This window comes from Phyllopteryx taeniolatus, chromosome 18 (genome assembly GCF_024500385.1).
Source record: "Phyllopteryx taeniolatus isolate TA_2022b chromosome 18, UOR_Ptae_1.2, whole genome shotgun sequence".
Lineage (NCBI taxonomy): Eukaryota > Metazoa > Chordata > Actinopteri > Syngnathiformes > Syngnathidae > Phyllopteryx > Phyllopteryx taeniolatus.
Window position 1 is genome coordinate 20228 of NC_084519.1, and position 288358 is coordinate 308585.

The following is a 288358-nucleotide window of genomic DNA, read 5'->3' on the forward strand; positions in this document are numbered from 1 at the left end:
AATTTGATTAAATTTAAAACAAAATTAAGGCCGAAATGCTAAATGTTGCCGCAACTTCCTTATTTTTTTTTTTTTTTTTTTTAAACGGATAACTTTTGCTACTTCTGCGTGTTGAGGTCGTTTAAACCAAGTTGTTAATGACTCCTGTTCCCCAAATCTTATTAAATTTCTAAATAAAAGGGCCAAAATGCTAAATGTTGCCGTAACTTCCTTATTTTTCAACTGTAGCTACTTCTGCGTGTTGGGGTCCTTTAAACCAAGCTGTAAATGACTCCTGCTCTCCAAATTTTATGAAATTAAAAAAAATAAATAAACTAAAAATGTAAGGCTGAAATCCGAAAATGTTGCTGTGACTTCCTTATTTTTTCTACGGATAACTGTTGCTACTTCTGCGTGTTGAGGTCGTTTAAACCAAGCTGTTGACTCCTGTTCCCCAAATTTGATTAAATTTCTAAATGGCCGAACTGCAGTTACGGCACAGCTTGGTTAAAAGTACCTCAACAGCAGAAGTAGCAACAGTTATAATGCGTTGAAAAATAAGCAAGTTACGGCAACGTTTTGCATTTCGGCCTTTTATTTTGAAAGTTAATCAAATTTGGGGAACAGGAGTCATTAACAGCTTGGTTAAAACAACCTCAACACACAGAAGTAGCAACAGTTATAATCGTTGACAAATAAGGCAGTTAAACCAACATTTTGCCCTTTTTGGAAATTTGGGGAACAAGTCATTTACAGCTTGATTTAAATGACCAACACTCAGAAGTCGCAACAGTTATAATCGTTGACAAATAAGGCAGTTACAGCAACATTTTGCGTTGGCCTTTTTTTTTTTTTCCATTACATTTCGAGAGCAGGAGTCATTTACAGCTTGGTTTAAACGACCTCAACACTCAGTAGTAGCAACAGTTATAATCGTTGACAAATAAGGCAGTTACAGCAAGATTTTGCATTTCGGCCTTTTATTTTGAAATTTAATCAAATTTGAGGAACAGGAGTCATTAACAGCTTGGTTAAAACGACCTCAACACGCAGAAGGAGCAACAGTTATAATCCGTTGAAAAATAAGGAAGTGACGGCAACATGTTGCATTTCGGACTTTTCTTTTCTAATTTTATCAAATTTGGGGAACAGGAGTCATTAACACGGATAACTGTTACTACTTCTGCGTGTTGAGGTTTTTTTAACCAAGCTGTTAATGACTCCTGTTGCCCAAATTTGATTCAATTTCTAAAAAGGCCGAAATGAAAAATATTGCCGTAACTTCCTTATTTTTCAATGGATAACTGTTGCTACTTCTGCGTGTTGAGGTCGTTTTAACCAAGCTGTTAATGACTCCTGTTCCCCAAATTTTCTTACATTTCTAAATAAAAGGCCGTAATGCAAAATGTTGCTATAACTTCCTTATTTTTCGACGATTATAACTGTTGCTACTTCTGCGTGTTGAGGTCGTTTAAACCAAGCTGTTAATGACTCCTGTTCCCCAAATTTGATTACATTTCAAAATAAAAAGGGCCGAAATGCAAAATGTTGCCGTAACTTCCTTATTTTTCAACGGTTAACTGTTGCTACTTCTGCGTGTTGAGGTCCTTTAAACCAAGCTGTTAATGACTCCTGTTCCGCAAATTTCATTACATTTCTAAATGAAAGGCCGAAATGCGAAATGTTGCCGTAACTTCCTTATTTTTCAAACGGATAACTGTTGCTACTTCTGCGTGTTGAGGTCGTTTAAACCAAGCTGTTGACTCCTGTTCCCCAAATTTGATTAAATTTCTAAATGGCCGAACTGCAGTTACGGCACAGCTTGGTTAAAACGACCTCAACAGCAGAAGTAGCAACAGTTATAATGCGTTGAAAAATAAGCAAGTTACGGCAACGTTTTGCATTTGCCTTTTATTTTGAAATTTAATAAAATTTGGGGAACAGGAGTCATTAACAGCTTGGTTAAAACAACCTCAACACACAGAAGTAGCAACAGTTATAATCGTTGACAAATAAGGCAGTTAAACCAACATTTTGCCCTTTTTGGAAATTTGGGGAACAAGAGTCATTTACAGCTTGATTTAAATGACCAACACTCAGAAGTAGCAACAGTTATAATCGTTGACAAATAAGGCAGTTACAGCAAGATTTTGCATTTCGGCCTTTTATTTTGAAATTTAATCAAATTTGAGGAACAGGAGTCATTAACAGCTTGGTTAAAACGACCTCAACACACAGAAGGAGCAACAGTTATAATCCGTTGAAAAATAAGGAAGTGAAAGCAACATGTTGCATTTCGGCCTTTTATTTTCAAATTTTATCAAATTTGGGGAACAGGAGTCATTAACACGGATAACTGTTACTACTTCTGCGTGTTGAGGTTTTTTTAACCAAGCTGTTAATGACTCCTGTTGCCGAAATTTGATTAAATTGCTAAAAAGGCCGAAATGAAAAATATTGCCGTAACTTCCTTATTTTTCAACGGATAACTGTTGCTACTTCTGCGTGTTGAGGTCGTTTGAACCAAGCCGTTAATGACTCCTGTTCCCCAAATTTGATTACATTTCTAAATAAAAGGCCGTAATGCAAAATGTTGCCGTAACTTCCTTATTTTTTTCCAACAGATAACTGTTGCTACTTCTGCGTGTTGAGGTCGTTTAAACCAAGCTGTTAATGACTCCTGTTCCGCAAATTTCATTAAATTTCAAAATAAAAGGCCGAAATGCGAAATGTTGCCGTAACTTCCTTATTTTTCAACGGATAACTGTTGCTACTTCTGCGTGTTGAGGTCCTTTAAACCAAGCTGTAAATGACTCCTGCTCTCCAAATTTTATGAAATTTCAAAAAAAAAAAAAAAAAAAGCTGAAATGCAGAACTGTTGCTGTAACTTCCTTATTTTTTTCTACGGATAACTGTTGCTACTTCTGCGTGTTGAGGTCGTTTAAACCAAGCTGTTGACTCCTGTTCCCCAAATTTCATTACATTTCAAAATAAAAGGCCGAAATGCAGTTACGGCACAGCTTGGTTAAAACGACCTCAACACGCAGAAGTAGCAACAGTTATAATCCGTTGAAAAATAAGGAAGTTACAGCAACGTTTTGCATTTCGGCCTTTTATTTTGAAATTTAATCAAATTTGGGGAACAGGAGTCATTAACAGCTTGGTTTAAACGACCTCAACACGCCAAAGTAGCAAGTTAGAATCAGTTGAAAAATAAGGAAATTACAGCAAAATTTGGAATTTTACGCTTTTATTTTGAAATTTCATTAAATTTGGGGAGCGGGACTTGTTCACAGCTTGGTTTGAGTGAGCTCAACACGTAGTTTGAACAGTGCAAATAGACATTCTTTTAAAATAAATTTAAATAGGCCAAGAGAACAGCGGGTATAAAAAGGAACAACTTTTCAATGACTCAATTTGGTTTGGGAGTTTGGACAGTAAACATCGCCTATTTATACTTTAATTAGGTGTGCCTAGACCCAAGGAAGGCTCTGTAGAGCCCAAACTTTGTCAATTCACACAGTTTGCTCAACAACCGGGGGTCAGGCGGAGGCCTATCACCTTCAGGGAGGAAGGGTTCAGCCCTCCTTTCCTCTTTTTTTTTTTTTTTTTTTTTTTTTACATCATGGCCAGGGGACTACAGATGAAAACTAGCCTTCTGGCTAATTCTGGCTTTTTTAACCATGTATACTTCATGTGTTTTACGAAATTGCATTGTCCCCTTTCAAAAATAAACTGAAACTGAACCGACGATGGAACTAATTGGGACTAGACTGAGGATGGAAAACTAATTTCAAATTAATGAAAATGGTAGTCATTTAACTTAATGGACAGGGAAATTAACTACATAAATACTTTCAAAATGACCATAGTCAAAGTAAAATCAGTAGAAAGACATTTACAGGAAACAGTGTTCAAGTCAAAAGAAAAGCAAAACCAAGCGATGACATGATATTCAAGACACTCCCGCTACGACGACGGAAATTGTACATGACAACACCTCTAAAACACTCAAATGCTTCACACCACACGCACAAAGTGTAAAACCACAAGCCAGCGACGCCACCGCGTCAAGTATTCATTTGGGCGTCGAGTAAAGCTCAAACTTTGCCCAACAAAACAGCCACGCGGAGCAGCAGCGTCATATTCGAGCGACACTCCCGCCACGACGACGACGGAAATTAGGCATTACAACACCGCTAAAACACTCAAATACTGCACACCGCATGCTAAGTGTAAAACGCAAAGCCGACGACGCGACCGGGTCCATTATTCATTTGGGCGTCGAGTAAAGATCGAACTTCGCTCAAAATGGCGACCGCTGAGAAGAAGCGGTGACGTCACATTCAAGCGACACTTCCGCCATGAGGACGGAGACAATTGTGCTTAACAACACCGCTAAAACTCGAAAATGCTTCACATCACACGCGCAAAATTTAAAACGACAAACCAGCGACGCCGCCGAGTCTACTCTTTTGGGCGTCGAGTAAAGTTCAAACTTTGCTCAACAAAACAGCCACGCGCAGCAGCGGCGTCATATTCAAGCGACACTCCCGCCACGAGGACGACGGAAATTGGGCATTAAAACAGCTAAAACACTCAAAATGCTTCACACCGCACGCGAACGGTGTAAAACCACAAGCCAGCGACGCCACCGAGTCAATTATTCATTTGGGCGTCGAGTAAAGTTTAAACTTAGCTCAAAATGGCAATGTCATATTCAAGAGACACTCCCGCCATGAGTACGAAGACAATTGTGCATTACAACACCGCTAAAACGTTGGAAACGCCTTCGCACCACTCACGCGAAGTGTAAGACACCGAGCCAGCGACGCCAATTATACATTTGGGGGTCGAATAAAGCTCAAAGATTACTAAACAATTGCGACCGCGGAGCAGCAACGCTGCCGCAGACGTCACATTTAAGCGACAGCCCCGCCGCGTGGACGACGGCAATTGTGCGTTACAACACCGATAAAACACTCGAAACGCATTCGCACCACTCGGGCAATGTGTAAAATGCCACGCCAGGAAGCCTATTGTGCATTTGGTCGTTAAGTAAAGTTCAAACTTTGCGCTACAAAATGGCGACCCCGCAAATACACTGAGCTGTATAAGCACAAACTAACCCTAACCACTCACAAGACACTATCAGACTCCGGGTGGGTGCCCGAGTCAAACATGTCAAGAACGCGCTCAAATAAGTCAAGTTACAGCAAAAACAACATTAATTGCTAGAGAGCGTAAAGCAGCACCCTCACCTTGACTGGAACAAAGGAAAGAGGAAGTCACGCCACTCGCCTCAGGCGTTTAAGCGATCCAAATGGAAATTGGTTTACTGCATTAACCAATCGGCTTAGTTTGCGTACCTTTTGGCGCCAAATGCGACCAATCAGATGACTAATTCCTAATTATTTCCGAGAACGGTCCAGTTCTCGTGCTTGATTGAAGTCATTCACGTGATGCCCAAGTCTGCTCGGAGGAAAGCTTGTCAAATGTGTTTCAGTTGCATCACAGTTATTATTTTTGAAATCACTGAATGGTTCAGGGTCACTACACACAATAGTACAACTGTCTGTTGTACTAGAGCGGCTCCAACTACCGGAGACTAATTCCTTGTGTGTTTTGGACATACTTGGCAAATAAAGATGATTCTGATTCTGGAAGTCTTTCATTCGAATGTTATATTTTCAAAGAAATTTAGAAAACAAATATTCCACAAAAAGTTTGGATTCTGCAGCTTTTGCCATAAATGTAGTACCATTTTTACAAAGTTGTTTCATTACTTTGCATTGATACTCATGAGGCCACTATTTGGGCATAAGTGCATTACTTTTCTATTTACAAGTGGGGGTATTTGTCACTTTATTTGCCCAATGCACTGCAACAATCGCTTACTTTTCCAATACGGTTTATTCCTTACTGGATGGATTCACAAACAACATACAGAACACACTGAGGCATTTGACACGCACGCCTGTCATGCGATAGTCCAGCTGAAAGCAGAGTTGTCTTGGGAAAAGAGGCAAAGTCAGTTTATGACAGAACACCTTTATAGCTCCTCACTCTAAACATTTCATGAATCGACAATTAAGAGAAACGACAACTTCATATTGTGTCAGCTTTCTTGGTCACGATGTATGTAGGGAGAAGCTGCGGCAAGCATTTTCATACAAACCGAACAAACTTACATGCGGGTATTAATAAACCTTACTTTTAAGTGAGACACGTTGGAAGCAGCGGCAGACGCACATTTATCGCACCATCAAGTCATTTTAATTTCCAAAGCTTATCTTTGATACATGACGGAACAACTGGCAACACGCACACACTCGTGCAAACACCCGGCATTGCGGAATCATTGTTAACCCCATTAAATTACATTCAAACGATCATTGATAAAATTCAATATACATGAGCTTTCTTTTTAAAACCAATATACACGTTGCGATCATATGTTCAGAACAAGTTGATGATACGATTTCAAAAAGTGACACATTGTACACAAACATTTTATCTTCATCAATAAGTGATTCACGAGTCGACTTAAGCTTTGGCTTTAAGCTTCAAATGGATAACGTGGTTACCATGGTAACACGTTGGCCCGGCGCGTCAGTGGACACGGGAGCAGGAACGCCACAGCCATGGAGCACATCGATGGGCGTGCATTTTTACATTACATATTTAATAGTTCATCACAAATAAAAATTGATATTCTTCACCTACTTTCCCGTAAACGCGTGTACACGCACATTTCCCCCATCAAGGAGTTTGTAAAGTGCGAGCACAGACACGGTAAACTTGAAATGAGCGCCACATTGCACACACGACTGTAGTGTGTCGCTCTGCTTGGCACAACACCGCAAAAGCCTTGAAGGCAAAAAGGCATCGGCGCACACCGGATGCAGAAACAGCACCCGACGACAGTGGAGCTTGGCGATGCTCGACCGTGAGCGGAAACGAGCATGTTCCTGCACGCGCTATCGTTTAGTATGCCCCTCGCAGCAAGCGTCGGCTTAGACTAAACATGCTTACGCAAACGACCGATTTGCCCATTTGGCCGACTTGATTTCTTCATTGATCCTATCGTGTTTATGAACGCACGGGAGGGATGGTTTGGTGGACCTGGGGGTGGTGGGGGATTGGACAGCAAACCCACGAGAGCAAGACGATAAGAACAATTGCCAACTACTGGCAAAGCAAACATTCACATTGGTGCATTACATCTACAGTCAGCTGATCGTCAACCACCAACCGTGACCTCTTTAGTTGAGGTCACGACAAGCCAAACAAAGTCAAAACCGCTTGAGCACCTTGCATGTGCACATCATTATCGGTATTATTATCAGTAGTATTATTAACAGCTCAACACACAAATACATTCAGTGTTTTTCTTTTCTGTTCGACGTCCAACATTTCTGCACATCGGCTTCTGGTGTCATTGAAGGTTGCGTGACGTAGAAACAAGGTGTCCCCGAAAAGTCTCATTTCAGTCTGAAGGCGGTTTCCGTCGTGTCGTTTCTAAGAGATGGCTGCACTCTGCTGCATGCAAGCAACGTGTAGACACTGTTTATGACAAAATGACAGAATTGTAGGCTCTTTCATTAGCACAGCAGGCCAGTGGAGGAGCAATGCGAGTGACCCCGCTTCGGAAAAAAAAATGCACAGTAAGGAAACGCAATACAGCTAATCCTTGCCGCCTAAGCCGCAGTCAGGACAGCGGGTGCCGGCAGATAAGAGGACGGCATCTCCTCACTCGCGGAGGTCAAGGTTAGGGGCCGGAAAAGCTCATCAGTTGCCTGGCGATTCTGCTTCAGGAGTCGTACACTTCACATCCCGTCTTCCTAAACCGACACGACCGCAAGCGATTACAAACTCCAAATGCGCACTCGTACAAAAAACGTGCTGTATCCTATAGGTTGGACATCATTGGCGTTGGGTGGAATACTTGCATGTCCAAAACCATTACTTTTCAGGAAAACTAAATAACTACGTCTCTATGAACACTGCGTCATCAAAGAGCAAGCAATTTACAACGCTCAGTCATTTGGAAGAATCACAGTCCCACGTGTGGACTGAACAACAGTATCAATTGTTGAAAAAATATTCAATTGAACAGATTTGGGTAAGTCACTGATGGTGTCGTGGTACACTCGCCTGACTTTGGTGCGGGCAGCGTGGGTTCAGTTCCCACTCAGTGACGGTGTGAATGTGAGTGTGAATGGTTGTCCCAGTCTATATGTGGCCTGCGACTGACTGGCGACCGGTTCAGGGCGTAGTCCGCCTGGAGCCCAAAATCAGATGGGATAGGCTCCGGCGCAGCGCCCCGCGACCTTTAGCGGGATAAGCGGTGTTGAAAATGGATGGATAGACGGACCAAATTTGGCCCGATGCCCACAATATGTACTCTGTATACACATGCGCACAAAAATGATTTACAAAAGTTCTTCTAAAAACAGTACATCTTTAACAACTGGCCACAACTTTAGGACCAATTATCATTTATAAAATACTTCCTGGATTGAAAATGTCAGAGAGGTATTCATTTAAAAAAAAAAAAAAAAAATCACTACACATGTTACTTTGTGTTGAAAACAATCGGAGCTGGCATGCTGACATCTAATTATGTTAATGTCGCAACCTACATCTGTAGTGTGCAAGCACGCATGTTCTCGGGACAAAGGCTATTTCGGTGGGTGAGGCTCTCAAAAAGGAAAGGAGAATACATTGGTGGACAATATGGAAAGGGGGGAAAAGGAATGCTGTGTGAAAGCAGCTTCAAGTAGCTGGCCATGCAGCTGCAAATCTTACCTCACCAGGCCACTAGAGGGAAGCAAAGTAACCTGCTCAAAACAACAGTCCACATTCCGATTTGTCTGCTCGATGACTTTGGGTGTGTTTTATCGGTTGTTCCGACCTGAGAGCGAGCTGTTTGACTTCTGCTTGTGGAACTTTTCCTTCTCCCTCTTCACCTTGGCATGATCTTAAACTTTATGCTGCTTTTACTACTGGGACGCACCAACCCCTGGATGCACACACAACGCACGCAAGCACGCACGCCAGGGTGTTTCGCAATCCTTACCTCCTCAGCACAGTGCATTAGTGGACAGATCCAGTGGATGTCATCCAGTTTGTGGAGCTCAGCACTCAGGCTCTTCGGGGTTAAGCGGAGCCCCTCTTCCTCGGGGAACTCGGACTGAGGAGGATGAGAAGAAGGGTGCGTGAGAGATCAGATGGCCAAAAAGTGGCAGCAGCTAGTGGCGAGAGAGGTTACCGGATGTTTTCCATCCAGAAGCAGGGTTGTCTCTGCCTGGACAACTTTGCTGCTGTTGACAATTTCCACGGCTGTGCTGCGACTCCAAAACTGAAAATTAACAACACTGGTTTGAGTGATTTATCCAAAACCTACAAAACATGTATTTTGGGGAATTCAAGTCAAACATTTGGGGTTAGTGCTACATCAAAAGCAGAGTTGTGGCGCACTTTTCTTTTTAAAACCATGACATGTCAGGCCACATGTTCTCTGGACGACAGTAAAGTAGTCCTGTAACATTAGTCGAGCCCTGCGCTCACTTTATCCGCGTACATCAGAATACGGTACAAAAATGGTATGAAATTCACACAACCCGCCGCGCTGTAAAAGCTGTATCACGGGTACTTCGCATTGATGCACTCTGGGATGGTTTGGAGTTGACACGTAACAGCGTCCCCGCACATCTCATGTACAAATGTGCATGGAGCGGGTCCAACGGGGCGTCTGCTGTCCCGTCTGGACCCATCTGCCTACACCTGGTGCCCCTACCTCAGGGCTGGACGGCTTGGCCTCGGTCAGCACCCTGGCGCTGACGTTGACGGCGTGTGCCAGCTCCTGCTCCACCAGCTTGTGGGTCTTGGCGGCCTCGCGGATCCTGGGGAGGAGTGAAAACAGGAAGCGATGATATATCAAGTGTTATAATGATGATAGGATAACAATACAGATTACAGGGATTGAAATTATATATAGTTCTTATTAAAAAAAGAACAAAAGTACAAAACTAAATAACATTAAAAAAACAGAAAAACTATAAAAACTGTAAAACACAAAAAACAAAACCAGTTAAAAGATATTAATAAGGTTAACATTTTGGTTAAAATGGTATAAATTGTTAAAATAGAGGTTATTTAATGGTTATAGATAATAAAAGACAACAACATAGGGTTAATGTTAGATAAATTGTAGAAGTTATCATTTATTTGCTTAGCTTGCATTAGTATAATGGACAACTTCAAAAAGAAGACTCAGCATGAAGTTATGTTACTTTTAACACAAGTTAAAATGTAAAAAGCGCAGCATATAAAAGGCAGACAAGCCCAGAGGCCTCAGTTTTGTTTTGGATTTCGGAGGGAGAACATCACAAGAGAGAGTAGAGCTGCTTTGCTGTTGTTGTTTATTTATTTTTTTTAAAGTGTGCCAAGACCTGAGGAAGGCCCTTACAGGGCAAAACGTTGTCAGGGCACACGCATAATAGGTTGTTATAGGTTTTTTTGGTTTGAATTACGGATTTTTTTTATTTTGTATTATTTTTATTGACTTTTATTTTATTTCTTTGATTCAAATACATTATAAATTAATAACGAAACTAATAAATAAGAAACAACAAAAATAAAGATGACTTCAATAGCCAAGGCGAACTCAAATAAAAGAAGCAAACATCATGGAGGGTGGGGGTTGGACAGAGGTCCGCTATGGGCGGGAACGCCAGCCCACATACCCCAGGGATTGGGACCATGGGGGGATGGACCGTGCACCATCCTTTCCTACAGGAAGAGTGGGAAAGAGTTCCGTTCCCCGAACCTAACCCTATGGGAGTGGTTCACAGGAAGGTTAGGATTAGTTGGACACGTAGAAATTGAAATGGTGCCAATCGGTTGAGAAATTAGGAAACTGTTGCTACATTTGTAAACATTTTGAATTTCTGGCTTTTATTTTGAAAATTGGCAAAATGTAGGGAATGAGAGTGGTTCACAGGATGGCCAGAATGAGCTGAACCCATAGAAGTTGATGCGGTGTGACGAGCTAAGAGACTTTTGTGAGGGCTCTCCATATATATAAGGGCTATACAAATAAGCTTAGACTTACCATTTACCTCCCTTTGTCATGCCTTCCTCTCTGCAGCCGAGCAGCTGCCGTGCCACACCGTGATGCTGATGCTGAGGACACTCTCCACCACATCTGCAGAAGCTCCTCGAGACACGGCGCCCCAGTCTGGCACGTCGCAAGTAGAGATGTTACGCCTTCTTGAGCAGACGGGAAGGGTTTCGGCTCCAGGTGAGGTCCACGGAAAGGTGGACTACGAGGTCCGGTGGTCTACCTCGAGATACAAGTAACACGACACGAGTTTTTTGCAAGATATGAGCCTTCATTCGGCCATTTTGCTTTGACTTGCGAGCGTCAATTTAACATAGGAGCGCTTTCTGGTGGCAGTAAACTCAATTCAACTCACTTCGCAATCAGCACCACTTTAACAAATGGTGATCATCCAGCCCTTCTCTTAACCGCTTATCCTCACCCGGGTAACGGGTGTGCTGGCGCCTATTTCAGCTGACTTCAAGAAGCGAGTGCAAGAAGCCGAGTACACCAGAACCGGTTGCCAGCCAATCGCAGCAAATGGTGAACATTTCCCCCCCCCCAAAAACAAAGAGAGGTTTCAAGCTGTTTAATGCCACTCCCACTTGCAATTTATGGTCAAACTAAGCATAAAACAAAGAGAACTACAAGTTGTGTGTGTAAAACAACCACAGCTTTGCCGTAGGAACGTCCGCTATTTGCATGCTAATAAAGAACAACCCAATGAATGGAAAACGTCATTGATATGCTAACAGTTAGCATCAACAGTCGCTGTTTTAGAACACTGAAGAAATACTTGAACACATATGGTGGAACAACACATATAGACAGCTACATTGCTCACAGGCATATATTCTTCATCTTTGACAAAAAATGACGACTGCTTGCTACAGCAACTTACTGAGTGGCAGAACAGCAGAAGAGGAAGTCTATTCTTTGTTTGTCTGCATGACTGTACTAAACAATACGAAAGTGGGCACACCAGAAAGGGACAGCACACTGATGGATGAAGGGTTAGCTTATGAGGCATGAACTGTTTGATGATTTACAATCTATTTTATCACCCTGTGCTTATATAAAGTATCCTCTAATGTATACGTGTAACTCAAAGAAATCTAAAAAGGAAGAAGAAAAAGGAAAACAATGTTTTAGTCTAAATTCATAGTTTGAACCAAATCAAATCGTTTTTAACCTAATGTATTTGTTTTTAGTCTTATCCAACTGTTCCTAATCTAATGTACTTGTTTTAATTCCAATTTCTATCTATGTGCGCTCTTGACTACGTTTCGGCTAAACCCGAGCCTTCCTCAGGTCTGAGCGCACAATTCAACAAAATAAATAATCCAATAAAATTAAAAAAATGGTTTAATTAGATGAAACCTATGTTTTATTTTATGTATTTCAAAAAATATATATATAAACCAATATATAGGTAAATATATTAAATCATTTAATGAACTAATAAATAAAGCCTTTATTTTGTTATAATTTTGGAGTATTCTAAATTATTTAAATAATCAAAATAATTAAATAAATAAATAAAGCCTTTATTTTATTTTGAGTAGAATTAAGGTAAGTATTTGAGGTAAGTATTTTTTTATGATTATTTTTCTGGATGCGTCCCTGTAGAATTGGGGAAATCAATTTTAAGGTTAGGGCCCTCAGTTTGAGATAGTCCATTTTCCAATTGGTTAAGTTTAGGAAAAGGTTAGAGTTAGTTGTTAGATGCTGGTTAAGTTTAGGCAGAGGTTTAGAATAGGTGTTGTGACTAAAATTATGGTTAGGGCTAATAATTGAGATTGGTTAAATTTAGGAAGAAGTTTAGGATTAGTCGTTACAATATAATTTAGGTTGTGGTTATGGTTAGGTCTGTCCACGCAAAGGGGTTAGGGTTAGAAAGTAGGTTAGGGTTAAACAGTCAGTGTGACCTGGTTCAGGCCCAAAACAGAGAGGATGTCAAATCCGAGCTGAGTTCACAATGCGGACTTGTCAGTTGTTGTATTTCTCATGCAAGTCCAAGGGATCCAAAGTGTCTGATTGTCGTATCCACTTGCTTGTGGGTGTGGTCCCTTCTGTCCTGGGAGTAAGGGGACTCACAAGTCTAAGTACATTGTCCAGTGGTCGAGTACAGCTGCTGCTGTTGATTTGGACCAATGCATTCCATCCCCTTCCGTAGAGAAGTCCAAATGGTGAATTTTTGGAATACTATTTATGTTGGCCGTTATGTGCTTGTTGAGTTTTCGAAGGCGTAATTGTGTTTGTGCTGGGAGACAATGGGAAAAGTTTCTTTCTGGGACCCAAATAGTTGCTGCTGGGAATTGTTGCTTTGCCGCGCGGATTGCTGTTTGGATCTGTTTTATTGCAGTTTCTTGAATTTTCTGATATCTACAGTTTATGCCAAAGGAGAGGACTAATTTGTTGACCAGGGTCAGGTGTTTGGTTTTGGAGAGAATGGATGCTGCGTGGCGAAGGTTGGCGCCAGGGTAGCTCTCTATCTGGAGGTCAGGATTTGAAAAAGGTGGCATCTTTGCTAGGTTGGAATCTCCGACGATTATGTATTTTCTTGTCGTTCTTAAATTCCAATCCCTCATTTTTTTATTTGTGTTCAAATGTCTTTGGACTTTTTTGAGGATTGGTTGTCGTGACTTGGCTCGGGTGGCATCCCTTTGAGGAACGGAAAGGGTAGGAGTCAATGTTTTTTTGCGTGAGGGCTCTCACCGGCAGTTCCAATTGTCTCAGTCTTGAGATTGTAGTAGGACGTTCCCGACTTCCCAAATTGAGTGGAAGCGATTCGGGTAGGTGGGTCGGCGATGTTGTGTTTTCCTCTGCGAGGTCAAGTAGCATCTTTTCGAAGCTATCATCCCCCGATGATTGCGGGTTAAAGTCAATCAGAGGTGTCTCCTCCTCCAGGGAGATCTCCAGAAGCGAACTGTCCTTCGGAATCACGCAGGCGTTGTTTTTAGAGAAGGTTGGGTGTTTCCGTTCCTTAGGTTCCACGGGTAACGGGGAGACTGGTGTTGAGTCTCTTGGTTGGTCTCCATCCTCCGATTTCCGCAATTTGGGCCCAGTCCGAGTTTCCTTCCGTCATTGTGCCCCTTGTTGTTATTAGTGTAGGATTACTTGTGTTGTCATTGTTGCGGTGAACGTCCACTGTGGTGGTGGTTCGGTTTAGGGTTAACCCTAACCCTGAAAATGAAGATAAAGATGTAATCGTTCATGTAACATACAGTTTCTACTACTTGGTTACGACTTACTTTGTGCTATATTTTGCTACCTGTGACATAAACAAAAAATGAGAAGCAAATCGTCACCCGTTTTGTTTTTCTACATCAGAAGAGAAATGTAATGGTTCACCTTTTATTTCTAGTTTTTTTTTTTTTTTACACTGTTCATGTTTTAACCGCACTCTTTTTTTGATTTAAACAATGACAAGATATTGAAGTGACATGCTCACTAGTTCTTTCCCCCTTCTAGGCTGTCAGAGGAACAATCGGGTGGTGATTTTGCTTGTCATTGCTGTTCATTAATTCAGTCGTTGTCTTGTTTTTGCTGGAAATCTGTAAATAAAGTATCTTAGCCTTGTGTGATGCAAATGTTTATTGTTTATTACAACATACTTTTTAGAGTCCTGTATTCATTACCACCACCGTTTTCCAAATAAGAGGCAAAACGTGCTTATTTCAAGCTGTTTATTCATCACTCACTGTTAAAGTTTACTGTAAAACAAAAAAGAATTAAACATTGTGTATATTTAAATACCAAAAGTTTCAACCAACTTGGCAGGAACTAAAAATAATAATAAGAAAGAAAAAAATAACAGCTTGCTTGCGTTTCCAGACACCTGCTGTCATATACAGTATCATTGCACAATAGAGATTAGTAGAACGGCCTTCTCGTCATTTATGACCCATGACGTCAAATGATTTGCAAACATGCATGAAAAAAGTGACACAATAAACATGTTCTAACATGTCTGGTCGGGAAATTCGGCTTTCAGCAGAAACTATAGCCCCTTCGTGAGGTCAGACAGGGACACGGACAAGGGAAATAGGGGTGCAAACCACAGCGGAACAATAGTTCGACAGTCGACATATTTGACCCCGACTAACAGTCAAATCGTGGTCTTATTTTTTACCCAACAATTTGAGCCTATACGGGAAGTCCTCGAGTTACGACGTACTCCACCTACGACGTTTCCACTTTACGACGCCCGTGCCTCGTCCGCCATTTTGTCCCCAGCACCGTAGTGTTTCTGCTAAGCTAGCACATAGCGCTTGTCTGTGTTTGTGCGGCGGGAGTATCTTTGCCTTTTTTCACACTCTCAGCAGTAATGGTAAGTACAGCACCTTATTTTTTCATTTGAATGTATTTTAGTTTCTTTATACGAAGTGTTAACCGTTCCTGCTACGGTCATCTGACCGCGGTCAGCAGGGGTTCACGCCCTTCTCTGGTCGCACAGCCGAGCCGAGCCGGGCGGCGGCGACAATAAAGGCGCGAAGCACCGATTTGCCGCTTGAATGGCTTTATTAGCTCCTCTGCACATTCGACGTCAACGGGTCCTCCGCTAATCGCTACTCTTCCCCGGTCGCCGTCGCTACACTTGCTACTGTACGCGCTCGCACCGGCGCACACACACTCCTTCCTCCTTCACAGTCCGTCTCACTCACACATCGACGCGCACGCCGAGCTTGCTGTCACAATCACGTGGGACGATACCCGTAACAGAAGTATTTCGCCGTAAATTTCCACTTTAACGATGAAATCCGACTTACGCGGAAATTGGTGTTACGTCGCCAGCGTACGAACGGAACTCGTTCGTAAATCGAGGACTTCCTGTAGCGCCTTGATGGAACTTATGAGTGAATGCGCGGAATCGGTATCATATACCTTTAAAGTTAAAAGCAGAGAGCCGTTATGACTGCAAAACTATATAATTGTTTGACTGACTTATCATATTACCGCATATACACATAAAAAAAGTCTATATTTTGTTGAGATGCCCCATTTTTGTTGGTTTGGTGCATTTTTTTTTTTTTGTATTTGAATGCTGTATTCAATTAACAGAGAAATCTCAATTTTAGATGTCAATTGTGTACCTTTAATTTTGAGTACACATTTGTGATGGCTTATAAGTTTATAAAGACCGCTGATGATCCATAGCATAGCTCATCGCTATGATCTCTACAATTTTATAGCTAGTAACGCAATCATAAATACACTAAAGATCAATTGTAGTTCAAATGTTTAGATTTGAAGTCTGAACCCACTCAGATGATGGACGTTCTGATATGGCTGCGTTCTCAGCTGATATGTCTGAACACGTCCATCAATTACGCCTCATCACATGATTTAGGTGACCGCGCATGACCCTTTGAAGTACGGTTCCATTGTTTTATGATCACTAGACGATTAATCATAATCACTATTAATCTCTCACTATCATACGTATCGTACGAACGACGACTATGAACAACAGCTCGCGCCGCAAAAATCATTAAAATGAGAAGCTGATGTGTTCAAAATGTAGGTGGGCCAAAATCTGGCTGAAAATCAAATATTTCATCAGAAAACAAGCCGAAAACTACGACTGAGCCAATTTTGGAGCAGACAATTTTAAGTCCAGAACTATGGAAAAAGTCCCAATGTTATCACCATCAACAAGCTCCATTAGGAAGGTACATAGAATACAATCATTCTTGGTTCATGAAGTGACGAAGCCTGCTCGCATTAGAGGTGAAAACTTTATTGATCGCTGCTATTCTTACCAACACACTTGTGTTTCTTAAAATAGTGGTGTCGAGAGAATCTTTGACCGCAATCTGCACAGGCAAAGCGTTTCTCACCCGTGTGTGTTCTTGTGTGACTTTTTAAGGTTCCCTTCTGAGAGAATCTTTGGCCACTAAGCAGGAAAAAGGTTTCTCACCAGTGTGGGTTCTTGTGTGTCTTTTCAAGTCTGCCTGAGTCGAGAATTTTTTTCCACAAACTAAGCACACAAAAGGTTTCTCACCAGTGTGTGTTCTTGTGTTTTTTTAAGGTTCCATTCGCAGAGAATCTTTGACCACATACTGCGCAGGTAAAAGGTTTCTCACCAGTGTGTGTTCTTGTGTGACTTCTTAGGAGTACCTTATGAGAAAATCTTTTACTACAAACTGAGCAGGGAAATACGGAAGCGTATTGCATTCACTTGGATAAAAAAAAAAAAAAAACTCCTGTTTTTCTGAGTAATTTTTTCTGAATATTTTTTTCTGTTTTTCGGACTAATTTTTTTTCCGCCTGTTTTTCTGACTATTTTTTTTTCTGTTTTTCGGAAAAAAAATTTCAACCTGTTTTTCTGACTATTTATTTCTGTTTTTCGGACAACATTTTTTTCCACCCGTTTTTCTGACTATTTTTTTCTGTTTTTCGGACACATTTTTTTCCCACCTATTTTTCTGACCAATTTTTTTTCTGAGTTATCGGGACACATCGAACTCACGCGAGAACCTGCGAACTACAAGTGACTCTTTGCGGAATCCGTAGTAAGCAACATGACCGGCTTATTCAGTTTGATCAAGTTTTATTTTGATATGGGTTTAAGACACTGGGAGATACTCCTGTCTTTGAGTCACATAGATGGTATTGTTATTAGTTTGTCGACATTACGCAGGCACCTGCGGACTTTGCGTTTGTTCAGGAGGAAAGCCCATTCAGATCTGCTCGATACAGCAATGTTTGTCCGGAATCAGTTGGACAGATATGGTATGCTCCATGGATACAAGATGATGCATTTAAAATGCATTCAGGCTGGCTACGTGGTGACTCAAGAGACAATCAGGAGACTGATGAAAATACTGGACCCGCACGGTGTGCAACTGAGGCGCCGGAATCGGCTATGTACCACAATCCCGGCCCAAATTTTTGTGGCATGTAGACTCTTATGACAAACTCAAACCATATGGGATCTGTATCAATGGTGCAATAGATGGTTTTTCACGAATGGTGATATGGCTACATGCTTACTCGACAAACAGTGATCCTAAGATAATTGCTGGATACTTTATTAATGAGGTGTCATCAAGGAATGGGACTTCTGCCCGAATTCGTTCGGACCTTGGCACCGAGAACTGCTTTATTGAGCAAATGCAGATGTTCTTGAGGCACGACCATCTGGACAACTTCTCGCACAGATGTTATCTGTATGGATCGAGCAATCACAACCAAAGAATAGAGAACTGGTGGGGCTTTTTAAGGAGACAACATGCACAGTTTTGGATGAGACTCAGACTTCTTTTCTGGTGACTTCCTGGACAAAAGTATCATTCAGTTCACATGTCTTGAAATAATAGAGGTAAGAACTGCAACCCCCCTCCTGCCAATTGTCTACCTACTTCCATATTGTACTTCACAAAAAGAAGTAGAATACCACCCTGTGGGTTAGTTTTGGTGTGGTACTAATACTTAGAAATGAGTGTCAAGAGCTCACTCTTTGTAGGCTATATTCAAAACCTTAATCAGACAGTATTGTCAGCATAATATATTAGAATTACTTAAATGAAAATTGTAAAATGGAATAAAATGTTTATGTCGGTATCTTGATGTTTTAATTAAGACTACTATTGCGCAGATGTTTAAATTGGAGCTGATTTGTACTACACATTGGCTAGTTAAGTGCAACATATGTACTGCAGTTGGTATATAAAATGTGCAAACTGATTTTATCACGATTTTTCTTTAGCGAGAACTACAGGAAGTTGTTCACCTCTGGAACACTCACAGAATTCGCCCATGCAGAAATGCTGCATCTCCAGGTGGGCGCCCAGTGATGATGTACACCCTACCCGAACTTTTTGGAGCCAGAGAGTACTTGAAAGAGGTATCTCCAGAAAAGATAGAGATCTGCAGAGGAGAATGCCTTCAGAGAGGACCGTACCCCTGTGATGATACAGTGTTTGACATTTGTTGTCTCGCCATGGCAGAAAACAGTCTTCATCCACCCACCTCTCCAGAGGAAGCCATCGAGCTTTACATGTTCTTACGTCCTTACATACGAGCGCAGATTTCATGAACACAACCTGCTCTACAGGATCAAATGACAGGATCATGTAACCCTCCAAAAATGGTAGACCTTACGCACCATGAATTTAACTGTAAAGGGTATTAAAACAGTAAATTACTGTGAATTTGCTCCAAATGGACATCTCCATGTTGTGCCTCGTATATCTTCTTTCTATTCCAGAAAAGCAAACGTCCAATGTATGCATGAAAAAACATGGGGAATCTTGGGTTCATTGTGTTCATCATTTATAAATAAAGGTTTCTAATACACTGTGTCTATAATGGTGTGTATGCTTAATGTCCAATGTAGCTCTTACACAATATCTGCTGATACCGAGCAGTGAAACCTTTTTCTTTTTTGATACTTAGTTTTGGTTTATTATAGCACTAAGGTATGATACATTCCTGATTTTTTTTTTTGGGGGGGGGGGGGGGGTGTTCTCGTGAATTGGCTGTCTGTGTAATCTGCAGCAAAACAATTAGACGTAACAAAATTTGGTGACTATTAGTATTTGCTTATGTCATCTCTCAAACATATAAACAGATCAGATCAACTACTGTATTTTTAGGTATTTGAATGCCATGTCACTCTACATTTATGTTAAAATGCAGTTGTCATTAAACTTTCAGCAAATGAAGCATACTTATGAATATATTTTAATATAGCAAGTTCTTTACTTGAGTTTGCACATATTTAATACCCGTAACATTTAACAATGCAAGCATGCAAAAGAAACATGTCCAATTTAAAGATTGCAGGTTGAAACATATCATGTCTCACAGAGCAGGACTCTTGAACTACATGACTAAACAGGTAACACATAATCTGTTTGCAAAACAAACATAAAATCCCAAACCACCTTGTACCAGACTCACAAACACTGTCGTATTAACATTTGACATGAGGTAGAGATTCCAATTCTATTATAACAGCAAAAATACAATGGTGTTTCTAACGTGAAAACATTCCCATCCATCCTAGACTGATAACAAAAGTGAATTGTTGAAAGGGTAGAAAGAACATTTTCAATCAATCTGTGCTTGTGTGAGTTATTGTTTCTTGCATTACTTACACAGACCCTAAGCTAACAAAATATTCTCCTTATATGCTATAGCCCACATTCACAGTCTAAACAATCATAGGTGGCTGAATGGGGAACAGAAAAATGTGTATGTGAACATCAGTCACTTACTCTTATGCTATGTCCATTGCATGAGTGTTGCTGGACAATATTGCCTCCATTTCAGCTCCAAGCTCAGGATAGCTACTGTAAGTTGATGGCAGCTCCACTGTTGGGCCACAAGTATGGGCAATTGGCCGCCGTGCTAGCCCTTCCAAAGAGGTGAAAGTGATTTGAATTTCTTTTACACAGATAACATCCGACCCGGTCAGAAATCTCATCAGCTTCCGGAGACTTATTTCATCCAATCCCCTTATGTACTGATGTAAAAATCGCAAACTTTGGTTCTCTGCTGAAGTAGCTGGAAAAGCTGTTATCATTTTAATCACCTTTCCTGTTGTCGGTTTAATGTCCTCAAACAGCTTCTTCATATCCTCTACATTAGGGAAAAACTTCCTGAGTGTTGGTCCTGCAACCTCTGCAAGATTATCCAATGCATATTTTGGATGCTGGATGATTTGCTTGTGGGCAACCTGGATAAGCACAGCTCTCAAGTTATCTTGTGTCGGTACTGCTCTTACTCCCATGCGATCCATAAGATCAAGAAACTCTTCCTCATCATCGCCGATAACGGCTTCTTGCAAAGCAGTGGACAAAAGATGACGCTCAGATTGACTAAGATACAACATCAGGGAGTCAAACAGTAAATCAGATGAAACGGAGTGTTCACCAAATATGATGGCTGCCGTAAAGGCTTGTGCCAGACGACATGGAAAATACCCATGGTCGTTCAGTCCCTTGGCCAATATCCTGCCAACAGATTTCCATTCTTCCTCTTGCCATTTCGGGGAGAGCGATGGCACCCTCACATCTGCACCTTCTGCTGCACAGTCTAGGAATTCTGTCCAGAAGGCAGCGTATACATCCCTAGACACACCGTTGCATCTGCCCCCATTTCATCGATAAAGCTGTATTTCACAGAGTTTGTCATCACTGCTTCATCCTTGAATTGGGTAATAAGTTCATCTAAGAGAGTTACTCGGTGAAGTTTCACAGTCACATGTAAAAGTTCAAAGGAAGGACTTGGTGGTCTACCAAAAGCTGTCTCAGCATCATTAGGAGTTGAGGTGTAAGTGGGGATGTTTAGTTGTTCGTCTTCTATTGCAAGGTTTGGATCATGTAAGAGTGTATCATCAAGATCACCTAAAAATGGACCCCCTGTCAAAGGACCAAAACTGACCTCTGATGTATTACACAAAGACGTAAGATCAATAATCTGAACAGCTGCAGTGCTCAGCTCATCATCTTCCGTTGTGTGTATTTGACTTATTTCACTGCTATGTCTTTTCCTCGTCAGCTGTTCCACCTTTTCCATTGTTTGTTTCTTTTGTCCACATTCTGTTGAGTTTTCATGTTGCTCATCTGTCGGTATGTCAGCTCCTTCCTCTTGGTCATCTCCACCGGCAAGGGTCTTTGTGAACAAATCAAATCTTAACAAAGCTCATTTGTGTGTGTCATAACACTCCCGCACACTTACGTCCTCATCAACTTGTGCTTCCTGAAAGTTAACGATGTCATGACTGAACTCTTCCCACTTTCCCATTGTTGACTTCTCATTTGGGAAAAACAGTTGTTTTGCTTGAGACAGGATCTCAGTTTTAGTGGCATTCTTGTTAATATCCAGAACTCTGGTTCCTCCACCGCTGTGTTTTCTGACTTGTTTGTTGTTATGTATCCACCCTAATTCTATTTTTCTGGTTGTCTTCCAGGCTCGCTTATTATTTTGTAGGTACACATTTGTTGGTTTCACTGTATTCTCTCTCTCTCTCCCTCAAAACCATGATCACAGGCTTTGTTACCCATTGTGCCCATTTTCTTACTAAGTTTTTGGAATAAGGAAAGTCTTTTTGTATCATCTCCACCTCTTCTCTGTTTTTCCACTGAGAAACGCCTTGTAGCAATCCTATCACCATAGGCTGGAATGTAAGAGGCCATAGCAGCATCATCTATTTCTCCAATTATCGAGCTGTCAATCTATATTTAAAAAAAAAAAGAAAACATTAGACATGATGACACAAACTATTATCTCCAAGAATATTTACTTCTGTGTTTAATTCTCAGACAACAAATTACAAATGCTTAATGCAGATGATAACACAATGGACAGTGTAAGAAAATAAAAACAGATTTGGAAGCTGGCAATAATGTGAGTGCGCTTATATAACAGACATTTAAGTTTGCAGCTAAGTTTCTAATAGAGAATGCTCAGACCATATCTTAGAGAACCTGATGACCCTCCATGTGAAACATCTTGTTCACTCCAGATAAAGAGTCAAGTCTACAACAGTTTGCAGAGGTTCACCTTTTTTTGCAAGTTTAAAAAAATTTTTTGCTACTATAAGACACAGATATTTGGAACTGAAAAATACAGTATAGTATTTCAGTTTTAAGATAAATCAACTACTGAAGAGCTAGGAATTATTACAACTCCTTTTTTAGATGAGCATAATAATTCTCTAAATTATACTTAGTCCCCACCGCCACAATGTCGTCTGTATTTTTTCATTTTAAAATTCACGCTGCGGACCCAATTGTAGCCCCCCCAGCGGTCAAGTTTTGGCCTGCGGGCTGAATGTTTGACACCCCTGGTCTAAAATGTATTGGTAAAAGTATAATCATAAATTAATTTGAATGTAAAATAGAGTTGAGAAAATCATTTAAAAATTCATATATACCAGCAGGAACAAATTTCCTGTGACTTACATGATCTTGTTTAATTTTCTGAATACTCTCCTCATGAACACCTCTGTTGCGTAGAAATTCCCACAGACCATCATCATCTTGTGGGAGGCCAGGGGTTGAGGATGTAGCCATTGCAATGCTGGCAATGAAAAAATGTAGGAAAAGGGCATCATCTATATGTGTAATCATTTGCAAACATTTTAATGTGCTTACTCAAATCACCACCAAAACTGATTTGTGTTGTGTCCTTGTGTAATGAAAGCCTTGACTGGTTATTCAAAAATAATAACATTACGGCACTCTAATAGTGCAAAAGACTAAACTCAGCAGATCAATATGGGCTTTTATCAGTTTTGTTGTTGTTGTTAACAGTATTTCAAGTCTACTGGCAACGTTCTTTGTTGTTTACATGCTTACGTGCCCCATGTTAAACAATTAACACTGTTACTATGCCTCTGGAGTGTTAGTGTATACTTAGTATATAAACTAACGTTACAACGAATGTCTCGTTCTACTTACGGAAGCGTAATGTTATTGTATACTAACGTTATGACGAAAAGCATGTTGTCAAGTCAAGGACGAGCAGTGAACAGCATCAGCTAAACATATAGTAACTGTTACCTTACTGAAATCATGCTGAGGAGACGTTCGACTTCGTCTATTACTTACTTGCTACATAAAACCATATAGTAAATATTGGCTTACATTAGAATAGTATGCAGTCTAAAACTAAAGTATTAAGAGTATTATACAATGTGTGTTACTCATTATGTGACTTACCTTAATTGAAGCGGTAATGTAAACGAGTATGGGCAGGTTGAAGGTGTGCGAGCAGTAATCCGCCATTAGTGAGTCCGCAAAGAGTCACTTGCAGTTCGCAGGTTCTCGCGTGAGTTTGTGTGTCCCGATAACTCAGAAAAAAAATAGTCAGAAAAACAGGTGTAAAAAAAATTTGTCCGAAAAACAGAAAAAAAATAGTCAGAAAAACAGGTGTAAAAAAAATTTGTCCGAAAAACAGAAACAAAATAGTCAGAAAAACAGGTGTAAAAAAAATTAGTCCGAAAAACAGAAAAAAATAGTCAGAAAAACAGGCGGAAAAAAAATTAGTCCGAAAAACAGAAAAAAATAGTCAGAAAAACAGGCGGAAAAAAAATTAGTCCCAAAAACAGGAAAAAAATAGTCAGAAAAACAAAGCCCTCCAAAAAATTACTCAGAAAAACAGGAGTTGTTTTTTTTTTTTTATCCATGTGAATGCAATACGCTTCCGTACTACAGAAAAACAACTCCTGTTTTTCTGAGTAATTTTTTCTGACTATTTTTTTCTGTTTTTCGGACTAATTTTTTTTCTGACTATTTAAATTACTCAGAAAAACAGGAGTTTTTTTTTTTTTTTATCCAAGTGAATGCAATACGCTTCCGTAGGGAAAAGCTTTTTCTCCAGTGTGTGTTCTTGTGTGTGTTTTTAAGCTTCCTTTTTCGGAGAATCTTTGACCACATTCTGCACAGGCAAATGGTTTCTCACCCGTGTGTGTTCTTGTGTGACTTTTTAAGGTTCCCTTCTGAGAGAATCTTTGGCCACAAACTGAGCAGGAAAAAGGTTTCTCACCAGTGTGGGTTCTTGTGTGTTTTTTTAAGGTTCCCTTAATAGAGAACCTTTGACCACAATCTGAGCAGGCAAAAGGTTTATCACCAGTGTGGGTTCTTGTGTGTACTTTTAAGTTTGCCTCTGCTGAGAATGTTTGACCGCAAACTGAGCAGGCAAAAGGTTTCTCACCATTGTGGGTTCTTGTGTGACTTGTCAAGTCGCCCTTCTTGGTGAATCTGTGACCGCAAACTGAGCAGGCGAAATGTTTCTCTCCAGTGTGTGTTCTTGTGTGACGACTTAAGATGACCTTCTGAGAGAATATCTGGCCACAAACTGTGCAGGCAAAAGGTTTCTCTCCAGTGTGTGTTCTCATGTGTTGTTTCAACTTTCCCTTATAGGCAAAGGTTTTCCCACACTGAGAACATTTCCATCGTTTGTTGTCAGTGGGAGATGTCTCACCACCTTCAGACTGTTTATCATCCTCATCATCATCATCATCCGTGCGAGGAGAGTGTGACGTCATGTCGTCACTATCTGATAGTGGAGCTAAGAGGCCGTCTGCTTGTAATTCTTCACAGCGATCTCCATCACCTTCCGTTGTCATGTGTCGACTTGAGCAGCTGCTTGGAGGCTGCGCCCCTCTGTTCTCCTCACTTTGACCTTCATCTTCACTCTTCAAAGACACACCAGTCACAGGAACCTGAATGATTTCTTCATGCTTAACGTGGAGGAACTATTCCTCCTCCTCTTTGATGTGGCGGGACTTCAAGTCTTCTTCCTCTTTAATGTGACAAACCTCTTTGTCCTCCTCTTCCTCTTTAATGTGAGAGAGTCTGGCTTCGGCCACTCAGGACGAAGATCTCGACTGACGTCTGCAAGACACAAGACGACAAACACACGTGGGCCAAATCTCATTTAACTGCAACCTCTCTCCTTGATCCACATTTTCCACAATTTGGTCCACAATCATATCATATCAAAATGTGTATTAGACCTGGCAGGCCAGTATATAGCACATGCGCAACTAATATTACAAATCCCAGAATGCTTTGTTAGTGTGTCGGTCCATCAGTCTAGACCAGCGAGCGCCCCTACCCTTTCTGTTGCGGTCGTTAGCAACTATGCTACCGGTCTCCTCGGGCAAATTTACACTTCCCCTTTCCAAAAATGGCAAAACGAAAGATGAAAAAGGGGGAACTTCCAAGACAGGTGGGAGCCAGATTATCTGTTCACTAAAGTAAAAGACAGACCGGTTTGTCGTGTGCGTAGCAGTGTGGCCATAACAAAGAATATAACATTGATTGAATTAATGTTTTTTTATAACCCTTTCTCAACTCCTTGGCAGGGACTGTTCATAATTTGTTTGGATTTTTATTGAAGGACATTCTTATTTTTTTGGGTTGTTTTGTTGTTGGCCTTTGAAAAAAGATTTACCGTATTTTCACAACCATAGGGCGCACCGTATTAAAAGGTGCAGTCTCAGTTACGGGGTCTATTTCTGTATTCAACACATACATAAGGCGCACCGTATTAATGGGCGCTGGCATGTTAAAACATATGCTCGCTTAAAACACACGGTAGCATGCATGCACGCTAAAACAATGTTTTTAAAAAGGCAGCGGGAGCAAAGCTGAGTTCGGTTGTACTTTATTGAAGTATTTAACAATGTATCCATCCATCCATTTCCTGAACCGCTTCTCCTCACGCGGGTCGCGGGCGTGCCGGAGACTATCCCAGCTGTCATTGGGCAGGAGGCGGGGTATACCCTGAACTGGTTGCCAGCCAATTTTAACAATGTACTCACGCTATTTTTTGGATCAATCCTCATCCGCAAATCCATCAAAGTCCTCATCTTCTGTATCCGAAATGAACAGCCGGCCAAGTTCTCCATCAAACACGCCGGGTTCCGGTCAGTCTCGTTGCCGTGCGAAAGCTCGAACAAGCATCCGCAACCCATTCACAAATCGCGGCGTAACTCGCCCGGCGCTGCCTCCTTGTCTTAGCAAAGCGGTGTTCGCCATCTGTCATCCATGGCTCCCACGCCGCTCACAACTTCACTTTGAACGCCCTGTTTACACCGATGTCCAGCGGTTCGTCAAACCTCCCGGAAGGATGGCAAGCCCCGAGTTATTGCCCTCGGTCGAATGGTGACTGTAGAGACGCTTCTCCCGGCTGTTCTTTGCTCGTTAATCCATTGTTCGAGTTGGAAAACTAACTCGGGCCACCTCGCCTTGTTTCCGCGTTTTCTTTTTCTTTTTTTTCCCCGCGGAAACTCAGCTTTGTCTCCTTGACTTGGCGAAGCTCGTTTTCCTGCTTCCTCCGCTTGCGAACGGTGGATTCGTTGATCTTGAATTCTCTCGCGGCTGCTCGATTCCCACGTTCCTCCACGTAACTGATAGCTTCGTAAGCGTGTCTCTTCGTAGGTGACATTTTCGGGGGTCCTTAGCCAAACCGATGTTATTTTGCACAATGCACACCCCGGAAATGCTCCCAGTCAGTCAAGCGGTAAAAAAAAAATTCAAATTAAAATAAATTTAAAAAAAACCCCGTCGCGGGGGCGTGGCTTTTAGCGTCCTCCTTCACACACCCTGTCCTCAGCCACGTCCGCTTTTCCTCTGTGTAAGCAGCGTGTCGGCAGGAAACGCTCAAAAATAAATAAAAATAAAAAGTTAAACGCAGCGCTCATCACACAACAACATTTATAGATGTTGGAACTCGGTGCACACATAAGGCGCGCCCCATTATAAGGCGCCCCGTCCATTTTGGAGAAAATTGAAGACTTTTAAGTGCGCCTTATGGTCGTGAAAATACGGTCATCAATTTGTCTAACTCAATCTACCTCCTTGTATTTTATCAACCTTCCAATAAACCTCCTGTGGACAAGTGTTGATAATTGCCACTCAGGCTAAAACACTTCAAGCAATGCATCTGCTTTAGCCAATGTTTTTGTGACATATATAATATATATATATATCCACCCATCCATTTTCTTTAGCGCTTATCCTCACTGGGGTCGCGGGCTGCTGGAGCCCATCCCAGCTATCTCGGGACGGGAGGCGGGGTACACCCTGAATCGGTCGCCGGCCACTCGCAGGGCACCTGACATATATATCAAATCAATGAATTCTACTGTATTCGAAGTTCAATTTTTGCTCCCAACACAAAGCAAAACAAATCCACTGGCTGGTCATTACAAAAACCCGTTCGTCAATTAGGACCCTCTTTCATCAAAGTGCCACTGATTTGTAAACGGAGGTCAACACTTGTGAACGTGTTTCGGCCTCGCTGGCCCTACTGGCTCACGGCTGCTCCGAAGGCACCTCCACGTCCGCGTGGTAGACATCTTGGAGTTTTGGAGACTTTGAAGTGCGCCTTATGGTCGCGAAAGTACGCTACATAAAAAAGAAAGGGAGTCGGAGATAGATTCAATCGAAGATAGAGAGACAGAAGAATTCATGTTATCTATTTAGATACAAAACAACAAACAAATCCCACTGATGTCTTTTATCGCAAATTGGATTTCTCGTGTGTTGATAATATTAGTTTTTGTTTATTCCAGATTCAGTTTGTAAGCAAAATGTAAGTATGTTGCCATACGGTAAACTTTAACACTACATTCCTGCAGAGAAGGGAAACATGATTTTTCACGTAATATTGAGGTTGTCCCAATTTTTCATTTTGGCCCACCGTAAATTTGAGTTGGACACCCCTGGTGTAGTGGAACACTGGCCTGACTTTGGTGCGGGCAGCGTGGGTTTAGTCCCCACTCAGTGACCGGGCAAACGTGAGTGTGAATGGTTGTCCGTGTCTATGCGTGCCCTGCGACTGATTGGCGACCAGTTCAGGGCGTAGTCCCTCCGGTGCCTCCGCCATTGCATCATGAACAGCGATCTCATCCTCCTCCCACAGCATGTCATCCTCTGTGCCATCCGTGGCATTTGCCAGACAACTTTTTGGAATCCCCTGAAAAATATGTCAGGGGAAACCGCATCCCATGCGTCTTTTATCCATGCGTGTTTCCTTACATTGCCACCTGCAGTGAACGTATGAGTGCCCGACGGCATCCACATGTTCCATTTCTTCCGCATGTGCTTTTTAAAAGCGCGATTGCACAATACACCATCACATGCAACTGTGCAGTCATGCCACCAGGAATGATTACCAAGTCATTTTTATTTTCTTTGAGGATTTCTTTGATGGCTGGCATCCGGCACCAGCATTTTGCGACAGTCGCTTGTGGTCACACCAGACTGACCGAATCCAGTCCTTAGTAAGCGCCTCATCCATCCACCCTTTTGGGTGGCATCTCACTATGACGCCCTTTGGCCACTAGCAGTGGGTGGGAAGAGTTTTTCGTTGAAAGATTATGTATGGCTTCCTTTTAGTCACAACTTCTTAAACACCTACCCTACAATTCAATTATAACATGCTGGCAATTTTTGGACTTGAGTTCGTCGTCACATTTCTGTGGGGCCAATTATACATGACTTGTGCACTCAGTGTAGTAGTCTCGCCACGCTGCACTATTTGCATATCTGTTGTCGACCGATACCGGCCACTCGTGCCAGAGGAGCATCTGCTCCATTTGCACACTGACTGAGGAGTATCTGCAACATTTGCACAATCGACATTGTCCCAGATTATCACACTCCTCGCTTGAAGTCTCGGCGCCCTTTGCACAACGGTCGTTGCACCGGACTATTGCAATATTAGTCATTCGAACTGCTCTAAGTGCTAGAGGCATCTTTTTGCACAATTGTCAAAAAAAATAAAAATAAAAATGTACCGGCATTACCAGATAACTAGCACCCCTTTATTGCTCAGTGACTGTTTTTTGTCAACGTCTTTCTGTCTCCAAAGTGTTCTCTGCCAATTGACCGTCTTTTGTCGTACTAGGGCGGCTCCAACTACTGGAGACAAATTCCTTGTGTGTTTTTGGACATACTTGGCAAAGAAAGATTATTCTGATTCTGATCTCCATAAGCGCCCAGCATTACAGCTAGGGTTGGGCATTGAGAACCGATTGGAACCGGGACTAACATTCCGGTTCTCCCGGGATCGTTCAAATTAAAAACATTTGGTTCCCAGTTTGGATGCGTGGAGTCCGCCGACCCCGAATAAGAAAGTGGTGAAAACCAAGGAGGAAGCGGCAAGAAGCAACAGAACAGAACACGCATGAAGCCGTGCTTGTGCCCAACGGCAGCGGTGAACAAAAGTGTTAATTACGTTAAAATAAATGACCAGTCACCACAGTGCAACACTTGGATTAAGATTATATTGTGCAAAGGAGGCTTTCACGATGTGTAGAAGTCTGACGCGCTCCCTCCGGCGCCGAGCCTCCGCCTACGCCGTGCGGAACTTCAAAGAAGTCAATTGGGCGAGTGAAGCTAAAATATGTCTATGGCAACATTGAGGCAGCGCACAAGTGAAACGCAGGAAAAAGTCATTGGAACGATACGATTCACGTAAATATCCTATTTTGAGTTCAAAACAGCGAATTTGGCCAAAAGGCAACTGATTTGCATGTATGTATATAGAATGCAGAGTCAAAAGTTCACTTTAGTTCATGCTGCAGGCTGCTAAGAAAATGGATGTTCCTAATTTGGACAGCCTTTATTTAAACAACGCAAACGTTTTTGACCTAGACCCCCGAAAGAATCCGAATCGAGAATCGTTTGGAACAGGAATCCAAACGAAGAACCGGAATCGGGACCGAAATCGCCCCAATGCAAACAATGCCCAACCCGAATTCAAATAAAGTGCTCTTTTTGGTTCCTCGGAGACTTGACCTTCACTGTTTTTCCGCCGATCTGATCGATTGTTGGAGCGTTTGGCAGATCAAAGATTGTTTGATCAGCATTTGCCGGGCAGCCAATTTCTTATTCTTGCTGCTTTCTCACCCCAATGATGAACTGCTGGTATTTTGTCAATTGATCCTCACAATTGGCCGGAAGACGACGTGCAATTGTTGTTCTGCGCCTAACAGACTCACATCAGTTAGCGGATGCCCTGAAGTCTTGGCTACCTTTATTCCTCATTATTCTCCAAGATTTGAGACAAAGTTCGGCAGTGTTGATCGCGCAGCCACTTGCCCTCTGCTCTACGATAATCTGCAGCAGCTCTTTGTCCACGTCCGGAAACTGTGGGACTTTCCCACGTCCCGAAGCTCTTGCATCTGCTCTTTGCTGGAAGATTTTCTCCTTCGTTTTCCTCCACAATCTCACGTTCCATTCCAATACTTGGAATTGCCGCGCTGCTTCGCGCGTTCCCACATCTTCGGCAGCGATGCTTTTTAAAGTGGCCGTGTAACTAACCCTTGTAGTCTACATTTTCCATCTTAGGTTTAAGGTCAAACAAACTTAAGGGTAGCCGTTTCTGCCGTTTAATGCAATAGCAAGAAACCTGCTACGCTAATGACAACAACAAGGCAAGCTGCCGCGAGCAGGTCAGGAATCTCAGACTGGCGGCGCACATTACCCTAATAGATATGCTTAACATGCGACATTACATAACATACTGGAATGGAAGTGTCTACCTTTTTCACAACTCTTAGGTACTGGTATACAATTATACAATGTAATTTGTTCTAAAACTTATATTTAATGCGCTCTGAAGGGAATATAGAATACTTTATATTCTAATATGTAATTCTATATGTAATAGAATATAATGTAGAGTTTCAGGGTCTAACTAGTTTGGAAGAGGATGTGTATTACAGTATAATCAGATAAGGGGGTAGGGGTTTTATTGCAGGAAAACCCCCCCATCAGGTGGTATTTGGAGACACATCTCAAGGAAGAAAGGAACTGCGGGGAGCCACTATAAACATTGAATGCAGGCGACACCTGGAGCAGAAGTCTGGAGCCAGATCAAATGGTCATCATTCTGCAGGACAACGATGACGTCAGATTACGGACCAATCAGACGACAGCGATTACATACTGGCCTGTTTGAAACATTGTATAAGTCTGGGATAGAATCAGATAGTTTCAGTTCGACTACTTTATCTGCTAAGGATAAGATGGGGTAGTTACGAACCCAGAGCTCTGCAAATGTATCGACTCCTCTGTCAGGAATAAATTGGTTGGTTTTGATACATTGTTGTGAACGAAGTTCTTTCACGAAAACGAACACGCTTGGAACCACGGGAGTTAGGAGATTTTAAAACACAGGTTACTTTAGCTCTATTGACTGAAAATATTTTGGGAACATTTGCACATTATACACAAGAAATTACAGTAATTCATGATTATTTTACATTTTACGGAATATGTTTTTATGCCTTCTTGTAAATCTTATGTAACTGTTAAGCACTTTGGAATTGTCTTGTGTACCAATTCCAAATGTAGATCTACATCACCCCGTGGAATCATGGCGACGCATTCGTTCTATGCGGAAGAGATATGCATTAACCCGTTCACTGCCAGCCTTCCAAGTTAACATGGATATTTGACTTCTAAAGCCGTTCATGGCAGAGAATGTGTTAAATGCGGGAACGCAATTGTTGCCAAACTGCACACAGCCACCCTGAAAAAGAGAAACTACACTAAAGACGCACACACCTTAAATTTGAAGTCGACCAGGACTATTTTATCACTTGGCTTTACATGATCAGGATTTTTGTGGCCGATTACCCATCAGCGAGTTTAAAAAAACCATAACCGATCACAAGATGGAGCAATGTGTCTATTTAAATGACTTGTTCATTCACTGTATATACTTGTGTACTGTATACCGAGTATTTTCAAAAGGATTATCGAGTCAGGTCATGTATTCTAATCAGTCAGGTCAAACCAACATTACGACATGACTGAAATAATGGCTGCTAATTCACTGTAATTATATTACTTTATTGGAATGAAATGACTTCACACACACCGAAACTTTAGAGCATGATTCAACAGAACGCCAGCATGTTTACGTACAACTGTTAGTACTAGGACTAGCTTGCTAGGCTACATACCGTTTTGTTGCCTGCTTGCGAGCCGTATCATATTCAAAGTATGTGAACATACCTCAAGCAAGCCTTAAATGAACGTAACCTCCCGAGCACCGCTGACCACCACCACACGTTTTTCCCCATTTTGTTCTTGTAATACACGCGGCGCGATCCATTGTTGAGGTCGCCACCATGGCAACGAGTGTATCCGGTGGTGTTTGAGTAGACAACATGAAGCCCAGTGATCGTAAAAGATGAGATGCGGTGGTATCGGAATCAAATATTTCATTGCAATAGTCTGACATGTTGCAATCGTGAAAGACCAAATTTGTCTTGTAGTCTGATCCAGGCATTGCGTGTTGTCCGTCCCACATCGCCGACATCTTTGTTTTTAATAACTTTATTGGCAGTCAGATATTTACAGTACTACGTCAAAAGACACGCCACAGGGTAAAAAATACACTCGTTTTTGGATTCAAATCTACTGTACATGATGGCGACGCGGAGTAAATGTCTTTTGCGGAGCCGATTAATGACGGCGAATTACGACAGAGCCCATCAGGATAAAATGCTAATTATCGGCCGATACCGATCAAGCCGATCAGATCGGTGTGAAGTCTATTGACTACCGGTACGCTGTGCGATCCTCCTATTGAAATTAGATGAGAACATGTTGAGTTTATTTTCCTCTGACAGGACCTGCAAAGTGACAACTGCGCACACGTACTTTGCGGTGATGTGACTCAAACTATATACAGTATAGTGCAGCAGCTGTAACACAAATACAGTGCCACATAAAAAATTAAATATGTGACAACGCACAAAATATATATGACAACAGATTTAACCATAAATGAGCAAAAAAAAAGACAAATGAATCAAAAAGTTCTCTCTTCTTCACTCTCGCTAGGCTAACTACCTCTGTTTAATTAACTTTTCATGCTTGTCAAGCTGGATAATGAGTATTTACCAGCACCAGGGGAAACTAATGGGACGTTTTCTCACTGTAAAATGGGATAAATGTAGGATTCTGTAAAAACTTACCCAGATGTGGCGCTCTCTTCCTCCTCCTCCATGACTCCAATGTGTTTTTGTTTTAGGTGCCGAATGATCACCGTGGTGCTTCTGTGCCATGCCAATCTCGCTTTGACAAAGTTTGCAAACAACACACTATTTGGCTTCGTGTAGAGACAAATGCTCCCACATTTTTGAAGACTTGGGTCAAATTGTTGTTTCATGGCTCAGTCATGTTTGAGCCCACTTTAGAAAAGAAGATGGCACACCTTTTTTTTTTTTTTTTTTAAATCTTTGATGGCGTTACAGCAATGTTCATCGTGGGTTGCGAACATAACCACGCAACGACTCAATAATGAAACTCGTTGCCACCACTTTCAAAGATCAATTTGTATACATTTTATACATGAATCATCGCAGCCCTATTGAACGTCACACGGTGCCCACGTTACAAAAATTTGAATGCATTTCCGAAACAATTCATTAAGAAGTGAACAAACCTGCTCTGTGCAGCACAATTCGAGGCTGCAGATTGAATATAGCGTCCAGTAGTTGATGTTGTGGCTCATTCTCCTCTTTTGGGCCACAAAGTTCCTCCTTGTACTCTGGTGTCCTTCTTGCACACATTTTCGCTGTATGTTCAACAAAAAGACTCAGAACATTATTTTTGCTATTGTTACATTACATTATTTCAGTCGTTTAGACAAACAAAATGATAATGACAATCTCGTCGTTGTTGTTTTCACATTTAAGATTGAATATTAGATATTGTGGTTCGCAGGTGGCGGAAAAAGAACACTTTACGCTCACGCTGGAACTGCTGAGCGACATGTTGATCAGACACGCGTCTACTTGTTAGCATGCTTAGCTAAGCTAAGCTAGGCCAAGAAGCTTCAACGTGCACCGAGACGACGTCAACCGGACACGAAGATTGAACGAATGATGTTTTAGTCCAGTAAAGTAGTGATTGACTTACTGTGACAAGGATTCAGCACGTTCGCTGCAAATTCAGGACATTTTTAATAAAGCACGTAGAAGTGGAGAAGAGCGTGTGATTCCGGCTGAGACCAGTGTTGTCCATAGGTATGAACACTAGACAAGCGAGCCTAACCAACGTGCCTACTTGGCGGCCATGTTGGGGAGGCCGTTGTTCCCATAGATGGCAATGCATGGATGCTCAAATTAAGTCGAAACTTGCTCATTTCTCAACCGATATTCATGAGGGTTACTGTTTTGTCAACGAGGAAGCGTATGATGTCAATATACATCCTTTAAAAAAAAACACACACCTGTCTATATAAGACTTTACAGCTCACAATGCATGTCAGAGCAAATGAGAATCATGAGGTCCAAGGAACTGCCTGAAGAGCTCAGAATCAGAATCAGAATCATCTTTATTTGCCAAGTGTGTCCAAAAAACACACAAGGAATTTGTCTCCGGTAATTGGAGCCGCTCTAGCACAACAACAGACAGTCAATTGACAGAGAACACTTTGGAGACAGAAAGACATTGACAAAAAAAAAAAAAAAAAAAACAGTCACTGAGCAGTAAAGGGTTGCTAGTAATCTGGTAATGCCGGGAAATTTTTATTTTGTTTTTTGTGACAATTGTGCAAAAAGATGCAGAGTCCTCTCGCACTTAGAGCAGTTCGAATGACTAATATCGCAATAGTCCGGTGCAATGACCATTGTGCAAAGGGCGCCGAGACTTCTAGGAGTGTATGCGGTTTAAAGTGACGAGTAGTGCGATAATCTGGGACAATGTTGATTGTGCAAATGTTGCAGATACTCCTCAATCGGTGTGCAAATGGAGCAGATGCTACTCTGGCATGAGTGGCCAGTATTGGTCAACAACAGATATGCAAATAGTCCAGCGTGGCGAGACTACTACAGTGAGTGCACGAGTAATATAAAATTGGCCCCACTGAAATGTGACAATGAACTCAAGTCCAAAAATTGCCAGCATATTGTAATGGCATTGTAGGTCAGGTGTTTAAGAAGTTGATTGCAAGAGGGAAGAAGCTGTCTGCTAGTTCTAGTTTGCATTGATCGGTAGCGCCTACCTGAAGGAAGGAGCCGGAAGAGCCGATGACCGGGGTGCGGAGGGTCCGAGAGGATTTTGCACGCTCTTGTCTTAGTTCTGGTAGCGTGCAAGTCCTCAAGGGTCGGTAGGGGGGTACCGACAATCCTTTCAGCAGTTTTGATTGTCCGTTGAGTTTTTCCTTTTTTGTAGCAGCACCAAACCAGACTGTGAGACAGAATTGTGGCAAGGCACAGATCTTGCCATGGCTAAAAAAAATATTCCCCTGCACTTAAGGTTCCTAAGAGCACAGTGGCCTCCACACTCCTTAAATGGAAGACATTTGGGACGACCTCTCCTCAGTGCCATACACATGAAAGCCCACATGGAGTTTACTAAAAAAAAAAAAAAAACACCTGAAGGACTCCAAGATGGTAAGAAATAAGATTCTCTGGTCTGATGAGACGAAGATTGAACTTTTTGGCCTCAACTCTAAGCGGCAAGTGTGGAGAAAACCAGCCACTGCTTTTCACCTGTCCAATACAATCCCAACAGTGAAGCATGGTGGTGGCAGAATCATGCTGTGGGGGTGTTTTTCAGTTGCAGGGACTGGTTGCAATCGAAGGAAAGATGAATGCAGCCAAGTGCTGGGATATCCTGGATGAAAACGTTCTCCAGTGCTCAGGACCTCAGACTGGGCCGAAGGTTCACCTTCCAACAAGACAATGACCCTAAGCACGCAGCTAAAATCACAAAGGAGAGGCTTCAGAATAACTCCGGAATTGTTCTTGAATGGCCCAGCCAGAGCCCTGACTTAAACCCAATTGAGCATCTCTGGAGAGACCTGAACATGGCTGTCCACCAAAGTTCACCATCCAACCTGACAGAACTGGAGAGGATCTGCAAGGAGGAATAGCAGAGGATCCCCAAATCCAGGTGTGAAAAACTTGTTGCATCCTTCCCAAAAGGACTTGTGGCTGTATTAGCTCAAAAGGGTGCTTCTACTAGATACTGAGCAAAGGGTCTGAATACTTATGGCTGTGTGATATTTTTGAATAAATCTGCAAAAATTTCAACAAATCTGTTTTTTTCTGTCAATATGGGGTGCTGTGTGTACATTAATGAGGGGGGGGGGGGGGGGAAATAAAAGATTTTAGCAAATGACTGCAATATAAAAAAAAAAGGGACAAATTTAAGGGGTCTGAATACTTTCTGTACCCACTGTAAATATTGGAACATATATTTGGTCCAATAAATAATCACAGACTGCACACCATAAATAAATAATCTATATCAAGCAATCAAACTTTATTTGTAAACACTTTCCATACGCGTAACAGTAACTCAAAGTGCATGATATTCATTAAAATAGGAAATTAGAACAATCCCACCTGCTGCTTGACAACTACAAGGACACAGACAGTCATACACATACAGGTTAAAAATGATACCATCATGACCTAATAAGCTGGAGCCGTCTGCACCCGGACCATATGCCCGTTGCCACAGGCCGCCAAGACAATATTCATAACACGGGCTTAAAAAGATACATTTATTTTATTTATATTTTAAATTACCTCTCCTAACATAACATATACCATAACTACACAGGTAGCAGATGATCAAAATACAATTTACAGCATTACAAAAAGACACTGAATTCTTTATGAGCAGAAGTGATGTTTGCATGTTGGTGTGGCCCTCAAATCAAATCAAGTTTATCCATATAGCACTGCTCATATATTAAAATGCAACACAAAGTGGATTACAGAAATTAAAAGAGACAATTAAATGGCAAGACATTTACAAGATCCACCCCTGCCACCCCCACATATGAACACAAAACACAGCACATGGGTACGGCACTGGTAAATTCTCAACCGTCACCTTGCTGTTACAGCGTCGTCGTCTTCCAGCTTGCCCCGCCCACCGTCCTTGCGCTTTTCTTACCAGACACGCCCTCCCGTCTTTGCAAACCTCATGTTCGTCTACTTCCCCCATCACCTTCGGCCGCAGGCTCTCACATTCTTCTTGTTCTTCTTTGTTTTGTTTTGCGCCGGATGGCTTCTAACGTTTTAGGATGCATTGTCACCAACGACTGTGCTGGCATATGGGTATGAGTATGTCCGTACAGGGAGGAAAACAAAGAGCAAAACGAAATGTAACTTGTCTTTTTCATTCTTTTTTCTCTTAGAAACTAAAAGTAGGATCATGAAATAAATGTCTTCAGTCGCAACACACACTGTAACTATCTATCTACAGTATGTATCGATCAATATCACCATGTCAAATCTTTTGTTAGCCTTAATTCGATGTCTCTTGGCTGGCCTGAGCACTGAGATCATCCCTCAACTCCTCCCATATTAGCTGTTTTATGTCAAGAGGCTTTTCTGCTGCTCTTGTTATAATCTGTATTGTTTTTTATTATATTCCCATTATTGCATTTCTTACCCCTGCAATGAATGTTATGACTCTTTTTGTATCCAACAGTTACCCCTCACTTTTTTGTTCTGCTCGTTTCTTAGTGCTTTTAATTTTCCTCCAATGTTTCCCCACCCTTGCAAACTCTGCATATGCTCGTTTCTTTTGCACTCTAACCTGCTGTGCCTCTCTTTTCATAATTTATTTTCCCAGTCGCCATCTAATCAAACATCTTGCCAAGCGGTGTTTTTTCCCAGGCTTTCACATTGAGCCACAGGTGAAACTTAGAAAGCCTGAGTGGTTTCCGTCCCCGGAGAACCCACCCCCTCAGACCACTACTATACATTACAAAAGGTATTTCCATTTAATTGCTGATTTCCTATTTGATATGCACATCACAAAAACATTAGACAAAGCAGATATATTGCTACAAGTGTTTTAGCATGAGTGCTAATTTTCAACACTTTTCCACTGGAGGCCTTTAAGAAGGTACATTAGAATACAATCATCCTTGGTGCATGAAATTATGAAGCCTGCTCAGATGAGAGGCAGAACCTTCATTGATCACTGCTATTGTCATCAACACACTTGTGGTTCTGAGCCAGATACTTATGAGAGAATCTTAGGCCACAAACGGAGCAAACAAAGGGTTCCTTTCGAGTGTGTGTTCTTGTGTGACTTTTGAAGTTTCCCTTCTGAGCGAATCCTTTGCCACAAACTGAGCAGGAAAAAGGTTTCTCCCCAGTGTGGGTTCTTGTGTGACGTTTTAAGGTTCCCTTCTCAGAGAATCTTTGGTCACAAACTAAACAGGCAAAAGGTTTCTCCCCAGTGTGTGTTCTTCTGTGACGTTTTAAGGTTCCGTTCTCAGAGAATCTTTGACCACAAATTAAGCAGGTGAATGGTTTCTCCCCAGTGTGGGTTCTTGTATGACTTTTTAAGGTACCCTTCTGAGAGAATCTTTGACCACAAACGGAGCAGGCAAAAGGTTTCTCTCCAGTGTGGGTTCTTGAGTGTGATATTAACTTACCCTTTACAGTGAATCTTTTACCACAGTCGGAACAGGCAAAAGGCTTCTCTCCAGTGTGTAATTTTACGTGCTGTTTCAAATTGCTCTTTGAAGCAAAAGTTCTTCCACACTTAGAACATTTCCAGCATTTGAGATCAGTGTGACATGTCATACTACGTTCCGACTGTTCTTTATCATCACCATCATCATAGTCAGAAGAGTGTGACGTTGTCTCGTCGCTATCTGATAGCGGAGCTAAGAGTCCCTCTGCTAGTGATTCTCCACAGTGGTCTCCATCACCTTCTGTTGTCATGTGTCGACTTGAGCTGCTGCTGGGAGGCGCCACCCCTCGGTTTTCCTCACTTTGACCTTGATATTCACTCTTCAAAAGGACCCCAGTCAAAGGAACCTTGATGATTTCCTCCTGCTCTTCCTCTTTAATGTGTACGAACTCTTCCTCCTCCTCTTTGATTTGTTGAACCTCTCCATCCTCCTCTTCCTCTTTAATGTGGGGGGACTCCGACTCCTGCCGCTCTGGACAAAGATTTTCCACAACGTCTGCAAGACACAAGAAGACAAACACAAATGGGTCGAATATCATTTGCTCCCAATATTTATGCGGCTTTGTCGAGTTGGACGGCCCCGTCACTGGTGTGCTGGCCCGGGGGTAGCAGAGCGGTTAGCCGATGCCTCGGTCCGTGTGCACGCGTGGGTGCACACGGCAGACACTGTAGCCCAAATAACAGGAGAAAATTCAGGAAGATGTACTTTTTCATGTTGTAGGCACAGCTTGCTAGTTAACAGCACACTGTAGTCGTAAAAAAGTTAATATTACTCAGTAAATCACAATCGCGGCGATTGGTGCGGACTTGGGCGTGGTTTTAGCCACGTCTTAAAAAATCCAGAGAACTGAAATGGGGATTAAAAATTTAAAGGACCTATGACGGGATCCAGATTAATGTTGTCACCCTGGGACCGTATTTTTCTATTGTTGTTAAGTCGCGACCCACTATCACAACAGTTAGGAACAATAAAGAACATGTATTGTTCAAAAATAACCTTTGAAAAAATATCACATTTTTAAACAGAACTACTCATGCTTACATGTTTAAAGTGCCTTTCAGAGCACCTTAAGAAACAGGATGAACAAAACCATGTACAAAAGTCTATTTTGGTACTCATCTCTTCTTTTTAGGAAAGAGCCACATCAATATTTTGTCTTTTTCGGAAATGAAGGCTGCAGTCTAAAGCAACTGTAACAGTTTTAACAGTCTGAATTATGCTATACATTTTTACCTGTCCATTACCCACTCAGAATGGCTCCGTGACCCACTTTTGGGTTCTGACCCAGCAGCTGAGAATCACTCGTCTAGATCAGTGATTCCCAACCTTTATTGAGTCAAGGCACACGTATTTTACATTTGAAAATCTCACGGCACACCAACAAACAAAAATGTCACCAAAAATGGATACACAAGTCAATTATACACTTTCTGACATCTAATAGAAGAGCATTTATTTGCTCTGTCTGTCTGTCTCCATATGCCGCTGGCATAGATGGATGAACAAAGATACATTATTTTTGTAAATAAATAATATTTTGACCAATTAAATGAAATTTGATTATTTCCCTTGGCACACGAATGTGCAACGGCACGCTGGTTGGGAATCACTGATCTAGATGGTCCATAATTCGCTTACCGTACAAGTTGTCTTTGGGTTTTTTGCTCAAGAAAATGAAACTGGAAGTCCCCTTTTCATTACCTTCATTACCTCACCCTACATGTCTTGGTGTGACGTCAGTGGCAGAAGTGGAGATCAGCGGGTTCCGGAACCTATCCCTCTCGATAAACGAGGGAACACTCGTCGTTGTCAGGTGGAATTTTTCAACCTCCAAAATGACAACTTTGCAGGAAATGGAGAAAAAACAAAAAAGACCTCTTGCTTGAGTTTCCAAACACCACTTTGTTCAAGTTGGTATTATACTTTATATTGCCATCATATACCGTTGCACACTCACATGAACACGGCAATACCCCTAAATTTAGTTCAATCGGGAATTTAATATGCTCAAAAATGACTAATTCATCAGGATTCCATCAATTAAAATGGCAAAAACATAGCAGCGGGCACGAGACTTCCTCATCACAGGAGAGTCTAAAACTTAGTGTAAAATGCTAAATTTATGTGGACATCTCTCCATATACCCAACCTCAGAAAAAACATTTCATGATTGGGCCAACATTGTGTATTTTATGGACATTAAGCATTTCCTCACCATAGATGCTGACTATTTAAAAAAAATAATAAAAATCATAACGTCACAAAATTTTAGAAAATTGCGACTGATCGTGACCAAAATGTCTGATTTTCCCCCCCTTCCACCTCTCAAAATATTAGAATGATTGCCCCAATATTTGTAATTTTATGGAGGTGAAGACATTTTCCTCATGAGAGGACTGTCCCTCGATATTGGCCTATATCAGCGACTTCCGGGTGAATTGGTCGCCGTGCGGTGTGGAGACGTCTCCCGGACATCTTCCAATTGCAACCCTCGTGCACGAACCCGAGAAAACATAGCTTAATGTCGTAAAACTGTCATCAATCATCACCCACGTTTCCGTGGACATCCCCGCTCGTGGCAGCTTCAACCTCTGAAAATATTACGATAGGCCCAATATTTGGGATTTTATGAACATGATATGTTGTTGCGCGTATTGTCTGACTCAATGTAACAGGGAACTATGCAGCCCTATGGGGGGCACAAGTCAGTGCAAACTGTAGGCCGGTCCCAAGCCCGGATAAATGCAGAGGGTTGCGTCAGGAAGGGCATCCGGCTTAAAACCTTGCCAAACAAATATGAGCGTTCATCCAAAGAGTTCCATACCGGATCGGTCGTGGCCCGGGTTAACAACGTCCGCCACCGGCGCCGTCAACCTGCAGGGCGCTGTTGGAAATTCAGCTACTGTGGGTCGAAGTCAAAGAAGAAGAAGAAGAAGAGGTGGAAAGCGGGTTCTTCGGCAGAAAGAGAAGAGGAAAACACAGAGCCTAGAACTGAATGTGGGGACTTTGAATGTTGGGACTATGACAGGAAAATCTCGGGAGTTGGTTGACATGATGATTAGGAGAAAGGTTGATATATTGTGTGTCCAGGAGACCAGGTGGAAAGGCAGTAAGGCTAGAAGTTTAGGGGCAGGGTTTAAATTATTTTACCATGGTGTAGATGGGAAGAGAAATGGAGTCGGGGTTATTTTAAAAGAAGAGTTGGCTAAGAATGTCTTGGAGGTGAAAAGAGTATCAGATCGAGTGATGAGGCTGAAATTTGAAATTGAGGGTGTTATGTGTAATGTGATTAGTGGCTATGCCCCACAGGTAGGATGTGACCTAGAGGTGAAAGAGAAATTCTGGAAGGAGCTAGATGATGTAGTTCTGAGCATCCCAGACAGAGAGAGAGTCGTAATTGGTGCAGATTGTAATGGACATGTTGGTGAAGGTAATAAGGGTGATGAAGAAGTGATGGGTAAGTACGGTATCCAGGAAAGGAACTTGGAGGGACAGATGGTGGTAGACTTTGCAACAAGGATGCAAATGGCTGTCGTGAACACTTTTTTCCAGAAGAGGCACGAACATAGGGTGACCTACAAGAGCGGAGGTAGAAGCACACAGGTGGATTACATCTTGTGCAGACGATGTAATCTGAAGGAGGTTACCAACTGTAAGGTAGTGGTAGGGGAGAGTGTGGCTAGACAGCATAGGATGGTGGTGTGTAAGATGACTCTGGTGGTGGGGAGGAAAATTAGGAAGACAAAGGCAGAGAAGAGAACCATGTGGTGGAAGCTGAGACAGGACGAGTGTTGTGCAGCTTTTCGGGAAGAGGTGAAACAGGCTCTCGGTGGACGGGAAGAGCTTCCAGAAGACTGGACCACTGCAGCCAAGGTGATCAGAGAAGCAGGCAGGAGAGTACTTGGTGTATCTTCTGGCAGGAAAGGAGAGAAGGAGACTTGGTGGTGGAACCTCATAGTACAGGAAATCATACAAGGAAAACGGTTAGCTAAGAAGAAGTGGGACACTGAGAGGACCGAGGAGAGGCGAAAGGAATACATTGAGATGCGACACAGGGCAAAGGTAGAAGTGGCAAAGGCAAAACAAGAGGCATATGATGACATGTATGGCAGGTTGGACACTAAAGAAGGAGAAAAGGATCTATACAGGCTGGCCAGACAGAGGGATAGAGATGGGAAGGATGTGCAGCAGGTTAGGGTGATTAAGGATAGAGATGGAAATATGTTGACTGGTGCCAGCAGTGTGCTAGGTAGATGGAAAGAATACTTCGAGGAGTTGATGAATGAGGAAAATGATAGAGAAGGGAGAGTAGAAGAGGCAAGTGTGGTGGACCAGGAAGTGGCAATGATTAGTAAGGGGGAAGTTAGAAAGGCATTAAAGAGAAGGAAAAATGGAAAGGCAGTTGGTCCTGATGACATTCCTGTGGAGGTATGGAAGCATCTAGGAGAGGTGGCTGTGGAGTTTTTGACCAGCTTGTTCAATAGAATTCTAGTGCGTGAGAAGATGCCTGAGGAATGGAGGAAAAGTGTACTGGTGCCCATTTTTAAGAACAAAGGTGATGTGCAGAGCTGTGGCAACTATAGAGGAATAAAGTTGATGAGCCACACAATGAAGTTATGGGAAAGAGTAGTGGAGGCTAGACTCAGGACAGAAGTGAGTATTTGCGAGCAACAGTATGGTTTCATGCCTAGAAAGAGTACCACAGATGCATTATTTGCCTTGAGGATGTTGATGGAAAAGTACAGAGAAGGTCAGAAGGAGCTACATTGTGTCTTTGTAGATCTAGAGAAAGCCTATGACAGAGTACCCAGAGAGGAACTGTGGTACTGCATGCGGAAGTCTGGAGTGGCAGAGAAGTATGTTAGAATAATACAGGACATGTACGAGGGCAGCAGAACAGCGGTGAGGTGTGCTGTAGGTGTGACAGAAGAATTTAAGGTGGACGTGGGACTGCATCAGGGATCAGCCCTGAGCCCCTTCCTTTTTGCAGTGGTGATGGATAGGCTGACAGATGAGGTTAGACTGGAATCCCCGTGGACCATGATGTTTGCAGATGACATTGTGATCGGCAGTGAAAGCAGGGAGCAGCTGGAGGAACAGTTAGAAAGATGGAGGCATGCACTGGAAAGAAGAGGAATGAAGATTAGCCGAAGTAAAACAGAATATATGTGCATGAATGAGAGGGGTGGTGGGGGAAGAATGAGGCTACAGGGAGAAGAGATGGCAAAGGTAGAGGACTTTAAATACTTGGGGTCAACCGTCCAGAGCAATGGTGAGTGTGGTCAGGAAGTGAAGAAACGGGTCCAAGCAGGTTGGAACGGGTGGAGGAAGGTGTCAGGTGTGTTATGTGACAGAAGAGTCTCTGCTAGGATGAAGGGCAAAGTTTATAAAACAGTGGTGAGGCCAGCCATGATGTATGGATTAGAGACAGTGGCACTGAAGAGAAAACAGGAAGCAGAGCTGGAGGTGGCGGAAATGAAGATGTTGAGGTTCGCTCTCGGAGTGACCAGGTTGGATAAAATTAGAAATGAGCTCATCAGAGGGACAGCCAAGGTTCGATGTTTTGGAGACAAAGTTAGAGAGAGCAGACTTCAATGGTTTGGACACGTCCAGAGGAGAGAGAGTGAGTATATTGGTAGAAGGATGATGAGGATGGAGCTGCCAGGCAAGAGAGCTAGAGGAAGACCAAAGAGAAGGTTGATGGATGTCGTGAGGGAAGACATGATGGCAGTTGGTGTTCGAGAGGAGGATGCAGGAGATAGGCTCTCATGGGAAAGGATGACGCGCTGTGGCGACCCCTAACGGGACAAGCCGAAAGGAAAAGAAGAAGAAGAAGAATGTAACAGGGAACTCATTGCGCGTGTGGCAACTCTGGGGAGGTGCGCTGCTCAGGACGAGAACATGCGGCAACTTTTTTCTCAAATAATCATCGATAGCAGGGGTGTCAAAGTCATTTTCACCAAGGGCCATATTGGCATTATCGATACCGTCGAAAGGCCGGAAAGTATTCATACCCCGTTAAAGTTTTCACTCTTTGTTAAATTGCAGCCATTTCCTAAAATCATTTTCTTGTTTTCCTCATTAATGTAGACACAGCACCCCCCCCCCCCATATTGACAAAAAAAAATGGAATTGTTGACATTTTAGCAGATTGATTAAAAAATAAGAACTGAAATATCACACAACTATAAGGATTCAGACCCTTTGCTCAGTAGAAGCACCCTTTTGAGCTCATACAGCCATGAGTCTTTGGGAAGGATGCAACATGTTTTTCACACCTGGATTTGAGGATCCTCTGCCATTACTCCTTGCAGATCCTCCCCAGATGGTGAACATTGGTGGACAGCCATTTTCAGGTCTCTCCAGAGATGCTCAATTGGGTTTAAATCAGGGCTATGGCTGGGCCATTCAAGAACAGTAACGGAGTTGTTCTGGAGCCACTCGTTCGTTATTTTAGCTGTGTGCTTAAGGTTGTTGTCTTGCTGGAAGGTGAACCTTCGGCCCAGTCTAAGGTCCAGAGCACTCTGGAGAAAGTTTTGTCCAGGATATCCCTATACTTGATCGCATTCATCTTTCCTTTGATTGCAACCAGTCGTCCTGTCCCTGCAGCTGACCCCCCCCAACCCCCACAGCATGATGCTGCCGCCACAATGCTTCACTGTTGGGAATGTATGTATGGTACTGGTGATGAGCAGTCCCTGGTTTTCTCCACACATACTGCTTAGAATTAAGGCCAAAAAGTTCTCGGTCTCACCATCCTGGAGTCCTTCAGGTGTTTTATAGCAAACTCCATGCGGGCTTTCATGTGTCTTGCACTGAGGAGAGGCTTCCGTCGGGCTACTCTGCCATAAAGCCCCAACTGGTGGAGGGCTGCAGTGATGGTTGACTTTCAAGAACGTTCTCTCATTGCCCAACTGCATCTCTAGAGCTCAGCCACAGTCATCTTTGGGTTCTTCATCACCTCTCACCAAGGCTCTTCTCCCCCGATTGCTAAGTTTGGCCGGACAGCCAGCTCTTGGAAGGGTTCTGGTCGTTCCAAACGTCATCCATTTAAGGATTATGGAGGCTACTGTGCTCTTAGGAACCTTCAGTGCAGCAGAATGTTTTTGGTAACCTTGGCTAGATCTGTGCCTTGCCACAATTCTGTCTCTGAGCTCTTCAGGCAGTTCCTTTGACCTCATGATTCTCATTTGCTCTGACATGCACTGTGAGCTATAAGGTCTTATATAGACAGGTGTGTGGCTTTCCTAATCAAGTCCAGTCAGTACAATAAAACACAGCTGGACTCAAATGAAGGTGTAGAACCATCTCAAGGATGATCAGAAGAAATGGACAGCACCCGAGTTAAATATATGAGTGCCACAAGCAAAGGGTCTGAATACTTATGGCTGTGATATTTCAGCTTTTCGTTTTTATTAAATATGCAAAAAAACATTTCTGTCAATATGGTGTGCTTGTGTGTACATTAATGAGGACAAAATTAACAAATGATTTTAGCAAATTGCTGCAATATAACAAAGAGTGAAAAATTTAAGGGGGTCTGAATACTTTCCGTACCCACTGTAACTAAATGTAATGTAAATAAATGTAACTATACTCACAACATATTGTTAAGTAACTATCTATTATTACTTATTCCCCTGGTATTATTACATGAATCCTAAGAAACCCGCATTGCTCATCAATCGACCATCAACGTATTTAAGTAAATAAAGAAGTATCTCCAAACCCAGGTTTTGACTAACTTTTTTCAAAGATTTTTGTTACACTTGACAAATTTGCACTACTCAGAACATTGGTGACAGTTAGCATTTTAGAAATAAAAATCAGCCTGGTATAAAGTGCAAAGGGAATACCACCTGCTATTGAGAAATGTGTGAATAGTGAATACTGTAAAAATGTGTCAGCATGAATACAGAAACCCCTTAAAACAGCAGCAGAAACATTTGTTTTCCAATCTGTGTTGAAAAAGCCTTCTATCTGAATCAATTTTCCGCTTCCTCGACATTTTGGGATCATCGCCTAGTGGTAAGATCCCGTCACTTGGTGGTCATTTTTTATTATGGGATATGTAGTTGATGGCAAATACCGTGTAAACTGCTCATTTTACGTATTTTAAGACCTTTCAAGCCCCCGCGGGCCACATAAAACGACACGGCGGGCCACATGATCTATCGCGAGGAAAACGCTTTGGTTCCTAACATCATAAATTCTGGGCTGGTCTGATATTTTCAGAGGTGTTACGTGAGCATGAATAGGGATGTAGACAAACATTTTGCTGACAATCAGCCACAGTTTTGGGACATTATATGACCCTCGTCATGGATCATCCGACGTTATGACAGCCAGCCAAAGTCCACGTCTGTCACACGATGCCGCCTACAGAAACGCCTTTGTGATCTATAGGAACTTGATTAAACATCTTCGAGGCATTTGTGTCATAAAATGTGGTCAGGTCTTAATCTGGCCAAAAATCTAATATTCCATCAGAAAACAATTCCAGAGTTACTACAGTCTATTTTGGAGGGCTTTTTTCTGCAGACATCATTTGGAAGTCCAGAACTATGGAATAAGTGCCAATGTTCTCACCATAACTAATTTTTATAAAGTAATTTGGCACCAGTGCCAATCCTCGACACTTGTACACAGGGGCCTTTTCGAAAATATATGGACAACAAGGATAGATAAAATAAAAGATGGTAAACAGAATAGAACAATCTACATTTTTGTAAGTCAGTAACATAGTAATTACTTTGGATATTAAACATGTACATTTTCCTGAAATGCATCTTGATGACTGCTATTCTCACCAGCACACTTGTGTGTCTTCAGGCGATCCTTACGAGAGAATCTTTGACCACAAACTGAGCAGGAAAAAGGTTTCTCTCCAGTGTGGATTCTTTTGTGTAATTTTAAGGCTCCCTTCTGAGTGAATCTCTGACCGCAATCTGAGCAGGAAAAAAGTTTCTCTCCAGTGTGCATTCTTGTGTATTTTTAAGGTTCCTTTCTGAGTGAATCTCTGACCACAATCTGAGCAGGAAAAAGGTTTGTCTCCGGTGTGGGTTCTTGTGTGTATTGTTAATTTGCCCTTTGCAGATAATTTTTGACCACAAACTGAGCAAGCAAACGGTTTTTCTCCAGTGTGTCTTCTTGCGTGTACTGTTAATTTTCCGTTCTCAGAGAATCTTTGACCACAAACTGAGCAGACAAAAGGTTTTTCTCCAGTGTGCGTTCTTGTGTGCCTTGTCAAGTCTCCCTTATAGGAGAATCTTTTACCACAATCTGAACAGGCAAAAGCTTTCTCTCCGGTGTGTGTTCTCGTGTGTTGTTTCAAACTGCTCTTATAAGCAAAGGTCTTCCCACACTGAGAACATTTCCAGCGTTTGTTATCACCTTCAGACGGTTTATCATCATCATCATCAGTGTGAGGAGAGTGAGACGTCATGTCGTCACTATCTAGCTAAGAGGCCGTCTGCCTGTGATCCTCCACAGTGGTCTCCATCACCTTCTGTTGTCATGTGTTGACGTGAGCTGCTTCTGCTCTCCTCACGTCGACCTTCATCTTCACTCTTCAAAGGGACACTCGTCCATGGAAACTTGGCGATACACTCCTCTTTCTGTTTGATGTGGCGGTGCACTTCTTCAGCCTCTTTTTTAATGAAAGTGAGCTTCAATTCCTCTTCTTCTTTGATGTGGGGGTGCTCTTCATCCTCCACTTCCTCTTTAATGTAAAGGGGCTCTGGCTCCCGACACACATGACGAAGATCTTCACTGATGTCTACAAGACAAGAAGACAAAAAAAAAACAAAAACATGGTTTGCAAAAATCAATTCTCATGTTGCGACTTTAATGTTGTGTATTATGGTTTATATTTATATCTAATGTTATTTGGAGAGCTAGATGAGTTTGATTTATTGGAAATAATACAATTAGGAAAGTCAACAGCAACAATGTAAAAAAAGAGTAATATAATCAAGTGCATAAAAACAAGTATCTAAAACGGTAATACAGTTGTAGCGTTTATTGGTTTTGGGTAAAAGCGTAATTAATTTGGAAAAGAAATACGTCGTTAAGTAAAGGTCCAGGAAACAGTTCGGTCAGTGGGGTGGGGCTGGTGTGGGGTGCTCCTGCACCAGTTTGAGCTGTGTCATTTTCGGGTTCCAAGCATTGGATTGTTGTTCTAAGCAGTTCCGCAGCTTCTGGGTCTTTTGGTAGAGCAGGTAGGCTATGCTGAAAATCCTGCAGTGACTGAGGATGGTTACGGCCACGAAGTTAAGGTCTGTAGCAGACCAGGAATGCTCTGGCGTCTTAGTGTTGGTCATGTGAATTGCCTGAGTTCCTTCAAATTTAATTTGTTCAAGTATTTCAGGGTCAAATTTGAATTTGTGTTGTTTGAAAAACGGCAGGTGGTCCCGGGTGACAGCCTCAATATGCAAAGTGGCATCTTTGAGGGCGTCGCTGATCGGGCGAGCGACAAGGAAGGCTATTTCTCAGAACTCAGGATTGACATGCAGCTTGTAAGGAAAAACCTGAGATAGGCCGGATTCGTGGGGCCTGTCAGGGCCATAGACCAAACAATTTTGATTAAGCCGAGGGGTCCCAAATGTGTAAGTATTCTATCCATTGCTAAGTTGTCTAGCGAGGGAGCAACACCTTGAGCAATCTGTGTGTGAGCATAAACCATTAGGACCACAGACAACAGCGTGGTTATGGTCTGCCTATTTTGGTTTAGGGCTATACTCACGATGTGGACCAGCCGTCTTTTTCTGCATGATGCATAGTGGGCGGACCCCCTTTCGGCTGCGTGGGCCATGAACGGCTGTGAAGTGCGTTTCACGGAGGCACGACAACAGAAGCCCACAATCATGCAAATAAGATGGCACAACACAGAGGAGAAATGAATGTAAAGCTTGCGCGGCGCGCAGGAAGGAAGAATTGAAAGAGGGGCAGCCAAGGCGAGCCACAGAAAGATCAAACAAAAAGCAGGGAACGTCGACATTACGAACAATGCAGAAGAGAAAAGATAGGCTGGGAACCAGCACAGAAGGAAGTGCACATCCCAAGTGGTTCTTGGAGGTGCAATAGAAGAGCCGGCCGGGTTGAAGGCGTTGCCGAGAGATGCAAGGGTGGGCGAAATTAACTGGGTGGGCAAAATGGGCGAATGGCACTGAGGCGCAGTTTGCAGGGTCTTTCGCATCCTCAAACTGAGTTTCAGCATCAACTCGGCGGGCCTGCGCATCGTTTAAATAGCTGTGCCATGAAGTTGATTTGTGTGTGCTGTTCAGCTTCTAGTTTGAGCCTCATTCAGCTATGTTCCATATTGCTCCGTTTTAATTGTGACACTAAGTTCAAAACCATGCAACTGAGCATTCGAGAGAGGTTCTTTCGTTTTGTTTTTGGCGTCGCTCATGAGTTGCGTGACGTTAGCATTAAGGACCACGTCCAAAATTCGTGGCACGTCAAAAAGAACCTCAAAGGTCTTTTAACAATGATCGCTGTAGGAAATTCTACCACACGACAGATGCATCCAATACACAAAACAACGGATATCCAAATAACATTTAAACATACAACAAATTCACTCCAGTTTCACTGAGAGGGCTAATCTTGGTTTCCAGTTCACAAGTGCTCAAAACTCTGTGTCGCTATGGTAACGGCTTGCGCTCATACACAGCCTACGTCCGAACATGCCCCCTTCAAGATGGCGGAAACACTGCCTAGATTTATTGCAAATATTGTGAATTTTGTGTGTTTGAATTGAACGAAAACATGATATCGCCTCACACGGGGCACCACGATGTAGCGTATATTGGTTTTGGGTAAAAGCGTAATTAATTTGGAAAAGAAATACGTCGGAAAGTAAACGCTTGCATTTACTTCCGGTTTAGTTCGATGTACGTTTAACGTTACAATCAAATTATGTCTCGTATAGGGCACAACGTCTCAACGTCGATCAGCATAAAATGCTAATTATTGGCCGACACGGATCAGGCCAATTAGATCGGTGTAAAGTCTAGAAGCAGGAATGCAAAGGTTTATCAGTTCTTGGGGTTTCCGTTGACAACCGGGCCATAGGCGTAGTCGCTACACAGTGGACCCCTGCATACTCATGTTTTGGAATTTGCAATTTTTTTTGGATAGGTCTTTTTTTGTGACAGCAGCCTCTTGTCAACACAAACTGTACAATGTGATATTCACCAACTGTAATTACAAGCTACATATTACGTTACATCACAGCAAAAAATCCATAAAAGGCATGTTCTCTAAAGCTGGAGAACTTGTGGAAAAAAATGTAATCGCCTGACTGCCTACACAATGGAAAAACTTGTCTTTTTGAATGAACACGTGGAGTGTTAAACAAAGTACGGGTACCAGTACCAGCTATTTTGACATTAAAAAAAAATGGCACTGAACCAGTTTTTTTTTTTTTTAGTAACTGTACTTAAAAAAATAAAATAAATAATAAATAAATAAATAAAAAAGGAAACATACACGACAGCGAGCAACTAAAGTAGGCACTGTATCTATTGTTGTTGTTTGCTCTTTATTAGACAGGCAAAACTGAGAAAGCGTTCACCGGTGGTAGCGTGAGCGAGGCAATACAAAAAAATTATCGAAAGAAATTGGTCAACTGAGCAATTCATATTTTAAATGACAATGTGACATCCTACTTTATTTCTTTTCTGAACAGAAAAAGAAAAGTTCCCTGATCAGTTTGCTATGCCAAAATCAATCAATGAATTAGAAAAGAAACAGACAAAAAAAAAAAACCTGAATCAGAATTTCCCCATGTTATGATGGAAGAAGGCTCTTCTTTAATGAGGCGCTGTAGTCCTCCGCCCCTTTCCCTTCCTTAGTTAAAGTTAATAAGCTATACTCTTTAAAATAGTGTGTTTTCACTTATTTCTCTATTGCACTTTATTTGTGTCAGTATAATTGAATTTTGGGGCTGGAACGTATTAATTGGGAAAGCATGGGAAACATTACCTCGGGTTAAGAATGTTTCTGGTTACAAATGGGGTCACAGAACCAATCAAGTTTGGAACACAAGGTTTCAGTGTACATTATCCATATTTATTGTTTTGGAGCGTCTCTTAAATTTCGACAAGTTTTCCTGGACTGCCCCTGAATTTGTAAGGTTCACTTTTGACATTCACTTTGTCAGGAAAGAGTTCGGTGGCCATTTTAGAAATCAGTCTCGCAGTCAGTTCTCTATTGAAAGCTGCATAATACTGTCAACTGTGCTTACCGCCTGTGAGAAGCTTTGTGTTGTTTGAACCTTCGAAAGCATCGTCGAAGTACCGTATTTTTTCTGTAAAGTTATTTAGCAGTATTTATTCTACTGTGATATGTTTGACCAAAATGTTAAGCTTGTAGAAATTACCTAATTATTCATTTTAAATAATTTACTAATTACAACTGCTTCATGTTTCGTGTTCATATGAAACTTTCAAAAGGTCTTTATTGTACTGGCATATAAAGATGCTTATAGTTAGTATGTTGTAATCCATTTCCAGATAAAAATTCTCATAGTTACGCAGGTATTTATTCATGTATGATTTGTTTGTTTTCTTTAGTTTCACTTCAGTTCATATTGAATATGACAGTGGCGCTCCATAAAGCACTTGGAGCTCGGACGCTACTTTCTGACTCCCGTATTCATTTTGAATGGAGTTTGGCTCGCTCCTAACTTGCGTCCATCTACACGCAAGGAGAACAGTACAGAGGAAAGATTTGCACGCAGCTGTCCTCAACAACAGTACAGCTGCACATAACAGTGAGTTACAAACGCTATGGAGCACAAATATGTTCAACCATCTCCACATCAAGATGGAGCATCAGAAGGGGGCCACGGCATACGAGCTCATCACGATGTTCAAGACGATTAAGTCACCGTAGCCGCAACACGAGCAAGAGCATTAGCAGAGGTGCACGCGTCACAGTCACAGAAAAAGAACTTGCCGTGAAAGTCGGCAAAGCTAAAATTGAGGCTAAATTGGATACTTTGCATCTTGAACAAGAGGCTGCATCAACTATCGCGCAGGCCCAAAAAATGGAAGCAGCTCCAGAACAGGAAATCCAATCAGCTTCACATGAACGTGTCAATAATTAAGTGAGGGACCAAACTATCAGTCTGAACGAGTTCCAAATTCACCCCACAAAGTGGGTGACAAGTATTCCATTAAGCTCAAACCTTGTATTCCAAAGCAAGCGCTAAAAAGTCCTGGCAAAATCACAAAGGTCGTCATGTTATAATTTAGTCAGAAGCCTACTACTGGAGCGAAACAGAGAGCTTTGACGCTCGCCGTTCGGCCACACGACCTCCGAGAGGCTTGGAAGAGGCCTCCCCTGAAAGCTGGATTCCCACCAATCGTTTGTTTCAAATATTAGCCCACTAGCTCAAAAGTAAGCGCTAAAAAGTCCTGCCAAAATCACATCGGTCGTCATGTTACAATTTAGTCAAAGCCCTACTACTGGAGCGAAACCGAGAGCTTTGACCCTCGCCGTTCGGCAACACGACCTCCGAGAAGCTTGGAAGAGGCCTCCCCTGAAAGCTAGATTCCCACCGATCGTTTGTTTAAAATCTTAGCACACTAGCTCAAAAGGAAGCGCTAAAAAGTCCTGCCAAAATCACATCGGTCGTCATGTTACAATTTAGTCAAAGGCCTACTACTGGAGCGAAACAGAGAGCTTTGACGCTCACGGTTCGGCCCCACGACCTCTGGGAGGCTTGGAAGAGGCCTCCCCTGAAAGCTGGATTCCCACCGATCGTGTGTTTCAAATCTTAGCCCACTAGCTCAAAAGGAAGCGCTAAAAAGTGCTGCCAAAATCACATAGGTCGTCATGTTACAATTTTGTCAAAGGCCTACTACTGGAGCGAAACCGAGAGCTTTGACGCTCGCCGTTCGGCCCCACGACCTCCGAGAGGCTTGGAAAAGGCCTCCCCTGAAAGCTGGATTCCCACCGATCGTGTGTTTCAAATATTAGCCCACTAGCTCAAAAGTAAGCGCTAAAAAGTCCTGCCAAAATCACATCGGTCGTCATGTTACAATTTAGTCAAAGCCCTACTACTGGAGCGAAACCGAGAGCTTTGACGCTCGCCGTTCGGCCCCACGACCTCCGAGAGGCTTGGAAGAGGCCTCCCCTGAAAGCTGGATTCCCACCAATCGTTTGTTTCAAATCTTAGCCCACTAGCTGAAAAGGAAGCGCTAAAAAGTCCTGCCAAAATCACAAAGGTCGTCATGTTACAATTTAGTCAAAGGCCGACTACTGGAGACGAAATCGAGAGCTTTGACGCTCACGGTTCGGCCCCACGACTTCCGAGAGGCTTGGAAGAGGCCTCCCCTGAAAGCTGGATTCCCACCGATCGTTTGTTTCAAATCTTATCCCACTAGCTCAAAAGGAAGCGCTAAAAAGTCCTGCATAAATCACATCGGTCGTCATGTTACAATTTAGTCAAAGGCCTACTACTGGAGCGAAACCGAGGGCTTTGACGCTCGCCGTTCAGCCCCACGACCTCCGAGAGGCTTGGAAGAGGCCTCCCCTGAAAGCTGGATTCCCACCGATCGTTTGTTTCAAATCTAAGCCCACTATCTCAAAACCAAGCGCTAAAATGTCCTGCCAAAATCACATCGGTCGTCATGTTACAATTTAGTCAAAGGCCTACTACTGGAGCGAAACCGAGAGCTTTGACGCTCACGGTTCGGCCCCACGACCTCCGGGAGGCTTGGAAGAGGCCTCCCCTGAAAGCTGGATTCCCACCGATCGTGTGTTTCAAATCTTAGCCCACTAGCTCAAAAGGAAGCGCTAAAAAGTGCTGCCAAAATCACATAGGTCGTCATGTTACAATTTTGTCAAAGGCCTACTACTGGAGCGAAACCGAGAGCTTTGACGCTCGCCGTTCGGCCCCAGGACCTCCGAGAGGCTTGGAAGATGCCTCCCCTGAAAGCTAGATTCCCACCGATCGTTTGTTTCAAATCTTAGCCCACTAGCTGAAAAGCAAGCGCTAAAAAGTCCTGGCAAAATCACAAAGGTCGTCATGTTACAATTTAGTCAGAAGCCTACTACTGGAGCGAAACAGAGAGCTTTGACGCTCGCCGTTCGGCCACACGACCTCCGAGAGGCTTGGAAGAGGCCTCCCCTGAAAGCTGGATTCCCACCAATCGTTTGTTTCAAATATTAGCCCACTAGCTCAAAAGTAAGCGCTAAAAAGTCCTGCCAAAATCACATCGGTCGTCATGTTACAATTTAGTCAAAGCCCTACTACTGGAGCGAAACCGAGAGCTTTGACCCTCGCCGTTCGGCAACACGACCTCCGAGAAGCTTGGAAGAGGCCTCCCCTGAAAGCTAGATTCCCACCGATCGTTTGTTTAAAATCTTAGCACACTAGCTCAAAAGGAAGCGCTAAAAAGTCCTGCCAAAATCACATCGGTCGTCATGTTACAATTTAGTCAAAGGCCTACTACTGGAGCGAAACAGAGAGCTTTGACGCTCACGGTTCGGCCCCACGACCTCCGGGAGGCTTGGAAGAGGCCTCCCCTGAAAGCTGGATTCCCACCGATCGTGTGTTTCAAATCTTAGCCCACTAGCTCAAAAGGAAGCGCTAAAAAGTGCTGCCAAAATCACATAGGTCGTCATGTTACAATTTTGTCAAAGGCCTACTACTGGAGCGAAACCGAGAGCTTTGACGCTCGCCGTTCGGCCCCACGACCTCCGAGAGGCTTGGAAGAGGCCTCCCCTGAAAGCTGGATTCCCACCGATCGTGTGTTTCAAATCTAAGCCCACTATCTCAAAACCAAGCGCTAAAAAGTCCTGCCAAAATCACATCGGTCGTCATGTTATAATTTAGTCAAAGGCCTACTACTGGAGCGAAACCGAGAGCTTTGACGCTCGCCGTTCGGCCCCAGGACCTCCGAGAGGCTTGGAAGATGCCTCCCCTGAAAGCTGGATTCCCACCGATCGTTTGTATCAAATTTTAGCCCACTATCTGAAAAGGAAGCGCTAAAAGGTCCTGCCAAAATCACATAGGTCGTCATGTTACAATTTTGTCAAAGGCCTACTACTGGAGCGAAACCGAGAGCTTTGACGCTCGCCGTTTGGCCCCACGACCTCCGAGAGGCTTGGAAGAGGCCTCCCCTGAAAGCTGGATTCCCACTGATCGTTTGTTTCAAATATTAGCCCACTAGCTCAAAAGTAAGCGCTAAAAAGTCCTGCCAAAATCACATCGGTCGTCATGTTACAATTTAGTCAAAGGCCTACTACTGGAGCGAAACCGAGAGCTTTGACGCTCGCCGTTCGGCCCCAGGACCTCCGAGAGGCTTGGAAGATGCCTCCCCTGAAAGCTGGATTCCCACCGATCGTTTGTATCAAATCTTAGCCCACTATCTGAAAAGGAAGCGCTAAAAGGTCCTGCCAAAATCACATAGGTCGTCATGTTACAATTTTGTCAAAGGCCTACTACTGGAGCGAAAAAGAGAGCTTTGACGCTCGCCGTTCGGCCCCACGACCTCCGAGAGGCTTGGAAGAGGCCTCCCCTGAAAGCTGGATTCCCACCGATCGTTTGTTTAAAATCTTAGCACACTAGCTCAAAAGGAAGCACTAAAAAAGTCCTGCCAAAATCACATCGGTCGTCATGTTACAATTTAGTCAAAGGCCTACTACTGGAGCGAAACCGAGAGCTTTGACGCTCGCCGTTCGGCCCCACGACCTCCGAGAGGCTTGGAAGATGCCTCCCCTGAAAGCTAGATTCCCACCGATCGTTTGTTTTAAATCTTAGCCCACTAGCTGAAAAGCAAGCGCTAAAAAGTCCTGCCAAAATCACAAAGGTCGTCATGTTACAATTTAGTCAGAAGCCTACTACTGGAGCGAAACAGAGGGCTTTGACGCTCGCCGTTCAGCCCCACGACCTCCGAGAGGCTTGGAAGAGGCCTCCCCTGAAAGCTGGATTCACACCGATCGTTTGTTTCAAATCTAAGCCCACTATCAAAAAACCAAGCGCTAAAATGTCCTGCCAAAATCACATCGGTCGTCATGTTACAATTTAGTCAAAGGCCTACTACTGGAGCGAAACCGAGAGCTTTGACGCTCACGGTTCGGCCCCACGACCTCCGGGAGGCTTGGAAGAGGCCTCCCCTGAAAGCTGGATTCCCACCGATCGTGTGTTTCAAATCTTAGCCCACTAGCTCAAAAGGAAGCGCTAAAAAGTGCTGCCAAAATCACATAGGTCGTCATGTTACAATTTTGTCAAAGGCCTACTACTGGAGCGAAACCGAGAGCTTTGACGCTCGCCGTTCGGCCCCACGACCTCCGAGAGGCTTGGAAGAGGCCTCCCCTGAAAGCTGGATTCCCACCGATCGTTTTTATCAAATCTTAGCCCACTATCTGAAAAGGAAGCGCTAAAAGGTCCTGCCAAAATCACATCGGTCGTCATGTTACAATTTAGTCAGAAGCCTACTACTGGAGCGAAACAGAGAGCTTTGACGCTTGCCGTTCGGCCACACGACCTCCGAGAGGCTTGGAAGAGGCCTCCCCTGAAAGCTGGATTCCCACCAATCGTTTGTTTCAAATATTAGCCCACTAGCTCAAAAGGAAGCGCTAAAAGGTCCTGCCAAAATCACATCGGTTGTCATGTTACAATTTAGTCAAAGGCCTACTACTGGAGCGAAACCGAGAGCTTTGACGCTCGCCGTTCGGCCCCAGGACCTCCGAGAGGCTTGGAAGATGCCTCCCCTGAAAGCTGGATTCCCACCGATCGTTTGTATCAAATCTTAGCCCACTATCTGAAAAGGAAGCGCTAAAAGGTCCTGCCAAAATCACATAGGTCGTCATGTTACAATTTAGTCAAAGGCCTACTACTGGAGCGAAACCGAGGGCTTTGACGCTCGCCGTTCAGCCCCACGACCTCCGAGAGGCTTGGAAGAGGCCTCCCCTGAAAGCTGGATTCCCACCGATCGTTTGTTTCAAATCTAAGCCCACTATCTCAAAACCAAGCGCTAAAAAGTCCTGCCAAAATCACATCGGTCGTCATGTTACAATTTAGTCAAAGGCCTACTACTGGAGCGAAACCGAGAGCTTTGACGCTCACGGTTCGGCCCCACGACCTCCGGGAGGCTTGGAAGAGGCCTCACCTGAAAGCTGGATTCCCACCGATCGTGTGTTTCAAATCTTAGCCCACTAGCTCAAAAGGAAGCGCTAAAAAGTGCTGCCAAAATCACATCGGTCGTCATGTTACAATTTTGTCAAAGGCCTACTACTGGAGCGAAACCGAGAGCTTTGACGCTCGCCGTTCGGCCCCACGACCTCCGAGAGGCTTGGAAGAGGCCTCCCCTGAAAGCTGGATTCCCACCGATCGTTTGTATCAAATCTTAGCCCACTATCTGAAAAGGAAGCGCTAAAAGGTCCTGCCAAAATCACATCGGTCGTCATGTTACAATTTAGTCAGAAGCCTACTACTGGAGCGAAACAGAGAGCTTTGACGCTTGCCGTTCGGCCACACGACCTCCGAGAGGCTTGGAAGAGGCCTCCCCTGAAAGCTGGATTCCCACCGATTGTTTGTTTCAAATCTAAGCCCACTATCTCAAAACCAAGCGCTAAAAAGTCCTGCCAAAATCACATCGGTCGTCATGTTACAATTTAGTCAAAGGCCTACTACTGGAGCGAAACCGAGAGCTTTGACGCTCACGGTTCGGCCCCACGACCTCCGGGAGGCTTGGAAGAGGCCTCCCCTGAAAGCTGGATTCCCACCGATCGTGTGTTTCAAATCTTAGCCCACTAGCTCAAAAGGAAGCGCTAAAAAGTGCTGCCAAAATCACATCGGTCGTCATGTTACAATTTTGTCAAAGGCCTACTACTGGAGCGAAACCGAGAGCTTTGACGCTCGCCGTTCGGCCCCACGACCTCCGAGAGGCTTGGAAGAGGCCTCCCCTGAAAGCTGGATTCCCACCGATCGTTTGTTTAAAATCTTAGCACACTAGCTCAAAAGGAAGCGCTAAAAAGTCCTGCCAAAATCACATCGGTCGTCATGTTACAATTTAGTCAAAGGCCTACTACTGGAGCGAAACCGAGAGCTTTGACGCTCGCCGTTCGGCCCCAGGACCTCCGAGAGGCTTGGAAGATGCCTCCCCTGAAAGCTGGATTCCCACCGATCGTTTTTGTCAAATCTTAGCCCACTATCTGAAAAGGAAGCGCTAAAAGGTCCTGCCAAAATCACATCGGTCGTCATGTTACAATTTAGTCAAAGGCCTACTACTGGAGCGAAACCGAGAGCTTTGACGCTCGCCGTTCGGCCCCACGACCTCCGAGAGGCTTGGAAGCGGCCTCCCCTGAAAGCTGGATTCCCACCGATCGTTTGTTTAAAATCTTAGCACACTAGCTCAAAAGGAAGCGCTAAAAAGTCCTGCCAAAATCACATCGGTCGTCATGTTACAATTTAGTCAAAGGCCTACTACTGGAGCGAAACCGAGAGCTTTGACGCTCGCCGTTCGGCCCCACGACCTCCGAGAGGCTTGGAAGAGGCCTCCCCTGAAAGCTGGATTCCCACCGATCGTTTGTTTAAAATCTTAGCACACTAGCTCAAAAGGAAGCGCTAAAAAGTCCTGCCAAAATCACATCGGTCGTCATGTTACAATTTAGTCAAAGGCCTACTACTGGAGCGAAACCGAGAGCTTTGACGCTCGCCGTTCGGCCCCAGGACCTCCGAGAGGCTTGGAAGATGCCTCCCCTGAAAGCTGGATTCCCACCGATCGTTTGTATCAAATTTTAGCCCACTATCTGAAAAGGAAGCGCTAAAAGGTCCTGCCAAAATCACATAGGTCGTCATGTTACAATTTTGTCAAAGGCCTACTACTGGAGCGAAAAAGAGAGCTTTGACGCTCGCCGTTCGGCCCCACGACCTCCGAGAGGCTTGGAAGAGGCCTCCCCTGAAAGCTGGATTCCCACCGATCGTTTGTTTAAAATCTTAGCACACTAGCTCAAAAGGAAGCACTAAAAAGTCCTGCCAAAATCACATCGGTCGTCATGTTACAATTTAGTCAAAGGCCTACTACTGGAGCGAACCCGAGAGCTTTGACGCTCGCCGTTCGGCCCCACGACCTCCGAGAGGCTTGGAAGATGCCTCCCCTGAAAGCTAGATTCCCACCGATCGTTTGTTTCAAATCTTAGCCCACTAGCTGAAAAGCAAGCGCTAAAAAGTCCTGCCAAAATCACAAAGGTCGTCATGTTACAATTTAGTCAAAGGCCGACTACTGGAGACGAAACCGAGAGCTTTGACGCTCACGGTTCTGCCCAACGACCTCCGAGAGGCTTGGAAGAGGCCTCCCCTGAAAGCTGGATTCCCACCGATCGTTTGTTTCAAATCTAAGCCCACTATCTCAAAACCAAGCGCTAAAAAGTCCTGCCAAAATCACATCGGTCGTCATGTTACAATTTAGTCAAAGGCCTACTACTGGAGCGAAACCGAGAGCTTTGACGCTCACGGTTCGGCCCCACGACCTCCGCGAGGCTTGGAAGAGGCCTCCCCTGAAAGCTGGATTCCCACCGATCGTGTGTTTCAAATCTTAGCCCACTAGCTCAAAAGGAAGCGCTAAAAAGTGCTGCCAAAATCACATAGGTCGTCATGTTACAATTTTGTCAAAGGCCTACTACTGGAGCGAAACCGAGAGCTTTGACGCTCGCCGTTTGGCCCCACGACCTCCGAGAGGCTTGGAAGAGGCCTCCCCTGAAAGCTGGATTCCCACTGATCGTTTGTTTCAAATATTAGCCCACTAGCTCAAAAGTAAGCGCTAAAAAGTCCTGCCAAAATCACATCGGTCGTCATGTTACAATTTAGTCAAAGCCCTACTACTGGAGCGAAACCGAGAGCTTTGACGCTCGCCGTTCGGCCCCACGACCTCCGAGAGGCTTGGAAGAGGCCTCCCCTGAAAGCTGGATTCCCACCAATCGTTTGTTTCAAATCTTAGCCCACTAGCTGAAAAGGAAGCGCTAAAAAGTCCTGCCAAAATCACAAAGGTCGTCATGTTACAATTTAGTCAAAGGCCGACTACTGGAGACGAAATCGAGAGCTTTGACGCTCACGGTTCGGCCCCACGACCTCCGAGAGGCTTGGAAGAGGCCTCCCCTGAAAGCTGGATTCCCACCAATCGTTTGTTTCAAATCTTAGCCCACTAGCTCAAAAGGAAGCGCTAAAAAGTCCTGCATAAATCACATCGGTCGTCATGTTACAATTTAGTCAAAGGCCTACTACTGGAGCGAAACCGAGGGCTTTGACGCTCGCCGTTCAGCCCCACGACCTCCGAGAGGCTTGGAAGAGGCCTCCCCTGAAAGCTGGATTCCCACCGATCGTTTGTTTCAAATCTAAGCCCACTATCTCAAAACCAAGCGCTAAAATGTCCTGCCAAAATCACATCGGTCGTCATGTTACAATTTAGTCAAAGGCCTACTACTGGAGCGAAACCGAGAGCTTTGACGCTCACGGTTCGGCCCCACGACCTCCGAGAGGCTTGGAAGAGGCCTCCCCTGAAAGCTGGATTCCCACCGATCGTTTGTTTCAAATCTTAGCACACTAGCTCAAAAGGAAGCACTAAAAAGTCCTGCCAAAATCACATCGGTCGTCATGTTACAATTTAGTCAAAGGCCTACTACTGGAGCGAAACCGAGAGCTTTGACGCTCGCCGTTCGGCCCCACGACCTCCGAGAGGCTTGGAAGATGCCTCCCCTGAAAGCTAGATTCCCACCGATCGTTTGTTTCAAATCTTAGCCCACTAGCTGAAAAGCAAGCGCTAAAAAGTCCTGCCAAAATCACAAAGGTCGTCATGTTACAATTTAGTCAAAGGCCGACTACTGGAGACGAAACCGAGAGCTTTGACGCTCGCCGTTCGGCCCCACGACCTCCGATAGGCTTGGAAGAGGCCTCCCCTGAAAGCTGGATTCCCACCGATCGTTTGTTTCAAATCTAAGCCCACTAGCTCAAAAGCAAGCGCTAAAATGTCCTGCCAAAATCACATCTGTCGTCATGTTACAATTTAGTCAAAGGCCTACTACTGGAGCAAAACCGAGTGCTTTGACGCTCACGGTTCGGCCCCACGACCTCCGAGAGGCTTGGAAGAGGCCTCCCCTGAAAGCTGGATTCCCACCGATCGTGTGTTTCAAATCTTAGCCCACTAGCTCAAAAGGAAGCGCTAAAAAGTGCTGCCAAAATCACATAGGTCGTCATGTTACAATTTTGTCAAAGGCCTACTACTGGAGCGAAACCGAGAGCTTTGACGCTCGCCGTTTGGCCCCACGACCTCCGAGAGGCTTGGAAGAGGCCTCCCCTGAAAGCTGGATTCCCACTGATCGTTTGTTTCAAATATTAGCCCACTAGCTCAAAAGTAAGCGCTAAAAAGTCCTGCCAAAATCACATCGGTCGTCATGTTACAATTTAGTCAAAGCCCTACTACTGGAGCGAAACCGAGAGCTTTGACGCTCGCCGTTCGGCCCCACGACCTCCGAGAGGCTTGGAAGAGGCCTCCCCTGAAAGCTGGATTCCCACCGATCGTTTGTTTCAAATCTTAGCCCACTAGCTGAAAAGGAAGCGCTAAAAAGTCCTGCCAAAATCACAAAGGTCGTCATGTTACAATTTAGTCAAAGGCCGACTACTGGAGACGAAACCGAGAGCTTTGACGCTCACGGTTCGGCCCCACGACCTCCGAGAGGCTTGGAAGAGGCCTCCCCTGAAAGCTGGATTCCCACCGATCGTTTGTTTCAAATCTTAGCCCACTAGCTCAAAAGGAAGCGCTAAAAAGTCCTGCCAAAATCACATCGGTCGTCATGTTACAATTTAGTCAAAGGCCTACTACTGGAGCGAAACCGAGAGCTTTGACGCTCGCCGTTCGGCCCCACGACCTCCGAGAGGCTTGGAAGAGGCCTCCCCTGAAAGCTGGATTCCCACCGATCGTTTGTTTCAAATCTAAGCCCACTATCTCAAAACCAAGCGCTAAAAAGTCCTGCCAAAATCACATCGGTCGTCATGTTACAATTTAGTCAAAGGCCTACTACTGGAGCGAAACCGAGAGCTTTGACGCTCACGGTTCGGCCCCACGACCTCCGAGAGGCTTGGAAGAGGCCTCCCCTGAAAGCTGGATTCCCACCGATCGTGTGTTTCAAATCTTAGCCCACTAGCTCAAAAGGAAGCGCTAAAAAGTGCTGCCAAAATCACATAGGTCGTCATGTTACAATTTTGTCAAAGGCCTACTACTGGAGCGAAACCGAGAGCTTTGACGCTCGCCGTTCGGCCCCACGACCTCCGAGAGGCTTGGAAGATGCCTCCCCTGAAAGCTAGATTCCCACCGATCGTTTGTTTCAAATCTTAGCCCACTAGCTGAAAAGCAAGCGCTAAAAATGTCCTGCCAAAATCACATAGGTCGTCATGTTACAATTTAGTCAAAGGCCTACTACTGGAGCGAAACAGAGAGCTTTGACGCTCGCCGTTCGGCCCCACGACCTCCGAGAGGCTTGGAAGAGGCCTCCCCTGAAAGCTGGATTCCCACCGATCGTTTGTTTCAAATCTTAGCCCACTAGCTCAAAAGGAAGCGCTAAAAAGTCCTGCCAAAATCACATCGGTCGTCATGTTACAATTTAGTCAAAGGCCTACTACTGGAGCGAAACCGAGAGCTTTGACGCTCGCCGTTCGGCCCCACGACCTCCGAGAGGCTTGGAAGAGGCCTCCCCTGAAAGCTGGATTCCCACCGATCGTTTGTTTCAAATCTTAGCCCACTAGCTCAAAAGGAAGCGCTAAAAAGTCCTGCCAAAATCACATCGGTCGTCATGTTACAATTTAGTCAAAGGCCTACTACTGGAGCGAAACCGAGAGCTTTGACGCTCGCCGTTCGGCCCCACGACCTCCGAGAGGCTTGGAAGAGGCCTCCCCTGAAAGCTGGATTCCCACCGATCGTTTGTTTCAAATCTTAGCCCACTAGCTCAAAAGGAAGCGCTAAAAAGTCCTGCCAAAATCACATAGGTCGTCATGTTACAATTTAGTCAAAGGCCTACTACTGGAGCGAAACCGAGAGCTTTGACGCTCGCCGTTCGGCCCCACGACCTCCGAGAGGCTTGGAAGAGGCCTCCCCTGAAAGCTGGATTCCCACCGATCGTTTGTTTCAAATCTTAGCCCACTAGCTCAAAAGCAAGCGCTAAAAAGTCCTGCCAAAATCACATCGGTCGTCATGTTACAATTTAGTCAAAGGCCTACTACTGGAGCGAAACCGAGAGCTTTGACGCTCGCCGTTCGGCCCCACGACCTCCGAGAGGCTTGGAAGAGGCCTCCCCTGAAAGCTGGATTCCCACCGATCGTTTGTTTCAAATCTTAGCCCACTAGCTCAAAAGGAAGCGCTAAAAAGTCCTGCCAAAATCACATCGGTCGTCATGTTACAATTTAGTCAAAGGCCTACTACTGGAGCGAAACCGAGAGCTTTGACGCTCGCCGTTCGGCCCCACGACCTCCGAGAGGCTTGGAAGAGGCCTCCCCTGAAAGCTGGATTCCCACCGATCGTTTGTTTCAAATCTTAGCCCACTAGCTCAAAAGCAAGCGCTAAAAAGTCCTGCCAAAATCACATCGGTCGTCATGTTACAATTTAGTCAAAGGCCTACTACTGGAGCGAAACCGAGAGCTTTGACGCTCGCCGTTCGGCCCCACGACCTCCGAGAGGCTTGGAAGAGGCCTCCCCTGAAAGCTGGATTCCCACCGATCGTTTGTTTCAAATCTTAGCCCACTATCTCAAAAGCAAGCGCTAAAAAGTCCTGCCAAAATCACATCGGTCGTCATGTTACAATTTAGTCAAAGGCCTACTACTGGAGCGAAACCGAGAGCTTTGACGCTCGCCGGTTCGGCCCCACGACCTCCGAGAGGCTTGGAAGAGGCCTCCCCTGAAAGCTGGATTCCCACCGATCGTTTGTTTCAAATCTTAGCCCACTAGCTCAAAAGGAAGCGCTAAAAAGTCCTGCCAAAATCACATAGGTCGTCATGTTACAATTTAGTCAAAGGCCTACTACTGGAGCGAAACCGAGAGCTTTGACGCTCGCCGTTCGGCCCCACGACCTCCGAGAGGCTTGGAAGAGGCCTCCCCTGAAAGCTGGATTCCCACCGATCGTTTGTTTCAAATCTTAGCCCACTAGCTCAAAAGTAAGCGCTAAAAAGTCCTGCCAAAATCACATCGGTCGTCATGTTACAATTTAGTCAAAGGCCTACTACTGGAGCGAAACCGAGAGCTTTGACGCTCGCCGTTCGGCCCCACGACCTCCGAGAGGCTTGGAAGAGGCCTCCCCTGAAAGCTGGATTCCCACCGATCGTTTGTTTCAAATCTTAGCCCACTAGCTCAAAAGGAAGCGCTAAAAAGTCCTGCCAAAATCACATAGGTCGTCATGTTACAATTTAGTCAAAGGCCTACTACTGGAGCGAAACCGAGAGCTTTGACGCTCGCCGTTCGGCCCCACGACCTCCGAGAGGCTTGGAAGAGGCCTCCCCTGAAAGCTGGATTCCCACCGATCGTTTGTTTCAAATCTTAGCCCACTAGCTCAAAAGGAAGCGCTAAAAAGTCCTGCCAAAATCACATCGGTCGTCATGTTACAATTTAGTCAAAGGCCTACTACTGGAGCGAAACCGAGAGCTTTGACGCTCGCCGTTCGGCCCCACGACCTCCGAGAGGCTTGGAAGAGGCCTCCCCTGAAAGCTGGATTCCCACCGATCGTTTGTTTCAAATCTTAGCCCACTAGCTCAAAAGCAAGCGCTAAAAAGTCCTGCCAAAATCACATCGGTCGTCATGTTACAATTTAGTCAAAGGCCTACTACTGGAGCGAAACCGAGAGCTTTGACGCTCGCCGTTCGGCCCCACGACCTCCGAGAGGCTTGGAAGAGGCCTCCCCTGAAAGCTGGATTCCCACCGATCGTTTGTTTCAAATCTTAGCCCACTAGCTCAAAAGGAAGCGCTAAAAAGTCCTGCCAAAATCACATCGGTCGTCATGTTACAATTTAGTCAAAGGCCTACTACTGGAGCGAAACCGAGAGCTTTGACGCTCGCCGTTCGGCCCCACGACCTCCGAGAGGCTTGGAAGAGGCCTCCCCTGAAAGCTGGATTCCCACCGATCGTTTGTTTCAAATCTTAGCCCACTAGCTCAAAAGGAAGCGCTAAAAAGTCCTGCCAAAATCACATCGGTCGTCATGTTACAATTTAGTCAAAGGCCTACTACTGGAGCGAAACCGAGAGCTTTGACGCTCGCCGTTCGGCCCCACGACCTCCGAGAGGCTTGGAAGAGGCCTCCCCTGAAAGCTGGATTCCCACCGATCGTTTGTTTCAAATCTTAGCCCACTAGCTCAAAAGGAAGCGCTAAAAAGTCCTGCCAAAATCACATCGGTCGTCATGTTACAATTTAGTCAAAGGCCTACTACTGGAGCGAAACCGAGAGCTTTGACGCTCGCCGTTCGGCCCCACGACCTCCGAGAGGCTTGGAAGAGGCCTCCCCTGAAAGCTGGATTCCCACCGATCGTTTGTTTCAAATCTTAGCCCACTAGCTCAAAAGGAAGCGCTAAAAAGTCCTGCCAAAATCACATCGGTCGTCATGTTACAATTTAGTCAAAGGCCTACTACTGGAGCGAAACCGAGAGCTTTGACGCTCGCCGTTCGGCCCCACGACCTCCGAGAGGCTTGGAAGAGGCCTCCCCTGAAAGCTGGATTCCCACCGATCGTTTGTTTCAAATCTTAGCCCACTAGCTCAAAAGGAAGCGCTAAAAAGTCCTGCCAAAATCACATCGGTCGTCATGTTACAATTTAGTCAAAGGCCTACTACTGGAGCGAAACCGAGAGCTTTGACGCTCGCCGTTCGGCCCCACGACCTCCGAGAGGCTTGGAAGAGGCCTCCCCTGAAAGCTGGATTCCCACCGATCGTTTGTTTCAAATCTTAGCCCACTAGCTCAAAAGCAAGCGCTAAAAAGTCCTGCCAAAATCACATCGGTCGTCATGTTACAATTTAGTCAAAGGCCTACTACTGGAGCGAAACCGAGAGCTTTGACGCTCGCCGTTCGGCCCCACGACCTCCGAGAGGCTTGGAAGAGGCCTCCCCTGAAAGCTGGATTCCCACCGATCGTTTGTTTCAAATCTTAGCCCACTAGCTCAAAAGGAAGCGCTAAAAAGTCCTGCCAAAATCACATCGGTCGTCATGTTACAATTTAGTCAAAGGCCTACTACTGGAGCGAAACCGAGAGCTTTGACGCTCGCCGTTCGGCCCCACGACCTCCGAGAGGCTTGGAAGAGGCCTCCCCTGAAAGCTGGATTCCCACCGATCGTTTGTTTCAAATCTTAGCCCACTAGCTCAAAAGGAAGCGCTAAAAAGTCCTGCCAAAATCACATCGGTCGTCATGTTACAATTTAGTCAAAGGCCTACTACTGGAGCGAAACCGAGAGCTTTGACGCTCGCCGTTCGGCCCCACGACCTCCGAGAGGCTTGGAAGAGGCCTCCCCTGAAAGCTGGATTCCCACCGATCGTTTGTTTCAAATCTTAGCCCACTAGCTCAAAAGGAAGCGCTAAAAAGTCCTGCCAAAATCACATCGGTCGTCATGTTACAATTTAGTCAAAGGCCTACTACTGGAGCGAAACCGAGAGCTTTGACGCTCGCCGTTCGGCCCCACGACCTCCGAGAGGCTTGGAAGAGGCCTCCCCTGAAAGCTGGATTCCCACCGATCGTTTGTTTCAAATCTTAGCCCACTAGCTCAAAAGGAAGCGCTAAAAAGTCCTGCCAAAATCACATCGGTCGTCATGTTACAATTTAGTCAAAGGCCTACTACTGGAGCGAAACCGAGAGCTTTGACGCTCGCCGTTCGGCCCCACGACCTCCGAGAGGCTTGGAAGAGGCCTCCCCTGAAAGCTGGATTCCCACCGATCGTTTGTTTCAAATCTTAGCCCACTAGCTCAAAAGGAAGCGCTAAAAAGTCCTGCCAAAATCACATCGGTCGTCATGTTACAATTTAGTCAAAGGCCTACTACTGGAGCGAAACCGAGAGCTTTGACGCTCGCCGTTCGGCCCCACGACCTCCGAGAGGCTTGGAAGAGGCCTCCCCTGAAAGCTGGATTCCCACCGATCGTTTGTTTCAAATCTTAGCCCACTAGCTCAAAAGGAAGCGCTAAAAAGTCCTGCCAAAATCACATCGGTCGTCATGTTACAATTTAGTCAAAGGCCTACTACTGGAGCGAAACCGAGAGCTTTGACGCTCGCCGTTCGGCCCCACGACCTCCGAGAGGCTTGGAAGAGGCCTCCCCTGAAAGCTGGATTCCCACCGATCGTTTGTTTCAAATCTTAGCCCACTAGCTCAAAAGGAAGCGCTAAAAAGTCCTGCCAAAATCACATCGGTCGTCATGTTACAATTTAGTCAAAGGCCTACTACTGGAGCGAAACCGAGAGCTTTGACGCTCGCCGTTCGGCCCCACGACCTCCGAGAGGCTTGGAAGAGGCCTCCCCTGAAAGCTGGATTCCCACCGATCGTTTGTTTCAAATCTTAGCCCACTATCTCAAAAGGAAGCGCTAAAAAGTCCTGCCAAAATCACATCGGTCGTCATGTTACAATTTAGTCAAAGGCCTACTACTGGAGCGAAACCGAGAGCTTTGACGCTCGCCGTTCGGCCCCACGACCTCCGAGAGGCTTGGAAGAGGCCTCCCCTGAAAGCTGGATTCCCACCGATCGTTTGTTTCAAATCTTAGCCCACTAGCTCAAAAGGAAGCGCTAAAAAGTCCTGCCAAAATCACATCGGTCGTCATGTTACAATTTAGTCAAAGGCCTACTACTGGAGCGAAACAGAGAGCTTTGACGCTCGCCGTTCGGCCCCACGACCTCCGAGAGGCTTGGAAGAGGCCTCCCCTGAAAGCTGGATTCCCACCGATCGTTTGTTTCAAATCTTAGCCCACTAGCTCAAAAGGAAGCGCTAAAAAGTCCTGCCAAAATCACATCGGTCGTCATGTTACAATTTAGTCAAAGGCCTACTACTGGAGCGAAACCGAGAGCTTTGACGCTCGCCGTTCGGCCCCACGACCTCCGAGAGGCTTGGAAGAGGCCTCCCCTGAAAGCTGGATTCCCACCGATCGTTTGTTTCAAATCTTAGCCCACTAGCTCAAAAGCAAGCGCTAAAAAGTCCTGCCAAAATCACATCGGTCGTCATGTTACAATTTAGTCAAAGGCCTACTACTGGAGCGAAACCGAGAGCTTTGACGCTCGCCGTTCGGCCCCACGACCTCCGAGAGGCTTGGAAGAGGCCTCCCCTGAAAGCTGGATTCCCACCGATCGTTTGTTTCAAATCTTAGCCCACTAGCTCAAAAGGAAGCGCTAAAAAGTCCTGCCAAAATCACATCGGTCGTCATGTTACAATTTAGTCAAAGGCCTACTACTGGAGCGAAACCGAGAGCTTTGACGCTCGCCGTTCGGCCCCACGACCTCCGAGAGGCTTGGAAGAGGCCTCCCCTGAAAGCTGGATTCCCACCGATCGTTTGTTTCAAATCTTAGCCCACTAGCTCAAAAGGAAGCGCTAAAAAGTCCTGCCAAAATCACATCGGTCGTCATGTTACAATTTAGTCAAAGGCCTACTACTGGAGCGAAACCGAGAGCTTTGACGCTCGCCGTTCGGCCCCACGACCTCCGAGAGGCTTGGAAGAGGCCTCCCCTGAAAGCTGGATTCCCACCGATCGTTTGTTTCAAATCTTAGCCCACTAGCTCAAAAGGAAGCGCTAAAAAGTCCTGCCAAAATCACATCGGTCGTCATGTTACAATTTAGTCAAAGGCCTACTACTGGAGCGAAACCGAGAGCTTTGACGCTCGCCGTTCGGCCCCACGACCTCCGAGAGGCTTGGAAGAGGCCTCCCCTGAAAGCTGGATTCCCACCGATCGTTTGTTTCAAATCTTAGCCCACTAGCTCAAAAGGAAGCGCTAAAAAGTCCTGCCAAAATCACATCGGTCGTCATGTTACAATTTAGTCAAAGGCCTACTACTGGAGCGAAACCGAGAGCTTTGACGCTCGCCGTTCGGCCCCACGACCTCCGAGAGGCTTGGAAGAGGCCTCCCCTGAAAGCTGGATTCCCACCGATCGTTTGTTTCAAATCTTAGCCCACTAGCTCAAAAGGAAGCGCTAAAAAGTCCTGCCAAAATCACATCGGTCGTCATGTTACAATTTAGTCAAAGGCCTACTACTGGAGCGAAACCGAGAGCTTTGACGCTCGCCGTTCGGCCCCACGACCTCCGAGAGGCTTGGAAGAGGCCTCCCCTGAAAGCTGGATTCCCACCGATCGTTTGTTTCAAATCTTAGCCCACTAGCTCAAAAGGAAGCGCTAAAAAGTCCTGCCAAAATCACATCGGTCGTCATGTTACAATTTAGTCAAAGGCCTACTACTGGAGCGAAACCGAGAGCTTTGACGCTCGCCGTTCGGCCCCACGACCTCCGAGAGGCTTGGAAGAGGCCTCCCCTGAAAGCTGGATTCCCACCGATCGTTTGTTTCAAATCTTAGCCCACTAGCTCAAAAGCAAGCGCTAAAAAGTCCTGCCAAAATCACATCGGTCGTCATGTTACAATTTAGTCAAAGGCCTACTACTGGAGCGAAACCGAGAGCTTTGACGCTCGCCGTTCGGCCCCACGACCTCCGAGAGGCTTGGAAGAGGCCTCCCCTGAAAGCTGGATTCCCACCGATCGTTTGTTTCAAATCTTAGCCCACTAGCTCAAAAGGAAGCGCTAAAAAGTCCTGCCAAAATCACATCGGTCGTCATGTTACAATTTAGTCAAAGGCCTACTACTGGAGCGAAACCGAGAGCTTTGACGCTCGCCGTTCGGCCCCACGACCTCCGAGAGGCTTGGAAGAGGCCTCCCCTGAAAGCTGGATTCCCACCGATCGTTTGTTTCAAATCTTAGCCCACTAGCTCAAAAGGAAGCGCTAAAAAGTCCTGCCAAAATCACATCGGTCGTCATGTTACAATTTAGTCAAAGGCCTACTACTGGAGCGAAACCGAGAGCTTTGACGCTCGCCGTTCGGCCCCACGACCTCCGAGAGGCTTGGAAGAGGCCTCCCCTGAAAGCTGGATTCCCACCGATCGTTTGTTTCAAATCTTAGCCCACTAGCTCAAAAGGAAGCGCTAAAAAGTCCTGCCAAAATCACATCGGTCGTCATGTTACAATTTAGTCAAAGGCCTACTACTGGAGCGAAACCGAGAGCTTTGACGCTCGCCGTTCGGCCCCACGACCTCCGAGAGGCTTGGAAGAGGCCTCCCCTGAAAGCTGGATTCCCACCGATCGTTTGTTTCAAATCTTAGCCCACTAGCTCAAAAGGAAGCGCTAAAAAGTCCTGCCAAAATCACATCGGTCGTCATGTTACAATTTAGTCAAAGGCCTACTACTGGAGCGAAACCGAGAGCTTTGACGCTCGCCGTTCGGCCCCACGACCTCCGAGAGGCTTGGAAGAGGCCTCCCCTGAAAGCTGGATTCCCACCGATCGTTTGTTTCAAATCTTAGCCCACTAGCTCAAAAGGAAGCGCTAAAAAGTCCTGCCAAAATCACATCGGTCGTCATGTTACAATTTAGTCAAAGGCCTACTACTGGAGCGAAACCGAGAGCTTTGACGCTCGCCGTTCGGCCCCACGACCTCCGAGAGGCTTGGAAGAGGCCTCCCCTGAAAGCTGGATTCCCACCGATCGTTTGTTTCAAATCTTAGCCCACTAGCTCAAAAGCAAGCGCTAAAAAGTCCTGCCAAAATCACATCGGTCGTCATGTTACAATTTAGTCAAAGGCCTACTACTGGAGCGAAACCGAGAGCTTTGACGCTCGCCGTTCGGCCCCACGACCTCCGAGAGGCTTGGAAGAGGCCTCCCCTGAAAGCTGGATTCCCACCGATCGTTTGTTTCAAATCTTAGCCCACTAGCTCAAAAGGAAGCGCTAAAAAGTCCTGCCAAAATCACATCGGTCGTCATGTTACAATTTAGTCAAAGGCCTACTACTGGAGCGAAACCGAGAGCTTTGACGCTCGCCGTTCGGCCCCACGACCTCCGAGAGGCTTGGAAGAGGCCTCCCCTGAAAGCTGGATTCCCACCGATCGTTTGTTTCAAATCTTAGCCCACTAGCTCAAAAGGAAGCGCTAAAAGTCCTGCCAAAATCACATCGGTCGTCATGTTACAATTTAGTCAAAGGCCTACTACTGGAGCGAAACCGAGAGCTTTGACGCTCGCCGTTCGGCCCCACGACCTCCGAGAGGCTTGGAAGAGGCCTCCCCTGAAAGCTGGATTCCCACCGATCGTTTGTTTCAAATCTTAGCCCACTAGCTCAAAAGGAAGCGCTAAAAAGTCCTGCCAAAATCACATCGGTCGTCATGTTACAATTTAGTCAAAGGCCTACTACTGGAGCGAAACCGAGAGCTTTGACGCTCGCCGTTCGGCCCCACGACCTCCGAGAGGCTTGGAAGAGGCCTCCCCTGAAAGCTGGATTCCCACCGATCGTTTGTTTCAAATCTTAGCCCACTAGCTCAAAAGGAAGCGCTAAAAAGTCCTGCCAAAATCACATCGGTCGTCATGTTACAATTTAGTCAAAGGCCTACTACTGGAGCGAAACCGAGAGCTTTGACGCTCGCCGTTCGGCCCCACGACCTCCGAGAGGCTTGGAAGAGGCCTCCCCTGAAAGCTGGATTCCCACCGATCGTTTGTTTCAAATCTTAGCCCACTAGCTCAAAAGGAAGCGCTAAAAAGTCCTGCCAAAATCACATCGGTCGTCATGTTACAATTTAGTCAAAGGCCTACTACTGGAGCGAAACCGAGAGCTTTGACGCTCGCCGTTCGGCCCCACGACCTCCGAGAGGCTTGGAAGAGGCCTCCCCTGAAAGCTGGATTCCCACCGATCGTTTGTTTCAAATCTTAGCCCACTAGCTCAAAAGCAAGCGCTAAAAAGTCCTGCCAAAATCACATCGGTCGTCATGTTACAATTTAGTCAAAGGCCTACTACTGGAGCGAAACCGAGAGCTTTGACGCTCGCCGTTCGGCCCCACGACCTCCGAGAGGCTTGGAAGAGGCCTCCCCTGAAAGCTGGATTCCCACCGATCGTTTGTTTCAAATCTTAGCCCACTAGCTGAAAAGGAAGCGCTAAAAAGTCCTGCCAAAATCACATCGGTCGTCATGTTACAATTTAGTCAAAGGCCTACTACTGGAGCGAAACCGAGAGCTTTGACGCTCGCCGTTCGGCCCCACGACCTCCGAGAGGCTTGGAAGAGGCCTCCCCTGAAAGCTGGATTCCCACCGATCGTTTGTTTCAAATCTTAGCCCACTAGCTCAAAAGGAAGCGCTAAAAAGTCCTGCCAAAATCACATCGGTCGTCATGTTACAATTTAGTCAAAGGCCTACTACTGGAGCGAAACCGAGAGCTTTGACGCTCGCCGTTCGGCCCCACGACCTCCGAGAGGCTTGGAAGAGGCCTCCCCTGAAAGCTGGATTCCCACCGATCGTTTGTTTCAAATCTTAGCCCACTAGCTCAAAAGGAAGCGCTAAAAAGTCCTGCCAAAATCACATCGGTCGTCATGTTACAATTTAGTCAAAGGCCTACTACTGGAGCGAAACAGAGAGCTTTGACGCTCGCCGTTCGGCCCCACGACCTCCGAGAGGCTTGGAAGAGGCCTCCCCTGAAAGCTGGATTCCCACCGATCGTTTGTTTCAAATCTTAGCCCACTAGCTCAAAAGGAAGCGCTAAAAGGTCCTGCCAAAATCACATCGGACGTCATGTTACAATTTAGTCAAAGGCCTACTACTGGAGCGAAACCGAGAGCTTTGACGCTCGCCGTTCGGCCCCACGACCTCCGAGAGGCATGGAAGAGGCCTCCCCTGAAAGCTGGATTCTCACCGATCGTTTGTTTCAAATCTTAGCCCACTATCTCAAAACCAAGCGCTAAAAGGTCCTGCCAAAATCACATCGGACGTCATGTTACAATTTAGTCAAAGGCCTACTACTGGAGCGAAACCGAGAGCTTTGACGCTCACCGTTCGGCCCCACGACCTTCGAGAGGCTTGGAAGAGGCCTCCCCTGAAAGCTGGATTCCCACCGATCGTTTGTTTCAAATCTTAGTCAATAAAGGCCTAAAGTTGAAAAACAAACTTTTATTTCACTTCTTAATTCAAAAGTAGCTGTATCTCAATTTTTTGTGTATATGTAATAACATGAGGCAATCATACATTTATGTAGGTTCAGAGTCATAATGTATAATGTAAATACATGCAAATGAATACACTGCATGTGGGAAATAATTACACATTTTGCAAAAATAAATTGCAAAATATTAGTTAATACTTGATTGGAGTCAAAGAAATCATTTCTTCGTTCAGATGCAAGACAACTAATTGTGTTCTTGAACGCATCATATTTATACCCTTCCAAAAAAAATGTGGGTGCAGCATTTCTGCACACACCTCTGCCTTGAAACACTGACTCTCAAAGTGTGGTATGAGTCCCACTTGTGGTATGCTGGCTCCCTCTAGTGGTACCCAAACAGATCACTGAATTCATTGTTCACATTGTGCATAAATGTTCCATGGGCTTCAACTTTTCTTTTTCTTTATCCAGTACAGTACTTAAGTACAGTTCGGTTGTATTTCCCTTTTAGGTACAATATTTTTGCCTTTAACCATTCAGAAATATTTGCTTTTAAACATTAATTTTGGTGAAATTTTTATTTAACTTGTACGTGCAATACATTCTAATGAAATCACTTCAGTAATTTTTTTCCTCTATTTTAAAGCACAGTGTTAATGTTCAAACTCTGCATGTTACTGTGGCTAATGAAAAAAAGAATCAAATGTTTGGATGCCTCCGTGTTTTCATGTTGGTGAATATGGTGGAACTTGAAGAGTTAAGTGTTTTTTTTGTTTTTTTTTGGAGGTATAACTTTGTGTAAAAAATTTGAGAATCACTGCCTTAAAAAGTTAAACCGCAACAAGATTTAAGTTGTAAACAACTGTAATATGTCTTTTCTCCTGCTCCAGGCTCAGCTTGAACACAAATGATGTACTTGAATGCATCATACAATTGCAATGTTACTTTCAACTGTAGTTTCAGTATTAAAACTCGGGATTGCTGCACACAACTATGCTTTCGTAATGTATAAAGCGCAGCAGGATTCCTGCAGTAAACGACACAAAAGATGCAATTCTTTTAAGTATAAAGTAATATACATGGCATTTCTGCCTTAAAATATGAAAATACAGCATGGTTTCTGGAGTAAACTACATCGTAATAGTAGAAATATTTACACTGTATCAAAAAAAAAAAAGAATATGAATTTCCACTTTAAAATCTGGAAATAGAAGATTTTAGTAGAAAATAGTTATTTCAACAGGTTAAAATAAGAAAACTCGATAAATCAGACTAACTAGAATTACTGTCCACAAAAAAAGGACTTAATTTTGGGTTGCACATCATTCAAATTTGTTAAACTGACGTAATGTGTCCCCTCTTTTCCTCAAAAACATCAAATAATAAAAGGGTTAGTTTAACACATCAAGACATTTAACCTCATGCTTTCTGCTTTAAAATATGAAAATACAGCATGTTTTCTGTAGAAAATTGTTTTATATACAGCTTTAAGAAGCTGAATTCTTATGGGGAAACTTGATAAATGGGAAAAACTAGTATTTTAACGCATCTAAATAATGCAGTGAGATTCCACAGTTCTTTTTCACCTCATTCAGGTGCATCTTGCATCTAATTGGTGACTTCAACTATAAAGTCAGGATTTCTGCCTGGGAATCTGCAAATACAGCATGATTTCTGTCGGAAATAGTTCCATACGCAGCTTTTAAGAAGCTGAGAAACTTGATAAATGGGGGAAAACTAGTATTACAGTCCATATAAATCAATTCCATATATTACAAATCTTCACACGAGAAAGTGCTTTCTCACCAAGTTCAGGTGCACATTGAATCTAATTGGTCAGTTGAACGTATCATTCCACCAAACAACTATAAACTCATGATTTCTGGCATAAAATGTTGAATACATTCAAATGACAAAACAAACGAACAAAAAAAAAAAAACCTGGCGTCACCACACATGATCTGCGCAATGGACAAAATGAGGTGACGCCAACTAATTGGGTACCTGAACGCCACACGAATCGCACTTTCGACTCCTCCGTCTCCGGACCTCCACCGTCCACCGGTGCCTCCTCCACCACCAAGCCGCACAATGCAGCTCGCCGCGATCTCAGCACGCAGCGGACACGCACATGGAGGCGGGCGGGCGGGCGGGCGCTTCTCTGCAGGGACCCCCGGCGTCAAGCGGCAGCCACTGCGGGCAAGCCAGCCTCCACTCGAAAAGTAGCAGTCAAGCCAGCTGCCCCTCATTTTGTTCATACTAGGCATTACGGTAATAGGGAGGCGAAAGCCACCTTCAAAATAAAAGCCTCCCAATAATACGGACGTCAGTGCTCTTCGGTCTAGGAATGCAACCAGCAAAGTTCATTTGAATCTTGAAATACATTACATACATACATTAAAAAAATGTACTTTATTTGATATCTTCGGACAAATAAATGGTAATGGCTCCACTTATATGGCGCTTTATCTCCATCATCACAGTGGCCAAAGCCAAACCGGTGTTGCGATATCTCATTCAAAAGATTGAACTGATTTTTTCAGTCAGGGGTAATGAAAGCAACATATGCACTTTTCAGAGATGTTTATTTTGAAATACAATATCAGATCTGTCACTGATGGTGTAGTGGTACACTAGCCTGACTTTGGTGCAGGCTGCGTGGGTTCAGTTCCCACTCAGTGACGGTGTGAATGTGAGTGCGAATGGTTGTCCGTGTCTATATGTGCCCTGTGACTGACTGGCGACCAGTTCAGGGTGTCGTCCGCCTTTCGCCCGAAGTCCGCTGGGATAGGCTCCAGCGTCCCGCGACCCTAACCAGGATAAGCGGTGTTGAAAATGGATGGATGGATATCAGATCTTCATCAAACCTCTTTTGGTGGAGTCCTCGGTGGTCTCTCACACAGATCTGGACTTGTCTTGCGATACCAATGGGATTATGTTGAGGTGGCTTTGGCTCAGTAGGTCGAACAGGTTCGAATGCCCGGTCCGACTGTCCGCATGTCAAAGTGTCCTTGGGCAAGACACTGAACCCTAATTTGCTCCCAGTGGGCCTGGCAGCGCCTCGCATGGCAGCAGTCGCCCATTGGTTGATGAATGTGAGGCTTTGTAAAGCGCTTTGGCCACTGTGATGATGGAGATAAAGCGCCATATAAGTGGAGCCCATTAATCAACTTTGCTGGTTGCATCCTGAACCGAAGAGTACTGACGTCCGTATTATTGGGAGGCTTTTATTTTGAAGGTGGCTACTGGAGCGAAACGGAATGCTTCGACGGTCGCCTTTCGGCCGCACGACCTCCGAGAGGCTTGGAAGAGACCTCATCTGAAAGGTGGATTCACAACGATCGAGTGTATCGAACGTCAGCCCAGTAGGTCAAACTGAAGGGTTCAAAAGTTCTGCCGAAATCACATAGGTCGTCATGTTACAATTTAGTCAATAAACGCCTACTACTGGAGCGAAACGGAATGCTTCGAATTACATATTAGAATATAAAGTATTCTATATTACCTTCAATGAGCTTTCTTTTTAAAACCAATATACACGTTGCAATCATATGTTCAGAACAAGTTGATGATACAATTTCAAAAAGTTACACATTGTACACAAACATTTTATCTTCATCAATAAGTGATTCATGAGTCTCCTTAAGCTTTGGCTTTGGATCACATCGATGGGCGTGCATTTTTACATTACATATTTCATAGATCACAAATAAAAATTCATATTCTTCACCTAATTTGACGTAAACGCGTGTACACGCACATTTCCCCCATCAAGGAGTTTGTAAAGTGCGAGCACAGACACAGTAAACTTGAAATGAGCGCCACATTGCACACACCACTGGAGTGTGTCGCTCGACTTGGCACAACACCACAAAAGCCTTGAACGCAAAAAGGCATCGGCGCACACCAAATGCAGAAACAGCACCCGACTACAGTGGAGCTTGGCAATGCTCGACCGTGAGCGGAAACGAGCATGTTCCTGCACGCGCTATCGTTTAGTATGCCCCTCACAGCAAGCATCGGCTTAGACTAAACATGCTTTTGCAAACGACCAATTTGCCCATTTGGCCGACTTGATTTCTTCATTGATCCTATCGTGTTTATGAACGCAGGGGAGGGATGGTTTGGTGGACCTGGGGGTGGTGGGGGATTGGACAGCAAACAGTTCAGTTCAGTTCCCCAAACCTAACCCTAGTTGTCTCGCCATGCTGCACTATTTGCATATAGTGGCCACTCATGCCAGAGTAGCATCTGCCCCATTTGCACACTGATTGAGGAGTATCTGCAACATTTGCACAATCGACATTGTCCCAGATGATCGCGCTACTCGTCACTTTAAACCGCATCCACTCCTTGAAGTCTCAGCGCCTTTTGCGCAATGCTCATTGCACCGGACTATTGCAATATTAGTCATCGGAACTGCTCTAAGTGCTAGAGGACTCTGCATCTTTTTGCACAATTGTGTTTTGTCAATGTCTTTCTGTCTCCAAAGTGTTCTCTGTCAATTGACTCTGTCTGTTGTACTCGAGCGGCTCCAACTACCGGAGACAAATTCCTTGTGTGTTTTGGACATACTTGGCAAATAAAGATGGTCCTGATAAGGCCGGGATATTAGTGTCCTCATTCAGTGGATTATTTGACGCTGCCAAAGCCAGAGACATTAGATCTCTTTCTATGCCCCCCACCCATCAGAAGGCAGACAAGTAGACTGCAGTGCTGTGTGATAGTTCAGTTTTTCTTTTTTAATAAATCTGCAAAAATGCGTTTTTATCTGTCACTATAGGGTGCTTTGTGTACATTAATGAGGGCAAAAAATGAGCTTCAATGATTTCAGCAAATGGATGCAATATAACAAAGAGTGAAAAATGTAATGGGGTCTGAAACATTTACGGTTGAGATAAGTGAACTATCTAATTTAGCCTGTAGATGGTGCAATTTAACCACACAAAGAAAAACATTTAGTTTTTGTAAACAGCCAACAGGGCGCGCATTTCGACCACTCATATCGCATTCAAATGCAAGGCATTTCTGCCCAGTTCTGTGCCAGGGCCTGCAAGGAAAATATTATGAGCCTTTCAGTATGTTTCTTTGTGACAATTACTGTACATATTGTACACTTGTCTTTGCGCTCCATTGACTAGTTCAAATGTATGACTTCAAATAATTGCACTCGCTCGTATATAACATAGACAAATGTATTTTTACCATGTGAGATTTAGTTCACTCTTATGTCATCCGGTCGTTAAGTTTAAGTGCAGTCGCACATTGTGCCAACATGTCTGATTATATTCAAATGAATAGACCCAATTTGATGTCGCGTCTCTCTATGTTCCATTCAATTAAACCCTGTAGCTTCGCTGAATCATGCTCAACAGACGAACGCACGAGCAATCAAAAACAGCTATTCCTTATGAAGTTGCTGATATTATTATTATTATTATGAATCCGTTTATTTGAAAGGGGACAATGCAATTTCAGGATTAATGTTCACATACAGAGCCACGTGAGCTAGCGGACGCCGAGGTTACGTCCCGGTGGCTAACGTTAACGTGTGCTAACTTGTCCGCAGGAGCTACTCGGCAGTTTGAAGCCATTTCATTCGCCCGGCTCCCACACAGTCGCACGCGCGCAACTTGTCGAAAGACAGGCAGTCATTGGCTGACTTGCAGTTTATTAGGTACTGGCCTTGAAGACACCCAATGAGATTTTTTTTTTTTTAACTACCGGTACAAAAAAAATACAATAAAATGATACCCTGCTATTTTTTTAACATCAAAATACCTCGGTATGGTACTGGTTTCGGTACTTAGTCCAACAATAATATGCACTGCGATTGGCTAGCGACCACCTCATGGTGTGCCCCTCCCAAAAGCCAGCTGGGATATAGGCTTCAGCTAACCCATGACCCTTGTGAGGATACGTGGTTCAGAGGATGGATGGATATTTGAATATGTGCTTTTAGAGGAGGATAAATATGATGTAGTTAATTTCCAGTCAAGGGCGCACGAATCTTCAGCAATTGACTCTCGTTAAAAGTCGAACATACACAGTCAATCCTCTATTTTACAGGAGATAGGCGCACGGTTGGGTACAATATTCCAGCGCCCATAGTTGGTAGACATCACACTGTTTTAAAGAGCCTTGGAAATGTGTTAGCAAGGGTAAACTAATAGGAAGGGCGCACATAACTGGTGTGCAAGTGCACTGAAAATATTAAATGCGCAACCGATTTGATTGTATCAGTGTGCTTTTTTGCGCAATTTTATGTTTTTGTTTTGGGGGTAGCGCAGCGATTAGACCGGGCGCAAGTCGTGTTGTTGTTCACGAAAAACTCAAACGGACTAATCTTTTGAGTACACGTACTAAATGGACTCACTTCATGAACTGATTTGTTCCTTTCTCAGTGAAGATGAGCTCAGCTGCGAGCCCGTGGCACACAACAAAGTTCCTCGCAAACAGTGCCGCTCGCGGGTGCTGACGGTGACTGAGTGCGCGCAGGGGCCGCCGACGAGCGTTTGCGTCTGTCTTGTTTTACAGCAGCTACAATGTTCCGTCAAAATATGTTTTTACATGAAACCGGACTTTGGTACAAAAACGATTGGGGACCGCTGCCCTTGAGAAGTGTGCCAAATCAGCTGGTCGCACGGTCCTATACTGTAAGCAGTGGCAATTTAAGATCTCTCGATGGTACACACCCCAACCCCCACCTTATCACCTTTCTCTTCATCATCGCTAATGGCAGTGTGGCCTGCTCCACAACCCAAGTTCGCTTCAGCTTGAGGTCACAAACTGATGGGTGAACATTCTCCTTCAGGAGTTTCTGTTAAAGAGCAGAATACATGCTTCCATCAATCACAGCAAGTTGTCCAGGTCCTGAAGGACCTAAGCAGCCCAAGCCCATCACACTACCACCCCCATGTTTGACTGTTGGAATCATGTCAGATGTAATGAGACACACACCTTCCAAAAAGCTCAAGTTTCATCTCCTCAGTCCATATAATACTCTCCCCAAAGTATTTTTTTGCAAAAGTAAGACGAGTCTTTAAAATATGTTCTGTTTGGTCAGCAGTGTATTTACCATATTTGGTCAATTTTGCCAGTGTGATTTTTTTGAATTTTATTTTTCCCCCTCAGCCAGTCATCAAAGGAAGGAAATGATCATTATGAAAAAGTTATTTTGGAATATATCAAATCTATATCATGATTCTGATTCTGATAAAAAGCATAATAAAAAGCCTTGTAATGGACAACAATTATTTTCATGAATTTCAAAGTATTTCATGGATTCCCCGATAAATGGTTAAATATTAATATAAAATATTAGCAATCGTACCACATCAAACAATAGGGAGTTAGAACTACTAATAGAAACAGTAACCATAGCTGGGTTTTAAAAAATATAATAATCATAATAAGATATTTAAACATGACACAGATGATGGTGCATTCACTCAATCTGCAATTATGGAATCACTCAATAACATGAAACTGTCAGTGACACATGGAGTTTTACTTGAGCTATATCAGTTTGTCCTCCACCTTCCTTAAACCTTGAGGGTTTGTTGTCATTGTTATCTGCCGCTATGATTCTGATGTGACTCCGAAGTGTGTGTTCGTTTGTCCGTGCCACTTTTGTAGATTTATTTTAGCATGCGAAATCATATTCAATTAGAGAGGTAATTTTTCTTAGCACCATGTGCTTGATAAGGCTTTTTGAATAGGCAACGATATTCTCCCGTGTCCAGTGTTGCAGATTGCTTATCGCTCCCATGTTTCTGTGAGGCTGACTGCTACAGGGTGATTAATGTGTTCATTTCCCATTATTAAAGACTAGAGCAGTGCTGTGGGCTACAGATATAGGACCTCGTCATAAATCTTAGCCAAATGAACAGTCAAATAATCGCTCATCGGAAATGAAATCTGGGCTCATTAATACTGACACCCAGACTGGGGGAAGAGAACACACACGCGCACACACACACACACACACACACACACCAGTCTGGGTCACGAAGTCACACATTCGCATGAATACACACAAAAATAGATATACAGAATGTGGACTTGAGGGGGGTTTAGTCTGGTCTGCCACCTTGGCGCACCAATCAACAATGACAGGCTCATCATTAGAGGAGCACACACACACACACACACACACACACGCAGGCTCATTGCGTGTGTCTTAGCTCCCACACAAGAAAGCAGTGACCCATTAGTATAAAACAAAGGGATGACAGGCCACGATTAGAGCCATAATTAATAATCTCGGCACATCATTTGACATCACATCTTTTGTGCGACCCTTTATAGGACTTGGCATGGATTTTAATTGGTACTTTTATTGTTTCATTCACAATTTACAAATATATACACACGATGGAACCTCGATATAACGGACCCCGATGTAATGGATATCTGATAAAACAGACCGTTGAGACCGAAAAATGTTTCCGAAAATAGTTTCCATTTGTCACTTATACTGCCGTTGACAAAGTCTTTTAGTTCCAGAATTGGCTGTTGTTGTTTACTGGTGCTGTGGCATAATGCAGACAGAGAATGGGACTGACGTATTTCCAGGTCACAGAAATACAATATGACTAGATCCAATTCCATAAGACGCGCATCCCGTGCCTATGTGGCTGCGATGTTGAATGTGGCGGCCATGGTGATGATGGTTAGACACTATCTATTGTCTACTGTGCATAGAGTGCTGCGCAGACAGAGAGCGTCATGGTGGCGGTGTTAACTATGAGGAATACAAAACATGTCTCGAGAGTCTGGAACATGCTATACAGTGACTTTTTTTGTCAAGCCATTCGTCTATGGCAACAAATCTGGAACTAGGAACCACACTAATTCCTCGCAGCTCATGAAAACTAGACGCCTATAATGAGTACTATATGTCAACAATTAGGGATGTCCCGATCCGATCACATTCAAAAATCGGGGTCGATCACGTGATTTTCAGCTGATCGAGATTGGGTTGAAAAAATCGGTTTTATTCATTTTTTTACATTTTAAATGTGACAAAGTGACAAAATAATCCAAAGGTACAAAGATCTTGCCAAATGCAACATTTCGTTTTATATTAAACAATGTAACTTTTCCGGGTATTTTTAGTACCGGTATAAGTGACTGAAAGTAACATGCAGACACTGTGTGTTGGTGTGTGCATGACACTTATACACAAGCACAATCTTTGCCCTCCTTGAGTGTGCTTTAAACAGTTTAATGACACCCAAGGGGAAGTTTACTGTTCAACTAAACACACAACAAAAAGAATTAAACACATTGTACATTTAAATACAAGACACATAATCGTTGTGGAAATCGCCAGCTTAATGCTAACAGTCAATGGAAACACCCATTGACGGGCTAGCTGGAATTAGCATTAAAACACAGGTGGGATTCACCTTCAAATAATGAATATTTATCCACAAACTCTGTAGTAACACATACAGACTGGAATCCCCGTGGACCATAATAATACTTATAGGCATATATTCTTCATAATCTGTGAAAAACAAGTTAAATTAATGTTTTATTGGGACGTTGTGTTAAACAAATAAAAACAGAATACAATGATTTGCAAATTATGTTCAACCTATATTTAATTGAATACACTACAAAGATAGATATTTCATGTTCAAACTGATTAACTTTATTGTTTTTAGCAAATAATCATTTACTTCGAATTTTACGGCTGCAACACGTTCCAAAAAAGCTCGGACAGGTGGCAAAAAAGACTGAAGAAACAGGCTATTTTAAAACAGGTGGGTGCCATGATTGGGTATATAAAAAGCTTCCCTGAATTGCTCAGTCATTCACAAGCAAAGATGGGGCAAGGTTCACCTCTTTGTGAACAAGTGCGTGAGAAAATAGTCGAACAGTTTAAGGACAATGTTCCTCAGCATGCAATTACGAGGAATTTAGGGATTTCATCATCTATGGTCCATAATATCATCAAAAGGTTCAGAGAATCTGGAGAAATCACTGCATGGAAGCGGCAAGGCCGAAAACCAACCTTGAATGCCCGTGACCTTCGATCCCTCAGGCGGCACTCCATCAAAAACCGACATCAATGTGTAAAGGATATCACCTCATGGGCTCTGGAACACTTCAGAAAACCAATGTCAGTAAATACAGTTCGGCGCTACATCCGTAAGTCCAACTTAAAACTCTACTATGCAAAGCAAAAGCCATTTATCAACAACACCCAGAAACGCCGCCGGCTTCTCCGGGCCCAAGCTCATCTAAGATGGACTGATGCAACGTGGAAAAGTGTTCTGTGGTCTGACAAGTCCACCTTTCAAATTGTTTTGGGAAATTGTGGACGTCATTTCCTCCGGGCCAAAGAGGAAAAGAACCATCCGGACTGTTATGGACACAAAGTTCAAAAGCCAGCATCTGTGATAGTATGGGGCTGTGTTAGTGCCAATGGCATGGGTAACTTACACATCTGTGAAGGCACCATTAATGCTGAAAGGGACATACAGGTTTTTAAGAAACATATGCTGCCATCCAAGCAACATCTTTTTCAAGGACGCCCCTGATTATTTCAGCAAGACAATGCCAAACCACATTTTGCACGTGTTATAACAGCATGGCTTGACCTGAAGTGGGCGGCCAACATCAACTCCGTCCTCAAAAAGGCCCAGCAGGGCACATATAGACAAACAACCATTCACACTCACATTCACACCTACGGGCAATTTAGAGTCTCCAATTAATGCATGTTTTTGGGATCTGGGAGGAAACCGGAGTGCCCGGAGAAAACCCACGCAGGCACGGGGAGAACATGCAAACGCCACACAGGCGGGGCCGGGGATTGAATCCGGGTCCTCAGAACTGTGAGGCTGACGCTCTAACCAGTCGCCCACTCTGCCGCCGTATTTGTAGTGTATTCAATTAAATATAGGTTTAACATGATTTGCAAATCGTATTTTATTTATGTTTAACACAACGTCCCAACTTCATTGGAATTGGGGTTGTATGAGCGTTCATCCAAAATTCAGCTACTGTGGGTTGAAGATGAAACAGCTGGAAAGCGGGTTCGTTGGCAGAAAGACAAGAGGAACGCACCGAGCCTAGACCTGAATGTGGGGACTTCGAATGTTGGGAATATGACAGGGAGTTGGCTGACAACATCTTTTTTTCCTTTCGGCTTGGCCCGTTCGTGGTCGCCACAGCGCGTCATCCTTTTCCATGTCAGCCTATCTCCTGCATCCTCCTCTCTAACACCAACAGCCCTCATGTCTTCCCTCACGACATCCATCAACCTGCTCTTTGGTCTTCCTCTCGCTCTCTTGCCTGGCAGCTCCATCCTCATCACCTTTCTACCAATATACTCACTATCTCTCCTCTGGACGTGTCCAAACCATCCAAGTCTGCTCTCTCTAACTTTGTCTCCAAAACATCGAACCTTGGCTGTCCCTCTGATTTTATCCAACCTGGTCACTCCGAGAGCGAACCTCAACATCTTCATTTACACCACCTCCAACTCTGCTTCCTGTTGTCTCTTCAGTGCCACCGTCTCTAATCCGTCCATCATGGCCGGCCTCACCACTGTTTTCTAAACTTTGCCCTTCATCCTAGCAGAGACTCTTCTGTCACATAACACACCTGACACCTTCCTCCACCCGTCCCAACCTACTTGGACCCATTTCTTCACTTCCTTACCTCACTAACCATTGCTCTGGACTGTTGACCCCAAGTATTTAAAGTCCTCCACCCTTGCTATCTCTTCTCCCTGGAGGATCACTCTTCCCCCTCCAACACCCTCATTCAGGCACATATATTCTGTCTTACTTCGGCTAATCTTCATTCCTCTGCTTTCCAGTGCATGCCTCTACCTTTCTAACTGTTCCTCCACCTGCTCCCTGCTTTCACTGCAGATCACAATGTCATCTGCGAACATCATGGTCCACAGGGATTCCAGTCTAACCTCATCTGTCTGCCTATCCATCACCACTGCAAACAGGAAAGGGCTCAGGGCTGATCCCTGATGCACCTCCACCTTAAACTCCTCTGTCACAGCTACAGCACACCTCTCCACTGTTCTGCTGCCCTCATACATGTCCTGTATTATTCTAACATACTTCTCTCTCACTCCGGACATCCGCATACAGTACCACAGTTCCTCTGTGGGTACTCATACGCTTTCTCTAGATCCACAAAGACACAATGTAGCTCCTTCTGACCTTCTCTGTACTTTTTCATCAACATCCTCAAGACTAATAATGCATCTGTGGTACTCTTTCTATGCATGAAACCATACTGTTGCTCGCAAATACTCACTTCTGTCCTGAGTCTAGCCTCCACTACTCTTTCCCATAACTTCATTGTGTGGCTCATCAACTTTATTCTTTGATAGTTCCCACAGCTCTGCACATCACCGTTGTTCTTAAAAATGGGCACGAGCATACCAACCTGGCATACATGTCATCATATGCCTCTTGTTTGGCCTTTGCCACCTCTACCTTTGCCCTACGTCGCATTCCTTTCTCCTCTCCTCGGTCATCTCAGTGTCCCACTTCATCTTAGCTAACCTCTTTGCTTGTATGATTTCCTGTACTTTGGGGTTACACCACCAAGTCTCCTTCTCTCCTTTCTTGCCAGAAGATACACCAAGTACTCTCCTCCCTGTCTCTCTGATCACTTTGGCTGTAGTGGTCCAGTCCTTTGGAAGCCAAAGTAAGACAGAATATATGTGGATGAATGAGAGACCTGGGGGGGAAGAGTGAGGCTACAGGGGGAAAAGATAGCGAGGGTGAGGGACTTGAAATAGTTGGGGTCAACAGTCCAGAGCAATGGTGAGTGTGGTAAGGGAGTGAAGAAATGGGTTGAAGCGGGTTTGAACTGGTGAAGGAAGGTATGTGTATCAAGTGTGTTGTGTGACAGAAGTCTTCGCTAGGATGAAGGGCAAAGTTTATTAGACAGTGGTGAGGCCAGCCATGATGTACAGATTCGAGACAGTGGCACTGAAGAGACAACAGGAACCAGAGCTGGAGGTGGCTGTAATGAATATGTTGAGGTTCTCTCTCGAAGTGAAGGTTGATAAATGTAGTGAGGGAAGACATGATGGCAGTTGATGTTAAAGAAGATGATGCAGGAGATAATCGTATGCTTAAATGGAAAAGGATGACATGTCTATGGCAGGAGAAGCCGAAAAGACAAGAAGATCGTGACATCCTTCTATTCTTTTTTTACTGCAAACGTGTAGCTCCATGCATGCAATTGCACCACACCTGCCCCTAAGAGGCCAAGTTGCACACAACAGGAACAGCAGATTCAGTCAATTTCCCCCTTGACAGTCTGACATGAAGTCAGACTGAAATTTTCCTGTTTTATGTCAAATAGGATTACAAAAATTAATTCTATTTGCGAATTATACCGTATATTGCTTTTTATATTTATTTTTAATATTATTGTTTTAGGTGGCATGGTGGGCGACTGGTTAGTGCGTCTGCCTCACAGTTTTGAGAACCGGGGTTCAATCCCCGGCCCCGCCTGTGTGGCGTTTGCATGTTCTCCCCGGGCCTGCGTGGGTTTTCTCCGGGCACTCCGGTTTCCTCCCACATCTCAAAAACATGCATGGTAGGTTAATCAAAGACTCTAAATTGCCTGTTGGTGTGAATGTGATTGCGAATGGTTGTTTGTTTATATGTGCACTGCGATTGGCTGGCAACCGATTCAGGGTGTACCCCGCCTCCTGCCCAATGATAGCCGGGATAGGCTCCAGCACGCCCGCCACCCTTGTGAGTATAAGCGGCTCAGATAATGGATGGATGGATTATTATTTTTTATTTTTGGTTGTTCTTTTGTATATTAAAAGTTGACTTTTGGTAGTTGTATGTATTGGATTGAGCGGCACAGTGGACGACTGGTTAGCACGTCTACCTCACAGTTCTGAGGACCCGGATTAAAATCTGGCCTCGCCTGTGTGGAGTTTGCATGTTCTCCCTGTGTCTGCGTGGGTTTTCTCCAGGTACTCCAGTTTCCTCCCACATCCCAAAGACATGCATGGTAGGTTAATTGAAGACTCTAAATTGCCTGTAGGTGTGAATGTGAGTGCGAATGGTTGTTTGTTTATATGTGCCCTGCGATTGTCTGACGACCAGTTCAGGGTGTACCCCACCTCTCGCTCGGAGTCAGCTGGGATAGGCTCCAGCATGCCGACGACCCTCGTGAGGATAAGCGGTGCCGCCCATTTTGTTCGTCTGTTTGTTAAATTTTAAGTACTTCTGTTGTTTCTGTTTCTGTGAGTGTTTCTATCCTTGTGTAGTATAGATTCCGTTGTAAATTTCTGTTATTGGCGTTTTCCTTCTGATGTGGTTCTGTCTGATCTCTGTAAAGTTTTGTTTTGTATTGTTTCATCTGCTTAATCGCTTCAATATAATAATAATAATAATAATAATAATCAAAACAATAATTTTTTTGATTTATAATTTGCTTTTCTAGACACTCAAAGATGCTTAACCGTGCAGGATGAAAGCAGATTTAAAAAAAACCCAGATGTATAAAGAAGAACAGATGCATGAATTCTAACATTAAAAGCCATCTTAAAAAGATGAGTTTTGGTGAGGGTTTTGAACAGGGACAGAGCAGTGCAGTCACGTATGCGTTTTAGGAGTGTGTTGCAGAGGGACGGGGCAGCTATGGAGAAGGCTCTGTTGCCCCAGGTTCAATGCTTGGTCCTTAGTGGTGGGGAAAGTAGGTTTGCATCAAACGGGTGGGGGAGCGGGTCTTTGAGGTAGGACAGTGCCAGGTTATGAAGGGCTTTGTATTTAATGCGTTGGGGGACATGGAGCCAGTGGAGTTTTACAGAAGTAATATGGAGGAGGTGTGAGTGAGGAGGTGTGCAGCAGAATTTTGAATGTGCTGTACTTTAAGGACTTTGGATGATAAACCATAAAGAATGCTGTTGCAGTAATCAAGCCTGGAGATGATAAAAGCATGGACGAGAGTTTCAGCAGCAGGGAAAGAGAGTGATGGACAAAGAATATCAAGGATGGGATCACGCACCGAAACCTGGGCGACACCGTAGATCAGAGGAGCAATGGAGGAGGTGAAATTGTTCATGTTGGTCAAATAGGATTTTAGCCAGGAAAGAACATTGCCAGTGATACTGAGTGAGGATTCCAAACGGGAGAGGAGAGTGATGTGGTTAATGGTGCCAAAAGCTACAGTAAGGTCGAGGAGTATAAGGATGCTGAGTTGGCCGGAGTTAGAAGAGAGGAGGAGGTCGTTGGTGACTTCAAGGTATGGTTCAAATAAGTCACTGGATGTGTGGTAGGTTTTAAGTTGGGAGGCGACAACTCCTTCCAATGTCATAGTTTTTCATTGGTAAATTAACATTTGTTTCTCACTTCATCGCGCTTTCTTGGTTAATGAACTTTGTAGAATTGCTCTATTTGATGAGTCAACTTTGGGGGCAGAGATTTGGCGTTGACAAACTTTGCGTAAAGCAATGACGTATAAAACAATCCACCACTGAAGCCTTTGGAGAGCAATATGTATGGTATTCTCGAGATGCACCGATGCCACTTTTTTTTCAGACCCAGTACAAGTACTTTAGTTTGAGTTAGAGCTGCACGACATATTGTTTGAGCATCGTCACCGCGATGTACTTTTGTGAACTAGTCATATCGCAGGGTCCGCTGCCATAAATAAAATTAGCGCCTACGTTACGGTAAATTACAACCCTCCAAATGACACGTGGAGCAGACCGGACTGTTATGTACTTATCTCCTTGTATGACAACTATGAATGAGGACACGGGAAAATGTGTACACCAGCTGCGTTTCCTGTATTGACTGTACTTCAGAATGAAACTAATGCGTGTCGCCACAGATAACATTTTGGGGGTGGGTTGGAGAGCTATGGGTACTCTGAAGAGACAGACTTCAGGTGTACACAACAATGTGTGTCATTAAAACTAATACACTCAAATATAGAAATATGAATCCATATTATGTTAAAATAACAGATTGATTACAAATTTGAGTGTTAGGAATGTGTTAATGACAATACAGTATAACTGGGCAAGAAAATTAATTATTTCAACTCCATGTCTGGACTGTTACCTACTAATACGAATACTAGTGGTACTACTACAGCGCATTTAAATACTGGTAGACTTCACACAAATGACTCAGTATACTTTTTTTCATGATTTCTACTGAAACTACTATGAACATGAACAACAACATAAACAGCAACATAAAGAGGGAAAAAGAGAAATGTGTGCTGGTTTTCACGTCACGAGTATGTTATCCTGTATTTTTTTCACATCGCAATATATGTTGCGGGTTAAAAGGGTCTTTAAAAAAAGGTCTTTTTTTTCCATGATTGTGCAGCCCTAGTTTGAGTACTTGCCGATTAGTAGCAATACCTGACAATGCCATTACGTCTTGCAATTGTGCAAAAGATGAAACGCAAACCTTTCTTGAACATGGCAAGTTTCACTCGGACATTATACCTTTCACCCCTCCCTGAGCCATCACCTTATCGTGGTGGAGGGGACTGTGTGTCCCAATCATCCTAATTTAAAACAATCCAAGCACATTTAAACAGATAGAATACATTGAGAAAGAGAGAGTAAGAGTAAAAATAGGACCACACAAAACTATTGTACAAACAGTATAAAAAGAACAACAGGAATGACACTTACACCGACGGTGAAGAGTGAACAGCGATATAGCAGGGTTTACTATATATTGTATGTGCAATATCAAATGCCTATACAAGCTTGCCATTCACAGCGTCCATATGCAGTATCCAATCGCTCAATGTGTAGGGAGTGAGGTGCCTGTCATTTGACAGCAGGATAGTGGAGGAAGTGTGCGGCAGTAGTAGTCCAGCCTGTGGCGTTTTATCTCCCACGCAGTCCCAATCTTGATTCCTGCTTTTTCGTGTCACGTCAGCTCAGATGGGATATCTGCTGGTATTTCTCATCAACCTACAAAGGCCTGAAAACTTTCAATGAAACACAACGTTGTCATGGGTGTGTGTTCTGGTTGTTGTCTTCCCCCCGTCTCGTGCACACCTGCTCCTGAGAGCATCTTCCCCACCTGTGCCTCGTTTACCCTAATTACCCCATTTTAATGAATTTAACCTCCTGTCTCATTCTTTGTCGTCGCGTTCCAGCATTCCTTGTTTCCACGTCACAGACTCACAGTAAGACTAGACCCTGTTCCGATTATCGACCTCGCCTTTTTGCCTCACGTTTTTGAATACTGTCGCCTTTTTTGGATCGCCTGCCTGTGTGCCGACCTCTGCCCGTAAATATTTAACCTCTCTTTTTGAAACTGTCCATTTGTTTTGGAGTCATGCATTTTTGGGTCCTGTCCTCTGTTCCGTTCATGACAAACGTACTCACCAGAAATGCGTATTGTCTATAGACAAACTCCATTCTCTTTTGCTAGCTGTGTTGGGTCCAAGCCATCTTAGCTGTTGAAGTGGCGAATAAATCCTTTACCGGATTGAAACATGCAAACCAGCTACAGTCCAAGCATTGTCTGACTTACTGTCAACAATGTTCAGTTTGTCTTGAAAAGTTTTAAACATAATTTCCGTCATATTTCATCATCTTCCTCAGGTCACCAGCGTCACGTAATATGTAGGGAAAATCCACTTGAGTAGCTCAAAAACCAAACAGAGGACGGAAAAATTCTAACATCACCGGGAGCCTGCTCTGTGGAGCTGTTTATAGAATCTGAAATCTGATTGGTTCAGATTGGTAAAAAAAAGAAACAGACATTTCCATTGTGTGTATTTGGTATTGGCCAAAAGTCTTGAGTCTGAAGGCCCTGGGATTCATATGGCAACACACATAGAAACTGAAATCTGATTGGATCAAAACAAATAATAATTACCCCTTGAACGACTGGAGTCTGCTCAGCCAAGACACGCTGTGAAATGAATACAAGAGACTGTTGGAAATAGATTAATACAAATGTAGGTCAGTGCTTTGGATGAGGGTTGTGTGCCTCTGTAATCAAGTGAATAACGGGTTTTGCTAACCACATCACTGGGTCACTGGCAAGTTCACTTACACACGGGCGTTAACAGAAATTAGGTAAGAATCAATAAAAGCAATAAAAACAGGTACATTGTTTCATCAATTTTATATTTGTATGGGCTTTACCTCCCAGAGGCGTCGTCTTCCTGTTTTTTTTGTGGGGGGGGGGGGGGGAAGATGCACCTGCACGGTTTGCCCGGGATGAGTGGAACAGCCTAACTGCCACACAACGAACTATTTTGCCAACATAGCAAAAAATCCTTTTCAAAGGCCAAAAACTGACCAAGGCTAACATAAGGCAGTGCCGGGAATGCAAACAACATGGTGTCCATAATCCAAGTGATCTGGATTTTAACCAATGACAGAGCAATGCAAAAACAAGACAACTCACAAGCTGGGAAACCATTATTTTATCCATAACTTAATATTTTGTTGCACAACCTTTTGAGGTAATCACTGCAACCAAACGTGAATCTCTGCTTCTCAACAGATATTTTGGCCTTCTCCCCATGATCAAACTTCTCCAGCTATCTCAGGTTTGAAAGGGGGGCCTTCTCTGGACTGCATGTTTCATCTCCTTCCACAGATGTTTAATAGGATTTAGAACACAGCTTTTCAGAATATTCCGATGTTTTATGTTGATATTCTAGCTTCGATATTCTTGAAATGTGTTACCCTCCAACACGAAACTGATCGGAAGTGGCACAGCCGTGTTTTTTTAGTGATATCCATTTTATGAAAAGGCATTAAAAGCGCTTTCCAATGATGTGTAGATTGTGGTAATCGGGGAACATTTGGTTAAGGCGTGCCTGTTTAAAGACCAGGGACCTCATGTACAAAGGATGGATTTACGTGGATTTCCTCCTAAAACTTGGCGTACGCTCAAATCCAGAAAACGTCGTGCGCACAAAAATATTCAGATGTACTGCGTACTCATGAATCCAAGCACATTTCCTTCGTACATTCCAATCAACGCACATGTTGGAGTAGCCGACTCCTCCCGGTCCACGCCCACACTTGATTATGCAAATCATATGTAAATGAACCCTGCACCTGAGATGCCGATCTCTGCATGATCAGAAAAAAAGGAAAATGAGCAAGGGACCCATCCCTCCATTTTCAGAGCCGCTTCTCCTCACGCGGGTCGCGGGCGTGCCGGAGCCTATCCCAGCTGTCATCGGGCAGGAGGCGGGGTACACCCCGAACTGGTTGGCAGCCAATCGCAGGGCACAAGCATTCTCACTCACATTCACACCTAAGGGCAATTCAGAGTTGTCAATTAACCTACCACGCATGTTTTTTGGGATGTGGGAGGAAACCGGAGTGCCCGAAGAAAAGCCACACAGGCACGGGGAGAACATGCAAACTCCACACAGGCGGGGCCGGGGCTCGAACCCCGGTCCTCAGAACTGTGAGGCAGACGCTCTAACCAGTCGGCCGCCGTGCCGCTTATGAGCAAGGTAACCAAGAAAAATATTTTTTCTGAATGTGAAGTTCCTCAATGAAGCGGAGGCACGCAAGATAATCCTTTTTGGCACGCTGTCCTACGGCGTTAACAACACGCGAAAGAGGAGCGAATGGGACAGCGTGTGTGTGGCTGTCAAAGCTGTGGAGACAGAATAGCGCGCACACGCTCAACTGAAAAAGAAGTGGTCAGACATGAAGGTGGATGTGAAGCGGAGGACGGCTGCCCACCGCCAGTGTGTCCAAAACAATTCGGAAGAACCGGCGCGGAGGGCCTCACCCCGTTCGAGGAGAGAATCGCTGCGATCGTTTGTGACGCTGGGACCGCATGTCGCTGACTCTGATGACCCCACAAGGTTCATACCATGTATTTTTTACAACTAGCAAAACAAATGTGTTCATACAGTAACCTACACTCAGCCCTGTGAGATAAAAGTTCATGCGTAAATGTTGGGGGATTTGTAATGGATCTTTTGAATTCAAATAGAAGCACATCAGCATATCAAAGAGGATATCAAAAACTTGGACTCCTCCATTTTTTTATTTTAATACACAGGAGAGAACACGCACACTGACCCCCCAAAAAATCATGTTTTGTTTTAAGGAGAAGAGGGCTCAATGATGTCAATTTCAACACATTTGAATCATGTGCAAGCGATGCACGTGTTCAAATGAAGTCAATTCAAAGGACTTTTTCTTTCCGTGCATGTGCTGCAGTCACGAAGCGATTGTGAGGGCGAGAGGCGCCATAAATGATCGCCTCCGTCAATTCATAGGTGTCCTCACAAATAGCAGTGATTAATTTCATAAATACACTGTTTGACAAGTGAATTCAGAGTCCTCGCTTCTTTTACATTGTTGAACTCAAATGTTGCCGGGCATGAATTGTTCATCGGTGCTAATTATTCACGTGTCTCTGCTGTGCAGATTTAGGAGAACAGTTTCCCAGCATCACCTCGAAGTGTCCCCATAGCACCGCAAGCTGCAGCAACGTGCGTACGCCAGCCACGCAGTTGGCGCGAGGCACCGCACATTTCCACGCTCGTGAACTTTGCCCGTGAAAAAGAACGGACGCCACCTTTTTGTGCGTACGCACCTTTTGTTCATGAGGTCCCAGAAGCGGCGTTTCAGCGTTAGCCAAGCAACAAGGATGTTTCCTTTCAATCACGAGGGACTCTATTCCGGCCTCTTGTTGGTTCATACGTGTGATGATGTACATTGAAATGAAACCTGCGGCTGTAGAGAAACCCAAGCTTTCGGTCGATACCAGACACGATGTGGTTTACCTTGTTTTCCGTGCGGCAGCAGCCCGTTGGTATCGTTGATTTTTTTGTTATTGTCTGACTTTTCACTGTAGCCTCCCAATAAAAGCATTTTCTTTTCGGCTTTAAGGTAAGAAATTCGCATTCGTTCTTTTTTCCCCCCAATGGGTTATTCCAGTCGGATTCGGCCATATCACGCAGTGTGCGGAGGGCCTTAGAAGCACCTCTTGTTCAAAGTCGGCCACTTTTCGTGTGGGCAAAAGTATTGGAACAGCTGACTGACAGGCGTGTTGGTTGTATGTTCTATTACACTTTAATAAAATATTGTCTTCGCATATTGTCATGATCCAAACGTTAGAACTATTACAAATAAAAGCTGAAATGTTTGTCTCTTGTCTCATTTTCATCTTTTGAAAGCTCTTCCAAATGTTTTCAGTTGACAGAGGAAAAAAAAAAAACAAGAAATGGTCCCAACTTTAACTGTAAGGGATTGTACGCGTTCTCATATACTCTACTTTGTCGATAACATAATTGATACTGTATATAGACTGGTGTGCATTGTTTTAAAATGTTGCCCAATCAAGGTGTACATGTTGACCATGACCAAGAAAAAAAGGAAAGGAAATCCATTTTTGCACCTTTTGAATATAGCATCACCGCATGTTTGCAAGCTATCGCATGCCCTGTCTCTACCACATAGACGCAAATGCACCCACTTCCAACAACAACAACCGACCCCCCCCCCCCCCCCCCCCCCCCCCCCACGCTCCTCTTCCACCCAGGTCTCTGCTGGCCTCCTTTCTCAGTCAGTTCTGACAATGCTAATGATTCTCACTGGGGTACAAGATGACGGGTGACAGAGGCAGCGAGACCGAGACTGTCTGACGATGGAGGAGAAGGGGGTGCGGAAGGAAACTTGAAGAACCAAGTGTGTGTGTGTGTGTGTGTGTGTGTGTGTAGAAGAAGAGGTCAAGGATGGTGATGCACTGGCCCCTCTCTGGTGATGTGGTGGGAAAGATGCATATTTCCCTGACTAAATGGTAATTTATTTCATGTAAAACAGGGCTTGACACCCGGAATCAGCATTCATCGAGATCACATTGGCTGGCCCGGTTTGTGGGATGGGGGGGGGGTTTAGAATTAGGTAAACATAAAGAACGAGAACATAGGGAGAAAGAAACAGCCAAACGGCATGGAAATAATATGCAATGAGGAGAGATGTAGCCCCTGGGCATGGGGCATGTTTTGCTTGTTTCCTTATAGTTAGTGCATTTCTAATTCAAATATATGCCTTAAATAATTCACACGCATAGTCGTGGGGAATAGGGTTCGACAGTATGCTTGAAATCAAGTACATGCGAGAATTATTGGGGGGCCGTTTAGGATTGAACTGCCCCATATGTAAATGTATATATATATAAAAATGTACACTATACATTCTAAACATCACTACTGCAATTTTGATGTTACAGAAATGCAACTGCAGTGGACCGTTTCAGGAAGGTTACATGTGTTGATCATTATTAGGAATTAACATTAGGAAGAAAATAATACAATACGAAAATCATTATAGGTGTTAGAATTATATCATATATATATATATATATATGATTCTGTGACATATAATAATATCTGATTATGACTTGCTCCAAATATCCCACTGAATACTGTATTGAAATCGAATGTTGTCAATCGGCATAACGAGTGATTGCACAGTGCGCACGCAAGTCGATCTGGCTTCGGAGGCCTCGGCAAAGTTGAAAACTCCTCCAGCAGTTTTTCCCGTCTGGAGTCCGGCTGCAGCGTTGTCGCCCGGTGAACACGCTCGCTGGCCGGAACCAATGTGGGATTTTCAAATCAAAGCATCAAGTTCTATCGGGAGGAGCAAAAAGAAATCAATGCATACGTTTCAAAGGTGGTTTCAGCTCCTCTTCCCTCTATTGGACCACGCAGTCTCGTAAGAGATAATATAATATGTACAGTGAGCGAATCCGTTCGCGCCGCGCCGTTGCCTTATTGTGGAGGCGAGAACCGGAAAGCGTAAATGTGGGCTGGCCGTCTCCAGCCTGCACCGAGTTCCGTCATCAGCGCACTCTGCGGTCCCTCCTCGGCCCATCTGCGACCAGAGAGCGTGCGGGCACGCGCGGGGGGCACACCAGAACCTTCTCATCTAAGCCATCCCGTGCGCTCTTCTCCTCACAGATGAACACCAGCCCACTTGCCGAACGAGCGCAGGAATCCGGTTGACAGTTGAATAGTGACGACGGATGACGTTTCCTCCTTCCTTCTGATCACTTTCTCTTGATTGTCATACAGGAGTATAATTATAGTTGGGAATATACTTTTCGGACTGTCGGATTTTCGAGTGGCCTCTCCTGACACGCTCGGCAATTGCGCGCGAGGATGGCGCAAAGGGTAAGTAAGGCGACATGCTCGGGCTTAATGTGCTTTGACGCAGGGTAAATGTGTACTCTGAGAAAAGAATCATGTTAGTTTCACACATTTTACGCATCACGTGCAAGCGACATGTTCGAATTCAGGCAATGAACACGACTTTTTGTGTCTTTTCTCTCCCCCAATGTAGACGCTTGTTTTAAATTGTTTGTGTTGAATCGTCGAACATCAATTGAATCATGTCGTTTTATGGTTTTTTTTTTTTGTTCTTCAATTCAATTCATGAAGAAAATAAGAATTCCTATTCCTCTAACCTTCTATTATTATCCATGCAAGTACGATGAATTGGTTCATTACGGAGGCGGGATGGACGGAGTTGGAGTCCCGACGTCCCTGTACGGAGACCCTCACGCCCCGCGGCCCCTACCCCAGGTCCACCACCTGAACCACGGGCCGCCCCCGCATCCCACGCAGCACTACGGGGCCCACGCACCGCATGGCATCATGCCCGCCGGCATGGGCAGCGCAGTCAACGACGCGCTGAAAAGGGACAAGGACCAGATTTATGGGTACTGAAAAACATCCTAGATTATTGCAGTATGAGACGCCTTGAAAATCAATTTGGCAATTTCGAAGTCCAAAAGATATGATTCATCTCGAGGAGCATCGTAGCGAGACAAATTCCCGAGGATCGAAACGAATAATCTCTTTCAATAAGTGCGTTGCGTGGGTCATGAACTAATTGTTGAAGGGGACGCAGGGCCGCCACGGATGCTCGTCTTAACGGGGCTTCCGCGCGATTGTGTTGCAGCCACCCTTTATTCCCGCTGCTTGCGCTCGTGTTCGAGAAGTGCGAGCTGGCGACGTGCACGCCCAGAGAGCCCGGAGTGGCCGGCGGAGACGTGTGCTCCTCGGACTCCTTCAATGAAGACATTGCAGTGTTTGCGAAACAGGTCAGGGGCGACAATTCCGATAAATCAAATACAAAAAAAAAAAATACAAATCAAAAATATTTTAAAAAAAAAACACACTTCAGGTTTGGCAAACAAACAAACAAAGCAAAGCAAAAAAAAATCCAATATTCTTGCCGCATGACTTTTTCCTCGTTGTGCACCTTCAGATCCGCGCAGAGAAACCGCTATTTTCTTCGAACCCCGAACTGGACAACTTGGTAAGGAAAGTCGCCTTTTCTTCTCCTTTCCGCTTGCCTGCAGCAATCGCATCCTTATTCAAATCATTGTCAATCATTTAGACATAAGCGCGCATTTATGACGTTTGTTCTATTTAGATGATTCAAGCCATCCAAGTGCTGCGCTTTCATCTCCTGGAATTAGAGAAGGTCAGTATTATTTTGGGCGTCACGAAATGACACATGAATGAAATAATAAGGCTACAAAATACAAATATTCTGTGTAACACACATATTATATGAAGCGATTGCCTCTATGCATCCACGACCTTTGATGCATTTTGAATTTTGAAGCATCCCATAGTCACTTTTTTATTTGTATTGATTATTTTTGTATGTTGTGAATATAACGCAACGTTTGCTATGACATATCATTTCAACACTTAAACCTTGCGCCGTGCGATTCATAACGTATGGACATTATGAAACAACGAGCACAGTGTCGGCTTAACCCAATTTTGCCATTTTCACGTACTCCGAGAAGTTGGGTCAAATTATGAATAACCCATTTTCAAAGTTATTTCGACCCAAACGGTCGCGTTATTCATTGAAACCCACCAGACGTTTCAAACGTTTGTCAGGTCAAATGGACCGAAGCGGTCAGTTGGTCAGTCCACTTTTGAGCCAGTCATTGTGTTAAAATCAACACAAATTGATTTCTTTTATTTTTTAAGCCAACTGTTTTTAGAGTGCGCAATTTCTAATAATAATAATAATGTAATAACCCTCACCCTTACAAGTGCTTTTATGGATGAATTGTCAGTATTCCTCTCGATAAGTTCAAAATTGTTACTTTTCAGCTCAGCACAAAACGTGCAAATGGGATGACGAAATCCTTTTGGGTTCCATCCATCCATCCATCTTCTTTACCGCTTCTCCTCACCAGGGTCGCGGGCGCGCCGGAGCCCATCCCAGCCTATCTTCGGGCGGGAGGCGGGGTACACCCCGAACTGGGCGTCAGCCAATCGCAGGGCACATAGAAACAAACAACCATTCACACCTACGGGCAATTTAGAGTTTTCAATCTACCTAGCACGCATGTTTTTGGGATGTGGGAGGAAAGCGGAGTGCCCGGAGAAAAGCCACGCAGGCACGGGGAGAACGCGCAAACTCCGGTCCTCAGAACTGTGAGGCACATGTGCTGACTCGGTCTCCACCCTGCCGCCCTTTTCAGTTCCATTTTCCATTTTTTTTGGTGTGCATGTCCTGTGAAAAATGTGAAGAAATCAAGTTTTCAACAATGATATTGGGTCTTATTGTAGGTCCATGAGCTTTGCGATAACTTCTGCCATCGGTACATCAGCTGCTTGAAAGGCAAAATGCCCATCGACTTGGTGATCGAAGAGCGGGATGTCTGCAAGTCGGACTTTGATGATCTGTCAGGATCTTCCACCAAGCTTGCAGATCATGTGAGTTTATTGCACCGCAAAGTCGCCTTATAGCGAGCAGCTTCCCACCGTTTACTCCTCCCCGTCGGTTCATTGGCGTGTTACGACACAAGCGCAACACGATCAGTGGACGCAATCGTTCGGAAGGCCCGCACACGGGATTGAAACCATTTGTGATACGAGAAAGAATTGATATTTCTTGTGGATTTATTCAACTTATTGCATATACAGTAATGCGGCGATGTCATTTGTTGGAGTTGCACTAGTAGAATTTGGGAAACTTGTTTTACCGCCTTTTTTTTTTTTTTTTTTTTTTAAAGCTGTTACAAAAGGCTTGGTTGTTGAATTTAACATTTCTTTTAATAACTATAGCTATATATCGTTTTCTGCAATCGTTTTAACATGCAATATGCAGAATATTGATGTTAACCCTTCATGGCACATTGCCCTCAAACCTCCGAGCACTTGACTCCCTTTTTCAAGCAAATGATGACGTTTGTAATTATGGCTCTCTCTTCACATTTCTTAACTTTGAGCGCTCAATACCAACACGCAGTCCTCATTTTGGCCGCATTTAACCGTAGGTCACATCGCGTATGTTGTGGGATGGTGTTTTGTTTTTCAGGTCGTCAGACAGTACCGCTGTCCTCTGAATTGCGCTGAAAGCAGTTAGTTGTTGTTGTGTCATGGAGCCTATATGAAAGGCAAGGTGCTACTGAATAGCTTACTGACTGGCTTAAGTATTTCTAGCCCATTTTTTTGCCCAGCGCCCCCAAACCTTTGCTCCTAGACTTGTATCCAAAACCGTTCCCATTGTCGTTGTGAGTACAGTTTTATGTGTTCATTCTTTGTTGCCCTGCTTCCACCTCCAAGTAGCGTTTGACTTAATTGCACATGATTTGTCACATTTTCAGTGGAAATGAAATCTACTGCTTGACGGGAACAGTTGTGCCATTCTGTCCATGTTACAGAATGAGGCAGGAGCCACTGGAGACATTGTCCTGTGCGCTTTTTGAATCGATTGTATGCGAGGAAAGAAGACCTTCACTCGCTTGATAAATGTGGAAACACATGGCCATTCTTTGAGTAGCTGCGTTTACAGAGGAGTCGTAATTATTTTCTGGCCGGGTAAGAAAAGAGGGGCCGTCGTCGAGAGGCCTCCTTCACACTGCGCTTTTGTCCTCGTGCTTCTTCTTGTCATCTGCCGAGCTCTTCATCTGATCACCATCAGGCAAACAGCTGACGCAAAGAGGCTGAAGTGGGAGATCTGCTGTTTGGCTTGGGCTTCTAGCGCTTTGAGTGGCCTGACCGAGGCTCCCAATAAATACAGGGTTCCTCCCTTAAACTGCCGATAGAAACCATCAGGACGTCGCAAGGTTCACATGCTGCAGACTCAGCCGGTTATCCTCTCGAACGATACTTTTTCTACGGTGTTTCGTTTACAGTCCACCGCAGGCAGAATGGTAATTTCTTTCCCCTCATGTGCTGTTTAACTTGCAATGCTAATTGCACTTTGCAGCTGTCTTTGTAAAACTGCATAATGGACCTCTTACTGGACCTACTGGACCTTCCTCATCTATTTTCCCACCTCCCTCCTCTCTTCTTTACTTTTATTTTCTTATCTCCTGTCCCCCGGTGTGTGGACCTTACCCTGACCTCTCAGAACCCAGCATCCTGGAGAGACTTGGATGACGCCCACTCCACACCCTCGGTGGGAACCCCAGGACCATCTAGTGGGGGACACGTCTCTCAGAGTGGCGACAACACCAGTGAACTCGGTAAGAGAGCCCGCAGGTCTCCTCCGTATCAAAGCTTTGCATTTTCGGTGACCTCTCCTAAGCTCGGGTCCTGCTGTAAGGTGACTCAATAGAATTCTTTCATGAGAGTTCATGTACTCGCTTCATCTAACCGTGATCTTCATTGCGTAGGGGTCATTTTCATATCATTTTTTATCAAGAACGGTAGAGAAACTTGGGGCGGGGATCTAATGTAGCTGTTTTTTCATGCCGCCTTGCTTTTATATCGGTAAATGTATCCTGTGCTGAAAGAGCCACGCTTAAAGACCTATTTTCAAAACGTTATTGATGATTTGAAATGGTCGTTATTCATAGTAAAGGCAGTCCTTATTGACGAAGCGACAGGGGGCGGCCCATTGAAATACACTTGTTTTTAGAACGGTAAAGACAAAAGTGCGTCATGGTCAAGACGTAAACAGCTTCATAAAAATTGCGTGAGTTGGACAATTTACACGTTGCCATTCAAAGGACTTATTCAATCCATTACACTCTTGTCTTCATACAAGACATGCAACAGTTCCGACACTTCCACAAATTCATACATATTCATTCCTCTCTCGGGAAGAACCTCATTTCTTTTTGCTGTCTGTTATTGTGTCAATGCCAAAATGGCTGCCTTATCGCAGCTCTCTCTGGTGTATTGTAACAACATAGTGAGGCTCTCTCCAGTGGCATTAACATTAAAAAACAGCTCGAGTGACACAAACAGGAGCTTTTTTTAAAAGAACCAAAGAGGAACTATAAATACACTAAGAAGCATCGGTGTTGGTTTTCATGGAAAAGGGATATTACGCAATAGGAGAAAAATGCTATAGATGCAAAAATGGAATTAGCATCTTTCGAAAACATGTTGCAAATCATGAAACTTAATTTCAAACACCTAACAGTAAAGACATTTTGAAATCCAAAGTTTGAAAAAAAAAAAATGACTGAACAAATGTTTTTTTTTTCTTAGAAACAATGATGACCTTTTGATGGATAACGACTGCCAATAATTCAAATACTCATATCAGTAATACTAATGGATTTTCAAAAGGAAATTCAGTGGGCCATATCTTTACCATTATTGATCAAATGACTGTATATGAAAATGACCCCTATATTTCAAATCAGATTTGGGAGGACGACACTCGCAAAGGTGTTTCCTTCGAATACATTTGTAATATGTATCATTTAAAATCTTGAATTTCAAAAATGGTCTGATGAATCAGAGAAAGTCGGGTGAGAAAGTGGCAGAACAAGTTATTGTTGGCAGCGGCAAATAGTTTGAAACATTGTTTTGTTTTGTTTTTTACGATCAATTGTACCATCAAAAGAGACTGGTCAAAGTGTTTTGGTTTGTTGTTCTTTGAGGAACATAAGAGTGAAGTTGAAGTGTTTTATGTGTTTGTCAATGACATACCGTACTGCTGGGCTTGTCTTTTAACATTTAACATTGCTATTCAAATAGAAGCCAAATGTTCATTTCCGCCTCTCCCGGTTCGCCTGGGCAGCTAGTCCCGAATCAGAGCCCTGGGACAGTATTCAAACGAAAAGTTGCTTCATTAATGAAGACCTCTGACAATGGTGTCCCGGGTACGACTCATTTCGAGGTGATAAAGAGATCTCTTAACTGTGCATTTTCTTTCAGTCCGTGGCCCTTGTGTTGCCCTAATATCCCAGCAGTTTGTGTGATTTCTGATGTGCTAATTGGAGGCTATAAGAGTTTTATGGCTCGTTTTTTGTTTTTCTCCCCTTTGACCGCAGTAAAGAAATAGAATGGACTTTAAAGCAACTTTCCACCCTCTGGCCTTCAGGCATCAATTGGCAGAGCATTGACAAGGACAATGGGAGAGCGCTTTGCAAGACAAGAGAAACTGAGAGGATTAAGTAGACAATCAGAAACAGATCACGATCTTTCCTTTGATATTACACCAAACGCTTTTCAAAATCATATTGTTAGCTTCATCGAGTTTAGAGGAGCATGTTCTTGCTGGACAGTTTTCAGTTTTTTGTTGTTGTTGCTTATCTTAAAGTCAAGCCAGCCCGAGTGTGAATAGCTTCTTTCCTTCAGGCTTTTTTGAGACAACAGTGGGGGAAACCTCAAGGTCCATGGCCTTTTGACCTGGAAAAGAATACATTGAGGATGGGGGTGCAGAATACCCCCCGTGGGGATGTAAGGACAGAGCATTTTATGTATATGAAACAAAGGAAGAGAGGAGAACAGAATGATCAGAGCTGCGATTGCTGCAGCAGGGCTGGCCATATGTTACATGCTGAGGCTCCCTGGGCCTCTGCTTTATTTTCCAGCTATGATACAGAAGAATCAAACGCAGCACGAGAGAGAAACTGCAGTTTAAAAGGCATTCGTAGACTACAGAAGTTTGATCCAAAACTTTAAAGGCTGGCACACTCAAATGGATGGTCACTCTGTCAAACACATGCATACATTTGCAAATGTCACCCTGCCCTAACCTGCTGGACAAGCGCAAAACCATTTCACGAAGCTTAGTCAAGTTTTCTCTGGACTCAAGTAATACAGGTAACTGAATGTGCATTAGCAGCTAGTAAGCAAACCAATGTAGCGGCATTACAACCCCGCAAGAAATGTTGACACGTAATGTGATGCCAAACAGAAATTGACGGATGGATGTGTGTTGCGTCCAAAATACGATATGTCACGTTAGTGTCGTGACATGTGGAAGCGACACTGAACATCACAGCAGCCACAAACTTAACCACGATATTTGGGACATCTCAATTCATCTCAATTCATTCCAAATCAAGTCATTCGATATACCTGTGTCAGTGACTCACATTTTCTTTATTTGCCCAATATTTACCTGAACTGTACCAGATGCATTGACCTTGCTAAATAGGTCACATTTTGACCTCAAGAAACGTAACGTTTTGTGAGTTTATTGCTGTGATAGTCTGTTGTTGCCTTTTCTAATTTATCATGTCAAGCAATATGGGTGACTCGATCTCATATGTATGGTTTATCCATCCATCCTTCCATCCATTTTCAGTATGGGTGGGCTGGAGCCTATCCCAGCTGACTTTGGGTGATAGTGGTAAAAAATAAGAACAATTATTTTTCAATTTGTTTGCCATGTCAAAGAAAAACACAAGTTGAAGGGTTTTCGGCAGTTGTGGGGAGATAGCTTCCCCCCCCCAAAATGTCTTGAATGGGTGAAGTCACAATTGCCGAATATGAGGGAGTCAGAGGAGGGACTAAGTCACAAGTAAGTCTCAAGTCTTTGACCTCAAGTCCCGAGTCAATTCCCAAGTCAAGACAGGCAAGTCCCGTGTCAAGTCTCAAGTCAAGACAGGCAAGTCCCAAGTCAAAGTCGCAAGTTGTACACCTTGAGTTTCGAGTCCTTTCAAGTCACTTTAACAACAAAGACATAATATGTTAATATATGTAATATTTGTTGATGTATATTTATATATTTAATATATATCATATTTTTATTATCCATCCATCCATTTTCTTCCACTTATCCGAGGTCGGGTCATGGGGGCAGCAGCTTAGGCAGGGAAGCCCATACTTCCTTCTCCCCAGCCACTTTGTCGAGCTCTTCCGGGGGAATCCCAAGGTGTTCCCAGGCCAGCTGACAGACATAGTCTCTCCAGCGTGTCCTGGATCGTCCCTGGGGCCTCCTTCCAGTGGGATGTGCCCGGAACACCTCACCAGGGATGCGTCCAGGGATCATCCTTGTCAGATGCCCGACCCAACTCGCCTGGTTCCTCTCAATGTTTAAGAGCAGTGGCTCGACTCTGAGACCCTTGCGGATAACTGAGCTTCTCTAATGGAGAACCTGGACACCCGGCGAAGGAAACTCATTTTGACCGCTTGTATCCGCCGAAGTAAGACAGAATGTATCGAATATATCGAAGTCAAAGAAGAAGAAGAGGTGGAAAGCGGGTTCTTTGGCAGAAAGAGGAGACAAAAGCATAGAGCCTAGAACTGAATGTGGGGACTTTGAATGTTGGGATTATGAGTTGGGATCTCGGGAGTTGGTTGACATGATGATTAGGAGAAAGGTTGATATATTGTGTGTCCAGGAGACCAAGTGGCAGTAAGGCTAGAAGTTTAGGGGCAGGGTTGAAATTATTTGACCATGGTGTAGATGGGAAGAGAAATGGAGTCGGGGTTATTTTAAAAGAAGAGTTGGCTAAGAATGTCTTGGAGGTGAAAAGAGTACCAGAACGAGTGATGAGGCTGAAACTTGAAATTGAGGGTGTTATGTATAATGTAATTAGTGGCTATGCCCCACAGGTGGGGTGTGACCGAGAGGTGAAAGAGAAATTCTGGAAGGAGGATAGACGAAGTAGTTCTGAGCATCCCAGACAGAGAGAGAGTCTCGATGGGTGCAGATTTTAATGAACATGTTGGTGAAGGAAATAGGGGGGATGAAGAAGTGATGGGTAAGTTCGGCATCCAGGAAAGGAACTTGGAGGGTCAGACGCTGGTCGACTTTGCAAAAAGGATGCAAACGGCTGCAGTGAACACTTTTTTCCATAAGAGGCAGGAACATAGGGTGACCGACAAGAGCGGAGGGAGAAGCACGCAGGTGGATTACATCTTGTGCAGACGATGTCATCTGAAGGAGGTTACCGACTGTAAGGTAGTGGTAGGGGAGAGTGTGGCGAGACACCATTGGATGGTGGTGTGTAAGATGACTCTGGTGATGGGGAGGAAGATTAGGAAGACAAAGGCAGAGCAGAGAACCATGTGGTGGAACCTGAGACAGGACGAGTGTTGTGCAGCTTTTCGGGAAGAGGTGAGACAGCCTCTCGGTGGACGGGAGGAGCTTCCAGAAGACTGGACCACTGCAGCCAAGGTGATCAGAGAGGCAGGCAGGAGAGTACTTGGTGTATCTTCTGGCAGGGAAGGAGAGAAGGATACTTGGTGGTGGAACCTCACAGTACAGGAAATCATACAAGGAAAAAGGTTAGCTAAGAAGAAGTGGGACACTGAGAGGACCGAGGAGAGACAAAAGGAATACATGGAGATGCGACATAGGGCAAAGGTAGAGGCATATGATGACATGTATGCCAGGTTGGCCACTAAAAAAGGAGAAAATGATCTATACAGGTTGGCCAGACAGAGGGATAGAGATGGGAAGGATGTGCAGGAGGTTAGGGTGATTAAGGATAGGGATGTTGACTGGTGCCAGTAGTGTGCTGGATAGATGGAAAGAATACTTTGAGGAATTGATGAATGAGGAAAATGAGAGCGAATGGCGAGTAGAAGAGGCAAGTGTCTTGGAAGGGGGAAGTTAGAAAGGCATTAAAGAGGATGAAAAATGGAAAGGCAGTCGGTCCTGATGACATTCCTGTGGAGGTATGGAAGCATCTAGGAGAGGTGGCTGTGGAGTTTTTGACCAGCTTGTTCAATAGAATTCTAGCACGTGAGAAGATGCCTGAGGAATGGAGGAAAAGTGTACTGGTGCCCATTTTTAAGAACAAAGGTGTTGTGCAGAGCTGTGGGAACTATAGAGGAATAAAGTTGATGAGCCACACAATGAAGTTATGGGAAAGAGTAATGGAGGCAACAGTATGGTGTCATGCATAGAAAGAGTACCACTGATGCATTATTAGTATTGAGGATATTGATGGAAAAGTACAGAGAAGGTCAGAAGGAGCTACATTGTGTCTTTGTAGATCTAGAGAGGCTCCAGGGACAAGAGATAGCAAGGGTGGAGGACTTTAAACACTTGGGGTCAACAGTCCAGAGCAATGGTTAGTGTGGTCAGGAAGTGAAGAAATGGGTCCAAGCAGGTTGGAACGGGTGGAGGAAGGTGTCAGTTTTTTTTGTTTTTTTTTGTTGACAGAAGAGTCTCTGCTCGGATGAAGGGCAAAGTTTAGAAAACAGTGTTGAGGCCAGCCATGATGGACGGATTAGAGACAGTGGCACTGAAGAGACAACAGAAAGCAGAGTTGGAGGTGGCGGAAATCAAGATTTTGAGGTTCGCTCTCGGAGTGACCGGGTTGGATAGAATTAGAAATGAGCTCATCAGAGAGACGGCCAAGGTTCGATGTTTTGGAGACAAAGTTCGAGAGAGCAGACTTGGATGGTTCGGACACGTCCCGAGGAGAGAGAGTGAGTATATTGGTAGAAGGGTGATGAGGATGGAGCTGCCAGGCAAGAGAGCGAGAGGAAGACCAAAGAGAAGGTCGATGGATGTCGTGAGGGAAGACAAGAGGGCAGTTGGTGTTCGAGAGGAGGACGCAAGAGATAGGCTCTCATGGAAAAGGATGACACGCTGTGGCGACCCCTAACGGGACAAGCCGAAAGGAAAAGAAGAAGAAGGACGTTAACGTCCTTATTGTTTCGTTAATTGCCTTTGTCTGTTCTGTGTATTTTACTAGCACTTCGAGGAATCTGTTCCTGATTTAACTGTCACATTTAATTCGTGATTTATGTTACACTGTTTTTGTTGTTGTTGTGTTTTTTTAAATGAAACCATTACCTTCGGTAGTGTGGGAAAGAGTGACCTCCTAGGCATGAATGTGCCCATCGGGGGATTTACTGTTAATAGAAAATAACCTCAAATTCAGTTGTAGTATAACTATTGTGGGACATGTCCGTTGTAATGATCAACATTATGTTCAAGTCCGAGTCGAGTTGCAAGTCTTATAACATTATGTCGAGTCTAAAGTCATCAAATTCATGGCTCGAGTCCAAGTCATGTGACTCGAGTCCACACCTCTCGCGGGGGTTGACTGTATAAACAACCTGTAGAATCTACCAAATAAATTTAGGGTAAGAATTTCCAGCCACTTTGATTGGGTATTTTTATTTAAAATAAGATATTTTGGGTAAAGATCACCTTTATTTCGGTATGAAAATACTTAACTAAATCGAGGAAAGTTTTCCTCGAATTTCTACTGCAAATAAATTTGGTGCGAGGGTCAAACCCGCAATCTTCAGGTTAGAGGTCGACCACTCTACCACCCGAGCCATCTCACATCGATGGCCCGATGTGTCGCTCGACGACGAATGCGCATACACTCGACTCGTGTGTGTGTGTGTGTGTGTGTGTGTGTGTACTAGGCTGCATGTGCAGTGCACCGCATTCTCGTCCAGCGCCAGTGTAACCTCACAGATACGCTTCTGGAAAAAAAGGTCATCAATTCCCATAAACACACTCCTTAACCTTGTGGAAGCCTTTCCAGAAGAGTTTAAGAGTGTGGATCAATGTCATATGAAACTCAATGGATTAAGGATGTCACTTGAATTCCTATCTGAGTGGCGGCAGGTCAGACAATACTTTTGACAATATATTGTATATCAATTCAAGTCACCCAGTTAAAGTGACTGCAAACTCTTACCCTACATTTATTGGGTAGATTTGATAGTTTTTTTGATGGTTTATATTAATTGATATATATAATGTATAATGTTAATTCCGTTTTGTGATCGTTGGATCTATGAAGCCAACTTTGAAGTTTGTGTTTCTGCATAGGAATTCCTTTTTCAGACCGAACTCCGGTTCCAATTACCTTCTCTAAAATATGGCAAATGATACGATTATTCAAAAATCTTCTTCTATGAGTAACTATTGCAGCAAATGCTTGTCTCATCTTTACAGCACCGAGAGGAGTAACTCCCCCATGTTCTGACAGCACCAACCGACCATGTGTGATGTCGTTTGGGACCACTGCGGCAGTGGCAATTGGCTTAATACCCCGACTTAACCGCAGGAAAACGATCCTATCCACGAGTGGCTGGTGGTTGGGCTTCTGGCTGCCCGCTTCTCTGTGGCCTCCCAGCCTTTGGTTGTTTCCTTGTAAGCTGTGTGATATGCAAAGGGGACTCCCTTTGATACCTCAACCCCCAGGGTTGACCACAGCTAAGGGGGCTGAGCTATCTGAGGAATGTTTGGAAGGAGTCTGGGGGAGGACAAGGAGCAGCTTCAAATGTCCATCACAAAGAGGGAGATAAAACAAAAGGCAGAACAGAGACAGGTGGAAAAGATGGTGTATAATTATATTGAGAAATGTATTGTGAGGAACAGGATGTGTTGAATTTTTCTGTCAGACTCAAAGCCAGAAGTAAGGAAGATGGAATGTTCCATGGTAGGGGCGCTGACATGTCATCGACGTCACAGCATCACCGTTACCCCGGACTGATGTCCTTGCTGCGTGCGTGTGGTGTGGCTGTTCTAAAAAAGGGGGGGAGTCTGAACGAAGGAGGTGGGATTGAGGGGGAGAAATACGTGTTTAGTGGTCACATTTCTATTGTTAGGTTCAATACTCTCGCACACGCGCATGTGCGTGTGCGTGTGAGACCGTTGGCTTAATTACACTATCGAAGTAATGACATTGTTGTTTATTATGTTTTTATATTGATATTTTTTCAATACATTGCAGTCACTGACGGTGTAGCGGTCCACTCGCCAGACTTTGGTGCGGGCAGCGTGGGTTCAGTTCCCACTCAGTGACGGTTGTCCGTGTCTGTTACGTGCCCTGCGGCTGACTGGCGACCAGTTCGGGGTGTCGCCCGAAGTCAGCTGGGATAGGCTCCAGCGCCCCGTGACCCTAACCAGGATAATGGCTGGATGGACAATACATTGCTATTTCTCTTCAAGCAATGGTGGTGGCTTTCAAGGGGTTGCAACAGATTCATTACAATGGGGAAATTTGAATTGAGTTAGGCGCTTGGTCACGTAACAAATTAAACTACGACTTCTCTTTTTTTTGGGGGGGGGGGGGGGGAAATATTGTGAATTTTCACTGCTTACCTTTTGCTAGCATTTTTATTCCAGTTTGCAAAAATGCTTGACTCGGCTTTAAATGTAATCATCATGTTCAGATCCCAGCACAGAGGCATTCCCTGAGACTTGGAAACAGTCCAGAATGTTCCATTTGGAGCGGTGCATCATGCCTAATAAGGGAAAGAGCTGTGTGGTGTCACTGATGATGGATCAGGGACCTGCTGAGCTCATTAGATAGGCGTGCTGGCTTTGCATCACTGATGCAAATGGGGTACAGCAATCAGTTCTGCTAAGTGCTCCCCACTTTGTCTTTTTCACACACTATCCGCTGACTGCTCGTCACACCGTTTAAAAGAGGAAGAAAATAAACCAAAAATGAAATGAAATAGAGCACACATGCCTTGAATATTTGACATTGCAAGGAAAAAATAGGAAATATGAAACACAGGTTAAACAACATCAACCTGCCTTACAATATACAGACATTTACAGAAGACTGTTTGATCTTAGCATCTCTAAAATAAATTCCCGTTGTAATAGCCTTTTCTGTTCATTTTTTGGCATTACATTATTATTATGAAGCAAGTGGTAACATGTTAGCCGAGTTTAGAAATTGAACAAATGGAATTGGTATTGCTCCTCTTCAATCTTGCCTCTGGAGTTTTACAAAGTCATCTTTCAAAAACACAACGATGGTTAAAGACATCCGTCCATCCATCCATTTTCCATACCGCTTCTCCTCACTGGGGTCGCGGGGGTGCTGGAGCCTATCCCAGCTGATGCTGGGCTACACCCTGAACTGGTCGCCAACCAATCGCAGGGCACATATAAACATATTCGCAACTGTGGGCAATTTAGAGTTCTCAATTATGTTTTTGGAAAGTGGGAGGAAACCGGAGGACCCGCAGAGAACATGCAAATTGCAGACAGGGGAGGCCGGATTTGAACCCGGGTCCTCAGAACTGTGAGGCCGACGTGCTAACCAGTCGCCCACCGTGCCGCCTGTTTAAATACATAGACTGGTAATATGAAATGATGAAATAATAATGCAAAATGAAATGGTCTTCTTCACATCCCAGTTACGATTGCCTCCATTTTGCCAAATTAACTGTTGGATCGAGTTTAAATGGATCGAAAAGTCTGACAATATTTTGGAATGTTTGGTGTGTCAAATCAAAGGCTATACAGGCAGTGTAGATATATCACTGCTGCAAAGAGCAGTAAAGGCAGGAGCGAGGGTGCAAAAAGGGCAAGACCCTTCCTCATATCTTAGGGTGCTGCTTTTTGTGTAGGTTTTTCTTCTTCGCCCCAGGGCGATACTCCAGCCATCCCTGCAGTCATGCCCACCCCATTCACCTCCACCCTCCAGTGTCACGCGTGCAGACACTGGCAGGCAGTGCGGAGCGCCGCCTGATTGGTGGGTGCGTAGATGGAGCAACGGGAGGCGGGGGGGATGAGAGCAGGGGCTCGGCAGAATTGCACGGGTGTACGACTTTGAGACTGAACCGTCACACACTGCTTAGATTGGCTGAGTTGCCAGGGAGCAGTCAGAAGCGATTAGTGTAGCAGAAGATCTGCCCTGCGGCTTTCTCCTCTCTGCAGCGCGAGAAAGAGGGATGAGGCAGGAAGAGAAGAGGAGGTAGACCAGGGTGAAGTGGGGAGGGGGTGTGACATGCCATACATAGGGGTAATTAGTCTGAGCCAAGGCTCTCTCTTTCTTTGCTTCTTTACTTTTTGGGGTTTACACGACAACTAACAAGGAGTCGAAGAGCTGCAACGTACGGCTGATACAGAGGAGGGGCCAAACGAGAGAGAATGTTTGAGACCCGTGCTGATTCCGATATCTGTCATCGCAAAGAAAGTCTGATGACAGATTCATCGGCCGATTCATTCAAAAATATATGACTAAAATAACTTCTTTTTTGATCCCTTAACCCTTGTAACACCAAACATATGAATTACGGGCAGAACATTTGACCGTGTTACAAGGCATTGCCCTTTCGTATTTGTTGAATTGTTTTCAACAGAGAGGAATTTGGAAGTACAAAAACATGCGAAAAAAAAGCATTGACGGATGAATTTTTCTTAAGTGCATGCGATAAATAAGCAACGTAATGAGTACAGTTCCTGGGAAAACATTAGGCGTGATGCCCTTTTACAGTGAAGCGCATTTTTTCGACTTTGCCATGAAGTGATGACATCGAAAATAAAAACCAGAGACGCCTTTCTCAGATGTAAAAACAACTTTGAAGGAGTTGTAGAGTATTTCAGAATGAGAGAGGTCAACTGCAAGGGGAGCCAATCTTTTGGTCTGTTTTAGTTTCATTCTGTTTTTCCTGTATCTTTGTTTGTTTTATTGGTATTTTTCTTATGTGGTAATGTGTAAAAAGAACGGGGAAAAAAACCAGCAAAAATTTGGCTGATATTGACCGATTTGAAAAGGGCTAATATCGGGGCTGATTAATTGGTCCTTTCTAAAATAACACAGTGTATATTTAATTTCAAAACTGAAGCAGTGCACGGGACAATAACTTTTTAAAATTGTTTTATTTATTTATTACATTCGATTTGATTTGATTTTTTTACAAAAAGCCAATATCCACTCAATATGGATTTTATTTAAAAGCCTATGCCCAGAGAAACATAAGAACAAAACCAAAAACAGAGGACCGAGGCCCCGACATCTCGCTAACTGTCCGTGACTCAGAGATGCATGCCATCCGTCAAAACTCCCACAATCCCCTATCCCCCGCCCGCCCCGCCCCCCATCCATGGAACACATCCTTTTTAATGTCAATATTCATTAGCTGAAATATTTATTCATGAATATGGCTTATATAGATGCGCTTGATTGATGCATCCCTAAAAACAAAAAGACATGCTCAGGCAAATCTTAAGAAAAGTAGGGTTTCTGTCCCGCCTCAGGGGAGGAGTCTCTCAGATGCATTATTCACATGCCCTCCAGGCAGGCTTTCAAGGCTACTCTGCCCCGAGGGCAAGAAAAAATAACCACCACTGTTAAAAGTAAATCATCTCGGCTGATACACAATTCATGCCAGAGAGGGAGCAGAGCGCCAAATGGAGAGAGTTGGCAAGCAGGGGCGGAAGTCTTTGCTTAAAGGAAGCCTCCTGCCTTGATCCGTGCCACCTCAAACGAGGATGCCGCTAATGGCGGGATCCAGAGACACAGACGATTATGACGCAGACGTTGTACGCGATGCTTGGGGGATGGGCTTTGTTGTTCACTGAACACATACAAGGGAATACAAGGCCGATGAATTGACTATCACCCACCCTCATTTTGCCTCAGCACCCGAACATGCACCTCACGTGCAACTTCTAACAAGACAGGGTTGGATGTTATTGGGTTCGTACTTCATACACAAATCACACTTCCTTTCTGTTCCTCCCCCTTTTTCTTCTAAGGAAATCATTAAGTCTCATTTCAAATCGAGGTTACAATAACATTACATGGAGCACAATGCCTGAATGAGCGTTCATTATTTCACGTTGGGCACACAACTCCTGCAGTCATTACTTCATGTCAAGAGAGTGACTCAGATTGTATTAATAGCTCTTGGTCTTATTGAGCTCCCACGCTACAAACTCCTCTTCATTATCCGATGTCCGGGGGAGTCAAACAGAGGTGAGAGGAAGAATCTTGTGTTCCCATTCCGCACAAAAATACAACCTCGTTCTGTGTGCTTTTGTTTTTGGCAGACGAGGATGAAGTCAAGGTACAAGGGGCCAATGAAATGTCGAGTTCGCAACATGACTCCTCTTGTTTTGTGGTTTTTTTTAATCGTAGGAGATGGCCTCGACAATAGCCTAGCATCACCGGGAACAGGAGATGAAGATGACCAGGACAAGAAGAGGCAGAAGAAAAGAGGCATCTTCCCTAAAGTGGCTACAAACATAATGAGAGCATGGCTATTCCAGCACCTTACAGTAAGAAATGTTGTTCTGTCTTTTTAGTCGGGTATATCACGATTAGCCGTTAGAGGGTTCGAGCTCTCCATCGGAAAATTCTCATGCTTCTCGGCTCCTGAATGAGCATTCACGATGTTTCCCAAAGGCATCCTGAAACTAAAGCCACATTTCTACCAAAACAGCTAAATGGTGTTTGGTTCACCATTGTATCGGAAAATCTTATCTGCTCAGCATTTCTACCGCAAAGGCTCTAGTTTCATAGAATGCGCAACTGCGCGTCAGCGTGAAAAATGCCGCATTTTGATTTTCATGCAAGACTCGTGAGCGTATTTGCCCGTTTGTCAGCGTGTTGGCACACCAAGGGTGTGCCCCTTGGAGATGCAATTGGCCAAGTGAGATTTTGGTGTCTGAATTTACGCCTGTTAGGACCACATCTAAGTTTTGGCATAGGTGCTCGAACACGATTTTCATGAATTTGATCGGGGCAGAGCAAGCTCCTCGGACATCGGTGGTGGATGACAGACTTATTTCAACAGCGGGCATCCAGCCCTCTTAATTATCGTAGAAATCAATTCATTGAACACATTATTAGTATTATCATCAATGTTATTATTTCAATCATCCCACTTACTGGGCGGCACACAGCTATGGGGGAGGTGTAAACAGATACAGGAGGATATTTTAGTGGTTTCTACTGGCTTTAATTAGGGTACGCGCTAACGTTCAACGATCCAGTCACGCGCGGATCTCTGTGTCTTCTCCATGCAAGACTATTGCGCTGCGTTTTAAGGGAACGAAAGAAGCCGCTTGCATTGAACAGGATTGAAGTCGGCTTTGATGACGCCGACACCGGTGCATACATCCCACTTTTATATGCGCCGGGGGTACTCGGGTCCACAAAATTACCAAAACCAGGTCTAGCCATCCTCCTTGCAGAGTTACGGCAAGCTCAACGCTGGATTTGCGCTAGTCATGAAAATAGAGCCCAGAGTGTTGTGGAGCGATGACATTAGCTGGGTCAGCTACTGCACATACATTCTGTGATACCATAACAATGAGACAAAGGGTTACATTCATCAGAAAACCATGACAGTACTACTGCATGTGAGACAGTTCAAAAGGGATCAATCTCTGCCTTTGTCCGCAACATCTTTTTGAATTGTGAATTCTTCCTATTCCAAGGTAGTTGCTGTGGACAGGCTTTTCTGTTCGTTTGTTTGTTTGTTTGTTTTTCAAATTTGTTGTTCATCTTCGATCCACTGTAGAAGGGAGAAAAGTCCGGCATGTCAATGTTCATTTTGTAACACGATTACATGGTTTATACAGATATCAACATCAGAAAGAAATGCTTTACCTTTTGTCCATAGTCTTTTTCGATACTTCACGCTCTCAAATGAGTCGAGTTATGAGCTCTACGTCAGTGATTCTCAACCAGCGTGCTGGGTCACATCAGTGTGCCTTGAGCAATTCTAAAAGTTTACATTATTTACAAGAAATAATGTACCTTTGTTCACCTGTTTTTGCCAGTGAGGCCTAGTGACAGGCAGAACAAATAAATGGCAGGATAATAATGAATGTATCCACCTTTTGTGACATTTTTTGTTTGCTGGCGTGCCGTGAGATTTTTCAATTGTAAAATATATGCCTTGGCTCCATAAAGGTTGCAAATCACTGCTCTAAGTTCTTTAGTTTATCATAGGCCAGCACAGATCCTGTACTAATAGTAATCACTAGCTTTCCAAAGCCCACCTTTATATTTTCCAGATAAAAAAAAGGAAGATCATTGAATGATCCCCTTTCTGTTCTCCATCCTCTTTCAGGTCTAATTTGTTAAGCAAAAGTGTTTGCCATGGCAGGATGTGCCAATGAAAAGTGTGCAAGGAGACTTGGGCTTCTGAAAGGCCCATTGCAACAGCCAAGCGATCAAGCGTTCATCAGCTGTTGAGGTTGTGAATGGAGCTGGATTAGGTTTTGTCAGAGGTTGCTGTGCGAGGCCTACGGTTGGTTACAGGGTCTGGGGCTCCTCCGTCGTAGCCTCACGCTTTTGTCGCCCGTTCTGAAGAGACTTGAAAGATCCCCTTCGGAGGAAGCTATAGAGAAAGCAGTTGTAAAGGTTTCGATTCGTTATATTGTTCATTATCGTCTCATTAGCCTGGTCAAACTGTTGGTTTCCACGCAACCTTGCATTCAAAGACGAATGCCAAACTTTGGATTTAGTCATCGCACCCTGGAAATCCGCTGATAGCCTCACTCTTACAAAGGTAAAATGATTCTTTCCCAAGACGTGTTTGTCTATTCAGGTGGTGTTTGTGCACTCTAGCTACTGTATCTTGATTAGGTCCCATTGATTTGACAACAGGTTTGCACTATTGGACCATATGAGCTATTGCCCTGTACATGAACTTGCACTTCTGTTAACACATGATTAAAACAGGATAGGTTTTGGGAAGGTAAAACAGTACACAATAATTCTCGAATTCAAAAATACTGCATTGTTGATATTTACATAGTCTGTTTGACTTAAAAGAAACTTAAGTACAACAAAGGTACGTTCATAATAACGCAAAAGAGGAAGAAAAAAAAATCAATGAACTTGCCCAGTTTTTTTTGTTTTTTAATTTCCGTGTTGGCGCACAATCACTACTGTGCTCTCAAAATGCATGTGCTACATTTCAACCTTGTATCAGTGCGGGCGGAAGTGTGTGCACTACGGGTTGAACGACTAAAGAATTTTTGTACTCAACTATAATGTGATGAAAGTTGAGTCTATATATATATATATATATATATATATATATATATATGTATGTATTAATTCATTCATTCATCTTCCGTTCCGCTTCTCCTCACGCGGGTCGCAGGCGTGCTGGAGCCTATCACAGCTAACTTCAGGCGAGAGGCGGGGTACACCCTGAACCGGTTGCCAGCCAATCGCAGCGCACATATAAACAAACAAGCATTCTCACTCACATTCACACCTACGGGCAATTTAGAGTCGTCAATGAACCTAGCACGCATGTTTTTGGGATGTGGGAGGAAACCGGAGTGCCCGGAGAAAGCCCACGCAGGCACGGGGAGAACATGCAAACTCCACACAGGCGGGGCCGGGATTTGAACCCCGATCATCAGAACTGTGAGGCGGATGTGCTAACCAGTCATCCACCGTGCCTGATATGTATATATATATATATATATATTTTTTTTTTAGACTAGCAGCGATTGAAACCGGTATTCTTGTCTACTACCAAGTTATTTTTGTACTCTTTGATACATATTAATGTCATGTTGTTGACAACATGGACATTTTGCTGCTCCACAGAGCTTTATATTCCAGTCCGGCGACGGCAGCAGATGTGAAAGTCTTCTGTAATTTGGCCAACTGAAAGACGGGCTGCCAAAAACATGTGATTAGCGATTAGTCGTTTTCAAGCGTTAAACGTCGATGCAGAACACAAAAGTCGACTTCTCGACGAGTGTGCACATGCAGTAATTTTTAACCAAACCTGAAAAGAAGTTGAAAACGAAGTGCTCGGAAGCTCATCCTTCACTGATGACCGCAGGAGGCGGCCGATGGTCTGACAGCAGCAGAATGGCGACTGGCCCACGACCCTGTTCCCAGTACATGGGTCACCTCTGTCTGCCATCTGCCGTCCTCCTCCCTCCATCTCCATCTCCATCTCTCTCTCTCTCTCTCACACACACACGCAGGCACACACACAGAAAGTCAGGAAAACGACGAGGCTCGAGGATAGGGGGATGGAGTGAGGTGGGGAGGGGTTGAAGGGTGACGGAGGGCCTGGCCTTACCAGGGCCCCAGACAAAAGACACTATTGTGCCTCTTTACATCCCATCCGATCGTTTGTCAAGCAATGTCGAATAATGTCAAATCATGTCACGCAAAGCCACGTGCTTTTAGCCCGAAGTGTTACCGGGGCCAAGCAACGGTCAGGCACTGTTGTTGTTTTTTTTAGAATCCACTTGCACAATCATATCTGTGAATTAGGGCATGTGACAGCCTGTATGAGTTTTACTTTTGCTAATTGGGAATATTCAAATGAATCACTGTTTCTTATCCCCCACAGCACCCGTATCCCTCAGAGGAGCAGAAGAAACAACTTGCACAAGACACAGGCCTCACCATTCTACAGGTTAACAACTGGTAGGTGGCTCTAAAACCAGTTTTGTGCATTTCAATTCATAGTAGTCCCAGGATACGCATGTCTGGAAACAGCCCTGGAGCAATGAGTCCCTGCAACTTCTCATCAGGGAGTACAGATCTAGTAATCTTCCGCTATATGACGCTTGTTGCTTCGCTGTCCCGCTATATTGCAGATTTTATTTGTACAATTTGTACCATATTTTTGTGTTAGCCATTGCTCTTGCTCTCTCTCTCTCAATATATTCAGTTTCAGCCTGCCGCAATAGCAATTTTCTTAGGACGATTTATTTCCCCCGTACTGATGAGTGGTATGGTGGGATGCTTTTATATTGTTGAAACACCTGTGAGAACCTGTGAGTTGATATCTTAACAGAACCTGTTTTTGTTAGTTATCCCATCATAAGCAATTCAGGCATATAGCGTGTCGATGGAACTCATTAGTCAACGAACACAATATCACATGCATCTTAGTCAACTGGTGTACTAAGTTGCTGAATCCCGGCATATTGAGGAAGGGTGGTGATGCCCCCCCAACACATACACACAATTTCAAAAAAATCTAAATGCTTTACTTCCATGTCTATGGTATCTATAGTATAATCCTTCATAAATGTACCATACATTGTAAAGGCAGCTCTCCATATTTAATTAAATAGCAACACACATTCAGATCAACTTGGATCAGCTTGGGAAGCTCTAATGCAGACGTCAATGCATTTAGACTCGTTATGCTGCCTTGGGGATGTGTTCATGAAAAAGCATTGGCAAACCACTTTGTCACATTTTAGCCTGTGGCTACAAGGCAAAATGTGAATCAATAGATTTTCTTTTTCAAAGTTATGTGACAAGCTTCTGATACGCCAAATTGTATCAGTGAAAGTGAAGCTTATTATTAGAGAAGTCCCTGGAGGCACAGCGTGGGTTTTCACTTCTTCTAAAACTGCCACATGGAAGGGTTAATCCCAAATGTTTAAATTAAAATGATATAAAATTATATTTTTTCCATCCATCCATTTTGTGAGCCGCTTCTCCTCACGCGGGTCGCGGGCGTGCCGGAGCCTATCCCAGCTGTCATCGGGCAGGAGGCGGGGTACACCCCGAACTGGTTGCCAGCCAATCGCAGGGCACATACAAACAAACAACCATTCGCACACACATTCGCACCTACGGGCAATTCAGAGTTGTCAATTAACCTAGCATGCTTGTTTTTGGGATGTGGGAGGAAACCGGAGTGCCCGAAGAAAAGCCACGCAGGCACGGGGAGAACATGCAAACTCCACACAGGCGGGGCCGGGGCTCGAACCCCGGTCCTCAGAACTGTGAGGCTGACGCTCTAACCAGTCGGTCACCGTGCCGCCTTATATTTTTTTATCAATGTAAAGCTATGAATGACAGCATGAGGAACATCAAATTAAAAAATATATATTCTCAAATGAAAATGATTTTTCTTAACTGAGGAAAATGAGTTTGTTTAAACCAATTGATTTTGTTCAATGGGGAAATTGAAATTATTATGACATACATTTGATTTTCAGGTTCATCAATGCAAGGAGGCGAATAGTCCAGCCTATGATTGACCAGTCCAACAGAGCAGGTAAAATATAGTTTCTACAGCGTTAAACTGATCGTAAAGTAAATGATGGAACTTAGTTTGCTATTAAAATCAGTAAGAGATGTTGAGACAGTTTATCTTAATTTACAAGCCCAATTCCAATGAAGTTGGGACGTTGTGTTAAACATAAATACAAACAGAATACAATGATTTGCAAATCATGTTCAACCTATATTTCATTGAATACACTACAAAGACAAGATATTTCATGTTCAAATTGATCAACGTTATTGTTTTTAGCAAATCATCATTAACTTAGAATTTGATGGCTGCAACACGTTCCCAAAAAGCTGGGACAGGTGGCAAAAAAGTTGAGGAATGCTCATGAAACACCTGTTTGGAACATCCCACAGGTGAAAAGGCTAATTGGGAACAGGTGGCTGCCGTGATTGCTTCCCTGAATTGCTCAGTCATTCACAAGCAAAGATGGGGCGAGGTTCACCTCTTTGTGAACAAGTGCGTGAGAAAATAGTCCAACAGTTTAAGGACAATGTTCCTCAACGTACAATTGCAAGGAATTGAGGGATTTCATCATCTCCGGTCCATGACATCATCAAAAGGTTCAGAGAATCTGGAGAAATCATTGCATGGAAGCGGCAAGGCCGAAAACCGACATGCCCGTTACCTTCGATCCCTCAGGCGGCACTGCATCAAAAACCGACATCAATGTGTAAAGGATATCACCACATGGGCTCAGGACCACTTCAGAAAACCAATGTCAGTAAATACAGTTTGGCGCTACATCCGTAAGTGCAACTTGAAACTCTACTATGCAAAGCAAAAGCCATTTATCAACAACACCCAGAAACGAAGATGGACTATGCAAAGTGGAAAAGTGTTCCGTGGTCCAGACGAGTCCACATTTCAAATTATTTTTGGAAATTGTGGACGTCGTGTCCTCCGGGCCAAAGTGGAAAAGAACCATCCGGACTGTTATGGACGCAAAGTTCAAAAGCCAGCATCTGTGATGGTATGGGGCTGTGTTAGTGCCAATGACATGGGTAACTTACACATCTGTGAAGGTACTGCTGAAAGGTACATTCAGGTTTTGGAGAAACATATGCTGCCATCCAAGCAAGGTCTTTTTCATGGACGTCCCTGCTTATTTCAGCAAGACAATGCCAAACCACATTCTGCACGTGTTACAACAGCGTGGCTTCGTAGTAAAAGAGTGCGGATACTAGACTGGCCTGCCTGCAGTCCAGACCTGTCTCCCATTAAAAATGTGTGGCGCATTATTAAGCGTAAAATACGACAAGGGAGACCCCGGACTGTTGAACAGCTGAAGCTGTACATCAAGCAGGAATGGGAAAGAATTCCACCTACAAAGGTTCAACAAATCGTGTCCTCAGTTCCCAAACGTTTATTGTTGTTAATGTTGTTAAAAGAAAAGGTGACGTAACACAGTGGTAAACATGACCCTGTCCCAGCTTTTTTGGAACGTGTTGCAGCCATCAAATTCTAAGTTAATGATGATTTGCTAAAAACAATAACGTTGGTAAATTTGAACATGAAATATCTTGTCTTTGTAGTGTATTCAATGAAATATAAGTTGAACATGATTTGCAAATCATTATATTCTGTTTTTATTTATGTTTAACACAACGTCCCAACTTCATTGGAATTGGGCTTGTAATTTAGTACGAATAAAAAAGAAGGCAAGTTTTTTTGTAAAGCACAACTGCTACACAAGGCAATTCTAAATGCTTTACAGCAACATGACATTAAATTGAATTAATTAATTAAAATCAGAGAGTGTCGATAAAATACTTTCAGTTGTCATATGCATGCTGGAAAGAACTGAGTTGAGGCCTGTCTCATATCTTCTGAAAGATTCTTTCAGATTTTAGCAGCATAAAACTGAAAGGCAGCCATACCGTGTTTACTGACTCTGGGCACCAGCAGGAGACCACTCCCTGAAGTTCTCAGAGTCAGAGAAGGTTCATATGGCTCTACAAACAGGTGTAATGCATGTTTTGTCCGATTGACGTTATTTTATTTTTTTTCTGTTGTTCTCTCAGTGAGTCAGGGTACAGCTTACAGTCCAGATGGCCAACCAATGGGAGGCTTTGTCCTCGATGGCCAGCAGCATATGGGTCTCCGACCCGGAGGTAACAAGTCACTCTGTAATTACCCCCAACAATTTTCCATCCATCCATTTTCCTCTGCTTATCCGGGGTCAGGTCGTGGGGGCAGGAGTTTTAGCAGGGAAGCCCAGACTTCCCTCTCTTCAGCCTCTTTATCCAGCTCCTCTGGGGAGACCCCGAGGCGTTCCCAGGCTAGCTGGGAGACTTAGTCTCTCCAGCGTGTCCTGGGTAGTCCCCGGGGTCTCCTCCTGGTGGGACATGCCCAGAACACCTCATCAGGGAGGCGTCCAGTAGGCATCCTAATCATTCCTGATGAACCATCCTCTCCAGCACCCCTGAACAGACCTTACCAGGGAGGCTGAGGGGTGTGAACGCCCTGTACTTGGAACACACCCTCCGGGCCTCCTTCTTAAAAAGGGGGACCACCACCCCGGTATGCCAATCCAGAGGCACTGTCCCAGATGTCCACGCGATGTTGCAGAGGCGTGTCAACCAGAACAGCCCTACAACATCCAGAGCCTTGAGGAACTCATCCACCCCCTTGCCCCCAAGGAGCTTTTTAACCAACTCGGTGACCTCAACCCCAGAGATAGGAGAGCCTGCCTCAGAGACCCCAGACTCTGCTTCCTCATTGGAAGGTATGTCGATAGATTGAGGAGGTCTTCGAAGTATTCTCCCCATCGACTCACAATCTCCCGAGTAAAAGCCAGCAGCGCCCCACTATATACAGTGTTGATGGGGCACTGCTTCCCCCTCCTGAGAGGCTGGATGGTGGACCAGAATTTCCTCAAAGCCGTCCGGACGTCGTTCTCCATGGGCTCACCGAACTCCTCCCACGCCTGTGGTTTTCAGGAGTGCCACGGGCTAAAAAGGCCCGATAGTGCCTGATTTTTCATCCCAGCCGCTTGACACTTGGTTGCTAGCGAGAGTTGAAGATTACGGCTTGATGAAGCCATCAGAACCACATCACCTGCAAAAAGCAGAGACGTAATACTGACGTCACCGGACCCCCTCAACGCCTTGATTGCGCCTAGAGGTTTTGTTCCTGAAGGTAATTAACAGAATCAGTGACAAAGGGCAGCCTTGGCTGACTCCAACTCTCACTGGAAAATAGTCCGACTTACTGCTGATAATGCTGACCAAACTCTGACACCGATCGTACAGGGACCGAACAGCCCTTATCAGGGGTCTGGTACCCCAAACTCCCGGAGCACCCTCCACAGGACTCCCACTATATGCAGTGTTGATGGTGAACTGCTTCCCCCTCATGAGACGTCAGATGGTGGCCCTCAAAGCCGTCTGGAAGTTGCTCTCCATGGCCTTACCAAACTCCTCTCATGTCCGGGTTTTTGCCTCAGCGACCACCAAAGCTGCGTTCCGCTTGGCTAGCCAATACACATCAGCTGCCTCTGGAGTCCCACAAGCCAAAAAATCCTGATAGGACTCCTTCTTCAGGTTGACGGCATCCCTTACCGTTGATATCCACCAACAGTTTCAGGGATTGCCACCACGACAGGGACCGACCACCTTATGGCCGCAGCTCCGGTCTGCCACCTCAGGAATGGAGGTGTGGAACATGGTCCACTCAGACTGAATGTCCCCCGAAACGTGAGCAAAGTTCTGTCGGAGGTGGGAGTTGAAACTCCTTCTGACAGCGGACTCTGCCAGACATTCCCAGCAGACCCTCACAATACGTTTGGGCCCGCCAGGTTGGACTGGCATCTTCCCCCACAAAGTTTGATCATCGAACTACGGCCTAGGGGGTCCTGGTGCCAAGTATACATCTAAACACCCTTATGCTTGAACATGGTGTTCGTTATGGACAATCTGTGATGAGCACAGAAGTCCAATAACAGAACTCCGCCTTTGTTCTGATCGCGGGGGGCGTTTCTAACAATCACAACTTCCAGGTGTCACTGTCATTGCCCACGTGAGCATTGAAGTTTCTCAGCAGAATGACGGAGTCCCCAGCACCCCCTCAGAGGACTCCAAAAAGGGTGGGTACTCTGAACTACTGTTTGGTGCATAGGCACAAACAAAAGTCAGGAGCGCCCCCCCCCCCACACACACACACACACCCGAAGGCGGAGGGAGGCTACCCTCTCGTCCACCGGGATGAACCCCAATGTATAGGCGCCAAGCCATGGGGCAATAAGTATACCCACACCTGCTCGGTGCCTCTCACTCTGGGCAATTCCAGAGTGGAAGAGAGCGCAACCACTCTCGAGAGGACTGGTAGCATCGACCAAGCTGTGTGTGGAGGCGAGCCCGACTGTCTCGTCGGAACTTCTCGACTTCATACATCAGCTCGGCTCCTTCACTGCCAGAGAGGTGACGTTCCACGTCCCTAGAGCCAGCTCCTGTAGCTGGGGATGGGACCACCAAGGTCCCTGCCTTTGGCCACCGCCCAGCTCACACTGCACTCGACCATTATAGCCCCCTGGTGAGCCCATGAAAAAGGGGACCCACGTTACCCTTTTGGGCTGTGCCCAGCCGGTCCCCATGTGGGCCAACCCGGCCACCAGGCGCTTGCCTTTGAGCCCCACCCCCAGGCCTGGCTCCAGAGGGGTGGCCCCGGTTATCCGCATCCGGGCAAGGGAAAACATGATACCATCTATTTATTCATCATAGGGGGTCTTTTAGCCCTGCTTTGTCTGGTCCTCACCTAGGACCTGTTTGCCATGGGTGACCCTGCCAGGGGCATAAAACCCCAGACAACTTAGCTCCTCGGATCACTGGGACACACAAACCCATCCACCACGATAAGGTGATGGCTGAAATTACATTTGTTTCTATTCACAGTAAAGATAAATACACTTAGTCTACTTCCTAACCACTACCTCCTCAAATGACTTACTGAATATTGTTCAAGAAAAGAAATAAAAAATGCTTGGGAGATAATGTATCCTTGTTATCATTTGTGCAGTTAAGCTGGAATCCGAAAAAGCACCTTTACCCAAATAGCAACTAGGTGTGGGTGTTATTTGTTTTCCTTTATATTGCTTTACACACTCTTGTTCCAGGTCCAATGGGGGGTATGGGTATGAACATGGGCATGGATGGGCAGTGGCACTACATGTAAGCCCAAACCACTGAGGCCAGCCTCAACAACAGGGTGAAGTAAGTACATTAGTGCATATTTTATCTCTTTACACAAAATATTCTGACAAGCAGTTGAAGGCTATCCATCATAAGGTTAAGAAGTACAGTACCATAAAAAGTACAAACCCTAATTCCAATTCGGTTACAACGTTGCATAAAAGGTACATATAACAGAATACAATGATTTGCAGGTTTGCAAAAACTTTTTGTTTTTCTTTTCAAATATTCACTCATTTTGAATTTGATGCCTGCAACACATTCCAAAAAAGCTGGGACAGAGGCATGTTTACCACCGTGTTGCATCAACTTTCCTTTTAACAGCACTCAATAAGTGTTTGGGAAATGAGGACACTAATTGTTGAACCGTTGGAGTAGGAATCTTTTCCCATTCTTGCTTATGTGCAACTTCAGTTGCTCCGTTTTGTCATACTTCGCGTTTAGTTTTGCTCTATACATTTTCAATGGGAGACACTCATACTCTTTTACTATGAACCCAGCCTCTTGTAACACATGCAAAATGTGGTTTGGTGAAATAAGCAGGGAAATCACTAAAGAAGCCGTCGCTTGGATGGCAGCATATGTTTCTCCAAAACCGGTATGTACCTTTCAGCATTAATAGTGCCTTCACAGATGTGTAAGTTACCCATGCCTTGGGCACTAACACACCCCCATACCATCACAGATGCTGGCTTTTGAACTTTGTGCTATAACAATCTGGATGGTCCTTTTCCTTTTTTGGCCCAGAGGATACGACATCCATGATTTCTAAAATCAATTTGAAATGTAGACTCGTCAGACCACAGCACACTTTTTCTGCTTTGCGTCAGTCCAGCTCAGATGAGCTCGTTCCCAGAGAAGGCGTTTCTGGGTGTTGTTGATCTATGGCTTTCACTTTGTATGGTGGACTTTGAACTTGTATTTGTAGATGTAACGACGAAATGTGTTAACTGACAATGTTTTTTTGAAATGTTTTTCAGCCCACGTTGCAAAATTCTTAACACATTGATGCTGGTTTTTAATGCTAAGAGATCGAAGGTCACGGGCATTATATGTTGGTTTTTGACCCTTGCCACTTACTTGCAGCGATTTCTTTAGATTCTCTGTATGCTTTGATGATTTTATGGACCGTAGATGATAAAATCCCTAAATTCCTTGCAATTGTATGTCGAGAAACATTCTTAAACTGTTGGACTATTTGCTCACGCAGTTGTTGACAAAGTGGTGAACCTCACCCCATCCTTGCTTGTGAACAACTGCCTTTTGATGCTCCTTTTATACCCAAACCTGACACTCACCTGCTTCAAATGAACCTGTTCACCTGTGGAATGTTCCAAACAGGTGTTTTTTGAGCATTCCTCAACTTTCCCAGTCTTTTGTTGCCCCTGGCCCAGCTTTTCTGGAACAAGAAAACAATAACGTTAATCATTTTTAACATGAAATATCTTGTCTTTGTAGTGTATTCAATTGAAAAAAGCCTGAAAAGGATTTGCAAATCATTGTATTCTGTTTTTATTTACATTATATACATCATCCAAACGTCTTTGGAACGGGGTTTGTATTTGCCGCATTATTAGGATTCCCACATTGATTCTAGACAGGACATGCCCTGCTCCAATATTACTGGCTAGAGGACAAGCGGCACTGCACTATGGTTGGCTTCCAGACACGAAAAGAAGTATCGCGATTTATGTGTGGCTGCGTTCATATATTTCCCATTAACCCTAACCCCCCCTAATCCTAAACTGAACCCATCCTAAACCACCTTTTGCCCCGACCCTAGCCGTAAACCTCACAATAACAAACTTCTTTGTTTTTATGTTGTACAAGTGTGATACAAGTTTGGGATTTACATCTCGTTACATCTGCCTACCCTGCCCTTCCCGCGACGCGGGCGCCAATCGTGTTGCAGCGGGGCGTGTCTTGCCTAGAAACTATGCGGAAATCCTAATAAGGCGTATTTGCCCCATTCTTTATTTATTTTGTTTATTCTTCGTCCTCCTCCTATTTTTTATTTTTAAATCCTCACTTTAATGTTTAAGATCACCAAACAAATGTAAATAGACAAAGATAACCCATACATCCATCCATTTTCGATACAGTTTATCCACAGTAGGGTCGTGCGCGTGCTGGAGCCTATCCCAGCTATCTTTGTGTGAGAGGCGGGGTACACCCTGAACTGGTCGCCAGCCAATCGCAGGGCACATACAGTATTCACATTCACACCTACGGACAATTTAGAGTCTTCAGTTAACCTACCGTGCATGTTATTGGGTTCTGGGAGGAAACCAAAGTACCCGGAGAGAACGCACGCAGGCTCGGAGAGACCATACAAACTCCACACAGGCGATGCCGGATTTGAACCCCGGTCCCCAGAACTGTGAGGCAGATGTGCTTTTTTTTTTTTGTTCTGTTCGGCTGTTAGGTCAAGCAGAATGGAGGATCTGTATCCCTTTTATGCCAGAACAGTTTTACTGTGTCACAGTGGAGTTTTTAAGCTGCCACTGTGGTTTCTTAGTATTATAATGGATATTTATTGAGAATCAGAGTCGAACACAACAAAGTTTCTAGAGAGGAGTGATAAAAGAAGACAAAAGACAAAGCACTAATTGTAAACAAGATGAGAAAAGTAAATCATTATATATGTAGAACAATGAAGCATTAGATATGAGTGTTGTATGGGACAGTAGTGACAGGACAAGGACAGGAGAAGACGCATGCAGGACAAGGGTCGTGAACCCGGCTGTACAACTGAAGTGTAGTGGGAGTGACTATGTCAATTATAAAAGTCTATATGACGAGAGTGTGAGTGACGGGATACCCAAGCAATTTGCATATTCATGAGTTATTTGTCGCAATAAGTGAGTGGCCCCACACCCGGCGAAAATGTCCCAGGGGTGTGTGCCTGTGGACACATGCAAGTGAATGGATACCTTTTCGCATGACTGACAGAAGTGTCCTGTAATTGCTGTGCCCGCACCGTGGTGGCTGAGGACCCCACCCAATCAATCGAGAGGCGGGATCGGGCCCAGGAGTTCATCTGAAAGCAGCCCAGCGGACGGGACACGTCCCACACCGCCCCAGGCACCCTGCCACCCACAGGAGAGCAAGACGCTCCCCCCCAACCTGCAGGGCCCATAATGCAGCCAGTCCCTGCTCAGCCCGAGGGTGGGACGGTGTCCCTTGTTTGTTGGAAAGGAGGGCGGATAGGGGCGCCCGACAAGGGAACGATAAGGGCTGGGTGGACCCAGGGAGCAGCCACGGGGCCTGAGATGGGAGCCCCAACGCTAAGCAGTCATCCAGGCCGGGGGCCCGGCCTCAGGAGCACCGCCCTGAAACTAGTGAGAACCCACCTTCCTCCCTGTTACTATGATTGCCAGGTCCCCGAATGTAACCCCCCTGCCCCCCGAATGGTGTGGTGCATTAAAATCTGGAGAGGCCAGTGAGCCGGGGGCCTCTGCCAGCCACTCCTACCTAACAGCCAAACCCCGCCACCCAAGACCCACCATCCCCCACAGATGGGTGTATGTGGAGAATTAAAAAACACATGGTGACAAGTGTGTGTGATGCTTTAAAATCCCGGGGGGCAGAGAGGGCGGAGGGGCAGGGGACCCAGACCGGGAAACAGCACTGACGTGTTGAAACCCGGTCCGTCGCCCACACCGTCCCGACCCCATACCAGTCCCCCAGGATCCCCTGGATATGTATGTGTGCCCAGATGTGACTCGTGAGAAAAATATATACAGTGAGTGTCTGCTAGGTGAGTGATTAAGAGGCATGGATCCTGCAGGTCGGGCCCATCAGGCAGGACAACCACAGACGAAGAGGGCCGCTCAACCCAGCCCTGCAGCATCAACCCCAGGACCAACACGCCCCCCCCCCCCCGACACACATATTCCAGACAGTACCCACTACCCGCCCCTTAGTGTGGGAGGCGGACCCCCATCGCCCCCCCCAAGCCAGGCAGGGACGAAAACCCAGAGCCCACAGAGGACCACCTGGCCCACCCGCAAGAAGAGGAAAAGGCAACTGCAGCGGGACACAAGGAACGGAGAGGAGAGGAGGAAGCAGGCCCGAGGAGCGACAGGGGGGGGGGGGGGGGGGGGGGGGGGGGCACCGCCCCCACCAGTAGCCAGAGCGGAGGATCCATGCAGGCGCCAGCTGGCACCGCCCCAGCACCCACGGAACATGGGCACGTCACCACCACACCATCAATACTCCCCGGGAGGTCAATCCAGTGGTCGTTAATAGCTTATTTGTTTTTCCAGTTTAATAGAATTGTTTTCTTAGCAGTTCCTAATGTGACAAGTAATGATTGTGAATGTTTATTAGGGAGGTCGATTATGCTTAAATCGCCAAGTATGCACAATCTTGGGGAAAGTGGAATCCAGAAATTCCAAATGTAAGAAAGTCTTTGTGTAACCGAAAAGCATGAAAATAGGTGTCTGGGGTATTTTGGGTGCATTGCACGCATATATTAGATGGAGAGAAGCCCATTTTATGCATAGTGTACTGAGTAAAGTGTGTTCTATGGAGCACTTTATATTGTATAGGCTGTAAATTAGTGTGGTTTTTTTGGCCATTCTGCACATATTGTTACATATCTCTATCCAGTAGTTACGGTCAGCGGACATGCAAAGGTATTCTTCCCATTTGGTGATGGGTAAGTGCATTGATTTAGTGCATGAAATTCATTTCTAAACTTTTGAGAGATTTTTTTTTGGGATTTGCGGGAGAAGCTTCACTATTTGCTTGACCAACTCCAGCAGTTTGAGGGTGCTCTGGAGTGTTGGTATTCTTTTTTTTTTTTTATTGCTGCTTCTAATGTATTGTATTGAAGAACGTTCCCGCCTGTTATTTGGAATTCTTGGAACAGTTCATGAGTCGGCTACCGTGGCACCCCGAAGATAACCCAAGTAATCGTAACACGCAATTTTTAAATGGCCCTATTCAAAGCAACCTGGCTCTGTGTGGGAAAAGTCATGTATTTTCACGACCAAAAGGCGTACTTAAAAGTCTTAGATTTTCTCCAAAATGGGCGGGGCGCCTTATAATGCGGTGCGCGCCTTATGTGTATGTGTGCACCGAGTTCCAACATCTGTAAATGTTGTTGTGTGACTTTAATGAGCGCTCCGCTTGACTGACTGGGAGCATTTCCAAACCCCTCCAGCAAGACAACCCAAATGTTTATGGCTGTGGTGCTAAAAAAAAAAAAAAAAAAAGAGTTAAAAGGTAATGAGTGCATTATTATGACCAACAGTGTTTCATTGCATATCAAATATTTTGTTTTCATGTGTGCAGGTTATACATTCGTATTTAGAAGATTTACAAATTGAATAAGGTACTCAACATGGGCAACAAAAATGGGATCTCCACCATTATTTTGAAGTTTATTTTTGAAGCAGTGGAGGGGTTGATCAAACTAGAATTGACTTTATTCCTCAATAGCTAGTGCAACTACATTGTAGCAACCACTGGCATCGGAATGCTTGTAAATAATCAACAAGATGATGGGCATTTTGTCATTCTCTGGGACAGTAGTTCTGGAAGTGTGGCACAAGCACCACTAGTGGTACTCCTCCTCAACTCCTGCTCGTGGTACGCAAACATCGCACTGTTAAATGTTCAAACTGTGCATAATGTTACAATGGTTGCCACTTTTCTTGAATGCAGTACATTACATTTTTCAAGTACATTTCAGTTGTATTAACTTTGAAGTGCATTTTATTTTTTTAGATAAATCTTCTTAAATAGTTTGTTTTCATTGATTTACTGTAGCTAGAAAATGAGATCAACGTGCAGTGCATTTTCATTGCATCATTATTGAAGTATTGTTACTTTCCTATATGTAAGGCCAAAATGAATGTGCACACTCTGCATAATGTGACTGTGGCTTACAGTAATATAACATTGTTTTCTTTGGGAATAAAACCTCTTCCTCATGTAGGACGAACATTTGAGCTTACTACACTACTGTATTTTCATGGTCGTCCTTCTTGGAGAGCTCATCTTTTTTGTTTATGTGGCACTTGGTCTAAAACCACGGCTCTAAGACAAGACAATGCCAGCGTCGGGTTCATTTTATTGTAGGTTTTCAATATGACGTGTGTGTGTGTGTGTGTGTCTACTAATAATGATGCTTCTTACAAATTGCATGTGTGAACATTGCAATGTTTGAATTTTGTCAGTTAAAACACCGACATTATATAGAATTCTTTTTTTAACAGGTGTTTTATATATATATATATATATATAAATCAAGGAAAGGTGATAACAATACAATTGTTACCTAAAAGTGCCCTCACCTCTTTTAAACACCAGCTTTTTAAAAAAAAGAATCCTTGTGATTCTTAAATAACACAACACATTCCTCCACTACCACCCCTTCCTTCCCTTTCTCCAGCTCCTCCATCTTTTCTCATCCCGCAACCTGATTAAGAATCAGGCTAATCCCACCGCTACCCCTCTCTTCCTCCTCCTTCGGCGCCTATCAGCTTTATACCGCGGCTGACAGTTCTCAAATCAAGACATATTGCCTGCCGAAGGCATCCAAGCACAGAGAATTTTATTTAACAGCCACACTCCACTGCTCAATGAGCCACGCTGTAATGACACTTACCTTGATTAATAGAGCTCTTTATATGTAAATAGGATCTGCATTTGCTTCATTTTTCATCCAGCGGGCCAATTTTTTTGCCAACACAGCTGCCTCGTTCCTTGCCTGATAATCCCCCGAATGTTGCTAATGAAGTTCAAACAGTATCATGATGCTTTTTGTGACAAAAGAAAAAAGAAAAATGAAATAAAGCTTGACATGGCTTTGCAACCAGAATCAACACTGCACTGTATGTATCTGGCGGTGATTTCATCGAATTAATTCTTATTTAATTATGAGTGGGTAGCTACAGTGTAATTCAATGAAGCCTAGTGTATTTTCCTCCCCCCAATTTCGTCTGCAGTGAGAGCATATGCTGACAGCAGCAGTAAATTTCCTCAGGACTGCAGAAATATTACACTTTTCCCATGCACAATAAAGCCAGAGCCATAACATTTAACCAGCATGGAATACATGAGTGAGTCTGCATTACAGCCTGCCCTTTTGAAAAGGAGGAGGGAAAATACCAAATGATTTATTGCTTGGACGAAGGCTGAACAGAATGTGGATATTTCATCTCGACCTTCGCTTAACTATATTGTACCGAATCTGAAAAGAGGAGACAAAAGGTGTTGAATAACCGCATAAGCTGAAGTGTAAAAATGGGTAAACATTATTTTGCCACATCATTAGCCTGGGGGGGGGGGGGGGGGGATCTGAGAGAAGTTGTGCTAACTTATGACATGCAATGAAATAATCATAATATCGTGTTATAATGTTTTCATAAATATATGAATGGACAACCACATTGTTTGTGTATTTTCATTCGCCCTTGAAAAAAAGTCATTTGAGAACAACCTTGCTGTGAACTCGAATTTTATTCCGACAATAAACAAAAAACGATATAAAACAAAATCATTTGCGCTTGTTATGCGTAACATTGGAAACAAATACACAAGCAAAATGTTGAAACATCCATATATATGCATGTTTTTTTCTTTACCGGGCGTGCTGGCGCCTACACCCTGAACCGGCCGCCAGCCAATCGCAGGGCGCATACAAACAAACAACCAGTAATCCTGTTATTTATTCCTATAGCCGAGCAGCACTTGTACGTCATTACAATGAGTTGTTGCAATGCGATATATTGAAATGAAAGTCGATTATTGAAATGGATCCAAGCGCAAAAATAAAAGCCCTAAATTATAAGGATTGAATTGATTTCTTTTGGGTTCCATTTTTGACATACCTCGTACCTGTATTTATCGAAATGATTAAGATGATCAGGTGCATTTGAAATGATTTCCAGAAGGGACCCTATTTGCTGCATTTTTTATTTTGAAGGGCCATAAAAATCAATAATTCTGCAACTTTCCATTTTCTATATCTTTGTCCTCATTTTTCGTTTTGTCTTGCGTCGATTAAAAAAATAAAAATAGCCACAAAAAAAATGGAAACAAACCATGGCGAATTCATTTTTCCGCAATGTAAAAAAAAAAGACAAATGTAACGGCATGCATAAGGGGTATTTGCACATATGCTGTTTTAATTGTGTGCAATTTTTCGATGGAAAATACGATGACATTGTGTGACCTCACACACACACGCACACTCCGACTGTATCTTTGTGTGTCCAGGCCTCCATGGTTGGCTCAGGGACCTTCTTCATTCAGCTTGTGGAGCTTGAGGCCGCCCGTCGCATATCCACGCGCCCACCTCATCTTTGTGTTGCGTCGAAAGGACCACGCGTGGGGAAAAGCGTCACCTGCTGTCGGGAACTCTTTTTTTTTTGTGTGTGTGTGGGGGGGGGGGGGGGGTATGCCGCTTGAAAAGAGACTTTAGTATGAACTTGAAGAAAGGGGGAGGGCGTGTGGCTGCAACGCGAAAAAAAACCAAAAGACATTCTGAACAGCAGTCACGCATTTTCCCCTTTTTCATTTTAAATTATTTATTTATTTTTGTACCACGGCGGACCACAGGGATCACACCTTTTCCTCCTTCTTTTTTTGTATTTTTTTTTTTTTAGTCCAGTCTGTCAAGCTTTACTCACCTGTCCAAACAACAATGTATAGACACACACACACACACACACACACATGCAAACACTGTGGAATATATTTGAAAAATATGTATAATAATTTGAATTGTCGTGCTGTATACACTTGTGCTTCTTTTCTTGAAATATGCTCTTGTGACCCCACCAAACATCGCCAACCTTGAGCGATGTCACCCCCCACTCATGTTGTCGCATTTTCTTTTCATGCTTTTCTCCGTGTGTGCGCAACTGGAAGGAATTTATAAAGGGTTCAATCTTTTTGGATTATGTTTGAATTATTTTTCTGTCACCAAAACACAGAGGGTGGGGCGGGGGCGGGGGCGGGCAAAATCTGCACTAGAACCAAATGGAGACAAAATAAAGAAAACAGGACAAAGCACGGTGTGTCGATGTAAAGAAGGCCTTTGGGATGGAGAGGTCGTGTGTGGGCGCTGGGGGGGAAAAAGAGTTGTCGGAGCAGGTCACGTGTGCAGCTTGGGTTCGATAGGAGACGGGATTGCAGTTGTCTGCTGTTATTGGATTGGTAGTGACAGCCGTGATGGATGGGCCGGCTCCCAAATTCAGGGAAATAAGAAAGAAGGCTGCAGCTGCTTTTCACGACACGTCTTTGTGTGTGTGTGTGTGTGTGTGTGTGTGTGTATTTCATTTTGTGGGTAAGGAAGGATCATGGCACGGTGTAAAAAAAAACAAAAAAAGAATGCCGAAAATCGTGGTCGTCTTGTGATACTTTCTTTATAAAACAGATCATTCTTTTAGTTAGTAAATAAGTTAGTTGTTGTTGTTGTTGTTGTTGTTTTGTAACCCCTTTTTTTTATGAGCATGTTTCCCATAGCTCGTGTTATGGCCCCGCATTTCAGGAGGGAAATATAAATAAATAAGCGCATAAACTGCACAGAGGAGCTCATTTATCACTGTCAGACTGCAACGATCCTCAGAGGCCGGTATCGACGGAAGCGTCCATCGAGGACCCCCCCCCCCCCATATACAGTAGCTGCCCCAAAATTATTTCAATCAACACAAATTCAACGAAATCAACACGAACTTTTACGAGATTTCTTCAGCAAAGAAACAGGAACAATTCGATTTAGTGCCTTGGCTATTGCAGCGTATTTTTATTATCATTATTGTTAATAATAATAATAATAATAATAATATTGTAGTAGTAGCTGAAAGAAAAGTTCTTAGAATTGACCGATTAAAATATGTTTGTTGTTTTTTTTTTTTTTTTAAGGAAAAGATGGGGGATGAAGTCAGTTTGCCGGAAATGACTTTTTAGTATTTTTCGTAGTTGTAGTAGAAATATTGACGATTTTGCGGCAGTTAAACGCAAACTTCAAGCAAAATGAATTGGAAGATAATAATTGCGGGCTGCATTTACGGCTCCCATGACTTTTATTTGGAATGTTGCTTTGATCATACATTTTAGTGGATACTAAGGCCCAAACTGCATCACTGACCTCCCCCAAATAAAACCAAAAAAAAACATATAATGTTCCAAATCTCCATATTAAGCAAATACAACTATATTTTTTGTTTGTTGAATTAAATGTCTCTTAAAGTCTACCGTACCGCTCCGATGTTTAAATAAAACAATGTCGAACATAGCGTCGGTTCTAGGAATCCAAATGCTCAGACTTGATTTGCTCCAGCTCGCAAATCTTTCCCGGTGTTCTCGAGCGCCAACAGGCCTAATTGGTTCGCTTGCGCAGACCGCGCACAAGATAAATGCGTTGTGAAAGCTGCCGGAAACGCGCGCGCGCCTGTCCGGATGAAATGTAGGTCAGAACTGCAGCAAGCGCAATGCAGAACGGTGCCGTCGCATGATCGCCGAACTCGACTGGGAAGTGCTGCGGCAATTCTTCCTTGTTGTCAAGTCCAAGTAAGCAAAATATATCCTGATATCACTGTATGTTGTAAATGGCATTATAAAACCTAAATCATGAATATTAGGGTATTTAGTGAGGGTAAAACTACGGGATCAAATAGTTTCTAATAATAATCCCATTAGAATCAGTACAGCTGCACTGCTATCACGTCGCCTCGCAATTCTGGATACACTCGAGGTCAATGATTGCTAACATACTGTAAGGTTTCCTGGCTAATATTGAACCATTAACAACCAGTGAACAAAAGACAATTCGAGCCGTCTGATTGTTGCTTTCGTTGGCCCTGAGTCGTGTTGTGGTCAGCAAAACCAAATGCTTGCCGACATGGCAGGAACCACAATCAGAGGGGTGGCAAACATCCAGAGATGCATTCTCCTATTTGAATCATTGGCTTTGCATTATTTGTAATTCCAAACAAATCCATCATGGTGTAACTGTGTGCACTTCAAATGAACCAGCACGCTGGATGGAAGGCCCCCCCCCCCCCCCCCCAGGCCAGGCCGCGCTTTTGCCATTTGCAGACGTCTGGATGGAAACGAGATGAGTTCACAGGGAAACTCAATGAACACCCCTGAAGAGTGTTTTTTTTTTTATTTTTTATAATTGTATCCAGATTCATATTCATGTGAAAAAAAAGAGCTATATTTTAATATTGTTTGTTCCAAGCTATAGGGAAGGTGTGTATTTTTTTTAAAAATCAATATTTATCATTTTTAATAGTACAGCTTTTCTTATATTAAAACATATGCAATCAACTCGTTTGAAAAATAGGAACGAGGCTATTTTGCATGGGGAATTTTTGATTAACTACGTGTGGCAGTGGCAGTAATACATTTGTGTTGAATATTTGTACACCAAGTGAAATATATCCCAAAACGTTTATTCTGATTGACAGTAGTTAATAGAAACATAACTCATTCAAGGAAAAAAATGTACACATCATCCATCCATCCATTTTCTGTCGCGCTTCTCCTCACGCGGGTCGCGGGCGTGCCGGAGCCCATCCCAGCTGTCATCGGGCAGGAGGCGGGGTACACCCCGAACCGGTTGCCAGCCAATCGCAGGGCACATACAAACAAACAACCGTTCACGGGGAGAACGTGCAAACTCCCCATAGGCGGGGCCGGGATTTGAACCCGGGTCCTCAGACCTGTGAGGCAGACGCTCTAACCAGTCAGCAATGTACACATTATGTTAAAAAATAATAAAAATAGAAATACACTCATGCCAATATTGCTCACCGGATGCAAATGTTTTTTTGGGGGGGTGAACTCCACTTCGCCAGCATGCAGATTTATCTACTGTATATTTCATGCTCGAGTGAGAATGCGTGTTAGGATTTTCTCGCCTTCAATATTCCCAACTGATGTGTGCTGGCACCAACTGCATTAAGCGCTGTGCATATCGCCATACTGTACTTGACATGCACGTCTGCTGTGCATTGTTCAAATCTAATTTGACTCTCTGTAAAACTTGTACGAGTGTATTTTAAAAGCAATAGGGCTGCAAGCAATGTACGGTAAAAGACACACACACACACACACACACTAATGCCTTGAGAAAAATCAATAACAACAAGACAATGATGCAGACTGGCAAGCTTATGCCAAAGCAACAGGGGGTTTTATAACCTGTTATATTTTGACTGCTGAGCCATGTTAACCCCTCAGAAGCCTGCAAATAGCAGGTCAAAGGACCAAAGGAATCATTCTTGTTGATGGGCAAGTGGAATCATTCCTTAATACTACAACTAAATCTAATATAATATATTAAGTAAGTATATAGTACTTGCTGGGACATCATACAAAGGATACAAGGTAGCTACATGGAAACGTACATGTTATCTTATCGAAATAAAAACAGAATACAATGATTTGCAAATCCTATGTTGAATACATTCAAAAGATAAGATATTCAATGTTCAAACTGATCAAACGTATTGTTTTGATTTTCTGGAACGAGTCCCCCATTGTTCAGAATTTGATGCCTGCAACACTTTCCAAAAGATGCTGGGACAGTTTACCACTGTGTTACATCACCTTCCCTTTGAACAGCACTCATCCGTTGAAGCTTCATCGGTGGAATTATTTCCCCTTCTTATTTGATGCAGTGCTTCAGCTGCAGTCTCCATTGGCGTATTTTGTGCTTCAAAATGCGCCGGCCGCACATTTTCAATGGGAGACATGCCTGGACTGCAGGCAGGCCAGTCTTGTACTTGCACTCTTTTACTACGAAGCCGAGCTGTTGTAACACATGTAGAATGTGGCTGACTCCGACAATGACGAGAGGGAACCTGGCATGTTTGACGGAGAACTTGCCCAGCTGCTCATTTCGGATACAGAAGAAGAGGACTTTGATGGATTTGTGGATGAGGATTGATCCAAAAAAAAATAACGTGAGTACATTGTTAAACGCTTCAATAAAGTACAACAGAACGCAGTTTTGCTCCCATTGCCTTTTTAAAAACATTGTTTTAGCGTGCATGCATGCTACCATATGTTAGCATATGTTTTACCATGCCTCCGCCTAATAATACGGCGCGCCTGATGTATGTGTTAAAACAGAAATAGACCCCGGAACTGAGACTGCGCCTTTTAATACGACGCGCCTTATGGTCGTGAAAATACGGTAGATGAAAATGGTTTATTTGTCTGTAGCTTAGAGTTCGGTCGTCCGAGGCATGATCGTGGTCCGTACAAACAAGGACGGTGCAGGAAGCAGGAACGTGAGGTGGGAGAAGATTTGGACGACGTGGTTGGAGCGGCTGTGAAGCGGGAGGCACGGGAGGAGCACTGGAGGAGGACAGAAACACAATTGGGTGAGTACATGTGCGAGTCATCAGATAATCACTTGAATACAAAACTTGGAAATACGAGAATCGGCCTGTGTACCACAATCAAGTGTCAATAGAGGTGATGGACTCTTGGATCTGGCAGGCTTACATGCAGGCAGTGATGAGTGCTGATTGATGCGGCCAAGGTGGTGCTGATTGCTGGGGGGGGGGGGGGGGGGGGGGGAGACAGAGAAAGAGAGAGAGAGAGAGAGAGAGGCGAGGCACAAAACGCAACCCAAGCTCCAAAAAGGGAACTGCATGATGGAGATCATTTTCTCTTTGGCCCGGAGGACACGTCGTCCATGATTTCCAAAAACAATGGAACAATTGAAATGTGGACTCGTCAGACCACAGCACACTTTTCCTCTTCGCGTCAGTCCATCTCAAATGAGCTTGGGCCCAGAGAAGCCAGCAACGTTTCTTCATGTGGTTAATATATGGTTTTCGCTTTGCATGGGAGAGATTTAACTTGCATTTGTAGATGCAAGTTATGCGATGCATTGTGTTAACTGACTATGGGTCACCTGTTTCCAATTGACCTGTTCACCTATGGAATGTTCCAAAAAGGACTGCAAGTTTTTGGGATGGGGGAGGAAACCCGGAGTGCCCGGAGAAAACCCACGCAGGCACAGGGATAACATGCAAACTGAGACAGATGTGCTATCCAGTCACCCATCGTGCCACATATATATATATATATATATATATATTGTATAAACACACACGCATATATACACACAGGTGAACAGGCTGATTGGGAACAGGTGGGTGCCATGATTGGGTAGAAAAGGAGCTTCCATGAATTGCTCAGTCATTCACAAGCAAAGATGGGGCGAGGTTCACCTCTTTGTCAACAAGTGCGTGAGAAAATAGTCCAACAGTTTAAGGACAATGTTCCTCAACGTACAATTGCAAGGAATTGAGGGATTTCATCATCTCCGGTCCATAATATCATCAAAAGGTTCCGAGAATCTGGAGAAATCACCGCATGCCGAAAACCGACATTGAATACCCGTGACCTTCGATCCCTCAGGCGGCACTGCATAAAAAAAACCGACATCAATGTGTAAAGGATACAACCACATGGGCTCAAGAACACTTCAGAAAACCAATGTCAGTAAATACAGTTCGGCGCTACATCCGTAAGTTCAACTGAAAACTCTACTATGCAAAGCAAAAGCCATTTATCAACAACACCCAGAAACGCCGCCGGCTTCTCTGGGCCCGAGCTCATCTAAGATGGACTGATGCAAAGTGGAAAAGTGTTCTGTGGTCCAACGAGTCCACATATCAAATTGTTTTTGGAAATTGTGGACGTTCAGGACTGTTATAGACGCAAAGTTCAAAAGACAGCATCTGTGATGGTATGGGGCTGTGTTAGTGCCAATGGCATGGGTAACTTATACATCTGCGAAGGCACCGTTAATGCTGAAAGGTACATACAGGTTTTGGAGAAACATATGCTGCCATCCAAGCAACTTCTTTTTCATGGACGCCCCTGCTCATTTCTTCAAGACAATGCCAAACCACATTCTGTACGTGTTACAACAGCGTGGCTTCGTAGTAAAAGAGACTACTAGACTAGACTACTAGTACTAGACTGGCCTGCCTGCAGTCCTGTACACCATTCAAAATTTGTGGCGCATTATGAAGCGTAAAATATGACAACGGAGACCCCGGACTGTTGAACAGCTGAAGCTGTACATCAAGCAAGAATGGGAAAGAATTGAGAGAAAATCCTGCAGAAGAATGTTCAGCTATCAGTTTGTGACCTCAAGCTGAAGCACACTTGGGTTCTGCAGCAGGATAATGATCCAAAACGCACGAGCAAGTCAACTTCTGAATGGCTTAAAAAAGAAAATGAAGGTTTTTGAGTGACCTCGTCAAAGTCTAGACTTGAATCCGATTGAAATGCAGTGTCATGACCTTAAAAATGCTGTTCATGCTAGAAAACCCTTCATTTTTTGCTGAATTCAAGCAATTATGCAAAGAAGAATGGGCCAAAATATCTCCACAGAGATGTGAAAGACTCATTGTCAGTTGTAGAAAACAATTGATTTCAGTTGTTGCTCCTGAGAATGACCCAACCAGTTATTAGGTTTAGGGGACCATTACTTTTTCACACAGGGCCAGGTAACTTTGAATAGTTTTTTTTCCTTAATACCTGTAAATGAAATCACCATTTAAAAACAGTATTTTAAGTTCACTTGGGTTATATTTGTCCGATATTTACATTTTTTGTTTTTTGATGATCTTCAATATTAAAGTGGGGAAACTATGAAAAAATATTAGACTTTACACCGACATTCCGACAGCTTCTTCCCTCTTGTCATTAAATTGCAAGAGACTCAGTGACTCTCTGTAATGTGTTTTTATGTTTTTATGTGTCAAAAGTATTTATTGTCAAAATGGCTATTATCATACTAGAGGCTCCAACTACTGGAGACAAATTCCTTGTGTGCCTTGTATATATATATATATATATATATATATATGTGTGTGTGTGTGTGTGTGTGTGTGTGTGTGCACGAGACACACAGAGGCAGTCTGCCTTGATTCTATTAGCCCGTTGCACGACGCTCGTTAGGAACAAGGCGACACCAGACCGACCGCCCACGCTCAGCGCAAGCTGAAAGACACTATTTCCATAAGTCTGCAAAACAGCTGATATATGAAACAGCTATTACTGTTCAATTTAGCAATATCCTTGTACTTTTGGATTATTTTGTCTCTGTGACATTTAAAATGTCAAAAAAGTAATACCAATCTTTTTCTCAGTCAGCTAAAAATCTAAAAAATTTGTTGTCCATGATTCCAAAAGGTGTGTTTGGTAAAAACAACACTGCATATCACCCAGAAAAAAACCCAAAAACAAATAAGTAATCCATACATACAAAAAAGTAGAACAAATAAGCTCAGAAATTAAATTGTGTGTAATCATGTGAAATGACACAGGGAAAAAGTATTGAACACGCCAAGTGGTATTGATTTAATGTTTTGTACAAAAGCCTTTGATGAGCCAATGACAGCTTCAAGACGCCTCCCGTATGGAGGAACACGTCGCATGCGTTGCTCTGGTGTGACTTTGGCCCGTTCCTCCACACAAGCAGTCTTCAGTTCTTGAAGGTTCCGTGGGCTTCTTTTATGGACCTTGAGTTTCAGTTCTTTCCATAGATTTTCGATTGGATTCAAGTTTGTGATTGGCTGGGCCATTCTAGCAGCTTTTTTTTCTTTCTTTGAAACCAATTGGGTTTCCTTGGCAGTATGTTTTGGATCATTATCCTGCTGAAATGTCCACCCTCGTTTCATTTGTATCATCCTCGTAGATGGCAGCAGGTTTTTGTCAAGAATCTCTCAGTAGATTTGCCCATTCATCCTTCCTTCAATAACACACCATGTTGTCACCTCCGAACTTTACTGTTGGCATGGTGTTTTTAGGGTGACGTGCAGTGCCATTTCTCCTCCAAATGTGATGTGCATTATGGCATCCAAAGAGTTCAATTTTGCTCTCATCAGACCAGACTATGACCGTTCATACAGGCCATGGCTGCATTACTCACTGTTTTCCTTGTGACAACAGTACCTGCTAATTCCAGGTCTTTTTGACAACAGTACCTGCTAATTCCAGGTCTTTTATAAGCTCTCCACGGGTGGTCCTTGGCTCTTGGACAACTCTTATGATTCTTCTTTGCACTCCTCTGTCAGAAATCTTGCAAGGAGCACCTGATCGAGGCAAATTTATGGTGGTATTATTGCCTTTCCTCTTACGTATTATGGCCCCAACCGTGCTGACTGGAACATTCAGAAGCTAAGATATGCGCCTGTAACCAATGCCATTATGTTTTGCAACAATAACTTTGCGATTGTTTTGAGACAGCTCTTTGCGCTTCCCCATCATGAGATGTGTCTTGACTCACACCTTGGCAATGAGACCTTTTTGTAGGCCATCATTTAGGACTGAACCAGCTGATATTCATTTGCGCTGACATGGGGCTGGATTGCTGTTTGATGATTGATAGATTTTAGGTGTTCCTTTCTTCATTTGTTCAATAGTTTTTCTGTGTGCCATTTCTAATTATTCAAATCATTTTCTGATCTTATTTGTTGTACTTTCTTAGTATAGATGGATTACTTGGGTTGTTCCCAACATCTGCTTAAAATTTCCTGTCAATAGCACCTTTGGAAATATATTTCGTGAGAAAAATGGTGACATACTAAATACTTATTTCTGTATATAATCACAATAATTAATTTTATTTGAATAAACATAATTCCTAGAAATGCTGATAGACAAACGTTTTAATGTACCTTTTCCCTCTCTCCAGGTATTTAGTCTTCAACCACAGGCAAGTCATCCTGTTGTTGGTATTTTTCCTCCATAAGTGGCAATGAGAGATGCTTCTCTGTGGCATGTTACATATCATGCAGCAAACAACTGTGACCTGACAGAAACTGTCAGGGTGTGTAAACCTTAAAACTACAGCAGGCTAAAAATCTAGATTTAGTCAAGGAGTCAGACCTCAATTTTGAGAAGCATATGAAGACAAATTACAAGGTCAGCCTACTGACATTTAAAGAGCATATCTAGGATAAAATTTTTTTTTAAAAAAAGATAGTCTCAGCAGGACCTGGCAAAACTTGTCCATGCGTTTGTCTTTTGTAGGCTTGATTTTTGTAACAGTATCTTGACAAGTCTGACTAAAAAAATCTATCAAACACCTGCAGCTTATTCAAAAAGCTGCTGGTCAAGTCCCTACTAAAACCAAGAAAATGTATCACATCACTCCAGTCATGAGTTCCTTGCACTGGCTCCCTGTCAGTCAGAGGACAGATTTCAAAATACACTTGCTCATCTATAAAGCTTGAAATGGTTTAGGGCCAAAGTACACTATATCACAGACTTCTTCTTCAGAGCACAAAGGTCATCTGAGAGAGGTCTGCTCTCTCTCAGAGTCAGAGCTCAACATGAAGAAGAAGCATTCAGTTTGTTCACCATTTCTGGAACAAACTCCCAGAAAACCGTAGAGCAGTTGAGACACTGAATTCATTTAAATCAAGGTTAAAACCTCACCTGTTCAGCACTGCTTTTAACTAGATTTTAACTCTAACTCCCCACCTTCTGGATATAGCCATACGCAAGTAGTGTCAAAGCACTTGTTGCCTTAATATGCACTGGTAAAGCATGGTTGTGATTGGTCCAACTGACGGGTTTAGACTCGAAAAGCCTGAACAGCTGACTGAAGGCCTCATCTTCCAGATGGAATCGTTGAATACTTTTTTTTTCCTTAAACCTGTCCAGACAGGTACACGCAGAGGGACAGAACAGACAAGGGGAATAGGGGTGTGAACCACAGCAGAAGGCAATAGACAATCCCCCCCTATCGTTCTCTTCTCAGGCGCCCCTATCCGCCCTCCTGTCCAAACAAACAAGGGAGACCGTCCCACCCTCAGGCTGGGCGGGGACTGGCTGCATTGTGGGCCCTGCAGGTTGGGGGGGGCGTCTTGCTCTCCTGGGGGTGGAGGGGCGGTTGGGTTTGGCTTGGTGGCATTGGGTCCCTGCGGCCTCCTCCGGTTGGCCGGTTATTGTGGCGCCTCGCTGGGGCCGGCGGACCCTCGGTGTGGGACGTGTCCCATCCGCCGGGCTGCTCTCGGGTGGACTACTGTGCCCAATCCCGCCTCTCGATTGATTGGGTGGGGTCTCTTGCCACCGCGGTGTAGGCACAGCAATTGCAGGACACTTCTGTCAGTCATTGTGCATGCAAAACAGTGTCAACTCACTTGCATGTGTCCACAGGCACACACCCCTGGGACATTTTCGCTGGGTCTGGGGCCACTCGCTTATTGCGACAAATAACTCACGAATATGCAATTTCCTTGGGTATCCCCTCACTCACACTCTCGTCCTATCAACTTTCATAATTGACATAGTCACTCCCACCACACTTGAGTTGTACAGCCGGGTTCACGACACTTGTCCTGCATGCTTCTTCTCCTGTCCTTGTCCTGTCCTATCTTGTCCTGTCACTGCTGCCCCATACAACACTCATATCTAATATTTCATTGTTCTAGATATATAAGGATTTACTTTTCTCATCTTGTTTTCAGTTAGTGCTTTGTCTTTTGTCTTCTTTTCTCACTCCGCTCTAGAAACTTTGTTCTGTTCGACTCAGTATACTCAATAAATATCCATTATAATAGTAAGAAACCACAGCGGCAGCTTAAAAACTCCACTGTGACACAGTAAAACATAACAGGGACACAGATCCTCCATTCTGCTTGACCAGGACAAAAAAAAAAGAAAAAAAAGAGAAACTGTACGCACAGCAACTGGGGGTCACACAAGGCAGGACTATGACCATGGCCCATCATAGATCCCGGGGCAGAGGGCTCCCTCGGAGGAAACACTGTAAGTCATAAAATATTACTAAAATGAAACCAACCTAAAATATAAAGACTAACCTGATCAAAACATAAAAGCATAAATAATTTACCATCATAAGAATAAAATGCAATAAATATGAGAATGATAATAAAAATAATATAGGACTAAGATAAATAAAAGAAAGTAGGACAAAGTATTAGTTAAAAGCTAAACTGAAGAATAAAACAGCTAAATCAGAGTGAAGGTGTTTTCCATATTTAAATTGAGATCAGAGATCCAATCAGAACAAATCATACATCTTTCTAACATGTCAAATACTAATGAGAAATCCATCCATTTCAACTGCCAGGTGAAAAGACCAACGAGAACACCTTGAAAGACAGCATCCTGGCTATTTTCAACCGTAATTATCTTGCAAACGACATCAAAGATCATAAATGAATAATTGCGGAAAAAACACCACATAGCTTTCCACTGAACAGAACTCCTGCATGAGAGACATGTTTGTTACTAGTGTGTCTGTCATTCGTGTCACTATGCTGTAAGATGCTCTAAATGTGAACCCTAGGCTTGCTGTGTTCCTGCCAGACCAGACAGTCCAATCTAATGAGCATCATCTCCATCTAGGGATGCTAACTGAGGCTCCTAGCTCCCCTTTGTGTGGCTGGACATGTGTCGAACTGAATGATGAATGACCCTGTTTCTCCTCATATAATTGGCTTCTCGCTGCTCGGCCTGAGACCGGCTGCACGTCTGCTGGGCGGCCACCTCCATCTGTCAATCACCAACCTGCTGCTGCCTGCCTGTACCTCTGATAGCTATGCTAATGCACAACTCCTGAGTCTCATTGGCTGAACCTTTGCTGGTCCAAGCTAATCCATTAAAGCTGTGACAGTCATAATCTCTCTCCAAACACAGGGTTCCCCGTGTGCTAAACGTTATTTGACCGTTCCCGTCACATTGCTCTTTGCAAGGCATAGAAGTGAGGTGATGGATGAGCCCTGCCCGGGCTTATTAATTCATCACCTTGGGACTTGTGTTTGTAGGGGTCTTCTACATTTCATCTGTTTTGATGGAGATTTTTGAGTCCTTTCCATTAAAACGCAACTCAACTTTCTGGTGTTTCATTTGGGGTGTTCGTTTTGAGTGAAAGTTAGTTCTTTTGTGCTATTTAGTATGACTTAATACAAGCCTTCATTCATTGTGATGTATTTCCGCATTGCAGGAGTAATAAAATGCTTATTTCAAATATCAGTGGTTGGCAAATATACTGACAAGCATAGATTGCTGGTGGAGTGTTTAGTTTTATGTAATTACACTTCATCCCAATGATTGATTTCATCAACCTGACTAAGTATATAATCTGGAGCGCACCCATTAACCTTGGTGGTTTATTTTGCTTGCTTGTTCACAGCTTCTCTGTCTCCAGTGTTCCTTCGGGGCCTTCCCCATCTCGTTGACTGCTCCACGTCACAAATCTCGTCCTTCACCAATGTTCATCTGTACCTTGATTGTTTTGTGTTTGTCTGTGTTTTATCCTGTAGAAACCCCTTTTTATTATTAAATCTTCTCAAAAATTCACCACTTGCATTGATTATGTGTGTGTTTGGGTTCGGAACGAAACCTCTAGAAAGTCTAGATCTCAAAGTTTCTAAGCTGTAGCCACCTTTCGATAAGAGACTGATTATAAAGGTTTGTCGTCATTTTGCCTTATAAATATCTTGATTTATAACGCTGTAATTTAAAATTACGATAACCCGGAAGTGACGCAGGCGCTGCTTCCAACTCATCGTTTTCTTCTAAGTTAAGCACAATTCTTACGAATCCCATAAACGCTACACCAGCCAACTTGCCGGATCTAAACCCCATTGAGATCTATGGGGTATTATCAAGAGGAAAATGAGGGGCACCAGACCCAAAATCAAAGAACTGACAGCAAGCATCAAGGAAATCTGGGCTTCCATAACTCCCAGGCAATGCCTCAGGCTGATTGCCTCAATGCCACGGCGCATCCAGGCAGTGATTAAACCCATGGGATTCCCGACCATGTATTGAAGATTAATGTATCGTTTTGAAAGTACCATATTTTGATTGATTTAATCTGACCCCAATTTCTTTGTTTTTTTTTCCCTACAAAAACTGAAAATGAAAGTAAATGGCAATTTCTTCACAGTATTTTTTGGCTTTTATGAGCTGGAAGCTCAAATGATTTAAAATAAACAAATAAATACTTGAAAATAAATAAACATTTCCATGATATCAAATTTTTTTGGAAATGGTCTGTACACGAAGTAAGTGTAACCAATCTGCATTTTAGGAGGCAGAAGTATGGCTTAGTACTCTGTCTTAGTGGCGGCGTATGATTGATTTAATTTATTTTAAATTTAATTGTTTTTATTTTTTGACGTGATAGGGGTATCTGGTTGCATATGCACCCTAATTTCAGAATGTTGCAGCAAAAAAAACCATTCACACCTACGGGCAATTTAGACTCTTTCATCAACCTAGCACGCATGTTTTTGGGATGTGGGAGGAAAGCGGAATGCCCGGAGAAAAGCCACGCAGGCACGGGGAGAACGTGCAAACTCCACACAGGCGGGGCCGGGACTTGAACAGAACTGTGAGGCAGATGTGCTAACCAGTCACACACCGTGCCGGCTAATATATATATATATATATATATATTTCACACACAGATTTCACACCCTTTTGTCTCTTAACTTCTACCTTGTGCACAGTTACGTACAGTATATGCTAGTGGTGCTTGCCTGGCGGTGTTTGGTTGTCTTTAAGCATTGTATGAAGCCGATTCCATTCATGCATGCGCTGAACAAAACTCAATTCAAGACCAATTGTTAAATTAATTTCTTGGAAAAAAATGGTCTGATTATTTTCAATTGTTTGTATAAGCTCTGCACATACATCTGAACAATGACGACGCACCAAAGCTAATCCACCCAATACACACTTGCCAATGTTGTCATCGGTACGGTGAACTTTTCAAGAATGCAAATAAAGTTTAACTCATAAGATATTTACTTTTTAAGGGGAGTTGATGTCCCATATTTCTCTAGCATGTAGTATGTGTGCTTTATGTGATGTGAGTGCTTTGGGCAAGCTTCCACTCTGAAATGACCCTGTCAGCCCTCATTGCAGGCAAAGGGCAAAGGCATTTGCAACCCGTCACAGATTCTTACCAAGAGAGTTAATTCCATCCAAAAAACAACAACAACAAAAATGTCATAAAGCCTAGTTTCTCGAGTGAAAGTCCACCGCTTCGTCAATGCCTGAGCAGCTCTGAGTTGAACTGGATGTTTCTATGTATCAAAATCAAACCATTTTGCTGCTACAGGACCCTCCGAAATGTAATCTAATCGCAGCTGTGGATTTGGTACCGCTTCACTTTTAATACTATCACACTGATGTGCTTCTCCCTTCGTCAAGGCTGGCTGACATGATGGAAAGCGCAGCTGTAATCTGAGGCCAAAGGGAAAGAGATGGTTGTAAGAATACATTCTGACCATTAATGTCATTTCTCGTTTTTTCAAGCCCTGCACCCCTCTTTTTGAGAGGACTGCACACGAATGTTCTTCCAAATCACCAACAGCATGATAAAGCAGACCCCGACTCTGAGCAGATCAAGGATACTCAAACTGTTGTCCTTCACAAGTATTTTATTTATTTTAATAGCGTGAAGCGAACTGGAGTTGTATAATTTTGCCTTTACTCTGGACGATCTTTGGTCAACTTGCACCGTAACTTGGGAGGGCACATGCTAAGTCTCAGTTCTCCAAAGTTTTTCCACCGAGTGCCTCACAGAAAAATAGAAGGATGGAGTATTTATTTTTTTAAATAGTACATATTGGCGGCACGGTGGGTGACCGATTAGCACATCTACCTCACAGTTCTGAGGTTCCGGGTTCCAATTTAGCCTCCCTGTGTGGAGTTTGCTTGTTCTCCCCATGCCTGCGTGGGTTTCCTCCAGGTTCAAAAATCTTGTCTTTTGTCATTTTAATGAAATCTTTGCAAATGGAGAGAGAGTCAAGAGGTTTCAGTTGCTTCGCGCCTCTGCCCGTCTCAAATGCACAATTAAACTAAAATAGGAGGGAGATGAAGAAAGAAGAGAAAGACCTATTCACACAGTTATCTTGTCCTAGAAAGAAAAGGAAGGCCAGTCGAGCCACTGAGAAGGGAGGAAAAAAATCAATGAAGCTACTAGATACTTTAGAGTCACTCAAGAACAAAGAACTATGAAGTAAACTCCATCCATTTTCTGAGCCGCTTCTCCTCACTAGGGTCTCGGGCGTGCCGAAGCCTCTCCCAGCTGTCATCGGGCAGCCAATCGCAGGGCACATACAAACAAACAACCATTCACACTCACATTCACACCTACGGGTAATTTAGAGTTGTCAATTAACCTACCACTCATGTTTTTGGGATGTGGGAGGAACCCGGAGTGCCCGGAGAAAAGCCACGCAGGCACGGGGAGAACATGCAAACTCCGCATAGGCGGGGCCGGGGATTGAACCCCGGTCCTCAGAACTGTGAGGCTGACGCTCTAACCAGTCACCCACCGTGCCGCATATGAGATAATATAATAAAGAATATAGACTATATTTTGTCATCACCCCTTTTGTTAATCAATCTATCAAAATAAAATGAAAAGAAAAATCAGTAAATAACAATATGACCTGGATAACATGGATTTAACAAACAACCTAAAAAAAAAAAAAACATCCATACATAATGCACATAATGTAGGTTTAAGAAATCCCCTCATAAGCAGGTTGTAATTCAGTCTCACAAAATGGCTAAACCGAAAAATCCAAGGCCGCGTCAATCATGTCATCCCAAAAGTCAGCATGAGGAAAAGGTTCAGGAAAACGTCAGTTACAAGTAGGAGAGGAGGGTGTTAGCGAGTCAGTCGGGGCCACACGCATACACTGGACAAACGCAGAGCCAATCATGCCGGAAACTAAAGACTTGACCAAAGGGACTGGACAAAAAGACAAGAAACCGAGTACGAGAAGAGCGACACTAAAAAAAAGTCCAATACCCAACATAGCCAAGCATGCTAACCGAGTCCAGTGAGCCAGCCAGAATAAAGAACATCTTCGCGGGCAATGGCATCTCAGAGCACAGTGAGATTTCTAATGCCACTGGCTATGATACCAGAATTGCCAGCATTGTCAGGAATGTATGTGCAACAGGTTTGGTTTAAAAGGGTGCAAACGCCGCCTTGAGAAGCCAACAACAGATCAAGTGTCATGCGGTCTTGCAGGGCTGCTTCACGAATTGCATTAGTTTCAACACGTGAAGCCTCAAGAATTGTCAGGGTGGTGTTAACAAAACTAGAAAAGCGATAATTTAGAGTTTCATATCACATCAACTTGGCCTGTCTACGACGATGGGAACGGCATGTGGCAGAGATAATGCATGAGTGGTCCATCAAAACAATAGGGGCGCATAGACCTGACCAATCGGGAACTAGTACAGATCTTCAAAAGGCAACGTGCCCAACAGGTCAGGTGCTGACATATACCTGTAGGGGAGACAGGTAGTACCGGGAAGAGTTTGGGAATTGTTCAAAGAGGAGTTAGAGAGAAATGTTGTGCATGGAACATATATAGATTGGCAATAAGATTTTGGGACCTCCCCAACATATACACACTGGCCAAACAAGGTCTTGTTCATGGCAAAACAGGTGAATTTCGCTCAGGGCCAAATGTCAACTGGACCAAACAAAGGGACCAAACACGGCCGAATCATTAGTGGGTTTAAAACCTTTGTTCAAATTAAAGTAGGGGGGAGGATAACCGGTTTCAGCAAGGATGGTTTGGTTAAAGTACTGTGGACTGATAAAAGAAGTCAAGGTGCGAGGAAAGAGTGATGACAAACTGGGATGTGGGGATGGCACTAGATGTGGGTTTGCAGCAGCATGCAGCATAAAGCTGGGACCGTCTTACCCACATAGCTCTTTCAGCAATGTGGGTTACCAAGAGGACCTGAAAGGGCCCAAGCCAGCGCTGATATCTTTGGCCGGAAGTTCTTGATCAACATGAAGTCACCAGGTTTAATGTTGTGCGGGGGTCCGTCAGCTGCCCTGGGCAGTGCTGAGAAGACTGGTCTTGTTGTATTCGCAAAGATGTGTGTCCATCGCCAAGCCTCGAGGTTTCCATCCGACATTTGGAGGCCCTGCAAACAGGATCTCAAAGGGAGACAAATGGTACCTAGGACACACACACATTCTCATATACATCAACACAATTGGTAGGCACTTAATCCAATTTAATTTAGTGTCTTCACAACATTTACTTAAATTGGCTTTCAAAATCCCATTGTATTCTCTTACTGCACCACCAGATTGAGGGTGGTAACTGAAATGTGTTCTGAGGTCAAAATGTAACCTGAAAGCTGGGTCATCACTTCATTTACGAAGTGTTATCAAAGGACAGCGAAAACAGAAGGGAGGAGGGTGGCGTCGAGGAGAGCAGCAACCTCGTCATGGTGAAGAATAGGTTTGACGTCCGATTTAAAAAAGATGCGATGGCACCAGACGATGTCGAAGTCACAAACCACTCCGAAGGCATAATGAGAGTCCATGTAGATTGTGACAGATGTACCTTCTGCTAGGCGGGAGGCCTCAGTGAGCACCATCAACTCAGTCGCTCTCGCAGAGCAATGAGAAGGGAACGGTGAGGAAGTCAGAATGTGGAAGTCATCAACAACAGCACTGTGTTCTAGCAGAGCCAACGCACAGCAGACAAGTGAGAGGAGCGTTGCTCCTGTAAGATGGAATTTACACAGTGAGGAACGCATAAAGTTGGCGGAGAATACCCCACGTAGTCACGTGCGGCGAGAACAGCCTGTTCACAGGCAGCCACGTTTGAAGGCACGCAGGAAGGAGCCGTGCCATCGGATCAAGTTGACAAAGGGAAGTACTCCACCGGGCGAAGGAGATCGCCATGACGCTCGTCCTCAAACTGAACAAAGGGCTTGGATGAATCAGGAACCCCAAGAGTAGGGGAGGACTGCAGGGCACACTTCAGATGTTCACTAATTGGGCTGAAGTTTGCTGTAGTATTTTGGTTAGGATAACAGACAACACAACATAAAAACACACAACTGCGCAAAGTCATGACTGCAGGTTGGAGCATATATTTTAAGGATTAAATGTTTTATATTAAAATTGTTAAAATTGTACTATATTTTAACTTTGAATTGACACTGATAATTATCCCAATCTAATAATTTAATTGAATCAATATTATTATTTTGTGTGAACGTTGAGTTGCAATATTCTAAGACTTTGAGCAGTCAATGCACGGGTGGAGAGTGTTAGCTTTCTTTTCAATAAAAACGGGAACGGTTAAATAGGCGGCTGGAGGGGGCACTCGGCAGGAGGTCAATGGCACATTAATAGGGGCAGTGGGGGTGATTGCAAGAGCCTTACTGAACACCGGGGAGAGGTTGTGATATTTTTCAGGTACCTGGGAGAGATCGATAGGAGTTACTGGTGGTTGAGGTTTGCTGGAGGTCGGGACAGCCGAGAGAAGACGAGAGTAGCAGAATGGACTCCAACCAGTGATAGACAGGTGTGTCTATCACTGGGGTTGTGCTTCTTGAGCCAGGAGATACCAAGGACTAGTGGAGTCTCTGAAGAGGGAATGACAAACAGCTGGAGGGTTTCATGGTGATTTCCGGAAATGAGCAGGGCGAACGGTGCAGTTTGGTGGGTGACAGGGGAGATGAGTCGCCCGTCCAGAGCCATAACCTTTTTAGGGAACGGGAGGGATTCGAGGGAAAGCTGGATCTGATACCCCAAGCCCTCATGAATAAAGTTGTCATCTGCGCTGGAGTTGAATATGGCTGTGACAGGGGTGTTGCAATCTGGATCAAGAATACACGAGGTGGCTGTCCACAGTAAATACATAATTGCTGATTGAAGCAGCTCTGACATTCCATGGGCTCCTCCAGTCCAGTGGGGGGTGAAGAGGAGGTGGTTAGGGCTTCAGTGTACAGCAGAGTGGCTGGAGGCACTGTGCCAGCCGATGGTATTATACTGCGCATTCTAATTTCTCGCTCTCTAGCTCTTTCACGAAGGCGATTGTCAAGTTTGATGGCTAGAGAAATTGATTCCTCAAGTGAGGTGGGTTCATCCCTGGCTGTGAGCTGGTCTTTGAGCTGCTCAGATAAGCCTTTGAAAAAAATTCCTTTTAACGCGGCGTCATCCCAACCACATTCACCCCCTACTATCCTAAAATCTATTGAATATTAAGCCACGGAACTGGAACCCTGAGTGAGGGCTCGGAGGCGCCGAGTGGCTTCCCTACCCTGAACAGGGTGGTCAAAAACTTTCTTAAGCTCGTCCGAAAATGAGTCGAATGATGCAAGTACTGGAGAGGAATTATGCCAAAGCGCCATAGCCCATTTTGCAGCTCTTCCGCACAGGAGGTTAATGATGAAAGCGATTTTGGATTTGTCCGTGAGATAACTCAACGTTTGCAGAACGAATACTAGTGAACAGTTTAATAGAAATTGACCACGGGAACCTAGGTCCCCAGAGTAAGGTTCGGGAGCAGGAACTTGAGGCTATTTGTACGGGAGGAGGGGTTGGGGCTGCGGGCTCGGGAGGAATACTCACGGGAAGGTTGCTGAGGTGGGGGTTGCCGGAGTGCATCTGGGATGAAAGGAGAGATACCTGGTGTGTGAGGGTATTTAATGAGTCCATGATCTCGTGGAGAGCTTTGTCCTGTCTGCCTATGTGAGCGCCCTGGTGGATGAGCGCTTCCTTCAACGCTTCCAGTGTTTCAAGGTCCATGTTGCCCATAGTGTTCCGTCACGATACAAGTAATTGAAAGTAATTGGACTGGACCCAAAAGCAGACGGAGGCGAAGGGAGTAGATGAGAACGGTTTATTTTGGAATGGGTTTTCTGGGTTTTTATTGCAAAAAAGAAAGAAAAGTCTTTGCAAAGAGAGGAAAAGGTACAAGTCTGATGAGTTATCACCCCTTACTGAAGTCTAAGCAAAACAATGACCTCCGTTATACAGAAGTGAGAGAGACAGAGAAGCAAAGGACAGCAAAACAATTATCTTTGTCCAGCTGCACTCAACTTATCTTTATCAAAAAACAGCTAGTAGTCACAACATGGCTGGAAACAACCAGGACGCACAAAACGGCCGGAAAACAGCCAGCAGTCACAACATGGAACAATAAAGCATGGGAAGGTTTTATAAAACTAATAGAAGTAATATTTGGTATATATAAAACATACATTTTCCCAACTCAGCTCACCCCTTTTGATAATATTAAACAATCTATTATTAATCACATAAAAAAGGGAAAATTACGAAACATTATTACATCCTAACTACCGAAAGGTTAACACTAAGTAATCAAAACATTAAAAGTTAATCAAAATAATATAACAGTATAATATGTATTAACAAAAATAATTAATTGTTAAAATAAATAAAAATAATAAATACATAAAATTGTTAATTAACAAAACAACTCTACAGTTATACACAACTCAGGTTTAAGAAAACCCTTCATAAGCGGGTTGCAAGTCAGTCATGCAACAAAGTTAGACTGAGGAATATGAATCATGGACATCATTGAAGTCGTCGTTGTCATCCAAGCAGTCAAATTGAGGGAAAACGGTCAGGAAAACGTTCATCAGAGACTGAATTGTGAAATCGTGAATACTGGCTATGACACACCGACCTGACCAGTCGGGAACGAGTCTAGTGTAGACACTGTGTCCACAAAGACTACATGCCCTGATAAGGTCACAAACAAATTCAGCACAACCTCAGTTCAAAGGTCAGTGTTCATGACACAACAATAAGGAAGAGAGTGGGCAAAAATGGCATCTGTGGCAGGGTTCCAAGGTGAAAACCACTGCTGATAGAACATAAAGACTCGTCTTACTTTTGCAAAAAAAAGAACATCATACCAACAGTCAAACATGGTGGTGGTAGTGTGATGGTCTTGGGCTGCTTTACTCTCTCAGGACCTGGAGAACTTGCTGTGATTGATGGAATCAGGAATTCTGCTCTTTAACAGGAAATCCTGAAAGTGACAGTCAGGGCTCCCTTTAGAGAGGGTGAGAAGCTCGGTCATGTGGGAGCGGCTCAGAGTGGATCCGCTGCTCGTCCGCATTGAGAGGAGCCAGATGAGATGGCTGGGGCATCTGATGCGGATGCCTCCCGGACGCCTCCCTGGTGAGGTGTTCCGGGCACGTCCCACCGGGAGGAGACCCTGGGGACGACCCAGGACACGCTGGAGAGACTGCGTCTCCCGGCTGGTCTGGGAATGCTTCGGGATCCCCCCGGAAGAGCTGGATGAAGTGGCTGGGGAGAGGGAAGTCTGGGCGTCCCTGCTAAAGCTACTGCCCTCACGACCCGACCTCGGATAAGCGGAAGAAAATGGATGGATGGATGGGGAATTGAGATAAATGAAAATCCATAACAAAGTAATTTACCATGAGCCTGTCGACAAAAAAAGTTTGTAGGACCAAAAATAACCAACGAACTGATATAACTGATTAAGAGAAAATCCTGTTTTCTGTTGCAATTTCAAACCGAAGGCAAACAAAAACAGAGATGATGACAGAAAACAGAGATGATGACAATATGTGTTAATCAAGGTCCAGGAGTCTTCAGCTCGCTGCCCTCCACTGATCACACACGATAAACCACTGCATAACACTGAAATTAACAAACGCTTAACATTTGCTCTACGTCCAATTACTCAATAGCCAAGGCTGAGCACATGTTTAATCAACATTCATATGCCCAAGGGACAAAGAGGGAACTCTCTGCCCCATCACCCTCGCCACATTAGGACTCATCCCTTGGGCCCTCTCTGCAGGCGTCATTGTTTACCTTCTCCTGAAGCCCAATAGTGAGACAATGTCATCCTCCTCCTCTTCTTCCACCTCCTTCTCGTGGTCTCTGCAGTGCACATGGCACCACAAAACGTGTGTGTGTATGTGTGTGTGTGTGTGTTTGTGTGAGAGCGAGAGAGAGAGAAAGAGAGAGAGAGAGAGAGAGAGAATGCAGTGAGGAAGTTGAGTTTTTTCCCCACGGCAGGGTGTGTGCTGGGCAGATGACTCCAACACCATCTGGGATGTGCTGGCCAAATGCATGAGTGGTTTACAAATATCGCTGAAAGATAATGACTCCGCCATCCATGCGGCAGCAGCTGTAGAGTGTGCCCCACCCTCAACTCACATGAATAAGAAAACAAAAGGGATTGGTTCATACTTGTACTTAAAAAGTTGATTTCCCCAGGATTGTGGTTACTCGGAAGTAGGACAAAAAGTTCAATTAATGTGGCACAAAAGCCATAATTATATTGTTTATTTATTTAATGCACACACAGCACACTAATAATAACAAAGTATACTGTGTAAGGCGTTCTTCAAGTCTTCAAGTTCGGGTTTTTGAGGTGCTGGAGGCAAGGAAGTGGAGGACTCAAATGTAAGGAAGCAGGGAGGTAAGGTCAGAATGCCGGAATCTCAAAAAAGGATTTATTTACAAAACCAAAAAAAGGCAACTATGGATCATTAAGGCAAAAAAGCTATATTAACAAAGTCCAAAATGTAAACACAAAGTAAAGAAACACCGGGGAACAAAGAACTAACCACTAGAGAAACATCATGGGACTAAGGAGCCATGACAACAGATCAAAATTGACCTACAACAAAAGACAACACAGTAATACAGACTGAAAGAAAGCAGGGGACTAAATAAACAAATTGACAAGACAATGAGAAACACCTGGACAAGACACGAGTGGCTGGAGGGAGCTGATTGGTTGACACAAGGTAGAGGGTTGACAAGAACATGATCATGATGGTGCTGGCAGTGGGGCGCCTTGGGTGGGGGGTGGGGGGATTGGCCATGAGGGGCCTGGTCGGGGTGCTTTGCTCAGGCTGGGGACCGCCCCGGGTCCTGGGGAGTGGGTGGCATCCCCCTGGTTGGGTCCCCCGCTGGATGGCAAACTCAAAGACACCTTATGAAGAGCACAAATATTGGATCTCGGTTTCCCTCGCTCGGACGCGGGTCACTGGGGCCCCCATCTGGAGACAGGCCTGGAGGTGGGGTTCGAAGGCGTGAGCCTGGTGGCCGGGCCTGCACCCATTGGGTCCGGCCGGGCACAGCCCGAAAGGGTAACGTGGGTCCCCCTTCCCATGGGCTCACCACCGGTGGGAGGGGCCAAAAGGGTCAGGTGCAGTGTGAGCCGGGCCGTGGCCGAAGGCGGGGACCTTGGCGATCCGATCGCCGGCTACAGAAGCTGCCTCTATGGACGTGGAATGTCACCTCTCTGGTAGGAAAGGAGCCCGAGCTGGTGTGTGCGGTCGAGAAGTTCCGACTAAATGTAGTCGGACTCGCCTCCACACACCGCTTGGGCTCTGGTGCGAGTCCTCTCAAGAGGGGTTGGACTCTCTTCTACTCTGGAGTTGCCCAAGGTGAGAGGCGCCGAGCAGGTGTGGGTATACTTTTTGTTAATTAGTCATACCAAAATGTGCGGTCACAAATCGTCACACAATAAGGACTGAATCACGGAAGGACTTACAATACTAATATTTACAATGAAAAGTGAGAACTTTCCACTTCGTCTGCCAGTGAGCTGGCGTAACGCGCTGCATGGCTGGCGTTATGTAAGTAAGTGCTTCTTCTCCCCCCGTCAATCACCCACAGCTTTGCTCGTTAAACAGTTGCGTAATCTTCGCATCAAAATTACGATGTCGGGAGCAATGGTGTGTGTGTGTGTGTGTGTGTGTGGGTGTGGGTGTACGCCCAATATACGCACACGCAAACACACATAGTTCTTGCCTTCATGGACCACAATCGGCATCTATCTATCTATCTATCTATCAGTTAAGAGTCTCTTTGGAGAAGTGTACTGAGAATGGTGCGCTTGTATTCGGCATGTCAAGTCTGCACTAAGTTGCTCCTTTAATGTGGCTTCAACTGCACTAATATTGAAGTTATTAGTTCATGTTGATGACATCATTCGGAAGCTTGTGTGGCATATATTACCAAGTAATGGGTTCGGTTAAACTAATGCTTGTTTATATTGTGGATAAGTGATATTCCTGGCACTTGGCAGCTGCTGAAAGTAACTAAAAAGTGTTTTCTAACTTAGTTACTTTTGAAATCAAGTAATCAGTACAGTAACTAAGTTACTTTTTAAAACTCGGGCGTGGGAGGAGTTCAGTGAGGCCACGGAGAATGCCCTTCGGACGGCTTTGAGGAAATTCTGGTCCACCATCCAGTGTCACAGGAGGGGGAAGCAGTGAACCATCAACACTCTGCATCGTGGGGATGAGATGCTGCTGACCTTGACTCGGGACATTGTGCGTTGGTGGGGCGAATACTTCAAAGACCTCCTCAATTCCACCAACACGCCTGCCCATGAGGAAGCAGAGTCTGGGGTCTCTCCTATCTCTGGGGTTGAGGTCACCGAGATGGTGAAAAAGTTCCTTGGTGGCAGGTCCCCAAGGGTGGATGAGATTCACCCGGAGTTCCTAAAAGCTCTGGATGTTATGGGGCTCTCCTGGTTAACATGCCTCTGCAACATTGCATGGACATTGAGGACACTGGGGTGGTGGTGTCCCTTTTTAAAAAGGGGGACCGGAGGGTGTGTTCCAATTGAGATCCTGCCCCAAGTGGAGGAGTTCAAGTATCTTGGGGTCTTGTTCACGAGTGAGGGAAGAATGGAACGTGAGATCGACAGGCGGATCGGTACCGGTCGATCTACGTTCCTACCCTCACCTATGGAGCTCAGAGTAGAGCCGCTGCTCCTTCACATGGAGAGTAGCCAGATGAGTTGGCTGGGAGATCTGATTCGGATGCATCCCGGACGCCTCCCTGGTGAGGTGTCCCAGGCACCGCCCACTGGGAAGAGACCCTGGGGACGACCCAGGACACGCTGGAGAGACTATGTCTCCCAGCTGGCCTCGGAGCGCCTCGGGATCCCCCTCGGAAGAGCTGGATGAAGTGGCTGGGGAGAGGGAAGTCTAGGCGTCCCTGCTAATGCTACTGCCCCCGCTACCCGACCTCGGATAAGCAGAAGAAAATGGATGGATGAATAATTTGGTATGTGCGGTACATTGAACGCTGGCTAACAGGTGGTGTCAGTCAAAACAAATGTATGTGTGTTAGGAACACCGAACAATAGCGTCGGCCATGAGTTTGACAAACTGACGCGATGACGTGAGATATCAAACTGATGTTTAGCTCCATTGGCTTTTTTTCTCCCCCTTCTGCAGGCGGTGGAATCGGTTGCTGATTTTGCAGTTGTTTATTGTATTGATGTTACCATGACGATTAGAGGTGGATCTACTTATTGAGCTCCGAATTGAACAAGTGTTGATAGCTTCATAGAACAATCAAGAAGTCTTTACACTAGTGATGTGTTTCCATCACTGCAGCGCTGCTTAGCTTTTGGACTCAACAGGGCCTTAGTATTCATTCATTCCTTTTCCGTGCCGCTGACCCTCACAAGGGTCGTGGGCGCGCTTGAGACTATCCCAGCTATCTTCGGGTGGAGAGGCGGGACTATTCCCTGAAACAGTCGCCGATAAACAAACAATCTGCACTCACATTCACACCTACGGGCAATTTAGAGTCTTCAATGAACCTACCATGCATGTTTTGGGGATGTGGAAGGAAACCGGAGTGCCCGGAGAAAAGCCACGCAGGCACGGGGAGAACATGCAAACTCCACACAGGCGGGGCCGGATTTGAACCCGGGTCCTCAGAACGGTGAGGCTGTGAGCTTTTAAATGGACCATTTTTTGCAATTGCGATGGTTTATATAATTTTGTTGGATTTAAAATAAAATACATTAAGTATGCCGGTGCATGTTTATTAGTTCTGTAATTGTAATTTTTGTTTGGGGGGGGGGGAACACCAGCTTATTATTGAAATATTATTCAGCTGATCTTTCGCTATTAGCTTTCACCTTAATGTCTATTAAATCACACGCATAGCATACAGAACAGAATGTCCACGGGTGAGACCGCAGGCCTTAGCGTGCATTGTGTTCGAATCACTGGATTGCTGATCAATCAGAGGATTACATCTGTATGTATGTGTGGTGCAGATGTAAGTGAATGTGTCACCCCATGATGGATGAGCAGGGGAATGTGCCGCATCCCTGAAGTCTTATACAAGCGGCCCAATCCCCCCTCCATCCGAGCCTGCCCCAGCTACCTCATCTGTCAGGGAAAAGCCATTTTCTGTGCACTGGTGCATGATGCTTAAGGTTATTCCATTTCTTTATTACAAACCTGGCCCACCAGAATACTGTACAACCAATCACATTGACAAAGCATCCCTGATACAGTAGAACACCTGTATTAAAGGTGTGGTTCACTTGAAACCATATTCAAGATGAATTCACTTAATGCCCCATCTCGCTGGCATCCCAACATTAATACAAACATGAGCAGGAACCAACATTTATATGTCAAGGTGCATGTTAGATCTGTGATGCGAGGTTAATGTGAGAGCGGTCGTAGCTGGAGACTGAGCTGTGCTCAGGGAAGCCACACAGGGAGACAAAGACAAGGCCCGCCGTCATCATTCATCGTAGTCATTGAGCGAGGCCGGCCCAATCTGCATGACCAGACCGGTGACAAATGCCGCTATTGGACTGGGGCGTCGCATCTCCCCAGCTTCATTTCCCGTTAATGTCAGATCCATCACGGCTGGCCCCCTCCCGCCGTGTCGGAGGAGATGAGACTGGTCGTGGGTAAGAATTCATTGGATGGACAAGAGCAAGTTGATGGCGTGGAGGCGTGGTCTGGCCAGTGGCACGCTCACAATTGTACAAAGCTCAAGTGAAATCGGGACCTTTGCAATTGTCTGACTTTGTTTGTGTTGGAAATGAAAACGTATTTCATGGTGCAAAACATTATCCGAGGGCTGCTATTAAGATTTATTAAGGAGGCCGTAAAGTGAGATGATCTCCTTCTTTAATGACCATTTTGAATGGAGACACACCTCTTTGTTATGACCCACTTGTGGAGAGAAGTTCCAACTGCTCACAATAACATGAGACTGCCCTCTAGTGATAGATGCTAGTTACACTAGTCAACGTTTGGAAGATCTGGTTATCACAGTTTTCTTAATTCAGTTCGTCGCTGTTGTTGCAGCTCAGGGCAAAATTAGTTTAGCTGGATAATAGGAAGTATATGTTTAGCAGTGGCAGTTGTGCGCTCCTTCAAACCGTTGCTGTTTAGACAACTCTTTTTATAGAGCACTTCAAAAACAGTGCTGTATAGACATACAAATTGAAAATATATATTTATACATTTAGATATTATAAAAACACAAACTAAATGAGTTAAATATTGGAAGAAAATATGAATAAATAGGAATACAAATGCGACATAAGAGGCTTAAAGGGCAATTGTGGCATTTAAAAAACCTTGATGCGAGTGTTTTATTTGAAAAGCGCATGGTCACATGACGCTGGTCTGTTTCGAGATTGGACTATGGAATTGTGGGTAAGTAGAGGGGACACGGCTAATGGAAGCAGGAGTTCATGGTACATGGTCAGAGTCATTTACAGTATTCAGGAGGCACACATGGTGTTTGTTTTTATTTACGGTAAACCCTGTGCGAATGGTGGTCTGTTTGCATGTGCCCTGCGATTGGCCGGCAACCAGTTCAGGGCGTACCCCGCCTCCTGCCCGATGATAGCTGGGATGGGCTCCAGCACGCCCGCGACCCGTGTGAGGAGAAGCGCGACAGAAAATGGATGGATGGCTAGTTTCATATATACAATCCGGTGCCAACATGATCCTTTATTGAGGTGCGTGTATTTGATTTGTCCACTTGAGGCCACCATCCACACACTCTACATAAGCACATGCCTGTGCTCCGCTTCAGTGACGTCAACCACAGCCCATGTGGGCATGGTGCGAACAGGCCACTTCCTGCCTTAAGCATTGGCATCGTTGCAGTCCTGGCAATGTCGTCAGCGAAAAGCATTATGGGAACATAGAATTCGTTCTGGTGATGTTTTTGACCGCAGTACTGTAGTTGTAGAAAATCTAGCTAAACGTTGCTCTTGCATTTATTCTAAATTGTTACGTGTGTGCATTAGCTATTTATCAGGCTAAGCTTGGTCTTTGTACATTTATTTCCTAAAACTGTGACTGGCTTGTGTTTTAAAAACCGTATTTTCACGACCACAAGGCGCACTTAAGTTTTCTCCAAAAGGGCGCCTTCTAATGCGGCGTGCCTTATGTGTGCACCGCGTAGCAACATCTATAAATGTTGTTGTGTGATGAGCGCTCCGCTCTTGTAGCAGTGTCCATGTATTTTTATTTTCTTAAACTTTTTCAAAAACAAAAACCTACCTCTAGGGAGCCACAATGCGGCCGCCATTGTGACCCCACAGATTATTTACATATTTACAAGCAAAGAACAACGCCGACTCGCTCCCCCTCCGGTTCGGCGGCCTCCTTTCGCAAGACAACAAACATTGATTCATGCATGACATTCGGTCGCTTGGGTGACGGCTCAACGGTGGAGAACTCCTCACAACTCCTCTTTCTTTGTCTAAACATATAAAAGAATTAGTACAAAATACCATGCCTCCTCATTGTGTTCGGCCATTTTGTTACAGTACAAACACACAGACAGACAAAGCTGATCAGTCTTCTATAGCGCTTACTCAAACAGAGCCCACTCCTGGAATCTAAATTGCAGATCCCCTTAGATCGTCCTTTGGTTTTGGTTTCTGTAAGGACCCATCCATCCATCCAGAGTATGCAAAGTCCACACAGGCGGGGTTGGGATTTGAATCCCGGTCCTCAGAACTGTGAGGCAGATGTACTTGTAAGGACCTAATTAGTTGTTGTTTTTTTTCTATCGACTTCAAACAATTTTCTGCTTTATATTATATTCTAGGAGTCCTGGGATGAAAACCCCCTGCAATTCACCGCAAATATTTCACTACGTGAGCTCGCCTCATTTTGTCGCTCACAGGACATCGAATCCTAATTTCGTAGAGTTTTGTTCGAGACTGTCATTCCGCCGTGATAGACTAAAAAGTGTTGCACGTTTTCCCGGAGTGGGCTCACCATAAACCATCTATTTTGTGCACAGGCTTTTCAAGCTAAAACCATATCCAATCTTCTTCACCTCACAGCTCCTTCGGTATATAAATCCCTCCGGGTAATTTTGAACGTCTGTTGTCACGGAGTTTAGGAGTCTCAACCTTTTAGAGTTGGCCAAATTTTTAAGATCCGCACGCCGGCTGAATCTAAGGCTTTCAAACCTGTTTAGGCAGGAACCCGCCAGTATCCCACCAGGGACTTTAACCCAAGGCGTTAATGCGTTTTTCAAACATAGTGTCATATTGTCCATATATTTTCATTTGGTAATGCTTGCCTAAAACGAGATGTGGCCAGAAAGTAACCTTGGCCAGTGGCAGCTGTGTGCCTGTGCAACTTGTTTATCACAGGAGGGCGCCATCAACGGCAAGCAAATAGGGCGAAGGCCACATAGCAAGGACGAGATGCAGTCACGCCAGGTCCAACCGCTGGCAGATGACTCGCCCCTCCCGCACCTTTACTGTTATCTCCATGTCGTGAGAGCTGCAAGGGAGAGGTGCTTTTTCAGGCAATTGGCGCAAACTGTCCAACCAACTTGGTGACACCGACGTGACTTCTCCTGCTCCATATTCAGGCCGGCCAACTACAAAGGTAAGGGAAACCCCCGTTTATTCAAATTCTCCTGATTTGCTGTGACACTTGGGATATTGTGGAATGAGGAGTGGAGCAAATTTTGAACTAAGATGAATCCGGAGTGCAGTCATTGTGTATTTAGTATTGCTAAGAGCCCATGTTGGATCGTGTCGGATTTAGTATCCGTTGAGTTTGAACGTGTCAGCGAACATGTGGAGGTTTATTGTAGGCCAACGATAACACCGGAGGTCCGGAACCTCACACACAAAGGGCACAAAGGGACGCAGTTGGACAGCCGACTGCTGAGTCGACCCAATAAGGGGCTGCCTGGGATACGTGGCAGTTTGTGACTCCATAATACGTGGTAGCATGACTCCCCCACATTGAGTTAGTCCCTGCGTGTTGAGTCTGGTGTCCGTGTCACGTCGAGCGCAATACTTCGTGTGTAGGACTGGAGCGGTTGGACCGCCGGGTCCACCGAGGGTTTGGAACCCATAGAAAATTGAAAAAAAAACACAAAAAAAACTTGTCAGTGTATTTTAATTGTGTTGTTGTGTTACTATAATGGATTTTGTGTGGAAGGACATCGGCCACAGTTTTAGTGAAAGACTTTTAACTTTACACTAAATGCAAGATAAGAGGATAATATAACAATTCTATAGCTATTATGAAAATGGATTACATACCACTAAATATAATCTATGGATAATATGACAGTAATCACGCTTGCCTTACAAGGGGACCGGATGCTTCCCTCTCAGTTGAATTGGGAACGATTGAACACTAGTACTCCTCTGAACCATCGAAGTCTGCTCTCTCTAACTTTGTCTCCAAAACATAGAACCTCGGATGTCCCTCTGATGAGCTCAATTCTAATTTTATCCAACCCGGTCACTCCGAGAGCGAACCGCAACATCTTCATTTCCGCCACCTCCAGCTCTGCTTCCTGTCGTCTCTTCAGTGCCACTGTCTCTAATCCGTCCATCATGGCTGGCCTCACCACTGTTTTCTAAACTTTGCCCTTAATCCTAACAGAGACTCTTCTGTCACATAACACAACTGACACCTTCCGCCACCCGTTCCAACCGTTTCTTTACTTCCTGACCACACTCATCATTGCTCTGGACTGTTGACCCCAAGTATTTAAAGTCCTCCACCCTCGTTATCGCTTCTCCCTGTTGCTTCACTCTGACCCCTCCAAGTATTCTTTCCATCGATCCAGCACGCTGATGGCACCAGTCAAGACATTTCCATCTCTATCCCTAATTACCCTAACGTGTTGCACATCCTTCCCATCTCTATCCCTCTGTCTGGCCAGCCTGTATAGATCCTTTTCTCCTTCTTTAGTGTCCAACCTGCCATACATGTCATCATATGCCTCTTGTTTGGCCTTTGCCACCTCTACCTTTGCCCTGTGTCGCATCTCAATGTATTCCTTTCGCCTCTCCTCGGTCCTCTCAGTGTCCCACTTCTTCTAAGCTAACCTCTTTCCTTGTATGATTTCCTGTACTTATGATTTCCTGTACTGTGAGGTTGCACCACCAAGTCTCCTTCTCTCCTTTCCTGTCAGAAGATACACCAAGTACTCTCCTGCCTGCCTCTCTGATCACCTTGGCTGCAGTGCTCCAGTCTTCTGGAAGCTCCTCCCGTCCACCGAGAGCCTGTCTCACCTCTTACCGAAAAGCTGCACAACACTCGTCCTGTCTCAGCTTCCACCACATGGTTCTCTGCTCTGCCTTTGTCTTCCTAATCTTCCTCCCCACCACCAGAGTCATCTTACACACCAGCATCCTATGCTGTCTAGCCACACTCTCCCCTACCACGACCTTACAGTCGGTAACCTCCTTCAGATTACATCGTCTGCGCCGGTGGCAGACGTTGTTAACGAACGATCCGGTATGGAATTCTTTGGATGAACATTCATATTTGTTTGGCAAAGTTTGAAGCCGGATGCCCTTCCTGACGCAACCCTCTGCATTTATCCGGGCTTGGGACCAGCCTACAGTTTGCACTGGCTTGTGCCCCCCATAGGGTTGCATTAAGGAAGAAGGAGGAAGCACTTGAATGAGTTTGTGAAAAAGAACGGAACGATTCGGTGAACGTATCTTTTGAGCAAATATTTTTCAAGAACTGATTCGAACACTCACTGGAATGAAATATTCCGTACTCTGGTAATTTTTTTTCAGTAGGAACACAGAGGGAATTCAAGTTACCAGGGTAGCTAGGTAAGTTCCTGCAAGGGTTCCTGCGGTGGGAAACCCCTATTGAGTCAGTTCATTTCCTCTCTAAAAAGACGGTGAAGGGATATAATCCTTGATCGTTTGGGTATTTTGGCAAATGCACATCACAAATATATTTTGAAGGCCTGGTAACCTTTTTAAGTTGTGGGGGAAATCAGCAATAAAAAAAGAGCATAATATAGCACCTTTAAAAATCTGAGAAAAGCAAGGAAGACAATATAAAGAAAGAAATCCAGGAAAACATTTGAATGGAGTAACTGACAGATGGGAGCTCATTTGTTTCTCTCGATCTTCCTCTTTTCCAGCATCCTGTTGTTGCATTTTCAAGGATAGGAGTGTATGAATGACACTTTCAAATTTTTTTAAAAAAAACGGCCTGGGGAAGCTGCCCGAACCCCCAGTGTGTCGAAGACGCCACCTACCCCACAATGTCAATTTGATCCATACAAAATTGGTATTTAGGTATAATATAACAAAAACAAATGTTACATAACACATACTGAAAATATTTTTCACAACTGTTTGATTATTCCCAATTTCAAATGAAAAGGTTTGTGAGTCTGACCAATCACAATTGCCAACACACACACACACGCACGTGTACAGTCCACAGGCTATAGTTTGTAAAGAATGCTAGCTACTAGCACTACAGCAATCTAATATAAACTGGTGAAAATAAATTCTTAGCGGTGTTTAGCTAATAGATTATGTTTGATGAAACAAAACAGTAGCCAGGCTAGATATTGAAAATCATTGGTGGGGAGGGGTCTTTTACACTTTCACATATTGGGGGGGGAAAAAAGCATTTGGTATTTTCTGATCCAAATAGTGGATATCTCTTTACAAGACTTGCATGCTCATATAAAATAAGATTGTGTATTCATATGCTTTAAAAAGAAACATAGGCTTATTTTGTAGTGTCAACATAAGATATCGATTGACCTCAAAACCAATTGTTCAGGTTCCCAACCACAAGTAAAATGATTCATGATTAAAATTGGCTTCATCGAGTAGTCAGGAATTTGCTTTTCATATTATTTCCTCATCATGAAAACCATTTTCACGGTAGAATTTACCCAACATCTACCCAACTATGTCATTTATTAATTTATATTTTCAATCATTTATTTCTAAATGTATTTGTTTGAAATGCGTTTATTTCACGCTTGGCTGAACAAAACCAACACTACATTGATGGTTTTGAATTGTTCATCTCCCAGCCTTCATACTGGGGTGTGATACTTGTTTTCACTCACAAGGGGGAACTATTTCATTACACTGAGATGGACACATTTTCCTATTGACTCTAAGGGTCACACATAGAATGAAAGCTATTATCTCTGTATTGGGTTAGGGTTTAAACCAGTGATTCTCAATCAGGTGCGCTCTGGGAAATGATCAAATTCTACCTAATCGCTCAAAAACGGGTTTATTTCCAAGAAATAATGTATCTTTGTTCCTCTATTTATGCCAGTGAGGCATAGTGCCAGACAGGACAAATAAATGCTCTTCTATTTGATGGCAGGAAGGACGTACAGTAATTAATGAATCCACTTTTTGTGACATTTTTGTTTGTTGGTGTGCCGTGAGCAGTGTTGCCACAGTTACAACATGAACCAATAACTTAAATATTAGTGTAGTCGAAGCCACATGAAATGAGCACCTTACTGCAGACTTGACAAAACCGGGCACTCCGGTTTTCTCCCACATCCCAAAAAAGCACGCGTGGTAGGTTGATTCAAGTGATAGTGAAATTGTGCATTTCTTTGCACTTTTATGGTACTGCACCGTCACTGTGTAGAATCAACAATCACCTCCCAATCCCTTTCTTCCCCTTATTTAAAAATCAGCAGTCTAGGTCAACGGTTAAATGCTGTTGAATGGCTGGACTGCGAGTTTTCGAGTCACCAGCCACCAATAAGTACTTGCTGAGGAACACCGATGACCCAAAAGTAACTATTGCTGCTTAGAAAAAGTAACTGTAGTCTGATTACTCTCATGGGGAAAGTAACGCGTTACTTTGCTCGCTAGTCAAAATGGCGGAATTTGAGAGTAATGTGTGATGCGCTCATCACTGGCCGTGAGATTTTTCACTTGGAAAATATGTGCCTCTAGTCCATAAAGGTTGGAAATCACTGGCGTAAACGGTCTTTTGGTCATCAAATGAATGATTTTAACACTTGCTTGTGCACACAGCTGTTAAAAATAAAAGTAAAAGATCACTATGCTAACATCTGGAGTATTGTAGGTTATCAGCCCCACATCCACACTAAACACCGTGTTGGTGCACTGCTTCCCCTTCCTAAGATGCCAAATGGTGGACCAGAATTTCCTTGAAGCTGTCCGGACATTATTGTCAACGGTCTCACCAAACTCCTCTCAAGCTCGAATTTTTGTCCTATAGGCAAAAAGACCAACCTCAATAGGACTCCTTTTTCAGCTTGACAGCATCCCTCACCGTCGATGTCCACTAACGGGCATGGAGATGACCACGACAGACACTGAACATCTTACGGCCAAATCTCCAGTCGGCCACCTCAACAATTGTGGCATGGAACATCGCCCACTCACCATCAATGTTGCCCGCCTCCCCCAGGATGTGGTTAAGTTTCTGCCGGAGGTGGGAGTCGAAATTCCCTCTGACAGGGGACTCTGCCCCAGCAGACCCTCACAATATGTTTGGGTTTTCTAGGTCAGACCGGCATCCTCCCCTAACATCGAAGCCAACACACCGCCAGGTGGTGATCGATTGAAAGCTCTGCCCCTCTATTGAAGTGTCGAGGACATGTGGATGCAAGTCTGATGACATGACCACCAAATTGATCACCCAACTGCGGCCTAGGGGTCCTGGTGCCAAGTGCACTTTGGACACCCTTACATTCGAACATGGTGTTTGTTATAACTAATCCATGAGGAGCACAGAAGTCCAATAGCATAGAACCACTTGGGATCAGATCAGATCAGATCAGGGGGCAGAGAAAGTCCTGGAAAGGGAACCAACATTGTTTTTTCGGGCTGTGCCGAGCTGGGCCCTATGAAAGTCGGCCTGGCCACTTGGATTGAGGACCTCCTCCATGCCTGACTCCAGAGGGGGTGCCTCCCAGTGACCCACGTCCAGGCAAGGAAAAACATATTTCCAATGTTTTGTGTTTGTCATATAGAGGGTTAAGAGATGTGCATTGTGTGGTCCCTCACCTAGGACCTGTTTCCACTGGGTGACTCTACCAGGGGCATTAAAGCCCTCCAACAAATTAGCTCCTAGGATAACTGAGACGCAAACATCTGCATACTCTTCTCCAAGGGAGACAATGAATATACCTTGTTATTATCATTGTGTGTCTCGTTTGCTTGCTCTGATAAAATACATTACTTTGTGCCTTTGAGATTCCTTTTGTAGTACTCGAAGGGTTTAGCTATGAAAGTCTAGGTCAGCCTGCTCCCCCACTCACCACAACTGCATATTTTATAGGTCAGATGGCGATTACAGGGTAATTTAATCTGTGACATCGCTCTGGTTGGATGTAGACATAAAACATAATCCCATGAGCACCTCCCTGACCTGTGGGAGTCTTTCTTTGATTGGGTTAAACATCTGTAGCCAGATACTCTTCACTTACTGATGTTGAGTAAGGAAATAAACACCCCAGTGGTAGGAAGTCCTCAACCTGTACATTGTCTAAACCAACCTTGCCTGCATCCTGTCATGCAAAACGTTTTGTCTAATGAAAAGAGAGTATTGTAAAACACGTGAGACTGCTTATTTGTGCATATACGACTGAATAATGGTACACAGTGAAATATATTCTAGTGCCATGAAACAATAAGAAATCAAGTCACATACACTTCTAAAATGGTCTGTATTGTTTCCATTTGTTGTTCACTGTGTCCTGATTGGCCACCTGGGATGTGAGCCACTTCCCAGGTCACCTTTATCTACTTATTCCCGGGAACCCCAAACGTTTGTATACCTCGCTAAAATAGAATGTCCGGTTGATTAGACATGGAATTACATTAATATACGTACAGTATCTGTTGTAATTTACGGATATTGCAACAGAATACATTGCATGTTGTGATAGTACAGACTAACGGGTCACCTGAAAATGTCACACAGAATACCTGACCATTTGTAAAACCAAACCATGGCAAAAACTAGGAAAAGAATACAGAAGGTTAACACCTAATATTGTGAAACTAGCCCGGCTAAAAAGGGATAAATGAAACGTTTCCACACTGCGACAAGCTTCAAACGTCAAGTGATATTTTTGTTTGGTCTGAGGGTCGTACATTGAATAGTTCCACCAATTAGGTGTTTGAAAATCGGGGTTCTACTGTTATGGAAAAAGCAGCATAAAAACTTGAAGCACATGGATTGACTCACAACCGCAGACATAGGCAACAGGACACGTGACAAAGGACAATGGCCAGACTGACCGACTAAGTGGAAATCAGGAGACGAAGTACAAACAGACTGACAAGAAAATGAGGCACACCTCGACAAAACACTAATGGATGGAGATAGCTGATTGGCTGATGCATGGGGGGGGGGGGGGGCAAAACTGACAATACCAGGTGGAGGTATGCATAACAAGCAGACAGGGATGCGTTAACAAGAGACATCCGGGACACAGATCATCCAAAAAATCTGCTCAACACAAAATCCAGAACAGGAAACCACACAGGCAGGGCCGGGATTTGAACCCCGGTCCTCAGAACTGTGAGGCAGATGCTCTAACCAGTCAGTCACCGCGCTGCCAACACTAAACACCCATCCATCCATTTTCTGAGCCGCTTATCCTCACGGGTCGCGGGAGTGCTGGAGCCTATCCCAGCCATCATCGGGTAGGAGGCGGGGTAATCGCCAATCGCAGGGCACATACAAACAAACAACCATTCGCACTTACATTGACACCTACGGGCAATTCAGAGTTGTCAATTAACCTACCAGTGGTGAGGCCAGCCAAGGCGCAGATACAGTAGTAAGCTTCTGCTCGACATCAGCAGAACTAATTTTACGGAGTTAAACTCTACTCTCACTGAGGAGCTACTGAACTCCGGTCTGCTATCGGTGCCTACAACAGCTGCAATCCCCACTCCTGCGTCATGCCCAGAGTGGAGGCGCCATGAACGGCGAAGGAGGAACCAGAAATGGGGCAAGCGCGAGGCATCCGAACTCGGCTAGCGGCTAAACCACACAAGCCGGCTATTCTCTCCATCGTTTTAGCCAACGTACGCTCTGTGGACAACAAACTGGGTTACATTCGACTGCTCCACTCTACCCGTAAGACTGTGGGAGAGTGCTGTGTTTTTGTGTTTGTGGAAACATGGCTTAACAGCACCTTTGCAGACAGCGCCGTTCAGCTCGACTGGTTAGTATGGTACCGAGCGGACAGAACTCTCGCGTGGTAGCCTTTTCAGTCTGCTTCCTTCAGGGAGGAGACTGAGGAGTCTGTGAGCCAGGACTAGTCGAATCAAACTTATTCATCAAGCTGTCAGGAATCTGAACTCTGTCCCCGCTCTGCCACCTGTACCTCTTCTGTCCTCTGTTCACCTGAAGTCTGACGCCCCACAAACATGCACATGCACACACACTCACACACACACAAACCTACACACACACACACACACACACACACGCACACATCAGACTCAGGGTCGCACCAGCCACATTCGCAGCATTGGGGTTTTATCATCTAATTTATGTCTTATTTGCCTTGATTCTCTGACCATGACTATGTTGCACACGTCACCTGAGCTTTGATATTTGCACATTCAATTAATACTTTTTATACTGTATATACCATAGTTTTATTTCGCTTTTTATATTGATTTTATTATTTGTACTGTCTTTTGTAGCACCGCGGGCCCTTGACTACTGTAAATTCAACCCTCTGTATGTCAGAATCAGAATCAGAATCATCTTTATTTGCCAAGTATGTCCAAAACACACAAGGAATTTGTCTCCGGTAGTTGGAGCCGCTCTAGTACAACAGACAGTCAATTTATAGAACGCTTTGGAGACATAGCGTTCAGAGTCCAGAGTCCTCTAGCACTTAGAGCAGTTCGAATGACTAATTTTGCAATATATATATATTGTCATGAACGGAACAGAGGATAGGACCCAAAAATGCACGACTCCAAAACAAATGGACAGTTTCCAAAAAGAGAGGTTTAATAGACGGGCATAGGTCGGTACACAGGCAGGCAATCCAAGAAAGGCAACAGTATCCAAAAACATGAGGCAAAGAGGCAAGGTCGATAATCGGAACAGGGTCAAGTCTTACTGTGAGTCTGTGACGTGGAAACAAGGAATGCTGGAACGCGACGACAAGGTACAACGAACTGGCGACGAGAGGGAATGAGACACGAGGTTAAATACAAGGGGTAATTAGGGTGAACGAGGCACAGGTGGTGAAGATGCTCACAGGAGCAGGTGTGTGTGAAACAGGGGGGAGGACAAAACCCGGAACACACATACACATGACATATATAATATATATGTGTTACGCATATTGAAGAATTGACACTAAACGCACCTTGAACCTTGAATCACATTGATACAAACATTACTGGAGATCTTGGGGAAATCCATCCATTGTCAACACCGCTTATCCTGGTTAGGGTCGCGGGCCGCCGGAGCCTATCCCAGCTGACTTCGGGCGAAAGGCGGACTACACCCTGAACTGGTCGCCAGTCAGTCGCAGGGCACATATAGACACGGACAACCATTCGCACTCACATTCACACCGTCACTGAGTGGGAACTGATCCCACGCTGCCCGCACCAAAGTCAGGCGAGTGCACCACTACACCATCAGTGACTCTTGGGGAAATAACACTATTAAATACCTTAAGTTTCACCTTGTCATCCATGGGCTCAATAATAACACCCTCCTTTATACATGTGTTATGTAATACTCCGAATGTGATTGTTGTTTGTTTTCGCTTATATTGAATATATAAATTATTTTGCTCATCTTGACCCTGAAGTCTAACTAAACATAGCCTACTCACTATTATTTCCTCTCCTGACTGGAACTAGCTTGACTTAAGGGAAAACATGAAATGAGGTATAGAGTAAATATACAACATAAAATAACCTATTTATGAGGTTATTACCTATTTATGCGACTTACCAAAAAACAAGTGAACAACCATAAAATAAAGGAATATGTGTAGGTAGCTACAATATATAGTGTTATGTTTCTATATGGGAATCTTGTACATTTGTACATTTCAACATTTCCTTTGGATATTGTTGAGGAAATAAGACAAACTTCTCCTTGTAGGACGAGCAGGAAATACTGTGTGTGCCTATTTCCTGATTCAGTTGCTTTCCACAATACAGTAATAATGCTTGGCTTGACGCTGCTACACAGAGACAACAGGTTGTCTTCATGCGTTCTATATTTAGAGACCCTGAAGAAACTTAAAAAGATTACTGTCACTGAAACCAAGTATAGTTTTCCTCAGCCTCATCCACGAACGAACAAATGGCTAAATATAGACAGCCTGCCTCTCTTGTGTGTCTAATACTCCTGTTTACTGTCTTCACCAAATAAGGTAGTATTATGACTGTATGGTGAATTTTGCCTGGCTTGTCTGAGTGCTATCTGTTGGCCTCAATAATGCAGTATGAAAGTAATCTGTCTGGATTTTAGTGGTGTTTGTTGATACACAGCTGACCCTATATAAGGTGAAATATAATTACTATTATTATGATATTAATTACAGTATTATTTGTCTATTTAATATAACAAACACTGCATATTTTAGATTAAAGTTAAAACTAATACCAGAAGCCTGAAATAAGATACCCATAAGTGGTGTGTAAATAATATTGTGTCCATCCATCCATCTCTCCATTCATTGTCTTCCCCTTATCCGAGGTCGGGTCACGAGGGCAGTACCTTTAGCAGGGATGTCCAGACTTCCCCCTCCCCAGCCACTTCATCCAGCTCTTCTGGGGGTATCCCGAGGCGTTCCCAGGCCAGTCGGGAGACATAGTCTCTCCAGCGTGTCCTGGGTCGTACCCGGGGTGTCCCCACCGGAAACGAGTCCGACTTACTGCCAGCAATACGGAGCAAACTCTGACACTGGTCGTACAGGGACCGAACATACCCGTGTCAAGGGGATCAGTACCCCATACTCCTGAAGCACCCCCCACAAGACTCCACGAGGGACACGGTCGAACACCTTCTCCAAGTTCACAAAAAACATGGAGACTGGTTGGGCGAACTTCCATGCACCCTCACGGACCATGCCGAGGGTGTAGAGCTGGTCCACTGCCAGGACGGAAACCACACTGCTCCTCCTGAATCTGAGATTCGACTTCCCGACGGACCCTCCTCTACAGCACCCCTGAATAGACCTTACCAGGGAGGCTGAGAAGTGTGATACCCCTGTAGTGGGAATACACCCTCCGGTCCCCCTTCTTAAAAACGGGGACCACCACCCCAGTCTGCCAATCCAGAGGCACTGTCCCCGATGTCCACGCGATGTTGCAGAGGCGTGTTAACCAGAACAGCCCCACAACATCCACAGCCTTTAGGAACTTCGGGCGAATCTCATACACCCACAGGACCATGCCACCGAGAACTTTTTAACCACCTCGATGACCTCAACCCCAGAGATAGGAGAGCCCGCCTCAGAGACCCCAGACTCTGCTTTCTCATGGGAAGGTGTGTCGGTGGAATTGAGGAGGTATTCAAAGTATTCTGCCCACCGACTCACAATTTCCCAAGTCAGCCCCATCCCCACTATACACAGTGTTGATGGTGTACTGCTTCCCCCTCCTGAGACGCCGGATGGTGGACCAGAATTTCCTCAAAGCCATCCGGAAGTCTTTCTCCATGGCCTCACCCAACTCCTCCCATGCCTGAGTTTTTGCCTTAGCGACCGCCTTAGCGGCTTTTGCTTTGCATAGTAGAGTTTCAAATTGCACTTACGGATGTAGCGCCGAACTGTATTTACTGACACGGGTTTTCTGAAGTGGTCCTGAGCCCATGTGGTGATATCCTTTACACATTGATGTCGGTTTTTGATGCAGTGCCGCCTGAGGGGTCGAAGGTCACGGCCTGAGGGGTCGAAGGTCACGGCCTGAGTGAAGACTGGCGCGAGCCGGTCCGCGCAGACTTTGAGGTCCTTTCAAATCTGCAGTAGAAGGTAATCAAGTCGTTGGCTAGTGTGCTATTGTTCTCAGTTTGGGGGGATCGTCGCTTGTAATTAGTCAGCGATTGGAATGCATGCCAGACTAATTTAGAGATGTTAGCGCTAAATTGTTTTTCCAACTTTGCCGCATAGTTCCTCTTTGCAATGTTAATTGCTTTAGTCAGCAGGTTTCTAGCGCGATTATACACGACCCTGTCCCCGCTCTGATATGCGAATTGGAATAGGGATTGCATTTAGTTCCCTGGTTTCTTTCAGTTCATGTCGGTTCATTGTAGTATGTCGTTGTCAGGTGTCATTGTCTGTCTGTGCCACGTCATAGTCGCCAGTTGTCACTCAGTTATTTCACCAGTCACGTTTTGTTTCCAGTTTTAGGTTTATTCAAGTGTTTCTTTGTTACTTTGGTTAGCAGTTGTGGGACTTGGTTTCGTTAGTTTTTTCCATGTTCCTTGTTTGCTTTTTTTGGGAAATTAAATATCATTTTTTGGAGACTCCTGCACACCTGCCTTGGTTCCCTGCTTCCCTGCGCTTGAGTCCTCCACGTTTTTGCCTTGCTTTCCTCTCCTTCAAAAACCCTAAGCGTGACAACAGATCCACCTTTCTGCAAGGCCATGCAGCTGAACAGGACAGGTTTAAAAGAAAGAAAAGAAAAGGAAAGCGGTATGATGCTAATGCGATGTCAAACACCTTCCGCTTTTGAAGACGGTCGGCGTATTGGTTGGGTGAATGCAAGTAATCAGCACGAAGGCACACCGAGTGACTTGATCGAACCCGATTGAACTGTTGCGCAGTGTGGCAACTGTCGATGAGTCTGCCACTGGTTTTGGGCGCACACATTGCAGTTTACAGCCAATCAAATTGCACACAAGCTTTCACACACCCAGCAAATACATTTCCGGGTTCGCAAGTTCGGCTCAAGCCATCTAGGTAGTGTGTGAAGTATCACACATTGTGTTTGACATCAATAATTAACTATATTTAAAATATCTAATGTGCCTGTGGATGAAAAAGTAAAGCCTGTGACCAAAATGTATGTGATACATACATGCTGGGTCCAAACCTGTTTGGATTACCCCCCCCCAACCCCTCCACCCTCGAGTTGGGTTCCTGGGGCCAGCGCCCCCTCCTCCCTATCCCACTCCCACCCCCTTGCACGCCACTGGTCACATCACACTGCTGCCACTTTTTATTTGGCAGAAATTGTGGTGCATAGCCATTCTCCCTCAATGCCCAATGAAACAACCCCAAAAAAAGCACACTTGTCCACCAGGCATTATGATTTCTCGATCGCAATTGAACCACTACACGTACATACAAATACAATTTCAATGGTAGATACAGGCAATACTTGAAGAAAGAATACGGTACCATCTCGAAGTGCATGTATGCATTGATGCGTGCAGAAGCGAGAGCGTATGAGCGTGACTTCTCAGTAGTCTCGCTCACTGTCGCACCAGAGGGCAGCGCTGGATGGATGGACATGTTACACTCAACAAGCGTGTGGAGTCCCCGACCTCTCCCGCCGACTGACGGACGTGCGTGTGACGCGGAGAAGTCTACTTAAACCGGAATTAACGCAGAGGGCTGCAACCCCGCGCTCAGTTACACACAGTCGTCCTTTTAGCGCGCACTCAAGCCAAGCCCGCAGACGGCTCTCATTGGGAGAGACGAGCTCAAAGACTGCATTTCGCAGCTGTCAGGGGAGCGTTAGGCTTAGGGGAAGTCACATCCACAGCACTTCCACGCGTGCCGTGGGTGGAAAATGGTGTATCGGTCGGATGACTTCTTGCACTCAGATATTTTCCCCCTCACTTATTTTCTGAGCACAATCGGCGTCTGAGTGAGATTTTCTCCGAATGAACAGTCATGGGAGAGTGGACCATATTGGAGCGTCTCTTGGAGGCGGCAGTCCAGCAGCACTCGACTATGATTGGAAGGTAAGAAATCCACAATCTCCGTGTCTGAACACATGCATTGGTTGAAATTAATATATAAAATCACCAGCCGAGTTGAACGAAATTACCATTTATTTATTTTTTTATTTTTTTATTTTTTTTTTTTTTTTCACTGCATTTCACAAAAAGACAAATTGCATTGGAGTAATTGCGGCAACATGTTCTAAAAAAAAAATACGAATCAATGATTGTTATGGCTTATGAATTCATTCCTCCAGTATGACTTTGGATGGATCATATAGTCAAATGAAAGTTTGCATCTTCATGTTACCTCCACTTATAATGCAAGCACAAAGAAGGACAAAATGAAAAGTGATGCTATTTCAGAAGTGGACAGCACCCTTAACGGTGTCCGGATCAGACAGGGAGGTAATAAGGGGTGAGTCTCCTTTTCATCTCAGCAGAGCCCCCACAAATAGAAATAAGTACTCTTCTATAAATAGTATTTGGTGTAAGCAATTTAATGGTTATAATAATCGAGGATTATTAGTGCTGGTCCATTTGAGTTTTCCCTCAAACTTACACAAGGACTCCAAGTCTGTGTGATTTGGCGATTTATTTGCAAATAAGCAAATTCATATTTTAGTGTAGTATAGTATAGTATAGTGGGGTCATTTTCACATAATTTGATCAGTATTGGTAAAAACTATTTTTATTTTTAGCACTTTATTTATGTCCCCTTTGGTTTTGTAGGGTTAAAGTCTCCCATGCTGAAACAGCAACACTTCAAAGTCATATTTAAATTTGACTAACAAAACCCCCCAAAAAAGTTTGGGATTATTTCAAATTGGGAGGCATTCCTACACTGAACAAAATGCTTTTGTTTTTTGCTCCCATTTTCGTAAGGTGGACTCCAAGATCTAAAACCTTTTCTACATACGCAAAAGGCCATTTCCCTCAAGTATTATTCACAAATGTGTTGAAATCTGTGTTAGTGAGCATTTCTCCTTTGTGGAGATAATCCATCCCACCTCACAGGTGTGGCATATCAAGGTGCTGATTAGACGGCGTGATTATTGCACAGCTGTGCCGTCGGCTGGCCACAATAAAAGGCCACTCTGTTTTTGCAATGTCGGAGGAAACCAGAGTACCCGGAGAGATCCCGCACAGGTACGGGGAGAACATGCGAACGCCTCACAGAACTGTGAGGCAGATGTGCTAACCAGTCGGCCCCCGAGTTTCGTGCATTTTTTTTTTTTTTTTGTTGAGTGGTGTAGCATCACACAATAATACTGCATCGTTCAGCCAGTTGGTTACCTATTTTGCCCATTCTGGTTTCTTTTGAGAGTAACTTACATACAACGCTTAACAAATAACACTAGACGTGTCACAACAAAACATTTTTAAGGTGATATATTTTACCTCACAGTTCGGAGGACCGGGGTTCGATCCCCTGGCCCCGCCTGTGTGGAGTTCGCATGTTCTGGGTTATCTCCGGGTACTTCGGTTTCCACCCACAATCCCAAAACCTGCACGGTAGGTTGATTGAGGACTCTAAATTGGCCGTAGGTGCGAATGGTTGTTTGTTTATACTGTATGTGCCCTGCGATTGGCTGGCGACCGCTTCAGGGTGTACCCCGCCTCTCGCCCGAAGATAGCTGGGATAGCCTCCGGCAGCCCGCGACCCCAGGAGGAAGCCCAGGTTGTTCGACAGTCGGCACTGCCTCATTCACTCGTATCAAGTTACCCATGAAGCCATGTTGTCTCTGGTGAAAATGCGCACTGCAGAGCGGCTGGTGGTGTTGAAGTTCTTTAAAAAGTCAATTCATCGCTTTTTAATTTCCTCATTCCTCATCCAGTGAAGCCATTGTTAGCTTGCTAACTGCACGCTGGAGTGGTAAATGGGCCTTGCTATGGAAGCAAAGCACAGCTGACTCAAAACTGAGCAGCATAGTCAAATGAAATGACGTCACTTTGTCCGATATAGTGAGGGAGGGAAACTATACAGCCCAGCCCCATGATGTCACGGGGCTTTGTTTTAGCCCCGCCCACCAAATTAGGAAAATTCAAATGGTGAAAAAGATGCTTAAGCTGTACCTCAACAATTTAGCACTATATTGTTGTCTTTGTTGTTTTTGTTTTCAGCACTTCAAATATATTTAATAGATTTAGAAACAAAACACGAATATGTGCTTAGAGCCTCTTTAAAAAAAAAAGTCTTTACTCTGTTATTTGGATCCCCCTGATTCTGAAATGAAGAATAAAGAGCTGCAAGACAGTGTGGTTGGCGCGTTGAAGACAAGCCCTGCACCTGTCAATCAAGTATACGTTGACGTTCGCTGTAGTCAACTCCTGGCTGAAAAATGTGTGCCACTGAGGGTATGCTTAATAAACAGTTAACGTTCCCTTGTTTGTGCTAATCGGGGACGAACACACACAACAACTCGGAGAGTGGTGCTGACGTTTTAAACGTCGCGTGACGTTTTTTAACACGCCGCGGTGGAGCGAGCTGTTTAGCTCTTTAGCTCGGTAGCTCATTGGCTTGTGGGCTAGTGAACATAATAAACAGTTCACTTTACCCTGTGTGTTAATTGGGGACTAACACACACAACAACCCAGAGAGAAAGGCCGACTTTTTAAATGACGTCACCGCGGTGGAGCGAGCTTGATAGCTCGTTAGCTCGCATGCTAGGCCGTGAGTTCACAAGCTAGCGATCACAATATACGGTTAACTTTCCCTTAAGCGTCTCTGTTGTGTGAATCTACACATGGAGAAAGGCTGTGGAGTATTGGCTGGAGCCAACACCAGCAGGAGTGTACCGGTCCGCCAGCATTCCATGAGCCCCCTGAATGCTAATGACACAGCCGTCCAACTCTGTCGGCTCACTGGGCGATCCGCACGCTGGCTCACCGCAACAATGACTAAATTCAATCTGACACTCTCACTGCTCTCCGAGAGCGCAGTGTTCAGAGAGGCAGAGCGCGTTCCATTTTCTTATGAATTTACGAACGAGCGTGTTGGCCATTGGCAGGGGTACATCAGTGCGTCCGCCATATTGAACGTGTCAGTTCTGCCTGTAAACATCTCGTCCTGCCTGACGCTCCGGCCACTTTGTCTCCTCAGTCAGAGCAGCGGGAGTGCAGTCCGGCACTCCCAGTGTGGCGCTCGGAATAACCCAACGGGACACGACAACAACGCTCCGACTTTCCGAACATTCCAGAGTGTGGAGAGCGCGCTTGAAGTGAATTTCCGACTGTACCCAATTTATCAAGTCCGGAAAAACTATTGTGTCGATCAAGTAATTATCGTGACAGGCCTATTGTTAAAACCATTTTGAAGTGCTGAGCCCTCAAGTTGGATCATTTTGAACGGCAATGAGGAATTTTAAACTGAATTCACCTTTTTAAACCCCATCATTGAACCTGTTCAGGTATGCAAGTACAGTGCATGCTGTATAATAGCACATATAACTTGACATCAATCAAATCAACATATAATGAAGGAATATTAATACGCCAATTTAATCCTGAGCATGATTCATATTTTTTGTAAAAGTGTGAATTGGAAAATGAATGGCTTACCATAATTATGATATTATTGCATTTAGAATATCATTTTGGTTAAAGAATGTCTCCATTCTGATCTCTTAATGAAAAAAATGATGTTGGTAATTACCAATGCTGTTAAATTGCTAATAAGCCGCGTCATGGTTTAATATATTTGCTAAGCACTGCATGTATCATAATTAATGTTTTCCTAATATATATTTATATATATATATATATATATATATATACTTTTTCCACCATTGATATTAGATATTATTAGATAGATTTATCAAATTAGCAATTAACCTAGCATGCATGTTTTTGGAATGTCGGTGGGAACTAGAGTACCCGGAGAGAACCCACACAGAATATGCAAACTCCTCACAGAACTGTGAGGCAGATGTGCTAACCAGTCATCCACCGTGCCGCATGTTGCAAATCATGAAGCTTAATTTTGGACACCTAACGGTAAAGACATTTTGGCGGAAGTTTGAAAAATATTTGAAGACAGAAAAAGGGGGAACTGGAGCGCTGCCGGTATCCCTGCATGCTATGGGAAAGGTTCAATGGTCATGAAAGAGAGGTTGGGAATCCATTTAACATGAGTTTGAATGCGATTGGTCACTTCTGAACACATCACCAGGTATATATAAGTGGGTGAACACACTATTTTTCTATGGAGTGCAGGTTAACGGTGGAAAGACATTTGAAATGATTTATCTTGGCTTCATCTTTTGATATCACGAAAAAAAACGGCATTTGACCAGGGGTGTGGAGACTTTTATATCCACTGTAGATACAAATCCACAATTTACAATGTGAAATAGAACTGTATGGAGGGAAATGTAGACTGTGAGAAAAATATGACAATGATATACTGTATATTAAATGACTATGTTTGTTTCCTCAGGATCCTGCTGACAGTGGTGGTGATTTTTCGTATTCTGATCGTGGCAATAGTCGGAGAGACGGTGTACAACGACGAGCAGTCCATGTTTGTGTGTAACACCTTACAGCCAGGCTGTAACCAGGCTTGTTATGACAAAGCTTTCCCCATCTCTCACATCAGGTACTGGGTGTTCCAGATCATTATGGTCTGCTGCCCCAGCCTTTGCTTTATCACCTATTCTGTCCACCAGTCTGCAAAGCAGAAGGAGCGGCGCTTCTCTACAGTTTACCTTTCCCTAGACAAGGAGCAGGACTCCATGAAGAGAGATGACAGCAAGAAGATGAAGAACACTATTGTTAATGGGGTGGTACAGAACACAGAGAACACCAACAAGGAGGCAGAGCCTGATTGCCTTGAGGTCAAGGACATCCCCAATTCAGTCCTGCGAACTACAAAGTCCAAAATGAGAAGGCAGGAAGGTATATCGAGGTTCTACATCATCCAGGTGGTGTTCAGAAATGCATTGGAGATAGGATTTCTCGTGGGTCAATATTTCCTGTATGGATTCAATGTCCCCGCAGTGTACGAGTGCGATCGGTACCCTTGCATAAAAGATGTCGAGTGCTACGTTTCCAGGCCGACGGAGAAGACGGTGTTTTTGGTCTTCATGTTTGCAGTCAGTGGCATTTGTGTGGTGCTCAACTTGGCAGAGCTCAACCATCTAGGGTGGAGGAAGATCAAAGCTGCCGTAAGAGGAGTGCGAGCCAGAAGGAAGTCTATTTATGAAATCCGCAACAAAGACTTGACAAGGATGAGCATGCCCAACTTTGGACGCACTCAGTCCAGTGACTCTGCATATGTGTAAATATTTGTAACACAAAAAAGCTGCAGGACAGCGGTGTAGAAATTCGCGCAACTTGAATATTAAGATGCAATAACTAATAAAGAAACATACTCTACTCTTCTTAAGGTAAGAAATGGTAGTCATACTACCATGGGAGCTTGTATTACACACAATATCTAAGCAGTGGTGGTTCTAGCCTGTTTTTAGCAGGGTGGCCGGACTGGGTTCATGGGTTTTTCCAAGGCGGCAGGACGACAATCATCGAGGGGGGGTTGCAATGTCCAGATAGAACATTTTGACTGACAAGCCGGTCACATCCTATCCATTTTGTTCCCTACAACCGCCACTGCATCAAGGGACCTTTGTCTCGGACGGGACTTTTCCATGAGACCGGCCGACGTAGCTCATCAACATTTGTTGTTGTTGGTTGTACACGTACACTAGTGTATGGATGTAGCTTCTAAGCCAGAAGGACATTCCCAGACATTCCTCATATTGCTGTGGTCAAGCTGTCATCACAATCCAACAAACTGAGTCAAGACAGACATGTATACAGATTAGATTAGGGATAAAAACTTTTTTTTTCCAGCCACTTCATCGCTTTGGATGCCTGTGCTTGCACCACTGGCTTTAACTGGAGGTCTCCCTCTGTGTGTGTGTGTGTGTGTGTGTGTGTGCTTTTTTTAATCACACCTAAGCGCCCTATGTATGTATGTATGTATTTGTTTGTTTGTTTGTTTATCAGCATCAAGTGCCATACAAGTACAGTACATCATGAACACGGTGTATTCATATACCCTCTGAAATAAAACAGGCAACGCAGCTTAAGAAATGCATATCATACATGACTCACAGGGTTTATCAACACAAAACCACAAAGTATTTTTCAAAGGAGTCTGAATTTGGACCGCTTGCATGGGTTTCTCCAGGTACTCCGGTTTTCTCCCACCTTCCAAAAATAGGCATGTTAGGTCAACAAAAGATGAACTTTTAACTGCAAAGGTGTGGCTGTTGGTATGAATGATTGTTTGCTTACATGTTTGTTGGTTTGTTTGTGAAAAGGGTTGAAGATGATGTGATTATGGGTCAAGACATGTATTTTATGTATTTTACACATCAATAAAAATGCCCTGCCAACAAATATAGTACGTTTGATTTTGGCCTTACGTTCTGTAACTAGAGATCGGTTTACGATTTAGTGCATTTGTCTGATTTATCTCTACTCGTCACCGATATCGATTTATATTTACTGAATACCTGAAACAACTGTTCAAGGTTCCGAATGAGCTGGAACCTATCCCAGCTAACTTTGGGTGAGAGGCGGGGTACACCCAGGACTGGTCACCAGTCAATCGCAGGCAGCTACAACGTTATGGTAAAAATAATTGATAGACGCCCCTCCAAAAATATTGCAAATGTGAGGTCTGTTCCTTTATTTATTGCTGTAGACTTCACATTGAAGATGCATAGGAGACAATAGATCAACAATTCAGTTGTAATTTCCAGGAACCTACGTCTGAATCTGATCTACAGTACAACATGGAAGATGCCACCTTACCACCTTTGAAACCACACGGGAAAAAAACGATTGGAACATGACTGAAAGGTGTGTTTTCTTAATTGATTGTAATTTAATTATAAATAATAAAAAATGTAAACATTAAAATGAACTGTTTTTATGGGATGAGAAGGGGCCACATATCACATCAGTGCTCCTGCAGAAAAGTTTCTTCATGTTGGTTGAGTAGAATTTAAAAGTGACTTTTTATCTTTGTACAGAATTCATGTAGTTCTTTATATTTTATTCTAAATATCACTGACTCAAATATGTAATTACAATTGTGTTGAATAAGCCCGCAACCCTAGTGAGGGTAAGCGGTAAAGGAAAATGGATGGATGGATGTGTTGAATAAAGATGTGTTTACTATTGAATTCATATTTACAGAAAAGTGGAGCCTCAGTTTTTAGGATGCCCCAGTTTTCATGTGAGTCGTTTTGAAAGCATTTAAATTGTGTCCTGTTTTCATATATCGGAAAAACGCCTGACGTGGCCATTCCAATTTCAGACTATAGATGTACGTTCATCTGAAGCATTTTCCTAAATTGTGTGTAAAGGGCTCAAAAGACAACAAGGCATATTCTAATATACAAGCTTATTAACAAATCAAAGTAATAGCGACATCTGCGTTAACACATCCTGTCCAAAGTCAGACCTTCAAAATAAAAGGACCGAATAAAATTGGTATAATAACAGTTTCATCACACTTTCTTGGGCCGCATGGAAGCTGTCGTGATACGTAATCGTATGTAATTGGACTGGACCCAAAAGCAGACCGAGGCGGGGGGAGTAGATGTGAAGTGGCTCAGAGTTCATGTATCGAATAATAAAACTTAACCACAAGAGTTGGAATATGGGACTCGGCCTGTGTACCACAAAGGAGTGCGAATACTCTGGCGCAGGATCCCTGGCTCAGGCAGGCTTAAATACAGGCAGTGATGAGTGATGATTGGGAACAGATGCGCAGGCGAGGGGATGGTAATTGCTGGGGAGCGTGAGAGAGAGCGGGGAACAATGCGCCACCAAAGCTCCAAAAGAGGAACTGCAGGGCACAGATCATGACACTAGCTTTTGCATTCAAATATACACGATGGCGACGCGGAGTAAATGTCTTTTGCGGAGCTGATCAATGACGTGCAAATTATGACATTAAAGCGGATCAGCCGATTGGCATAAAATTCCCGATCAAGCCGATCAGCTCCGTCTTAAGTCGACTTAACAATGTTGTAAGTAACAGAGTTTATGCTGCTGTCAATGGGTGTAAGAGGTGCTCCTTCTTTGTGTATTTTTGGCAGACCATCAATGACAGCAATGGTCTCCTGTGGATGTGGCCGGTAATAAAGTTCCAGACTTCCATCCATCCATCCATCCATCCATTTTCTGAGCCGCTTCTCCTCACTAGGGTCGCGGGCCTAAAAATAAAGATTTAAAAATGTAAAATATACGTTTGGATGGACCCTTGTCATAACATTGAAAACATAACTATATCAAATAATGCAGTCATTATAGAGATGCCCCGCATAAATAAAACAATATTTTTGCGGGTGTAGATTTCAGTATTGTGTAGAAACTTAACTGCATCATACTGAAAGCTGTTTCTAATTCGTTGTGTACCCTATTTATCGACATGAGAAGAGCCAATAGTAGAAACTATTCTGCGACATACTCAAATACAGTTAGAATGTTGTCATTTTTATCCCAAAATTGCAATCATTGTGAAAAATAACTGACCAGCGAGTTCCCAATCCTCAAGTGTCTTTGATTTTGCCATTCAAGCAACATTGTCCATGAAGATTTCACACCCCACCTACAAATATAATTTTGCTGATGATGTTCCAAGTCTCCTGTGAGTGTGCAGGCTGATACAGTCAAATATGATCACTTAACTGCATTCTCAGCAGCCTTCTTTATCCTCTGAATAGTATAAAATAGTATTTATCTTTCTATCTTTTCAAACACTGGGACTACATTTCATATTAATATCAATATTTAATGTTCAATAAAGTTATCGAATCCAAGATTGTTTGCTATGAGGACAAGATTTATGTAGTGGTGGCGTGTCAGTGAACCATCACAGGCTAAATGGGTGGGCTCTCCTGCAACACACTCAGCACCAATGTGTCCCTGGGAACGTCCCTGACTGATGGTCCTGAATAAGTCAGGGTCCCGCATGATCAGGTCCAATTGGGGCTTATGTGCACGGGCATATATTTGGCTGTGTCCACTGAGGTGCTGTCATATGGCACTTATGGCAGGTATGAGACATACTACTGAGTGACAAGAGCATACTTTCATCCTAATTTAACAGTGCTGTGAAAAAGTATTGACCCCCCCCCCTCCCCTTCTCAAATCTTTCTTTTGTTTTTTGTTTTTGTTTTGTTTTTTTAGCAGTTCCCCCACTTTAATGTTTAAACTCATCAAATTAATGTAATATCAGGCAAAGATAACCCAAGTAAATGTTTAAAATTTGAAATGGTGATTTTATTTATTCAGGAAGAAAAACTATTCAAAGCTACCTGGCCCTGTGCGCAAAAGTATTTGCCCCCTAAACCTAATAACTGTTTGGGCCACCTTCAGAAGAAAAAACTGAAATCGTTTTCGTTTTCTATAACTGGCAATGAGTCTTTCGCATCTCTGTCGAGAAATTTTGGCTCGCTCTTCCTTGCGGAATTGTTTTAATTCGGCAACACTGGAGGGTTTTCGAGCATGAATGGCCTTTTTAAGGTCTCACCGCAGCCTTTTAATCGGATTGAAGTCCGGACTTTGACTATTCCACTCCAAAACCATTTAGTTTTTTTTATGCGATTCAGAAGTTGACTTGCTGATGGGTTTTGGATCGTTGTCCTGCTACAGAACCCAAGTGCACTTCAGTCTGAGGTCACAAACTGATAGCCAAACATTCTCCAAGAGCAGAATTCATGGATACATCGTTCACAGCAAGTCGTCCAGATCCTGAAGGGGCAAAGCACCCCAGACAATTACACTACCACCACCATCTTTGACTGTTGGTAAATGGTAAATGAAGTGGATTTATATAACGCTTTATTTAATCGACACCATTATGGCTGCCAAAGTCCTTCACAAATGCACACACATTCATACACTAATGGGCAACTGCTGTCATGCAATGCAGTGGCCCAGGCCCACTGGGAGCAATTTAGGGTTCAGTGTCTGCGACAGAAGACAGTCGCAGCTGGGATTCGAACCGTCCCAGCCACAGCTGTATGCCACAGCTTTTTCTGTAATAGTGTGTTACATTTACGCCAGATGTAAGGAGACACACACCTTCCAAAAAGTTCAACTTTCAGATCGTCAGTCCATAGAATATTCTCCCAAAAGTCTTGGGGATCATTCGGATGTTTTTTTTGCAAAAAGTAAGACGAGCCTTTATGTTCTTTTTGGTCAGCAGTGGTTTTCGCCTCTCTCTCTCTAATTTTTGTAAGCTGGCCACTCCTGGGAAGGTTCACAACTGTTCAAAAGTCGGTCAAAATACTGTATGTCTTCACTTGAAACCGGACTGTGATGCAAAAAAGCCCTAGAGAAGTGTTCCAAATCAGTCCCATGCTGTAAGGAGTGGTGATGCTGGTGGAATGCCCCCCAACACCCCTCTATCGTCTTCCATCTCATCGTGATTGGTAATGGCAGTGGCATCTGGCAAAATCACGTTCCTCCCCCTTTTGCCATAAGTCAGAAAAAAATAACTTCAATTTCCTCATGAGATTATAAACTAAGTCTCTACAGTATCTATAATTATAGGTATATACAGAATGCAAGGTATGAAATAATATACAATGTATCTAAATGAATGTCTATTGCTACAGGTATGTATGTACAGGCTGTGTACCAGCTGTGAACTGGCTCAGACTAAGACTAATAAAACGTAGACCACATGCAAACAGACCCAAAAGACAAAGAAAAATGATTATAAGGTCATTAAACAAACCAAAAAAGGCCACATGGCAGTGTATGCGATGCAAGTATTAATATACTGTATTTGTCATGAACCTATGTTTTGGTACTCATTTGTTTCTGCATCTTTCCACTGCCTGAGTTTGTGGATGTGATATATTTTTATAAAGATACAATGGCTGCATATCGAAATAAATAAAGAAGGTTGTGTGAGATCGAGACAGGCGTAGCCTGGGAGAAGGAACAGAAAAGATGGCCTGTATATTTGCAAGCCTAAATCATTTGTCTGGGCTTATTTCTGAAGGTTTAACATCTGTTGTTTGCCTGATAAGGAGTGGAATTTGCTGGCACCTACTGCCCTACCCCCAACTCAGAGTATAGCACCCTTTGTTTAAGCAGACACATGGTTGCACCACTCGTGAAACTATCTGTCTCCAACGCGTTGATACTTTTTGCCAAAAAACCACAGACAACTGTCCGTTTGGTCTCCTGGAACTTCATTGACTTTTCCTCACATAAAAGAACTCACAATTGGTTGGTATGAATACTTTTGACTAATATTTTGCCCAACTTTAACGGATGGTGTCAGAAGTGGGATGTGAGAGAAGCGGCTGTTGAGTTCCGGACTGAACCTCCACTCCCCTCTCCTTGTGGGAACTGGATGGACAGTCCACCCAGCCGGCCGGCAAAGGTAGAAACAATTTTGTTCTGTTTAGTTGTCGTTATTGTCCGTTCAGTAATCCGTAAGTAATTGACGCTGCTATAATAAACCGTCTGATAAATTGGATATACACGATACGATTTGTAATTTTTATACGGAAATATTGGCAAGGAGTATATTTTCAATACTTGTTGGTTTAGAAAGTGCGGAAAAGCCCGAAGTGTTATTAATTAAGATACGTTTGTGCATATATTGGTGTTATAATTACTGTATTTGGACTGAAAAGCTACAGGAGGACGCATATCAGAGCGGGGACAGGGCCGTGTATAATCCCGCTAGAAACCTGCTGAAATTGTTGCTGCAATTGTGCCGCCGACACAGGCCAAGTGCACCCTGACCAGTACATTGCCTCTAGAAATCAGTGGAGACATCTTGGATTGCAAGCAACCTCTGGGTGGTCAGTCTAATAAGGAGGACGAGGACCAGGCCGTCCCTAGGCGGAGGGAATTAGGCCGGGGTTGTGTTTTTTGTTGTATATTGTATTAAGAAATCAGTTGTCCTTTTGGAGGACATCTGGGAGAAATGAATGCAATGGATGAGTTTAAGGAATTGTGGGAGGAATGTTACAGTACATTTGGCTATGATGAGGTAGTACAGTAAGGTGGATCCGAAAGAGCGAGGCAGGTCCCTTAAGAAGGCTGTGAAATGGTTTCGTGAGTGCCAGGCTCGTGGGTAACTTGGAACCACCCTTGGTGGAGCCCCAACTATGCAACATTAAAAGCTGCTATGGGGGCCTTCCCAGTGCCTGCGCTGCCTTGGAAAGAAATTGTGCTTGATTTTATTGACATGGGAATAGAAAGAAGGCAAGAGGCAAGAGGTACATGTTGGTGTGTGTGGATACTTTTTCTAGATGGGTAGAAGCTATTCCCACTAGGAATCAGACAGCAAAGACTGTTGTAAAATGGCTTTTGAGAGAGCTAATTCCACTTTTTGGATACCCAGCTCAGATTAGATAAGATAAAGGCTCTCACTTTACCAACAACCTAATGAAAGAGGTAGAAGAAAAACAGGATATCACTCATATGCTCGGAGCTGCCTACCATCCGCAGTCTCAAGGACTTGTGGAGAGAATGAACAGAACCATCAAAGAAGGGTTAGCAAACACCTGCTCAGAGACAGGACTGATATGGGTAGATGATTTCCCGATTGTTTTCTTCCACATCCGAGCCACGGCGAACTCCATGTTCAACGTTAGCCCACATGAGTTGTTGACGGGCAGGAAAATGCTGGTTCTCGTCACGAGCTTACCATCTTCAACTCCAACATTGATGTTGCGAGTGGAAGAGCTTGAAAATCATGTGCATAGACTTAACATCACTGAGAGCAGCATTTCTCCACAAGTGGTCAACATCCTCACCAAGGAACAAGAAGGGGAGCACTCCAACGTTTCACCGGGCCTATACGTTTAAAAAATGTTTAAATAAATAATTCCATTGGGTTGGTTGGTCCCTATAAAGTGGCAGAGGTAACATCTCACTGCCTTAAGATCTGGCTCTCAGTCGGCAACCTAAGTACCTGGATCCATAAGATCCAGTGCGCGCTTGCGAACGACCCAACTGTGACTTAGACTAGGCAACAACTGGCGGACGCGCCATCTAGCGACTGAGACTTGTGTATATTGCTTGCTCTGCTTACCGTCTAGGATGGTACCTCCACGAGATTTCTCCAAAAGACCCGGATGCATGCTGAGAGAATTGGTAACTGGTGTCCTTCTTAATACCTTTTTGATAGTGTTACAATTAATTTGGGGAGAAATAAGCAGAGAAGGAAAGGATTAGAGGAGAATCTTCCCCTCTTTACAGAGGGGGATTTATAATGTATTGTTTAGAGAGCAGTTGCGATAGATGATCGTGAGGAATAAATGAACTCTTTCCGACGTGCATTCTACAAGAGTGGAATAAGTATTAACTTGTTCGTCAGATAGGGTCAATGTTTGTGTTTACGTAGAGGCATGTGAGGAAGCGGTTGGAAGAATTTATAGTGTGTTAAAGTGGAATAATGAGTTGAAAAAGCATACATGAAATGTAAAAGCACCTCCATGAGCGAATCAGATTGACTCTTCAACATAATGACTGCATCTCTATGAAAGAAAATGTCTTTCATTGCAGAATGTGAGCAAGTGCAAGGCTTTGAGGAGGAGACAGTGGATAGCTGACCAGAAGAGAGCAATATGATCCCATGAATCAACATCAGTGGGGAACAAAATGGACACTGCTTGAGTGATGTCGGAGTCGGATGATGATTGGTGGCTGGTCCGAATCTGGTGGGGACACACGAGGTCATTTGCTAATTGGTATTAAGCAGGTCACCTGCCCTTGACGGACAGAAATAAAGGCTAAATGATATGAAGTACATGTAGTTAGGGATTGTCAGTGTACTGATGTTTAAGTGTTGCTGAGAGAGGGTGCGAACTCCTCTCTTGTCAGCGGGGGTTTATAGAGTCACGAGGAGAGTGTTGGAGAAATTATGGCACGAGATTTATGACATTATGTCAGGATGAGGTACACATTATACAGCAATGTAGTGGGAGTAGTTGATTAGGATCGGCTCAGAAAATGGATGGACGGATAGCAGCTCGTATGTATGCTTGATGATACAAGCCTTTTAAACCGGACATTGTGTTTGGCCGCCAGGCAGAGGGGCCGCAGAGGGTCTTTCCGGGAGAATCTTTTAAATCTCCCACCCCGGTTTTCGCCCCTGCACTTGCAGTTGTCTGTCCTTGAACAATGTTATCTGATACATTACTTGCTCATGAGTAATTGTGTTTGTGGTTTACTTACGATGTCGTCCTCTTCTTCTTCTCAGGTGCACACACCCATACGGTGTTTGACTGCTTTTTGGCTGTCACCATCCTTCTGACCTCACATCAGGGCTGAATCAAGGTGAAGGGTTCCTCACGTCGGGGTACCTCATATGGCCGCCTTCACCACATTCCTCTACTCGCCTCCCTGGTGCGACATGGGCTGGATGAATACCCCTCCAGATTTGATTGACATGACAAAGTCATGTCAATTTATATATTTTTATAAAGGTATAATGCCTGCATATTGAAATAAATAAAGAAGGTTGTGTGAGATCTCGACAGGCGTAGCCTGGGAGAAGGAACAGAAAAGATTGTATATTCGCAAGCCTAAGTCATTTGCCTGGGCTTATTTCTGATCTCTGAATTTCTTTAACATCTGTTATTTGCCTGATAAGGAGTGGCATTTTCTGGCACCTTCCACCCTACCCCCGACTCAGAGTATAAGATAGATAGCACCCCTTTGTTTTAGCAGACACATGGTTGCACCACTCGTGAAACTATCTGTCTCCAACGCGTTGATACTTTTTGCCCATAAACGACAGACAAATGTCCATTTGGTCTCCTGGAACCTCAATGGCTTTTCCTCAATAAAAGAACTCACAATTGGTTGGTATTGGTTTGTTTTTCTCATTTTCCCCCCTGTGTAGTTAGGACTCTCTTTGTATTCGTGTTATTTAGTATTTTCTAGTGATTGTGTAGTTCCGATTCAGCTGTGTATTTTTGTAATTGATTTTTGCTGCACTTACATTCGTATTACTTTTTCGGTCTCTTGTATACTTTTCTATTTTGGCACCTAGCTCCACACATCCATCTCAGTTTATTCACCGTACGTTGCTTCTTGCGTTTACCTTTAGCATACCTGTGACCAGAGTGAGAATAAGATGTGTAGACAATTTATGGACAAGCATAACAGTATGAGAATGCTTTAGTATGTTAAAATTGTTATAATTGTTTTTCTTCTTAATACTACCACAAGCCGCTGGAGAAAGAGAACAGGTCGATAGAATGTTTTACAAAATGGTTCAGTTTCAGTGTCTGTGTCTTGCTCGGCATTGTCCTCATCTCACCATCACTACATGTGGCATCACTAGTCACGCTTGCTGATGAAGTAGTTTGGAGGTCACTCCTCGATGTGACAGACTGTCACAATGTGAAATATCCATTGTGACATCCCAGTGTGCAATGTGCTGACACCTGGACATGCCCACCAAGCCACCATTACCCAGGATGCTCCAGGCTAACATGGATCATCACACGGCCACCGGGAATCACGAATGTGTCAGATTTCTGGGAAGTAGGGCATTGTCACAAACCACCTCATCCAGTAACCTGATGTCTGTTTAGTCCTGGCTCCAGCTGTCACATATGGAGAGGAGCTGGATCCAAGAGCAGGCGGCGGCAGACAGATTATGATGAACAGCTTATTTAGGAAAGGTAATGGAGGTGGTCCTGGGTGGATTGGCAAGCAGTGGCGCAGACAGGTGGCAGGCAGTGGAGAGGACAGGCGGCTGGCTTGGCGGCAGGAATGAGGTGGATCAGGAAGACAGGGGAAAACATTGAGAATCACGACGCTCTCGGTTCGTAGTGAGCCTGGTCTTTTGGTCGGAGGGGGCAAGAGGAAAAGAAATGACCAGATTGACCGCAGTAAATGCACAGCCGCTGGATGACACAACGCTGACATTCCTGTGGATCTAAACGCTTTTTACCAATTTGCATAGGCTTATCGGGTGCAACGGGGAGTGACGAAAGTGCAGTAGACTCTACAGGAGGCGGGTGAGAAGCTGACGGCGTGGTGCTCGGAGTGGGAGGGTTTTTGCGCGAGCTGAGCCCCCTCTCTCGTTCCCCCTCTCTCGTACTCGTTTCATAATACCCATGGAATTGTCATAGTATCCTTATATCTTTTATTCAGTATAAAACTAGAGGACCTCACTAAACCGTGGCCGCTGTGTGACCGCCTGTGCTGAGTGCTTGCAGCTATGCTTCTTTACAGGGAGCGGCGCTGGGAGAGAAGCTACGGAATGTTCTCGAATAGTGGGAGAAGAACACGTCATTACTCTCTCAGGCGGCTGCGATCAACACGAGTGAAAATAAGGAGAGAACGCAGAAAATTTCAGTTCCCAGTTTCGATGCCGATAGTCCACCGACCCCAAAGAAGAAAGTGGCAAAAACCAACGAAGAAGCGTAGAAAACCAAAGAAGAACGCGCAGGAATACGTGCTTGTGCCCAATAGCGGCGGCGAACAAATGTGTCTTAACGATGTTAAAATAAATGAGTCAAATGAGTGCAACACTTAGATTAAGATTATATTGTGCAAAGGAGGCTTTCATGATGTGTAGAAGTCTGACGCGCTCCGGGCCTCAGCCTACGCCGTGTGGAACTTCAGTGAACTCAATTGGGTGAGTGAAACAATAAAATATGTCTATGCCAACATTGAGGCAGCTACCAAGTTAAACAGTGTGTTAGAGCTGAAAATATAAATGACTTTACCATACTGGAAAGAAAGTAGAAACAGTTGCATTATAAGCTTAACACTGAGCTAAAACCGCAACATAGGTCAAACTATCGACTTTACATCACAATGAATTGGGACAAAATTGACAAAAACACAGTATCACAAACACTTGTGTCTTGTGTCTCATTGTTGGGTAGCTAAAGGAATCAACGTTTTACAGATTATTTGGGTCCATTCATTGCTCTTTTCCTTGTGTCTCATTTTACTTTCGTTTTTACTGGTGTCGTGTGCCGTTATGTTTCGTGCCAAAATGTTGAGTTCAGGCGAGTACCCTTCAAAATAAAAGGCTGCATGCTTAAAAGAGGAAATCAAGTTAAAACTTGCACATATAAACCCTTTGACGTGTGAAAGTCGGAAATAACTATTTTAACAATGCTATATTTAACTCTTAGCAAAAACATTAATTAAGGAATACTACGTCAATTGGGTTAGTTACACACACATTGCCTTTTAGTTCATAGGCTTCACATTGATACTGGTTATAAAGAAGCCCGAGTCAAATCAAATGTTCATTTTAGTTTATCCTGCGGGCTGCTAAGAAAATGGATGTTCAAATTTGGACACCCTTTATTTAAAGCATGCACATTTTTGGGACCCTGCCCCCTAAAAAAATCGGAATCAAGAATCGTTTGGAACCAGAATTGGGACTGGAATCGCTCAAATTCAAACGATGCCCAACCCTACTCAGTCAGCACGTAAAGATTACTTTGTCGGCTTGCAATATTTGAGTTTAACCCTTAATGGGCCTATCAAGGCAAACGTGTATCATCTTGATAGGCCACAGTCATTTTTTTTCTGTCAGCTCTATATTCAGTGATAATTCCCTATCACTTTCACAGATATGATTCGCCACTTCCTGAATTTGACAATATCGTTGTGCCTGTTCCAAAAAGGAATTGGCATTTGCTTTGGCTTGTGCGTGTTATGTCGATTTTTAAGAAATGGCCATCTTTGATGAGCTTACTTTACTTGATCTGCCACTACTATCAGTGCAGCAAGTTAATGAGAACTAAGGTCACTTTCACCACAGTATGGATCGATAGTTCTGTTTATTTGAAGTACTGTATCGAGGCAAAAGATTTACTTCTGCTAAGTTGAGTTCTGCTCTGCTGCGTCATCATACTGACTTATTACAAGCAAGCAATTTTTTAGTGACATCATACTGCTTCATCAGCACATCATGAATCACAGAGGAAACATGATGGGCAGCAGGCCGTGGAGCACATTACAAATCATGATGTTGCGCTAACATGATTTCTGGTGTCGTAAAGACTTTGTAAAGCTCCATATGGGTCATTTTCATATAATTTGATCAATAAAAGTAAATACACTTAAAAAATTAATGTATAAATTATTTTATGCCCCCTCCTGGAACCCGTCACCTGATCGTGGTGGATGGGTTTGTGTGTCCCAATGATCCTAGGAGCTGAATCGTGTGGGGCTTTATGCCCCTGGCAAGGTCATCCATGACAAACAGGTCCGAGGTGAGGGACCAGACAAAGCACGGGTCAAAGACCCCTTATGATGACGACAAACTATGGACTCAGTTTTCCCTTGCCCAGATGCGGGTCACCGGGACCCCCTCTGGAGCCAGGCCTGGAGGTGTGGCTCGAAGGCAAGCGCCTGATGGCCGGGCCTGCACCCATGCGGGCCGACCGGGCACAGCCCGAAAGGGTAGCGTGGGTTCCGCCTCACATGGGCTCACCACCTGTGGGAGGGGCCATAGGGGTCGGGTGCAGTGCAAGTTGGGCGGTGGCCGAAGGCGGGGACCTTGATGAGCCGATCCCTGGCTACAGAAACTGGCTCTAGGGATGTGGAATGTCATCTCTCTGGCAGGGAAGGAGCCCGAGCTGGTGTGTGAGGTCGAGAAGTTCCGACTCGATATAGTCGGACTCGCCGCCACACACAGCTTGGGCTTTGGTACCAGTCCTCTTGAGAGGGGTTGGACTCGCGTCCACTCTGGAGTTGCGCATGGTGAGAGGCGCCGAGCAGGTGTGGGTATACTTATTGCCCCCCGGCTCGGCGCCTGTATGTTGGGGTTCACCCTGGTGAACAAGAGGGTAGCCTCCTGACTGTTGTTTGTGCCTATGCACCCTTTTTGGAGTCCTTGGAGGGGGTGCTGGAGAGTGCTTCCGCTGGGGACGCCATCGTTCTGCTGGGGTACTTCAATGCTCACGTGGGCAATGACAGTGATACCTGGAGGGTGTGATTGGGAGGAATCAAAACCCGAGCGGTGTTCTGTTATTGGACTTCTGTGCTCATCATGGATTGTCCATAACGAACACCATGTTTCACCTCCCACCGGGAGGAGACCCCGGGGACGACCCAGGACACGCTGGAGAGACGTCTTTTGGCTGGCCTGGGAACGCCTCGAGATCCCCCCGGAAGAGCTGGATGAAGTAGCTCGGGAGAGGGAAGTCTGGGTGTCCCTGCTATAGCTACTGCCCCCGCGACCCGACCTCGGATAAGCGGTAGAAAATGGATGGATGGATGGATTATTTTATGCCACCTTGGTTTTATGGGAAGTCACTGAGGGTGTAGTGGTGCATTCGCCTGACTTTGTTGCAGGCAGCGTGGGTTCAGTTCCCATTCAGTGACGGTGTGAATGTGTATGCGAATGGTTGTCTGTGTCTCTATGTGCCCTGCGACTGACTTGCTACCAGTTCAGGGTGTAGTCCGCCTTTCCCCCGAAGTCAGCTGGTATAGGCCCCAGCGCCCCGTGACCCTAACCAGGATAAGCAGTGTTGAAAATGGATGGATGGTTTTATGGGTAAATGTCTTGCATGCTGTCACAGCCACGCTAAAAGTCTAATTGTCAAAAGGTTATTGATTTATAATTTTCAATTCTTATTGACAAAGCAAATGGTGGTGGCCCACTGAATAAATGTCTTCTTCTACCGTAAAGAAATAGAGTGTAACGATAAAGACATAATCAGCTTCATAAAAATCGCGTGAGTTGCACAATTTCTGTGTTGCTCTTCAAACTCTGCGGATACAAGTGTATAAATGATCCTCACTACTCATTAAACTTATTACACTCTTCTCTTTATACAATCATAATAACGGTAAAGACATGCAGTAGTTCGTACACTTTCACAAATTCCTTCATATTCATTGCTATCTCAGAAATAACACAATTTATTCTCTGAACTCTGAAGACACTAAGATGCATTTGTGTTAGTTTCCATGAAAATGGCATATAAAGCAATAGGAGAAAAAATCCAATATATCCAAAAATGAAATTAACTTTTTCAGAAAAAAAGTTGCAAATCATTAAACCTCCTTTCGGTCGCCTAATGGTAAAGACATCTTGGCATTAAAAGTTTGAAAATGTTATCCATCCATCCCTCATTTTTCCAAACCGCTTATCCTCACTAGGCTTGCGGGTGAGCTGGCGCCTATCTAAACTGACTTCTACAAACAAGCATTCACACTCACATTCACACCTATGAACAATTTAGTCTTCAATTAACCTACCGTGCATCTTTTTGGAATGTGGGAGTAAACCGGAGTACCCAGAGAAAGCCCATGCAGGCACGGGAAGAGAACACGTACACTCCATACAGGGAGGCCGGATTTGAACTCAGAACTGTGGGGCAGATGTGGTAACCAGTCCTCCACCGTTTAGAATAATTATTTTTCTGAAAAACAATTATGACCTTTAAATGGCTATCAACGGTCAATAATTCAAATACAACAACAATCAACAACAACAAAAATTGACTTTCAAAAGGAAATTCAGTGGGCCATCTCTTTACCGGATATCCTGGACAAAACCTTCTCCAGAGTGCTCAGGACCTCAGACTGGGCCGAAATGTTCACCTTCCAACATGACAATGACCCTAAGCACACACCTAAAATAACAAAGGAGTGGCTTTAGAACAACTCAGCGACTGTTCTTGAATGGTCCAGCCAGAGCCCTGACTTAAACCCAATTGAGCATCTCTGGAGAGACCTCAAAATGGCTGTCCACTACTGTTCACCATCCAACCTGACAGAACTGGAGAGGATCTGCAAGGAGGAATGGCAGAGGATCCCCAAATCCCGGTGTGAAAAACTTGCATCATTCCCAAAAAGACTCATGGCTATATTAGCTCAAAAGGGTGCTTCTGCTAAATACTGAGCAAAGGGTCTGAATACTTTTCAATAAATCTGCAAAAAATTCAACAATTCTGTTTTTTTCTGTTAATATGGGGTGCTGTGTGTACATTAATGAGGGGGAAATGAACTTAAATGATGTTAGGATATGGCTGTAATATAACAAAGTGTGAAAAATTTAAGGGGGTCTGAATACTTTCCGTACCCACTGTAAGAAGTTGTCATGAAGAACTGTTATAGCCATAAGGGGGGTGATATGCACTAATGTTGTACTTTGGTAACTGCATTGTTGTGTATGTTCCTGCCAACCTGTGCCATCTTCCAAAGTGACGTCGCGTCGCTCCGCCATCGAGCCGGATTGAATGTCTGATGTCAAATCTGGGCGGCGCGGCGGACGACTGGTTAGACCGTCTCCCTCACAATTCTGATGACCTTGGTTCAATCCCCGACCCCGCCTGTGTGGAGTTTTCTCCGGGCACTCCGGTTTCCTCCCACATCCCAAAAACATGCATGGTAGGTTAATTGACAACTCTAAATTGCCCGTAGGTGTGAATGTGAGTGCGAATGGTTGTTTGTTTGTATGAGCCCTGCGATTGGCTGGCAACCAGTTCAAGGTGTAACCCGCCTCCTGCCCGATGATAGCTGGGAAAGGCTCCAGCACGCCCGTGACCCTAGTGAGGATAAGCGGCTCATGGATGGATGGATGTCAAATCTGTTTGTCAACTGAACCAGATGAGCTTTTTCATCCCACACAACACAAATGTCATATTGCAAATATTACAGTGTTCTCGACAAGCTCATACAATTGAAACATTCGTTAGCGGGATTAAAGAGAATGTGCGCGTGACAATCTAAAGCTGGCAAATGGTCTCACTATCGTAAATCCAATAATGCATATTTTATCCCACTGGTTTTAAACCACAAAATAATCCAAGGATGGAAAAGTAATATTAAGAGGCGGTCTATCTTCCCTGTTGGGGGACCACCCCTTTTTGGGCGGCTTAAAGGCCGTAGCGCCCTTTGTTGAGTGCTGGCTCTCGTTCTACCAACTTTCAACCAACTCAGCCGGGAAGCCCCACCTCGCGCTACGAGGTGGCGAGGACACATCGGCCCTTTACCCGCCGTAGGGCATCCTGCCAGCGCTCCGAGCTACCCTTGCGGGTGCCTGGGCACATTCCGTCGGGAAGGAAGCGGGCAGCGCGCGTCCACTCCGAAGGTCATGCGAACAGTGACATACGGGCCCCGGCCACCCTGCCTGGGAACTCTTCTTTTTCCTGCTCCTTTTTTGTCCTTCCTCCTTTTCCGCCAAATCCACCTGTTACCTGTGCGGACCGGACCGGCCAAACATTTGGGAGATTGACCAGCCTGCCTAAATTCTGTTCCATGCAACGTAAGTCCAGTTTGTGGTCTACTAAAAGTACTGATTAGTGCAAATTTGGGTTTAAATGGACGAGAACAGGAACCCCCAGCTATATGCATTGTCAATACACACTCATTCCAAACCTCACATCACAAGCTCAGCCTCTTCCTACCAATGTTTGTCTGTCCTATGTTTTGTTTTTTTCTGCCTTGTAGATTCCCCCCGTTAGATCCCATTAGATTTTCTCTAAAAATGTACTCCCTGTATCATTTGTGTGTGTTTGGCTTCGACAAAAGACCTCTGGTTATCGAGAACTCTTATCTAATTCATGCAGATACCTTCAGATTACGAGACTGATAAAAGGTTTGTCGTCGCTTTCTCCTGAATGTTGTACATATAAAAAGTTTATTCATAATGCTGAAACTTCAAATTACGCTAAACCGGAAGTAACGCAGGCGTCGCTTCCGTCTTATTCTTTTCTCCTAAATGAATTACATTTTGATCCAAACCAATGTACGCTACACGTACATACTGTACGTACAGTATATCATTGCCTTGTGATGCAAATGTGTCCATAGATAATTTAGGTGATTTATATTCACTTCTAACCAATTTTCAAACTGAAGTTCGTGTTATTTGAAGCTTCGTGACATTTCATCCATGCAAGTTACTACCAGCAGATTGGCAGACTTGTTTAGCTTTACTTGGCTCATGAAGTCAAATTTACAATTATCGACTCATGTTCCAGAGTATGTAATCTTCTCATTCCGACCCAAATGATTGAAATGTAATAGTATATTTATAGAAGCAGTTTTGGTGGAATTTCACTCGTACACATTTTGTCCTTGATTTACGTGGCTCAGGCCTTCGATGGGGAGACCGTTAGGCATATTTGAGATTGTGATGTTCAACTCAAAGAGCATAATTGTGTCTGGCCTCTTTAATCACACAGCAGCCACCAGCATGTGTGGATTATGGGATTTACAGCTGCCTCTCAGTCTCATTGTTTTTCAGGTGAAGTAGGCCAGGATAATGCTGGTCACAGCCCTGAGTGAACGTTATACTGCTGCAAAACATGTTTTGGGATATTTATATTCATAATAATGATACATCAAATGGAAATTCAATTCAAATTTAAAGATGCTTTAGAAAAAATTCCATTCAAATTCAAAGATAACAGATAACAGATAACAACTCACTTTTCTGCATTACTCATACGGATTCTTTTCATTGGATTGAAACAATATACATTGACAGAGGCTCATGTCTTCTCCTGATGGCCGTCAGATGTGATGAGCGTTTTCCATCTCAAAACTTCAGGTTTCGGCACAATGCGTGGTGCTCAGGAAAATGTACACAGTGTATGTTGTGCATGGGTGCGCGCATGCTTGTGCCATCTCCCCACGTGATTGATCTATTTTTGGTAAGACGCTGCTTCACAAAAATGAGTTCATCACAAAGCAAGCTGATGTTCTGCTCCATGCAGATTCTTTTTTTTTTTAAACATGGACGAGGCTCGAACATCTGTTAAGCCCCTCATCATTTCAGTAAAATAGGTTTCTTAACTATACTGAACAAAAATATAAACGCAACACTTTTGTTTTGTTTGCGAGTTGGACTCCAAGATCTAAAACGTTTTCTACATACACGAAAGGCCATTTCCCTCAACTATTGTTCACAAATCTGTCGAAATCTGTGTTAGTGAGCATTTCTCCTTTGTGGAGATAATCCATCCCACCTCACAGGTGTGGCATATCAAGATGCGTGATTCTTGCACAGCTGTGCCGTCGGCTGGCCACAATAAAAGGCCACTCTCAAATGTGCAGTTTTATCACACAGCCCAATGCCACAGATGTCGCACGTTCTGAGGGAGCGTGCAGTTGGCATGCTGACTGCAGGAATGTCCACCAGAGCTGTTGCCCGTGAATTGAATGTTCATTTCTCTACCATAAGCCGCCTCCAAAGGCATTTCAGACGATTTGGCAGTACATCCAACCGGCCTCACAACCGCAGACCATGTGTAACCACACCAGCCCAGGACCTCCACATCCAGCATGTTCACCTCCAAGATTGTCGGGCGAGCTGCTGCAACAATCGGTTTGCATAACCAAAGAATTTCTGCACAAACTGCCAGAAAGGGAAGCTCATCTGCATGGTCGTCGTCCTCATCGGGGTCTCGACCTGACTGCGGTTCGTCGTCGTAACCGACTTGAGTGGCTGAATGCTCACATTCGATGGCATCTGGCACATTGGAGAGGTGTTCTCGGCACGAATGAATCGCGGTTTTCACTGTTCAGGGCAGATGGCAAACAGGGTGGTGTGTGGCATCAAGTGGGTAAGCGGTTTGCTGATGATGTCAACTTGGTGGATTGAGTGGCCCATGGTGGCATTTTGAATGCACAGCGATACCAAGACAAGATCCTGAGGCCCATAGTGGTCCCATTCATCCACGACCATCACCTCATGTTGCAGTACGATAATGCACAGCCCCATGTTGCAAGGATTTGTACACAATTCCTGGAAGCTGAAAACATCCCAGTTCTCGCATGGCCAGCATACTCCCTGGACATGTCACCCATTGAGCATGTTTGGCAGGTCCAGTTCCTGCCAATATCCAGCAACTTCGCACAGCCATTGAAGAGGAGTGGACCAACATTCCACAGGCCACAATCAACAACCGCAACTCTATGCGAAGGAGATGTGTTGCACTGCGTGAGGCAAATGGTGGTCACACCAGATACTGACTGGTTTTCTGACCCCCCAGACCCCCGCAATAAAGCAAAACTGCACATTTCAGAGTGGCCTTTTATTGTGGCCAGCCTAAGGCACACTTGTGCAATAATCATGCACCTGTGAGGTGCGATGGATTATCTCGACAAATGAATATTGCTCACAAACACAGATTTAGACAGATTTTGTGAATTTGTATTTTCTCAGTTAAGGATGTTTAGTTCCAGAAGAGTTGGGAGACAGACTCTATACGGGAGTGGGAGGGTGTCTGTTGCCCCCTAGTTTACTGTATTCCCTCCTCTTATCCTGTCTCGGCCTACACCCTCACAGGGGTGTGACACAGCCTAACAATGTCTCAGCTTCGGTCTTAACTGGTTTTATCTAATATGAGCAAGCATAGGGTGGAATAGAGGAATTCAAGGCCGTAGCAGTAAAAAGAGGTTCTTAGGTTCGGGCCTGAACCTAAGATGTGCCTGAAGGAGTCCAGTCCTAACAGTTACATACAAAATAGGTGGCTTTTCCTAAAACAAAAATGTGTGTATATTTTCTTCCACATAGTAATGTGTTGCAAAAACTCCTCAATGTATTTTTCTTCTTAATCAAATGCAGAACCTTCGTTCAAATAGGATCACTTCACAAAGTTTTACGTTACACAGAGGAACCAGACAAGGATGTCCACTCTCACCGATGCTATTTGCAATATTTATCGAACCTCTTGCTGCCGCTATACGTCAGAATGCTAATATTAATTAGTAATATTCATTCTTACCCAAGTATTCTCTTCAGGCACTCTTCAATCTCATTAAAACATTTTCACAAATATCAGACTACTCTATTAACTGGACAAAATCAACAATACTCCCAATAACAGCAAGCTCATGGACTCCTTCAGATCAAACCCCAGAGTATCCTATGCCTATCGGAAACGTTAAGTATTTAGGTATCAATATTTCCGTCAAAACTCACTCTAAATTACACACCACTTCTGTAAAAAAAATAACTTGCCGTAATCATTACTGGGAAGAATAGCTACATAATTGCTCCCAACTTTAAACACTATTATTTAGCTAACCAATTACAATACCTCCTCAAATGGTTGCACCACAATGAGGAGTGTGACTCTTGGCTAGAATAGGAACAAACAGACTGCAACAACATCAAACTCCCAAAACTCCCGTTTACTTCCACAAGTCTTCAACGCCATAAATGCTTCAAGAATCCAATAACCGCATCCACCTTAACGGCTTGAGGGCAAAGTTTAGAATCGGCAGAATCTCAATTAGTTCCCAGTATGATCTCCCTAATCTGTCATAATCCAGATTTTGAAATGGATAATATACCCCTTCATTTTAGTACATGGGAACAACATGGAATTAACCACCTACAACACCTATTGAACAATAATGTTTTTAGGACACGTGATGAACTGTTCCAAGAATTCCAAATAATAGCCGGAAACTTTCTTCAATACAATAAATTAAAAGTGAAATTATGGGTGTAGTGCTACACCCTGTGAGGGAAGGACAGGACAAGATGGAACAGTAGAAGAAGCATGCAGGACAAGGGTCGTGAATCCGGCTGTACAACTTAAGTGTACCCACCCACCCACAAACCGGGCAGGGACAAGAACCCCACAGCCCGCAGGGGACCGCCCAGCTCCCACATGGGAAGAGGAAGAGGTGACCGCAGCGGGACACAAGGAACGGAGAGAAGAGGAGGAAGCAGGCCCGAGGTGCAACAGGGGGGCCCCACCACCCCCACCGGCAGCCAGAGCGGGGGACCCAGGCGGGCGCCAGCTGTCACCGTCCCGGCACCCGCGGAACATGGGCGAGTCACCATCACACCACCAATACTCCCCAGGAGGTCGCCCCAGTGGTTCCCCCCCACCCCCGAGATCAGGAAGGAGTGAAAAAATGTCCCGCCCCCACAGACTCCGGAATAGCAAACACAGGGACAAGAGGAGAAAATCCCCACACCATGCATGTGTCTTTTCACCATGCAAACCGATGTGTGAAAAGAAAAGAAAGAAAGAAAGAAAGAAAGAAATCAAAAGCAAAATCAATAAATAGAGTGTGTGTAGTGGCGTACATTACCAAGTCATGGGTACGGTTAAGATAATGCTTTTTTTGTACTGTGGATAAATGATATTCCTGCCACATGACAGCTGCTGACAGTAACTAAAAAGTTACCTTTTTCTAATTTAGTTACTTTTGGAATCAATTAATCAGTGAAATAACTAAATTCCTTTGAAGCTCAAGTAATCGGTAAAGTAACGAAGATACTTTTCCAAGGCAACACTGCCCCAAGACCCATATGAGTATTCCGCGGGTCTGTTCTAAACAGGTCACCAGTGATGGGACATTTTGATTTCACAGGAAAGTTGAGGAAGTGATCATTTGAAAATGAAAACACGAACATAAACATTATAGAAAAAAAGTGTGTATATATATATATATATATATATATGCATAGGCGGCACGGTGGACGACTGGTTAGAGCGTCAGCCTCACAGTTCTGAGGACCGGGTTTCAATCCACGGCCCCGCCCGGGTGGAGTTTGCATGTTCCCCCCGTGCCTGCGTGGCTTTTCTCCGGGCACTCCGGTTTCCTCCCACATCCCCAAAACATGCATGGTAGGTTCATTGAAAACTCTAAATTGCCCGTAGGTGTGAATGTGAGTGAGAATGCTTGTTTGTTTGTTTGTGCCCTGTGATTGGCTGGCAACCAGTTCAGGGTGTACCCCGCCTCCTGCCCGATGACAGCTGGGATCGGCTCCGGCACGCCCGCGACCCGCGTGAGGAGAAGCGGCTCAGAAAATGGATGGATGGATATATATATATTGCTAAATTGTTGCATCATTGTTGAAAAATGTGAGAAATCATTGGAGGTGGGTAGGAAGGAACTATAGTGCATTTACTTCATTGAAATGACTTACTTTTTTTCATGAATAGTAGTTTTAATGCAACATAGTTTTTCCTTTTACATTACAAACATTACACTGGGCTACATTCCGCTCACTACAGCGGAACCTCGATTTATCGGACCCCGATTTAACGGATATCAGAAGTAACGGACCGTCTGGATAGTACGTGTCCAAAATGAGTTTCAAAGTTCCGACTCCCGGATAGTGATGGGCACGGCAGTTCTTTTGAGTGTACTGAATCATTGGAACCAGTTCATTCAAAAGATTTGTTCAAAAGATTCGTTGACTGAATGGTTCAGTTCGTTTTCCCAAAATCCTTCAAGTGCTTCCTCATTCGTTTCATGATCCAACCCTGAGGTTCACTTCCACTCAACACATTCACGGAAGGACTATGCATTGTTGTTGTCACGTATTGTAAACTCTGAAAGGTGTGGCGATGATTAAAACAAAAATTCCAAATACTTCAGCTGATTGATCACCTACTGTACCTATCTCTCTCTCTCTGCAAGCTCTCGAACACCCGGCTTCGGTGGTGACACGTGAACATGCGTGCCGACCATCCTTCCGTGTCCCCTGACGTCCAGCGAGGCTCTCGCCAGCCGGCGTGACTTTTCTGCATTCCACCTCGCTGACACCAGAACCTGCCAGCTGGGATTCCTGCTCACTCACCATGCTCTTATTGTCATCGAATTCGTGGGAAAGCGTCTCGAAGTGTCTCGAGAAGCGCTATGGAAGTTTAATGTGTCGTTTTTTTTTAATATTATGAAATAAAAAGCTTTAATCATCGCCTTTGCGACACAGAGGAAATGATATGTATGTGTACGTTGTTTTGGCAAATCTTTTTCTGACACAATAAGTAAGGACCATATCTTGTCTTTGTGGATTTTTTATTACAAAAAAGAAAGAAAAGTCTTTGCAAAGAGAGGAAAAGGTACAAACAAGTCTCAGTCTTACGAGTTGTCCCCAATGACTGAAGTCGAAGCAAAACAATCAGCTACTATTCACAACATGGCTGGGAACAACCAGGACGCACAAAATGGCCGAAAAACAGCCAGCAGTCACAACATGGAACAATAAAGCATGTGAAGGTTGTATAAAACTAATAGAAGTAATATTTGGTATACATAAAACATACCTTTTCTAAGTCAGCTCCCCCCTTTTGCTTATATTACACAATCTATTATTAATCATAAAAACAGGAAAATGACTAAAGATTACATTCTAACTACCTACAAATTAAAACTAAGTAATCAAAAGATTAAAAGTTAATCAAAATAATATAGCAGTATAACATGTATTAACAAAAGTAATTAAAATCAATTCAATATGAAAATATTAGCTGGCGACCAGTTTTGGGTGTACCCCGCCTCCTGCCAGAAGATAGCTGGGATAGGCTCCAGCAGCCCGCGACCCTCCTGAGGAGAAGCGGGAAAGAAAATGTGATGGCGTTCAAATCAAGAAATAAATCATTCATACATTAAATAGTTCATTTATAAAGCAATCCTACAGTCATCCAGAAATTCACAACTCAGGTTCAAGAAAACCCTTCATAAGCGGGTTGTAAGTCAGTCATACAACAAAGTTAGACCGAGGAATATGAATCGTGGACATCATTGAAGTCGTCGTTGTCATCCAAGCAGTCAAACTGAGGGAAAACGGTCAGGAAAACGTTCATCAGAGACTGAATTGTGACATCGTGAATACTGGCTATGGCAACTGTATCGCCAGCGTTGTCAGGAATGGATGGGCAACAGGTTTGCTTCAAGAGAGTACAAACACCGCCCTGAGAAGCCAATAGTAGATCAAGTGTCAAGTGGTTTTGGAGGGCTACTTCACGAATTGCATTCATTTTCCACACGTGAAGCATCAAGGATGGTCAGGGTAGCATTAAAGAGAAACTAGAAAAGAGATAACGTAGAGTTTCATATCATAACATGATTTTCCCCACTCCAATTTGAGGAACTACTGAGTATAATACCTCGGCATCTGTTCTCCAAACCTTGTGATTGGTGGGGACATCTGTGCCCCAAACTGGATTGTGTTCTTTAAATTGGGCCTGTCTGCGACAACGGGAGCGGGGTGTGGCAGAGATATGCCAAAGCAATAGGGGTACACTGACCTGACCAATCGGGAACGAGTCTAGTGTAGACACTGTGTCCACAAACCCAGTACACACCCTGAAAAGGTAACGTGCCCAACCGGTCAGGTGCTGACATATAGGGAAGACAGTTCGTGTCAAAAAGAGTTCGGGAATTGTTCAGAGACGAATTAGAGACAAAGGTTGTGCATGGTACAAATATAGCATCAAAGACGATTTGATGAAGGTATTGTGGACTGACAAAAGAAACTAAGGTGCAAGGAAAGAGTGATGGTGCATTAGGATGTGGGGAAGGCACAACATCTGGGTTTGCAGAAGCATGTGGCATGAAAGAACAAACATAGCCGTTAGAACGATTTGGAGAGCGTGCCACATGAAGGGCATACAGGAACCAAACATTCATGCTGTAGGAGGTGCAATTAGCAGACGTAGTGGCGACCATATAGAACCACAGAAGCTTGTCATAATTGTCACGTCTGGTAAGGTAGATAACTGCGTCAACTGTCAAAGTGGGAGCATCAATACACAATTGAATCACGATAACCATGGCGATTAATGCCAAACCACCAAGGACACCCCCGGAAGATGTGGGTGATTTATTACAAAAGAAAAACTGAAATATCACACAGCCATAAGTATTCAGACCCTTTGCTGTGACACTCATATATTGAAGTCGGGTGCTGTCCATTTCTTCTGATCATCCTTGAGATGGTTCTACACCTTCAATGGAGTCCAGCTGTGTTTGATTACACTGATTGATTAGGAAAGCCACACCCCTGTCTATATAAGACCTTACAGCTCACAGTGCATGTCAGAGCAAATTAGAATCATGAGGTCAAAGGAACTGCCTGAAGAGCTCAGAGACTGAATTGTGGCACAGATGCGGCCATGGTTACAAAAGAAATTCTGCTGTACCTAAGGTTCCTAAGAGCATAGTGGCCTCCATAATCCTTAAATGGAAGATGTTTGGGATGATCAGAAGCCTTCCTAGAGCTGGCCGTCCGGCCAAACTGAGCAATCAGGGGAGAAGAGCCTTGGTGAGAGAGGTAAAGAAGAACCCAAAGATCACTGTTGCTGAACTCCTCAGATGCAGTCGGGAGATGGGAGAAAGTTCTAGAAAGTCAACCATTACTGCAGCCCTCCACCAGTCTGGGCTTTATGGCAGAGGAGCTCGACGGAAGCCTCTCCTCAGTGCAAGACACTTGAAAGCCCGCATGGAGTTTGCTTAAAAAAAAGCACCTGAAGGACTCCAAGATAGTGAGAAATAAGATTCTCTGGTCTGATGAGACCAAGATAGAAATTGTTGGCCTTAATTCTAAGTGGCATGTGTGGAGAAAACCAGGCACTGCTCGTCACAGTGCCAACAGTGAAGCATGGTGGTGGCAGCATCATGCTGTGGGGGTGTTTTTCAGCCGCAGGGACAGGACGACTAGTTGCAATCGAAGCAAAGATGAATGCGCCCAAGTACAGGGATATCCTGGACGAAAACCTTCTCCAAAGTGATCAGGAAATCAGACTGGACTGGACAGACCTTCAAACAAGACAATGACTCTAAGCGCACAGCTAAAATAACAAAGGAGTGGCTTCAGAACAACTCCTTGACCGTTTTTGAATGGCCCAGCCAGAGCCCTGACTTAAACCCAATTGGGCATCTCTGGAGAGACCTGAAAATGGCTGTCCACCAACGTTCACCGTCCAACCTGAAAGAACTGGAGAGGATCTGCAAGGAGGAAAGGCAGAGGATCCCCAAATCCCGGTGTGAAAAACTTGTTGCATCATTCCCAAAAAGACTCATGGCTGGATTAGCTCAAAAAGGGTGCTTCTACTAAATACGGAGCAGAGGGCCCGAATACTTATGGCTGTGTGATATTCCAGTTTTTCTTTTTTAATAAATCTGCAAATATTTCAACAATTCAGTTTTTTTCCTGTCAATATGGGGTGCTGTGTGTAGATTAATGAGGGGGGGGGGGGGGGGGGAATGAACTTAAATGATTTTAGCAAATGGCTGCAATATAACAAAGAGTGAAAAATGTAAGTGGGTCTGAATACTTTCCGTACCCACTGTACATATTGATTGTTATACCTGGTAAACTATTGCAGAACCAAATCAAAAATGATTATTTACTGTTCATACAGAATGTAGTCTGGGAGCAGGATACAAAATCCCTACGTACTGTTTTTTTCTTGGCCACTTCTCTTCATCACTGAGCAGAATGAAGGAAATAAAAGTGTCCAAATATTCATTTGAGTGTTTTATTTGAGAGTCATCAACCAAAATAGACAGGCCCCAGTGCACACCAGGTTAACAGCTTGTTGTGAATTGCCGGGTAATGAAGCAGAGCCTAACCTCCAGCCCATATGGCCTTGCCTGAGCTGTCAATTTCTCGCAGCCTGTCTCTCCGAACCTTGTCCTGTCCATGAACCATCAATGATCATTATACCTTCCTTCTTTCATAACACACGCGCACAGTACACTAACAAATGCACACTTCTAACAACAATATCACAAGATGGCTCCTGACAAAGAGACAGTGTTTTGTATATTATTGTAATAAACACTGGAAATAGTTTCTTGGTAGTTTATTCATTGCAAGTACAGTAGCTCTCTGAAAATCAGTACTCAAGATGCTAATTCCAGGTCTTTTTGAAGCTCTGCACAGGTGGTCCTTGGCATCTGGTGAAATCTTCAGGTCAATAGAACCTTTGGAAGTGTATTTAGTGAGAAAAATGGTGACATGTTAAATACGTCTTTCAGCCGCTGTATATATTCCAAGCCTTTGCCATGAAGCTCAAAATTGAGTTGCCACAGGTGCAAAAAAACTTTTTTTTCTTGTTGTCATTCTGGGTTGTGTGTGTAGACTGTTGAGGGGGCAAACAATTATTTGGAATAAAACTGACCACAAAATGTTGGCAAAATGAAAGACAGCTGACGACATGCTTTTGGCAGTGTTGCCACAAATACCTTGAAAAAGTAACTTAGTTACTTTACTGATTACTTGATTTCAAAAGTCACTCAGTTTGAAAAAAGTAACTTTTTAGTTACTTTCAGCAGCTGCCAAGTGGCAGTAATAGGACTTATCCATCTATCGATCCCTCCATTTCCTTCCGTTTATCCGATGTCGGGTCGTGGAAGACAGCAGCTTTAGCAGGGAAACCCAGACTTCCCTCTCCCTAGCTACTTCTTCCAGCTCTTCCGAGGGGATCCCGAGGGAACTCCTCCACTTGGGGCAGGATCTCATCCTCGACCTGGAGAGGGCACTCCACCCTTTCCGACTAAGGACCATGGTCTCATATTTTAAAGTGCTGATTTTCATCCCAGCCACTTCACACTTGGCTGAAAACCACTCCAATGAGAGTTGGAAATCACGACTTGATGAAGCCAACAGAACCACATCATCTGCGAAAAGCAGAGATACGATACTGAGGTCACCAAACTGGACCCCCTCTGCGCCTCGGCTGCGCCTAGAAATTCTGTCCCAAAAAGTTATGAACAGAATCGTTGACAAAGGCCAGCCTTGGCGGAGTCCAACCCTCACCGGAAACAAGTCCGACTTACTGCCGGCAATGCGCACCAAACTCTGACACTGGGCGTACAGGGACCGAACAGCCTGTATCAAGGGGTTCGGTACGCCATACTCCCGAAGACTTCCCGAGGGACACAGTCGAATGCCTTCCCCATGTCCGCAAAACACATGTAGACTGGTTGGGCGAACTCCCATGCACCCTCGAGTACCCTGCCAAGGGGGTAGAGCTGAGGCAGATGGTTAGCACATCTGCCTCACAGTTCTGAGCACCCGGGTTCAAATCCGGCCTCGCCTGTGTGGAGTTTGCATGTTCACCCTATGCTTGCGTGTGTTTTCTCCAGGTACTCCGGTTTCCTCCCACATCCCCAAAACATACATGGTAGGTTCATTGAGGACTCTAAATTGCCCGTAGGATTTAATGTGAGTGCGAATGGTTGTTGTCTGCGATTGGCTGTCGACCAGCTCAGGGTGGACCCTGCCTCTCGCCCAAAGAAAGCTGGGATAGGCTCCAGCATTCCCGCGACCCAAGTGTGGATAAGCGGCATGGAAAATGAATGAATGAATGAATGAATGAATGTCCTTCTCGTCCCACTTTTCACTAACTCCAAATGTATGTTCATATCTGTTCATCCACTGTACATGTGCCCTTAATCCGCCACTGTCACACACTACTCAGACTTGACCCACTTATGTTTCCTTCACACAATGGGCCAATATTTCCACAGTTGTCCTTACATGGAGAATTCACGGGAGCTGTATCATGTGTTGTACATATCTTGCTATATTTCTCTCTATGTATCGTTTTGATCTGTTGTAATAATGAGCAGTTCACTTGCCTTTCCTGTTGACCTAATGTTGACTCCAGATGTTGACTGACAGATGTTACGCTCATGCAACCATTAACTCACTGCAATTCAATTAGGCTTTGCTCTGGTTTAAAGTAGGCCTGAAATGTGAGGTTGCGTAAATCTTTATGCCTGTTCACTGCAATAAACAAAGCTACTAGATACCACACAAGGTGTCCCCCAGCGACACGCATCTAAAGACACTGGTGTACATTGATGAAACACAATAAACAAATCCATTCTAGAAATTGCACTGATGTAAAACCATGGGAAAAGCAGAATTAGCAGTAATGACCTCTTCCCTCCCACAGATAAACATGAGGCGTAGTGACAGATGAGCACAAAATCCACAATGCCAAAACCACAAACCACATTCAAAAATTCTCTGACTTTGTCAATACAACACAGCTGTGGCTGTGAGTGTTTCCAAGTGGTCACAAAGTGCAATTGCTGAGGCATTGTTTTGTTCATTTTTCATATCATAACATCCATCCCGGCGGCACGGTGGCCGACTGGTTAGAGCGTCAGCCTCACAGTTCTGAGGACCCGGGTTCAATCCCCGGCCCCGCCTGTGTGGAGTTTGCATGTTCTCCCCGTGCCTGCGTGGGTTTTCTCCGGGCACTCCGGTTTCCTCCCACATCCCAAAAACATGCATTAATTGGAGACTCTAAACTGCCCGTAGGTATGACTGTGAGTGCGAATGGTTGTTTGTTTCTATGTGCCCTGCGATTGGCTGGCAACCAGTTCAGGGTGTACCCCGCCTCCTGCCCGATGACAGCTGGGATAGGCTCCAGCACGCCCGCGACCCTAGTGAGGAGAAGCGGCTCAGAAAATGGATGGATGGATGGAACATCCATCCCTTTTCCACACCACTTATCCTCACTAGGGTCGTGGGCGTGCTAGAGCCTATCCCAGCTATCTTTGGGCGAGAGGCGAGGTAGACCCTAAACTGGTCGCCAGCCAATCACAGGGCACATATAAACAAACAATCATTCGCACTCACATTTACACCTTCAGGTAATTTAGTTTTCAATGAACCTACCATGCATGTTTTGGGGATAGGGGGGGGGACCAGATTTGAACCCAGGTCCTCAGAACTGTGAGGCAGTGCTAACCAGTCGTCCACCGTGCCGCCCCTATAATAGCTTGATAAATGTAATCCTGTTTATTTTTACTGTATAATAGAAGAAAAAAAATAGGGAAATACTACTCATACATAGCATTTCTTTTCTCTATATTCTACATTCTAAATTTGACTGGAACAATTTCCAGCATGTGCTTTCTTTAATGGGTATTTATTTGTCAATAATTAACAATCATAACCAGAATCGGAATCAGAATCATCATTGTTTCCCAAGTATGTCAAAAACACACAAGGAATTTGTGTCGCTCTAATACAACAACAGGCATTTGCCAGAAAATACTTTTGAGACATGAAAACACAGCACGGAGAGTCACTGAGCAATGAAAGGTTACCGATAATACCGATAATGCAGAAACTTTTTTTTTTTTTACTATTGTGCAAATGATGCAGTCGTCTAGCAATTTAGAGCAGTTTGAAATGACGAATAGAGCGATAATCTGGTACAGTAACCATTGTGCAAATGGCGCAGAGACTTCAAGAAATGTAAGCAGTTTAAAGTGACCAGTTGTGCGATAACCTGCAACAGTGTCTTCTTCTTCTTTTCCTTTCGGCTTGTCCCGTCAGGGGTCGCCACAGCGCGTCATCCTTTTCCATGTCAGCCTATCTCCTGCATCCTCCTCTCCAACACCAACTGCCCTCTTGTCTTCCCTCACGACATCCATCAACCTTCTCTTTGGTCTTCCTCTCGCTCTCTTGCCTGGCAGCTCCATCCTCATCACCCTTCTACCAATATACTCACTATTTCCCCTCTGGACGTGTCCGAACCATTGAAGTCTGCTCTCTAACTTTGTCTCCAAAACATCGAACCTCGGCCGTCCCTCTGATGAGCTCATTTCTAATTTTATCCAACCTGGTCACTCCGAGAGCGAACCTCAACATCTTCATTTCCGCCACCTCCAGCTCTGCTTCCTGTTGTCTCTTCAGTGCCACTGTCTCTAATCCGTCCATCATGGCTGGCCTCACCACTGTCTTCTAAACTTTGCCCTTCATCCTAACAGAGACTCTTCTGTCACATAACACACCTGACACCTTCCTCCACCCGTCCCAACCTACTTGGACCCATTTCTTCACTTCCTGACCACACTCCCCATTGCTCTGGACTGTTGACCCCAAGTGTTTCAAGTCATCCACCCTTGCTATCGCTTCTCCCTGTAGCCTCACTCTTCCCCCACCACCCCTCTCATTCATGCAGATATATTCTGTCTTACTTCGGCTTATCTTCATTCCTCTCCTTTCCAGTGCATGCCTCCATCTTTTTAACTGTTCCTCCAGCTGCTCCCTGCTTTCACTGCAGATCACAATGTCATCTGCAAACATCATGGTCCACAGGGACTCCAGTCTAACCTCATCTGTCAGCCTATCCATCACCACTGCAAAAAGGAAGGGGCTCAGGGCTCATCCCTGATGCAGTCCCACCTCCACCTTAAATTCGTCTGTCACACCGACAGCACACCTCACCGCTGTTCTGCTGCCCTCGTACATGTCCTGTATTATTCTAACATACTTCTCTGCCACTCCAGACTTCCGCATGCAGTACCACAGTTCCTCTCTGGGTACTCTGTCATAGGCTTTCTTTAGATCTACAAAGACAAAATGTAGCTCCTTCTGACCTTCTCTGTACTTTTCCATCAACATCCTCAAGGCAAATAATGCATCTGTGGTACTCTTTCTCGGCATGAAACCATACTGTTGCTCGCAAATACTCACTTGTGTCCTGAGTCTAGCCTCCACTACTCTTTCCCATAACTTCATTGTGTGGCTCATCAACTTTATTCCTCTATAGTTCCCACAGCTCTGCACAACACCTTTGTTCTTAAAAATGGGCACCAGTACACTTTTCCTCCATTCCTCAGGCATCTTCTCACGCGCTAGAATTCTATTGAACAAGCTGGTCAAAAACTCCACAGCCACCTCTCCTAGATGCTTCCATACCTCCACAGGAATGTCATCAGGACCGACTGCCTTTCCATTTTTCATTCTCTTTAATGCCTCTCTAACTTCACCCTTACTAATCATTGCCACTTCCTGGTCCACCACACTTGCCTCTTCTACTCTCCCTTCTCTCTCATTTTCCTCATTCATCAAATCCTCAAAGTATTCTTTCCATCTATCCAGCACACTCATGGCACCAGTCAACATCTTTCCATCTCTATCCTTAATCACCCTAACCTGCTGCACATCCTTCCCATCTCTATCCCTCTGTCTGGCCAGCCTGTATAGATCCTTTTCTCCTTCTTTAGTGTCCAACCTGCCATACATGTCATCATATGACTCTTGTTTGGCCTTTGCCACCTCTACCTTTGCCCTGTGTCGCATCTCAATGTATTCCTTTCGCCTCTCCTCGGTCCTCTCAGTGTCCCACTTCTTCTTAGCTAACCGTTTTCCTTGTATGATTTCCTGTACTGTGAGGTTCCACCACCAAGTCTCCTTCTCTCCTTTCCTGCCAGAAGATACACCAAGTACTCTCCTGCCTGTCTCTCTGATCACCTTGGCTGCAGTGGTCCAGTCTTCTGGAAGCTCTTCCCGTCCACCGAGAGCCTGTATCACCTCTTCCCGAAAAGCTGCACAACACTCGTCCTGTCTCAGCTTCCACCACATGGTTCTCTGCTCTGCCTTTGTCTTCCTAATCTTCCTCCCCACCACCAGAGTCATCTTACACACCAGCATCCTATGCTGTCTAGCCACACTCTCCCCTACCACTACCTTACAGTCGGTAACCTCCTTTAGATTACATCGTCTGCACAAGATGTAATCCACCTGCGTGCTTCGACCTCCGCTCTTGTAGGTCACCCTATGTTCCTGCCTCTTCTGGAAAAATGTGTTCACTCCAGCCATTTGCATCCTTGTTGCAAAGTCTACCACAATCTGTCCCTCCAAGTTTCTTTCCTGGATGCCGTACTTACCCATCACTTCTTCATCACCCCTATTACCTTCACCAACATGTCCATTACAATCTGCACCAATTACGACTCTCTCTCTGTCTGGGATGCTCAGAACTACTTCGTCTAGCTCCTTCCAGAATTTCTCTTTCACCTCTAGGTCACATCCTACCTGTGGGGCATAGCCACTAATCACATTACACATAACACCCTCAATTTCAAATTTCAGCCTCATCACTTAATCTGATACTCTTTTCACCTCCAAGACATTCTTAGGTAACTCTTCCTTTAAAATAATCCCTACTCCATTTCACTTCCCATCTACACCATGGTCAAAGAATTTCAACCCTGCCCCTAAACTTCTAGCCTTACCGCCTTTCCACCTGGTCTCCTGGACACACAATATATCAACCTTTCTCCTAATCATCATGTCAATCAACTCCCGAGATTTTCCTGTCATAGTCCCAACATTCAAAGTCCCCACATTCAGTTCGAGGCTCTGTGCTTTCCTCTTCTCTTTCTGCCAAATAACCCGCTTTCCACCTCTTCTTCTTCTTTGACTTCAACCCGCAGTAGCTGAATTTCCAACGGCGCCCCGCAGGTTGACGGCGCCGGTGGCGGACGTTGTTAACCCAGGCCACAACCGATCCGGTATGGAATTCTTTGGATGAACGCTCATATTTGACGCAACCCTCTGCATTTATCCGGGCTTGGGACCGGCCTACAGTTTGCACTGACTTGTTCCCCCCATAGGGCTGCATTGATAACCTGCAACAGTGTGAATTGTGCAAATGGTGCAGATGAGCACATGAGAGGCCAGTATTGGTCGACAACAGATATGAAAATAGTGCAGAGAGGCGAGACTACGACAGTGAGTGTACGAATAATGTATAATTGGCCCGACAGAGAACAATCTCAAGACAAAACTAGCAGCATGTTTCAATTGAATTGTAAATTAACTGTTTAAGAAGTTAATGGCAAGAGGGAAGAAGGTGTTGGAATGTCTGCTAGTTTTAGTTTGCATTGTTCGATAGCGCCTACCTGAGGGAAGGAGCTGAAAGAGGTGGTGACCGGGATGTGAAGGGTCCAAGAGGATTTTGCATGCTCTTGTCTTAGTTCTGGCTGTGTACAAGTTCTCAAAGGAGCTACCAACAATTTTTTCAGCAGTTTTGATTGTCCGTTGCAGTCCTTTTGTGGCAGCAGGCCTTTTTTGTAGCTGTGATGGATGACCACAGGACTGATTCGATGACTGCTGTGTAGAAGTCCCTCAACAGGTCTTGTAGCAGGCCGTGCTTCATCAGAAGCCACAAGAGGTACATCCTCTGCTAGGCCCTTTTTGAGGATGGAGTTGATGTTGGTCTCTCGCTTCAGGTCCTGAGAGACTGTAATTCCTAGGAACTTGATGGTCTCTATGCTTGAAACAGGGCAGTTGGGCAGTGTGAGGGGCAGCTGTGGTGAAGGATGCTTCCTGAAGTCCACGATCATCTCTACAGTCTTGAGCATGTTCAGCTCCAGGTCGTGTCGGCCACACCACTGCTCCAGCCGCTCCACTTCCTGTCGATATGCAGACTCGTCACCGTCTTTGATGAGGCCGACGACTGTGGTGTCATCTGCAAACTTCAGGAGTATGACAGCCGGGTGCGTTGAGGTGCAGTCGTTCAGGTAGGGAGAGAAGAGCAGCAGATAGAGAACACATCCCTGGGGCGGATGGTACTTCACACAGGGTGAACCCTGAAGACTGGAGCGAGCTGGTCCGGGCAGAACTTTGAGGCAGGATGGGGACATAAGGTCTGGGCTTTATTGATCTTTTGTTGTTTGAAGATGTGTCTCACATCCTGTTCGTGGATGGTCAATGCAGGAGGCGGAGTCAGAGGTGTGATGGTGGTCGGTGGTGCGCCTGGGTCGGTCTGGGGTATGAAAGTGTCCTTTTCAAATCTGCAGTGGAAGTTGTTTAGGTCGTCAGCTCGTCCTTTATTGTTCTCTGTTTGAGGGGATGGTCGCTTGTAATTGGTTAGCAATTGTAATCCATGCCAGACTGACTTAGAGTTGTTAGCGGTAAACTGTTTTTCCAGTTTTTCTGCATAATTTCTCTTTCCGTTGTTAATTTCTTTAGTCGGCTGGTTTCCGGCGCAATTATACAGGGCTCTATCCCCACTCCTACAGGCGTCCTCTTTAGCCTGGCAAAGTTGCTGAAGTCTGCCAGTCAACCACGGCTTGTTTTTATTGAACGTGCGAAATGTCTTTGTTGGTACACACACGTCATAAATGCAGTTATCCAACTAATGTCTGGTGTTGCTTTGCTGATTTAATTGTACGAAGGTTCTCCAATAACAACACAGTAATGTCATTAACCAAGTAATATACTAATTAGGAGTATAACTGTGCATGTATTGGTATTCAGATTTAAGGAACATTGTACTGAACAGTAGTGTACCAAATTCCATTCTTCATCAGTTCTTCAATGAACAATTAATTTCATGCAGTTTGAGTAACATCTAGTAGTGGTTCAAGGACTATAACACAAACACTTTTGAACAAGACAAGTTACGTGCAATATTATTTATTATTAAAATAAAGTGGCTGCAGAAATATTTGGAACATGTAATATACATTCACCTACATATATCCAAAAGTACCCCCCCCCCAAAAAAAACAACAACAATTAATTAAATTAATTCAAAAAATAAAATAAAAATACCAAAAAATAGCTGGAAATGTGTATGCTGTTTGTTATTAAGTACAGTAAGTAATACAGACATCAATTTTACATGAACATGTTTTAACTTCTGAACCTCGAACACTGACTTTCCACATTGGTAGATCTTTTTATTGTACCTCTGCTTCATGGTCATTGTGCAACATACCTGAACCATTTTGATTCAATTTACATAGACAAGACATAAGTCACATAGACACAAAGACTAGCCAGCACTTATCAGAAGACAAAATGCACAATGTTTGACACTTGGGTTAGTGTTCAGGGAACATAGACAAGACACAGCGGGGACACAATATAAACCCACAACAATGCACAACTATGAGTTATGATAACAACATGCACACTGGTGTGTTCGGTGCTTTGTACTAAACATTTAATAAGAGCATGATTACTTTAACAACAAGGTTAATCTGATGGCTGGCAACATATTTCTATACTGTATATAGTATGACCACGATACTTGTGTCTTAAGTACAAGAAACAAATCATAAAGCTGTAATTCTGAATACACACAGTAAGTGACAGCGTATAAATCCTTAGTCTTCTTTAAATACGCTTTGATTAAGCAATTAGGCGCATGCTGTTTCGGCATCCACTTGCTATTCATGTCCTTCATCCAGGAAGAGTCCACTGAGATTCTATTTTGCATATTTCAGGGAGATCTGAAATAGCAGAATGATGACAATTACATATATTCAAAGCATTATACTGTTATCCTTGTTGGCTGATTGCTCGGGAGAGTAAAGAATTAGTCTTCACCTACAAGCCTATAAAATAAATGCTAGATGGTCATTTTCAAAGAATTCTCGGTTAAGTATCACTTTGAGAAAGGTGTGCTCCTACTTTTCTTTGCCCAAACATTTTTGGTTTCCAAATGTCACCCATCCATCCATTATTCCATTATCTACATTCATTTTTATTGTTCATGGTCATAGGCAAACTGGAGCATATTTCAACTAAGGGGGCGGTTGACTGCAACAAACTGTTGGTCACTCGCTCAGTAATTGTTGACCCCCCTTAGAGGTCAACTGTTAAATAAGGAAAACAACATGGAATAATGAGCAGGTTTGGGAATATGCGTGTGCAGATTGTGTCCGGTGTTTAATAAGCACAGTTATAGTAGATCATGTTAAAGGAGATGGAAATGTTCAAAAGTAATTACAAAGTCCAAAAAATCTGATGTAGTCACTAAATAGGATTTAGGCACTTGGTATGTAATTGTTGTGATGATCCCTGCCGTCCCTCCTCATAGATTCTATAGGGACATTTGCTTGGTATTATAGTGGCCCCAGAAATTAGATAAGATGTGCGATGTGACATCTTGTGCTGGAGCTAGTTAAACTACTGGAAATCTTGCAGAGCAGCCATTTTGAGTAGAGACAGCAGTGGAGAGATGCAACGATTAAGCCACAGCCACCCTCTTTCTTTTGACCTTGATTAAGCACAATCTTTTCACCCCCCCCCCCCCAAAAAAAGGCACCATTTTCTTATTTCAACACTTGGTCATGACAAAAGAGTGAAAAGATGACCTATTATTCAAAAGCACAACTGGGAATCCTCCACCAAGAGCGTGCCATGCGAGACACCGACTACATGAAAGTGGACGCTCGGTCATTGCGGATCGGACTAAAGGAGAATGCCTCGACAAGCTGGAGAAGGGCAGGAGAACACCAAGTAAAATGTCAGATCTTTAAGAAGTGTCCAACCTGGAGGTCATTTCAGAGTGTGGAGCTTCAAATGAATCATCATCACGAGGCTCCAAGTCAAATGCTCCTCGAGCCTCATCTTCACAGCACACTTCAAAGTCAACTTCAAGCCAAGTTGCAGCAGAGGCACAGGCGAAGGCAGAAGTGCCACGCGATAGAGCTGACTACTGAAAACTGGAAGTTGAACGAACACGTATTGTTGCAACATTTAATTCTCTGGAAGAGGCTACGCTGGCTGCAGCTAAGGTGCTTGAAGCTGCTGTGGAGAAAAGAACACGGTAAAGCTGTGGTGGCCATCGGTTGCCCTTTGTCACCTGCTGTATCACAGCAATGCACTGCTAACTACACGAATACATATTTCAGCCTTCAAGAAGATTATAAAGACAGTATACACTCCCCAGTCCCAATATAAAGACACTTTACATGTTAGACAGTGCTTATTGCAGCCTGTATCTTCTCATACCACCCAGTGTTTAAAAGACCCAATCTTTTCTCCTTCCGACGTCAATATCTTCAGTCCCTACTGTTCACCGCAAGGCAACAACACAGCACAAACACAGTGACAGGTTTCAACTCAGGTCCACAGATGTCTGCGACTTTGCTGCCTTTCTCGCTCATCGTGACCTCAAAACAGGCTTTATAGAGCTCGTCGATTAGCCAGAGAACTGTATATTATGGAGATCTACTTTCTGAATACAATAAATGGCTTGAATCTCAAATTTAGTATTGAGCAAGACTTATTTAGCAGGTGACTCGGTGGCTGGGGAGTCACTTCGGTAGGCTCTGAGAATAGGAGCAGTCCATGTCCACGATCCATCACCTGGATTTGACAGGCTACGCCAACGGTTGGAGAAGGCCTCCGGCTCTCCCAAGGTGATCGAGGCTTCATTTTTCAAACGTCTTGAGAATGTACAGCGGTTTAAATAAGTATTTCATACGTCACCCTTTTTCTCACTAAATCCATTTCCAAAGGTGCTATCGATTTGAAATTTTCACCAGATGTTGGGAACAACCCAAGTAATCCATATATGCAAAGAAAGTAGAACCAATAAGATAAGAAATGAATGTAATGTGTAATAATGTGAAATGACACAGGGAACAAGTATTGAACACATGCAGAAAGGGAGGTGCTAAAAGGCATGGAAAGCCAATGACAACACCTAAAATCTAGCAATCCAGCCCCTTGTCAGTGCAAATGAATGTCGGCTGGTTCAGTCCTAATGGATGGCCTGCAAAAAGGTCTCATTGCCAAGGTGTGAGTCAAGACACATCTCATGATGGGGAAGAGCAGAGAGCTGTCTCAAGACCATCGCAAAGTAATTGTTGCAAAACATAACGATGGCATTGGTTACAGGCGCATAGCTAAGATTCTGAATTGCTGCTGACAGAGGATTTCAAAGAACAATCAGAAGAGTTGCTTTTCAAAAAGACCTGGAATTAGCAGGTACTGCTGTCACCAGGAAAAGAGTGAGTAATGCGCTCTGCCGCCATGGCCTGTATGCACGCTCACCAAGCAAGACCCCCTTTCTGAAAAACAAAAGCATGTCAAAGTTCATTTCAAGTCACTGAACAACATTTGGACAAGCCAGTTAAATACTGCGAGAATATAGTCTGGTCTGATGAGAGCCAAATGTAACTCCTTGGATGCCATAATGCACACCACGTTTGGAGGAGAAACGGCACTGCACGTCACCCTAAAAACACTAAACCAACAGTTACGTTCGGAGGTGGGAACATGATGGTGTGGGGCTGCTTTTCAGCAAATGGTACTTGTGTATATGGGGGTTAAATAAAATGTAAGTCAAATTGGAAAAAGATACGAAGGAAGGTAAACGCCTGTGTTCACTTCCGGGTTAGTCCGATTTACGCTTTACCGTGAAAATCAAACGGATTAGTCTCGTAAAGGGACCTGCACCGCATCCTGCCACAAGACTCTCCATCGCATAGTGAGGGCAGCTGACAAGATCATTGGAACCTCTCTTACAGCACCCGCCTCACCCGCAAAGGCCTCCACATTGCGGGGGATGCCACCCATCCAACACGCAGCCTCTTCAGTCTGTTGCCAGAAGGCAGGAGACTGCGGAGTCTGTGGGCCAGGACTAGCCGACTCATAGACAGTTTTATTCGTCAGGCTGTCAGGAATCTGAACTCTCTGCCCGCTCTGGCACCGCTACCTCTCATGTCCTCTGCCCACCTGAACTCTGCACCCCCATGCACATGCGCACAACTCCCCACACTGCCTTCTAATTTGTCAATGTCTTTATGTCCCTTGGTGCTCAGACTTTCACTATGTTGCACACATCTCCTAATCTTTTATATTTGCACATTTAATTGATACTTTTTATACTGTATACCCACCCCATAGTTTCATTTAGCTTCTTTATACTGATGTTTATGTATACTTTTTAAATGTACCGTGGGCCCTTGAGTACCATCATTTTCAATCCTCTGTATGTGCTACGCAAAAATCGCAGTTTTACATGTATGTCCCCATCAGTGTAACTATGTCCCCACTGACCTCAACCAAGCTGATCTTGGTACTCGATCCCAATCAGATCATCAGCTGGTCTTCATGTCATGGCTAAAGGGGCCTTCTGTCATCACTGGGAATATTTTCAGCCTTGTTAACCCCGTGTCAGATGGCCAGGTCACAACTTCATTCAGTCAGTCCTTGTTCTAGGAGTTCTCTCGAACAATGTTGGATAAATTGTCTACTCCTTCAAGGGGCCCAACGATAACATTTGTCATGACTGGCACGAGTACAATAAGCATCTTGGTGAAGAGAAGCTTGATCAGGCCTAAGCAACACTTATTCACACAGACAAAAGAAAGGTGCAAAGGAAATCAAGATGTCTCCAAGAAGGGGGGGGGGGGGCTTGTCGAGAACTCCAGCCCACTCTCCAAGCACTGTCCCTTCATTGACTGGTATCCTATTCTCAACATTGGAGGTTGGCTAGCACTACCCCAGTGTTAGGCACCTGTTTTGACATGTCCCCCTGAACGGCCTTGGGTGTCGGCGGGCATACCACGCTGCCGGACACCCATCACATGACCCACCCGCACGACATCTCCGGGCAGAGTAGGGAGGCCGGCTGCTCCAGTAGTCACGGTACTCGATCAGCTTTGATAGTGAGACCTTACCAGACACCGCCGGAACCATATCGCTTTCCAGGGCTTCTTAATAGCACATACTTAAGGGCTAATTTTGATACATAGTATCTATATGTGAAATACATGAACGATGATCGCTGTGTACGAGAAAGCTCAACTGAGCAGCAATACTGTGACTGAAAAGCAATCCATCCGTCCATCCATTTTCTGAGCCGCTTCTCCTAACCCTAACCGTGCTGGAGCCTATCCCAGCTGTCATCGGGCAGGAGGCGGGGCACACCCTGAACCGGTCGCCAGCCGATCGCAGGGCACATACAAACAAACAACCATTCGCACTCACATTCACACCTACGGGCAATTTAGAGTCGTCAATCAACCTACCGTGCATGTTTTGGGGATGTGGGAGGAAAGCGGAGCGCCCGGAGAAAGGCCACGCAGGCACGGGGAGAACATGCAAACTCCACACAGGGGGGGGGGCCGGGGATTGAACCCGGGTCCTCAGAACCGTGAGGCCGACGCTCTAACCGGTCGAGCGCCGTGCCGCCTGAAAAGCAAGATTTGTCTGAAATTTTGTTGAATTACCTTGTGAGCAATGTCTGCAAGCTGCTGGACCGTGTGCACCAGTCCTACAGTCTTGTCTTCAGCTGCAGTAACTCTGTCCCCATGCTCTCCCAAAGCCACCTTCATCTGATGGACTACAGAAAAATGAAACGCTATCATGAATATAAACAAAAGAAGAATGAAATATACTATAGCAATAATTCTTGCAAATATACAAGTAAACCCAAGAGGTGACGTACAATAGACTGGTCGCCAGCTAATTGCAAGGCACGCAGAACCAAACAACCATTCGCACTCACATTCAGACATGTGGACAATTTAGTTTTCGTCAAGGACCTTTTTTTTCTTCAATGAACATGATGCATGACATGGTTGATTTTGGAATGTGGGAAAAGAACGCACCCAGCGTGGAAAGAACATGCAAATGGCAACTGGGCTTTCACTTGATACAGTATAGTCGTATGTCATGCATTTTTCAACAAATGCGACACGGCAGTAGCTCAGGACTCAGCGTAGGAACTTAAAGTGGGTCTGGGACGTGCGGCTGCATTGCAACCTCCCATTCATTACACTGCCCCTGGCAGAGAGTTCAGCGGTGCACTGCGCTCCCTCTCCGTTTCGGTGCTCTGAGGGCCCCATAAATATCAGCTATTGTTTTGCATTGTATTGTTTCAATCTCCCCGAAATCAACAAAGTCGACACTCATGTGACTGCCCTGCCATAGAGCACAGAGATGCCTTTGAGCTGGAGAGAGGTGCAGAATAGACAATGGACAACAGACAAAACAAAACAAACACACACACACACACACACACGCACACATACATACATACAGAGACACAAAACCTGAATAAAATGATAGAAGTAGTAGTAGCCACTAACTTGTAGTCGAAAATCAATTACCTCTCTTCTGTGAGCTGCTTTGTGTTCCAACCATCTTCTTCTTGACGTGATTCAAGAAGGCTTTGCAGCGGTAGATGAACAGATTCATGGTGGAGGAATCTGTCACCCACAGACAAAAATCAGACAATAAAATTGCACTTCGTGTTTGGCCTACGCTATAATGACCACAGTGCAACCAAAGGCTGTATGACATTTACCTTTAATGTAAGTTATTCAAAATGTCACAACATAACATTACAAATAGTGATCTTATTTTGTACCTTTTCCATTATCTATGCCAACTTCCAGAAAATACACAAAAATGTGACTTCTTTTCTATTCCACTTTTTGAACTACATTCCAAGAAAAGGAACAACCTGATGGACGAATACAATCGCTACCTTTGCAATTGCCACAACTGCCATTAATAAAATATCAGGACGCACTTGTGGGGAGACGCATTGATCACATGGTGACTCAATCAATTCCAGATGATCACCTAAGTGAATGGGGTCTAATGTGCCAGCCCTCTACCTAGTTTGGTGGAAACTGGTTTTGCGTTTTATGCATTGTATATGTGGTCCCACTTCCTGTGTTGTTTTATTGGCCATTAAAAGAATAAAGCTGGCGCTGGACTAAAACATTCGCACAACGCTGTGAAGTGTGATATTACCTCCTGTGAGTTTGGACGAGCAGTTAATGAACTCCGGCGGTCTGGGTGCAACAAAGCTTTTCCGTCGTGCTCGTACTGTTCCGGATGAAGGCCCCGGTGAGGAATCATTGGGACCGGCCGCCCCAACCTGGCCGGAAACCCGGCGGCTCGCCTTGATCAGACTTCCGGGCTTTCCCTCCCAGTAGGTCTGGCAGGCGCGGTACAGAATCTGCACGAAGATGCACTTCTCTGCCGCTGAGGTGGCCACCCACTGATCCACAGCGTTGACAAAGACCAGGTCAAATTCGGGGCTGTCCTAGTGGAGAGGAGGCAAGTAATTCCTCTTGATGAGCTTTCAAAAGTCATCTCTTTACCGACTCTTTGATGAAATCAAAATGAGATGGTGACCTTGTTGGGGTCAATGCCATTGACCTGTCGTAGTCGCTCCGCCTTCCACTGTGACGTCCTTGTGAAGGCCAAGGAGCCACTATACTGCTTCACCTTTGAAATGAGGAGCTGGTGCGGTCTTGTGTTGGTCACTACAAAGAGAGCGGAAACTATCATTCGCTGTTGACAACTAATTCAAATGTAATTGTAAAATGGAAATATGGAAACAAATATGGACAAGAAAATAGATGGATGGAGTTCATTGGTTGCATTGACAGCAGAACATGAAAATGTATACAACACGGGCGGGGAACGTCGGGACGCTGTTTAAATAGGAAATATAACCAGAATGCCAAAACCTTAACAATAGTACAAGAAAAGCATTTTTAGCCCTAAATGTCTCGTCTCCTTTTGGAAGGTTCTGCACGTTCGTGTGACAAGTCCATTGAAATGTGTCTCATGGCACACCTTACACAAAGTGACAAAGTTTTGGTACCTGAAACACAAATGAATGTTGCATAGTCTCCTTTGGATCCAGGCGGAAGAAAAGGCATTCTCTTCTTTTTTCTCCTCCGTACCTCCAAACCCACCAGCATGCGTTCATTGCAGGGGATGAAGACTTCTTTATTGACGGTGGACTGAACATTCATCGTTAGACCTACATTAAATGACACAGGATGCATGTCAGGCCTTGCTTGGTGAGACCGAGTAACATTCATAACCCAAAAGTAAGTTGCTGTGACAATATGGCGCAGTCTTTTTCAACACCCATACAACAATTGTGTACGGGTTGATCATACATATATAAATGAGAATCCACAAAATGGATTCAGTGACAACTCGTTCCAAAATGTTGGCATATTAGTATTATGATGTATAGAAGGGAGTGTGGCTATAGTTTTGGATTTTTGAATTCATCCATTCATACATTCATTTTCCACCACTTTGTCAGGGTCGCAGCCTCGGCGAACCGTAGTCTAACCGAGCTGAACGAGATGCAGGCTATCATATTGCATCACCACTAAAAATGCTGTTTGTATGTGTGGGTTTGGGTGCTTGTGAAACAAAGCATAAGTGCCCAAGTGGTTAAGATCGCCACCTGCCAAGAGGATCCCAGTTCCTGTCGTGGACTGGCAGAAGAACGTGGGCAAAAAAAAAAAACCCTCATCAGATTAGGCAAAAGTGGACAGAGCTGGAGAGGGTGCGACAATGGACCGGCCATCCCAACAACTCCTGACTGTCATGGGTTGTTGTCTCCCCCCTGTCTTGTACACACCTGCTCCTGAGAGCATCTTCCCCACCTGTGCCTCCATCCATCCATCCATCCATCCATCCATCCATCCATTTTCCGTAGCGCTTTTATCCACACAAGGGTCGCGGGCGCCTCATTTACCCTGATTAGCCAATGCATTTAACCTCGTGTCTCATTCTTTCTGGTCGCCAGTTCATTGCATCTTGTCGCCACGTCCCAACATTCCTTATTTCCTCGTCACTGACTCATAGTAAGCCAACCAAAAAATAGGTTGAGGTAAACAGAAAGGAAGTCAAGGATTTTGAACTTTTCGAGAAAAAATGTCAAATGTCTGGAAATGTGGTTGACTGTTCTTCTGAGAAAAACTAAGTTGGGCAAGTTACTGATAACCGTGTATCGCTTGTGGTCTGATCTGTCCGAGTTGGCCAAGGGGAGGATGTCGAGTTGCGGTCCCGAGCTGGGTTCCACGGCCCACAACCCACAGCACGGCCCTTTTCGCACACGGCGCCTCTGCGGTGTCCTACTCGCCACACACAGCCGCCTCCCTCCCACACTGCCACACTGGCCTTGCGGAATGTACTTGACGACCGACGGACAGCAACCCTAATTTGGGTTTGGGGAGGGTGCAGAAGATGCCTCCATTGTGAAAAGAAGGGACATTGGATCAGAGACTGTCTGAAGAAGAAAAAAAAAAAGAAAAAGGAAAAAGGCGCAAGACTTTTGCATTCATGGTGGCAATCGATTGTGGGGTCCCCAATTCGCCCGACCTCTGGCTGACCCCAAAGACAGAGCGATGGTGATATACAGACACACACACACACACACACACACTGCATTCAACATTGCTGTTTCTTTTTCTTTTTTGCAATGAAGACGCTGATGACATTCTTATTGAATTGACAGCCACCACCAGACATTCATTGGCACACTGATGGAATCCATGTATGCAACTATGAATTAGAAAGATGTCCTCCCGTCACAACCACCATGGCTAATGCAGATGGCAAGAACTACCAGAAATGTCGAGTTATTTCTCCTAATTGTCAGAGTTATCTATTCCCTGCGTAGATGTTTGGTCTGGGACCTAAGGCGTAGCGGTTTGGAACTGCAGTTTGTTCTTTCGTGCCGCATGTCGCTGCAACCCCATATGTAGTGCCTTCCGCACGTCCCCATTCGTCATCACGCTTTCTTCGCACCTTCATTTCTTTTATCTGTCCACAGTACCTTCACCAAACCGTCCTTGAGGTTCTTGATTCTAGCTGGTTCACTGGACTTGGTTGGTAGGCTATATCGTATTGCACTTGTTTTCAGTGTCGCTCTTCTGATGCTTTGTTTCTTGTCTTGTTGCTTAGTGCCTTTGCTCAAGTCGTTGATTTCCCACATGATTGGCTATGCGTTTGTCCAGTATACGCGTGTGGTCTCCATGGACCCCCTAAGAGTCTCCTCTCCCACCGGTGGTTTCCGAAACTTTTTCCTCATGCTGACTGTTTGGATGACGTGACTGACCCGAATTCAGATTCTTCGGTCTAGCCTTTTTCTCAGATTGAATTACAGCCTGCTGATGAAGGATTTTCTTAAATAATTAAACCTCCAAGTGCCAAGAACAAACTCTTTTGCTGTTTCGTGGCTATTTTAAGGGGGTCCTTGAGGTAATCTGCCTTTCGCCCAAAGCCATTGCACCGGCCTCCCGGTGCAACGTTCCCTGATTATTTCGAAATAACAATAATGATTAACAATAAGCTGTTTGACTTACCTCTCCTGGTTCGGCTCTCGAATCTCCAAAGGGGACAAAGCTCTTCTTGTTAGTTCAAAGCGATGTTAGTTTCCTGTTAGATGAACTCCTCGATATTACAGCTGTCATGAATTTATACCCCGGTGGCGCACCGAGTGGTGTGCCATGCTGTGAAGGCACACACAAATCACAGTGTGTCCCATCCGGGGAAGGATGACACTGGAAGGCGAGAAACAGACGCTCTCTGTTTGAGACACGGAGAGCCACGGCCCACTGCACTTTATGGCGGCTTGAGATCCAAACGACACAATGCTATTTAAATCACAAGACGTGGAATTCTTCACGAATATGGCCCCTCACCAAATCTTTAGTCATATCACATGGTGTCCATCTCTTTAGGTGGATTTTGTGTTGACTCTTAAAATCTGATGTTGATAAAGTGTCTCAGCTATCTTTTTCAATGATTCTCTTATACTCTGGCGAGGTGATTTAAGTTCCTCGTGAAGAAAATATTCGATGCCCCTTCAGTTGTAGAACGAATTAAAAAAATATCATCAAGCAAAATATGAGTAGTGCCTCTCAGGATGATACAGTGCAGTCCTACAAAACTGCAAGCGACAAGCGCAATAATAAACACATGCCCTGTTCAATGAACACATCTATATTCATCTATTTTATCTTCTCAGGCACAAGCTTCAGTAGAAGTCTCATGTCAGATATGGTTGTCGAGGGGTACCTAATGTTGTGGCCTGTGCGCGAAGATACCGCCCTCACAACAGCAGATCTGCTGAGCGTGCGTTTCGATTTCCCTTCGTGACCAATGTCGATCTGAGTGTGAATGGCTGTCTTTCTCTATGTCCTGTGTCCTGTGATTGACTGGCGACCAGACCAGGACGAAGTCTGCCTTTTGCCCCAAGTCAGCTGGGATAGTTTCCCATGACCTGCAAGCCAGAACAGGATAAGCAGCAAAGAAAACGGATATATGGAAGGGTAATAGTAGTAAGTCGTGTAAAATCAAACAGAATGAGGATATGTATATACTTGAATTGGTTTTCTGCTCCTTGCAGTCTAAAGGAAGGTGCCTTTGTAAACTGTTGAACTGAATTTTCTGTTCCAACTTTGGAAAAAAAGAACAGCTTGCATGCAAGCAACCTGCTGGAGGTCAATTTTCATGATCCTGGTATGTGCTGTTCTTCCTTGCACAAGAGATCGACATTCAGCTACTGGCTGTAATGGGAATTGTATCAATGACGATCCTATAATATGGATTATTATCCATCCATTGTCCATACCGCTTCTCCTCACTAGGGTTGTGGGCGTCCTGGAGCCTATCCGAGCCTATCTTCGGGCGAAAGGCGGGGTACACCCTGAACTGGCCGCCAGCCAATCGCGGGGCACATAGAAACAAACCACCATTTGCGCGCAGAGTGACACCTACGGGCAATTTTAGAGTCTTCAATCAATTTACCAAGCATGTTTTGGGGATGTTGACATAAGCAATGCGCAAATAAGGCAATAAAAGATCAGAACTTTCACTTTTTCACATTTGTTGTTTTCATGTTTTTATGATCGATCGTGCCAGCATTTATCTTATTGTAGTGACATTTTTCCTAGTGTCTGATCATTGCCATTTTTGTTCGCCTGTCCTTCGCCATTTTGGATTGACTGCCTCCTGGTTTGGACACCTTTTGAAATGAACGACATTTATTTGGACATATTTGTCCCACCCAGCCCCAGTTTATAATAGCCAATTGGAAGTTAGGAAGTTAGGAAACAACTTGGTTTGGATTGTGCTGAACAAATGGGCAGAGAGTATCATGTTGTTTCTCATGACCAAAGTTAGACACAAACGATTTAAGAGTTTGACCGGATTGGTCTTTCAGAATAACAGGAGAACAATAATTGTTTGTTTTTTTTTAAGCCATTCTGAAGCTGACTTGCTTTTGTGTTTTGGATCACTGTCCTGCTACAGAAACCAAGTGCGCTTCAGCTTGGGGTTACGAACTGATGGCTGAACATTCTCCTTGAGGATTTTCTGGTAAAGAGCAGAATTCATGGTTACTTTAATTAGATCAAGTCATCCAGGTCCCGAAGCATTCAAGCAGCCCCAGACCATCACAACACCACCACGTTTGACTGTTGGTATGATAGGTTTTCTGAAATGCTGAATTGCATTCACGCCAGATGTACACAAACATTCCAAAAAGGTCAACGTATGTCTTTTCAGTCCATAGAATATTCTCCCAAAAGTCTTGCGAATCATTCATTTGTTCTGTTTATTTTTGGGTGTTTTTCTTGCAAAAATAAAGATGACCTTTTGTTTCTTTTTGGTGAACAGTGATTTCACCGTGGAAGCAATTTTTGGCCAGACTATTCCTTATTGTTGCATCATGAACACTGACCAGTTCTTTAGCTACTGTCCTGCGTTCCAATTGTGACCTCCTGGATGAGTTGTCACTAAACTCAGCTTTAGCGCCAGTTAGCTTTGAACAGCTTTGTCCCTGCATAAATAAAATCAACATTTAAAAACTGCATTTTATAGTTACTTGGTTTATCTTTATCTGGTATTTACGGTAAACAAATGTGGGGAAACCATGCAAACCTGCGCACCAATACCCAACCCACTAGCTTTTGCCAAAAAGAGGCAGCGCAACAGCATGTGTGCATTTCTTGTATGATGCACATTTGGGACAATATTTGATCTACCTTCCCAAACATTACGAAGGTGGGCATTTCCCAACTCTGACAAGGAACAGGGCATTGAAATTTGCAAACTCGGGGCAAATCACTGATATGTACAGTACAAAGTCTCAGGTCACATTGTGACCGTAAAACCTGAAGTGAAACATAAACTACGGTTTACAAATTGGTTGGTTACTCAATCAGCGTTCATCTGCATTCATGAGTGTGGATGTATGTTGCTAGATCTTTGCAGGATAAAACAGAGAAAATGAGGACGCCATATGGGAGGGTTTGTTGATTATACTTGATTTCAGCATAATCGACTGTACATTTGATGAGAAGATCAGCATACGTTTGCCACTCATCTCATCTGGTACAGTATAGCGCCCGATAGTCTGCAAAGTAGCACTGGCCCACAAATTAGGACATTTCAGGAGTACACATAGTGGTGCAAATTCAAGAAATGCTTGTTCAGTAAACAAAACACAAGGATTAACGTACGACTGTACACATCTTGAATTTCTGTAAATGATCATTGCGTGTCCAGTCTCAGAACATCTCAAACCAGGTTTTTACCTAAATTGTATGGTACATATTGCTAGTGCAACAAGAACACACACACAAAATGAAGCAAATCCGTCATGTTAAAAAGGACTCGAGTCTACTTATTGGAATAATGTGATACACTGGACATGGCCCATTCATTTGGACAGTAGTTAACAATTGGCATTTGTCAGCTGGGCCAACATGTTAGCTAAAGGTAAGAGTTGTCTTGTTTGCCCTCATGATGTCATACTTTTAGCGTTTTTCATTTTCAATATTTTTGTTGTTTTACTGAATGGAGAATCTTGGCCACCAAAACCATGATAATGTAGAAACGTTGGCATTGCAACACGGAGTACCTAGATAACAGGCGGCCAAACATTTCTCCAAAAGAGTTGGACGCAATTCAAAGAAAGATATCTGCAGTTCATAAGAAACATGTAAATGAATTTTTAAAAAACTTAAGTTTGCTAAACATGTCTTGGAAACAGGAAAGACGACTTTCTGACTGACACTTATGCCCAAAACGACAAACGTTGGGAGCAAGTGAATATTTCTTTGGACATGGCATAAGAAAGTGGAAAAAATACTTTTAAGTTGTGTTGGGGATTCATTAAAAAAAAAAAATCATCACAATGTGCATTTGATTGGTATTTTTCATCAAATACTGTATTAACTTCCCTGCACAATTTTGAAGAAAAGCAATGTTTTGTAAGATTCGAAAGGATTGTGGTCACTTGGATTTTGTTGATTTTCTGCCACATTTACAACATTGGCTGTATTGAGAAAGGTTCTGCAGAATGTTGGCCATGGAAATCACGTCATCAGCCCTCCCCCCATTCGAGAACAGCACACGGGACACACGTGGTTTTCAAAGCACAAAAAGGGGAATATCACGGACCATAAATGCAGTGAACTTCAACACTAGAGATTCTAAATGCTTGCCTGCAAGTTTGAGTTTGATCAGAGTCCAACATCTACAGTGTCCGCTGTCCGCTCGTACAAATCAGTGGTACATTAGTGAGACATCACGGTGTAAAAAACCATTTCTAGTTTGTGGTCCGTGCTATATACTACTGTATGTTGGACTGAGATTCAATTCACATACGAATGTTGTTCCTCTCAACATATTGTTGGCAACTCCCAAACATTTGGCCATTTCACATTGAAATATGACCGATGCATAATTACCCGCATGATCATTGGACAGAAGATGCTAATATTGTGCTCCAGAAAGGCATGCTTGGATGAGTTTGGTGTAGAAGAACTTGATTGGTCCAACTTGAGCCCTGACCAGTGATGCCAGTAACGCGTTACGCAAGGAACAAAAAAAACACCCAAAAAATGTGGTCCGGTGACATCATAAGTAATCTAATGCGTTACTTTTTATATTAGAGCAGTCAAATTACAGTTACTTTGATTTATCTGCCAATAGTTACTTTTCGTAACCCAAGTAATGGGTACGGTTACGCTAACGCTTTTCTTGTACTGCGGATAAGTGATATTCCTGCCACTTGACAGCTGCTGAAAGTAACTATAAAGTTCCTTAGTTACTTTTAAGCTCAAGTAATCAGTACAGTAACTCAGTTACTTTTTCAAGGTCACTGTGGCGACACTGGCCCTGAGCCCATCAAACACATTTAGACATGAACTAGAATTGTGAAGATTGTGAGCCAGTCAATCATTTCCTGTATTCTACATTAGTAAATAAGAACACGAAGTAAATCTTGGCCTTCAGTAACTAGGTCAGCTCTCACCAGTATGCTAATGTCTGCATACACCCAAAATATGCTTGAGCTGATTTGACAGTGTAACAGCTGGAGAAAAATAGGGTTAAATACAGTGATTAAGCCTTCACATTTGTAGCCGTTCCATCACTGGACACGGACTCGTTTTACTTCTGAGTATTTGGGTCATTTTAATATAATTTGATTATTAACAGTAAAGCCATGGCCCAATGGATTTCCTTTTGAAAACCCAATTCATTTGACTGATGAGTATTTGAATTATTGTCATTTGTTATCCAGCAAAAGGTCAAAAAAAGACATTCTAAAGACCCTTTTTCAAATATTTCATGCCAAAATGTCTTTACCGTTAGGTGTCCGAAATGAAGTTTTATGACATTTTTTCTGAAGTTGATAACTATATTTTTGGATATATAAGATTTTTTCTCCAATTGCTTAATATGCCTTTTCCATGAAAACGAACAACAATGCATCTTAGTGTCATCATAGTTCCTTTTTTTTTGGTTCTTTATTTTACTTTTTTTAAATCATTCTGACGTCCATTGAAAATGTAGCTCGACAGAAAAGCATTTAAGGGGATAGACCCAGGGACAGAATGAACAAGGGGCGAACCGGGGCAGAACAATAGTTAGATAGTCTAGATATTTGACTACAAGTAACTTTACCAAGTAAAATCATGTTCTTATTTGTGGACGTTCCCCCAGCTCAACTGAAGCACCCTGACTCGTCCCGAAGGGAGGGGCAAGGGAAACGGACCACCCGACCACCACCCAGCCACCCCCGGAGAGCATGGGGGCCCCGACCACTAACAGGGCCTAACGCAGGAGCCAGCTTCCACTTGAAAAAAATCACAGCTCGCCAAAAGCGAGCTCATGGCAAGCACTTGGTGTGAGCAATGACGGGCAAGGGCGCCAGGAGAGGAGGAAGGCGGGGACCCGGGGGGCGGGGGGGACGTACCCAGTGTGTGAAATATGTACAGTGTGAGGAATAAAACTGTGCAGTGTGTGTGAAGTAAGAGGCTAGACTCCTGCAGGCTCAGTCCGACCAGCTGGAAGACATTGGAGAAAAGGGGGGCAGCCCCTCTCCACCCTGCAGCTAATCCCCCAGCCCAATCTAGGGACTTGGAATGTCACCTCTCTGGCAGAGAAGGAGCCCGAGCTGGTGTGCGAGGTTGAGAAGTTCCAACTAGATGTAGTCGGGCTCACCTCGACACACTGTTTGCACTTTTGTACCAGTTTTCTCTCGAGAGGTTGAACTCTATTCCACTCTGGGGCCAAGCAGGTGTGGGCATACTAATTGCCCCCTGGCTTGGTGTTTGTAGGTTGGGGTTTACCCCGGTGGATAAGAGGGTAGCCTTCCACCGCCTTTGAGTGTGGGGACAGGTACTGACCAAACAGCAGCTCAGCGTGCCTCCCTCGTTCTGCTGGGGGACTTCATTGCTCACGTGGGTAGTGACAATGAGACTTGGAGGGGCGTGATCGGGAAGAACGCCCCCCGCCTGACCATAACCCGAGCGGTGTTCTGTGCTTGTCATGGATTATCCATAATGAACACCATGTTCAGACATAAGGGTGTCCTGGTGCCAACACCCTAGGCTGCATGTCTTGGAATCTTGGGTGAAGAGAAGGAGCGGAGCCGTCAACTGATCGCCACCTGGTGGTGTGTTGGCTCCTATGGTGGGGGAAGATAGTCCGACCTGGCAGACACAAACGTATTGTGATGGTATCCAGGGGACAACTGGTGGAGTCCCCCTTTCAGACTCAGAATCAGAATCATCTTTATTTGCCAAGTATGTCAAAAACATACAAGGAATTTTAATTTGCTCCGGTAGTTGGAGACACTCTAGTACGACAACAGTCAATTGACAGAGAATACTTTTGAGACATAAAGACATAAAAAACACACACACTGAGCAATAAAACGTTACCAGTCATGTGGTAATGCCGGTACAATTACATGTTTTCCCCTTAACAATTGTGCAAAAAGATGCAGAGTCCTCTAGCAATTAGAGCAGTTTAACCCCGCTCCTCAGAACTGTGAGGCAGACGCTCTAACCAGTCGTCCACCGTGCCGCCCGAGTAGAATGGCTTACAGTTCAAAAAAAGCGACTCTAAATCCGGGCTGCAGTGCGTGCTGAGCTCCGTGACGCCAGTACACCATTTTTCGTTGATATAGAAGTTTTCCCCGATAACTCCATGACGCGGTCTGTCCAGTGCAGTTGGAGGCCCGGAAGCATTACGGCACCATCGGAGACGCGTTCACAAAGCCATGTCTCCGTAAAGCTCAGGGCGGCGGAACGTCCTGATTCTTTACTGGTCTTTGTCAGAAGATGAAGCTCTTCCATTTTGTTGGGTAGGGAGCGTAGATTCCGTAGAGACAGCAGCCGCGCCCCCCGGTGATTAACTCGGAGAAAAAACTGAGCGGATTTGCGAAAGTTAGTGAAAGAAAGTCTGGGGTCGACTCCCTAATGTTTAGCAAGTCTTCCCTTGTGTAAGTGAGCCGCGTAATGTCTCCAAAAAGACGAGCAAAAAACACAAAAACATAGACAGTACTAGAGAGCACGTAATTGAGGCGACCACAAAGGCCATCTTGATTTTGCAAGGAGTTTGAACTTCCACGTCCTGGGGGAGCAGGGGATACTGAGTCCGAGTGGACCATGTTCCATGCCTCCATTGCTGATTCGGCTTACCGGTGCTGTGGCCGTAAGGTGGTCGGTGCGATGAGACGGGGTCACTGCGCTCACCGGAAAAAGTGGTCCCATGACAATGATGACACGCATTTGGAGGAGGCTTGATGGAGAAATGCATCTTCAATCAAGATTTCTGTTTTATTATGTCAACTTAAAACATTTGTAATATTCATTATATTAAGTTTGGTAGCACTGTGAGCGCATATGGCTGTATGCGGAGTGGAAGCTCACAGTTGAAAGGGCATGTCGCGGTTCTAACATTTCAAAGACAACACAGGATTGTGTATTTGAAAACTGCAGTTTTCGGTCTCGATACATAACCGTTACAGCCCTGGTCGGGATGAGAATCAGCACCTCCAAATCTTGGAAAAGGGTGGCGTGCCCTCTTCGGGTCGGGAATGAGATCCTGCCCCAAGTGGAGGAGTTCAAGTATCTTGGAGTCTTGTTCATGAGTGAGGGAAGAATGGAGCGGGAGATCACCAGGTGGATTGGTGCAGCGTCTGCAGTGATGCAGACTCTCTATCGGTTCATTGTGGTAAACAAGAAGCTGAGCCGAAATGGCGAAGCTCTCAATTTCCCGATCGATCTACATTCTCACCTATGGTCACGAGCTGTGGGTCAGAACAAGATCGCAGATACAAGTAGCCGGAATGAGTTTGCTCTGCAAGGTGTCCGGGCTCTCGTTTAGCGATAGGGTGACGAGCTTGCTCATCCGGGAGGGACTCAGTCCAGCCGCTGCTCCTCCACAACTACAGGATTCAGGAAAGGTGGCTCCGGCACCTTGTTAAGATACCTCCTGGATGCCTCCCTGGCGAGGTGTTCCGGGCAGGTCCCGACAGGAGGAGGTACCGAGGACAACCCAGAACATGCTAGAACGTCTGGGAACGCCACGGAACCCCTCAGATGGATGGATTTTTGAGATATGAACTCATACAGTATGTATGGATTTGTGAAAGGGTCAGAACTATTGCATGTCTCTACCATTATTACGACTGTATGAAGACAAGAGTATAATGGGTTTAATGAGTAGTTAGGCTCATGTATGCACTTGTATCCGCAGAGTTTGAAGGGCAACACGTAAATTGTGCATCGCACATGATTTTTGTCTTTGTTTGTCTTTACGGTTTTAACAAGCCTCTTTCAATGGGCCACCACCATTACCCTGTCAATAAGGCTTGCCCTCACTATGCATGTCAATAACGTTTTCAAATAGTACTTTAAGTGTGGCAGTTTCATCATGGAAGACATTTATCCATATGGTGGAAGGTGGAATAAAAAGCTGCTAAATTAGATTTGTTTTGTGTGTCTTTACTGTTATTGATCAAATTATATGAAAATGACCCATTGACCCATTTTCTCCATTCAGCCTGCACTGACACACACAAACGCGCAGGCACAAACGTAGAACAAAGGACCACGGCAGAAATTGGAGTTGTTGTAAAGCCAGGACAAGGGGGGCATTTCTGTGGATATGCCACTAGTGCATAATTCTCGTAACAAGTTACATCCGTGTATCAGATTGAACATGAGCTGGTCTTTTTGAGTGACCTCTAAACATCTTACGAAATGACATGCACATGCAGCAAATGTGTAAAAAAAAAAAAAAAGTCATTGTGTCACTCCAAATTAATTCCTACAAATCCTGAAAAGTGACAAAAATTAAGCTTTTTGTAGTTGTTTTTTTTTTTTAACTACTGTACGGTACTGTACTGGGCTATAAGTTCGCCCCCAGACAAACTATTTGGACTACTCCTAGTATTATAACTCGTACTATATCTGTCTCACCATGGTGTGTTTTGTTGGGAAATGATAATGATATCAAAGCTGAGCATCGTACTGGTCAATGGTCAGGTAGGATAAATTATGGGACAACAGGATCATCACGACCTCAGTCACAGATGGAAGCTATCCTCCTGATACACAGAACACTAAAAGTTCAATAAGGGCTATGAAGGGTTCTGTGCAGGAAGCAGTTGCTGCCGCAAAAGATCATGAGCAGGCATTTGTGGACAAATGGTCAGAGGACAAGGCTTTGGGCACAGCACGTCCGTTGTGTCGAAGCTAGATTGTGTGTGTGTGTGTGTGTGTGTGTGTGCGCGCGTGTGCCTATATGAGCATTTGGCAATTCAGTTTCAATTCACTTGGTAACAGTCATTTCATGCGCCTGTGACGCCAAATTGTAAATGAAAAAAAGGGACATTTTGGTGTCTATATTGAAATCCATGATGTAAAAATAAGATGTATAAAACAAATATGGTTTGTAACTTTGTAAGGTTAACAAATGTCCCCATTTTAGTACCGGTGTGTAAAATAGCATTAATCTCGAATCAGTACCATTATTTTTTTTTTTAGTAGATAATTTTGTACTAAAACTGTAAATGCAAAAGAGAGTGCGATCATTCTCTTTTTCAAATGCGAATAGAAAATGAATTGACCGCCCATGCCATGTATTTCTTTTATGAGGCATCTGTGTTGTCTTCAGCAGTCTCAGGAGGCTCTTGTGGTCTATACATGAAAGTAAGGAGGAAAAGCGCCACATCATAAGAGCACCAATAGGCTGTGTGTGACGTCACCGCCGACCAATAGCGACTCTCGACCAAGCCCTCTCGCAGCTCAAAGTCCATGCGTCTTTCCAGTTCCACTAAAACAGAGAAAAACAGCAAACAGTACATTGTTGTATATTGCATGAAAAAAAAATGGTGAAAAAATTAGAACTGGGGCAGATAATATGTCCACATTTGGTCATTTTCATATTTTCTTCCAAATCTATCCGAGCGGTCAATCCCTTCGTGGGGCTTGAATTTTTACAAATTATTGACCAATCTAAAGTGTTGAAAATGGCTTGCTCTCTGACAATGCGGTGTTAATGGCTCAACAAATTTGCCATTTTTTTGGTTTCCTGAGAAATGTCGGTTTTTGGGGATGCGAAGATATACACTGTGAGGAAAAAGCAATAATAAATAAGAATAAAATGGGTTTTTTTTTTTCAAACTAATACCACACAGACAATTATATATTTTCATATTTGTATTAAAAATAACGTAAACATTCCCAGGACAGGGAAGAAAAAGTAAGTGAACCTCGAAGCTCTGGATTCTAAGCTAATCAAAGTCGAGTGTGAGCCAACCTGAGCCAAACTTGAGTCCAATCAGTAAGTCAAGATGGGAAGTGTATCTTAAAACTGTTCTGGCCACAAAACACACACACACACACACACGCACGCACCAGATTAGAACTGGCTCCTGTCTAGTAGCACTAGTAGCATTGCCTGATGTATACGTTGCCTCACTCAAAAGAGCTCTCAGAAGACCAAGGATTGAGAATTGTTGATTAGTACAAAGGTGGAATAGTTCAAGTATCTCGAAAAGTCAATGTTCGACAAACTGTCGATAAATGGAGAAAGTTCAGCACTGTTGCTTCTCTTCCAAGTAGTGGGCGTCCTGTAAAGATCACTGAAAGAGCGCAGAATGCTCTTTGAGCTAAAAAGCACCCGAGAGTGTCAGCTGAAGAGTTACAGAAATCCCTGGCACATGCCAACATCCCCCCCCCCCCCATGAAAAAATAATATATATACACACACATACAGGGATCTCGTTTGATGTGCGTTACGCATCTGTGACGTAGGAAAATTAGCAGGGACCCATGAAGCATATTCATTCTGCGTCTGGAGAATCAAAGTTTAAGTTGGTGTGTCTGTGTCTGCTTTATATATACAGTGGGTGCAGACCCCTATAAAATCTTTCACTCTTTGTTACATTGCAGCCATTTGCTAAAATAATTGAAGTTCTCGCATCTCTGGAGTTCAGCGACAGTGATCTTTGGGTTCTTCTTTACCTCTCTCACCCAGGCCCTTCTCCCCCGATCGCTCAGTTTGGCCGGACGGCCAGCTCTAGGAAGCGTTCTGATCCTCCCAAACAACTTACTTTTTTTGGTTTTTTTGTCCTGTTCGGCCGTTAGGTCTGCGAGTGGCTGGCGACTGGTTCAGGGTGTCGTCCGCCTTTCGCCCGAAGTCAGCTGGGATAGGCTCCGGCGCCCCGCGACCCTAACCAGGATAAGCGCTGTTGAAAATGGATGGCTGGATGAGCTGTTAACTCAAGCAGAATCGAAAATCTGGATCCTTTTTTACTCTGTCCCAAACGACTTCCATTTCAGGATTATGGAGGCCACTGTGCTCTTAGGAATTTCTTTTTGGAACCTTGGCCAGATCTGTGCCTTGCCACAATTCTGTCTCTCAGCTCTTCAGGCAGTTCCTTTGAGCTCATGATTCTCACTTGCTCTGACATGCAATAACAGGTGCGCGATTGAGGAGGTGATGATTGCTGGGGAATGAGAGAGGGAAAGGCGAGGCACAAAGCAGGTCTTCTATAGATAGGGGTGTGGCTTTCCTCATCAAGTCCAATCAGTATAATCAAACACAGCAGGAGTCCAATGAAGGTGTAGAACCATCTCAAGGATGATCAGAAGAAATGGACAGCACCCGACTTCAATATATGAGTGTCACAGCAAAGGGTCTGAATACTTATGGCTGTGTGATATTTCAGTTTTTCTTTTGTAATAAATCAGCAAAGATTTCAACAATTTCAACGTTTTTTTTCCTGTCAATATATGGGGTGCTGTGTGTACATTAATGAGGGGGGGGGGAAAAAAGAACAAATGACTGCAATATAACAAAGAGTGAAAAATGTAAACTTTCCGTACCCACTGTATAACATATGTGCCTTGGCTTAATAAAGGTTGGGAAACACTGGATTAGACTCGAGTATGCTTGTAGTTTGGGGGATAGTTCCTGTTTGATTTGATCAAATCAAAGGATGACAAAGTCAGACAAATCCTCCCTCTGGATAAGAGTCAACAATGTCAGATGCTATCAATGTCCCATTAACACGATATCGACATTTTACTTTGCAGACAAATCAGTCGATGATGAGGAGCTTTTGTACTTACAGGAGGTGTGGTCCATGACCACTGAAGTGGATTGCGACATTGGCTGCTCTATTTCCCTCTGCTCCTCCTCGACTAGTTTTTCTTTCTCATCACTTTCGGGGAGAACTGTCTTCTCTCCCGCTGCGTTTTCCGCTTCTGTGGTTCGACCCTCAAAATCTGAGGGCTCCTCCTCCATTCCACCCACCTGACAACTGGATCGAGAAAAGCGAGAAAACAGGATTCCTCCGATTCCCTTTCCGAGACTCGCAGCACCTGTAGGGCAAAAGGATTATACATGATAAATGAATGGCGTTAAACAAAAAAATCTAACTGAACAGTCATTGTTGCGGAAAACAGCGGTGTCTGGTATGTGGATTCATGTGCTGCTGCTGCCCGCAAAAAAAAAAATAATAATAAAAATAAAGAAAAAATCAATAAATAAGAATAATAATAAAAGTCGTGTGAAAGGTTTTTTTTTTTTTTTTTTTTTTAGCATCATCACGTAAATCATTGGCGTTTATATGGGACATTTGCGCCCTCTTGTGGAGACACGATACGTAGTCGTCAAGGATTTCACTAAAGAAGTGAAAGTACTCTCGAGGATTGCAAGTTGCGATGTCCTCTACTTTTTTCGGTTCAAATGAATTGACATCACCTCAAAGTAAGAATAACAGTGAGTATTTTTCGTTTGTGCAATGCAAAATGTGTGTTTTTTAACTATTTTAAATCTGCTTCCTTAATTCTAATTATTCTTTGCTGTTGCTATACACTTGTTTGTTATTTGCTTCCATGTTTGCAAGCTATAGACCCATCTCAAATCTCCCTTTCATAGCCAAGATTGTTGAGAAAGTTATTTTTAATCAAGGGTCAGTTCTTGGACCCCTCCTGTTCAGCAAATATATGCTACCTTGGGTCAAATTCTTCAGAACTTTAATTATGACTATCATAGCCATGCAGATGACGCACAGTTATATCTATCAGTGTCTCCAGATGACTATAGTTCAATTGAGGTGTGTCACTTCACTGTCTTAAACAGATAAAAAACTGGATGAGCCAAAACCTTTTCAATTAAACCACAACAAGACTGAGATAATTGTTTTTGGCAATAAAGAAAAGAGGATCGCTGTTAATAAATACCTGGAGTCACTCTTTAAAAACCTAAGACCAAGTCCGAAACTTTGGTGTACTGGTAGATTCCCACCCGAGTTTCACTGGAAATGCTAATGGAATACAAACCTAGTTGGGCTCTGAGATCTACAGACTCAGGTCAAATAGTGGAGCAGAGAGTCCAAAGTAAACATGGTGAAGCAGAATTTAGCTATTCTGTTGCACACAAATGGAATAAGTGTCACGATTGGTAATCGTATGAAATAGGACTGGACCCAAAAGCAGGCGGAGGCAGTAGATGAGAATGGTTTATTAAGTAGCAGTTCAGGGGGTAGTATATCCAAGGAGTGATGGCGAGACACGGAAGGAGTACTGGGGACGGAGGAGGACACAAGAGAATTAGTACATTAGTGGGAAGCCAAGTAATCATTTTGCAGGAATCATGAGAGTAGGCCTGTGTACCACGAACGAGCGTAAATACTCTGGCACTGGATTGCTGGATCTGACAGGCATATATGCAGGCAGTCATGAGTGCTGATTAATAACAGGTGCGCGATTGAGGAGGTGATGATTGCTGGGGAATGAGAGAGGGAAAGGCGAGGCACAAAGCGCCACCAATGTTCCAAAAAAGGACTGCAGGACACAGACGTCTCCTGGCGTCTTACCAGGCTTCCCAGGGTGAGCCGCGTAAAAGTCCCTAATTAAAGAGTCATCCAGAAAAAGCTTGCGAGAGATCCAGCAGCGTTCCTCCGGACTATACCCTTCCCAGTCTACCAGGAACTGGAAACCCCTTCCCCTGGGTCTCACATCCAGGATGCGTGACACCGTGAAGGCAGGATGGTCGTCGATGACACGGGGGGTGGGGAGGAAGAGGGGGTACGGCAAGAGGGCTAAGGGTACTGGTGGAGACAGGCTTGAACAGAGACACATGAAATGTTGGGTGGATCTTGAGAGATTGAGGCAGCTTCAACTGAATCGATGTGGGATTGATGAGTTTAGTGATCGGAAAGGATCCAATAAAGCGTGGCGTGAGCTTACGTGATTCAGTCTGGCGAGGAAGGTCGCAGGAGGAGAGCCAAACCGACTGACCCACCTTGTAAACAGGCGTTGGGGAGCGATGCAGATCCGCCAACCGCTTGTTTCTTTCGGCTGACCCAATAAGGGCAGCTCCCTCACCGAAAGAACCACCACAGTGTGCTCCTGTGCCCTAAAGAAGAGTGGTTGGAAACCATAACAAGCATAACAAGGAGACATACCTGTGGCAGAGCTGGTGAGAGAGTTGTGGGCATATTCCACCCACGGGAGAAAGGTGCTCCAGGAGGTGGAGTTGCGTGCAGCCACGCAGCGCAGAGCAGACTCCAGATTTTGATTCGCCCGCTCCGTCTAGATGTTAGATTGCGGAAGGTAACCAGAGGACAGACTGGCTGCTGCGTCCACCGCCATACAGAACTTCTTCCAGACCTGGGAGGAGAACTGTGCACCTCTGTCCGAGACGATGTCAACGGGGATGCCGTGGCGCTTAAACACGTGAAGGACTCGGAAATTTGTGTTTTCAAAGGCAGAGGGTAACTTGGGAAGGGGTACGTAATGGACACACTTGGAGAAACGATCAATGATGGGTAGAATGATGGTGTTACCTTCAGAGGGGGGTAGGCCGGTAACCAAGTCCAAGGTGATGTGGGACCAAGGGCTGGTGTCCAGCTGGGGGCAGATGTAAAGTCTTTCCTTGGGCACAGACAGCGCAGGCTTGGACGGACTCCCGGGTGTCTTTAACTAGGGTGGGCCACCAGAAGTGTTGTTGTGCGAACTGGATGGTGTGGGTGATTCCGGGATGACAGGTAGGTTTGGAATTTTGGGCCCACTGAAGAATGTCAGAACGTGCCAAATTGGGTACAAAAAGCTGGTCAGGTCTACTGGGCTGGAGGGGGGTGAAAAATCAAGAGAGGGTGTCAGGCTTGCCGTAGCGGGAACCAGGGCGGAAGGAGAGGCTAAAGTTGAAACGGCTGAGAAATAGGGCCCAACGAGCTTGTCGAGGGTTCAAACGTTTGGCGGAACGGAGAGCGGTGAGATTTTTGTGATCGGTTTATATAACAAAAAGAGAAACGGTCCCCTCCAGCCAATGCCTCCATTCTTCCAAGCCCCAGACGGCCAACAGCTCACGATTTCCCTCGTCGTAATTCCCTTCGGATGGGGAAGGCGATGGGAAAAGAAGGCACAAGGATGTAATTTATGGGATTCGGGGTCCCGCTGGGGGAGGACGGCCCCTGCCCCAGTGTCAGAGGCGTTCGGATGCGGCAGGGGTCCAATGGAATGGGGAGCTAGTGGAGGTGAAACTGGTGAGAGGAACGGCCACTTTTCTGCAATCACGGGTAATCGATGGTAGAAATTGGCGAAGCCTAGGAAACGTTGCAGCTCTTTGCGGGTGGAGGGAATGGGCCAGTTGACGACTGCTTGGATCTTTGATTGTAACTGTTCATTGGCAAGAAGTGTACGGAGGAGAGATGGAATTCACACTTTTCTGGTTTCACAAAAAGGCAGTTCTCAAGCAGGTATTGGAGGACTTGGCGGACATGTCGGTGATGTTCCTCGGGGGAGCGGGAGAAGATGAGGATATCATTTAATAGACAAAGACGAACCGCTTGAGCATATCACAGAGAACGTTGTTGATGAAGGTTTGAAAAACTGTGGGTGCGTTGGTTAACCCAAAGGGCATGACAAGATATTCAAAGTGTCCAAGGAGGGGATTGAAAGCATTTTTCCATTCGTCCCCCTCTCTAATGCGGATGAGATGGTATGCATTCCACAGATTTGATTTGGTGAATATCTGGGCGTCGCCGAGGGGTTCAAATGAAGGGTCAATGAGTTCAAATGAAGGTTCAATGAGGGGCAGCACGGATTTATTTTTCACAGTGATGTTGTTGAGTCCCCGGAAGTCCATGCAGGGGAGAGTGGTATCCTTCTTTTCAATGAAAAATAATCCAGCCCCCACCGGGGAAGAAGAGGGCCAGATGAGCCCAGAAGCAAGGGATTTACGGATATTGTTTTCCAACGGAACATGTGGCGATGAAATGGCCGGGTTGTCCACAATAGATGCATAAGCGTTGGCTGAAATGGCGCTGACGTTATTTTTTTTTTTTTAAACCCTTCCTGTTCAGCTGCATGGCCTTGCAGAATGGTGGCTCTGTATGCCTTTGTGCCGGAACAGTTTTGCTCTGCAACAGGGGAGTTTGAAATACTCCCTCTGCTTAATTGGACAGGTGGACTAGGGATGAGAACCACAGCCAAACAATAGTGAGACAGTCTAGTTATTTAAACACAAGTAGCATTACAACAGTTATTTGAAGATTGGGGGTTGGGGTTGGAGGGGGGACACCCGGTGAGGACATACAATAACTAACCAAGAGAACCAGATAAGAGAGGACAGAAAAGCGTAGGACAGGATGTGGGAAAATGAGGACGGCGGTGGGATTCTTTTTTAGTGTCTAAACACCTGTAAGAACCTGTGAGTTGATATGTTAGTATAACCTGTGTTATTATAAGTGATCTCAACACAAGTAATTAAAGTCAATAGTGTTACACCATATCACATGCCTGTTAGGCAAACTCCACACGGGCGGGGCTGAGGTTTGAATCCCAGTCCTCAGAACTGTGAGGCAGACGCTCTAACCAGTCGGCCACCGAAAAAAAAAAAATATATATATCCATCCATCCATTTTCTGAGCCGCTTCTCCTCACTATGGTCCCGGGCCTGCTGGAGCCTATCCCAGCTATCATGGTATCGCAGTACTCGTCACTTTAAACCGCATACACTCCTTGAAGTCTCAGTGCCCTTTGCACAATGGTCATTGCACCGGACTATTGCGATATTAGCCATTCGAACTGAGGACTCTGCATCTTTTTGCACAATTGTTGTTTGTTGTTGTTTTTTGTTAATGTCTTTATGTCTCCAAAGTGTTCTGTAAATTGACTGTCTGTTGTACTAGAGCGGCTCCAACTACCGGAGACAAATTCCTTGTGTGTTTTGGACATACTTGGCAAATAAAGATGATTCTGATTCTGATTCTGATTCTGATGGAGCAGGAGCCTGGGTACACCCTGAATCGGTTGCCAGCCGATCGCAGGGCACAAACAAACCACCATTCACACTCACATTTACACCTACGGGACTAGAGAATTAATACATTAGCGGGTAACCAAGTAATCAATTTGAACGCACGAGAAGGAATCATGAGAGTAGGCCTGTGTACCACGAACAAGCATAACTACTCCAGCGCTGGATTCCTGGATCTGGCAAGCTTATATGCAGGTAGTGATGAGTACTCATTGATAACAGGTGTGTGAACGAGGAGGTGATGATTGCTGGGGACAGAAAGAGGGAAAGGCGAGGCACAAAGTGCCACCCAAGTTCCAAAAAAGGAATTGCAGGGCACAGACCATGACAATAAGTTGCCAACAGAAGTGACATCAAGTGTGAATGTTAAGTCCAGGTTCAAAACTTTTTCTCATGCTTTTTAGAGCATTTCCACTTTGAAATGATATTTCTTGCACTGTACACTGTTTTAATTGTACTTTTTATTTTTCTCTTTGTTTTAAATGTTTATAAGCCGTTTTTTTCCCTTTGTTTTTAAATGCTTTTAATCATGTAAAGCACATTGCGTTACCTTGTGTATGATATGCGGAACCCGGGAGAGATTGACAGTTGTGGCGGGTGGCAGAGGTTTACTGGAGGGAGGAACGGCCGAGAAAAGACAATGGGAATGACAGAATGGATTCCGACCGGTGATGGACAGATGAGTCCAATCGATGTCAGGGTTGTGTTTCTGGAGCCAGAGGTTACCAAGGACTAATAGAGTTTCCGGGGAGGGAATGACAAATAGCTGGATGGTTTCACGGTGATTTCCGGAAATGAGCAGGCTGAACGGTCCAGTTTGGTGGGTAACAGGGGAGATGAGACGCCTGTCCAAGGCAGTGTCCTTCTTCGGGAACGGGAGAGGCTCGAGGGGAAGCTGAAGCTGACACGCCAGGCCCTCATGAATAAAGTTGTCATCTGCACCGGAGTCAATGAGGGTGGTAACAAGGGGTGTTGCGAGCGGGACCAAGAATACACCAAGGAACGGTAATCAGGGAGGGAGAGCTGGGAGAGCTGTGGGTTTGGCTCAACATTACGCTCTCGGGTCATGCTCAGCCCGCTCTTTTTGGTTTGAGGGGGTAGGTAGCAATGAAGTGACCTGGCTGTGCACAATAAATGCACAATTGCTGAGTAACACGGTGCTGATGTTCCAGGGGTCTAAACGGGTCTTGCCTAGTTGCATGGGCTCCTCAGGTCTTGTGGAAGGTGAAGATGGGGCAACGGGGGGGTTCAGGGTGCGGCGGAGTGGTTGGAGGCGTTGTGCCCGTGGATGCTGCTCTACTGCGCATGCTCATTCCTCGCTCTCGAGCTCTTTCCCATAGCCGATTATCCAACTTAATGGCCAGTGAGATCAATTCCTCTAGTGACGTGGGTTCGTCCCTGGTTGCAAGCTAGTCTTTAAGTGGCTCTGATAATCCTTTCGGAAAAATCCCAATTAACGCGGTGTCCTCCCAACCACATTCACTCACGAGTATTCTAAAGTCTATGGAGTACGACGCCACTGAACTTGAACCTTGGGTGAGGGCTAGGAGGCATCAAGTGGCTTCTCTACCGTTGATGGGGTGGTCGAAAACCTTTTTAAGCTCATACGCAAATGAGTCAAATGACGCGAGGACATGGGAGGAATTCTGCCAAAGCGCAGTAGCTCATTTGGCAGCTCGTCCGCTCAAGAGGTTAATGATAAATGCGATCTTGGATTTGTCCGTGGGGTAACTAAGCGGTTGAAGGTCAAATATAGCAGTTTAATAGGAATTAGCTACATAAACCTAGGTTCCCGGAGTACGGTTCGGGAGGAGGCACGTGAGCCTCTTTGTACGGGAGGCGGGGTTGATCGGAGGCTGCGGGCTCGGGAGGAATACGCACGGAAGAATTGCTGAAGTGGCTCTGGCAGGACAGGAGGGATTCTTGTCGTGTCAGGGTATTCAAAGATTCCATGATCTTGCGGAGGGCTTTTTCCTGCTTGTCTATTTGCGCGCCCTGTTGGGCGAGCGCTTCCCTCCACGCTCCAAAAAAGGGGACTGCAGGCAACAACCAGGATATTAAGAGGAAATTATGGTAGAAAATAAGTATTTGGTCAGGAACAAAAGTTCATCTCAATACTTTGTTATATACCCTTTGTTGGCAATGACAGAGGTCAAACGCTTTCTGTAAGTCTTCATAAGGTTTTCGCACACTGTTGCTGGTATTTTGGCCCATTCCTCCATGCAGATCTCCTCTAGAGCAGTGATATTTTGGGGTTGTCGCTGGGCAACACAGACTTTCAACTCCCTCCAAAGATTTTCTATGGGGTTGAGATCTGGAGACTGGCTAGGCCACTCCAGGACCTTGAAATGTGACTCCTTCGTTGCCCGGGCGGTGTGTTTGGGATCATTGTCATGCTGAAAGACCCAGCCACGTTTCATCTTCAATGCCCTGATGGAAGGAGGTTTTCACTCAAAATCTGACCATACATGGCCCCATTCATTCGTTCATTTACACGGATCAGTCGTCCTGGTCCCTTTGCAGAAAAACTGCCCCAAAGCATGATGATTCCACCCCCATGCTTCACAGTAGAGGTATGGTGTTCTTTGGATGCAACTCAGCATTCTTTCTCCGCCAAACATGACAAGTTTAGTTTTTACCAAAAAGTTTTATTTTGGTTTTCATCTGACCATATGATATTCTCCCAATCCTCTTCTGGATCATCCAAATGCTCTCTAGCTTGACAGCTCTTTGGTCTTGGCCATAGTGGAGTTTGGAGTGTGACTGTTTGAGGTTTATCCTGATAACGAGTTCAAACAGGTGCCATTAATACAGGAGGCAACGAGTGGAGGACAGAGGAGCCTCTTAAAGAAGAAGTTACAGGTCTGTGAGAGTCAGAAATCTTGCTTGTTTGTAGGTGACCAAAAACCTAAATTTCCACCATAATTTGCTAATTAATTCTTTAAAAATCAGACAATGTGATTTTCAGGATTTCTTTTCTCATTTTGTCTCTCATAGGTGAGGTATACCTATGATGAAAATTACAGGATTCCCTCAACTTTTTAAGTGGGAGAACTTGCACAATTGATGGCTGACTAAATACTTTTTTGCCCCACTGTAGAATAAAATATGGAGATGGTTTCCATCCATCCATTTTCTACCGCTTATCCGAGGTCGGGTCGCGGGGGTCGTAGCTTTAGCAGGGGCCCCCAGACTTCCCTCTACCCAGCCGCTTCATCCAGCTCTTCCGGGGGTATCCCGAGGCATTCACAGGCCAGCCGAAAGACATAGTCTCTCCAGCGTGTCCTGGGTCGTCCCCGGTGTCTCATCCAGGTGTGACATGCCTGGATTCACCACACCAGCGAGGCGTCCGGGAGGCATCCGAATCAGATGCCCCAATCACCTCATCTGGCTCCTCTCGACGTGGAGGAGCAGCGACTCTACTCTGAGATCCTCCCGGATGACCGAGCTTCTCACACTATCTCTAAGTTTCATCGGCAGCTAAAATAGGTTATTGTTTTATTGGAACACTTTCAACAGTATTTTTGTGATTGTCAGTGGGATTTTCTTTGGCCATTCATCCAGAAAATAATTTGTGACCCATAGGTGTTTGATGGGGTTGAGGTCAGGTTGCTTAAATATTTTCACACCAAACTCATCCAAGCTTTCTGTACCTTGCTTTGTGCCCTTAGTCACAGTCATGCGGGGGGGGGGGGGAAAGCTTTCCTCAAACTGTACCCACAGATGGAAGGCTAGAATTGTTCTAAATTCTTGGTCAAATGATGAATTAGGATGCATTTGGAACCATGATTTATTAATTTTTTAATGTGTGTGTAATACGTTTGTCCATATAGTGTATACTATGTATTCGATTGTAGAAATGAATTAACATTTTAACAGAGCAAACGCAATTTGATATGTAAGACACACTATATTCTTCCTTTGCGGAGCATTTCTTCATCATTATTATTTTTAAACATATTATCATTGATTATTATTAATTTATTGTATTTTTTTTATTATAGTCATTCTATACTGTATCTATCCTATCCTTAACCTCCAAGGTGCTTACCCATGATGCTGGCCTTGCCCAGGCTGGTAATGGACTCGCCATAGTGACGTCGTGCCTGGGGCGGAGAGGTACAAGGGCTGGCAAGGCTTTCGGAATCCGATATAGATGTTGTCTCCTTGGGAAGGTTCAGCAGTGTCAGGCGAATTTGATCATATGGCGTGGGGCTGGTGGTGTTGTACCTGCCACATCATAGCCACACAATCAACATGAACTTTGACCTAAAGCACATCATCCTTGAGCAGATGCACCAAGACAATAACTGCACTCCAAATGACATGAGCTGGCGGACACTGCCCTAAATGTCCTAGTCGATCGTCCCCCTGGAGCATCGATCGTCAAACATTGCATTTCAAACTGCCCATATGTGTCTTAGGTTAATGAAACGCTCTTGCTGTGTCATTAACATCAGAAGAAATCCAAATAAAAGTATAATGGATCAAGTATAATGGACTTGTATGGGATCTGCTGAGATCTGGACCCAACAAAATCTAAAATGCCACACATACAGGGGCTCAATGTGTTCCAAATGTCAACACTGTGGCTCAAGGGAAAATACAGTATGTCATCTGCAAAACATGATCGTATGAACAGCTTCTCAAAGTGTTGCTTTAAAATCTGTGTGGATTAAGGACATTTAACCAAAGATTATTTTGATCTTGTGCTTTTATCACTTAATACCAGCACTTCAAACCAAGCGCTTGAATTTAGTCTTAAAGATGTACAGGTTGTTATGGGATCTCGTCAAATGAATCATAGGCGCCCAATACAAAAATAACCAGCCATCCATTTTCTCCTACTTATTCTGTTCAGGGATGTCTAGTCAGTCACAGGGATGACACTTTAGAGACAAACAATCATTCACATTCACATTCACACCGATGGACACTGAAAGGGAATTCTATTCTCAAGCCGACGCATCTGAATTCAAATCAAGCTGTGCGAACACCACTACACTGTCTCGGGCGACAAATGTACATTACAACTTGACTTACCAGTGGATTTGAACGGGTGCAATGTTACTGTAGTGCTTTAAGATAAGAGGTTCCAATCTGTATGCCTAAAAGAGCAGAGAGAAAAACAATTATTTGGGGTGAAGAAACATTACCTATTTTCTATGTTATGATACATTGTTTTCTCATCTTAGTTGCAGTAAAAACCTCGAAGTTCGAACGGAACCAGTTCTGGGAAGCTGATCTACCTCTGATTTGGTTGTATTAACGTGATGTCATGTTTCCCATAGACCGAGCAAAAAATGGGCCACGGTCCATATCTGGTACATCCACAGTTTCTGAAGTCTGTGGCAGATCTGCCCTGTAATCTAATCTAAGTAAATAGGAGGACCTTCATAAAGAGACAACCTACAAAATGCACAAAGTTAATGCCTCTTATTCACCCATTCATACACACAAATACATTATATTGCCAAAAGTATTTGTTCACCCATCCAAGTAATCGGAATCAGGTGTTTACAATCACTTCCATGGCCACAGGTGTATAAAATCAAGCACCGAGGCCTGCAGACTGTTTTTATAAATATTTGTGAAGGAATGAGTCGCTCTCACCGGCAAGGTGGAGGAGTGGTTAGCACATCTGCCTAACAGTTCTGGGGACCGGGGTTCAAATCCTGGCCCCGCCTGTGTGGAGTTTGCATGTTCTCCCCGTGCCTGCTGGGGTTTCCTCCCACATCCCAAAAAGATGCGTGGTAGGTTGATTGAGGACTCTGAATTGCCCGTAGGTGTGAATGTGAGTGCGAATTGTTGTTTGTTTCTATATGCCCTGCAATTGGCTGGCGACCGGTTCAGGGTGTACCTCGCCTCCCGACCGAAGATACCTGGGAGGATAAGCGGTAAGGAAAATGGATGGATGGATGAGTCGCTCTCAGGAGCTCAGTGAATTCCAGCGTGGAGCTGTGAGTGGATGCCACCTGGGCAACAAGTCCATTCGTGAAATTTGCTCTCTCCTAAATATTCCACTGTCAGCTCTATTATAAGAACACAGAAGTGTTCGGGAATGACAGCAACTCAGCCACGAAGTGGCAGGTCACGTAACCTGGCGGACCAGGGTCAGCAGATGTTGAGGCGCATAGTGCGAAGAGGTCACCAACTTTCTGCAGTCAATCAGTACAGACCTATAAATTTCATGTGGTCTTCAGATTAGTTCAAGAACAGTGCGCAGAGAGCTTTGTGGAATGGGTTTCCGTGGCCGAGCAGCTGCATTCAAGTCATACATCAACAAGTGCAATGCAAAACGTTGGATGCAGTGGTGTAAAGCACGCCACCACTACACTCTTGAGCAGTGGAGAAGCGTTCTCTGGAGTGATGAATCACGCTTCTCCATCTGGCAGTCTGATGGACGAGTCTGGGTTTGGTGGTTGCAAGGAGATTGGTACTTGTCTGACTGCATTGTGCAAAGTGTAAAGTTTGATAAAGGGGGGAGAATGGGGCGGGCTTGTTTTTCAGGAGCTGGTCTTGGCCCTCTTCCAGTGAAAGGAACTCTGAATGCTTCAGCATACCAAAATATTTGGTACAATTCCATGCTCCCAACTTTGTGGGAACAGTTTGGAACTGGCCCCTACCTCTTCCAACATGACTGTGCACCAGTGCACAAATCAAGGTCCATAAAGACATGGATGACACAGTCTGGTGTGGATGAACTTGATTAAATCCCAGTCTCATAGGATCTCCGCCTCCAAAAGGTTTTCTTCTAGGATTGCCAAAGTGTATTAAGCTCCATCCATCTTCCCATCAACTGACCAGCTTCCCTGTCCCTGCTGAAGAAAATCATCCCTACAGCATGATATTGGCACCCCCATCTTTAACAGTGGGGAAGGTGTGTTTGGAGTGATGAGCAGTGTTAGTTTTCTGGCATACGTAGCGCTTTGTATTTAGGCCCAAAAATTCAACTTTGGTCCCCTCTGAGAAACCTTCTTCCACGTTTGCGGTATCCCCGCTTGTGGCTAACTGCAAACGGGTCTTCTTATGTCTTTCTTTTAACAATGGGTTCTTGCCACTCTTCCATACAGGGCAGATTTGTGGAGTACACAACTTATAATTGTCCTCTGGACAGATTCTCCTGCCTGAGCTGCGGATTTCTGCAGCTCCTCCAGAGTGACCATGAGCCTCTTGGCTGGTTCTCCTCGCTCGCTCTGCCAGTTTAGGTGGACGGCCTATGCCTTGGTAGGTTTGCAGTTGTGCCATACTTTTTCCATTTTTGGATGATGGATTGAAAGGTGCTCCTTGAGATGTTTTAGCTGTAAAAGATAATCATATAAACTCTGAATTTGGGTGTAAATCTGTTGGTAGCTCTCCAAGCGGCAAATGAATGAGGCATCTTCACCGATCACCCCACTTGCTGCTACATCCAGTATAGCGGTGACATTGAAGTACAATTCAGCACTGAAGGTGGGGTCTATGTATATACTATGCGTGTAACCCCAATACATATGTAGCGTCTTTTCTGACCCCTGTTGTGACTATTTTTCATAATGTTTAAAACCACATTTAAACATTTAAAATAGTCAAACAAGTGGAGAAATGGTGTACTGTACTCGTGTAATGGACATGCAAAGGGAGGATAACTGAATGCAAGTCAACATCATTCATTGCACGTTTTAATAGTCTTAACGATCCTACAAGGTCCTATCTATTTAAAAAAAATTAAAAAATGACAGCTGCATATTAAAAATCCAAAACAACAAATTGTGTACTTGTTCCAACCTTAGACTACATTGTTAAAATCACTGTATTCACTGTAATCACTGAGAGAGACTGCTTCCTTACGTCACAACAATTTGATCCTTTAAGATGATGACCCTCCAACAATTACCTGTTCAATGGTATCATCACGCTTTCCATTAGTGGTATTCTGTGGTTGTGTCACATCATAAAATACGCACACACAAAAAAAATCCAAAGGAAAAAAATGGTTTATTCTAGAGAAGCGCGTTGACCTGAAGTCTTACAAGATATGCTGAAGTCTCACACGAAGTCTCTGTGCAACTTTAGAGGTCAACATTTGTGTTGTATTCTAAATGTATGACAAAGGTGCATTCAAAAGTAGAGAGGTTCAACTGTTATGTCATTTGAATTTGAAGTGTAAAGCTGACAAAATGCCTGGCTCCCAAGATTCCCACTCTTCCATGATCTGGGAGTAGATACAGTACAACACGCCAAAAGGGAGATGAGTGACGTTCACGTTGTGTGGCTTGACATAGCAAATGTGAATCAGTACTGTACAAGCTGATTGAGTTCTCACAGGAGATATTTCACATTCCAGCTTGTGTCAACGCCATCATAGCCAAGTATTTCAGCTGTCTGCACATGTGCTTCTCTTGTGAGGGATTAATGACAGGCTGGCATCAGTTGGAAGTTGACATCGCTAAGAGCTGCTCAATCTCCCCAATTCCCTTTGTTGTGGCGAGGTAATCCTCATCGAGGCAAAGTAAGTCGCCAGAGCGCTGAGATCACTATCAGGAGGAAGACTCCCTGTGCTGAGAGGGTACATTGGTGACGTGACAACTTCCTCATCATCGAGCTCAACGTGCCATGGGCGGAAGGAATATCGTCAGCATATGGAGCCAGGCAGTTCAAGTACTCTAATCTAGCAGCAAAGTGTAGAGAGGGGCGCTGGACTGCAACCATCCACCCTGTAGAAGTGGGTTGCAGGGGCTTTGTGGGAAAGTCAGCAATCCAGCTCCTCTGGGTTGCCAGAATTTCAGAGGCAAGCTCGGGTAGGTGGTGGAGGAGGCGGACGAGTCAAGCTACTCGGAGCAAGGATAGTAATTGGGGCACAACAGCCCAATGAGGCCAGCTACAGGGTTTGGCGGGGAGACATCCCAATCAAGCCACTGCCCTCCTCCAGGAGATGTACTGGTAAAAGGGGGTGAAAAGTCCATGGATTGTGGTACCAGCTGATGAGCCTGCAGCTGCCCAAAAGTGGGTGGGAGGAGGCACAGCAGGCACAGATGCAAAGCAGGAAATCATCACCTGTACCATACAATGAACTCACCACAGGGTCAGTGGGATGGAATATGTTGAAGAGGCGTTTGCAGATTGAGGTGGGGAGGATATGGTCCTGGACGACATTGCTTCCGGGACGGATGCCTCGTAATGCCAAGAATACTGCCAGAGGAGAGCCCATGCAGAAGAAATTCTCCACCTGAAAGATCAAGAAAAAGAACATTGCTCTTGAAAGGGGAAAAGTCAAATATAGTATACAGAACCACATAGGGTGAGAAGCTCGGTCATCCGAGAGGGGATCAGAGTCAAGCCGAGATGAGGAGGCTCGGGCATCTAGTTAGGATGTCCCCTGGGCTTCCTGGTGAGGTGTTCCGGGCACATACTATCGGGAGGAGGCCCCGAGGACGACCTAGGACACGCTGGAGAGACTGTCTCCCGGCTTTCTTGGAAACGAGAGCTGGATGAAGAGGCTGGGGAGAGGGAAGTCTTGGCTCCCCTTCATAAGCTGCTGCCCCCGCAACCCGACCACAGATAAGCGGATGATGATGGATGGATGGATGGACAACCACATCACATAATTTGAATAACCTTTCATTTTCTATTTTTTCAACCAAAAAAAGAAACTGTACAAAGCCTTATTTAATTATACTGTATATCAAGTTGAGTCCACTTGTTTTTTTAAACCTATTGACAACAATGAAAGTGTACAGTATACAATAGTGTCAGGGATTCTGTGGAAAAAGTGTGCGGTAGACATATTCAAGTCTTTCTTCTTTCTTACAAACCGCTATTCCAATGAAGTTGGGACATTGAATAAATTGTAAATAAAAGAGTATATAATGATTTGCAAATCCTTTTCAACCTACTATCAATTGAATACACTCCAAAGACAATCTTCAAACGGATAAACATTTTGTTTCTGTTGCAAATATTCATTAATTTTGAATTGAATGCCTGCAACACTTCAAAAGAGCTGGGACAGGGACATGTTTACTACTGTGTTATATTACTTCCTTTTAACAACACTCAGTCAGTAATTGGGAACTGAGGACACTAATTGTTGAAGATTCTTTCTCATTCTTGCTTGATGTACAACTTCAGTTGCTTTACAGTCCGGGGTCTCTGTTGTCGTATTTTGCGCTTCATAATGCGTAAATGTGCCACTTATTTTCAATGGGAGGCAAGTCTGTAGTTCTGGCAGGCCAGTCTAGTGCTCACACTTCTTTACTACGAAGCCACACTGTTGTAACATACGCAGAATGTGGCTTGGCATTGTCTTTCTGAAATAAGCAGGCACGTCCATGAAAAAGATGTTGCTTGGATGGCAAGCATACGTTGCTTCAACATACCGATGTGCAAAATACCCATGTCATTGGCACTAACACACCCCGAAACCATCACACATGCTGGCTTTTGAGCTTTGCGCAGGTAATCCGGATGGTCCTTTTCATCTTTGGCACCGAGGGCACACATCCATGATTTCCAAAAACAATTAGAAATGTGGATTCGTCAGATCAGAGCACACATTTCCACTTTGCGTCAGTCCATCTCAGATGAACTCAGGCCCTTACGTTTTTGGATACTGTTGCCTTTTCGGATTACCTGCCTGTGTACCGACCTCTGCCCGTCTATTAAACCTCTCTTTTTTTAAACTGTCCATTTGTAGTGGAGTCGTGCATCTTTGGCTCCTGTCCTCTGTTACGTTCATGACAGGACGAACTGGCCATAACATGGACCCAGCAGACTCAGACCCGGTGCGCAAAGCCCTTCGAGCGCAGGGTCAACGCCTCTCAAAGCAGGATGAGCAGCTTGCTGCCTTCCACCTTCATCTAGAGGGACTGTCAGAGCATCAGGACAATATGATGAGACAGGTGGCCTCACAGTTTGAAGTTCTTATGAAAATCATTCAGAAGAAGGAACCAGTTGGCACAACACCCGACGTTTCCATGTAAAGCAGTCACCATGCAGCCACCTCCGCTGCTGTCTGCTCACAGCTCTCTCGACCGGAGAGGTTCTCTGGAGATTCTGGGAATATTAAGCCCTTCATCACTCAGTGCGAACTCTACTTTGAGCTGCAGGCAGCTGCCTTCCCCACCGACCGGTCAAAAATCGCTTTTGTCATTTCCCACCTGACTGGTCGTGCAGAGGTGTGGGCTACTGCTGAATGGAGCCATAATTCCGCCACGTGTCATTCTTGGGCTTCTTTCATAAAGATGATGGAGCAAATTTTCCAGTATTCCACACTAGATCATGAGGCAGCTCGCTCCCTTGTCACCTTACAACAAGGGTGTCAGATTACGCGATTAAGTTTCGCATTCTAGCATGAAATATGTTACGATCTACTGTATCTTTTTTTTTTTGTCCTGTTCGGCTGTTAGGTCAAGCAGAATGGAAAATCTGTATCCGTTTTATGCCGGAACAGTTTTACTGTGTCACAGGGGAGTTTTTACGCTTCCGCTGTGGTTTCTTAGTATTATAATTGAGGTTTATTGAGAATCAGACTTGATCAAAGGGGAGAGAATCTCTAGAGGGGAGAGAGAAACAAAGACAAAAGACAAAGCACTAATTGTAAACAGGATGAGAGAAGTAAATCATTACATTATCGACAACAATGAAACATTAAATATGAGTGTTGCATGGGGCTGTAGTGCTACACCCGGTGAGGGAAGGACAGGACAAGATAGAACAGGACAAGGACAGGAGACGAAGCATGCAGGAAAAGGGTCGTGAACCCGGCTGTACAACTGAAGTGTGGTGGGATAAATTATGTAAATTATAAAAGTCTACAGGACGAGAGTATAAATGAGGGGCTACACAAGCGATTTGCATATTCATGAGTTATTTGTCACAGTAAGTGCGTGACCCCACACCCAGTGAAAGGGTCCATGGGGTGTGTGCCTGCGGACACATGCAAGTGAATTGACACTGTTTTACATGCACAAAGACTGACAGAAGTGTGGCCGCACCGCGGAGGCTGAGTACCCCACCCAATCAATCGAGGGGCGGGATCAGGCCCATGGGTCCACCCGAGAGCAGCCCGGTGGACGGGACACGTCCCACACTGAGGGACCCGGGGCGGTCCACCGGCCCCAGCAAGGCACCCCGACAACTGTCCACCCAGTGGGGGCCGCAGGGACCCAATGCCACCCCCCCACAGCCAACCCCACAACCCTACCCACCGCCCCAAACATCCCACCAAACCCAGGAGAGCCAGACGCCCCCCTCCGCCCCCCAACCCGCAGAGGCCGCAATGCAGCCAGTCCCCGCCCAGCCCGAGGGCGGGAGAGTGTCCCTTGTCTGTTCGAAAGGAGGGCGGATAGGGGCATCCGACAAGGGAACATAACCTAATGGATTGTATTTTTCACTAAAATAGCAAGCAAATTCATTGCATTTATCTCCTGTGAGGAGTTCTGGAGCAATCTGATTGGGGGGTTGAGCTTGTCAAGCAAGCACAGCAAACTGAGTGCGAGTATTGTCGAGGTTCTTACTTATGATTTCAGAAAAGGGTTGCTGTTTAGCCCTGACTAACTCTTGGTTAAAATTACAAAAATCTGTAGAGGTCATCGTCAATTCGGAGTTCCGTCTTTCTCCACTTACGTTCTGCTTTCCTACACTTTGATTTAGAGGCGTTTACCATCATAGTGCTCCTCCACGATGCTTTAGGCCACCTCAAGGTTGTCTTAGTTTTAAAAGGAGCGACAGCATCCATGTCATTTGAGATTTTCCAGGTGAACTTATCCAAAAGTTCATCAACTGTCTCAGCATTCACAGTTTGTGACATACAGCCCCCTCCTAAAGTATTGGAGCGGCAAAGTTAATTCCTTTGCTTTATTGTATACTGAAGACATTTGGGTTTCAGTTCAAAATCAGAATCAGAATCATCTTTATTTGCCAATTATGTCCAAAAAGCACACAAGGAATTTGTCTCGAGTAGTTGCAGCCACGCTAGTACGACAACAGACAGTCAATTGATCATCACTGCAGATCCGCCTGTCGATCTCCCGTTCCCGTTCCATTCTTCACTCACTCGTGAACAAGACCCCAAGATACTTGAACTCCTCCACTTGGGGCATCCACGACTTGGAGAGGGCACGCCACCCTTTTCCGACTGAGGACCATGGTCTCAGATTTGGAGGTGCTGATTCTCATCCCAGCTGCTTCACACTCGGCTGCGAACTGCTCCAATGAGAGTTGGAGGTCACGGTTTGATGAAGCCAAAAGAACCACATCATCTGCAAGAAGCAGAGATGCAATACTGAGGCCACCAAACCAGACCCCATCTACGCCTCGGCTGCGCCTAAAAATTCTGTCCATAAAAGTTATGAACAGAATCGGTGACAAAGGGCAGCCTTGGCGGAGTCCAACCCTCACCGGAAACGAGTCCGACTTACTGCCGGATACAGTTCGATGATCGACTTTGCAATGACAAATGACACGACACGATCATCGAACTGCGACCTAGGGTGTCCTGGTGCCAAGTGCACATGTGGACACCCTTATGCTTGAACATGGTGTTCGTTATGGACTATCCGTGACGAGCACAGAAGTCCAATAACAGAACACTGCTCGGGTTCTGAACGGGGGGTGGGGGGGGGGGGGGGGGGGGGGGGGCGTTCCTCCCAATCATGCCCTTCCAGGTCTCACTGTCATTACCCACGTGGGCATTGAAGTCCCCCAACAGAACGATGGAGTCCCCAGCGGAAGCGCACTCCAGCACCCCCTCCAAGGACTCCAAAAAGGGTGGGTACTCTGAACTGGTGTTTGGTGCATAGGCACAAACAAGTCAGGACCCGTCCACCCACCTGAAGGCGGAGGGAGGCTACCCTCTCGTCCACCAGGGTGAACCCCAACGTACAGGCGCCGAGCCGGGGAGCAATAAGTATACCCACACCTGCTCGGCGCCTCTCACCGTGGGCAACTCCAGAGTGGAAGAGAGTCCATCCCCTCTCGAGAGGACTGGTACCAGAGCCCAAGCTGTGCACGGAGGCGAGTCCGACTATATCTAGTCGGAACTTCTCGACCTCACACAACAGCTTGGGCTCCTTCCCTACCAGAGAGGTGACATTCCACGTCCCTAGAGCCAGCTTCTGTAGCCGGGGATCGGATCGCCAAGATCCCCGCCTTCGGCCACCGCCCAGCTTGCACTGCACCCGACCCCTCACAGGTGGTGAGCCCATGGGATAAACATAACCCTTACTTCCAAAACCTTTGTGGCTCATCTCTGTACTATTTTGCACAATCCAATCTGGCCTTCCGATTCTTTTTGCTGATGAGTGGGTTGCATCTTGTGGTATGGCCTGTATATTTCTTCTTCGAACAGTGAATTGTAATACCTTCACCCCTGCCCTGTGGAGGTTGGCAGTGATGTCACTGACTGTTGTTTTTGGGTGTTTCTTCACAGCTTCTGTCATCAACTGCTGTTGACACCCTTGGCCGACCTGTTCGATGTCTGTGCTCAGTACACCAGTAGTTTCTTTCTTTTTCAGGGCATTCCAAATTGTTGTATTGGCCATGCCCAATGTTTGTGTAATAGCTCTGATCGATTTTCCCTCTTCTCTCAGCTTCAAAATGGTTTGCTTCTCTCCCATAGACACCTCTCTGGCCTTCATGTTTGCTTAATAGCAAATGCAGTTTTTACAGGTGAAACCCAAACCCAAAAACAAGCACTATCTAATGTTAAGCAGTCAATCTAAAAGGCAACACCTGAGCAACGAGAAAAACACATCAGTCACATGTTCCAATATTTTGCTCACTTGAAAAGTGGGTGGCTTCAAACTAAAGGTGTCCTGAGTTGTTGAACACATCTAGATGTAAATACCATGAAATAAAAGCTGGAATTCTGACCGTTTGTCTTATATTCATCTTTTGATCTGAAACCCAAATGTTTCCAGTATACAACAAAGACAAAGGACACAGAATTTGCCTGAATTTCTGGGAGAATCTGTAATTCAAAGAACACAGAAAAAGGATCAGAAATAGCCAAGTCTTTAATGTCAACTGATATGATTTCAACATCCTTAGAGATTATCGGGTCTAAGATCTGACCTTGAGTGTGGGTTGCATTCTTTATATGTTGAGAGAGGTCAAATGTATCCCGTATAGCAGGGAGCTCTTTGGATTTTTTTCCCATGCTATTGTCAAAATGAATGTTGAAGTCTCCCCTTTTAACAAAATATTTGTAGTCAGTACAGATAACTGACAGAAGCTTGGATCACCTTTTACTAAAAAAACAGAGATATTCAAATCACCCAGTATAATTTCTTTACACTGAAATAATGATTTCAAAATAGCAGCCATTCCGCCGCCTTTTTTTTCCAATTCAACACTTGCTGGTGTGGCCTCATGTAGAACGACGGTATTACAGCTGCTTTCCATGTTTCTTTTAGTAGTAAAAAGTGTAGATCATAGGTTGTAATGATGTCATTAATCAACACTGATTTGTTACACAGTGAACTGATATGGCCGGCACGGTGGGCGACTGGTTAGCACATCTAGCTCACAGTTCTGGGGACAGGGGTTCAAATCCCGGCCCCGCCTATGTGGAGTTTGCATGTTCTCCCCGTGCCTGGGTGGGTTTTCTCCGGGCACTCCGGTTTTCTCCCACATCCCAAAAAAGCATGCGTGATAGGTTGATTGGAGACTCTAGATTGCCCGTAGGTGTGAATGTGAGTGCGAATGGGTGTTGGTTTCTATGTGCCCTGCGATTGGCTGGGAACCGGTTCAGGGTGTACCCCGCCTCCCGCCCGAAGATAGCTGGGATAGGCTCCAGCCCGCCCGTGACCATAGTGAGGATAAGCGGTAAAGAAAATGGATGGATGGATGGATGGATGGATGACCTGATATGGAATCGAGCTAGTCTTGTAGAAATAACTCGAAGCAATGGTTTGTTTGGTTCACATTTTATACTCACTAAGCTAGCCGCTGTACTTTATTTGTGCCATATTTCTTTAACTAACTTTCTGAACCCTTGTAATTACACGGATGAAAAATCCCTGACTTCCACAGGGGTCGGACTTATTTTGGAGAAGAATGTTTGTATTTAACTCATTCACTCCCTGTTGTTTCCCGAGCAGGGAACCCCTAGACCGCCAGGCATTTTCAAGCCTTTTTTTATGAAAGCAGACAGATCAAGCAGAACAATGACTTTGACGGCAATATTTTATAACATACGATTACTAGAGAAAACTTTCTTATTGATGACGTGTTTTGCAAGGGTAAAAAAAACATTACTTTTCTTCGTTGCAATCCTAAAAGACATTCAACTCGGGGTGTTGAATTCCTGCAAGATGGACGAAATGGAAATGGAAAATTCCAATCAGTACTGGCAACAGATGTTACATTGTAATGTGAACTAGTGGGACTAAATTAAGTTTATATAACAAGGATGGAAGGAGCGTGTTTGCTCGCTAAATGTAGCTAACGCGAGCTGCAAAAAGAGTTACCTTCGTCTCCATTATCATCCAGAGGATCTCGGAATGAAGCTCGGCCGCTTCCAGGCGATCCAGAGGGAGTTCACTCATCACGATTCCAGATCACATTTAATCCAATCCTGGTCGGCAGACGATCAGCTGGCAAGCGGCTGAGAGCATCTCGCCGCATTTTGGGCGATAGCTTTGCAACAAAGGGATCGGCTCGGCGCGTCATCCTTTATACCCTTGCATGATCTAAGGCGACATTCCTGTCAGTCACAGGAATATTTTTCTTGCCTTGGCGCAGTAAATTTCTTGTATCGAAAGCTTTTTTTTTTTTTTTTTTTAGATTTTTTTCATTTTGTCTTCTCTCTTTTCCGCCATTATGCTTGCATCTTTCATTGTCTCCTGCACCCCGCCCCCTCCTTCTTCTTCCTCTTCTCTATTCTGAGGGATTGTTGCCCTCTACAGGGTGCCATTCCTCATTGCAGTTATCCAGAGGCTTGACGATCGCACATAAACTGCACAAGACCCTCTCGCACCCATCCCCGTTAAAAAAAGCCATTGACGTCTTTAGACAGCATCGGCAGGGAATAGCTCGATTCTGAATGACGTCTTTGTACGGCATTGGCAGGGAATGAGTTAATATGCAGCCACAACCCCGCACATAATCTGATTCGCAGATGATGAAATCCCTAAATTCCTTGCAATTGTTCGTTGAGAAATGTTCTTAAACTGTTGGACTACTTGCTTACACAGTTGTTTACAAAGTGGTGAACCTCGCCCCATCCTTGATTGTGAACAACTGAGCCGTTCGGGGATGCTCCTTTTATATCCAATCGTGACACTCACCTGTTTCCAAATTACCTGTTAATTTGTGGAATGTTCCAAACAAGTGTTTTTGAGTATTCCTCAACTTTCCCAGTCTTTTGTTTCCCCTGCCCCAGCTTTTGGGGAATGTGTTGCAGGCATCAAACTCAAAATGTGAGAATATTTGCAAAAAAACAATAATGATCATCAGTTTGAACATTAAATATCTTCTTTGTAGTGTTTTCAATTGAATATAGGTTGAAAATGATTTGCAAATTATTTGATTCTGTTTTTATTTATGTTTTACACAGTGTCCCAACTTCATTGGAATTGGAGTTGGTATTTTCTATGTTCTGCACTGCGCAGAAGTTGAAGTGCCGTTCATCTTAAATAGATTGTAGCTGTAAAAAAAATTACCTTGAATTTCATTGCCGGAACTGCAACACAAGACAAGGTCTGCAGACCCTGGAACTGATCTTCCAAATCCCTCAACCTGCACAGAAAAATGCCAGATATTTTACTCTCTCTACTCAAGCACATCCGAACAAATGAAGCAAATGCACAGACAAAAATATTAGCACAGTATTAGCAACTCAATGTAGCATTGCTACATCCATCCATCGATCCATTTTCTGAGACGCTTATTCTCACAAGGGTCGCAGGAGTGCTGGAGCCTATCCCAGCTACCATCGGGCAGGAGGCGAGGTACGCTACAGTCCCCTCCAAATGCATTGGAATGGCAAGGTCAATTCCTTTGTTTTTGTTGTCTGCTGAAGATATTTGGGTTTCAGATCAAAAGTTCAATATGAGACAAGTTCAGAATTCCAGCTTTTATTCCATGGTATTTCCATCTAGATGTGTTAAACAACTCAGGACGGAGCATCTTTTGTTTGAAGCCACCCACTTTTCACGTGAGCAAAGGTATTGGAAGAGACATGATTAAATTAACTTCAAAGTGAATACAATTTTATATTTGTTGGAATAACCCTAACTTGCAATAACTGCATCAACCCTGCGACCCACTGACCACCAAACTGTTCCCTTCTTCATTTGAAATGCTTTCCCAGGCCTTTACTGCAACCTCTGTCAGTTCTTGTTTTTTTCTGGGGGTTTTCTCCCTTCAGTCTCCTCTTCGGGAGGTAAAATGGCTTTTAAAGTGAGCAAAAGTATTGGAACATGTGACTGATCGGTGTTTTTGGTTGCTCAGGTGTTGCCTTTTAAATTGATTGCTTAAACATTAGCTAGTGCTTGTTTTTGGCTTTTGGTTTCACCTGTCAAAACTGCATTTGCTGTTAAGCAAACATGAAGACCAGAGAGCTGTCTATGGGAGAAAAGCAAACCATTTTGAAGCTGAGAGAAGAGGGAAAATTTATCAGAGCTATTGCACAAACATTGGGCATCGCCAATACACCAATTTGGAATGTCCCGAAAAAGAAAGAAACTACTGGTGTGCCGAGCAACAGACATCGAAGAGGTCGGCCAAAGTAATCAACAGTAATCACTTGATAACAGAAACATTGTGACAGCTGTGATGAAACACCCAAAGACAACAATCAGTGACATCACTGTTAACCTCCACAGGGCAGGGGTGAAGGTATCACAATCCACTGTTTGAAAAAGACTTCGAGAGAAGAAATATACAGGTCATACCACAAGATGCAAACCACTCATCAGGAAAAAGAATCCGCAGGCCAGATTGGATTTTGCAAAGTACAGAGAGGAGGACAAAGTTTTATGGACTGATGAGACCAAGATTAACCTCTACCAAAGTGATGGAAAGGTCAAGGTATGGAGAAATAAAAGATCTCCTAATGATCCAAAACACACAAGCTCATCTGTGAAGCATGATGGAGATGATGTCATGGCTTGGGCTTGCATGGCTGCATCTGCAAAGGGCTCACTAGTCTTTATTGATGATGTAGGGGGGAAAAGTGGAAGGTCTTAGACTGGGCAAGTCAATCACCGGATCTTAACCCAATAGAGCATACATTTTACCTCCAGAAGAGGACACTGAAGGAAGAAACCCCCAGAAACAAACAAGAACTTAAAAGAGGCTGCAGTAAAGGCCTGGAAAAGCATTTCAAACGAAGAATGCAAAAGTCTAGTGAAGTTAATGGGTCGCAGGATTGATGCAGTTATTGCAAGTAAGGGTTATGACACCAAATATTAAATGTTACTCACTTTAAGTAAATTTATTCATATTTATTTAATTTTGTTCCAATATTTTTGCTCACTTGAAAATTGGGTGGCTTCAAACAAAATGTGCTCTGTCCTGAGTTGTTTAACACATCTAGATGGAAATACCATTAAATAAAAGCTGGAATTCTGAACTTTTGTCTCATGTTTGTCATGATCTGTGCCCTGCAGTTCCTCTGCGAGGCATTGGTGGTGCCTTGTACCTCTTTATTCTCTCTCTCCAGCACTAATTACCTCCTCGATAACATGTCCGCCAAGTACTTCAGCGCCTCCTGGAAAACCGCCTCGACATCAAACCCGAAAAGTGTGAATTCCATCTCACCTCAGAACACTTTTTGGGATACATTATTGCAAAGGGACAGCTACAACCAGACCCATCCAAAATCGAGGCAGTTGTCAACTGGTCCCATCCCCTCCAGCCGCAAGCAGCTGCAACGCTTCCAGGTCCGCTAATTCACTTGGCCAGTATAAGACCTTCCACTTTTTCCCCCTAGAAGTCCTTTGTTGTGTTGGCAGTCTGTTTTGAGTCATTATCTTGTTGCATGATTAAGCGTGTCCCGATTAGTTTGGATACATTTTTCTGTAAGTCGCCAGACAATATGGTTTGTCAACCTCCAGAGGGCAGGGGTGAAGGTATCACAATCCACTGTTCAAAGAAGACTTCGAGAGAAGAACTATAGAGGCCATACCACAAGATGCAAACCACTCATCAGCAAAAAGGAGTACAGCGATGAGCCACAAACGTTTTGGAACAAAGTCTTCTGGACTGAAGAGACCGAGATTAACCTCTGGCAAAGTGATGGAAAGGCCAGAATATGGAGAAAGAAAGGACCTGCTTACGATCCAAAACACACAAGCTTATCTGTGAAGCATGCTGGAGGTCATGTCATGGCTTGGGCTTGCATGGCTGCTTCTGGAACGGGCTCACGAGTCTTTATTGATGATGTAACTCACAGGGTTGGGCATGGAAAATCGAGAACCGATTGGAACCGGGACTAACGTTCTCCCGGTTCTTCCAGTTCCCAGTTTCGATGCCTAGTCCTCTGGCCGCGAAAAAGAAGTGGCGCAAAACGACGAAGAAGCAGCAAAAACCAACGAAGAAGAAGAACGCGCACGAAGATGTGCTTGTGCCCAACGGTGGTGGCAGCGAACAAAAGTGTTCTTAACTTTGTTAAAATGAATGACCAGTCGTCTCAGTGCAACACTTGGAATAAGATTATATTGTGCAAAGGAAGGCGGCATGGTGGTGGACTGGTTAGAGCGTCTGCCTCACAGTTCGGAGGACCGGAGTTCAATCCCCGACCCCGCCTGTGTGGAGTTTACATGTTCTCCCTGTGCCTGCGTGGGTATTCTCCGGGCACTCCGGTTTCCTCCCACAAAAACATGCATGGTTGGTTAATTGACTACTCTAAATTGCCCGTAGGTGTGAATGTGAGTGCGAATGGTTGTTTGTATGTATGTGCCCCGCGATTGGCTGGCAACCAGTTCGGGGTGTACCCCGCCTTCTGCCCGATGATAGCTGGGATAGGCTCCAACATGCCCGTGACCCTCGTGAGGATAAGCGGAACGGAAGATGAATGAATGAATGAATAGTATTTATAAGTACCTGAGGCGTGTGAGTCTGAGTTGCTCCTGAAGTTGGCGCTCTTCAACACTTGGCCAGCGGGCCTTAGTTTCTTCCGGATCAGGCACTTCTAAATGATGAAAGCGCACCGGGTCCCAGCCAGTCATGATGTCAAAAGTGATGACACAGCCTAAGGAGTGTGACACGATGGAGACCTTCCCATTTTTTTCAAAGTCTGGATTTCGCGAGCAGAAAAGTGAGTAAAGACGGTTCAGCTCAAGAGTCAGACCTCGGGTAATCTGCATACACAAACAAACACAATGAAAATGAGTCATATATGGAAGGTATAAACAATGTATTATTAGTGTTGTTGCTTTTCTGCAAATCTAGTGTATTTACAGAAAAACTAAACCATTTTAAAAATATTTTCTTCCGACGACAACCAAGTGTCTGAACTCGATGCCCTCTGAGGCTCTGCACGAACTTCCAGGGAGCCATAAAATAGTCTCACCTCGTCTCTGTAAAGCGGGCTAGTGTAGTACATGATGTCCATGGCGCTGCTATTCAACATGTCTCTGAGACCTCTCAGTTTGTCTGGAGTGATGGTGTCCACTGTGTCTGCAAGGGCATACATTACAATATTTTTAATGTACATGAACATAACATCTCACCTTATATTTTAATGCTGGTCTCATACATTCACCAGCCACAACATTAGGTCGAGCAAGTAGATGATAATAATAATAGTAGGTTAATTGAAGACTCTAAATTGCCCGTAGGTGTGAATGTGAGTTTCTCTGTGCCCTGCGATTGGCTGGCGACCAGTTCCGGGTGTACCCCACCTCTCGCCCGAAGATAGCCGGGATAGGCTCCGGCACGCCGGCGACCATATTGAGGATAAGTGGTACTGAAAATGGACGGATGGATAATAATAGGTGGCACGGTTGATTGAATGAGTGAAAAAGGTGCAGCATACCTCCATCAAGAGCCAGTTTCGACCGCCATTCAACAGGAAGGAACTCAACATGCTCTGTGGTGCGATTAGGAAAGTGCTTCTCCTCCATCTTTCTGGCAGCATCTCTCATCCTGCCAACAGAGTGTTACTGGCAACAATAAACTTGATCGCATACTGTACTGACTTCCACTCAATTGTCTTACATGCTGGTGTTCCTAATAATGCGACCCTGGTCCATCTTCTGACCAATGCCATGCACCACAAACACGATGTGTGTGGTTTCAGGTGGGGTGTCCTCAGGAGCTGCCTCCTCTACATACCCTCGGTGGAGACGTGTCCCGCTGCTTGAAGCTGCGGGAATAAGAGTACACGTGAGCTTCTGGGGTTGTGTGTCCTGCAAAGCTTGAACGCTTTGAACTTCGACACCCTCACCGTACATACAGTGAGACTCTTAATTGCATTTTCCAAGTGTGTGAGAAGGTTTGCCAGAAAAATCCCGATGTCTGATGTGATGCCTCTTGTGGACATCTACAAACATGTGTTACAAGTTTTTCCACGTACCTTTGGAAAAGCCCAGTTTCTGAGTGACAGTTCGTGCAATCTTGGATGTGGTAGCGTCGCTGTACAGGTACACCAAATCCACACTCTGCCAGTCAACATGGCTCCGGCTCAGCTTCAAACTGTGAATAGCTGACCGAAAGTCACATAGTCATCAACAGCCAGTTCAATTTCAACTATTCCCCAATCATATTTTAATGTGTGTGCGTGTGCATGTGTAATACTTCCACAAGGAGAAAAAAAAACATCTACAACACTTTCTTTACCTTCTTATGCAGTACAATGCTGTGGAAAAGTATCGGTATTTGCCCCCTTCTCAAGTACTTATTTTTTTGCATAGTTTGCTCTCTTTAATGATTAAGATCATCAAACAAATGTAAATTATCAGACAAAGATAACCCAAGTAAACATAAAATGCAGTTTTATTCATTAAGGGGGAAAAAACTATAGCTACATGGCCTTGTGTGAAAAAGTAATTGTCCCCTAAACCTAATAACTGGTTGGGCCAACAATTGAAATCAACTGGCAAGGAGTCTTTCACATCTCTGTGGAGATAATTTGGCCCACTCTTCCTTGGAAAATGACTTTGATTCAGTAACACCGGAGGGTTTTCAAGCATGAACGACCTTTTCAAGGTCGTGCCACAGCCTTTCATTCGGATCCAAGTCCTGACTTTGACTAGGCCACTCCAAAACCTTCATTTCATTTTTGTAGGCCATTCAGAAGTCGCCTTGCTGGTGTGTTTTGGATCTTTGTCCTGCTGTAGAACCCAGGTGACCTTCAGCATGAGGTCACAAAATGATGGCCAAACAGTCTCCTTCGAGGTTTTTCTGGTAAAGAGGAGAATTCAAGGTGTCATGTACTGCCCTGCAGTGCTGTTTTGGAGCCTGGATGGCGCTTTGCGCCCTCTTGTCCTCTCTCTCCCCTCCTCTCTCTGTTTCAGCTTCTCCTCAAGCCACGCACCTGTCTCCAATCAAGCCTCATCACCACCTACATTTAAGTATGCCTGTTCCCGGAAATCCTCGCCAAACTATTGCAGCCTCTCCTAGCGGTACCACGGCCCACCGTACTCATGTAAGCTACTCAACTCCTCGTTCCCAGTGTTCCTGACCCACGTCATTCCTGCCAGCCCCCTGTTCTGTCCACGCCGCCGCCTGTCAACACATCCAGGACCACTTCCATAACCTTTGCTCAATAAACTGTTCATCATTTTACATCAGCCTCCTCCTGCTCTTGGGTTCAGCTACTTCCTACACGTGACACATCGTCCCATCAGTCACCGCCCTGACCTCACTGCGGCTGTCCCGCGCGTAGTTTTCCTTTGTACTCGAGCGCAACCCACGCGCTCAGTTTTGAAAATATACTGCAGTTCACCTCCAAGTCGGGGGTGTCGCTACGGCTGGTATTGGCTGGACACCACAGGGTGGAGTTCCCTCTGCATTTTTTGGGCCATTTCCGGTAGCAGTTTTCCTTTCCTTTCCGTAACAAGGAACAAAGCAACAACAATGACGACCGCAGAACAGTGTCTGCTAGAACAAATGGACCTAGATGACCAGATGATACGTTTAATTATGCTGCAAAATCGATCGAGAGGGCGGCGGCGTTGGTGTGTAGAACCAAGGGGCACGCTGAGTACGTCATCACAGCATGTCACTAAAATGGACCAATCACGAGAGATGACCTCCGCGGCATTCAACGCGCAACAACAATTTTTGCCGTGCGCGAGTCAAACGATGCAGAGGGGCCGCTCGGGGCAATTCGTCGGTCACGTGATGCAATGCGGGTGTTGTCGGCCGCGCGACCGTGGGAGTATAAAGGGGCCTTAAGACGCAGCGGTCCTGAAGTAGCAAAACAGCCCCAGACTTTCACACTCCATTCGCCATGTTTGACTGTTGGTATGATGTTTTTTCCTGAAATGCTGTGTTACGGGCGGCACGGTGGCGAGTGGTTAGAGCGTCTGCCTCACAGTTCTGACAACCGGGGTTCAATCCCCGGGCCCATCTGTGTGGAGTTTGCATGTTCTCCCCGTGCCTGCGTGGGTTTTCTCCGGGCACTCCGGTTTCCTTCCACATCCCAAGAACATGCATGGTAGGTTCATTGAAGTCTCTAAAGTTTCCCTAGGTGTGAATGTGAGCGCGAATGGTTGTTTGTTTATGTGTGCCCTGCGATTGGCTGGAAACCAGTTCAGGGTGGAGCCCGCCTCCTGCCCGAAGATAGCTGGGATAGGCTCCGGCACGCCCGGGACCCTTGTGAGGATAAGCGGCTTGGAAAATAGACGGATGGATGCTGTGTTACATTTACACCAGACGTAACGAGACACACACCTACCAAAAAATGTCAACTTTCGTCTCATCAGTCCATAGAATATTCTATATAGAGTATATATGATATTTTTGGGCAAAAGTAAGACGAGCCTTCATGTTCTTTTTGGTCAGCGGTGGTTTTTGCCTTGGAACTCTTCCATCGAAGTCCCTGATGGTGTAGTGGTGCATTCGCCTTACTTCGATTTAGGCAGCGTGTGTTCAGTTCCCACTCAGTGATGGTGTGAATGTGAGTGCGAGTGGTTGTCTGTGTCTATAGCTGCCCTGCGACTGACTGGCGACCAGGCGATCAGGGTGTAGTCCGCCTATCGCCCGAAGTCAGCTGGGATATGCTCCTGGGTTCCTTTGTGACCTCCTGGATAAGTCGGCGCTGTGCTCTTGGGTTAATTTTTTGTAGGCTGGCCACTCCTGGGAAGTTTCACCATTGTTCCATTCTAGCAACGTTGCTACCTTCGTGGGTTCACTCAGCACACACGCAGATGAGTTGTCAGCAGACAAGGCTTTTATTTGTCTCTTCACAGCGAAGGCAGACTGCCTGCAACCGAACACGAAACAAAACGTCCCCACAAACTGTGAGGGAAGCTGCTGGCCTTTAAGTCCCTGGTGAATCAAATGCCAGGCAGCTGCCAAAGTCCTCCTCCTTATCTTGCCCAGCTCAGTAACCGCTCGCCGGGACGCTACTGCAAGAATAAAAGGCCAGTGCAATCAACTCAAATAGCCCCACCTGCCGCAGCCAACTCACCCAACACTACTCACAGGAGCCCTCCCCACACCTGTCTCTCCCCTGTAGCCAATGGCAGATCCCGCCCACCTCCGCGTCCATGTTTTCTCCATTTGTGGAGAATGCCTCTCACCATTGTTTACTGGAATCCTAAAGCTTTGGAAGTGGCTTTGGCAAGATTGGCAAGATCGAGGCAGATCGAGATATCCCTTTATTTCTTCTCTCTTCTTGAATTTTGGGGGAATTGTGGCATTATAGTGCATCTTTTTTCACTCTTTTGGCCGACTTCGTTTTGTCAGACAGAACAGGTGTGGCGATAATCTTGGTCTTGGTTGTGCTCAGTGAAAATGAACGAAGCTTTCCCAAGAAATGACATTAGCCACAGTTAATTCATAACTTAACAAGGGGGCCAATGATTTTTTAACACCTTGAATTGTGTTTGGTTTTTCCTTCATAATTAAAATCACCATTTAAGAACTGCATTTTATGTTTATTTGGGTCATCTTTGTCTACATTTGTTTGATGATAAACATTAGAGTGGAGAAACTATGCCAAAAAAATACGAATTTGAGAAGGCGGCAAATACTTTTTCATGCCACTGTATACCTCATCGCTTGATTCTACACATACGTACGTACGTACGTACACTATGTTCCCTTTCTTACCATCTTTGCTGTCTACTGTGGTGGTCACTACCTCCATTTCATAGGTGTCCCTCATTTGTTGACCCCGGAAACGGGCAAGGTGCTCTTGCTCAATCATGTCACTCTCATCCTCCTCCAAAGGAAGCCAGGTTGCATCAATGAACCACTGGCCTCTCATCACAGGAATACGATCTTGCTCTGGGGAAATAGGAAAATCACACTTCAAGTTCTTCTGATGTCATCACCAATGCTGCACACAGTCCCGTCTATTCATTTCTTTTTGACGGAATCTCTCGGCTTTCGCATTCAACTTCTCTTGCATTTTCTAGTTTTTATCATTTTCGACTCGGGTCACATGTTGTCACTCAGTACTGGCTATATCAACATGGCTTGTCGTGGTTATATGAATTCTGAAAGAGAGGTCACATAATGCTATGTGAAGGGCTACCCTTTTGATTCACACTTCTCAATTAACAAATCTGCTCAAAACATTTGTGGGTAAATCATCATCTCATGGTCATTCCATAGCTTGTCTCCATAAACGGTTTGGTTTGATCATGCGGCCAATAATGAACGACCTTTGAACGATACTCGTTTTGGGGTTTTTTCCCCCAATTCACATGGATAGAGGTGTGATTTAAAAAAGAATACTGACCAAAAAAGTAGGATGCAGCTCACTTTTAAGTGGTGGGATATATGCTATCAATTGGTCAAAATCAATAATACTCCCCTGTAACGACTAACTCACGGAATCATGAGGACCAAAATCCAAACTTTCCAATTCCGACTGGGAATATCAACTATCTAGGCATTCATATCTTAAATAATTTAAATCACATACCGCTACTGGAAATCATTTCTGATCATTCAAAAGAGCCTATCTATCTTACTTTTAGGGCATATAGCTGCAGTAAAAATGAAAACGCTACCACAAATTAGCTATTTATTTTCAATGATCCCATTCAAACGGTTCCAAATGCTTGACTCTGCCATTTTCAAATGTTACTCTAAAAATAAGAAAAATACAATTAGGGGGACTTGACGTACCCAATTTCAAACACTAGCCAAATACAGTACCTCATTAAATGGTTACATCCTAATGTTGAACAACAATCTTGCCTGGAACTAGAACAGATAGACTGCAATAGCACCAAACTTTCAGACCTTCCATTTATCAGCGCAAGTCTCAGATGCCACAATTGTTTTAAGAATCCGATTTTTGCTGCCACTTCATCGGCTTGCTGGAAAAGTCTAGAAACGAGGCTTTACACCGATCTTATCGGCCTGATCGGTATCGGCCGCTAATTAGCATTTTATGCTGATCGGCCGATTGGCTTTCATGTCATAATTCGCCAATCCGATCAATGACGTCATCGATCGGCTCCGCAAAAGACGTCGCGTATGAATCCAAAAGCTAGTTTATTTTTAGCCTTGTTCCGTGTCTTGTGGCGTACTACTGTAACTATCTGACGGACAATAAAAGTTTTTTTCAATCTTGTTGTTGGAAAAAACACGCCGTCGGTGTGTGACTATTTTGCAGTGTCGCAGACAAACAACACGGAAGTTATTTGCAGTCTGTGCACAACTGAAGTACGTCGTGGGGAACGTCGACACAACAAATTTGATGGGGCACCTGAAGAATGTACACGAGGAGGAGCATGCCGCGTTCAAGCAACGCAGCGTGGAGGGAAAAAAAAAAGGAAAAATACGGACACCCGTCCATATAGTGACAGTGAGAAAGTTACATTAAGCGTGTCATTAACAGTATTTATTAAAGTCATTTAACTGCAATAAACTAATGGAATTACAGTGAGTTAGCACCCATGATTTCTGTCATGTTGTAATGTTGATTTGACCTCAACTTATGTCAGTGGCCAATCACTGAATTCCCCCGAGAGGTCATTGATGTTTTAACTTTACATAATACATTTGAAGATACTCAAGTGTACAGTACACAGGTATATACAATAAATGAACAAGTCATGTAAACAGACACACTGCTCCATCTTGTAATTTGATCGGCGTTTTTTTAAAACTTGCTGATCAGCTCCAAAAATCCTGATCGTGTAAAGCCTTTTAAAAAGCACGCGATCTCTGTTAGCACCATATCATTCCTTTCCAATCTGGCACAATCGACGATTTTAAGATTACCAAAATACCCCTTTACTCCTGCACATAGGACCAAAGTGGAATTGACCGCCTACATCGTGAAAGCTTATTCCAAGAATTTCAAATTACAGATGGTAACTTCCTTCAATACTATAAAGTTAGAACAACAGTCCTAAAAAGACTCTCAACACACGTGAATACATTAGAATTACACATTTCTATTCAGAAAAAAAAACTCCTTTAAGAAGTATACCAAGTACTAATTGAATACACTCACCAGTCGCAAAATGGGAAAAAGACCTCTCAGTGTCTACTGACATTGATTACTGGGCGCAAATCTGTAGAAACACATGGTGTTGGCACGTTGGCCCCACACCGGGGGTCTTGTCCTGGTCTCCGGGTGCGGGATTGGGGGCCGTGCCTGTGTCCTCCTTTTCCCTCTCCCCGTGGCGCGCCGCCGTGGTCGTTGCCCTTCTCTCCTTCAGGCTGTGTGGGATCCCCGGCTGACTTGACTGATCACAGCGGGGTGTCAGCACCTCCCACCTCGGTCAGACCCGCCTTCTGGCCGTGCTCTGGCCACTGGCCTACGGTTGGTTTTGGGGGGCTGGAATTAGCCGTGGGGTGGGGTCTTCCCCGCTCGTCTCTGTGGTCTGTCGACCGGTCGGACCGAGCCGGAATCGCAGGAGTCTAGCCTTTTACTTCACACACTGAACTTTTCGAATACCTACACTGTACATACTCCGCACATTGGGCACACTCATATCTCATTCAGGGTCCCCAGGTGCCAGGCCGGTGCTGACACATCTGTGCTGGTTTCCGGTCTGGATGCCCCCCCTTCACTGCTCTGCTGGTCCTCCGGTTTTAATGCATCACACCCCTCGTCTATGGGGGAGGGGCAGGGTCAGCCTGGGGAGGACAATTGGCTAGGTGTCCTGGCACTCCGTCCTGCTCTCTGGCCCTTCATGCTTCTCTCCCGCAGATTTTTAATGCATATCCTTTGGGGAGCTGGTCGGCCTGGGTGGCGGTGACGGTGGCAGGTCATTATTGCCCTGTGACCGTCTCGCCTCACCCCACCGGTTTCTCCAATTTTAATGCACTACACTCCACCACACACAATCACAGTACAGGGATAATGGTTGCCAGTCGGGGACCTGGTAACCATACTAATAGGTAGGTGTGTTGCTTTTTCAAATGTCTCTTGGTTGGACTCCTGGGGCCTTCTCTGCACTCTTATCTGGTTCTCTTGGTTCGTTATTGCATGAGCTCACCCTCTCCTGGGTGTGTGTGTGTGTGTGTCCCAATCTACCAATGACTTTTGTCATGTTAATTGTGATCAAATATCTAGACTGTCTCACTATTGTTCTGCTGTGATCTTCACCCCTAGTCCCCTTGTCCACTCTGTTCCTCTGTCTGTCCCCTAAAACCCTTTTCTGTCCGGCTGCATTTTCAATAAACATCAGAATAATTTCAAAAATAAAAAATAAGCAGAGAGAGTCTTTCAAACTCCCCTGTTGCACAGCAAAACTGTTCCAGCACAAAGGCATACAGATCCACCATTCTGCAAGGCCATGCAGCTGAACAGGACAGTTTTTTTTCAGCGTGTTTAAAAAAAACAAAAAAAACGATAACTGATCACAGATCCGATCACAAGCTTGAGCAATGTGTCTATTTAAATGACTTGTTCATTTACTGTACATACTTGTGTACTGTATACTGAGTTTCTTCAAAAATATCATGTCAGGACATGTATTCTAATCAGTCAGGTCAAAACAACATGACAAAATGACAGAAATAATGGGTGCTAGCTTACTGTAATTAAATTACTTTATTGTAATTCAATTACTTCACACACACCGAAACTTTAGCGTTTGAGTTGACAAGATAAAGCCCAGTGATCGTAACAGACGGGATGCGGTGGTATCGGAACACAAGATTTTATTGCCGTAGTCTGACATAATGCAATCGTGAAAGAGCTTATTTGTCTTGTAGTCTGATCCGGGCATTACCTGTTGTCTGTCCCACGCTGCCGACATGTTTTTTTTTTATTAAATAACTTGATTGGCTGTCAGATATTTAAAGTACTACGTCAACAGGCTACAAATAAAGCATCTTTTGGATTCAAATATGCTGTACACGATGGCGACACGGACTAAATGTCTTTTGCGGAGCCAATCAATGACGTCATTGAATCAGATAGGCGAATTATGACATTAAAGCCGATCAGCATAAAACGGCAATTATCGGCCGATACCTATCGGGCCGTTCAGATCGGTGTAATGTCTCGTTGTTTGTTTGTATGTCTTACGTCTTTGTCTTATGTTGTAATGTATTAATGTGTAAAAATGAAAGAATGAATGAATGAATCGGCATATTTTTGCCAATTTGCAAAGGGCTAACATTGTCCAACTAAATCGGCTGGCCGATTAATCGGTCGGGCCTTAGTGAGAATAGAGAAAATGCCCTGCAATAACTTACCAAGAATATTTTATTTCTAGTCAAAACTAATTAAAACTAGACATAGAAATTGCATGTGAATGCAAAAATGCTGAATGGAATTATGTGGAACGGTAGCGAATCATCCATCCATCCATCCGCGGGTCGCGGGCGTGCCGGAGCCTATCCCAGCTATCTTCGGGCGAGAGGCGGGGTACGCCCTGAAGCGGTCGCCAGCCAATTGCAGGGCACATAGAAACAAACACCCATACACACACACACACACACACACATGAAATGAAATGAGGAAACTGGAGCTAAATTTGTAAAAAAGTTTAATTTCGGGCATTTATTTTGAAAATTTGGCGAAGGAGAGTGGTTCCCAGGATGCCTCGGATGAGCTGAACACAAAGTTGAAACAGTGCAGATCATAGGTTCAGAAATTAGGAAACTGGAGCTAAATTTGTAAAAAAAAAAAATGTAAATACAATTATTTTGAAAATGTGTGAAATTTGGAGAATGGGAGTGGTTCACAGGATGGCTTGAATGAGCTGAACATGTAGAAGTTGAAACGGTGCGAATCGGTTGAGAAATTGCAGGCTTTTATTTTGGAAAAAAAGTGAAATTCGGGAAATGGGATTGGTTCACAGAATGGCGCGACTTCACTGAACACAATGAATTTGGAACGGTTTTGAATCGGTCGAGAAATGTTGGGGGAGGAGGAGGGAATAATGTAGAATCGATGCCAATGCGGGGGGAATGAGAAATGTGGGTGAAAACGTTTTGTGGTTTGAGGGAACCTAAAAATTATTTTGGAGTTGGATTGGTTGGAATCGGTTAAGAAATGTTGAAGCAGGAGGGAAGAATGTCGAATTTGTCTTTGTGGGTGTTTGAACATGAAAAAGGGGGGGTTGTATAATGTGGGACTGTGGCAAATATTTTGGAGTTGGAACGGTTTGAATCGGTGAAGAAGTGTTAAGGGAGGAAGGTCAGCGTTAATTGCGCAGGCTCATAATTGCAACAAGATTTGGTGCTCACGGTTCCAGTAAACTGGGTAGCATTCCTTTTCTCTGACGTCCACTTCATAGAGCCCCCCTCTCACACACACTGCCTCCGTGTTCATGCCGATGCCGATGCCGGTGCCGGTGCCGGTGCCGGTGCCGATGCCGATGCCGGTGCCGGTGCCGGTGCCGGTGCCGTCCGGGTCGCTCATCTCCTCGGACAAGGAGGGCCGTCGGCAGTCCTCCGCCGCATCTTTGCGCCGGCTCTCGACGGGCTCACGGGGGCGTTTGACCTCGTCGGGGCTGTGCTTCGCGAACCTCGCATAGGCGCTCTCGATTTTTAAAGAGTCGTGTCCGACGAAAGGCTTCCACGCCCGCTTGTCCTCCTTGTAAAACCACCTGACCTCCTCCGGGCCCAGCTCCGTGACGATTTCGCCCCTGTGCCTGGAGCTGTTGGAACGCACGCGTTTCTTGCTCGTCGCGTTGCTGTCACTTTCGCTGTAGCTTCGCTCGATGTCCAGATACGACGGAGTTTCTCTCGAGTATTCCTCATCGGACAGGCCCAGCATGAGGCCGTCCTGCGGTAAAAGAGGAAGGTGTCTGTCCAAACCCGGTTCCGCCGGGTCACACCCGCCGCCGGCGCGGGCTTCCGTTCCCGTCGGGTGCTCGTCGTAGCCGGACACGAAAACGTCATTTGCCATGTCCCATTCGCTGCTGCTCACCGAGTTATTATCCGAGCTCTGCTGGCGGATATTCATATCGCTCACGGTTCCACGCAACGTTGCTGTGTCGGGGCTAGCCCCTTGTCATCCCGGCATAAAGCTTTCTTCCCAGTTTGGAACATCTGCTCGCCTGTCTGTCCCGACCGCGATAATATTGATATAGGAATAATAATATTAATATTAGGACCGATTCCAACAACCGATGATAACCGACTCCGGACACACACAAATATAGCCTGCTGTAATGCTATTCATTCATCACAGTCACTACTGTTATAATAAGCGATGCTAGTTTGGAAGGCAAGTCAGCGAGAAAAGGACAGGGGAAGTTCCGGTGGAACCCATCAAAATAAAATTATATACGACAAATGAAGTGTGATACTGCTTTAAAAAGCACAAATAAAGCAGAGTAGACCAAACAGGAGCCAAACAATTTCATTATGTGATTGTTTTAATTTGGTCGGCATTTCACGGAAATAAAGTACTTCGAGTTACCCTTTTTTATTATTTTGAAGTCGGATTTGAAACAATTACAACGGAGTAATTTACAGTTGCAAAAAAAACATTTTGTGGTACATTTTACAGATTTGGCAAATAAATAATACATTACTTCGTCCCATTACTCAGTAACAATTATTATAGTAATACGTTTAATGTAAATCTATTTCGTGCGCATTGTACGTCGAGAGCCACCGTAGTTTAAGCTTGCGCCTGTCATGGCCGTCGAGAGTTGTCATTTTGGAGTGTGTTTTTAGGAATTACTTGGTTCCATCGTAGAATTGATAGGAAATGGCAGGATGTTTCCTAGTCACATTGTACGAGTACTCGCCACTCTTCTATATTAGCGTAGTTTCTTTGTGTTTCGTTGTTACAGCCGCCATTGTCCTTGGCTGGTAAGTATTATTTTGCCGTGTTACTTCACTGGAAACAGAGCAACAGCTCTGGAACAAGTCTGTAATGTGTGGCTGGATCTCATTTCTCCGAATTACAATGTTCCGAACGCGTGAGTACCGAGCATCAAGGAGGTATCACAGACGAGCTAAAATCGAGGAAGCGCTGCTACTTCCTTTGCGTGAGTCTTTCGGCTGCTCGTAAAGAGGGCGCGAAACAGCTGGATTGAAATTTACATCATCGTTTTCATCATTTGTGCTGGAAGAGGATGTGGAGGGTCCGAGAGGATTTTGCACGCTCTTGTCTTAGTTCTGGCAGCGTGCAAGTCCTCAAGCGCGGGTAGGGGGTTACCGACAATCTTTTCAGCAGTTTGGATTGTCCGTTGCAGTCGGAGTTTGTCCTTTTTTGTAGCAGCACCAAACCAGACTGTGATGGAAGAACACAGGACCGAGTCGATGACCGCTGTGTAGAACTGCCTCAGCAGCTCCCGTGGCAGGCCGTGCTTCCTCAGAAGCCGCAGGAAGTACAAAGTACATCCTCTGCTGGGCGGTTCGGTTTTTAAGGACGGAGTTGATGTGGGTTGCCCACTTCAGGTCCTGAGAGACTGTAATTCCCAGGAACTCGAAGGTCTCGACGGTTAACACAAGGTAGTTGGACAACGTGAGGGGCAGCTGTGGCGAAGGATGCCTCCTGAAGTCCACGATCATCTCGAGAGTCTCGAGCGTGTTCAGCTCCGCAGCTCCGGCCGCTCCGCTTCCTGTCGATACGCAGACTCGTCACCGTCCTCGATGAGGCCGATGACAGCGGTGTCGTCCGCAAACTTCCGGAGTTTGACAGTCGGGTTCGCTGAGGTGCAGTCGTTGGTGTAGAGAGAGAAGAGCAGCGGAGAGAGGACACGACCTCGGGGCGCCCCGGTGCTGATGCTGCGTGCGGATGAGGTGGCCTCCCCCAGCCTCACCTGCCGTGTCCTGCCCGTCAGGAAGCTGGAAATCCGCTGGCAGATGGCAGGCGAGACGCTGAGCTGGAGATGCTCGGAGGAGAGGAGTTGGGGCATGATGGTGTCGAACGCTGAGCTGAAGTCCTTTCCCAAATTTCACCAATTTTCAAATGAAAAGCCCGAAATTCACCATCTTTACAAATTTCGCTAGTTTCCTTATTTCTCGACCGATTCGCACCGTTTCAACTTCTACGTGTTCAGCTCATTCTAGCCATCCCAGTCCCCAAATTTCACAAATGTTCAAAATTCAAATTCTTATACAAATGTTGCTAGTTTCCTTATTTCTCGACCGATTCGCACCGTTTCTACTTCTGCGTGTTCAGCTCGTTCTAGCCCCCCGTGTGAACCACTCCCGTTCCCCAAATTTCACAAATAATTGTATTCTTTTTTTTTTACAAATTTAGCTACAGATACACAGTTGACATAAAAAAAGAAGTAGAAGGCAGTCACGATCGCAAATTGTTAATATAACTCATTTGTCACAGTTTCAAGAATATATGCCTGAGAGTATTATTTTATTGTCTGCATGTGATTATACAGCATTTCTTTTGGAGAGATTTAAGCGAGAGTGAGCTCATCAGTGGTGCTTTGAGCTGGCAATTTTTGTGAGCAAACAGTCTGTGATGGAAGCGCCACATCCAAACGGTGCATTATTTTGTTATATTGGTTTAGTTTTACGACGACTTTCAATCGGAGTGTCAATAAACAACTTTAAGCAAGTGACGTTCACTTTATACTTATGAGCACCTTAGCAACCCCGTCGTGATCACATGGGCGCTGCTGGATTGAAGTGCTCGGAGCGCAGCCTGGAATGGACTGCTTGTATAAGAGTGGCTATATTTGAGAACCTTTATATCCAGCATATAATCCATCTGTCCGTCCAGCCATTTTCTGAGCCGCTTCTCCTAACCCTAACCGTGCCGGAGTCATCGGGCAGGAGGCGGGGTACACCCTGAACTGGTCGCCAGCCAATCGCAGGGCACATAGGAACAAACAACCATTCGCACTCACAGTCACGCCTACGGGCAATTTAGAGTCTCCAATGAATGCTTGTTTTTGGGATGTGGGAGGAAAGCGGAGTGCCCGGAGAAAAGCCACGCAGGCACGGGGAGAACGTGCAAACTCCACACAGGCGGGGCCGGGGATTGGACCCCGGTCCTCAGAACTGTGAGGCTGACGCTCTAACCGGTCGGCCACCGTGCCGCCGCATATAATCCAACAGTCGTTTTTTTTTGCTGATATTCAAATATCGAATCGGGACATCCCCACTTTAAATCCAGGTTAAGCCAAGATAACCAGTCACATCAAGACATTTAGAAAAAAAAAAAAATATATATATATATATATATATAGTTATTTTGCTTCAATGTCTTGCAGGTTTGGGTTTGATGTCCCAGTGATCTTGCGTGGCTCTGATGACGCACAGTCCATCCTACCAACTCCCGAAAAGAAAATGGTTCAGGTGACTAATCCTTTTTCCCTCGAGATGGGTTCAGGATTCGCATCTGTTGCAGGTAAGAAATATGGTACATAATCATAAAAAATACAGTGGAACCTCCATGTTGAGGCACAGTCTGTTCAAACGGCATGAAGGTTTACCTGCCATTTGTTTGGATTCGAAAACATTTCCATCGGTTTTCCACAGTCCAGAGGCAAAATGTTGCCCCATTGAGCCTTTACATACTGTACAATCAATTCTTGTTTTTAAAAAGTTTCCTGTAAACGGAATTGTTTTAAGAAATGTGTGTTGACACAAAAAACACTGAAACTTTACCCTTATGGTTGTTCTACGCAGTGGATTGAGGATATAGTGTTCTCCATCTCCACATGTTGCTGACGGTGGCAGTAGACGAGCACAAGATTTTGCTCTAAAAGCAATATCAAGCTGCAGCACAAATGCAACACGGTAATCCACCACTGTTGCTGTGAATGTTGGCCGTGTTCGCCCACTGTCACGCGAGTTCTCGGTCAACCATGTCATCATCTCAGGAAAGATGTGATTGAATGGAGTCAGACCCCCATGTAGTGGACAAACGGCATCATTCTGTAAAACTCCAACACTCAACAGCATTTACGTTTTTTTTTTGACTATATTGGCATTTAATCAGCAAACTTCGACTGATTATGATTATTTTGAAAAGGGCTGAAATCGACCGATAGATTAATCGGTCAGGCCCTAATACAAATACAGTGGTGCCTTGAGTTACAAGATTGTAATGTGACCGTAACTTAATGCAGCCCTATGGGGGGCACAAGCCAGTGCAAACTGTAGGCCGGTCCCAAGCCCGGATAAAGGCAGAGGGTTGCGTCAGGAAGGGCATCAGGCTTAAAACCTTGCCAAACAAATATGAGCGTTCATTCCATACCGGGTCGGTTAACAACGTCCGCCACACGGCGCCGGTGGAAATTCAGCTACTGTGGGTCGAAGACGAAGGCGAGGTGGAAAGTGGTTTTTTAGGAAGAAAGATAAGGAAAGCACAGAGCCTCGAACTGAATGTGGGGACTTTGAATGTTGGGACTATGACAGGAAAAGCTCGGGAGTTGCTTGACATGATGATTAGGAGAAAAGCTGATATATTGTGTGCCCAGGAGACCAGGTGGAAAGGCGGTAAGGCGAGAAGTTTAGGGGCAGGGTTGAAATTATTTGACCATGGCGTAGATGGGAAGAGAAATGGAGTCGGGGTTGGCTCAAGAATGTCTTGGAGGTGAAAAGAGTATCAGATCGAGTGATGAGGCTGAAACTTGAACTTGAGGGTGTTGTGTGTAATGTGATTAGTGGCTATGGCCCACAGGTGGGGTGTGACCGAGAGGTGAAAGAGAAATTCTGGAAGGAGCTAGACGAAGTAGTTCTGAGCATCCCAGACAGACAGAGAGTCGTAATTGGTGCAGATTGGAATGGACGTGTTGGTGAAGGAAATAGGGGGGATGAAGAAGTGATGGGTAAGTACGGCGTCCAGGAAAGGAACTTGGAGGGACAGATGGTGGTAGACTTTGCAACAAGGATGCAAATGGCTGTCGTGAACACTTTCTTCCAGAAGAGGCACGAACATAGGGTGACCTGCCCATGTGGTGATATCCTTTACACATTGATGTTGGTTTTTGCCACCTGTCCCAGCTTTTTTGGACTGTGTTGCAGCCATAAAATTTTAAGTTCATTATTATTTTCTAAAAACAATAAAGTTTATCAGTTTGAACATTGAATATCTTGTCTTTGTAGTGTATTCAATTAACTCGAGGTTGAACATGATATTCAAATCATTGTATTCTGTTTTTATTGATGTTTAACACAACGTCCCAACTTCATTGGAATTGGGGTTGTACAAGAGCGGAGGTACAAGCATGCAGGTGGATTACATCTTTTGCAGACGAGGTCATCTGAAGGAGGGTAAGGTAGTGGTGGGGGAGAGTGTGGCTAAACAGCAAAGGATGGTGGTGTGTAAGATCACTTTTGTGGTGGGGAGGAACATTAAGAAGACAAAGGCAGAGAAAAGAACCATGTGGTGGAAGTTGAGAAAGGAAGAGTGTTGTGCGGCTTTTCGAGTAAAGGTGAGACAGGCTCTTGGTGGAAAGGAGGAGCTTCCAGAAGATTGGTTCACTACAGCCAAGGTGATCAGAGAGACAGGCAGGAGAGTACTTGGTGTATCTTCTGGTTGGAAAGGGGAGAAGACTTGTTGGTGGAACCTCAAAGTACAAGAAATCATACAAGGAAAGAGGTTAGCTAAGAAGAAGTGGGACACTGAGAGGTCCGTAGAGAGGAGAAAGGAGGATACATGGAGATGCGACGTAGGGTGAAGGTAGAGGTGGCAAAGGCAGTTAGACCCGATGACATACCTGTTGAGGTATGGAAGCATCTAGGAGAGGTGGCTGTAAAGTTTTCGACCAGCTTGTTCAACAGAATTCTAGCGGGTGAGAAGATGCCTGAGGAATGGAGGAAAAGTGTGCTGGTGCCCATTTTTAAGAACAAATGTGATGTGCAGAGCTGTGGGAACTATAGAGGAATAAAGGTGATGAGCCACACAATGAAGTTATGGGAAAGAGTCGTGGAGGCTAGACTCCGGACAGAAGTGTGTATTTGCGAGCAACAATATTGTTTCATGCCTAGAAAGAGTACCACAGATGCATTATTTGCCGTGAGGATGTTGATGGAAAAGTACAGAGAAGGTCAGAAGGAGCTACATTGTGTCTTTGTAGATCTAGAGAAAGCCAATGACAGACTACCCAGAGAGGAACTGTGGTACTGCATGCGGAAGTCTGGAGTGGCAGAGAAGTATGTTAGAATAATCCAGGACATGTATGAGGGCAGCAGAACAGTGGTGAGGTGCGCTGTAGGTGTGGTGGGACTGCATCAGGGATCAACCCTATGCCCCTTCCTGTTTGCAGCGGCGATGGATAGGCTGACAGATGAGGTTAGACTGAGTCCCTCTGGACCATTATGTTCGCAGATGACATTGTGATCTGCAGTGAAAGCAGGGAGCAGGTGGAGGAACAGTTAGAAAGATGGAGGCATGCACTGGAAAGGAGAGGAATGAAGATTAGCCGAAGTAAAACAGAATATATGTGCATGAATGAGAGGGGTGGAGGGGGAAGAGTGAGGATGGAGGACTTTAAATACCTGGGGTCAACAGTCCAGAGCAATGGTGAGTGTGGTAAGGAAATAAAGAAACGGGTCCCAGCAGGTTGGAACGGGTGGACGAAAGTGTCAGGTGTGTTATGTGACAGAAGAGTCTCTGTTAGGATGAAGGGCAAAGTTTAGAAAACAGTGGTGAGGCCGGCCATGATGGACGGATTAGAGAAGGTTGCACTGAAGAGACAACAGGAGGCAGAGGTGGAGGTGGCGGATGTTGAGGTTCTCTCTTGCAGTGACCAGGTTGGATAGGATTAGAAATGAGCTCATCAGAGTGACAGCCAAGGTTAGATGTTTTGGAGACAAAGTTTGAGAGAGCAGACTTGGATGGTTTGGTCACGTCCAGAGGCGAGAGAGTGAGTATATTGGTAGAAGGGTGATGAGGATGGAGCTGCCAGGCAAGAGAGCGAGAGGAAGACCAAAGAGCAGGTTGATGGATGTCGTGAGGGAAGACATGAGGGCAGTTGGTGTTCGAGGAGGATGATGCAGGAGATAGGCTGACATGGAAAAGGATGACGCGCTGTGGCGATCCCTAACGGAACAAGTCGAAAGGAAAAGAAGTAGTAACGCGATCGAAACTTGAAACACTCAGATCTTAAATCATCTTTCTCCGTTGAAAGTTATAAAAATGCCATGAATCTGTTGCAGTCTCTTCTGGTGCATGTGCGTTGGCCACTCGGGGGGGGGGGGGGGGGGGGGGGGGGGGTAATACAGACATAGGCAAGATTTGCTCGATGAACTGAGCCCTTGTGAGATGACATCTTGCATGATGACAGTTCAGGGTTAATGGTTTAGTACGACCTTCAGGGCAACGTTAGCGATTCTACTCCAGTTGTGTCAGTATGTTTTTGCATTCCAGATCGTGATAAAAACCCTTAAAATTCTACAGATGGTGTGTGGTTGAAGCCATGTTGTTTGGAGCCCTGCGTCTTGAGCTGCTTCTGGGGTTGTGAGGTCAGCGTCCTACAGCGAGCGTTGCAGGCCCACCAGGGTGGCTCCGGGTTCAGTACCCCCCATCATTTCCAAGACGCGTTGCACCACTTCTATCATCACTGCCAGACCTTCTTGTATCCTTTCGAAAATACACTGCTGGGCCATAAAAAAGTTGCGAAGAACATTTCTAGCTTTGAGTCAGGTTTTATTTATGTCTGGATTTGCAGTCTTCATTTTCCAGAGGCTCACTACATGAATCCTGGCACTGCAATCTTGGAACGCAACAATTGAGTAGGATATAGTATTCAAGGAGTCATCTGATCTCTTTGGACCTTATATGAGGCTACTTCACCGAGAAATGAAGAGCCCCCAATTCCACCCCACCTCTTAAAATTGCCACTATGACAGCATCTTTTCATATGCTCACCAAACTACCCATATTTATCTGTCGTCCAATTGTAATTGATCTTAGCAAATTGAGGAGTAACAGATGAGTATCTTTACACAATATGTGAAATGTTTTCCAACTTGGTTGTTGAAGAAATGAGAAGGTACTCGGGTTTAAAAATTAATCACGAGGTAGAACATTGTCATGGATTGTCCAATGCTTAGTAAAATCCATGTATTGACATGTAATCTGATTTAGCTAAATACAAATGTTACTTAATACAGGGTGTTCGCAAAGTTTCAGTACAATTCAATGTAGCCCATGTATTCTATATTAAACATGTTTGTTGATAAGAATATAAGTGCAAAGTGACTTCCGGAATACCCCGTATAACCGAAATTTCTCGTGTATAATGCGCACCCCCAAAATTGACCTGAAAATTCTGGAAACCCCTTCAACCTATGTATAATTCGTTTTTACAATGCATGATTTTGCTTCTACCAATAACAAAACATGAAGTATTACCTGTATTTTCTTCGTTTTTTCAAAGAATTATTCTGAAGTTAAGGACTTTATTTGAATACATAATACTTGATTTTGATTTACTTGCTCTTATTTTGAAGAGCTTCCCTTAGAGATAGGGTGAGAAACTCGGTCATCCGGGAGGATCTCAGAGTAGAGCCACAGCTCCTTCACATCGAGAGGAGCCAGATGAGGTGGCTGGGGCATCTGATTCGGATGCCTCCCGGACGCCTCCCTGGTGAGGTGTTCCGGGCACGTCCCACCGGGAGGAGACCCCAGGGACGATCCAGGACACGCTGGAGAGACTACATCTTTCAGCTGGCCTGGGAACGCCTCGGGATCCCCCCGGAAGAGATGGATGAAGTGGCGTCTGGGCGTCCCTGCTAAAGCTACTCCCCCGCAACCCGACCTCGGTTAAGCGGTAGAAAATGGATGGATAGATGGATTATTTTGAAATTCACGGGCCTACTTTTATGGGTTAGGGTTAGGGCGGGAGCCTATCCTAGCTATCTTCGGACGAGTCCATCCTGAACTGGTCGCCGGCCAATCGCAGGGCACATGCAAACAAACAACCATTCACACTAACATTCATACCTACGGACAATTTAGAGTCTTCAATACCCTGCATCTTTTTGGGATGTGGGAGGAAACCGGAGTACCCGGAGAAAACCCACGCAGGCACAGGAAGAACATTGCAAACTCCACACAGGCGAGGCCGGGATTTGAACCCCGGTCCTCAGAACCGTGAGGCGTATGTGCTAACCAGTCGCTCACCGTACCGCCACATTTAATACTACGAGAGAAATAAATTCTCAATCAAATTTTGCTAGAGAATGACATTAATTTATTCATTATCTCATTTGAATGGAGGCACATATGAATTTTTTTGGTATAAACTCTTGATTGTTTGGCCCTTTGACGCGATTCTCCTAGTATCAGCAGTGAAGACAGAGAGGAACGCTATACTCGTATTCCGGCTGATCAGGGACTCACAGATTTTGGCCCATTGCCAAGACAATGCTATCCTCTCGTGGCTGTGTTGACCTTGGTGGAACAAGAAGCCCGAGACGCTTACAACATTGTGAGTTTTTCAAATATTATTTGCAGCTAAAATAGGGAGGTCAAAACCCTTCGTGTCATCTTCTTTCAGGTGGCCAGCGTCAGCGTTATTCATGTACCTGATAATAAACACAACCTGTCTGCAAGGATCCTCTTCCAGTACCTTCTCACCTCACAAGGGAACATGTACGAGTTAAAGGTATGTTTTTGAAGGTACCATATTTTGGCCACTGAGACCTCTGTAACATGGACTTAGTAAAAGTGTCAATTTCATT

General features: G+C 44.6%; 7 protein-coding genes across 19 annotated transcripts in view; 3 read left to right on the forward strand and 4 right to left on the reverse strand.

Moving 5' to 3' along the window:
- Positions 1–5873: 5873 nt before the first annotated feature.
- Positions 5874–34658, reverse strand: LOC133468152 (diacylglycerol kinase eta-like). 8 transcript variants are annotated; one of them, XM_061753678.1, is made up of 7 exons: positions 34498–34658; positions 34022–34153; positions 11099–11326; positions 9782–9887; positions 9254–9343; positions 9062–9175; positions 5874–7545 (listed from the first exon to the last, which is right to left on the reverse strand). In XM_061753678.1, exons 3-7 carry the CDS (start codon positions 11116–11118, stop codon positions 7501–7503), a joined length of 375 nt encoding a protein of 124 aa, XP_061609662.1. In that variant the 5' UTR covers positions 11119–11326; positions 34022–34153; positions 34498–34658; the 3' UTR covers positions 5874–7500. The 8 variants fall into 8 exon arrangements, 5 of the variants coding, with proteins under 5 accessions (XP_061609662.1, XP_061609663.1, XP_061609664.1 ...); XM_061753679.1 differs by having other exon boundaries at positions 11099–11330; XM_061753680.1 differs by lacking the exons at positions 34022–34153; positions 34498–34658 and adding an exon at positions 11463–11517.
- A 2210-nt stretch (positions 34659–36868) lies between these two features.
- On the reverse strand, positions 36869–76349 carry LOC133468561 (zinc finger protein 771-like). 3 transcript variants are annotated; one of them, XR_009785520.1, is made up of 4 exons: positions 76154–76349; positions 47842–48809; positions 40733–40873; positions 36869–39526 (listed from the first exon to the last, which is right to left on the reverse strand). XR_009785520.1 is itself a non-coding variant. In XM_061754628.1 (3 exons), the coding sequence occupies exons 2-3, from the start codon at positions 48011–48013 to the stop codon at positions 38520–38522; spliced, it is 1179 nt and encodes a 392-aa protein (XP_061610612.1). In that variant the 5' UTR covers positions 48014–48809; positions 76154–76349; the 3' UTR covers positions 36869–38519. The 3 variants fall into 3 exon arrangements, 1 of the variants encoding a protein (XP_061610612.1); XR_009785521.1 differs by having other exon boundaries at positions 40670–40873; XM_061754628.1 differs by lacking the exon at positions 40733–40873.
- Positions 76350–96996: 20647 nt separating this feature from the next.
- On the forward strand, positions 96997–134165 carry meis2b (Meis homeobox 2b). 3 transcript variants are annotated; one of them, XM_061754627.1, is made up of 13 exons: positions 96997–97312; positions 97628–97860; positions 98103–98244; positions 98412–98462; positions 98580–98630; positions 99743–99889; positions 101532–101646; positions 114178–114317; positions 118382–118458; positions 119994–120052; positions 122092–122181; positions 125181–125277; positions 133489–133629. In XM_061754627.1, exons 1-12 carry the CDS (start codon positions 97301–97303, stop codon positions 125237–125239), a joined length of 1176 nt encoding a protein of 391 aa, XP_061610611.1. In that variant the 5' UTR covers positions 96997–97300; the 3' UTR covers positions 125240–125277; positions 133489–133629. The 3 variants fall into 3 exon arrangements, with proteins under 3 accessions (XP_061610611.1, XP_061610609.1, XP_061610610.1); XM_061754625.1 differs by having other exon boundaries at positions 96997–97860; XM_061754626.1 differs by lacking the exons at positions 119994–120052; positions 122092–122181; positions 125181–125277 and having other exon boundaries at positions 96997–97860; positions 133489–134165.
- A 42352-nt stretch (positions 134166–176517) lies between these two features.
- gjd2b (gap junction protein delta 2b) lies at positions 176518–183802 on the forward strand. The gene is made up of 2 exons (XM_061754791.1): positions 176518–177072; positions 181490–183802. Exons 1-2 carry the CDS (start codon positions 177002–177004, stop codon positions 182331–182333), a joined length of 915 nt encoding a protein of 304 aa, XP_061610775.1. The 5' UTR covers positions 176518–177001; the 3' UTR covers positions 182334–183802.
- Positions 183803–217959: 34157 nt separating this feature from the next.
- stxbp6l (syntaxin binding protein 6 (amisyn), like) lies at positions 217960–228831 on the reverse strand. Its single transcript, XM_061754844.1, has 7 exons — positions 228439–228831; positions 225930–226091; positions 225455–225585; positions 225068–225362; positions 224416–224514; positions 223534–223646; positions 217960–218796 (listed from the first exon to the last, which is right to left on the reverse strand). Exons 2-7 carry the CDS (start codon positions 226081–226083, stop codon positions 218773–218775), a joined length of 816 nt encoding a protein of 271 aa, XP_061610828.1. The 5' UTR covers positions 226084–226091; positions 228439–228831; the 3' UTR covers positions 217960–218772.
- Positions 228832–231725: 2894 nt separating this feature from the next.
- ddhd1b (DDHD domain containing 1b) lies at positions 231726–279002 on the reverse strand. Of its 2 annotated transcripts, XM_061754079.1 has the most exons (13): positions 277985–279002; positions 272426–272602; positions 268722–268850; positions 268364–268511; positions 268182–268291; positions 267717–267823; positions 267248–267504; positions 263863–263938; positions 255276–255425; positions 251261–251325; positions 250269–250447; positions 241021–241272; positions 231726–238717 (listed from the first exon to the last, which is right to left on the reverse strand). In XM_061754079.1, the coding sequence occupies exons 1-13, from the start codon at positions 278703–278705 to the stop codon at positions 238533–238535; spliced, it is 2556 nt and encodes an 851-aa protein (XP_061610063.1). In that variant the 5' UTR covers positions 278706–279002; the 3' UTR covers positions 231726–238532. The 2 variants fall into 2 exon arrangements, with proteins under 2 accessions (XP_061610063.1, XP_061610064.1); XM_061754080.1 differs by lacking the exon at positions 255276–255425.
- A 282-nt stretch (positions 279003–279284) lies between these two features.
- cgrrf1 (cell growth regulator with ring finger domain 1) overlaps positions 279285–288358 on the forward strand; it is an 11122-nt gene continuing 2048 nt past the window's right edge. Inside the window, exons 1-5 of the mRNA XM_061754094.1 lie at positions 279285–279562; positions 281935–282071; positions 286071–286248; positions 287958–288105; positions 288175–288282. Of these exons, the coding sequence (XP_061610078.1) occupies positions 279459–279562; positions 281935–282071; positions 286071–286248; positions 287958–288105; positions 288175–288282 (675 nt within the window). The 5' untranslated portion in view covers positions 279285–279458. The remainder of the gene's footprint in view (positions 279563–281934; positions 282072–286070; positions 286249–287957; positions 288106–288174; positions 288283–288358) is intronic.

What these genes read in the sequence shown, in the direction of transcription:
- meis2b (XM_061754625.1), top strand. Translation starts at nt 97,541, where the DNA reads ATGGTTTTTTTTTTTTGTTCTTCAATTCAATTCATGAAGAAAATAAGA. An exon ending in ATTCTACAGGTTAACAACTG is followed by an intron (nt 118,459 to 119,993) that starts GTAGGTGGCTCT and finishes TTTGATTTTCAG; the next exon opens with GTTCATCAATGCAAGGAGGC. An exon ending in TGACCAGTCCAACAGAGCAG is followed by an intron (nt 120,053 to 122,091) that starts GTAAAATATAGT and finishes TTGTTCTCTCAG; the next exon opens with TGAGTCAGGGTACAGCTTAC.
- LOC133468152 (XM_061753678.1), bottom strand. Translation starts at nt 11,118, where the DNA reads ATGACAAAGGGAGGTAAATG. An exon ending in CCAAGCCGTCCAGCCCTGAG is followed by an intron (nt 9,344 to 9,781) that starts GTAGGGGCACCA and finishes GTTAATTTTCAG; the next exon opens with TTTTGGAGTCGCAGCACAGC. An exon ending in TTCTGGATGGAAAACATCCG is followed by an intron (nt 9,176 to 9,253) that starts GTAACCTCTCTC and finishes CATCCTCCTCAG; the next exon opens with TCCGAGTTCCCCGAGGAAGA.
- ddhd1b (XM_061754079.1), bottom strand. Translation starts at nt 278,705, where the DNA reads ATGAATATCCGCCAGCAGAGCTCGGATAATAACTCGGTGAGCAGCAGC. An exon ending in ATTATTAGGAACACCAGCAT is followed by an intron (nt 268,292 to 268,363) that starts GTAAGACAATTG and finishes CTCTGTTGGCAG; the next exon opens with GATGAGAGATGCTGCCAGAA. An exon ending in GAAACTGGCTCTTGATGGAG is followed by an intron (nt 267,824 to 268,181) that starts GTATGCTGCACC and finishes ATGCCCTTGCAG; the next exon opens with ACACAGTGGACACCATCACT.
- gjd2b (XM_061754791.1), top strand. Translation starts at nt 177,002, where the DNA reads ATGGGAGAGTGGACCATATTGGAGCGTCTCTTGGAGGCGGCAGTCCAG. An exon ending in CACTCGACTATGATTGGAAG is followed by an intron (nt 177,073 to 181,489) that starts GTAAGAAATCCA and finishes TTGTTTCCTCAG; the next exon opens with GATCCTGCTGACAGTGGTGG.
- stxbp6l (XM_061754844.1), bottom strand. Translation starts at nt 226,083, where the DNA reads ATGAATGTTCAGTCCACCGTCAATAAAGAAGTCTTCATCCCCTGCAAT. An exon ending in AAGCAGCTCACAGAAGAGAG is followed by an intron (nt 223,647 to 224,415) that starts GTAATTGATTTT and finishes ATTTTTCTGTAG; the next exon opens with TCCATCAGATGAAGGTGGCT. An exon ending in TTGCAGACATTGCTCACAAG is followed by an intron (nt 218,797 to 223,533) that starts GTAATTCAACAA and finishes CTGCTATTTCAG; the next exon opens with ATCTCCCTGAAATATGCAAA.
- LOC133468561 (XM_061754628.1), bottom strand. Translation starts at nt 48,013, where the DNA reads ATGCACACTGGAGAGAAACTTTTTTCCTGCTCAGATTGCGGTCAGAGA. An exon ending in GAAGACACACAAGTGTGCTG is followed by an intron (nt 39,527 to 47,841) that starts GTGAGAATAGCA and finishes TGTGTCTTGCAG; the next exon opens with ACGTTGTGGAAAATCTTTGT.